This window comes from Rissa tridactyla, chromosome 1 (assembly GCF_028500815.1).
Source record: "Rissa tridactyla isolate bRisTri1 chromosome 1, bRisTri1.patW.cur.20221130, whole genome shotgun sequence".
Lineage (NCBI taxonomy): Eukaryota > Metazoa > Chordata > Aves > Charadriiformes > Laridae > Rissa > Rissa tridactyla.
The window spans coordinates 22,211,003-22,488,507 of NC_071466.1; the positions used below are offsets into that span (position 1 = coordinate 22,211,003).

At 40.4% G+C, this 277,505-nt stretch overlaps 5 protein-coding genes across 14 annotated transcripts; 2 read left to right on the forward strand and 3 right to left on the reverse strand.

Moving 5' to 3' along the window:
- Positions 1 to 4,076: 4,076 nt before the first annotated feature.
- Positions 4,077 to 72,236, reverse strand: CRYL1 (crystallin lambda 1). Of its 3 annotated transcripts, XM_054213428.1 has the most exons (9): positions 72,168 to 72,236; positions 69,748 to 69,941; positions 66,745 to 66,852; positions 54,685 to 54,811; positions 42,596 to 42,757; positions 38,328 to 38,522; positions 29,270 to 29,375; positions 15,219 to 15,325; positions 4,077 to 13,181 (listed from the first exon to the last, which is right to left on the reverse strand). In XM_054213428.1, exons 3-9 carry the CDS (start codon positions 66,825 to 66,827, stop codon positions 13,068 to 13,070), a joined length of 894 nt encoding a protein of 297 aa, XP_054069403.1. In that variant the 5' UTR covers positions 66,828 to 66,852; positions 69,748 to 69,941; positions 72,168 to 72,236; the 3' UTR covers positions 4,077 to 13,067. The 3 variants fall into 3 exon arrangements, with proteins under 3 accessions (XP_054069403.1, XP_054069412.1, XP_054069395.1); XM_054213437.1 differs by lacking the exons at positions 69,748 to 69,941; positions 72,168 to 72,236 and adding an exon at positions 68,869 to 68,890; XM_054213420.1 differs by lacking the exons at positions 69,748 to 69,941; positions 72,168 to 72,236 and adding an exon at positions 69,381 to 69,508 and having other exon boundaries at positions 4,078 to 13,181.
- A 5,327-nt stretch (positions 72,237 to 77,563) lies between these two features.
- IFT88 (intraflagellar transport 88) lies at positions 77,564 to 124,388 on the forward strand. Of its 6 annotated transcripts, XM_054221703.1 has the most exons (27): positions 77,564 to 77,893; positions 78,006 to 78,050; positions 78,673 to 78,766; positions 79,790 to 79,852; positions 80,112 to 80,168; positions 81,848 to 81,901; positions 83,503 to 83,566; positions 83,643 to 83,712; positions 84,726 to 84,816; positions 87,326 to 87,430; positions 88,583 to 88,685; positions 89,346 to 89,460; positions 89,558 to 89,789; positions 91,402 to 91,472; positions 91,940 to 92,026; positions 94,021 to 94,120; positions 97,211 to 97,297; positions 97,950 to 98,136; positions 98,725 to 98,833; positions 100,393 to 100,543; positions 101,691 to 101,806; positions 104,692 to 104,744; positions 106,553 to 106,618; positions 108,390 to 108,496; positions 113,801 to 113,861; positions 123,306 to 123,401; positions 124,122 to 124,388. In XM_054221703.1, the coding sequence occupies exons 3-27, from the start codon at positions 78,677 to 78,679 to the stop codon at positions 124,241 to 124,243; spliced, it is 2,457 nt and encodes an 818-aa protein (XP_054077678.1). In that variant the 5' UTR covers positions 77,564 to 77,893; positions 78,006 to 78,050; positions 78,673 to 78,676; the 3' UTR covers positions 124,244 to 124,388. The 6 variants fall into 6 exon arrangements, with proteins under 6 accessions (XP_054077678.1, XP_054077662.1, XP_054077672.1 ...); XM_054221687.1 differs by having other exon boundaries at positions 77,564 to 78,050; XM_054221697.1 differs by lacking the exon at positions 78,006 to 78,050 and having other exon boundaries at positions 77,564 to 77,948.
- Positions 124,389 to 130,091: 5,703 nt separating this feature from the next.
- On the forward strand, positions 130,092 to 147,124 carry IL17D (interleukin 17D). Of its 2 annotated transcripts, none has more exons than XM_054186193.1 (3): positions 130,092 to 130,486; positions 135,428 to 135,717; positions 144,833 to 147,124. In XM_054186193.1, the coding sequence occupies exons 1-3, from the start codon at positions 130,439 to 130,441 to the stop codon at positions 145,146 to 145,148; spliced, it is 654 nt and encodes a 217-aa protein (XP_054042168.1). In that variant the 5' UTR covers positions 130,092 to 130,438; the 3' UTR covers positions 145,149 to 147,124. The 2 variants fall into 2 exon arrangements, with proteins under 2 accessions (XP_054042168.1, XP_054042177.1); XM_054186202.1 differs by lacking the exon at positions 130,092 to 130,486 and adding an exon at positions 135,121 to 135,294.
- Positions 147,125 to 149,469: 2,345 nt separating this feature from the next.
- Positions 149,470 to 163,094, reverse strand: EEF1AKMT1 (EEF1A lysine methyltransferase 1). 2 transcript variants are annotated; one of them, XM_054186215.1, is made up of 6 exons: positions 163,059 to 163,094; positions 159,316 to 159,375; positions 156,067 to 156,220; positions 155,301 to 155,383; positions 154,375 to 154,655; positions 149,470 to 152,881 (listed from the first exon to the last, which is right to left on the reverse strand). In XM_054186215.1, the coding sequence occupies exons 3-6, from the start codon at positions 156,214 to 156,216 to the stop codon at positions 152,754 to 152,756; spliced, it is 642 nt and encodes a 213-aa protein (XP_054042190.1). In that variant the 5' UTR covers positions 156,217 to 156,220; positions 159,316 to 159,375; positions 163,059 to 163,094; the 3' UTR covers positions 149,470 to 152,753. The 2 variants fall into 2 exon arrangements, with proteins under 2 accessions (XP_054042190.1, XP_054042200.1); XM_054186225.1 differs by lacking the exon at positions 159,316 to 159,375 and having other exon boundaries at positions 163,059 to 163,087.
- A 9,592-nt stretch (positions 163,095 to 172,686) lies between these two features.
- On the reverse strand, positions 172,687 to 253,343 carry XPO4 (exportin 4). The gene is made up of 23 exons (XM_054211628.1): positions 253,159 to 253,343; positions 229,552 to 229,657; positions 225,726 to 225,867; positions 225,328 to 225,466; positions 213,498 to 213,614; positions 212,565 to 212,718; positions 204,159 to 204,271; positions 201,526 to 201,683; positions 201,083 to 201,257; positions 195,600 to 195,776; positions 193,237 to 193,379; positions 192,972 to 193,117; positions 191,470 to 191,647; positions 189,595 to 189,754; positions 187,746 to 187,915; positions 186,607 to 186,781; positions 185,213 to 185,506; positions 184,185 to 184,365; positions 182,542 to 182,660; positions 181,465 to 181,595; positions 180,570 to 180,687; positions 179,199 to 179,291; positions 172,687 to 175,546 (listed from the first exon to the last, which is right to left on the reverse strand). The coding sequence occupies exons 1-23, from the start codon at positions 253,246 to 253,248 to the stop codon at positions 175,349 to 175,351; spliced, it is 3,477 nt and encodes a 1,158-aa protein (XP_054067603.1). The 5' UTR covers positions 253,249 to 253,343; the 3' UTR covers positions 172,687 to 175,348.
- Positions 253,344 to 277,505: the final 24,162 nt, after the last annotated feature.

The window sequence follows — 277,505 nt, forward strand, 5'->3', positions numbered from 1 at the left end:
TGAAAAATTAGGGAGGATGTAAGGGACGCCCAAACAGGCATGGATTTAAAAAAAAAAAAAAAGAAAAAGATAAGGTAGTAGGGCAGGAACTAGATGAGGCCACAAATAAAAAAAAAAAAGTTTGCTAGGATAAAGCACACTGTGTATGTATAAGCGGCAGAGAGAAACGATGAGAGTGGGCCAGGACTGTTGCCCATCTTCCTGGGCGGTGAAGGGAGATGCTGACATGGACATGAGGATGGCCCAGTGCAGGCTCCCTCCATCCCGGGCCGCGCTCGGGCTGTTACCCAGCCCCACGCTCTCTGCCATGCTGCCTACTAGATCATTGCCAAAGCTGAAAACGTACTGTCATAAAATTCTCCCTAATAAATCTGCTTTAATTAAGTCAGCTTGCAATTTAGTTGTGGAGACTATACTTTCTCCACCCAGCTACTGTGGTTTTCCCAAGTATGCGAGCTGGGGATGGAGTTTGTGCGACTGTGGCTGGTTCCATATCCAGATGGAGAAAAAGACTCACAAAAGTAGAGGCGTGTATTAAGCATTTCGTAGTTTCCCCACAAAAGGAATAAAAAAGAGGAATAGGTGTCACGGATTTGCTACAAATAGTTTTCTCCAGGAGAAACTGTAGTATATACTACAAAAAGCGTGGTGAAAATAATAGTTCAAGTAACAAAAAGAGTAAGGACTCCCTGAGAAAACCATGTTTGGAAGGACGATATTTGCCAAACAGGCCTGGAAACGAGCAAATATCTCATGGGTGGAGAATATACAGAAAGGGTATGAAGTGAGAGCTGGAAGGAAAAGGGGCTCAGAGAAGTTGCACCAGTAAGATGGATAAAAGCGAGGGCAGTGTGCCGCAGTCTGCTAGATCCACCACACAAGTGGGCTCTCTGCTGCTCAGGGAGGATGTAAGGAGTTGAAAAGGCAAATAACAGGAGGCGGGGGGTGGAAGAACTGCCCTGGGAGCCTAAAAAGGGGATATAATGTCCCCCATTACAAGGATCATGCTTGCCACCAGGGTCCTGCTTCTACTGCTCTGTGCCTTCTAGGTCCGAATATAAAACCCCTGTGGTATAAAAAGGCCTTCTGCCAATAACTTTGTTTTAAGGCTCACAGAGCGGTTGATCTCCAATGATCTCAGCAGGCACCAAGTCAACAGAAAAATACTGACTCAGCCATAAAACAGGGAGCAGCTTCATCTTGGAATATGTCATGAGATTAAATCGGAGAAGCCAAACATAACTGTCAACAGCAAGGATTAGGAAAAGGCTGCATTTGGCGCTCCACGCACAGCGTGGCTCTCCAGCACGCAGCGCTCTCCTGGGAGGAACGTGAGTCAGGGAAGTTGCTGCCAATGGGCAGCTGGGCTGTGCCTGGGGAACTGCAGTGTGCTCCTGAGGAACGACCAAAACAGGCTCTTGGGACATCAGCCATGGTCAAGCAGGGTCCAGATGGCCAGAGTTTGGCATCTGAATCCCATCTCTTGAGTGGAAAAAAATCAGTGGTTGCCACAAACTCAGTTTGCCCGAAAAGGCTGGAGTGGGAGGTTGGTATAACATCTGGGTAACAATGCACATGGGTAGTTTTGAAATTAAAGATGATCCTCTGAGCAGCTGAGAAACGTCAATAATAAAGAAAAGGGTCATCAGAAGAGACTAATGTGGAAACAGAGCTGGATAGTAAATGGCAAATGGACAATTCAAAGGAAAGTTTAAAAAAAAAAGGGAAAAAGAAGAAATACAACAAAGTGTAATGTATAACTATATGGTTACATGAGCTTGGAAATCATGCAGAGGATCATGTGTTAAAAAAGGCTGGAAAATACAAGGTCTTGCTTCCCTCAGAGAAACTTCTGAAGGAAATGTATCCAAGAAGGAGGAGTTATGAGAAGCAACCAGAGTAATGCAGTTCTAGTGCCACCATTAATAACAAGCTCACAGAGTGTCACCAAAAGTAAGAAAAGCTATGGACTTAATGATAAACAAAACAGTCTTCCCATCGTAGCTGAGCTTTATTCAGTTCTGGTCTTTGTGCTTTCCTACTATAAGCAACGTGATCATGTATTGTTCTAGAAGTCTCTCAACACTGCCTTAATTAGGTAGCTTCCAACTTATCTCTGTTGTTTATCCCATATTACTCATAAATCATGACCATGGTCATATTCAAGCCCTTCTTGTAGGCTCTGGCATCCAGTGGTGATCACCTTTGCCTTTTAATTATGATAATATAGGCTTCTGAGCCTTTGATATGACCACCTGAAGAAGGTCCTACAACGACACACACCTTGGCAAAAGAGCCATATGCTGCTGATAGGATGAATATTTGTCTCATGGCAAGTTCTCAAGCTTTCCTCACGCTGAAGTAAGGCCATCAGATGGGTGGCAGCTGGTGGTAACCTGCATTAGGGAAAATCAGAAAAACTGCATCAGGGATCATGGAAGAGAGAGCCTGGAGCAGCGTAGCGCTGGGGCAGAGGGACCTCACTTAGCTTTTGCAGGTAAATTATCTTGGAAGGAAAAAATTGATTTTACAGGTGAATAGTCCAAGTTTGTTAGCCTGGAAGACAGGTGAATGAGGATGAACTATTCACATCTGTTTCTAGCTCTGCAACAGGCTGTGTCTGGGCTTCCTACGAGCTGGGCTGGTCAGACTGGCCTATTTAAACATTACAACCTGAAGTCCTTTGCTACAGAAACAGGGCAGCAAGCCAGGCAGGATGCCGACACAGACCCATCAGGCCCAAGAAATGGAGCAAAGCCCATGCCTGTGGGAAGGCTACCCACACTGCCTGTTTACTGACCTGCACCGGCACGGCCAGCAGCCGGCTGGCAGAGGAAGGTCCGTTCCAGAAGCTCATCAGCAGGTTACAGGAAAGGTGGCGGCTGGAAACGACACTTTCTTTTGCTCTGCGTATGTGTGGGGATGGGATTGCTAACAGGGTGGACGTGGCAATAAGCACCCGAGGATACAGTTAGCGACCGACCACTGGCTGGACAGTTGTCACGGCAAGTTTGATGGCAGTAAGTGCAATGAGTTGGTAGGGCAGCGCTCTCCCAAGGCAGTGCTCTGCAGAGGGGCTGGACTGTAACTTTTCTAAGAAGCGACTTGAAACCTAAAGCTACGTGCAGACACAGTAAGCGCTGTTCATACAGTGCACCGGGGCAATGCTAATAAACACGTACCTCACTTTTACTGATCATTAAATAAGATTGCATTAATCCCAATCTAATGGCTTTCTTTATAATACACTATTCAGACACTAAAATCAGATTAAAACATAAGCTCAGGTTATTACTTAATGAAATGTGTTTTTATTTGTTGAAATATGAATAAAACCTGCATATTGTTAGAAAATTTATATTTAATTTTTCTTTGCTCTCAAAGCCATATTTTTTATAGCTTTTGTTTTGTAAACGACAGTTTAGAGAAGTATGATGTTGTCTCTTTCAGCAATTGAAGCTATATTCAGACTTTAAAAATTTATCAGACTTCTGTAATTACCCTTTACTATGCACTGATACAGATTTTGGTAGGGGGGAGATGATGTTTGTAATTAACTTTTCTTCCTAAAAAAGGAAAACCAAAAGCAAATGCAAGAAATGTTTCTGGTTTACAGAATTACACAGTGCAACTTCATGCTACTCCATAAACTTCTGTATGATTCCCATCAGGCACAGGCGCTGCCCACTTGGTTAAATTGCCTGCTTATGCAATTCCCTGTTTCCACTACCCCATATGCTTGAAATGGCACAATTACATCTTTCCATTATTGCATGGGTTTGAAATGACACTGCTGAGTAATATCGGAAAATCTGTTTTTGTGGTTATAAGGTGGTGTGGAAAGCTCTGCGCTTCTTGGTCTGCCGCCTTTATATTATAGCGGTAATTCCAGTAATTTGTTTTTAACTGCACAGAAATACTTTCTGTATTACTATAGAAGAACTCAGTAGACAGATTGCGCCCCATTAAGTTTTTAAGTAGAGTTTAAAATGAAAATACAAGCTCCACAGCAACACAGCTGGGCATAAAGCTGACCGGTTGCTGCTGGTGCGCACAGGAGCAATGCACACATAAAGGACTCGTCTGCGCTACATGGAAATGGCCACGGTCTTCACCGAGGCAGCTGCTGGAGTGAAGAACAAGGCAATGGTAAACCATTTCCACTGGTAGCACCAGTTTTAATTTAGGTACTTCAGTAACATCAGAGTGCCAGTGAGGATTCTCCAGCCTCATCACTTTCTCCCTGGGCTGCAAAAAAATGCCTCCATTGTGTTCCTTCAGAGTATTATCTGTTAAAGCCGACCAAGAATAAGCAGCCATGGCTTCATGTGGAAGGTATGTACTGTTACAATAGTGCAAGACCTGATGTTAAAATTTAAACACATTACGAATGCAAAGAAAGGCTTTCACAATGTTTTAAATTACAAAGGCTTTTTAAAGTTTTCTGTTGGAAAACATATCCGTTTGTTGTGCCAACACAGAGGTGTTGGATCCTTATGGAGGCCTCGGGCAGTACATTAATAATGTTAACAGTAGTCATCATCTAGACTTAAGCTAAACAGATCAAACACCTAATTTAGGGCAAATTTACAGCTCTATTTAATGAAGTATTTTAAAAAAGTAAGTTCAGTTTCTGCACAAAGCTGTCCTATATCCACATGCAAGTATGGGCTCTTGACCTTTCCGTGTTAGACTACATTTTACTCATAGACAAAGGACAAAAAGTTGCCGGATGATTCTGCATCTTACACATAGAATCACGGAATCATAGAATTGCCTACGTTGGAAGGGACCTTTCAGGTCATCTAGTCCAACCATCAACCTAACTCTGACAAAAACCATCACTAACCATATCTCTAAGCACTACGTCTACCCATCTTTTAAATGCCTCCAGGGATGGTGCCTCAACCACTTCCCTGGGCAGCCTGTTCCAATGCTTGATAACCCTCTCAGTGTAAACATTTTTCCTAATATCCAATCTAAACCTCCCCTGGGGCAACTCGAGGCCATTTCCTCTCATTCTATCGCCTGTTACTTGGGAGAAGAGACCGACCCCCACCTCTCTACACCCTCCTTTCAGGTAGTTGCAGAGAGCAATAAGGTCTCCCCTCAGTTTCCCTTTCTCCGGGCTGAACAATCCCAGCTCCCTCAGCTGCTCCTCATAAGACTTGTTCTTCAGATCCCTCAACCAGCTTCATTGCCCTTCTCTGGACCCACTCCAGCACCTCAATGTCTTGTAGTCAGGGGCCCAAAACTGAACACAGTACTCAAGGTGGGGACTCACCAGTGCTGAGTACAAGGGAACAATCACTTCCCTAGTCCTGCTGGCCACACTGTTCCTGATACAAGCCAGGATGCTGTTGGCCTTCTTGGCCACCTGGGCACACTGCTGGCTCATATTCAGCCAGCTGTTGACCAACTCCCCCAGGTCCTTCTCCACCAGGCAGCTCTCCAGCCACTCTTCCCCAAGCCTGTAACGCTGCATGGGGCTGTTGTGACCCAAGTGCAGGACCTGTCACTTGGCCTTGTTGAGCCTCATACCTTTGGCCATGACCCATCGATCCAGCCTGTCCAGGTCCCTCTGCAGAGCCTTTCTACCCTCAAGCAGATCAACACTCCCACCCAACTTGGTGTCATCTGCAAATTTACTGAAGGTGCACTCAATCACCTCATCCAGATCATTGACAAAGATATTAAACAGAACTGGCCCCCATATCGGGCATTGGGGAACACCACTCGTGACCTGCTGCCAACTGGATTTAACTCCATTCACCACTCCATTCATACCTCCGCTTCTTGTAAATACAGGTCTGAAATCCAAGTAGCTGGAAGAAGTCTACAAAGCCACGCATTAAAAATCTCCATTTCACACTCAGGCTCAAGAGGAAACCCCATGCATGCTAAGTGCCATTTTATTCCAAGTGTCCCTCTAGTTCAGTGTTTGGTGAAGGGAAAATGCTGATGGATGTGCAACCCCATGGAGCATTTATTTGAATATATGTTAAGAAAATAAGTCATGTTGTTTTCTAGCAAACTAGAAAACAAAGCAGTTTGATGTATTTCAAAAGTTCACTGAATTTTGTGGAAACAGTGCCCTTACAAACAGCTCTCCTTGAAATTCGCTCCGCTTCCATAGGAGTGGTGCAGGCTTTTCCTCACAGCCAGGAGGACGTTGGACCCATTTTTGATGAGCTCTATACAAAAAAATGCTAGTCCAGCTGCGTTTGTTCATGGCTTCACTTGCAGCCAGCCTGCAGTCGGAGCCAGCTGAAACCATCCCCGGAGCGTTTCACAACCACCTATCAGCATGTGCAAACCGGAGCTTCAGCACAAATTCTGGGGGTCAAACATTCAAGGCTGCCCTGTTTTGCCTCGAAAAGGCACTCTAAGCATCCTTTCCCCCCAATTCTTATGAAACTATTGATATGACAGCATTTGCTATTTAAATTGCTAGTTTCTTTTCTGACCTCCCGTTTATAAAAGAAGCGAGAGGTCTGTGTAGCCACGGCTCTGGGCCTCACGGCATCACACGCAGCAGTGGAGGATGCGGGTACTCTCTTCCCAGTGGATAGCTTTGTACGGACATAGCGGTGAGGCATCAACCTTCGCTACTGGTCTGCTCCCAGCACATGCTGTAAGTGACATTTAAATCTTCGTGAGTATTAAGATATGCAGCTAAATCTTGCCATTCGAATATTGCTTTTGTATGATTAAACATACACATTCTCTGCTATTCCTTATTATAAAAATCAGTATTTATCATTATTCATATATGAATATTAGCTTGTATTCGACAGTCAAATGACTCTTCCAAATTAAATTTGTACAATAAAAGAAAAAACTTGGAGAGGAGAAGAAAGTTCTACCTGAAAAATGAAGGATAAGAAATACCAGTCAACGGGTAAGTCTCTCTAAGCGGTGTGCTCTGAGCGGCTTTGCCACTTAACTCTGAGTAACACGCTGAAGGGAGGAATTCCTTTCTCTTTCTGAAATCACAAAATAAATCCTTGGCTGTTGGCTTGATACAAAGCCTCACCAAATCAAACGTGAGTTTTTCCCTGGGGTCAGTTTTTGTCTTTCCACTCACTGTGACTGATTCGCAATAGCGTGCACACACACGAAACGGACGGCGCAGGCGAGCGCCAGCCTGACTGGAGCCTGGGGGAATGGGAGCAGATGAGCAGGCAGCGAGCGCAAACGTATTCATTTACACTCGTTTACTCTAACTAGATCCAAATTAATTTGTGAAACATTCCCTTTGGGCCTGGTAGGCTGTTGAAAGCCAAAGACCATTTATTTTTCCTACTGACAAACTAATTGCTAGGTTCACATCTGCTGGGCTCCTCTTCTCATGGAGGGCTCCCATCCTCCGTATCTCCGTCTCTGCACAGGTACCAGTTACATGTTCTCAAAGACCTTTCTGTAACTCCGTGCTACGGCAATGCAATCCTGACATGTAACTGTATAGGCACTGGCAGCACATCTCATCTTTCTTTTGAGAAACTGAGACTGACAATGACATAATTTCGTCTCAGAATGATTTTTTCTGTTTTTATAACAAGCACCACAAGCACTGTCCTGCTTCCCTAATGAAGCACAGTTCATTTTTTGCCTAAAAGATGGTATAGATAAGGTAACGCAATTTCTTAATAGCATTCCAATTAGATAATATGGCAATCAGAAAATACGCACATTTTAACTTTCTAATTGTTATCATGACTGAACAGAATCATAGAATCATGGCATCACAGAATCATGGAATCATAGAATGGTTTGGGTTGGTAGGGACCTTTAAGATCACCTAGTGGCAGGGACACCTCCTACTAGACCAGGCTGCTCAAAGCCCCATCCAGCCTGGCCTTGAACCCTTCCAGGGATGGGGCATCCACAGCTTCTCTGGGCAACCTGTTCCAGTGTCTCACCACCCTCACAGTAAAGAATTTCTTCCTGATATCTAATCTAAATTTCCCCTCATTCAGTTTGAAACTGTTACCCCTTGTCTTATCACTACACTCCCTGATAAAGAGTCCCTCCCCATCTTTCCTGTAGGCCCCCTTCAGGTACTGGGAGGCTGCTATAAGGTCTCCCTGGAGCCTTCTCTTGTCCAGGCTGAACAACCCCAACTCTCTCAGCCTGTCCTCATGGCAGAGGTGCTCCAGCCCTCTGATCATCTTCGTGGCCCTCTGCTGGACCCATTCCAACAGGTCCAGAAGAATAGTTACAGAATAGGGAAAGTAAACAACTAATCCCATCACACTCAGACATTTCATAAACAGAATACTGAACTTCCCTCAGTGAATCAGGTGAGTATTTCCCTGCATCCACTCTTTCTTCCTTATCTTACACATAGCAGTTGGTTTAATTTCCAACAGCATTATATCAAAGGCTTTGGTATGAACACAGTGGACGCTGCTTCCAATAAGCAGCAGTAACTAATAGCAAAGTACACATAATAAGGAAAACAATATCAAATTGGTAAAACAGATAAAAACACAGTGCAACAAAAAAACAGATGTAGAAAATTCTGTCGGTGTAACGATTTAAAAAATACAGGATTTTAAAATATGCAATTGTGATAAATTCTTCCAAATATCTCATAGCTTACCATAAAACAGTTGCTTGAACATTCAAGCAACTATCGCTGCTTCTGCTGACAATCAAATATTTGACCATATCTGCGTTAGTTCTGCAACTTTGTAGGACTGCTGGTGTTAATTCCAAAAGAGTCCTCATAAGATACCAGGTGCAATCTATCCCAAGAAATTTACCGCATATGAGGAAAAAAGCAATGGGATAAAAGGAGTAAGACAAATTTGAAGAAAATAATTAAACCAATTAATTCAATAGAATTGGTATTTGTATCTTACAAGCAGCTCAACTCTGACAGGTTGCTCCCCTGAAGGGATTATTCACCGTCCAATTAGCAAATCTATTCTGTCCAAATTGTCAGCTAAATACCCTGTAAGAAGTTAGTGACGGACTATTATGGGAAGCAGAGAACCAAGAAGGTGGTAAAGGAAAAAAGCAAAAAGGGAGAGAGAGAGGGGAACCCTCCCCTCCTGGTAAACCCTGCTCCTGCAGCAGCCCCCAGCAGTGGAGATGCTGAACAAGGTGAATGAAGCACATGTCCATCACCAGGAGGGGCCACCCCTGGGGACCAACAACATGGGATTTTTGGTGGCTCAGACTTTTTTGTAAGGAATTCTTTATATGTGAAAATTTGCGACAACTTGGCGATATTACATTAATCCACCCAGGAAAATGCATGGAAAAACCTGAATGCAGATTTATTTACATCCATTCACACCATCCTAAATTTCAGTTACGATTTAGGTTAAGAAGTCCTCAACGTATCTGACAATTTGAAGTAATCTATACATATTCTCTGGAGTTAATTTACTTAAACCAGAGCAATATTTCTGATACAACGTCAGTCAAAATGAAACAAAACTTGGAATGAGATTAACGCAGGCTGAGAGGGAGCTCAGGAGGTCTCTGCTCCAACCTCCTGCTCATGGCAGGCTTAGCTCTGAGGTCAGACGGGGCTGCTCAGGGCTTCATCCAGTCAGGAGCTGAAAACCTCTGAGGATGGAGACTGCACCGCTGTGGACAACCTGTGCCTCTGCCTCACTGTCCTCATGGGGGAAAAACTGTCTCCTTACATCCACGGTGAAACACTTGTGTTTCAACTTATGTCCATCATCGCTGCCTTCCCACCTGGCCCCACTTTGGAGAGCCTGTCTCTGTCTCCTTGATGACCTCTCTGCAGGCACTGGGGGCTGCTGGTAGGTCCTCCTGAAGCTGTCTCTGCTCCAGGCTGCACAAGCCCAGCTTCCACAGCCCCTCCTTGCAGGACCAGCGCTCCAGCCCCACCATCTCAGGGGCCTCCCCGAACACTTGTCCAATGCCTGTCTTGTAGCAGGGACCCCCAAACTTGGCACAGGATTCAGACACAGTCTGAAAACTGACAAGTAAAGGGAATTCATTGTGAACGGGGTACAGGTCCCTGGGATGAGGACAGCCCATCTCATTCCTTTAGCTACCTTTTCCTAATGCTTTCCAGTTGTTGTTGTATTTACCAACTCATGATTTTGTGTGCTTCAAATCCTAAACAAATGTCAACTAAAGTACATTTTCTGTCAGGCATCACCCCCCCCCCAACTTGTAGCTGTGAGCCTGGGTTGGGAACTGGTGCTCCCAGGTGAGCTTTGCTGTATGGCAAACCCTGTGGAGGAGCCGCTCACTGCACAGACGTGCTCTGGCCCTCTCCAGAGCGCTCTTCCCCCCAACACAAAACTATTCCCTCACTGCAGGGCCCAACGTCTGCAGCAACTGGTCACCAACACATGAATTACAGGACAGTACACATTATTTCTTGTCTATTTACTCCCACTGATTTCTACAAATTATTCTACCAGGGCACTGCTTTCTAAAGACATATTATGTAGTGCTACCACTAGACTACCACACCGGAGCACAGAAATTCACATCTTCTTCATTAATATATTTTATTCATAAGTAAATAATAAAGATGGAGGCAAATAATTGATGACATTATCGAGTTTTAAAATAGAATAAACAGAAGCGATGTGAGCTAACTAGTTATGACAATGTCATATGCTCAATAGAAAAACAGGACTAATCTTGAAAGTAATTGGAACCTTCTATGGCCTTGTCTGAAATACAAAAACGTATATAAAATTAGGAAATCAGCCCCATAATTAATCTTCTATTGGTTAATAAGGCATTGGGAATAAGGATTGACCTCCCCAACTGCAGATATCTAAATGCAGGTTGAGCCAGTTGCTGTGGCAATAAAAAGCAATAGAAGAAACCTGAAAATTTTAAGTCTATATCGGAATAAAATAAATTGAGCTTACAAATTTTCCTTTCTCTTCACTGATTATAAAGGAGCACAGGACAACCTCAGCATTGTGCCTCCCACCCGATGTTTCACATCCAGAGATGTGTTCTTGGCCCACCACTTACGTCAAGCAATACAATTTATCCCAGGTCTCTTTTACTGTGACCAAAGCAGAAATAAGTGATACTGGTATGTTCACGCAGACATATCTGCTGTTCAGCTCAAAATGGCAACTAATTAAGTTTCAGTAACTTGTTTGTGTGCTGCACCCTCCGTAAAAAAACAAGAGTTGAAATGCCCCTGAGCTGAGCATTAGCAAAATGAGAGCTTAACACTTCTGCGTCTGTGCTGCGACTGAAGCTACATGACCAGTTAGCACAAATTTAGAAACGCTTAACTGAAGCAGTGTGGGTGCAATGCACTGTTTCAAGTTATTCTTACTGTCTGCCTACCAATACTGCCCCAAGGGTCCAGCTAAGATCAAAGTCCAACTATATTACAGGGTGCATACATTCATAATAGCACTTTGCTGTGGACCAAAACACGCCACAGCAGCCACTGAGGATATCACTGCTTCCAGGTGTATACTGCGTCCCTGCATACGGAGGAGATGCTGTGTCTCCTGTAGGAAGGGCAGCATTAAAGCATAAATGCTACATCTAATCCACGCATCTTTCCCTCTGTGGGGGAGCAAAACACCAGATACCTGGGGTCCCTTTAGCTACAGCTGTTAAATTCAGTACAGCTGAGTCCTAAAGAAGCACTCCTTGCTTCAGATAATGTACAAAATAGGCATGGCAACAGAGAGGTAAACTGGAGCAGCCTAGGAGTAGTCATGAAGTAGGCTGGGAGAAAGTCCAGACCAATCCACTACACCATACTGTCTCCCAAACTAGCTATTAAATCAAAATCATAGAATCATAGAATGGCTTGGGTTGGAAGGGACCTTTAAGATCATCTAGTTCCAACCTCCTGCCATGGGCAGGGACACCTCCCACTAGACCAGGCTGCTCAAAGCCCCATCCAGCCTGGCCTTGAACACTTCCAGGGATGGGGCATCCACAGCTTCTCTGGGCAACCTGTTGCAGTGTCTCACCACCCTCACAGTAAAGAATCTCTTCCTGATATCTAATCTAAATTTCCACTCTTGTCCTATCATTACACTCCCCGATAAAGTGTCCCTCCCCATCTTTCCTGTAGGTCCCCTTTCAGTACTGGAAAGCTGCCATAAGGTCTCCTCAGAGCCTTCTCTTCTCCAGGCTGGACAGCCCCAACTCTCTCAGTCTGTCTTCATAGGAGAGATGCTCCAGCTCTCTGATCATCTTCATGGCCCTCCTCTGGACCCACTCCAACAGGTCCATGTCTTATCCAGGTCTCTCTCATAGACAAGTCTTAAAATGGTGCACATATTTATGCAGCAATACCAATGGCCAGCACCAGACATCTGACTTATGCTGGGGGCAAAGCCATGGGGTATCAAGGCCGTGGTCTTAAAGACCAAGCAGGTATCTGCTAAGTCTTACAGAACCAGGGGCAGGGGATGACGGGGGAATTCTGCTTTATTTACTCAAACTAACATCACCCTACAGCTACATAAGTGCCAAACGGAGGGAAAGGAGGAGTAATTCTTTCCCCTACACTGTGGAACAGTTACAGAGCTAAGTTTAAGTGACCCTTACTGCTGTTGAGGTCTCAGCTCACCAGCCAGTGAATCTACTCTTTGCTCAACACAGCCTTCTCCTATCTACCGTCAGTGCTTTACAAATTAACTTCGCTGTCACAGTGATTGGCGGGTGAGGGCTTATTTTCTCCAGTGACAAACAGCTGATGTTTGCCTATTTCAGATCCCTGCATAAGCAAATATTGTTCAAGCGCTGAATTCCTAAGCAAGCTGAAAAATGCATTATTTAAAACATGATTATGTTCCAGCATTGCACAATATTGATATTGCTAAAGCTACTTAGTGCTTACACATCTAATGCATATATATAATAATTTGATAAATTTTAACTGCTTTTTAATAACTGTTTCCAGTTATTCATGAATTACGTCAAGACAAATTTGGACCAAATGTTTCATTGGTCTCTACATTTGTGCATCTCATTGGTTGCACATTCAGTCTCCTCTTCCGCATCACCAACAATTTCCACTTTTTATGAAGATCTGGTCTTCATTTGGTCTCTCCTGTTAGACAAGGTGCACCTCAGTCAGATTTCATTTCTTTTTTCAGTTTGGCAAGACCAGTGAGACATTCATCTCTCCATTTTCTCCTGGCATCCAGGACTTTTGGAACACTTGGAATTTTTTCAGACATTGCCTAGAACAGAAAATTAAGATGATTAAATCTCATGTTCTGAGTAAAAAGTTTCTCACCAGCATCGTATTCCTGCTTTTCCTGCGTCAGACCAAGTAACTATCCACACAAACCATAATTTAGTCTATCAAAAGCAACAGGCCGCTAATTCTTAACATTGGTGAGTGGAAATGAGCTAACCTGTATGAGAAGAAAAGTGCTCACATTTAGAGGTGGTCTGCGTGAACGTGGCTATGAAGGTGCCTACAGAAACATCAAAGCATCAGTCTCTTTTTTCAGTTTGCCCCACACAGCCACTCTCTAGTCTCTTTGATAATAACCTTTTATTAAATAGGAAGGAGGCAACCTGGCCATTTATGTGGCTCAAAATGTGCTCTAAACCAAATTCCTCTGTGTGTGTGTTTAAAGCTGTGACCTCTCTTCTGGCTCCTAATAAACGTAATGAAGGATACCATGTTTATTAAAAACATTTTTTCTTAGGAGTGGCAGTTATAATCAAAATGACAGGGGAAGACACATAAGAAACCCAGAATTATGATTTTTGTTGTTTATTGGAATATGGGGGAGAGAAGGTGCAGCACTATTTGAGGACACAAAAGGTAGAAGTCTGAACAAGTTATCAGACAAAAACGGTATTTAAAACAAAATGGAAAAAAAAAAAGTATTTCTGACAGCATAATCAAAGTTGTCTGAGAAGTGCCAGTTAAATGTGTCACTGAAAGCAGAACAAGAGGCAGTAAGCTCTGGCCAGCTAGTACATTGTAATAGATGTTCTTTCAAAGAAAAAAAAGCTGTTTGAGAGCGCAGGTAGAGATCACAAGGTGATCTTTGCCAAAATAGCACCTGAGGTCTTAGGTTTAAAAGGCAAGGGTTGAGAAACTGGGTAAAACCTGGACCTGCTACCAATGACTGGCAAGTTGCAGTCACTCCAGAAAAAAGTCAGGGAGAGGGACAGAGGAGTAAGATAAGAAATGTTTAATGTTTTACTTTTAAGAGGATTGTTGCGGATCCATCTTTGGCATTGAAAAGCAAAGATAATAAAGAGACAAAGAAACAGACACTGAAGTGGAATCCAGCTTTCCATAAAGAAACCCAAACTGTTTCATACTAATCAAAAGCTTCAAATGATTAATAACTCCGCAATTATTATTGATTGTTATTATAAGCAGTCTATGCTGTTTATGCATAAAAGAATCTTTTTCCTTTTTAACATAGCTGATGTTGAAATTGTATAAACAATGAAAAAAAGGAATAAAAATGCTGTCTTCCAGGCAGAGAGCTTCCACCTGTGGAATTAATCTGACAGTTATTCAATTCAACACATACACCTGTTCTTTAGAGAAGCATTAAAAAAGCCAACTATGAAAAGGCAGATTTAGGAAATAACAATACTTCAGTTAATTCCTATGATCATACAAAACAGCCTATATAGTGAATATAAACAAATTGTGGGCTTAGAAATGTTAATAGACAAACTGGGTCCCAATCCAGCATAGCACTTAAACATATCTTATCTTTAAACATGCAAGTAACCTTATCGGATTGCTCATATGTTTAACTTAAACACGTATTTGCACGTGTTACAGACTGGAGCTCTAGTTTGTAAAGTACACAAAAACAAGAAAAAGAACACTCAGAAGAAAAAAGGGTTTATGCAGGAAGATGAAGTAGGAGGAAGACACGGGGAGAAAAGTCTTGTAGGAAAGGAAGCTTGGAGCTGCACATATTATGGTAGAGGACACAGGACAGAAGTGGTAAGAAATAGTGTGGAGGATTTAATGTCAGTAACCCACAGTCATTAGCAGCTGACTCCCCTGTCTAGTAATAATGTTCCTCAGCCGATAAATCACTTTCCCTTGATGTATGTCAAAGTGCTTTGAAAAGAGATTTACATGCATTTTATACTGATCTTTTCGTTCAAAAGACACATTCACACAAGAAATACAGACTACAGATACCTCTAACAGTAAACTGAAATGGTACAAATGTTAAAAAGTTCTTTGTTCTGAATGTCACTGCATTTATCAACTCCATATTTACCTGATTGATTTTCTGCTCAATTTCACCTGAAAATTCTGGAACTGGTCCAAAGGTGTTCAGAACAAGTCTCATACCATCACGGTATCTTTTGCAGTAACTTGAAATACCTAAAAATAAGAGTGAAAAATTGCATTTCAACAGAAATTCCTACTTAAGTTCAGTAAGGCTACCTGTGCTTGAGCACTGTCTTAAATCAGAGTCCAAAAAAAGGTGTGCTCTTATGCTTAAGACACCTAATTGTCATCAAGGAAAAAAGGACTCTATCCACCACATTTCCTTTAAGGTCCATATAAAAAACATTTAGGACATGCCTTCACTGCAAAACCAATTAATATTACATACCGGCGGGCAATGCTATGTGAGGGGTGTAGTACCCAACCATGGATATACTCGTGCTTTGTTACTTGAGACCAGAAAGCTTCCCCAACCAGTGTCCACGAGGAGAGAATCCTCTCCTCTTCCTCTCCTCTCCCTCTCCCACCCCCTCTCCTCTCTTTTCCTTCTCTTTGTGTCTTACCAGTTGAAGCATTCCTGTTGTTACTTTTATTTATTGACTTGAGTGTATCAAAGCAACATGACTCAGTGGGAAAAGGTCATGGAGACCCAGGTAGTCTCCAGTGAAGGAGAAAGGCTTAAGAAGGAACATATGGATCTTGCAGATCAACACCTTGTATTGCAACTGGGGTTAGCAACAGGGATTTGGCTTTTATGACCATAGGACCCTTTTTGGGGGTTGAGCACTGTTAGGGGGAGATGGGATCCACCTGAAAAAGTGGGGAAAAAGCATCTTTGCCAAAACCCTGGCCAATCTGGTGAGAAAAGCTTTATATTAGGAGCACTAGAAAAGCGAGATTACAACCTTTATTCAAGTGAGGAAGGGGTGTATTGGGGTGAAAAGAAAGGAGTGCAGGCTAACAGGTACAAGAGAAACCTCAAGAAAGTAAAAAAAAAAAAGGCAGGAGGAGTCCACCTCTGGTGTATGTGCACAAATGCATGCAGTCTGGGAAACAAGCAGGGGAAATGAGAGCTTCATGTGTGGTCACACAACTACAACACTGTTGGAGCAACAGAGGTGTGGTGGGATGGGTGCACAACTGGAGCGCTGCAGTGGACAGATACACGCTGCAGGAAAGACAAGGAGGGGCTTTCTCTGTAAGGACCAGCTCAGATGTATGGAACTGCTCTACGGAATGGGCAACTGTCTGTGTGAGAGCCTGTGGGTCAGCGTCAACGGAGAGGCCAGTAAAGGACAGCATCCTCCAAGGGCAAGAACAGTCCATCCTGATATTCAGCGAGACAAGTAGATGTATCAAGAGATTGGCTTGGGTGAACTCCAGTGCAAAAAGGCAGCATATAGGAGGTGGAAGCAAGGACAGGCTGTAAAGGAGAAATTTAAAAACACTGCCCAGGCATGTAGGGATGGTGTCAGAAAAGCCAAAGCTCAGCTCCAGTTGAGACTTGCAAGGATGTCAAGGGCAATAAGAAGGGCTTCTACTGTTACATTAGTAATAGAGGGCTGAACAAGGAAAGTGTGGGCCTGTTGCTGAATGGGTGGGTGATTTAGTGACAGGAGAAACAAGTAAAGTGGAGTTAGTCGTTGCTTTCTTTGCTTCAGTCTTCATTGACAAGGTCTCCTATGCCTCTGTGCTTAGAGGCAGGGTTCAAGGAGGAGAGGGAGTGATCAGCAGCAGATGACGATCCAGTCAGTGACTATGTGCAAGAACTCAGCCCCACCCGAGACCATGGGACGAGACAGACTATATCCAAGGATATGAGAGAAATGGCCCGTGCCCTTGCAAGTCTGCTTTCTATTGTATTTTAAAAATCATGCCAGTCAATGCATCAATCTCATCATTTGAGATGCCCAGATGACTGCAGTACACCCATCTTCAAAAAAGGTCAAAAGAACAATCTGGGGTACTACAGGCCAACCAATCTCACTTCTGTCCCTGAGAAAACCAAAGAGCAAGTCATCTTGAAACAAATTCCTGGGCACAGGAATAAGAAGAAAGTGATTGTGACAGTCAGCATATAGTCACCAATGGGTACACCATGGTGTAAATCACACCCGACCAACCTTGTTGCCTTCTGTGATAAAATCATTGTATTTGTGGAAAACAGTGAAGTAGTGGATATCAGTTATGTGAACTTTAGAAGGGCATTTGACACTGTCTCCTATGATATTCTGTATCAAAGTTAGGACATAAAGTCTGTATGCTTTGACAACTAGAGGGACAAAAAATGGGTTGGATACTCAGCCTCAGATGGTAGTGGTTAATGGATTGTAATCTACCTGAAAGCCAGTAAAAGTGGAGTACTGCAGCAATCCATCCTGAGACCTGTACTGCCTTACAGCATTTGCTCATAAAGTTTGTGAATGATACCAAATTGGGCCAGGGTGGGAGGCAGGGGGGGAACGGACCAGCTGATACATCGGAGGCCAGGGCTCCTTAGACAGGCTGGAGGAACGAGCCAATGCAAAACATTAAAAATTTAACAAGGCAAGATCCTGCACCTCAGAAGGAGGAGTTTCTTGCAACAACACAGGCTTGTGAACCCCAAGAATGCCTGGTCCTGGTAGGTAGCAAGCTGAACATGAACAAACAGTGTGCCCTGGCAGCAAAGAGGGCCAACGGCATCCTAGGCTGTGTTAACAGCACAGGCAGTAGATTGATGGAAGTAATTACCCGCCTTTACTCAGCATATTGTATTCAGTTTGGGATCGCCCAATACAAGAAAGACATTGACAAACTGGAGCAACTCCAGCAGAGGCCATCAAAATGGTGGGAGCTGGAGCACTTGCCCTGTGAGGAGAGGCTGGGGAACCTGGGCTTGTTCAGCCTGGAGATGGCTTTGGGGGGACCTAACAGCAGCTCCCACTGCCTACGGGTAGGTCACTGAGCAGAAAGAGATGGGCTCTTTACAGTTGTGGCATGGCAGGAGGACAAGAGACAACAGGCACTATTTTAAATGAGAGGTTCAGACTGGATACTCAAGCACTGGCACAGGTTGCCCACAGAGGTTGTGCAGTCTCCATCTCTGTGGGTTTTCAAGACTGTAGGAAGCTCTGAGCAGCTTGGTCTGACCTCAGAGCTGATCCTGATGTGAACATCTTAAAAAACACGGGGTGAGAGAGCCTGAAAACCAGCTACCTGGTAATAGTGGGTAAAATGGCAGTCAAGTAGGCCTTGTCTGAATTAGGGAAAGGTCCACCTTTCATCAGCTCCAGTAAGAATCTCAAAAAAATTACTGTTGAGGCACTAGAGAGGAACTGGAATGATAAATGCACCAAAAAGAGAAATTGGTCACTTTGCCAGACATATACAACTAGTAGACTTTTTAGTGCTATTAACTACCACATAACCAAGAAAGGATAAGGAGGCCTTTCCCACTGTACATCAATCAAGAAGTCGTGAGCTGCACCACAACAGTAAATGAGCAATGCTTGTCTGGCAGTAAGCAAGCCAACAGGAGTAAGAATGTGATTATCCTGATGAACACCCTAGATCTGAGAAGGGAAGTTCTGGATAGCCACTAAAAGCTCTGACAATCAATCTCCCTTTTCTGAGAACCATAGAGACTGAAGAATTTGTATCCTTAACTCTCTTTTTATTAGCTAATTACCAAAGCAAAGAGGAGAAACCTGCAGAAGACAAAGGCAAGCAGTTACGGTCACCAACTCTTTCACGAAGACTCAGGAGATCGTACAGACTGAGAAGCATGAACCTGAACTGCTCATGGTCTTATCCAACCACAAAATGCAGGAAATGTAACTGGGGTGGCCTGACTACCACACAAAAGAATGCAACTCAGGTCAAGAGTCATTAAGCAGTCTCTTTCCTGAACAGCTTGTAGACAGTTCCCTGGAATGCAATACTGGGTGATATCAATGCTGTAGAAGTCACACCTGTCTAACCCTAAATGGTTGAGGTTGAATGGTGGATGATTGAAAGGAAACCACTGACTTCTGGAAACTATGAATCATAACCTACAACACTTATATACAACACTTACACTGCTCAACATGTCTGAAATCAATGAAGTATGTGTTTTCCAAAAGGCCTCTAAGGTCAGTATGAGGATGGAGAATTCTCTTGTTTCTGGACCAAAGACAGAAGACCTTTCAAAGGACAGATGCTCAAGAAGTACTCAATTTCCTTTAAGAAATTAGCACACTGAAGTTCATGATGACCATCAGATAAACAATGGAAAGGACAGAATGGGAGAACATGTCCATTGTATGAGAACAATGTAGAGAGATTTGAAACTATTGAACTCTCTTAAAAAATGGACTAGAAACATTCTCCAGCATTAGAGAGAAGGAGGCTCTGAGAAAACTAGCAGCCTTGTTAAGTAGCTTGAACCTATATTTGGTGCCAAGAGTGTGCCAATCGGCATTTAGTCAGCCTTTTTCCTTGTATTATCTACCCATGGAGCATATGTGTTCCTGAACACACTCTGGCATGTTCTGGCCTTCTCCAACACAAAAAGGGAGGTCAGTCCGTCATACAGGTATATCAGTGCTCTAATTATATGGAAATTTAGTATTTTGCTCAATTTTCTTAATTAACACACAGCAAGAAACCTTCAAATTACCTAGCGGGCTCCAAAACATCACTGGCAGGAAGTGAGACTCAGGAAAAGAAGCATTACGGTGGGATGTGGAACGATTCTATCTCTTCACTGAGGGAATAAGCAGAGACCATCCTCCTCCATAAACACTCTGGAAAGGACCGCTGGTTATCAGGGTTTACTGACCATACCCTGTCATTAGCATAAGTGCTAGCCTGTTATATCTTAACAGCTGGGCTTACAGACTTTGGCACCTGAAGCCAACCCAGACCTACCTACAGGGGATGTTCTATTTGCGTGAGCAATCTTGGGAACCCAAGACAATTCTGGATGAGACTCATGCACCAGCCACAAGATGATGATAGTTACATTTCACCTTGCTCATGTGAGCTTTTTCTTCTAAAAGTGAGGAGTCTGAGGAAAAAGTTTGCCCCCACTTCATCCAACATCACAGAAAGTTCCCAGATGTAGATGTGGAAATGTCTGAGGCTGAGGAGTGCAGAACTATGTGGACTTGGGTACGCCGTGCTAACACACAGCTGCTGGCAGCAGCTGTTGCCAGCTGGATAATCACAAAATAAAAAATGTCAACTCAGTGAAATATGGCAATTCAAACAAATCCACATAAGCTACTGGCGATAGAAGGAATGGTAAACAGAGCAGTACCAGTTACCAGTTATTCTGGTCCTTATCCAGCTGACTCAAGTCTATGACACCTAGACCAGTGCTGAATAGTTTGGGTTTGGTGCTTTTCCAAAAGTCATGGGGAACCTCTCAACCACCAGGTAAGCTTGTGTAATAATACCACAGATCTGAGTACTTTTGATTCTGGTACAGTCAAGAGAAGGTAGAAGTGAAGACTGTGACAGAAATCTTTTTCATGAGCCTCAATCTAAAGAGATAACATTAGTATCTTGTAAAAGCTGAATGCTTGGACGTGAATGTGAACTCCTGAGCTGGAAATGGCCTTCAAAGCTCACCCAGCCAGCTAGTCCTGGAAACCAAGCTCTTACCAGCAGCTCGTCTACATCTTGAATGAATCAGAACAATTTCTGGGTGGGTGTAGCTCACCAGTGCAACAGAGACATGCCAAATGCAGGTTGGGTAATACAATTCACTCACTGCATGCAATGTAAGAATGAAAAGAAGCCTTAAGCAAAGTCAGCAAAACAGGAAAGGCTAAAAAAAAAGTTATGGGTCTAGAGAAGAGCAGCAGCATTAGTATAGTTGATCTCAACATTGTGGCTGAAATGGCAACATGAAGGCATGTATGCTGCATGTCAAGCAGGAGGTGGACAATGCAAAATCTTTCGAGTCTCAAGTGAAAGAAATACACCAAAAGTTAGAATATACACATGGTCTCACTCAAAGATTAAAAAAATAGTAATTTCAAAATAGATAACACAAGATAGCACTCCCAGTGTGAAATGTCAGTGGAGACTAGTGCAATCTTTAACTTGGTTTAAGTAATCAAGATCAACCCTATGCTGCCAGCTTCAAGAAGGCACTTGAGCAATGGGGAATAATGCTGGAAAAATCACTTTGCTTTTCAACTGCAAACTCAAAACTGGCAAATATTTGACTCCAGGCCTTTAGACTTAGGAGTCCTTTGGTTCAAAGGTCAGGGCTATTGCAGAGGTGGATGAGAAGAGCACTTGGCTGGACCACAGGGACAAGAAGATGGAAAACAAATACGAGAGAATCCCTTTAACTTTAATCCTTGTTGATACTGCCCAGAGAGCACCTTAAGCTGGAAGTATTAGCATCTGTAAACAGTGTGAGACAGACAGGGCAGCACACGGGAGCTGGAGAAAGAGGAAGAAGATGACAAATGGGCTGTTAAAAACAACCAACATCACTCCTTGTATCCAGTTGCTGTGCCAATACTGTGCCCCACTATCTCCAACAGGAGAAAAAGAATGATTCAAGATGCATCTGGAACAGAGAAAAAGGGGTATCAACTCGCAGCACAGGAATTATGATAGTTTCTTCTTGTCTATGTGGTTTGTTGACTCCCTGTCTAAATTTCCATCTTTCTTGCACACTCACCTCATCAGTTTTGGAGGGAAGGGGCTGTGGGAGAAGGCAGATGTTGCAGCAGGCACCAGAGAACCACGAATACAGAACAAAAATACCTCCAGGGAAGGTAGGATTTCCCTGAATCTTCCTTCCACCACGTTTACAACTATGGCAGAGAGTGGAAGAGGAGAAATAAGTAACAAAATCCCCTACACAGGATTATAGAGATGAAAAGGAGAATACTCTATTTTCATTGAAAGTCCCAAACCCACTTACAGGAACACGTTATCACAAGCTAGACGAGGGCATTGATTCAAGGCTCTTCAGCTGCTCATATGTGTCTAAGAAATGCAAGGCTCTTTACACCACCAAGAAAGGAAGAATAAGCTGCTGCTTATTTAGCATCAGTGTCAGTCCAGGCAGTTTCCACAATAGCTAATGAACTGGCCCACAAGAATTTGTTCACATAACTACACTTCGCGTTTGCAGGTCCCTTCCTGAAAGACTTGCACTGGTGTGGTGCAAACATGGGTACCAGTGAAATGCCTCTAGTTGCATCATCAAGATGAACAGGGTATTGATGAAGGAGAAGGAACTCAGGACGGATATTTAGCTTAGAAGTATGCATAAAATGCTCCACTGCCCTGAGAAGACCTGTTCACAAGTGAGGTTCACAAACGTAAAGGTGATAGGAGCAGTAGGAAAAAAGAACGGAAAACATGACAGTATAAAATGTAGTATGTTCACGCATTATTGTATGTAAGCATCTTCAAGTATCTTAGCTTCTTGTATGCAAAGTCTCATTCCTTCCTCTTCATAAGAAAGACAACAGGCATGAGGGCTGAAGGATGGAAGCAAGCAAACTTGATAAACCAGTCTGGCAAGGACACTACACATGGGGCAAAACAAGGAAGGCACCGAGGTATTTGTGAGAGAAAACAAGAGACAGGAGCAAGTGTTACTGGCAAGGACAGGGAACATGCCAAAGACAGAGGGTGCCTCACAATACTAAGTAGTAACTTGATGACTTTGAACCTCATGAGCAGCATAATAAGATACTGTAATGACTCAAAGAGTAGGCGAGATGGTCAAGCCACTGATGTAATAGCATCAGCAATTTGAAAAGACTGGGGTGGGGTTGATTTTAGCAGGTAAAATCTAAGAAGAAGCTGCACTTGGTAAGACTGAAGGTGTGTATGGATGACAAAAGAAAAGAAGGGGCACATTTCAGGAACATCATGGATGAATCTGTCATGGTTAAGTTATGTTCAGAGAAAAAAAAAGTCCTAAACTCTTTGTCTTGCCGATAGAGGGATTATATTTCTAGACATTACAGCTCCAAGGAAAACTTTCTAAATGCAATCCTATCTTCATCAAGGGTGTGTCTGAACATAGATGCATGCTTTTAGTTAGGGCGTGAATCCACAGGACGCTTGCTACTCTACATTAATTCCCATATAAATTCATTTAGACTGTAGTTACATGAATAGTTTCAACTACCCTAAGACAGTGGTAATACCAAAAAAAGTTTTATTCTCACTGTTCCCGTGTTACCATCTCAACAGCAATGCATGTATATTTGTGCAGGACTGCTGTGAGCTGGATCAAGGAATTAAACTGAGTTAATATGAACCACTTCCTTTGTTAGGTTAGCATCGTGGTTTAGCCCCAGCCTGCCGCTAGAACCACACAGCTGCTTGCTCACTCCCCCCAGCTGCGATGGGGGAGAGAATCAGAAGAGTAAAAGTGAGCGAAAACTCATGGGTTGAGATAAAGAGAGTTTAATAGGTAGAGCAAAAGCCGTGCATGCAAGCAAAGCAAAACAAGAAATTCATTCACTGCTTGCATTAGAAATAGTGTGGCCAGCAGGACTAGGGAAGTGATGGTCCAGCTGTACTCAGCACTGGTGAGGCCGCACCTTCAGCACTGTCTTCAGTTTTGGGCCTCTCACTACAAAAAAGCTATTGAGGTGCTGGAGTGGGTCCAGAGAACGGCAACAAAGCTGTTAAAGGGTCTAGAGCACAAGACTTTGAGGAGCGGCTGAGGGAGCTGCAGTTGTTTAGCCTGGAGAAAAGGAGGCTCAGAGGAGACCTTATCACTCTTTACAACTACCTGAAAGGAGGTTGTAGCAAGGTGGAGGCTGGTGTCTTCTTACAAAGTCACACACCATAGGACAAGAGGAAACGGCCTCAAGTTGCACCAGGGGAGGTTTAGATTGGATATTAGGAAAAATTTCTTCACTGAAAGGGTTGTCAAGCATTGGAACAGGCTGCCCAGGGAAGCGGTTGAGTCACCGTCCCTGGAAGTATTTAAGAAAGACGTGGTGCTAAGGGATATTGTAGTGGTAACTTGGCAGTGCTAGGTTAACGGTTGGACTTGATGATCTTAAAGGCCTCTTCCAACTAAAACAATTCTACAATTCCCATTGGTGGGCAGATGCTCAGCCATCTCCAGGAAAGCAGGGTTGCATCACACCTAACAGTTACTTGGGAAGACAAATGTCATAACTCCAAAAGTCCCCCCCTTCCTTCTTCTTCCTCCAGCTTTATATATTGAGCATGATGTCACACGGTATGGAATATCGCTTTGCTCAGTTGGGGTCAGCTGTCCTGGCTGTGTCTCCCCTGAGCTTCTTGTGCACCCCCAGCCTGCTCGCTGGTGGGGCAATATAAGGTGCAGAAAAGGCCTTGACTGCCTAGCAACAACTGAAAACACCAGTGTGCTATCAAAAGTATTTCTCATTCCAAACCCAAAACATAGCACTGTACCAGCTGCTAGTAAAAAAGTTAAATCTATCCCAACTGAAACCATGTCAATCAGTTTCGTATCTGGGATGAATTCCTCAGTCTGAGCCACTTGGTGACCACACACATTCTTTTGTTAGCACAAGGGAGAAGGATGCACCAAGATGTGTTCTTTAGGACACATCTATAATGACTTGAGCAATAAAGCATTAAGAATTCCTGTGCAAAAGCCACATGCTCCTTTCAGAAGGTTGAGGGAACCACTTGTCACCTAAGGGTCCATAGAAGGAAACTGGTGCACAACAGCCACTATGCTGAAAAATTCACACCTTTGCTTACTGCACACAAACTTTTTCATACAGAAAAGCCCTGCAGCTGCATAGAGGCTAAAAGCAGTTCTAGAATGACTATAAACTGCCTTCTCCAGCCTACTGGGAAGTGAACTGAATGTGCATAAACACGTATGAAATAACTGGTGGGTTCATGAAAGAAGAGGTTTTTGTGATTATGTACACTGTGATGTTTCATCTCAGTAGTACCCTTTTACAAATATTCCTGAATTAAGTTGAGATATTTTACTATCCTAAAACAACACGTGGGTTGGACAGAAACAGAGGCAGTCTTCCTTTTCTCAGGTTTTACTACCTTAAGTTAGAGATTCTCACACCTTCTGCTTACTAGCTTGTGGTACAAAAATTCCTGATCTGGGTTAAAGCTTGGCTTGCTCCCTATATGACAGCATTAAAGCAATGGCCATAGCAATGAAAATGATCTCCGCTTTTGAACCAGCCAAGAATCCCTGTCTACAGTAATTGTTAAAAAACATACGTGGCTATGTTTTGCCTAGCCAGACAAGAAAAATTTCCTTCTTTTGAACTATTGCTTATGATTCCTCCCCTCTTCCCTTTTCATGTTTTGTGCTTTTCATACAGCACAGTCATTTAGCTCCTACCATCCAAAACCAATTCATCTGGCTGGTGCTTCTCAGACAAGCAAGCATTCCCACTTCCAATAAAAGAAACACAATTTTGACTACAAAGACTCATTCCTAGCTTACCAGGTATTTGCACTTATATTATAGGGACCATACATCAGACCCAATTTTCACACAACTCCTTTAGTCACCTGTACTAATACCACAGTGAGTGACAGGTAGAATATGATCCTGGAATGGTGTTTTTAGAAATGCAGGAGAGAAAATAGCAACAAAGATCCTTCAACCTCCTCCCATCAAGCTCTTCTGCTAATATTCGCAATTTAGATCAAGATTAAATTCCAACTACAGCTCACTAAACCCACTAATAAAGTAACTGATCTAAGACAGACAATTGTGAAATATGTATGAAGAACTCTTGCTGCAAACAGAAACTGTAAAAGACAGTATATGATAGTGTAGCCTCTGGTTTTACAGATGATTTTTTGCAAGGGCTTAAAAGGAGCTGACAGTTCAAGAAACAAGAGATTCAGGAGATACGATCTTATTGAGGCTGGATCATCTTCAGTATATTCACAAATAGCCAGGTACATATACAGGAGGGACATTGTGTCTGCTAACGTAATCCCACGGTAAGTAAATGGGTAGAATGACACTAGTGAAATCTATTGATGTTCCCTGTAAAAGACTTAACAGCATTTGTTGCGATGCTGTCATGTGAAATCATAAGATGACAGGCTCAGAAGACAGAGCTTATTGAAACCGAAATCAACATTAATTTTATTTACTGAAACTAACAATCAACTTTATAATATTATGGAATCTGGATGTGCTTTTCCCCCCCCAAAAGGGGTTTGTCTCTTGTCTGTTGCAATTCCGTTCTCAAAGTGCTGTTGCTGTTTCTGTTCGTTTTAGTGACTTGATGCTGTCATGTTATTCCATGTTCAAGGCTGGTGGCTCACTGCCATATATTCAAAATTCCTAATATGCATGCATGGATTAACTGCTAATCTGAAGTGGCCTAGATAATAGCTTTTCATAGGACCATTTATGAATATGGAGAAAAGGACATAAGAACTAACATGGGGGAAACCTTGCATTAGCACATAGGAAGTTCATGGGAGGATCCTGACGTACACATCCCACAGGGAAAGAAGTAACACTCATCTCAGGAAAAAATTGTTATAATAACATTCTTTATTCAAAACCGAACAAAAATCATTATCACCCCTACTAAAAAAAAAAAGGAAAAAAGAAAAAGAAAAAAAGAAAGACTTCTCCATCTTCCAAGGTTTCCCACAAATAACACTATTTTTCTCTCATGTGCTTCCTGCATCCCCACCATCCTTCCTCACCGATTAACAGAGAATTTAAGATTGTAGGTAATCAGTATCTTATGGCTGCTGCTTGTGAAGTTGGTGAAGCTGCTAGACAGGCTAACAAACAGGATAGAGGGGATTTCTTATCTCTACCTCCATTTCCCTCCACTGATAAAAAATACACACTATTAGTACAATGCATCAGAGCAGGCTGTCCTGGGCAATCAAGAAGAGGCCCACACTATCCCATATTATGTCAAGCAACACTGGGCACTGGTACAGAACTATGACAATAAGCCATCGTGTATCCTGAAATCAGCAATTTTGATTTAAACTGTCTCTGATGAGAGCAACAGCCTGAGTCAGCCTGCACAGCACGTAAACAGGAGCAGCTCCAGACTCAGGGACAATGCATCTGAAGACTGGGAGTGAAGCAATACTCCTCATGAGCCGAGTTACTGAACAAGCTGACAAGGTGCTTTTGTGTAAGTAACCCAGTCCGCAAGTGTAGTAACAATGTTATTTTAGGGTTATTTTTAATTGAGAATATTATATAATGTTAAAATAACTCTACAAGTATATTTTGGGTTTGTATTTTGCAGGCCCACCACAAGACTACCATTCCAGTTTACCAGCCTCTTGGACTACATTTCGTAATTTTTCTTCCTCTAATCTGGAATACTAAAATTCCTAGTAGAGGTAGGATTAAATCTAGAAGCTGGATAGGGTTCTAGAGCCCTGCCACGAATAAGCGACCTACCAGTTGCATGTGTTACATAAAACTGGTCTGAGATGGGAACTTTCAGAAATGTTTTTGTACCAGTGACCACTTCCTGATAGGAGGAAGAAAGCTAAGCTCAATCATGAAAGAACATCAAATAGCAAAGGGCACTCCAGGAAGAGCATCAAAACCAACCTACATGACTTAAACGATTCCATACATCTCAAGTAAACGTTGTTTTAGAATTAACGAGTCTAAAACACGGATTAAAAAAAAAGGATTCACAAGTATGATTTGATCTCTAAAACAGATTAAAATATTTTTGGTATTAACAAGCATTTTGTTTTGGTTTTATGTTTTAATAGAGGCAGTTTGGCAAGTTACTCTGACAGAAAACCCTGTGCATGGCTGGTTCCTGCAGGTGATGGCATGGCAGCTTAGTGGAGTGGTGGGGACAGGACTGGACAACCCTGGCCTGCAAGACGCCAGGTAGATTGCTGTGCTTAAGGCTAGTACTACATGCATCTGTTCTGTTCTATGTAAAGAATGCTTACGGTTTAGATTGAGTAAGTCTAAAACCGCTAGAGAGGACAGGAAACTGCCAGGTATTAATAGATCAGAAGAGAGAAACCATTAGGAAGGTGCCTCTGTTTAGAGGATGAATGTTGTTTACCTAACAATGCATAAAGCAAACATTTTGTGACATTTAATTTGCTGATATACAACCAAACTGACAAGCTGAAAGACTCTGGTGGAGGATCCACAATTGCACATTCATGTCAAATCGGCCTTAAGAGACATAAGTTTCTGCCAAGTAACTAACCAACCAGTAGACATAAGATAACACTTCTCATTGCACACTGATAGCTTATGATCTTGGTTTCTTATTTCTATTTCATTATTAGGCATTGCAGCACTGCCTAAAAGATCCAGTAATGGAGCAGGGGCTTACCATGTCAGGGATCATACAAAAACAGAATAAAGACAGAGCCTAGAATATAAAGAGCTAAAAAGTTGTATTTAGTTTACCTTCACTTCTTGAAGTTTTCATGTTTTCTTAAATTCAAATCTTTGTAACCCTAATCTGTAATTTTTATTTCATTTTATAAAATTCGCTTTTTATTTAGCTGGGATTCATGTATACTATTCCAAAAGCATCTAAAATCTGTCTCGATTACGCAAGTCAGATGGCGAACTGTTACTTGACTGCTTTGTCAAGTCAACTTTGTACGCACAGTATTTTGTGGACAGAAGCAATTTTACTTCACTCAGGACCTAAGTCAGCTTAAAGCAAACTAGCACCAGTGACATTTACACTTGAGTCTTTGCTGTGAATTCGGGGTCGGGGTAAGCGCTCATCAACAGAAAGTGAGTTTCTGTTGGCATCGGATTATCAGATAAACTTTTTCAATACTTTCTTTTCCTGACACTCAGACAGTCCTGAAATATGGGTACAGCAATGTTTGCAAAGCACTGGGACAAATCGTGGAAAAAATGAAGTACAGAGCTACTGTTGCAATGATTTGTCATCTTTCACCTGATCACCTATAATACGATAGTCAATATCCATTTCTTTCCATCCATCCTCAAGTTTTAGATAAATTTTCCTTTTCTTATCATGACAATAAAGAGAGAGACGAGTCATAGTTGCAGCAATCTTAACCTGGTTTGTTATAAAACATTTCCAGAGTCATGTGCAACGTAAGCCTTCCCTTCATATTCATATCACTTTAACTACCTACCTTCTGCATTAAGATGCATGGTTTCCAGAGGTCCAATAAATGCGTATCGCATTCCCAATCCATCAGACATCACAAGGTCTAGATCAGTAGGAGATATTACTCCTTCCTAAGTAGCAAAAGTAGAACAGGAAGGAAGATTTGTGAATGTTTGGGTTTAATGCAAAATTGCCTGCTTTTTATACATAGTTAAAAAATTAAAGAAGTCATAAAAATTAAGGCTAGAAACAGCAGTCAGCTTGCAAACAGAAACACAACTGTTTGCCAGAAATGTCCATCTATTATGCAAGCCTTCCTATGATTCAGTATAAACACTCATTCACATATCCAATCTTGCAGTACTTCATAATCCAAATACACTTTGACACTTTTTGACAGTATCTTATTTTTAAATTTATAAACTAATACATTTTTATAAATTAATACTTTTTCATACAGTATGTACTCTTTGTACACACTAGTTTGCCCAATACTTATTACTTACAATAATTCATGTACTAAAATGAAACTGAGCCATTCATGTTAACCAATATACTATTTCCTCAGAAACTGAGAATCGAAGGACACAGAGCAAACATGACACTCTTAATAGCACACGACCAAAAGAGTTTATATCAAATCCAAGTATTACACCAGTCCTTTTAAATACAGGAGTTTTGTCTAAATCTTACACCTCCCTTCATATTCTCTTAGTTCTGGATTTTTGGGCAGAGTCACAACTGTCGGAACAGGGGTGCACCAGTGGATACTGCTCCTGAGGCCAAAAAAGCCTGGGACCAAACACGTAGGCAATGCAGCTGCCACTCCCTCCCACAAAATTCACTGAACATTCAGCCTACCCAGCCTCAACCTGCCCAGGTTCTCAAGTTCACTGCCAGCCTCACGTCTCAGAGCTGGCAGGATACAGAGCATGCAAAACGAAGCTCTTCTCCTGTTAAAAAGTTGAGCACTGCTGTTCCACCCACATGGTAGCACTTACAAGAAAGCCAACGCCCCCATCAGGTTAGGGCAAGCACACGAAGGCTTGTACGAAAAAATAAATGTTACAGTTCATTACCTTAAGAGATTTACTTGAGAAGAATAATATTTATTACATGAGGTTGTTTTTCACCTACTAGAATGACAGGAATTAACTAAGACCTGTTCTAACTGCTTCCATCAGATAAAGCTTGGTTTCAAGAACTTGTCTTTATTCCCAGAAACATAAAAACATTTCCTTCTGTTCAAGAAGGTGAAAGACATGCTGAATTGCTTCTAATTTGTCTTCTCACCCTACCTTAAGGTGCCTTCCTGAATCAGTGCACCTCTTTCTCCACAAGCCACTCTGAGCTGCAGAATACAAGTAGGTATACTCATCTGCTTGGCCAAAGACACATCTTTTTCTGTTAAATTTCCATCTCGCAGGTGGATGCTCTTTTGTATCACACAGTGATCAGCTCGAGTTACGGGCATGCAGGACAGCTCTCCTTACCTGTTCTAGACACTGACATTTGAACTAGACATCTAGATTCTTTATAATCATTAGGGAGAAAAAGGAAATCAGCATCTTTCAGGAACAGGTTGCCCAGAGAAGCTGTGGATGCCCCTTCCCTGGAAGTGTTCAAGGCCAGGCTGGATGGGGCTTGGAGCAACCTGGTAAAGTGGAAGGTATCCCTTCCCATGGCAGGGCGGTTGGAACTAGATGATCTTTTAAGATCCCTTCCAACCCAAACCGTTCTATGATCCTAAAGCAGGCATCTAGAATAGGTAAGATGAGTTGTGTCCTAAAAGGGCCTAATTCTCCTCACCAACTGGAAGATGAGCAAGGAGCTTGGATGTCAATGCCTACATTGTAGAAATCCCACCTTAAGTGAGCTGAATCTCACCCACGCTATTCTGCTGTGTTCATCAACTACATCATCTACTGTTACTTTAAAAGAAAGTTATAAGCCAAGGAGCAACATAACTTCTACAGCTGGCTACAGACATGAAGTTTCATCATCTCAGGATTAAATAGAGCCTTTTATAAGACTCAACCTTGAGTCTTGATCTGTTAGTAGGCATTGCTCCTAACAAAAATAAGCCTGGCTGAATCCCTGTTGCAGGTGGCTTTTGAACTCTATCTTAAAAAGGAAACAATAATGTAACTATTGAGATCTACCCACCATATATGGAACATGCAGCTCTGGTAACAATTTAATTAGACATAAAATGGCAGGGATAAGGAAGTATTATTTTCTTCAACATAAAGATAAGGCATAAGCATGGTAAAGTAACTAATCTAGAGTCAGACAGGAAGGTCTGCATAAAGACAGGACTAAACGAAAACCTCAGACAGCATTCAGATTACAGACCAGCATCAGTGTAACTAACACAGGCACCATACGTCCTGTGAAAGTTTTTTCCCCTGACATGGCAACACAACTTCTCTGAATGTCATCAGCAAAGTCAACAAAAGCACTCTTCTGTTGGGAGTGCTTCATCCAAACAATGAGCTGTGCTGGTAAAGCTGTGCTTGATGAGTGATTTTTTTTTCCTGGTTGACATGGATTTGTGGACAAAAGATTAACCACAAGTTCCAGAGAAGCATTTGAACCACAGCAGCAGTTAAAAGCTGTAAACATAGCATTAAAGAGTTAACAGGCTCTTGAAACACTTCAGAATCATTGCAAATTGATTTTCAAATTAAAAAATTGATTTATTTCTTTTGCTACCATAGTCCTCAGCTTTGGTACTGAAATTTGAAAACCAGGTGCCCTCTCAATCATGAGATGAGTTCTTTGCTCTTGGCCTTTTGCCTATAGCTGTAATTTTATGGTTACAGCTGCTAAAAGGCAAAAATTCCTGCTGCCACAGGAAAACATGACAGATCCCTCCATTTGAGGGATATGTTATTCTATACATGTGAGCTCAGTTTCTCCTTGTCACATAGCCCCTCTTAAATAAATGCTTTTTAGTTTTTCTCTTCAGAAATTAAAAACACATAAATAAGAAACAAATTAGACCATCCTCCCCTAGGGAATAACCCTACTCCCACTTATGTTAAGGAGATCATAAGTTGGTGGAATGATTCAGCAGGGTGGGTGCAAGGTCATCAAGGTGTCCTCCACAAGGATGGTTGCTTATGCTAAGAAGTAAACAAGAAAGAGTTCCAACCCAGTTTCATTAAGCCTAGGTGTGAAACAATCTTCCCAGGGGGATTTTTCATCCACTTCATCCTGGGTAACCTTCCTGTAAGTCTTCCCTTCGAGCACTTGTCAGAAGGAAGAGGAAGTGTGTTAGACTTAACCAGAAGCTTTCACAGAATTAAGATCTTAATTTAAAATAAATTCCATCAAAATCCTCAGTGACCCCAATGGCCAGTCAAATGTCAAGATCTAGATGAGCTCAGAATCCTCCAGACTTCTTATGGCACCATTTATATACCACAATCTCATCTTCCTGGGGATTTTAATCTCCTGTGATGCTACAGTATTGTCCTAATGCTCCTTTGGTATTTCATTAGTGCTTCTTGCTATGCAGGGACCCTTTTCTCCTTTCCAAAAACCTGTGGTGGTTCTGCAGTCTCCACCTTTAGGCCCCGAGCCAACCTGCTTGGTTTTAATCAACAGTCTTTACATCTGTGAGTCACACCCACATCACAACTTCTGTCACCGAATTGGTTTGTAATCATATTAAGTGTGACATGGAAAAAAAAAACAATCTCCCTTTTTCTCATATTACCAATTCATCATGTTCTCCTACTCGCTCCAGTCTGTCTATAGAGTTATTTTGGACTCTACTCCAGCCCAGACCACATACTTTCTGTCTCCAAATTTCCCACTTCATCCTCTGTATCTCCTAAATCCGGTATTTTTTTTGATTGCTACTAATATATGCATTCTGTCTCAGCAGCACTTGTTACACCCTTCTCTTCACTATCACTTCAATCAAGTCCCTTCCATCCACGCCCTGATGACATCTTTTTCCAGTCCTGTCATTTTGAGCATATGACTTTTCTCCTAGATCCCTCTACCAGCTCCATCTCTTTGCATTTCATCATGTTTGAGAAACTTGTTGTCCTACACACTTCACACCTCCTCACTTTGCTGGCCTTTATCTTCCTTCTTCCATGGCACCCTCACTCACCTCACCCTGTAAGAAACACTTAGTATCAACACTATTTTTCTCCCTGGCCTTTTAACCTTCCTTTTATGATACCCCTCTTTTATGGGGCACTGTAACTAGATGTTTAACCCTCTACCTTACCTTTGATCTTTTGGAAAGATCCTCTGGATAACTCTATAATACAATTATTAATAATAAGGTATTTGGAATTACAAAAGTCTTGCCAGCATTTAAGGACTGCCAAGCTAGTCACCTGAGAAGGGACAGCTACATAAATTAGGGACTGAAGCCAATGCACCTGATTGCTGTGAAAACAAACTAAAGTGGACACACAGCCAAACCATGACTGTTTATTTTCCAAGATTAACAAAAATGGCAGGACTGCCATTCTTCTTGTCTTTTACAATTACTATAATGTAGAAGACGACCCACTTTTAAAGAAAAAAAATATACATTAAGACAGTATCAAAAGCTTATACACAGAAAAATACAGACTCTTAAGACACTTATAATACAATCCATCACAAAAAATAGTTTTATCAAGTTCTTAAAAGCAGCTGAAACTCCTAAATTAGATCAGGGATGAAAAACTGCCATGTTCTCCTTACTAACTCTGCTGCTGTATTTCATGACCTCCTTGCAAATTCCATGTGATGCTTAGAAAAATATTTCACCAAGATAAGCTTCCACTCAGCAATCCACGGTAAAAGGATAGTCCTAGATATTCAGAGTAAAGTTTGAGACTTGTGATCTAAAGCGTTAGTTAAAGTGTTTGGTTGTTATTTTCTGGATGAAGTCAACCAAAACTTTACCTTCAGAACATGACCAAGTCAAGCTATTTAACCAACACTCTTTTGCAACATAATTCCAAGCTACTATAGAATGTATTGGTACTAGTAAAAGTACAAAAGTAATAGTGTCAGCAGTGCACAGGGTGCTTCCCAGACAACTAAAGGCAGTAAGTCTCTGCTCCAAGGGTTATGAATGGAATCAGATATACCAGTGACCACTGTCAATGGAGACACGAGAAAGTAAATAAACGGTAACAGGGAATAAAAGAAAAAGCTGTTGGAGATATTTTTCCTGTTACTGGCTACAGATTATTCTAATGGTTCCAAACTTTTAACATCAAAATTTAGGGTTGAAAAGACAGGAATAAGGATCTTCAACCTCAGCATCTCACAGTACAATCTTTTACTTGCATCATGATCAGCTTTGCAACACTTCTACCAGAGACCTAAGAATTAAAAACATAAATAAGACACCTACAAGAACGTCAGTCACACACACTCTATGAGGTCCTACAGAAAGTTCTCAGACACACGACCTTAAAGAGACAGACAGGAGTGTTCCCTGTATGTGCTTTTTCATGGACTAAATGTGGAGCATGGGGAGACAGAGATAACGTGATGCAAAATGTTCCTGCCACAAACACCTCCACTGCCCAAGCGCTCAGGACTTGCAAGTGAAAACAATGTTCAAAAAGAAATCTTGCCACACAAAGACTAACTTGGATCCAAAATGAAACACCTCGTTGTAACACTCTTCCCTCAAAGAGGACCCCTTGCTTCAATTCCTTCTTTTAGACTTATAAATGAATCTACAGTCTTTGCTTCTAACTTCTTGTAAAGTTCAAACGTCTACATTCTTAAATCCACGTTCCTAATTATCCACATGGCCAAAGTTCTCAGCACCCAACTGTATGTCTCCAAACGAGTTTTCATTCTGCTACTTTCCTACAAATCGGTATCTTAATCTTCAGGTCTCCAAATCTGTTACTATCTTAACTCTGTACTTCCCGCTCCCACGTTTGGCCCAGTCCTTCATTCACAGCACCCATTTAGTGCCCAGCTTATAAATCTCAGCCCCGTCGTGTATGCTCCTGGGGATACCAGCATCTTTGGCAAAGACAAACTGTATCCCGATACCCAGGTTTCTCATTACTACTTTCATCACTTTGCCCTGAATTATGATGCTCCTCTGCTCCAGCATCCATGCCCACATGCAGTTTGAGCACCATGTGGAGTCTGAGCCTGAACCCAAGCTGCTGGCAGGCCCTTACTTCAGATTTCTGGCTGTGTTATAGTCTCTCCTACTCTTGGACCCACATGGCAGAAGTTGGGTCCAAGCATCACCCAGCAAGCTACCATATTTACCACATTGCTTTCTATACAGCCCCATGTTCGTGCTCTGTATCAGAGCCCTTCTCCCATCGTATCACCCCTGTCCCCACCACAGCTCTGCTAAAGAAAAGAGAGAGACTGGCAGGTCGTCAGCTGCCGAGCTACACTTGGGAACTAAAACTTATCCTGCAAGCTGCTCAGCCATTCGTGATAAAGTTTTCCAGATAAATGTTGTTAGTACAGCTGTACCTGCATGTCTGTCCTACCACCGATGCCTTTTTTAACGGTACATAAATACTTCTACCGGGGAAGTTCCCACTAGTTTCTTGAATGAAATAAGCTCAACTGATGGGAAAAATAACAAAACCAAACAAAAACAACCCCCCAAAAAAAAAACAAAACAGAAGTGATGAGACTGTTTTGGTCCATGCAAGTGTGTTTGAATTCGAACTTTGATAAAAGTATATGTGGACATGTGTAAGATTACTCCCCTGACTTTACTATAAATATTTTTGAGGTGAGATGAGAACTTTTAAGCCTGCATCTCAGCAAAATCCTCAAAAAAACCCAGATAGTTGTTTACATGAAGGGGCTGATTTAAGATCATTTCAAGTTGCTTCAAAACACTTGGAGACTGCTGCTATGTTTCTCTCCTGGTTCATACATAGCATTTATATCTGTAATACCTATGTCTTTGCTATGTGGCAAAGCACTGATACACTGCCGTGCACGTACAACAGTCCTCCAGCAATGACGCAGATTTTTCTCAAGCATTCACCATGTTGAAACTAAAGAAAACTTGTAACAGAAATAGGAGCACTGATGAGTTTTATGACATATAACTGCAAATATACAAAGATACTTGTTCAGACCTTTACAACCACTAATAAAAGCTTGAAATTATATTTTATGGCTCTGTCTCATTGTTCTTTTACAATAGTCAAAAGCAATATACAACTATTAGCAAAATACCACAGTGTTTGTGGTATTCATAAGAATGTCTGTGTTCTGCATCCAAGCTGACTTGGATTGCCTCATCCAATTTACATATCTAACCACAAAAGGATTAATAGGGTGGTCATTTTGGACAAGAATGCTTTATTAATATGTCCCTCCTACTAATTTTTGTAGTTTATCTTCCACTCCCAGTGCTTCTTACAGTAAGGAACATTTGTTAGCAGAAGGAATCAATGCAAGTAAAACTTGATTTTTAGGATCCTCTCAAAGACTGAGAATTGGGGAGGCTGACGTTTTCAACAATAAGGACTGAAAAGTGACTTAACAATCAGAAGCAAGAAGTATTTTTCCCCAGTTTGAAAGTGTAAACACCAAAAGAACGTGACTTGCAATAAAAATGACTAAGCTGGCAACACAACAGTAGAAAGAGAGAGGCTGCCCCAGGCCTGCAGCTCTCACCTATCTGCAGTGATTCTCCTCCCATCAAAGGCAGTGTGTAGCCTGAAGTCACACAGCTGAAACTATACACCTTTGATAGCTCTATTTTGTCCAGGCTTCTGGAATGGAAATACAGCCATCAAAGTTGTTACAATTTAAATGTGTATTTGCCTGAAAAGCAATAAAATTATACAAAAACAGAATAACTTGGAAACTTTGATGATGCACAACAAGAGCAACTTTTATTATCTCTCAGTGCTTCAAGCACTATTTTGTTAGTATTCACATACCACCACACACACATAAAGCGTCCATACAGTTCATAAATCAATACCTCTTTTCCAACAGTATCCCATGAAGTGTTCTTATATGCTCTCTGTAACTGAAGATCAAATACAGAGAGATACTTTCAATGATACGCGCTGCCTCAGGTCCCAGCAGCCCAGTCTTTGAGACTTCGACAGCTGAAGGCTGCTTCTGCATGGTTTTCCTCTAACATGAGTGTGTCTAAATGTTCCCTGAACCCATTCATATGGATTCCTAACGGTACTGCTTTACTTATTATTCACCACCTCCTTTATATTGTCGTATTGTGTTGCTAGTAGAAGCTAATTATAGATAAGCAAAATCAGTTCATCAACTACGTTTAGATACTGTTTTGGAAAACTAGTTGCTTTGTTTATGATATGTTAATATTACCTTAATTTTAAGATCTTTACCTATATTTGTGTGCATGGTTGTTTTCAACAGCTTGAAAAACCAAAACACTCTCCATGACAAAAAAGTAAGCCCTACTCAAGCCCAACTGAATCTCTTCTCAACACAATAGCAATAGACTCATAATTCAGCTCTTCCTGATGAAAGATCAGTCTTTGCAGCAAGGAACAGGTAACTGTGGGAAAAGCTGAAGGGGCACAAATAAATGATTCTCAGCTAGAAGTCTGAATGGGCAGGGGCAGAAGGAGGAGAAATTTGTCTTTAACTACAAGTATCAAGTAACTGTTGAACCTATGAGTACAATTCCTGAAAGACCAAAGAGAAAACCATTTAAAATATTATTTTCATAACCACTGCAGAGTAGGCCAGCAACATTCAGAAAATAATAGGAAATTAGGAGACAACTTAGAAAAAAGAAAAAACCGGTATTTTGATTTCTGTGCTTTTAAGGTTTTTCTTTCGATTGCCCTGAAAATGACAGTATTCTGAAAAGAAAGTGGGATAAAGGGTAGTTGTTATGATCATATCACTGTTTTTCTCAGTCTTTGCTATTTATAACTAACATAACTGCTTACTGTTTTTAATTTACATGTTAGTATATATTTCATGTTCATAAGGGACAATTTAATAAAGAAAACAGAAATTTATAGAAAATTGAAATACACAATCTCGTTTGTCACATCTCCAAAACAGGCAGTCTGTGTGTATAGAAATTGGAAAAAAAATAATAAAATACATACACCCACAAGTCTCCAGGCTTCACTTATCACTGCATACTGGAGCCGATTCAGAACAAAGCCCTCAGTTTCTCTGTTTAGTTTGACAGGAGATTGACCAATCTTCTTCATCAGGGCATATGTTCTCTCTATAGTAGAAGGGTCTGTTTCTGGATGAGGAACAATTTCAACCAACGGCACAAAGTAAGGTGGATTCACCTCAAGAAGAAACACAAAAGAAAAATGTCAACTATCAACAGATTAACAGAACAAGTTAATACGAAGCATCCCTAGAGATTGCTACTACTGTGGATATTTTCCAGTGAACACAGTAAGCCTGATCTTCAGACCCTGAAAGACTTCACCAATCCGATAAAAGCTGGTGTATTAATTCAAATTAAAAAAAAATAATTAATCTTGCGTTAAATCTAACTCTGTTTAACCCCAGCAAAGTTCATGGAGCTACACTAAAGATAACAGCACTCAAACAGTACTAGAAGACTTTATACTGACATGAGTAACCAATGTTTTCTCAATATTCAAGGCTGTTTGTTGTTGTAAGACATATGGCCACCACCTGTCTTTCCAAATGAAGCAAGGCATTTCCTTTCAGATATTCAAGAACTTTATAACAAAATCATTGCTAAACACCAGCTGTAAGATGCAACACTTCATAGATAAGCTGCTACTGGCCCAAGCCTGTAAATATATGCTAAACACAGTAATAGGTATCACATAAAACATACTTTGAAAAAGCTGCAGAACAGGTTACCTTCAAACACCGTACCTACTTTAAAAAAAAATAAGTTACCTCTCCTTGACTCTTCCTAAATGTAATTTCTCTTCAAGTCAAGACCTTTGTGTAATGTATTTTTGAAGTAATAAAGAAGAAATTCTAAGGAACATCCTAGAAACAGCTAAAAGTTCTTCAGGTCATAGTGTTACAGGCAGTAACACTGCCTGCATACTCTTTCCAAAAGCAGCGGTCCTTCAGACGTATTCTTAACCTGTTAAACTCAGCCCCCCGTCCAGTTCCCAGGCAATAGAAGGAGCTAATTTATCAAAAGTTACTACCAGAAATAACACTGACATTTAAAGGATAGTAATTAAGCACTGATTCTTTCACCATCCTCCCTTATAGTCAATCGCTCTTAACTGTGCTCACGTAAATGCAAGTACAGGATTTAGTCGTGTAGCAATGTGCAGGCAGTCTTTCCTCTCTGTATGTTCTTTCTTTTCCATACTTACATGGTTCCTTTTACAGTAAGGTCTGACCAACATAACCCATTGTAGGCTACGTCTGCTCTAACTACTGATGTAACACACTTACTTCATCCCCTTTAAAGTGCCCTGTGTTCCAACATAACCTTTCTCACATCACTCTCTTTGGCAGTGTCGCTACCAATGCTGAGAACAGTGCGATGGACACCATTGCAGGTGTGGTGCCAGGCAATTTAGCAAGACCCAAACCCCCGCAAGCATCAGTAAGTTCTCTGAAGGCTTGTCTAACCCCTAAGTGTATCACAGGTTTCAATCAGGAAGAGGACAAGTTAATTGTTGAGAGAGACTGAGGCTATTATAAATTTATTCCAAGATTAGTGTTGACAGTCATCTTACTGAAATATTCTGTTTCATGAACTTGGCACAGGGAGTATACGGGTGTGTTCATGAGCACACTGAGGAGATGGAGGAAGACAATTTTTTAGGAGTGAGATAATAGATGTTGGTAAAAACTGAAAGTGGTAAAACATGGATTAAATTGGGGGTGGGGGAAGGGTTCTAAAAATGAGAAGGGGAATGCAAAGCCTTTTTTCCGGGAACAGACGAGTTCACCTTACTCACCCTAACAAAATGAAAGCAAGAAAGGATATGACAAAGTAAACACAGAAAAAGAATTAAGATACACAAAAGCTGCCAACACACATCAAATTAATTTTAATGGACTGTTAATAAGATTGAAACAAAAATTAAGACACACACAACTTCCAACAGGAGTAGTGGAGTTAAAAATCTAACAGATATAGGTTAGTAAATTTTTAAGGTGATTTGATTACCCGGTAAGGAACTTCACTCAATGGGAAACAGTTTTCTCTACTTCATTATTTCTAGCTGTGTGACCTAGCAGGTATACACAGCACATGAGAAATGAACCCCTCTGCAGAAAACCTCCACCGACACACTGCATGAAACTGCAGTGAACAGCTGTACCTACACGTATTGCGTGCATTTATATCACACAGCTGTGCTATGGGATTTCTTTTTTTTTTTTCTAATTACTGAACCTATTGCTACGTTAAGCAAAGGGATGAGCTCCTGCCCTTTGGGCATTTCATTTCATTTCTCCCCAACACACTCACCTGTGCCAGAGGATTGACAACTTTAGCTTTTAATTTTTCTGGTATATCAAAACTTTTTGTTTTCACAGTGTCGTCCAGAGCTGCTTGCTTCCTGCAGCCACCACTCCCCACGTCCTACTGTCCCCATGTCCCCCTGCCCATGTTGTGTTCAAGCTGTTTGTAAGGCCATGGTTAAAACAAAATCCACCAGAAGCCAACAAAGCAAGCATGTTTCCTGATATAACAGATGCAGAAAGGCCCCTGGAAGACTACACTGGCTCGCAGCTTCTCCAGTACACTCCCCTTTGAGTGAAGCTGAGATTACCAAGAAAGTAGTCTCGGTTGGATGGCAAAGCCATTTCAGAACAATTAGACATTTTAAGGTACTCCAGTGTATTTGTTTTGGAAAATCCTTACAACAGCAACCTAGAAAATGTTTACGCAGGGACTAGGTACCTTTCCAGATCTGATAAAACCTGGTTTCAGAAGTGGCTCCCATAAAGACTGCAGCTCAGACTAAACAAGTCAACTGGTACAGACCAACTTGGGAAAACAGTAAGAAAGAGTAATGTAAAGACTGACAAACAGTCAGAGAACAGGCAGAAGCCCAGGAATTGCTTAAAAAAATACCATAGCTACAGTTACCTAATACAGAAGTCTAGAAGAGACATTATCTCTTCTCTTGCACTACAGAAAGTTACAACCCTAGAAATAGGAGATAAGGAACTACTGAATTTTAGACTGGAGAAAAGCTAAACCTAGACACGGGTTTGAAGTCTGACTTTTTTTTTTTCTTCTTTAATTAAAAGGAGATGAAAACTAATTATGAAGAAAGAAAGCAATCCTTTTGTTCCTTTTGCTTCCCAATCACCCCAAGGCACAATGGTGGTAGTGGAAGGGCGTCAGAAAAGGACTAACCAAATGCTTTGACAGTGCAGCATTAGGCTACAGGTAGCCGTACAGACATTACAGTAAAGTAGCGCTGTATTTTTTGCGTTCATGCTGCCACTCTTGAGCATGCCCAGGGAACTGACATTTACTCTCTACCTTGAGGGATGCCGTGGACAGACAACATGTCGTTACCACATTGCAGACCTTTCTCCAGATACTGCAAACCTTCACAACAACAGTCCTCTAAACTGATCTGTTAAACACTAGACTAACAACTTCATTAGCTATTGAGTAATGGAAAACAGAAGCAGTAAGAATCCCAGTGATCAAGACAAAATGCTTTTCCATACTGAGGAGAGCTGTGATAAACTGCTGTCTGGCAGCCCCACATAGACCTCTACAGAGGCTCCCAGGTGCCCTTCATCATTTCGAGGTTCTGCTGCCACCCCTAGTCATGCCATTTCTGCATCACTGCCCTGTCCCAGCTGGTCACACAGCATGCAAATTCAGCTCCAAGTACAATTTGTTCCATTTCATCCTCCTGCTTTTCCTCTTGGGGTATACTGCTTCTGCATCCTAACTGAAGAAACCAGGCTCAAAACCTTCCATCTTTTATTGATATTACCTGATAAGCATATGCAGCTCACTATTTGGATCCTTAGTGTTACCCAACAGCAGCTGAAAAAGGATACTAGGAAAGACTAATGATGCCACAAGAAGAAAGTAGGGAATTTTATAGGTTTGTCTTCAAAACAAAGAATTCATACATTTTGAGAGCCAGTAGTTTGAGTAATACACAACAATATGAGCACAACAGCTTACACAGCTTATCTTGAGCCAACAGTATGAAACATGCGTACATCCTCTCAATTTAGTAGATGCTGCTGCTCACAGATTGACCAAACTGAAGCTCTTCTGACAAAGTCAGGCCCCTGCACACTAACGATGGCACACAAGCACTCCAAATAGCCTTCTATATCTTCCAGTCTGCAGAGAAGAGTTTGGGGCAGTTTAGTTGAACACCTGTACTACTACTACAAAAACAAAACATGCCATCATACTTACAGGATGTGACACAATACACTGCTTAACATGCTTAAGGCCAGTGAACAATTTGCTGGGTAAGAGACAAGAGGTCGAGCTGCTCAAGATAACATTGTCACCAACAACAAGATCTAACTGACTGAAAATCTTCTTTTTCAGCTCCAGGTTCTCCGGAGTACATTCCTGGAATAAAAAAAATAATAATATCAGTATTAGAAGTCTTCTAGTTCAATAGTATTTATTCACATATTTCAGACTTCACTGATCCCACCTTGACACCTAGGAACTCGGCACAAACCAACTATTTTAATCAGCCTAGATATACCGGCGAGCCATAAAACAAAAATACCTTCCCACATATAAAGAAATGAAAAGCTCAAAAGTTTCTCTATAGCAGAAGATGGACTACCAAACACCACAGGAGACTTAACAATTTAACACAAACCAAATGATTCCGCTTTGTCTAAAATATAGACTTTTACTCCTGCACAGAGATAACGCAGTATGGAGGAGTAAGACCTGGCCTCCATTTTTTAAATAGGATCTCACATGATAGAAGTCAATATTGTCTCTCAGACAAGATGGAAGTGAATAGGTGTATCTCAAAAGAAGACAAACTTACAATCTCCAGAACTACAGCAGGAGATTCCAAGGTACAGTTCTAGAACCTGCACTGAAACATCTCTCAGTGATCCTCACTCTTAAAGAGCTTAAATATCTCCATTCATGTCAACTCTGAGAAAGACTTCTGAAGTAGAATGCATGCTATAAGCTCAAAAGCTATTGAGCACGTTCAGCTCTGCAGTATTGTGTAAAATTTCACATGTATAAGCCAAGAGCCACAATGTACAGTCACTAGAATTTCAAAATTATCTCCAGGAGTTGCCTGAAGAGCATGCAGAAGTTCACCAGGCTGGGAACAACAAGGACATAAGAGAATAACTACAATAGATCCCACAATCAACAGGAAAGACTTCAGTCTATGGGAAGAAAACAGAGGGGCAAAGCCAGTTTGTTTTCTGGGTTTTTTGGAAGGGTTTAAAAGAAATACAAACAGGATCCCAAACTGACAAAACCTCAGCTTTCCCCTTGAAACACCCAGAAAATACCTGCTCTTTTCCAACTCCAACCTTCTCCCACCTGCCAGTACCTCATGCTGTCCTTCCTGTTATGCTGAACTGCACATGAGGACAGGGGAAAAGGCTGTACATTTAATGTAACCCAAAATTTACACTTAATACCTGCAGCTTCAGACAGACTCTGTGGCAGGAATGTCCAGGGCCAGAGTTTTTAACCGAGTAAATGGGTTAAAAGTAATTTGAAGTCTTAAAAAACAAGTTGCATGGAACAGTACTAGAAGTTCCACGATGCAGAAGAGATAAACGGGGTCATTTAAGAACTCCAGATAGAGCCCAAAGTAATAGATGGCCTTATCAAAACAAAATGATACTCTGCTTATAATTCCAGGATCCCTGCTTGTTGGTTAAGTTTAAATAGTTTCTTTTAGTAAAGCCAAAGATGAAGAGAACTATGCAGATACTGTTCAAGCTAATAAAAGAGTGTCTCTGAATGGGTTTATTGTGAACCTGAAACTCTAAGCCTCCTCTCACATCAGATGATAATCAAAAAGGCACACTCAAATCTGCTGGAAACTCAAACCTGCCATGGTTACGTAAGGTTTCTGAATGGGCTATTTGCTTGAAGTTTCTCGTATAGTGTCACAATTGTATTCAGGTTGTTGGACCACTGCAATAAAGTTTCTGTCCTCATCAAGCATGCAATTATTTTCCCAGAGACACCAATTCCCTGAAGAACAGGGGGAAAATTAAGCTCTAAACAATCCATTAAACAGGAACCTCACTTGCTGTCAGTTATAGAGCCTGGAGAGGTCTGAAGCTATTCTGTTTGCCCTGAGAAAGAGAAGATCAAACAGTGAGCAGATAAGATATGGTTTTAAAGCTACCACAGTCTCTCTCAAAGAATCAGTGCAAGAAGGTTAGCGTACACCTCTACGCATTTTAAGTGACACTGTATACTTCTGTGCCTTTTTTGTAGAGAACAGTAAACAGTACACCTTTATTCCAAGGCCTGAGCACCTGAACAAGGTTGCTACTAATCTGACTTCCAATTTAAACTGTATTAGACGTCTTTTTTAACAGCCTGATCAGAACATGACAGTTGTTAATTTTTAAAACCCACCTGCTGGAAGCGTTGTACTGAATTAAAGGCTTAAAGGTAACAGGCATTACATTATTCAAGCACATGTTCAGAGAACACATAACAGCTACTTGACCAACCTGTGAACTCTTAAAGAGCTACACAAAGACAAACACATACTACACTCTCTTCGCAGCACACAACACTGATCCCCAAACAAGGTGACTGAGGTCTAGTTGCCCCTCATTAAGAAGCTGTGCTCATATGACACAATCCCTTGAATGCCAGTACATGGAAAGCTAGGGATTTTTATCCGTTTAAACCCTGTGGCTCTCTGTTTTTGTACAGGCTTTTCCACCATGCTATCTGCCATCTGTGCTCCCACACACGTCCACGCTCATCTAAGCGCATAACTTCATTTACCTATATTGAAATGCTGGCATCTACCCAGACTCTTCCTATCCATTCTCAGATATGCCAAGGTAGCAACTCACCTGTACCACCTTCTAGGAAACTCCCCAAAACACCACCTTGCAAAATACCTTCTCCTTACACTAGCAATGGGAATTGCTGCCAAGGCCATGGATTTCTTTGCACTGGGAGGTGAAAGAAACAAAGCATGGCCCGGAGTAAGGCACTGCAACACAGTAAATAAGTGGTATTGTCCTATACAAGCAGAGCACTATAAGATGAAAGCCAAAGATTTAAACTGGCATGGAGAAGGTCAAAGATGTGCAGCCATTCAGCAACAAGCAAGCCACCGTCTGTAAAAGCAGCTGGAGATGCTGTCACGGGGAGCAGCATTGAGCCCTCCCAGTAGCAAGTATGGAGTCTGATGGTAGCCACCAAGCACAAGGAATTGCAGAATTAAGAAGTTTGAAAGCCACCGCTGCACAATGACAACTTCCCATGTCCTGACTAGATTCTGGCTGCTGCATATTCAAAACATAATCAAGAAATCATTTCCTCCCTGGCAATCTTAACATGAAGATTTCTGACAATGTAAATTCCTGCAAATGTAAATAGATCAGTCTTGAGCTCTCCTAGACCAGTTCTCTTATACCTCTCTTCATTCCCAGGCTGTACCCTATGCCATGGGATTCTTCCAAGCAGATTTTGGCCTGAGCAGACCAGAGTTGTCTTTCCTGAAATCCAGGGTTGTGATCCCACTTTTTGTCTTGCTTCTCCTCTCAGGATCCTCAGCTCCACTATCCCACGGTCACTGCAGCCAAGGCTTGCCCCCTGACCTTCACATCTCCAACCAGTTCTTGCTTGTTTGTAAGCGTGAGGCCTGGCACAGTATAGCCCCTCTTCTGCTCCTCAACCACTTGTGTCAGGAGGTTACCATGAATGCATTCCAGAATCTTCCTGAACTGTTTGTGCTCTCCTGTGCTGTCCCTCCAGCAGATATCGATGTGGTTGAAGCCCTGCCATGAAGACAATGGCCTGTGAACGTGAGGCTTCTTCCAGTTGTCTGAAGCAGGCCTTTTCTTCCTGATCATATGGTTTGTAGCAGACATCTACCACAATGTCTCCTGTATCGGCGGTCCTGTTAATCCTGACCCATAAGCTCTCAACTGGCTCCTCATTCAAACCGAGACAGAGCTCTGTGATGGTAGCTCACAGCATGTAATCAATACCCTAGGCACCTATTCCTCTCCTACCTTCATCTTGCATCACCTAATCGCCAAAAGCTGTACTTCATTGTCGTGCTGCAGCTGCCACAAGCAGGAGTGCCCTGCAGCCTTGCCCTAACCACAACTGAGGTAGAAAGTTATTTTCAAGAGTTCCGTGACTTCCCTCTTTCCAGTAGATTCAACAGGGCTTCAAGTAGCAGGTAAACTGCTTAGACGCCTTAACCACTTTGACTGCTACAAGGACGCTCTTCATCTTCTGCAGTTAAGTGATGATCTCCAAACATGCCACAAACCCTGGCTCTGTTCCTCTATTTATACACATATAATTGACAGCACTTTAAGTGGTCTCAGTTTTTCAGTGATACAATTTAGCCAACAATTTAAAAGAAGCGCTTCCGTAGAACAGTCCCAGAGTCAAGTGACAGCAATCCTCTCCTCTCATAGAAAGGATACGTAGCAGCAGCTTTCAGAGCGCCGAACTACCTCACAAGCTGGACCCAGACTGCCAGCACTCCTGTGGCAAGAACCACATTATGTCCAGCTTTTTGTGGGAATATAAAAATCTTCACAGAATTAAGAGACAAAGAGCTCCGAATTTCAGAAAAGCAGCTTTTCTAGAAGTTTTGGTGCCTAATCCATTTATACAAATACTTTCATTATCATCTATAGTTATAATCCACTAGAAAAAGAACTTCACAGAAAAGACTTCAGGCATAATTGTCTTATTTTCAATTTACTGAGACACCTTAGAATGTCGTATTTCTAAAGCAAAGCCTGATTAACATCAACCTACATAAAGTAGATACATGTGGATTTTAAACAGCATTCAGGTTACCTGTATAAAGACAGACATTAAAAATACCTGGAAAGGAGACTTGGAAATTTAATTAAATGAAACATAGATTTCAAAGCATTATTACTATAGCTAGCGACTGTACAGTCAAATACAACTATTCCATATTTTTACCACATCTAAATAATAACAACAAAAAGATTGTTGTAAAAACCTAGTTGACTTCAGACAAAAAAAAAAGGTACCTACGCTAAAGTAATCTCTCTGCAAATTAAACCCCGCAGTTTTACAACCAATTCTGTCCCCCCCAACATTACCGGCAAAGCTGAGGTTACTGAAGTTATCAAAACAAGATTGCATCTATTTGCTCCACTTGCGGATGCATTCAGACTGCTGTGTTTCTGTCATTGCCTCCATTTTATAGAATCCATATCAAAGTCGGATTATATTTTAAGCAAAATAGTGTTTAAAATACTATCATTAACATTTCAGTGCTAATTATTATTACTTGTATATAGCCTTTTGTATTGACATGCTAGTTTAGCCTTCTGTAGGCTTTAGGTCTATATTTCTGTTCTGGAAGACTGAAGATGCACCTTTTATTAAGGAAACGGGAGCTTATTTCTTTTGTATTCCATGTCAGACACTCCTGTGCATTCTACTCAGTAAACAAGAGTGACACACATGAACCTGGGGAACTACACCACCTGCATTTAAAAAATGTGACATTTTGAGTGCAGAGTTTGGGAGTTCAGCTAGTGAAACAAGCAGAGAAATAAAATAGTATTTTTAATATCAGATAAATTATTACATCAGAACATCAATGTTGCTTCTGATATCATTAACCATTACGATTTAGCTCAAATAGATAAAGTTTTTCAAGTGTTAAATAGGTTTGGTAATTTAAAAAAATTATAAATTATTACATATTTCAAATGCAAATACCTGACTGCAAGCATTTTGGACTTTTACATCGTACTCCCCCCTAGAATGGCAAGGTAGTTTTAGACGCTTATTCTGAGATACTTTAAAGATGGATAGCATGTGTATATACCAATATACCAGGCAATTAAGACAAGGTGACAAATAAAAATGCATCATTTCAAACTGCAAAGATGGTGGGGGGAGAACATATTTACTTCAGTCTCCTTTTAGAAAGTGTTACTACCCACATCTAAGGGTAAAGGCAGGAACAGCAGCTGGGCAGGAGACCCACACCCTTGCACGCTGCTGTATGGGTTTGGGAGAGCAGGGAAACATGAGACACGTACACACAGCTGTTACTGAAGGAGTCCCCAGGCTACTGCACACCTTTCAGTGCGGCATCAGCACTTTCATCATTTTAAATAGGAAAATTAAAAGGAAAAAAACCCACACACACACAGAAAACCACACACAACCCACAAAAACCCCCAACAGCATAGACGCTTATAATTGACATGATCATGTTAGAGCATGACTAGCACCGGAGCCCCCAGGAGCTAGGGTCACAAGGAGAACAGCTGGCTGGGCACCACAGCAGGGAGGTGACGTTGAGTGGGATTTGACCCTGAAACACTTGGAGGTGATGCAGGAACCCAAACCATATGGGATGGATACACACAAGGGAGCAGAAACTCATCAGGTTGTTTGCCCCTTTTCCCCCTGCAGACATTCATTCCACGTACCCGGGTACACAAGATGGTTTCAAGCACATGTCCAAATACCAGATTGTTAACAAAAAATATGCTTGGCAACAAAAGACTCCTTAGATGTAAAACAACTCTAGTTAGCCCAAAACAAGCCACCTGAACCTTGGCATCCAAGACTTTATTTTCAACATGAATAAGAATTGGTATCCTTTCTTATCCAAGGGTAAGAAAGCAAGATAAGGACAGCAGCAGCTTTAACTGAAAAGCAGACTGGCAACTAGTCAATGACGGGGCCACATTATAATTGACACAATTATAAAAAAAATAAATAGAAAGGTAGGGTCACATATGGTCACACCCTGGGGCTTCCCGTTACAGACTTTCTACAGGGTAGGTATGCACTGAAGTAAAATGCTTAACAGGGGAGGAGAAGGAATCACATCACATGAAGATTTTAAGAACATGTGAACCCATTTTTGACAGACAGTTGTCTAGGTATGATTGATCCTGCCTTGGGGCAGGGGCTGGACTTAAAAGTCCCTTCCAGCCTGATTTTGGATTACTCTGTAGTTGGTAGGGCAGTAGAGATAAAGGTGAATCTTCTGATAAAGCCGGGGTCTTCTCATATGCTGTTCTGCTGTAGAGCAGAGGACTAACGTAAGGGCAGGGGAATCCCCCGTATGAGTTTAACTCTGATTCACAGGGTTTGAACTTGTTCGGATTTCCATTCAAAATGCAGTTATTAAAAAAAGCATTTTACAGCAAATCTGCAAGCGCCTGGCTTTTAGAACAGTTTTAAGTTCATATTCAGAAAAGCTGTAATAGGCTTCAAAGCCATCAACTAAAGGACAGTAGATAAGTTAACTGTAAATGCATCAGTTAAAACACCAGTACTTTCAGGCTAATCTAATTAAAAAAAAATAATTGATTTAGGGCTGTAACTGACTTCAAATCTAAAGAAGTAATAACTTCTTAGTTGTCTTGAATTTATGAGCTCATACCAGTGTGAAATCTGATGCTTCTTAAATCACTACCTCTTGAGAGACATGAAAGACTGTCTACCACATGATACTGCACAAATAAGTAACACTTCAGTGAGGTGAAATCCAGCATTTAGATGGAAACATTTTGTACTTTCCTACAGTTCAGAAACATACCCTATTAAGGAACCGGAGCAATAAAAATATTAAGTTACTGCCATTTTATACTGTTCAGAATAAATGACTGAATTACTAGTGTCTGTTCAACCTTTAGTACAAAATACAACGCAGGATTTGAGGAAGTACTAGTTCTTAGAACTACATTTTCTAAAACCAAAACTTGCAGATTTGGGAGGGGTTTGGGGATTTTGCGGGGTTTTTTTTGTCTGGTTTAGTTTTTGTTTAAAGCACATACAACAAAAGAAGTTTTGCTTTATCTAGTGTCGGTATCCAGATCATGAAGAGATCCATCTTTTTCCATTATGTTCATGTGCCCTACAAAACTTTCAGAAGACAGACAGAAAAGCTGATCCTGCTGCCACAGAAGAGATGAAGATCCTTTTGGTTCCCTTAGTGAAGGGCAGTAAGATTTCAAACAGGTTGATTGACTTCCTCTGCCCTGGGTCCTTTCTCAAAGGACCAGATTTTCTCTGTCTTCTTCTGTTGTGATCCCATCCACTGTGAAAAATAGGAGAAGTGATCTAGGAAAGGCAATGGAAATACAATACAGCCCTAGAAAGAAAACCAGGGAGCACTGAAAGAGAACCTGAATAGCAAGACTGACTGCTGGGCAGGATGATAGTTATGGCAATGATGACCTCCTGTAGCCTGTAATGGTAGACAACACTAGTTGTTACATGCACAGGATAGATGGGGGGGTGACTGTTATAAAGTCTGGAAGGACAAAAGTCCATTCAGCAGCAGCACCGCAGCAATGATACTGGCAAGCTGTTCACTCAATCATCTTTCAGTTCAACTCAAACACCGACATGATGAAGTATTTTACAGCAAGTCTTTGAGATCAGACTGTTTCAAACCCTAACATCAGCAAAAGAACTTTCTCAAAAGCTCTACAAAGATGGCAAGTCAGGTCACATGCTTAAAACCAGCTCCCTCAGAAGCCAAAACATAACTTCTGGTGCCTCAGGTCAGCGTTTAAGATAAGTAGGGTAAAACCTGGCCTAAGGTTATATTTACCCAGCTGACAGCAAACAGACCCATGTTTGTTTGTCCAGTGCTCAGAGCTGACCAGTGACCAGTCCAGAAGCAGCCATGTTACTGCAATGCTTGCATACTCTGCCTTCCAGCAGCTTTGCATTTACAGAGGTATGTCATTAACAGAGCCTCCAAACCAGGATGCTGTTATATCCTATGAGATCAGGGCAGCTGAAAACATTTTCACCCACTGCTCTCTGCAGATACTCCCTCAATTCCCAGAAGTAAAATGGTTCTTGAAAGCCATCAGGAAAGTAAAACAAAATCTAGAGGTAGAAGCTGGTATCAAACAATCAATGACAAATGTTTATGACAGAAGACATGAGACACCTACCGTTAAGACTCCCAAGTTTCCCATTCTGAGGCACCACCAGGCTTTTTAAAAGTTGTTTTTAAGCTGGTAACACTGTTTTTCTAAGTCTCAGGGGGAGAGATAAAAGAGACAGCAAGATCCAAAAGAGAACAGGCTAAAGATCTATTAGCCTTGTTAACACCAGTTCAAAAGAGTTTGCAGGTGTAATGGGGGGGAGGGAAGGGTACACCCTCTCTTTTTAAAGAGAGGAGAAAAAAGAAAAAGATACTGTTCTAAGGCTTTTAGGCAGAGTTCCTTTAAAAGGAAGAAGGATAAATACCTCAGACCGCAAGGTATAAGTTAGAAGCTAAATTTCATGCCCTTGCCAGTCTGCTCTGTCCCATGTCACAGCACAAGAGGTGGGTTTGGAGATCACCTCTCAGCCACCCTCCATGCCTGGCTTCAACCAGCCCAGCCAGACCTCACAGCTCACCATCATACCCAGCAGCTCAGGGGTCAAGAGTAAGATCTTACCAATAGTCATCTTATCCTCCTCTGAGAGCTAGTTAACTTTATTACTCTGTTAGTAAATTGTTCCAAGGCAAAGCATTCAAAAATATGTGTTTTCCTCTTACTACCACTGTGGTAAGAGATCATACAAATGCTGCACTGATTTCTATTCAGCTTGTATTATTGAGGAACTAGACGCACATCCACTCAAACATGTTCTTAATAGTGGAAGGAGTACCAATAACTTCAGTACCCAATAGGACAAAAGTCATCACGTATTTATGCAGGAAAGTTAAGAGCATAATATTAAGAAACATTTAATTCACCCATGACAGTCCCGTGCCAGGGACATTATAGTACAAATGTATCCATTAATTTGTCTCCACAGTGTTTTCAGCTAATGGAAACATTATTTCAGAAGCTTTTAGTGATGCAAGAACCTTGCAATGCACATTCACCAAAATGCTATAGGTTATGCCCTTACTCTAAGCAGCATAGAAAAGCTCAGAGAAGCAAAACTGGGTGAATACTCACTTTTAGAGCAAAAGCCAGACTGATTTCCTTCTAAGTTGATGCAAAGCACACCAGTCAAGACAAGTTACTTCATAAAAATGCTCAGGAAAGGGAACATAACAAATAATATGCATCAAGGCATACCTTGTTTTTACAGATTCATGACATTACTGTTATGAATTTTCTTCTTACTTAGTCCTAATTGTTTCTTTCATCTTTTCCACTTTTATATCTTCACTAATGTCATTTAGGAAGTTCCACTTTTTACTACTTCATCCCCTTTAAGTTATGTCCATGAAAACACCACAGAAGGCAACTGTCTGAAGAATTCCTTCAAGGAGTGCAAACATCAAGGAATTAAAGCTTGAAGTGGACTTACCCTACAAAGGCCAAATTTGAAAAGAAGTTAAGATTTAACCAACTGAAATCTAGGGTAAAGAAATGTAGTTCTCATGGAAGTCTTCTAACAAGTTAATCAGTAGGTTATATCATTAAGCAAGAAGACAGAGTCCTCTATATTCAACTAACGTTAATGCAACTGATGTTTTATTTTTTAAGTAACTAAAAGTCAGACCACTTGCACTCATAAGTTACAATTAGTCCATTTTGTCCTTCCAGGTTCAAAGCTGCACTAGGTGATGTTTCTGAAGTTTAATATGGGTGAGCCAGAAAGCAGTCTGTTTGTTGCTGAAATAAGAATCAATAGGTTCAAATAATTTGCCCGCTTATGCTGTGTAATTGTCAACACTTTGCATCAAACCAAAATTTGATGCTGTGGTTTGAAACTGATGAGCTGATATGAACACTGCCAACAGTGTTCCACACATACAATTTGTTACCCACGAGCATACTGCAGTTACTTATTTTTTATTTATTCATATGCTTAATGACTACATATTAAGAGAGATCAAAAGGGTTAAGGGAACATAAAATAGTACCAGTACATGGTCACATGTGAGATAAAAGGTCCTTTCGTGGACAGTACTGGTAAAGAGACAGTAAGCAGACAGTAGGAGGAACAGTTAGTTCTTACTCAGTGAAAGATGCTGTCCCGTGCTGTTTCACAGGTATCTGTGTCCTTTGTTATATCCATTCATAAGTGACCTGAAAGTTAGCTCGTAATATTAAGTCGGTCATCGTCATTACAAACATTTGTGGAAGTGCTTTACAGGACTGAGTGACTAGACAATACACTCGCAGATTAAACTCAGCAGAGATAAGCAATACATATGTGAAAACAACAATACGAACTGACAAGCTCTAAGCTCGTTTCTGTTGAAGGAGTAAGATATTGGGATAACAGCATATAGTTTCATGATCTGGAGAAAAGCAAGTGAACACAAAATAGTATACCACTGTAAAAATCCACAGCGCAGTCACACCTTGACTCCTGTGTGAGGCTTTGCTCTGCCTCCCATTCTCTCCCCTTTCACCTCACCAACTTGGGAGGAATAAAAGGTCTGGAAATCTGTTCCCTTTAAATTCAATTTATTGTTAGGGATGTGTTGCAGCTAAGCAGATTGTGGGATTTACAGCCTGGAACAGTATAAATTGTAAACTCTTGAGTGCAACACATATACATGTAAGGACAGTTGATGGTACAACACTGGAATACTACCGGGGGACCATGTAGCATAGAAGATGCCAAATCCAATGCAAACTCATTCATACTTTAACCCAGAAATGGTCCCTGATTCACCTGTTCCCTAAACTATGCCCATACCAGTAAGCATACTAATAGTTAAGCAGCCACGAACTATCAGGGTTGCTAATACAACTCGTTCCCCATCCCAGTTTTACTTAGCAGCACAGATTCTAGCCCTATATATCAACCCTGCTTTTACACAGAATCACAGAATTTTTTTTAGTATTCTAACACCCTGTCAGATAGCTGCTTTTGGCTACAGTGCTCCCCCACAGTCAGAATAGAAGTCACCCCTGGGCGTAACCATACTCCCTGCCTTCCCAATGTACCTGGAGAGGAATAAACACGTTTTAGTCCCAGCACTAGAATGTGTGGTGCTCCCTAAGAGATCTCTCCCCCAAGAATCTCCTGCTCCCCCATCCCCTCATATTGGTCTTTCTAACCAGTACAGTCTTTGTTACACATGGAGGTTGGCAATCCTCTCTTGGCTTAGCCAGCCACCAGCCTCTTCCAACATAACGCAAAGAAACTTGCAAAGACTCTGGAGCAGGGAAATCCTGCAAAGAGGCTTTATCTCCCGTGTCGTGATACTAGGCTAGAAAAAAACATTAATTTAACAAGCACAACCATCCTTATGCAGTCAGGATGTTGACCTCTCCATTGCCCATCGACTGCACAGCACAGGTCTTGATGATCTTTCTAAACCGTTTGCTAGGAGTTGTCAAATCTTTGCTTACCTGAATGAAAGTAGCACCCTCTACTGCCGCCTTCAGGTCTGCACAGACGCTAATGAGAGACAACTGCTGCTCCACACTCAAAGTTCCTTTCAGGAATCCCGACTCCTTCAGCTCTTTCATTTGTTTGCTGACAGAAACAACATACACAATTAAGTACTTTATTATTGTTAAGCCACCATTCATTTTTTCAAAAAGCTCCTTAACACCCCAAAAATATACCATTTGCCATTCCACTGCATATATTTATACTCAAAAAATAAAAGGTTATAATGTATTCACTCATTTCTCTTTGCTCTCTCCACCTTACATAACATTTTTCTTCTCTTCAAGCACAGACAGCTCTAAGATCTACTCCTAGACAAAAGTTTGTTACCACCTCAAACCTGTCCTCACTGGTGCAAGATCAGCAAGAGTTTTTCAACTCAGATTTAATGTGAACAGAGGTCTCTTTAATGTACTTCATGTAGTTTTGTAAAACAACAGCGCTTTTGGTATGAAGCCTAGCTGTGGGAACGCTGTTTAATGGTATAGAAATAAACAAATACACACTATAAAGCCAGGAGTCCTTCCAAGAAAAAAAAAAAAAACAAACAACCAAAACTAAACCAACAACCACCACCAAAACCATGCCCCAACAGAGGTAATGACTACAGAGTGAGTATCATAAAATTTGAGTAGTTACTAAATTGGGTGTCCAGAGCTTGAACTGAACATTCAAGTACACATTACTGCTGTGGCTGGACATGTCACCTTCTCAGAAAAAGCCTCTACAGTTTTAAATCCTCATAAATCCAGAGCAAACAAGTAATTTTCAAGACTGTTAAAAGTCACTTAGAGGAGCAGTTTCCACAGAAATTAAGTGGGATTAAACTATCTGATCGCAATCAACATAAAGCTATTTGATACAGCCATTATCACAGTTAAATCTGTTAGTTACTTCAAGCAAGAACTCCTCGGACCCTTTGGTTTTTACTCAGCAAAAATTGCTCATCCTGAAGAGGAAAGTGAGCTAGTGATTAGCAGCAGGGGGAAAAAAAAAAAAAAAAATCAAAACCCAAATCCTTTCTTCTCCATACCAATCTAGTTCTGAAACTTTGGCTTCTTTTTTGGATGCCTTTTTACATAATAAATAAATTGCACTTGCCACCCAGTTGGAGGGTGGAAAAGCTGTACTGCCTCGAAAAAGTTAGTGTATTTTTGTACTGCACAAATCATATAACTGCATATAGAAATAACCCATCATCCATCATGTGTTTCCTAAGTGACTGTGGCACTGGGGTACACATGACAGTCTTCATTAGGGGCTTTATGGGCCAGTACATGTTAAATGGGCAGAACTTATTTATACAGGCCCAGATGATCTCCACTGCCCACCACACCTCAGTCCTCAATACACCTGCCCAGGCGCCTCCATGTACCCAGACAGTAGCAGTGGATTTATTTTTCTATCTAGATGGGGAGGAGATGGGAACCCATATGCTTGTCACGATCTACAGCTGCCAAACACCTTCATTAGTCCTTACGAAGCAGGACAGGCAGCCAGCCACAGCATCGGAATAACGCTGGTCAGCCCCAGACCACTTCTCTAGTACAGCTCCAGCGCTTATACCCTGGGGAGGAACTTCCTCAACCCAGCCAATGATAGTGCTGCAGCCACCAGCAATCCCAAACACACCAGACAGGGAGCAATGGGACCTCAGCTCTCAGTTGCTTTATGAAGTTGTGGGAGGTGTCACCAACATTTTTCAAGCAGCATTTTTAAATTATTTGAAAAGGGAGAGGGATGTAGATCATACTGCCTCTTTTTCTCTCTACTCCTTTCAGACCACCTGCTGAGCAATATGTGATAATGCACTTGCACTTTATCAAACCACCCTTTTATTTAGAGCTCTTTCCTGTCAACAAGTATTGAGTCCATAGATGAAATAAAAACATTAAGCTTCCTCCTCCAGATTTCCCTAAACAAAATGAGTGGGATTCATCTCACCTACCCTGTCAACATGCACATCTGAGACAGTCATCTTGAGCTCTCTTTTAAAGAAGGGAGAACTAAGTGTTCTTAGTGTGTTGTCTGATTTTTTTAGGCATCAAAGTATGCAATCCATCTTGTCTTGTAATGGAAGTACCTATTCCCCCCCCGCCCCGAAGAGAAAATAGCTCAGAATAAGACATTTAGATCATAGTATTCTGAAGTCACCAAAGAAGAAAATTTGCAGGGATTTATTTAAAGACAATCTAATTCCTACTTAAATATACAGACACAGGTCAAATTTCAGCAGAGATTCAATGGGCCCTTGGATCTTTAGCTTGAACTGCCTTACTAAATCTACCATTAACTTCTAAAGAATCAGACTTTTACTTCAGCATCCATGTAGCTGTTACACAGCAAATATAGCCTTTACCGCTTTTATTGTGGCTTTATTGAGAGGTCGTAAACACCTGCTGCTCTGCAAGTGACTTGGATGTCCTTTCTTCCACTCAAAGTAATGGAAAAGAGAACATTTGTTTCCCAGCAAACAAAACACCTTCCTAATGTATCTTTCTGACACAAATCCAGAGCAGCAACACCTTGTTCTGGGAGCCACCCCGCTAAAAGTCAAGGTAAGGAGCACTCAGTAGCCACCTAGGTGCCAAAAAATGCCTTGAGCAGTTCTGCTCCTTGTTTAGCACAACAGTTGGAAGAAACAAACACCTTCAGATCACCGTGGACTTCGTACAACGAATCAAAGTCTTTCCAGTAACTTGGGAGTAGGTGATATTCCAACAGAGGCTCTGTTTGAAGCTGGTAAAGATGACAGTGCACCTTCTAAATGAGAATATGCACCCATATTTCTAACTGAGAAGAACAAAAGCAACAAGAGCAACAATCCATATGCATATGCACACACAGCGCTAACTCCTACAAGCATTAACTTTCTACCTTTCAATGAGCTGCTTCAGCAATTAACTCCAGATAATTGTTTCTGTACTGCAAGTTCTAACACTTCCTCTTTGTCAGAGCTGATCACGGACAGTGATTTTTGACTCTTAGGCAGAGCACACCTGGATAAACAGCTAGGCATTGCAGAGCTTTGAAAATGTTTGGTTCATTCTTAGCTGGAAAACGAAGCTGAGTCATATGCTTTTCAGACACTGCTCAGGTCTGTCCTGTTTACTTCCCTGGAGTACCTTAGACTTGGTGCCAAAATTAGTATTCCTACAGTTTATGCAGTCCAAAACTGATGAAAAGAGTTCCATTAATAGCTTTCTGCTTCTTTTCTCAAATATTGATTTAGGCTCACTAGTCAGAAATTCTTTTCTGGTAAGTTTTGTTTAAAAGCACTTTAAGACAGACAGACAGAAAAAAGTGATCCAACACTCCCCTCCAAGCAGCACCACAGAAATAAGCAGGAAATCCATCAAGTTTCTGGATGAGTTCCCCATTTGGTTTCTTAAAAACACCACAAATGGACAGCTGGAAAGCACAGATTTCTGCCTTTGAACAATCTGCGTGGTAAGGAATAGGAAACGGGAAGCTTCAGCTCTATTTTCCAAGTTGCCAGGGTACAGCACAGCCTGCTAGGCAGGAGCTCCACCCAAGACTTAAGGCTTCCAGCACACTGCCAACTACACCACTAAACCATGGCCTTAAGTGTCACATCTACACACCTTTTAAATACCTCCAGGGATGGTGCCTCAACCACTTCCCTGGGCAGCCTATTCCAATGCTTGATAACCCTTTCAGTGAAGAAAGTTTTCCTAACATCCATCCTAAACCTCCCCTGGTGCAACTTGAGGCCATTTCCCTGATTCAAAAGGTCTTAATTATCCATTCAAACATTCATTTCCCAGGTGCCACTTCCCTAAATCCAGCATCCTCCTCTTGCTCATAGGCTGAATAGTGCTTTTAAAAAACAAAAGCAAAATTTAAGTTTGAAGAGACCACATCAGAATTATTTCTTTCATTAAGGAAGAGGGTGGAGTTCTTGTTCACTTTCTGTGCAATACAACACTAGTCTCATTCTCCCTGGTCCTCAAACTCCACTCCGTGGCTGGTAACGGAGGGATTCAAAGGGGCTAGAGTGACAGACTAAAAGATCTGACTTTCATTTTTCTTCCATAAGTTTTTACAGAAGTTTGCAGCACCTGTGTCCTGTTCCATACTTTTCCTTCTCTGCCAATGATGACCATCCTATCATTTCTGCTTCTCTATCATAAGCCATTACTCACTACACTGTACACAAGAACACCATTTCTTAATTAATCCACAAAACTGCCATCTTCATACTTTGGAACTTAAGGCTGGACTGATTTTTCCTCCTAAACAAAATCTTCCTGTTAACATCACCAATCTTCATGCTAGCCATTTATTTAAATTAGGATAGTTATTTAAAAATATGGAATAGGAAATACAATTTGTGCATTACTTGAATTTTGGCCTTCCCTCCCAAGAAAAGTTTTTTGCCCTCCTTCACCAATATATTTATTGACATTTTGGCTGTTTTGTGCCACAAATGAATTTTAAGTCTTACAAACGCTAAACTCTCTTTCTATTCCCCTGGGGTATTAGATTGCCTACACTTTTCTGGCAAAGAAAGGGAGCTTCCCCTGGTATTTATCATACACTAGGGCACAAACCAGACGGGTTTACACATACAGCAGTACACCACTGACCTCTACTGGACGACTTTTTATTCAAAGCAGCCTAGACGTCAGGGTGATCACCCCTGAGGATGACCACAGACTGAGGTCATTGCAGCCACATCCATAGAACACACCATAGGACTTTGCTTTGCAATTGTATTATGTGCACTGTTTGAAGAGTTTGACTCATATGCGTAAGGTCTTTGAAGAATGAAGAATTCACATCCATAAGAAAAGATTACTTCCTTTTAGAGCCCACACTTTGTCTACCTCCAGAGTTTTACTGTTGCACATGACTGCCCCTGTCAACACTACTGTGGAAACTGAGACGGTATTTGCTTCAAGATAAGGCACCCAATTAATAACAACATTCCTGATCACATAAACTGCCTGGGATGCTCAGGCAGTTCTTATTCTAGAAGTTTTTCCAGAAGAACCTTGCAAGTGATGCTAATACTCACCCCATTTGGTCCACACCCCATGGCCTCACCTTCATCCACAGCAACTATTGGGCAGTCATAGTACTCAGCACACATTGTTGCAACCAAAAAATACTTGCAAGATTAAAGACCACTGAATCACAAACTAACTACCCAAAGCAGCAAGGAGAAAGGAGGGCAGAAGACACCACCAATATTATTCTTCGCAAGTTCAGCCAACCACTACTGTCAAAGACTAGGGCCATTAACCAGTCATGGCAACAGACTACAATCTATATGAGAGGGAACTTGGAATGGCAAAAAAAAAACCCACAACGAAACACTCAACAATTACCAGTCGCATCTATCTAGCCTGAGACACACAAAGTAGGCAACTGAAAGCCCCTGACACTGGGACCAGCTCGCTGTCCATATATAAAATGGCCATATAGCAAGCTGCTAATATTGAGTTTCAATTGGTCATTTAAAAGTGTTAGCAACCACTTCCCACCTTCCTGCTTTCCCCAGACTAAAGGTAAGCACACAACACACTACCACAGAAAAGCTGTTACACATTTCAGCTTCTTGAAACAGCTGTACAAGCAGAACCACAAAAGCACATATGTTCCTATCAAGACAAGGGAGATCCAGCACTGTCAAACGCACTCCATCCACAGCAACGGCAGTGTATTAAAGAGGGACAGTTACACAACTGCCTTTGACTACAGAAGAGCCGGGATGCAGCATAAAAGCATGGTGACGCACAGAAGTCAATCAAAGTTCCGAGATCTTCTGAAGTTATCACACACACAAACTGTTTTCCAGACATGGCACTCTCAGGATGTCTATACTGGCATTACACAAACTGGATGCTGCAACGAGACCAAAGACTTTGTAACAGGAAAATGCAGTTACAGTCATTATGTTTTTCCACAGTAAATGCAGAGTCACCGATATCGTTAAAGCTGAGTGAGGTCTGCAACTCAATACAAGTCATGTCTTACCCTTGGAAGATCAATTCCAGTGTTGTCTCCAGATCCAGTGAGCTGAATAAATCCACTCATTAGGTATGCCAAGATAAAATTGAAAGGTAGAATCAATCCTATGATTTAGCACAAGCTTGATTTGCCAGCATCAGGCACTCAAGACCAAAATATACTTTGGTAAGAACTGCCTACTTAGAAGGTGTCCCCTCGAAGGAGATATATAAAACTATCAAGGAAGACCTAAGCCAAGCTGCATTTTGCCCTTGATACAAATACAGTGTCAATACAACACAGCAATACAGACCAGAGACTGGAAGAGGAAGCCAGGTTGGAAAGAGTTTCTAACCACGCATCCATGGAACATGCCATGAGCTAGGAAAAGAGGGCAAAGCCTACATCACTGTACTCCTCACGCTACAAAACCGATCCAGTGAGCTATTCCCCTTTTCATATGAACGAAGCATAAGAGGGCACCAGACAGCAAGAAGTTGTGCACCTTGAGGTGTCTTTTCTAGAGACTAGTCTCCTCCTGGAACGAGAAAGATGATGAACTTGAGTTACAGGGGGAAGCGTCATTCAAAATTTTGGCTATAATGATGTCACAGATATGGTTTACTACTTTGGCCTTGCAACCTGCCATACATGGGGCACTTCATTACAAGTTGCAGATTCCCATTCACAATGGTACAGAATTCTTAAAGTACTTCTCTCCACTTGGCGAGGGGTGAGTGGGGACATGCTGCTTTTTTCTAGCCCCTGCATCTTGTTTGTTTTTCATAGCAATTGTGCACTTCACTATGTATTAAGTACAATAAAATTTATGGTTAAATTAATACTTAATGAAGAGAGGAAGTGTGATATTCCCATGTCAAGACTGCTTGGCTCCAACTCTTTAAAGGCCCGATGTCTTTGAACCATGCAGAACAACCTATTGTCAGATAAAGCTGACGTACAAGTTAATTCTCACTGAACAGCCTCACTTTTGAGTTTAGATTCAGTACTATGCAGCCTTAGCACCATATTATCAGTTTTCAGAAGGCAAAGTTCTGTAGAAGTCCATTCTGGAAGAACAGAACTCACTAATAACTTTTCATTTTAATTAATTAAATTTTAATTAATTTAAATTTAAGGGAGAAGGTCTCTATTATTTAATAAAGAGAGGGTCAAAGTTGCTTTCCTCACAACCAAATATTTCTATGTTTTGATACTAGCATTGCATTTCACTTGTATCTATGTAAATAAAAGTAGCAATAGTAATTTTATGTGGCCATATCCCTACATACAACTACCACTTCACAAAGACAACTTCAACCTGTCCCAGAAAATTTTTCTACTGGGGCTAAGAGAAGAAAAGAAGGATCCGAAGATAGAAAAGAGCTTTAGAATAATTTTACTGTTTAGTGCAGTCAAATATAGTCACATAGTTTAAAAAATAATCTTGTCTTTATAATTTAGCAAAGATTACTTCCCAACATCTTCTACAGGCTTTTTTTCCTGAAGTTAGCTATAACCTTTATACATACAACTGTTTGGTTTTTATATATTAAAATATATATTTACCTGCTCCTGTGTCCTGGAGGAGATATAGTTTTGTATCTATGCAAATATTGTATTTAACCAGCACCAGCTTCTGTATATCTGTAAACCACCTGTGGTTTACAGAATGGACGTGCAAATATCCAAGTTTTAGTGTCCTCTTCAGAGTCAAGTAAACTTTTTCCCCTTGCAATAGTCTTTCATTATATATGCAAAAATTGTTGCACATAAAACATGAATCGGTTACATAGGGGGAAAAAAATACAGCATTTCCACTGTAATGAATCTTTATCAGCAGCATAATTATCTTTAGAACAGTAGCACAGTAAATATTTGAAAAAGTGTTTTACATATTACAAGAATCAAAGTTTTTTTGGGGGGTATGCACTAAAGCATTTCTGCATCATATGGTTTAATATTACTTTCAGGAACACAGTACTACTTGTTTTTCTAATTCTCATTATTTTAAAGTTCATCAACCTTGCATTCAAACCAGAATCACACTGACTCAGAAGAAAGCATACTGGATATGAAGAGTTACGTTTTCCAAGACAGGTTACTGCAGCATGCCTTCAGTAGTTCAAGTGTGGCATAAAGCCGTTCATTAGTTTGTTTCTTCAACAGAACAAAAGGTTGTTCCATTAGAGCAGACACTGGTTAATAATGCCACTGGTACATCCAGTTCAATGCAATGTGCAGTCATTTTGTGTGCCAGGGCACTGCCTGCCACGTGCCTGTCAACAGGTAAGTAGGTAGGTAGAAATCCATCACACCATGTTAGGCTTTTGTAGACACACTCTCCTTTTCTTTCTGTATCCGGTCTACTGGTATTGTGATAACATGATATGTATTTCCACTTGTTTCAGTAGATCCAAATTCCACACTGTAACCTTATTTTTTCTTTTTTTTACCCTTACCCAAGTGTTTTGAATAAATTTACAGAGTACATTTCAGGTCTTCCATGCAGATACGCGCAGGCTCTCCCGATCATTGTAGGTCCATCCAGACTTGTTCCAGTCCTCTTGCAGGACTACACAGCCCTGCTGCCCACCTACTGTAGCGTAAGAGTTGAATTCATTAGCTTAATGAACCCTGAGATGCCCTTTATATAAATTCAGAACAGTGAGTTACAAGTCGATGTACTAAAAGTCCATCACATAAAATAGTTAATAAATACTTACGTATAATTTGTGTCATGAAAGGAGTATCATCTCCTTTTAGAAGTAAAGCGAATGTTGTTTCCTACTCAAATCATGTTTTTCTTTTGTTTAGAATAAGGAAACTACAGTCCCCTGTACACTCCAGTTTCTCCTTAATATGCAGAGCATCTCCATAAACTAGAAGTTCATGGACTGCAGACTACAGTGGAACAAATACTTTTCAATACTAAAACAAAACAAAAAAACCCACCAAACCCTAAGCCTAAAAACTTCCCTAAAAGCACTAGCCATTTGCAGAGAAAAAGGAAAGCAAGTCTCAGCAAGTCCAGAGAAGTAGCCACCAGATGGCTTTGTCAGTTGCTCTCTACTGTGAGCCCTCGTTACCTTCTCAAGCTCCAGCCCTTACACAAGCATCATATCAGTAACTCAAAGGGATTTACTGCAGGCTGTGTGCTATAAAATCAGTGCAAAGAAGTTCAAGTTTAACCATATTTTGATAAGTACAATCATTAAAATACTGGTTGAAGAAACTGCATAGCTTGTATTCTTATCACAAAAAGTACACTGACCTGAAACTAGGCTTTTTAACTAAGATGTTACAACAGCCAAGATACACAAGTTAATTATAAGTTGAGTTAGGAACACCTTATGTAAAAGGCAAAACCTGACTTGAACTCCTATGGGACAGCACATGCAGGCACAGGACAGCACAGACACAACCAAATAGCACTCTACCTAATTACACCGGACATTTTATGTTTCACTTTTCCAAGCCAAAAACCTTAGAAGCCTAAAGTCCCCATTTCACTATTAGAAAAAGAAAAAATTAGATGCGAGTGCTCTCTTTAGTAATGTAGACTGCAAAATTTCCCCCTCCACAATAATCCGGAATCTCATCATGGCTATCACTACGGCAGCAATTCTGCAAAAACCAAGTGTCTGTCATCTAGCTGTAGCAACAGAGATGTTCAGTCTGACTAACACCTACCTGGAAAGAAAGGTTTGGGGAAATAAAAGAAAATAAATTAAAAAATTGTAGGAGACAGATTCTCCCCTTTCATTATCAAGCCATTTTTAGCAAATCTCACTAGATATCACATACCCTTTAACTTCTAAACTCCAAGAACTGAACTGACCTACAAGGGGCTCCTGAAGTCACTCCTCCTTCCTGTAAGCCTTGTTACAAAAAGCAAGCAGGACACAACATGCCACAACCTTTTTTAGGTGCAGCTTACTCCCCATAGCAGCTGACACACAGCAGCTGACATATTTCACTCCAAGGCACAGAATCATAAGGTTGGAAGGGACCTCTGGAGATCATCTAGTCCAACCTCCCTGCCAGAGCAGAGTCACCCAGCGCAGGTTGCACAGGAACGCGTCCAGGCGGGTTTTGAATGAGTTGGAGACTCCACCACCCCTCTGGGCTGCCTGTTCCAGTGCTCTGCCACCCTCAAAGTAAAGAAGTTCCTCCTCATGTTTAGGCGGAACTTCCTATGCTCAAGTTTGTGCCCATTACCTCTTGTCCTGTTGCCAGGCACCACTGAAAAGAGCCTGGCCCCATCCTCCTGACACCCACCCTTTAAGTATTTATAAGTGTTGATAAGATCCCCCCTCAGCCGTCTTTTTTCCAGACTGAAGAGACCCAAATCCCTCAGCCTTTCTTCATCAGAGAGGTGTTCCGGTCCCCTAATCATCTTGGTAGCTCTCTGCTGCACCCTCTCCAGCAGTTCCCTGTCCCTCTTGAACTGGGGAGCCCAGAACTGGACACAGTACTCCAGGTGCGGCCTCACCAGGGCAGAGTAGAGGGGGAGGATGACCTCCCTTGACCTGCTGGCCACACTCTTCTTGATGCACCCCAGGATGCCACTGGCCTTCTTGGCCACAAGGGCACATTGCTGGCTCATGGTTATCCTGCTGTCCACCAGGACTCCCAGGTCTCTTTCAACTGAGCTGCTCTCCAGCAGGTCAGCCCCCAACCTGTACTGGTGCATGGGGTTACTCCTCCCCAGGTGCAGCACCCTACACTTGCCCTTGTTGAATTTCATAAGGTTCCTCTTTGCTCAACTCTCCAGCCTGTCTATGTCTCTCTGTATGGCAGCACAGCCCTCCAGTGTGTCAGCCACCCCCCCAGCTTTGTGTCATCGGCAAACTTGCTGAGGGTGCACTCTATCCCCTCATCCAGGTCATTGATGAATATATTGAAGAGGACTGGACCCAAGAAGGGTCATCACGAAGGGAGGACCGATGCATTTAGGTTGAGATGCTGATCACGAAACAACCTACATATTAGAATTAAATGCTGATACAGCAACGTAAGTTTGTTTACCAGACCACTCTATAAATGCACTCACTCCGTCAAAGGCATATAAAAAGCTATATTTCAGGTCCAGAAAGAAAAGGGTGAATAGAACCAACCAGCCACTGTCACTTCTAACATAAGAACTAGGGGCCAAAGCAACTGAGGAGACAGGTTGAGAACAAGCAAAAGGGAATAGCTCTTCACACAGTGAGCTGTAAACCTGCAGAACACAAAGTCCTTTGGCAAGAAGGCTGCAAAAGGATTTACACACGTTCAAGGCAAGGTTAGAGAAATACTTGGAAGAAATCTAGTTAGAGTTACTGAATACACAAGGAACTTCTAGGCACTGAAGGTTGGGGGAGGGGAGTAGATAGACAGGACTTGAACTTGTAGCTGTCACACACCAAAAGCGTGTGGCTTTAGCCATAATGCCACACGGCAACACAGCAAAGCTCTGAAGGACTGGTGGTTTGAGCCAGTGCAACAGTTCCAGTGTTTACATTCTCAAACTTGCTCTTCCTAAAGATGCTTCCCAGCCTCTAGTATAAGTGATCAGTTGTTGCTTCGTTAGTGGAACTAACAATCTGTTCTTCTAGAACTCAAAAAAATATTAAGAATTTAAAAAATTCTAGTTATATGATATTAATAATTGTAGCAGGGCTCCTCAGCAGTCCATATTAACTTACATTCATTTTGAAAGTCTGTTGTCTTTCTATGCAAAAACTCTTATTTTCATGTATTTTAAGCTCAGCCTATAGATAACATAATCATGGTAAACATCACTTCAAGAATTTGGATCTAAACTTAAGCTCTTAAATCATTACTTAAGAATTAAAGTGCTCTTCAGAAGCGTTGTTGGGAGCAGAGTTCTTCTGATCTTGACAGAATCTGTACTTCATCCTGTACTTCTAAGCTAAAGCCTTCTTCCAAGCTTAAAACTATGTTCCCTTAAATAGTAAGATGTGACTGTTTATTCATGATTACAGAGATCCCACAGTTTCATTACAGTCCTGGTCATTTCAAGTCTGGTGACCTACCGAATGTTTTCCAGTGCACTTGTTAGCTGTTCTTGTGCAACATCATAAAGTTTCACTTTAAAGCCTCCGGCAGCAAACACCATGGCCCAGCTGCGACCAATGAGTCCACTGAAAAGAAAATAAATATCAGACAATTAATAAAGAAGCATTTATGTTGGGGAAGGGGATCTGACAAGCATTACAAGAAGGAAAACAGAGCTGGGACTCCTCAAAATTTCATGAAAAGATCTGTTACATATTGATAAGAAACAAATCTCTAACAGAGAAATACCCTTTGCTAGCTGTGTAGCAGCTTCTCTGAGAGCTGGAAGAAAGATAATGAGGAAGAAAAAGACAAAGCAGAAAAAGGACAGCAGAATTCAGAACAGCAGGGACTTTGGGACACCGGACTCACGTATCAACAGTTTTGTCAGCTGCAATCTTAACCTGGAGTTGGTGCACAGAATTACAATAAAGAGTTGGAGGGTTTTTAATTATTTTTAACACTCATCTGTTCCGTCCATAGTCTAAAGACAGACACCAGCCCATTGGTCCAAGAGTTCAGGATCTTGCTTCAGAGATGATCAGAAAACCTAAGGCCCAGCTACCAAAGTCCTCTACAATTCAGGAAGTACCACGAGAATGTGAAAAGAAAAAAAAAACCAAAACAACAGTAACTGTGGGTTTGATACTGCTTTTCCACCTACTGACCTCTAGCACTAACCTTATTTTTAGATAAGGCACCCTACCATGCTGAAGGCATGCAGGAGCAGTCTGCCTACATCTTTTGGTGAAATCACATTGATTAGAAATGCACAGAGGAAACTTGCAGTAAATGATGATTTTATCACGTCTCTTAAAGCAATGCAGGTTTCAACTTAATAAGATTTTTAGCAGGCATCAGTCACTTCAAACTAAAGCGCTGAGGAGCAGGGTAGTAGTCTTAAACAACCTGAGATCATGAAAAAATTAAATATCTCCTTAACAAAGACAGGAGCACAACTCCATATCCATGACTGCTACGGTGGAGGGGAGTTGATAATTACACGCATTTCCTGTAACCTCCAAGACCACTGTATGTGTAGTATTAAACTTAAGCAATCTCTGGCAACTGGAAAATGCAAGGCCACTGGGGCACCAATAAAGGACTAAAAGGGGAGTAAAAAGTCAGATATAAAGCAATAGGGCAGATGAGAAGAGAAGGAAGAGAAAATAAGAACATGCTCAGCCTTTGGTTTAAATATGAAAAAAAGGAACAAAACCAGGAAGCTTCAGGAAACAGCAGGAATCAGTGGAAATAACTGTGACCAAAAAAAATAAAATAAAAAGAATAGTGAAACTTTGTATTTAGTGTATAAAACAAAACACACACGTACAACTTCACTGTAGCAAGCCCAGACCTCAGAAGTTCTCAAGCAAGCCACAGAACAAGCACATTTGTGGAAAAGGTAAGCTATGGGTCAAGGTTCGTTAGCTACTGTAGCCTCCTGAGTAACACGTATTTCTAAAATAAAAGCATTTGTATCACTCAAACAAGCATATCAGAGTTACCAATATCTTTATAAGTTAGCATCATCTCTTTCAAATTGCACTTTTAAATTAAGTTTCCTTAAAGCAATGTTTGACCAAAAGATACTTTTTTTTATTATTTCTATACAGGTTTTTAGGATTGTGGGGTTTGTTTTTCTTTTGAACCAGAGAGTGTACAAAAGATGTCCAGCTCTCCCGGCCCTTTGCACACCTACAGCGAACAAAAGCTCCCCGAGCGCCACCAGCAAGAGCCAGCTTTGTCACCATCACATGACAGTACCCAGACACGTGTTCCGAGACCTCAAGCAGCCTCTGTAACAGTTTGTTGCAGTCCGTGCTTTTAACACGGAGTTACAGAAGTGAGTAGGGGGCTATTACTGTCGGGCAGTTTTTTTCCCCTCTGCACCAGATTATTGTTCAACTAGAGAACTTCAGTTTTAGCTCAAGAAGAGGAGGAAACAATCCATTCCCACCCAAGTTTGAAATACCGCTGTACCTTGCGGCAAGATGGTATTACTGCAGGAGTGCCCAACAGAAACTTCGGAGTTTCTTGACATAGTTGACGAGCAGGATCTTAAAGCCATGCTCAGACTTCCCCACTCCTCTTGCACTTACCCCCACACAAAACAGCAATGGAAGAGGGCAGCAGCCTTTCAGACCTGAAGGAAGACCAACTTCGAGTAGAGATGCTGCAAATGCTTGTTTGTTGTTCGTTTTGGGTTGTATTTTTTTAAAGTAGCACAGAGCTGTCAGGGACTTAAGCAACGACACTCTTTCTAAGGACACTTAAGCAGAGACAGAGACACTCTTTCTAACGAGCCAAACCGGTGCGTTTCCTGCCGGGCTCCCAGATCCCGGACTCGCAGCCAGCCGGCCCTGTCTCGCACCGCTCCCCCGCCCCAGCCCGGCTCTCCCACACGCCGAGACCCACCGGCCGCCCCGAGTTAGCACCTCGCCGCGGCGCCCGACGCCTGCAGCGGTGGGGAGGGCCGAGGCGGCAAACCCGCCTGCCCGCAGGCCGGGCCTCGCCGGGACGGCGCCCAGGACCATTCGCACGTCCCCAGGCTCCCAGAGCCCCTGGGGGCCGAGCCTGGCCGGCACCTCCTCTCCGGGAGAGGGAACTTTACCTGCCGACGATAGCAACCTGCGAGGGCTCCATGCCTGCAGGGGCCGGGACTGGGCGATGCGGGACAAGGGGCCAGCACTGCCGCTAATGCCGCCCCCGCCTCGCTGCGCGCCCGCCCCCAACCCGCGGCTCCCGCCATGTCACGGACGCCCCCATTGGCTATTGTTACGAGCGCTCCCATTGGCTCTGCGCCGCGCCCCTCAGCGGCCGCTCCTCGACGGGAAGAGAGCCCGCCCCCGGGCGGCGCGGCGAGTCCCGGCGGGGCGACACCGGGCTCCCGTCGCCCGCAGGCTCCAGGTGCCTTCTCCCCCACCTGCACGGACACGGAGAGGTCTCCCCGGCCCCCCTCACCTACCGGCAGCTCTCACCTGGGCCAAGTGCCAGCTCGCCTCCTTCCCCTCCTCAACCTCCACGGGCTGCGGGGGCTCGGCCATGACACTTCCTCTCACAGCATCAGCAGAGTCTTGCCCATGAACTCGAGGTGCCGGCAGCGCTGGTTTGTCCCCCGTGGGAAGGCAGGCCCTGCGTGTCCATCCTCGGGCTGCACCATGAGGGTGGTCACCTGCAGGATGAGGGGCAGGAGGTCTGCTTTTGCCAGGACGGAGGCCTCCCCACCATACCTGCCCTGGGGTGGGACAAGGCGAAGGTCTGGGTAAAGGCCAAGGTCCTACCCTACCATTAAGAAGGGTAGACCCCTATGGCCGTGTAATCAAAGGTGTTCAGGTACCCCCATGGGAGCTCCTGATGAAACACCTGTGAGAGAGTCTGGGCCTTGGGATTCACAGCCCCCTTTGAGAATGCAAAGACCCCATTGCACTTTGGCCAGGGATAGCACTAGAATACATCAAAACCCATTGCTGTCTATTTTTTGACAAGGGCACATATGAATTCCAAACTAAAGTTTAAATTTGAAACTAGTTCCATACTTTTTTTCACATTAAGCAAGGCCTTACTATTCTTAAAAATACTTTCTTCTTGAATTCTCAATTAAAAACATATTTTGTCTGTCCTTGGTTTTCATAGAAAAACTTAAAATAATTGTGCAAAAATGTGACATTACAATATCAACATAATTCATTAAGCTGCTCTACAATATCTTCTGTTCCTGATGGCATGCTGCATTACTCATTTTTTCTAATTCTGTGTAGTTCCTACTCATCTGCGTATTGCTCTCTAATCATGCTTATATTCCTGAAAAGAAACAAAAGTTAACATTTCAAATGCTTACTTGTTATCAAAGATTATATTACTGTACTTTTTAAATAGCTGAAAAATACTTGCAAGCTTTTTTGTGTTTCTGGCTTTCTGAAAAAAATAAAGTTGAAAATTAATACATCTGTTCCCAGAATAAACATTTCATAGTTACTGGTGAAGTTCAGTGAACCTTTGGATATCTTTTGAACCTTTGTTTGGCTATCATTTCTTCTAGTTTCCAAGAAAAAACTAAGATAAAAGACGTACATAATCACTTTGTACACCTATCGCCCTCACTAGCTTTTTGCTAATTCCAAATACATTCAACAAGGAGACAGAGATCTCAAAAGTATAAATTCCTAAAGGCTTCACAAAGACCACTCAATGGATAGCAGGTGGAAAACCAAACTAGCATCTCCTTGACTTCCCAACCTGAGCACCATCCACGTAACCCAAGACCTGCCAGTAGCTGGGAAATGCAGGTGGAGCAAAGGGGCCATAACTGGGCCATAGAAAGGTCGAAGAAAGTGGGACAGATGGGTGTGGGATGCCCTGCCAGTCCCGCTGCTCGTACCTTGTGTAGAAAGCAATTCTATGGTTTTAGCAAGTACAAACTTTGCTCCTTTGAAGACTACTTCAAAATGGCATGACTTAGCACGTGTTCAAAACACAAAGACCTTTTTCTAGCCAAAGCGTAACTGAAGCAATCAACGTATACTTATTTTGTGTACTCAAGTTTTTACTTCAAAGAAATAAAATTATGTTCCTAGAACACAAAACTAATGTCTCCTGGGCTTTGGAAACATGGTTTTCAGAACAAGTTCGCCATGAGTCCCATTTGGAAGTACCTACCAGTTATTTTAATATTCTTTGACCTCCTGAGATGTGTATTTATACCTTAAGTTGTCTTAAGTAATAGACCATTAGAGAGAAAAGCCATTACAGACAGACAAATTGATTCAGCAGAATTAAAAGCTCCATTAAACTGTTCAGGAGGTGTTATTACAGGGGGTTCAGAGCTAATCACAGCTGTCATAATAGCAATTACAGGGCCTTTAAGTTCTGTTGGTGAACAAAACAAGGGGTCCATGGCAATAAAATCTGAACTATATTATTATCGTCCATATATTAGTGACAAAGCCGCGTAGCTCTGCATTGGTTATTTGATTAGAGTATGACAGCAGCCATCTTCCCCATTGTGGTGACCAGACACGCTGATGAGTCCAAACTGAATAGTTCAAAAGTGGATAAAGAGAGAGGTTCACAAGAAGAACAGAAAATACAAAGAATTAAATTCTCAGAAGTGTAAGTCAAGGGAAGAAAATATGATTTTTTTTAAAAGAGCAAAGTTTCACTTTTGTGTAATAGCATAAGAATTTTTAGGCCCAGTACTTGCAGCCTCCACAAATGAGGGACAGTGATTCTCCTCCCTCTCCTGCAACTCACATGGGAACTAGAGAAGGTGCCCTAAGCTCAGAAACGTCAAAAACCTGTAACAATAATATGGTTAAAGGTCCTGGGCTCCATTAGGGAATTAAAAGCAGGGCTTGTACTGGCAGCAGGAGAGGCCCAAGTAGAGCAAATATACACTCACCAATGTATATATTCTTTCTTCTAAGTCCAACAGCAGTAGGAGCACACTTGACTTGTGTTGGGAGCTGCAAAGTTGATCCCTCCATGTTTTTGGTCTCTTTCTATTGAGCATGCTCCTTTGCTGCCCCACGTGAGGAGCTGAAAACTGCTACTGGCTGCGGAGAGAAGGTGGGTTTACTGAGGGGAGGAGCAGGACAGTATAAAACAGTTGTGGAACAAACAAGGGGAAATAACTAGGGTTAACTGTGAGCCACAGGGAGGTGGAACGTGAAGGAGATGTGAATTCTCCCTTGCAGAAAATAAATGAGTTCCATGCTTCTGTAGAGTGTCCTAGCCTGAGCTTTTGGCATGGGGTGAAAACAGAAGCATAGTTCACATTTGTTAAATATTAGATTGGTTTAATACGTTACTTGCTCACCAGAGCACCCAGAAAGTGCATTTCTTTTGTAATGGACGATGGTACATTGCTACTATGATACTAACAGTTCAGAAAACATAATGCCTTAAAATGATAGCTTTAATTTAATAACTTCATTCCTATTCTGTAGATGTCTAACTAACGGTGTGCATACTGTAATTTTAACTAGTGATTATATTAAAATTATGTTACAATTAAAACTCTAATTTTAATTATTGCTAGTAGTTCATGGAGTTAATTTAGGTGGTCTTTCACAGTGCAAATGGTCTGATGCAAATGCTACCAATTTTGCTAAAATGCTGATTCTTAAGCTATCTGTAAGAATCAGGAAGTAAACAGTAGTAAAATAGATATTACAAAAACATGATTCAGCAAAACTAGATGGAATTATTTCCTTTAATAGTAAAAAGTAATTGTTAACAAGATAATTTTCCTGTTGCAAATGTCTTTTAAACCCAAATAACGTATATATTATTCATAACATATGTGTTGTTCATAATGAGGGTCTTCCATTTATTTTGTTTTCAAATTTATGTAAATTGATTTACTTGCTTTTCGAAATACAGACTATATAGTAAATTGATGGTTAGAGCAGAACTATACTGAATATTTTCTGCCTTTAGAACTGTTCTGAAATAGCTCTTTTAAAAACTTTCAACTCTATAAAATACCTAATTAATTCCTCATTAAGAACCTAACCCCAAAAACATTCTGATCCTTGTATTTATCATTGCATCAAGAATAGGCCTAGAAACTTTATTTTCTAACCTGAATTCTCTTAATGTAATTTATATATGTTTATGGACACCAACTCAGAGATCACAAATATAAAATAGATTTTTTAAATCTCCTACAATAGACATAAGGCTTCTTTAACTTATTGATCCTATGGTAGGAAACATTAACTGGAAGAACTTTATGTTCAGAAGTGCTATAGAGGTGTGTTTTTAACAGCACAGAAATAACGAGCTAATATATAAAGATTCTAACACCCATACTGTTCACACACTTGATAACAGAGGAAAGTAACATAAAATACGTATCTGTTGATGAGACAAATGAGCCCAGAGTATCAAGGCTGTAACATAGATCAGTCCGCAAAATACTAAACAGTTGAAATTTGAATTTTCAAGTATAGGAAGAGCATGATCTGAGACTTTAATTTTTCAATTGTTATTTGTCCTTAAAATAAAATTAGTTACCATGAAGTTCAATTAGCATTCCACTCTCACAGTTTCAACAAAATCAAGAAAATATTTGAAAGGTTAAGTATTAGAAAGGCTTTAATTTTATATGCATTCCATATTTTCTTTCCCTTCAGTAATTTTTAGAGGTATTCTGACAAGATCTGTCAGTTCCCAGAGAAGTGGTTAAATGTAGCTTCACTGTTTGTGGCAGTCGAGCTAGCTGAAGGGTCTCCCCATGACAGCAGAAGACTGAACACCTAGTGAGTCCAGAATTCAATGCTGGAAAATTACTTTTTAAAGATTATAATGGGAGAATTGCTTTTCAATTCAGACCATTTTCTAAAAACACCAATTAGATCAGACAAACAGTTAAACTGCCAGAGAAAGGATAAGGTACACACCAAGAGTGATTATCACAGGTAGATGGTGGCCAGTAACCCCTGAACCCGAGTTAGTAGGTCCTGGAACAGTTTGTCTGAGACCTTATTTGCAATGTTACTGCTGCAAGAAGACAGATACGCCATGTGTTTAAGGATATAGCTTCATGGTCTCCTTAATCTGCCCTAAATTTTCACTGAATTTACTGCATTGGGTACTTGATGTCTTGAGAGGTAACTGAACAAAACCCTGATGAAATCTGCAGTTTGCTTCGGCTGCACAAGCATCTAACTTGATGCCAGTCAGAGGACTGATCCAGGGCACAAATGAAAATCAGAAGGTGGGAAAAGAACAGGACAACTTTATTTAATGACAATCCAATTTAAAATGATCAGGAATTCACAGCATACAATGTTGCTTGGGCTGTATACTAAATTTACATATTTTTTTTGGCAGCTTCACATTCCAGGTTGCCCTCTGGATTTAGCAAAAACCAGTAAAGACAGTTACATCACACGGGTTTCTCCCTGTAGCATGACCTTGTTGGAAGATGTCTTACAATCACAACCTGTGAGTAAGGTCCCGTGTTGCTACAAAGGATCCTGACATTTTTGGGGTCTGTGATTCTGTGATTCATGCATTAAGCTCTATTTATACTTCACAGCACCAGGAAAAATAATAATTTTAGACTGACACAGCTTTTAGAAATGTAAGTAAAGTCTGTTGAGACCCTTATGTTGTTGCGAGGGTGTCAGAAGTAGTAGCTGGACTGAGAGGCCTAAGGAGCTGGGCCAGGGAGTGTTCCCAAGCTCCTTGGCCCCTGGTGCACGCTCTGGCAGTGGGGGCAATGTGCAGCATTGCCAGGGGCCGGACCAGGCCCTGGAGTCAACCGTCTCTGGGGTTAAGTATTATAGTGTTAGCTAGCTATCGTTCTCCCAAACAATTCCCAGCATGGTCAGGGACCATACAGGCCAGGCACCACTTCCAATAGCTGATTTGAGTGTATACACACAATTTTGGAGGGTAAGAAAGTTTGATAATATGAACATAGTCAGATTCCAGTGGTGGCTCTTGCCACAGAATGTACCTGCTGCTCGTGTACACGTGAATGTGTCTGGGAACAATCAGAAAAATCTAAAAACTATAGGCTCAATTATATATGTGGAGTCACAGGTAGAAAAGGGGGGCTAGAAATGTATATATATTCCCGGTGCTGAAGTTCATAATTTGTGGCAAGTAGCTCACCTGAAAATTTTTCCCACCTGAACTCTGTCATTCTGCAAAATACTTGTATTCCAGAAACTTCAGGTATGAACACTCTCATGTCCAAAGGTCTCAAGTCTGAAGTTTCTGTGTGAAAGTGGCTCATGCATGGAGCATGAATGCAAGAAATGATAATGTCTTAATACTTCTTTGTTATCTTTGTTTCTCTTGTTGGGACCCAGAGTAGAAAGACCTTTCACTCATATCCTCTGTGCCTTATCTCTTTGCAAAGGACTTTGAGGCTGAAAGAAGGCGAGCAGTAGAAAGCCCTGACGTTGGGAGCATAATGCTCACAAACTCTGACCATGGAAAAGGTGTTCTGACTGACTCTGCACTGCATATTGTTTTTGCAGCTTATGCCATTGGCATAAGGCAGTAGAGGTAGGTTACAATTGGTCTTGTGAAATATTTTCTTTCTCAAAAAGACTGCAGGTATGTTCAGAGATTCCTGCTGCATGGTAGGGGGTTAGAACTAGATGATCTTTAAGGTCCCTTCCAATCTGAACCATTCTATGATTCTTTGATTCCATTCTGTTTCCCATTTAGGCACAGGAAACTTTCCCCAGAGCGTAATGATCTGCTGTCAGCAAATGAGCTGACACTTAGCAGGGTTTCCAAAATACCAACTAAGAGAAAGCAGTAAAAATGGTAGTAGAAATACATTTTTTTCCTAGACATTTGTGCCTCTAATTTTTTATTTGGTTTCAGAGACTATGCCAGATGGGAAGCTTTACTGTCTTTTTTTCAATTGAGCCTTTCAGTTGTGAGAGCAGATTTCTCGGCTCACTGGAAGAAATGGTGCGGCTGAGCACCCCGAGAGTGAGCGGGGACTGTGGTGAGGTCTCTGCCCAGAGGTGCCGGCTGCTGCCCGAGAGCTGTGGAGGCCACTGCACTCCAGAGGGCATGGGCCAGCAACAGTCCGGAGCTCGAGAAACGTGCTAAAGGTGTGTGCCGTGATGAGGTGCTCCCACGTGTCGGACACGTGCTTGAGCGTGAAGTTTCACAGCTATGCAAAAAGCCATTTGCTTTGCCACAGTAGATTTGCTTTCCTCTCGTGATAACAAATCCATAGCACAAAATACCCATTTTCACCATAAAATGACAGCAGGTTGACTTGACTCTTGGGAAGAGACACAAATTTAAACTAGGTGTAAGGACGGGAGAGATGTCCTGAGGTCTCTTCCAGCCTGAATTATTCTATGATCCTGTAATCCTGAATTCCCCATTATGAAGAATCTGGATTTTTTACCCCATTCAGAATGTTAATTGTTCTCTATTTAATATTTCAGAAACACTAACTCATTCGTCCTAATAATTTTCTCTTTAAAGTCGGTAAATATTATCCACACTGCAGACTTCTGTTTGCACACAGCAAAGCAGTGTCTAGCTGACAACAGATCTTGCTTCCGTTTATATTTCCTTATCCCGTGGACTAAAGGTATGCAGCCTGACACATCCGCCATCCTTCACAGTAGTTTTGTCTTCCTCTTCCAGAAGATGAGGAAAGCACAGGGGGAAACAACAGTTGTTTGTATGTCCATCGTATAACAGAACTTTTATTCCTTAGCACACAGGCTCCCATCGTGGAAATGTGCATAACCTACCTCAAGAAATTAAAGTGTTTGCAGGATCAATTCAGAGGAAGTCCTAGAACAAGTAGAAAGTCAAATTTCGTTTGCATTTAGCTCATAGCTCAGTGATCAACACTAACCCACTTCAAAAACCTTGTCCAGAAGAGTTCAGAGCAGTAGTTTCCCATGTAGAAGGTGGTCATGGAAATTTTTGCATTCACGGGGGTTACCCCCTATAGTCACACATTTTGTAAGACAGAATTTTCTTAACGTTTAATTTGCGGAAAGAAGATGAGGGTCGGCTTCCTTTAGTTAACGACAGAAGTAAGCACGCCCAAGCCGATCCTGGCAGGAAGCGGAGGGGCAGCAGGGAGCCGGTATCTCCAGCAGACGAGGGGCCGAATAATACCAGCCCCCCACACCCGCCTGCCCGCCGTGCTCCTGCGCCGCCATTTGCGGCGGGAGCGTCCCTCACAGCCGGCCACGCCCACAGGGGGGCAAAGGCTTCGGCAGCTGCTCTGCGCATGCGCGGGGCCTCCGCGCAGGCGGGCGCGGCGCCTCATGGGACCGCGTCCTCCCGCCTCCCCTTAGCAACGCGGCCCGGCCCGGTCCCCGCCGCCTCCGCCGCATTTGGGGCAGCGGCCGCGGGCCACCGGGGAGCGGGTCGTGTGCGCTGTGTCGGGCGTTGGCACCGCCGCATCGGTTCCCTGAACCTCTCGGTGACCTGCCGCGCTGCGGGGCGTTCGCCGCCGCCGCCCCCCGGCTCGGGCGCTGACCGAGGAAACCCGCAAAAAGGAGCCCGGTTCGGCCTCGGGCCGCGGCGGCCCCGCGTACGGCTTGGAGGAGGCCCCAGCCAAAGGGGAAGCGGCGGCGGGATCCCGTCCGCCGGCTGGAGCGGGATCGGCCCTCGGTGGGGTGTGCAGCGCTTCATCCTGGCCAAGGCCTGCTTACCTGCTGAAGTGCATGTATTCATATTATAGCTGAAGTCAAATGTTCTCTTCTTAATGTTTTCATGAAAATAGGTAGCCAGGCAAAGAGAGACCCCTCAGCGAGGGAAAGACCACAAGGTGAATGCAGCTGCATTAGACACTAAAGTATTTCTGAAGAAAGACATTGGAACCAAGGCTTCTTTAATTCTAGTTTTTAAGAACTGCTCGAATTGAAATGGAAAAATTGTATGAAGAACGTTGCATATAGAGAATAGCTGTGTCTGTGTTCATATAAGGACATGGGTGAAGGAAGATTTGAAGCTAGACGAGATATTTTCATTAGACTGACTAGTATGGTTTGGCCTAATTAAAAAACTAAGGCAAACTTTAGACTGAGAGAATTATCTTAAATATGAATTATCTGAGAATGTAAAGATACTATTATAAAAGTAATACAGTTCATTGTTGTGATAATCTAGCTTTAATGATAAATACTTTTAAAACAATTTTCTGACAGTGCTATAAATACCTAACAAAATCTAATTCTATGAAATGGTGCCATTTAGTATTCTTTATAGGTGTACTCTAGTTTTTATGACTAATCATAGCTTATTGTTAATTCCAAAGGCGGCAATTAAAAAATAAAATGAAATTTTAGCTCTTTTGAACTTTTAAACCTTATTACTATTTATATTTTACACTTTTAAAGACATGTATAAAACCACTGAGGTGATATTTTGGCATGTTAAATGTTTCACAGAAAAATGATGCAAAATGTGCATCTGGCTCCTGAGGCTGATGAAGATGATCTTTATTCTGGCTACAATGATTATAACCCCACGTTTGACACAGAGGTAAAAATATTTGCTGTTTCCCATACATAGGATTTTAACTTCTAAGTACAAGATAAAAACACGTGGGTACAGTAATGCGCAAGTGTACTACTGCTTTGAGGAGAAATTTTCTTTATTTATCAAGAAATATATGAAGTTTCACCAGAATCTTTTTGAATAGTTTTTTTTTTTTTGATAGTTTTCTATTCCAACAAAATACCTGTGTGCATCTCATAGCAGATCTAATATGCTTCAATGGTTAGAATGTATGAAGTGTAAAATCCTAGTTAATTGAAAGCCGTATTCACATTTGGGTACGTTCAATATGGTGTTTCCCAGACAGTGTGCAGCAGCAAGTTTTCTGACAAAAGAGGCTACTTATTGATCAAGAGGTCATTGATCTCTTGCTGTGCTGCAGCTGAAGGAGGTAACAGTAGAGTGGAGTCTTGCAGTTCCCTGTGAAATCGGTAGAGCATCTGGGATGACTTACGGTAACCCTGCAGACCGCTTTCTGGTAACTGCCGATGTAGTGGAATTGGAACAACAGGCGTCATTTAGTCCAAACCCACTACCTTGCTCAAAGCAGGACCAGTGTCGCAAGATGCAGTATCTTGTGTGAAATCCCAGTGCCAAATTTGTGGGAGTTGCAGCATGACCTGACAGACATGAGATACCATAATGCATTGGTGTGACAGGCATTAATGTTACAATTTAGAAATAGTGCTAGTAGTAAGCTTTTGGACAGAAATAAAATTTCATGTTATATTTTATCACTAAAGGTCTGCTTCCTCACTGTGTTTTTATTTTTCAGAGAGTAATGGTTTTTTACATTTCCTAATCTAAAATACCAAAAAAGATAGACCAAATAATATAGTCATTATTTATTGTCAGTAAAACCTGTCACTCAGCTATCTTCAGGTCCAGTATTTTTGGAAGAAGAACTGTTTTTTACCTACCTGTATTCAGCAGTCCTAAAGTTCTGAAATTGTGGCTTTGGGTGTTGTGGTTTTAAAAGGACTGATATTTTTGTTTTATCTTTTCTAGGATTTAGAAAATGATGTGGCTTTTCAACAGGCAGCAAGAACAAGTCATGGTAGAAGACCTCCTGTAAGTACCTTTCAAAATACATTGCAATAGTGTAGACCTTCTCTAGAGCCCTAGCTCTAATTTTGGCACTGATGCAAACTTATCTTGTGACTCTTTTATCTTTTTGTTGTCTACTACTACCATGAAGATACAGACTTTAGTTATTTATGTGAAAAATAACTAAAAAATATTCACTACAGAAACTATATAGAAAGACTAATAATTAACACATATGGTTGTTAATTGGTGGGGGTTGGTTTTGTTTTTTTTTTCCACCTAGGTGACAGCCAAAATTCCTGGTACATCAGCTTCAAGACCTTTAGCTACTGGATTTGGGGTAGGTTTTTGTTCTGTTGTATTCTTAATGAAAACGAGGTGTTTACCAAAAAATAAATTTACCATTTGATCCCTTGCACAAAGTGAGCTCTTCTTATCTAAGTATTTCCTTCCAGTCAACTACATGTATTCATTAATTGTAGTTAATTCACAACTCCGTGCATGGTTCCTGATTTTTTTTTTTTTTTTTTTTTTTTTTCCTTTTTCTCCCAAAACACACAGCAAATCAACTTCTGTACTGCATAAGGCAGTAGATTCCAAGGTATTAACCTGATTTTCTTGCAGGAGGAACTGGATGGGTTGTTATTTGGGTTTGGGAAAGTTTTCTGAAAGTTAAGGTGAAATTAAGTCTTAAATATGGGTTTTCAAATCACCTCTAGTTTAGTCAGAAAAAGTTGGTTATATTCTTTGGAATACTTAGCCTATTGTAATTCTTATATAACTAACACTTTAACCTGTTTTGGTATGGAAACAGAAGTTACACATTAGTGATATATCCACTGTTCCCTTATCCCAGTAAATTTTCAACCTGTTTGCCTGTCTCAGTCAAATTTGAGAAGACAATGCTCTTAGATATAAAGTTCCTGTAAGTTTTATGGCAAATAAAGAAGGGACATCACATTGTTATCCAGCTAACTTGCATAAGAGATCTAAAGCAATTTCAAATTCTATTATGTCATTGAAATACAACCTTTACTCTGAACCTTCTTGTACCGGCTCTGGATACATTCCTTTAGAGATTGGTTTTTCTTAGCAATGGTGTTTGCAGGCGTTTAGTGTAGTACCATGCTATGGGTAAAGCTGTCTTGTGAAAAGAGTGCTCAAAAAGGCACTTGCTAATGATAATAAAGACTGAGATGTTCATCTGTGATAGTAGAGCTAGAAACCTCCAAAGCATTATCCAGTCCACAGTACTACCTGTTTTACTCTCCTACACTACAGTCCTTGTTAATAGATTCAGTCTTACCAGAAAAAACGAAAACCAATCATGTGTGATGGATTGTGGGTAAAATAGTAAAACATAGGCCTCTGGAAATTAGGGAAATACTTTTTCATGGTCTGAAACCCTTTATTTTTGTCTGTTTGTATTTTATATTTGTAGAAACCTTTAGCACTTACTACTAAGTATTTCACATTTACTTCTGTACTTTTTTAACGCTAATACAGAAGGACAGTATGCAGCATATCAAGTCATAGAAAAGACATCCATTGGCAGTTTCAAAGTGTATCAGTATTTATTGTAAAATAAATCTTCATGAAAGTATGACTTAAAATCTGCCCCTGTATTAATCTCTTATCAGTTGTACTCAGAATCTTACTGAAATATTTTGTGTAAATTACTTGTTCAGTTTAAAGGTAGTAATTTCAATAATTTAATAATGGAAAGTACTGCTGCCTCAGATACATTTCTATGTATTTTTTTTAAAAAGTCTGACAGATATCCAAATACATAAAAAAACAATACTGTGAATTTGTGCTAACTGAAGTGTTTGACATCTTAAGTCTGCCAGGCACTGTCTGTATATTGTATATGAATAACATAAATTGGAATTTTGCTATGAACTTACATGAGAGTGAAATCAACTCATAAAACTCAGTGTTGAGAAGACTGTACACGGCCTTTACAGGCTTCTAATGCTTTGTGAATGCTAATTTCAAACAACTTCCTTATTTTTGTAGTCGAAGGCAACTTTAACTTCATCTATGGGAAGACCAATGACAGGAGCTATACAGGTAAAAGTTTCAATATTAACATATTTTATATTGATTTGGAACAATGAAGTTTCCTGATAAGTGTTTGGGTCTGATAGAAGTATTTAACGTTCCTTAAAATAATACAATTTTTTACACTGTTTTAATTTGTCCAATTTTGAAAATACTACTGTCAGAAAGCATGAGGGTTGTGATGAGTATTTTATTTGAGCGCGGGGTTGGAAGCAATACAGCTGTGCAGGGACCTCACCAGCCAGGACCCCATCCCACAATACCTGAGCAAGGCAAGTAGGATCCACCTAGAACTGGTGGCCACGTCCAACCAAAGGTACAGAATGTATGGCAATGTCATAGTGATGAGTCCAGTCCAAGGTGAAGCCAGAAAGTCAATGCACAGAGTTAGGACCAATGATCACTGGTCAGGTCCATAGTGACAATGCAACGCTAAAATCAATCCAGGAGGTCAGTCCACAGGTTGAAATCTGGATCAAGGGACTCTGTGGCCAGGCATAGTTGTGGCTGATGTGGAAACCAGTAGTCCTTTAACAAAGCTCAGTCAGGCACTGAGGGGCCAGGGTTGAGCTTAAATAAAGCTCCTGGACCCATGGGTAGCGTGTGTGGCTGGAGGCCACAGGTGAGTCTGGTCAGGGCCATTAACATTTATCAATGCACTCAGTGTCCTGACAGGAAGGTTTAATAAGCTGGCATGGGATGGGGTCAGACATTCTTGTGTTAGGAGGCATTGTCTGGTAACAAGTTACAAATACAAAAAAACCTGTGGTTTGTATGTGCCTGTCTTGGTTTAGATAAAGTAAAACGTTCTGATCCATAATCTCATAGCATTCTCTTTATTGGCAATAAAAATTAAAAAAGAAACTGAGTTCTGAAACAGTGTGACAGTAAGCTAGAGTATGTTACAGATCTTAAGAGCAACAAGTCTTAAGAATTTTCTAAAAATAAAAGGTGTTTTGAAATTAAGTATTCTGAAAAAATATAAAATTTACACAAAGCAATGTGTTCCTTTGTGTCAGTTACAGTTTCCTGATAGTGGTTACTCCTTTACTTTGTAGATAGTTATCATAGAATACCAGGTTGGAAAGGACCTAAAGAATCATCTGTTCCAACCTTTCTTGGAAAAATGCACAGTCTAGACGAGATGGGCCAACACCCTGTCCAGCCAAATCTTAAAAGTGTCCAATGCGAGGGAATCCACCACTTCCTTGGGGAGATTATTCTAATGGCCAATTGTTCTCATTGTGAAAAATTTTCCTCCTGTGTCCAATTGGCATCTCCACAGGAGTAACTGGTACCCATTACCCTTCGGCTTTTCCATGTGATTCCTTGTAGAAAGGGAGTCTCCATCTTCTTTGTAGCCACCCTTTAAATACTGGAATATGGTGATCAGATCTCCCTTAAGCCTTCTTTTCTCATGGCTGAACAAAACAATATTATACGATACATAATATTTGAGAAAGAAAACATTTTAAAAAATACTCAGTTCACTGAGGTAGTAACAAATGGGTTTTGTATTTAAAGGTTTTGTAATATGTAACTGTTGTCCATACTGTCCACAATCTATTTTTTAGGAAGATTATTTTAATATATCTTCCTTTTTGTTTAAGGATGGGGTTGCTCGACCAATGACAGCAGTGCATGCTGCAGGTTACACTAAGGCCGCTATGAGAGGTACGGTTTGTAGAAATCACCAGCTGCCAGAGGGAGATGTTATTTTACACTTGTCAGTACTCTGTTAATTTTGCAGGTTCTTCATTTGATCCTCTTGGCCAAGCAAGGGGTCCTGCTCCACCTCTGGAAATGAAAAATTCAGACAGGTTTGTTCAGTTTTGCTTTAAATTATTTCAAAGCGTTAACAGCAACAAAACCCAACCATGCGTAGAGTTTAAAAACATCCAGGCAGTTACAAAATGTTGAGGAGTTAAACTCTTAACTTTTTGGAATAATGTCACAAACATTTATGCGTGTGGTTAGCTGACTCGCCAGAGCAGTTGCTCTGACTTTCAGGAATGTTTGGTGTCAGTGATTTCTGGTTCTGACTGTAGTTCAGGAGCCTGGACATAGTTGTTGTCACACAAATGCTGTGGTACTTATACAGAATTGTGGAGGATTATGGAAGAGTGTGTGACAGGCAGGGAACACTATGATTCATGCAGCTCTTTGGGAAGAACTTGAGGGAATTTTGCCTGCTGTTTCTCCCTGCTCACTCAGACCTTACCACGTGAGGTAAAACTGAGGTTGTGAAAGTTCTGCAGGCTGGTGCAAATGTTAGGGAGTTCACTCAGAACAAGTCGTTGAGCTTTTCAATACAAAAGTATTCCTCAAATGTAGCTTTATAGGAATAGGAAATTGTACTGAAATGTTGGTTATTTAACTGAGGAAAAAATCAAGATGAATAATTTTTCTATTAAAATATGCATTTGCAAGATATACTTTAAAGGTATCTATGCAAATAAACGTTCAATTAATTGCTCTTAATACAATATTTCATTTTACTAGGTGTTTGACTTGAAAGTTTTACCAGCCCATCTGTTTGTTCTGTCGTTACTTCTGAGCAAATTGGGTCCATGAAATTTGCATGTCTCTCTTGTTCTCATAAAAGGATTTATGTTTTCTTAGGTCTCTGTTCTCACATTAAAAGCATTGAATGTGATACCTTTGAAGGATCTTCTCTGGGCATATTTTCACATTATATTTTCTTGATGGGAAAACCAGTTAGTTGTGACATGTGATACAACACTGTTGTTTTATTGAGAATATCCTATGTAAGAGCTTAGTGTTTCCAGTTACGTTACTAGCATTAATCCTTTTATTGTTATTTTTATTTTAGTTCAGAAGAGAAGATTAGGCAGTTGGAAAAAAAAGTGAATGAACTGGTTGAAGAAAGCTGCATTGCCAACAGCTGTGGAGACTTGAAATTGGTAATTTTTCTGGATTTCACTTCACTTTTGCTATTATGCGAAGAACAATTTGTATAGACAGATGTTTCAAACTGACTTGGGTTCAAACATTTCAAACTATTAAAATTATCTTAATTCTACCTTTGCTATGACTTTTCTATCCAGTGATACTTTGTATTGCCAAAAAAAAAAGTAGGAGCTGTATTTCTTGTGTATATATTTGTTAAGATTACAGTGTTTCAAAAAATCCCTTCCCCATATCTCCACTGGCTTCTTCAAACAGATCTGATCAATTAGTCATACTGGCACAGATTTGCCCAGTGTAACCTATGGGCTGCATGGGAGTGGGTGACCCCTCTTCAATACCAGGTTTATAATTGGCATCTTTGCAGCATTTGATCCTCAGACATGGAACAATCTTGTCTGAGTGACGTTCTGTTTCCTTGATGTTGCTTGGGCTTTTTTGATAATATAATTTTCATCTGGGACTGGTGCTCAGCACCAGGGTCAATCTCACTTAAGCCACCTCCACGTTACCCTTCCATGTCAATTTGGTGCTACAGCATATGGTAGATACTATATTGCTTTTGTTGCACCATAAGGGGTCAGCGTCAAGATGAACTATTTCATCTTCTTTGAATCCTTCAGACAAGGGGACCTTACAAGCTAAGCAAACCCTAAAGTGCAAACACCAGTATCGTTCACAGGGCAGTGGCAATAAAGCATGTTAGCCTTGGATTCCAGTGTGTCAGAATAGCTTCTAACTCTTCCTTTTTATGACCAGGCTTATATTTTACTCCATGTGCTTTGGACTGGCCAGCTCCAGCTCCTAAACTACGGGAGGCAGGGCTGGCTTAACTGTAAGAATTAATGAGATACATTGGGTTATTAGGGATGTAGGCTTCCTTTGTACTCATCCATTGCCCTCTCAAGTTGATGGCATCTGATCCATAAGGGGAAAAACTTAACAAGAGCTATGAGAGATAATGTTTCTTGCTCAGTCATCTGAGATGCAAAATTTAGTCTAGGAGTGTATTCTGAGGAGGTATTATTAGAGTACGAGAATGGGTAAAGCATCTTTCCTGATCTGCTTAATACTGTCTGATACAGATCCTAGGCTAGATGGCCTTTGGTTTGATCAAATTCTCATGTTTTGTAGACGAAGAGCTCCAAAATTTGTTACAAAGACTGCAAATGGTCTGTAATGGTCTGAGCCTTGCTACAAATTGGGAAAATGGCACTGTTTGTCCATTGTACACAATGTCTGTATTTGTGAATCAATCAATAGGTTTGTAAATTGTTAGCATGGTTACTGGCACAATTTTGCCCCAGGCTAACACGCATTTTTCTGAACAGTTCCTAGATCCCTATAGTAAAACGTTATTTTTTTTTTTCCTGCTGCTGATACCTTTTGATCAGAGAGTATGAAAGGGGTCTATCCATTTTTTGTGTTCATTTAGGATAAGTATCCTTACAGACATATCCTAATTTATTTCTGATAAAATGTGTGAATTTCACCTTCCCTAGGAGATGAGCCAACCTGTTACGTTAATTTTGCTCTTGCAAATGTTCGTTTCTTGATGTCAAAAGATTGTTTCTCATGTAGATTATACCAGACGATTCAGAGGGTCCTCTAGGATGTTTGTGTTAGTTTTTGACAAGTCCAGCAGAATATGTGTTTTCTTGTAGAAGCCATCAAAATTGCCAACTCCGTATCTATAAAACAGCAAACTTAGATTTGCCTTCTATTATAAGGACTAAGATTTGAGCTGTATCTTGAGAAGTAGTTCTTTCACTGCTAGCTTCCATATAGCTACCTTGAGTGCTATCCATTACTTTTTTAGCCATTGTGCCCTTGCAGAGGCATACAGGACTGCTAAGGGCACTTGTAGACCTATAGCATTACTTGCATGAAGGGTCTTGACACCAATCTGCAGAAGATTACCATTGGATAAAATAGTAATTTTGGAGTTACTCAAATTGTGAATGTACATATGAAATACCACTTTTGGATAGATAAAATAGGGAAGCAATTTACCAGCATCCAGAATTAGTCAATGTATAGCATACATTTGTGTAACATGCGCATGTACTTCCTGCCTTCACTTTCTTCCTTTCAATACCTTCTTGCATTGGGGTTCTGCAACTAAGGAAATATTCCAAGCCTAAATGCTCCCTTTTTTTTTTTTTCTTTTCCCTTCCTCTCCTCAACATTTATGTGCACTTTCTATGATTAATACAAGTAGAATAATCTTCTAGGGTCATAAGTGATCATGGCGTATATATGTGTGTGTGAGTATACTTCTCTAAAATTATATTGCTAACCAGACTTAGGCAACTGTATGTCTGCTTATTGCTAATTAACACCTTTCTGTGGGTTATATAGCTACTGCTCAGGCATTGGGTACAGTCTGTGCATCTAAAGAAAATGGACACGAGTATATTTTTTTCATACATGTTTTGAAGGTATTTTTGCTGTCTTGGTTTAGTAAGATTCAAGGTATTGCTAAATTCTAGTATTTTATTTAAGGCTCTGGAAAAAGCAAAAGAGGCTGGAAGAAAGGAAAGAGTATTGGTGAGACAACGTGAACAAATTGCTACCCCAGAAAACATCAACTTAGATCTCACTTACTCAGTAAGTGCTTAGAAATCTTCAATGAGTGAAAGGTGTTGGTAGCAAACCTTCTAAAGAGACATTTCAGTGTTTGCTGAATACGTGTGTGTTGTAATGCTCCTAGCATTGTACCAGATCAGATATGGTCTACATTTTGGGGCGGGGGAAGTTTATGAAGATAAAGTAAGTGACTTCTTGAAGTTAAAAACTTAACAATGTATTGCAAAGATCTATTTATATCGAGTCTATTCCCTTGCAATCTCAAGTACTAGAGAAATCACATAGTCAACATTAAGTGAAGGATGGATGCCCATGAGCATCTATTCGAGCTACCTACTGACATACTACACATGCATATCAAAATACAAAAGATGTAAACCCTGTACTTCAAAAATTGTTAGTCTAGAAAACGTGACATGCCAAGAGAAGAAAACAGGAGAGATCAGATACTGCCTTTAACTTGAGCCATAAAGTGACAGAGAATATATTACATGAAATAGGATATATTAATATTCCTAAATCCTGAATCTTAAAGCAGGTGTCTGGATTTACATTCTGGTTCTAAAATTAATAGTAGACTTTTTTTAAAAAAAAGGATGCAACATAAATAAAAATACTTAGGGGGATTTAAAGTTGTACTCCAGGTAGCACCGTAGAGAAAATTATTAACAATGAATACATTGACTTTGGTAGTAATTTATTTTATAGTGAATGTCAGAGTAAAGCTGGGGAAAAAATGTGGAGATGTTTTACCTGACACCAACAGAATTTCTGTTTTGAAACAGCAGTTTGGAAAAGTTCTTTTCGTAAACTGAATGACCACAGGTAGTAGGATGGTTTTCCACATGTTGGGAGTCATAAATTACACACAGGTTCTAAGAATTATCTTGTCTGAATGTTTCTTTAATACCCTTGCATTATAACACTGTGTTTACTTAGGTCTAAGGCCCACTTAGCATGACTTCTAATAATAGTTATTTAAGCACAAAAATAAAAGAATTGCCTATGTCAATGTATAAGAACAAAGAAACGTTAAAGATAGGAAACTTAAAACTGGTAAAATCAATACTTACTTCCAAGGTAAATTGATTTGAAATTATCTATTATGGATTGAAGTGTATTACTGAGAGAACAACATTACTTTCTTCTACCTATAATTCTATTTTTCTGTAGGTTCTTTTCAATCTGGCCAGTCAGTATGCTGCTAATGAAATGTATGCTGAAGCACTGAATACTTATCAAGTTATAGTGAAGAATAAGATGTTCAGCAATGGAGGTAGGGTACATTCCAAAGTGGATTGAAACTGGTAGTCAGGCATTCAAAATAAGGACTTCATCTGTGTGGTGTTAGCTCACAGAGATCTCAGCCCTCATGCCCGCCAGTCAGAGTGGATGATGGATACTCGTAATGTCTGACTTGGTATAACTTAATGTGGTTTGGCTGTCCAACTCATGAAGTCTTTTCTGGCTCAGCTAAACGTAAAGCCAAATATATAATTTTTTCTTGCAGCACACACTATGTTGCCTGCTCTAATACTATTTTTTTCTCTTTTGACTCAGCTTTCCCCTTCTGAAAGCTTCTTTTAGTATTTTGCACATCTTTGAGAATCCTACAGTGCACTTTTCTCAGAGATGCTTATTTGCATCTGTCTTTCTTGAGAGGACTATAAATAATCTCTACCTCATCCCTTAATTCACCATCAAAATCAGAATACATCTTACACTGATAGTTCTTTTCTACATTTCGTTACTACTTCATCTTCTGAGTGAAAATTCACAGAAGGCTGTTCTGTGCAGTCCTCCTTTAAAGGGCCACTGGTACCCTATAATGAAGACAAATTTATTAAGAAGTTGTTCTACTCTGTCACTGTAAAACAATTTTAAAATGCTGTAACTATGCTTTAAAAGGCTGTAACTCATTGACTTTTTTTGATAGGTAGACTGAAGGTGAATATGGGAAATATATATTTAAAACAACGGAACTATTCCAAAGCTATCAAATTCTACCGTATGGCTCTAGACCAGATTCCTAGTGTCCACAAAGAAATGAGGTGGGTTTCTACTTGTAGGCATGGTTCTGAAATACAAGTTTTGGATACAGTATGATTTGGTAGTTAAATATAACCTAATACTAATTTCTTTCCTTAGGATTAAAATAATGCAAAATATCGGAGTTGCATTCATTAAAACCGGCCAATATGTTGATGCCATTTCTTCATTTGAACAGATAATGAGCATGTCCCCAAACCTGAAAGCAGGCTTCAACTTGATCGTATGTTATTTTGCTATTGGAAACACTGAGCAGATGAAAAAAGCCTTCCAAAAACTGATTGCAGTTCCCTTGGAAGTGGATTATGATGACAAATACATATCACCAAATGTAAGTTTGAACAAAATAAACTATGAACAAAATAAACTGCATCTTTATATGGTAAATCAGGAGAAAGGGGAAGAGATGCTGAATGCCTGGACTATACTGAATGTGTAAATTGATGTGTATTTATGTATCTAAAACAACATCCTTTTAACCAGCATGAACTTAGTGTGGCAGTACTGCTCAGAAGTGTAAAATAATGTTGAGAACATTCAAATCCTTTTTTTCCTCAAAGATACGATGTACATAAAATCCACACCACACGAATGTCTTCATAATGATTTTGTTGAAATTCACCTGGCCTGACTTACACAGCTAACTTACTGCTTTGCCTCCTTTATATAAAATTTTAATAAAATATTTGTAAACTAAAATAAAGGGAGCAAAGCAATGAGTGATTTAATGCAAGTTAGCTCAAATGAGTGATAACAAAACTTGTAATACCGTAGTGTTATTTTGCAAAAGAAAATTTCAGTAAAGTTTACATATAGTTATTTTAATTTATTAGACTTTATTGGAAATTGGACTTCCTTGGTACCATGAAACCAGCAGCTCACAATGTTAGACAGGAAAAAGTAATTAATAGGTTTAGGGTCCCTCTTAGAAAGGTCCTCTATAGAAAGATCAAAGCAAGTCCTTGATTTTTCTCTTAGCAGTCTTTTTTCCAGTGATGCAAAACTTCCATTTTCAGTCTTAAAAATCAAAGATATAATTAGTCTTCAAACTATTCGAAGCTTAAGCGTAGCTTTTGCTTCCTATTGTTCTAACATAAGCAAATAAAATTTAATACACAAAGCATATATATTTATTTGTATTTATTTATAAATATGTTTATCATTTCTTATCTATCTTTTTATATATAACTGATATATGTATGATTTCTCATATTAGAAATTATGTAATAGTAAGGGTCATTAAACACTTGCATTAGCTTAAGACTATGTAAGATCATTCATTAGAAAAAAAGCTTTGGACTGTAGAAGTTCTTTCTAAGGATAGGTAAGCTATAGTTTTAACAGACATTCCAAGTTTTGTATGTTCTTATGAAAATGTTAGAGAAAAGATCACAAAGTTTCCTACTGATCTTTATTTTGTATAAATCTATGATCTGTCCCCAATAAATGAGGAAGGGATGGCTACCCAGCATACCTGCATTGGTTCTTTTAGAACTACCAGAGATGTGTGACAGAAACCACAAGATGATTGTGTGAGTTATTGTAATGAGAAGATAGCACAAGTCCTCATCTGCTGAATACCACTGCAGTTCAGAAAATGCTTAAGCATGCTCTTATTTTTAAGCATGTGAGTATTCTCACTGTGCTTTGCAGCCTTCCCGGTCTGATACACATTAACTACACCTATTAACAGCCCTAATGTGAGCTATTACCACATACATGAGCAGAAAAACAGGATTAAAGTAGTTGTAATGCCCTATTTCAGATTTTGTGGTTAGAAAAGTACTTTAAACTGAAGCTAGCTTTTTGAAATGTGAAAAGTAAATAACTGACATTATAGACTATGTAATTTGCATTGACTTATGTTCACAGTCATGTTGTCTATAAAATAATTAAAATGCATGTATACTGGCATAATATGCAGTTGTTTTGTCCCCCTCCAGGATGATCCACATACAAATCTACTGATTGAAGCCATTAAAAATGACAGTTTAAGACAAATAGAACGTGAGAGGTAATGGTGGCGTCTATTCTCTCTTGACTGTGGTGCCGTGGATTTTAGCTCCTGAAAGTATTATCAGTCTCTTCATTTGTCCAAAACTCTTGCTATAGATGTTTCCTCATAATTCCTAGGAAAGAACACGCTTGGAAGGAACATCTGGATCACTCAGTTTAGTGTACTGCACTGAAGTAGAATATCTACCCCAAATACTATAGATTATGCTGCTTCAAACTTGCAGCATTGAGTTTTTTTAAAAATACAACTACAGTGTTCAGTGAAAGGAAGACAGAAAAAACAGAGAGTTTTGTCAAGGTACAAGGCAGTCGTGGTAGCAGGGGACTGGTTAGATTAACTTCTACGATTGTCCGGAGTGCAGGAAGAAGCAAGAACAAGATCTGGTTACTTTTTTCTATACATGTTTTTGAAATGGTGACATGTCTGTTTGTTTGTTTTTGTGTTGGCTTTTTTTTTTTCCTTAGGAAATCCATGGCAGAGGAATACATCATGACAGCTGCTAAACTCATTGCACCAGTAATTGAGACGTCTTTTGCAGTGGGCTATGACTGGTAAGAGTCAAGTAGGGCTTCTTTTTAGAATCTTAGGTCTAGGTCCTCTAGTTCATCTAGGTCCAACCCCCCTGCTATAAGGCCGCTATAAGGCCTTCTAGTACCTAAAGGGGGCTTACAGGAAATAGGGAGGGACTCTTTATCAGGGAGTCTAGTGATATGCCAGTACCTGTTAGTCTCTCCTGCTGGTTATGAAAACAGATTCACAAACATAAAGTCTGGGAAACATAGTTTGATGCACATCTCAAACATAGTGTCCAGGCTATTTTCAGTTTGCCTCCATAATGCTCTGGAGAAGAATAAAACAAAGCAATATAGTCTATTCTGTGTTAAAAATTAATTTCATTTTATCATTGAAACTTTCCATTACCTGGTTGGGGTTTTTTTTGTCCAGTAAGGACAAATTTTGCAGTTCCTGTAATTATAATTTACTAATAAAGCTGTTTATACTAACATGAAATAATGTCTTATACAGACATGCTTAGTCTGCCAGAGTCCACAAGGTGGTGTTTGATGGTTTAATAATCATTATAATCTTATAATTTCCCTACTTTTGCCATTCTGACTTATCGGAACTTAAACAGTATGTCTTGTGAAAATTAGCTTGCTGCTTTATAACGTGTTAGCATGAGTAAGTCAGATTTGTTTGCTCTGTATCGTCTTTTTTTGTTCAAGAAAACTAGAAAAGGTGGTCAGATACTCAGTTTCTGGTGAGATGTGTGGGATTGTTTTGTGTATATCAGGACAGATTTACTCTCCGTTCCTCTAGGCTGAGGTATTCAAGCCCAGTGAAGAGGTTTAACAGCAATTTGAGCTTGGTTTTCTAACTTTTGTTATGAGTCCTCAAATGTGCTCTTAATCAGATTAGTTTTATTTACAGAAAAAAAGTGGGCACAAATAATCTTTGGATTTTATAACTTCTTACTTAACGTATGATACAATCTTGGGACTATTCTGTCATATTCTATAAGGAACAGTTGGATAGCTAGCTCTCATCGCTTTTTGTGGTTAAAAGATGTTAACGGTACCAGTTGAAAACTGGTTTTTGACTTTTCTTTTATTACAGATGTCTCTGCAGAAATTGCTATTTTTTCAATGTAATTTTCCCCCAACATCAAAAGGCATTTGTATACTTTGTATAGAGACTGGCCATGTGCCAACCCAATTATAGGTGCAGGCAGTTTGTTAAATTAAACTTTGTTGCCAAATTAGCCAACTATTAGAAGAAAAATGCTTTCCACCACTTAAAAACAACAAAAAAAAGTGGAAGGATTAAAGAAGCGTCCCACAAAGTTATTCATGTAGTGTGCTTTAATTCCAAACAGTTTGAGAGAACAGTATATGTGTACAATAAATAAAGGTCTAGCTTCAAATGATTAGACAATTTTAAAGTACACCGCATCAAGCCCTGGAAGATGGTGTCTGTGAATGAACACCTGAACTACCTGCTGTGTTCTGTTCTGCCCTCGTTTTGCAGAACACCCTAAGCCAAAAGTAACTGGGGCGTGATCAGAAAGAGGTTTATTATTATGACTGTATTATTGTTATTATGTAGCTCAGGGATACGATCTGCAGTCTCTGGCTTTGTTCACTAAGCTGGTTTGTACATTTGGTAGTGTATACAATGGGAGATCAGATTTGAAAAATCAGCTGATAGAATGTATCCAAAGAAAATTGTTTGAAAAATTATCTTAGTCAATATCTGACATCAAGTATCACTCAGTGATGGAAAATAACATGATAATTAGGCAGCTGGCTAAAAAAAAATGAGAGCAGAGATAGTATTATTAAGGCAGAGATAGTAGTATTAAGCTAGGTTATGGAAATAAAATGTGTTTTCAAATTTTTTTAATCAAAGTGTTCTTTGCCTCTATAAAGAAAGAATAGCTAAGAACAACCCATTTTGGAAAGTGAGTTGGCTGCAAAAGTGTATAGCTTAAAGTGGCATTTGCAGAGATGCATTTTATTTCTTTATGGTTTTCTTTCTGTTGCAGGTGTGTTGAGGTAGTAAAAGCTTCCCACTATGTAGAGTTAGCCAATGACCTGGAAATAAATAAAGCAACTACTTACTTGAGGCAACAGGATTTTAACCAGGTATAGTAACTTTTCACACTACTACTTTTGAATACTACTATATTGAAAAAGATACCTTTCTTAGCCACAGAATACTTTTCACCAAGGGAAAGAATGACGTATGCAAACATAATAATTATATTGATGCTGCTCAGTAAAATAACTTTATAAAAACACTGACAAGCTGAATACCTCTATCATCTTCTGAGGTCCTTCACCTTCCCATAGCATGGGGGGATGTGCACAGGGACACATGCTTAACTTCAGCCCGCTTTTCCTTCTCGTGCTTAAGCTCCTCTGGTTTCCTGAGCAGCTCTCACTCTTCCTGTCTGTCCTCTCCTCTTCTCCTTCACTGCAGAATAGAGCAAGAGAGTTATCTTTTATTATACTGCATGTCTGACTGATAGCTTTTCTGAGATCAGGAAGCAGTTTGAGAGTTTCAAAAATTGTGGGCAAATCTAGTAGCTTTACTGATGATAGCTTTTGAAGAGTGAGAGTGTTACAGGTAGGTAAACAGTCATATGATCTCAAGAATTTACTATTTTGATGGTGATTTTTTGTGATTTCCAGTTAGTATCCAGTATAGGTTAAAAAAAAAAATGAGTTCTCAGAGGTAAAATGAGATACAGAGGTTGTTCGTGATGTTTGTGTGGAGTACTCCAATGGAGGGAGAGGGAAGGGTGTTGGAAGCTAGGCGTAAGTGGAGAAGATGCTCTTTTTATTTTGATTATGTGATAGAAGACCTTTGACCTTCACTGGAACTACTTAATAGTAGAGTGGGACTGCAGAATGGTGATTGCAGAGAGTCTTTTTTTTGTTCTAATAAAACCGCAGCTGCCACTTATATTCATCCTGTCTGTTGTTCATATACTTACTAACTCACCACCTGCTCAACACACCTTTGGCTGACGAACAAGAATGGAAACTTTTTGAAATACTCAGTTTCAAGGCTGAAAGTTTTATTGTGTTTCAAAAAAAAAAAACTAAAATAGATTTCTGCTCTAACTATAATGGGCTTAACTATGTGCTCATCATAATGAATCCGTTATTTTAAAACAGTCCTAGCAAAAAAAGTAAAATAAACTCAGGGTGGAAATTAACATAATATGTCTAGACTGTATTTTATTAGTAAGGGGATTTGTGTATTAGGTGTTTTGAATCTTTTTTTAATTTCAAAGGTCAACTTTGAATTTAAAAACAAAATTCTGCAGGTTAACCACATAACTCCTTAACACCTATGGCAGGCCCTTCTTGGGTCAGGCAAGCTGCTTTGAAGTAGAGCAAATAATTTAAGTACATCGGAAACATGTCACAGAGAATAGTTTGGACAATCTGTGTTTTGATTGTTCAATCTAAGTAATTGTTATTGTTGGGATTAAGAAGTTAGAAGTTATTTAGAAACATATAAATTTAGATGATGTTACAGTGAGAGTATTTCTACTTTGCAAGGACGAAAGGAGTATTGCAATGGATTTACATCCTAGGGCTCATAGTTGCTGAAATGGTTCAAGAGACCTGCAACAAAATTTACCAGTAAGTGAATAGAGTTCAGAGTCATATGAACTTTCCATTATACATGAAAAAGAGATTACTTCCACTCTAGTTTTTATCGTGCCGTTTAGCAGTGAAAGCAAAGGTAAGGAATCACCTACAATTGAAAATGGCTTTTCAGAAAGTGGCTTTGAACTATATAGCTCTGAGTTCACTAAAAATTAATTCAGTTGTAAGAAATGCACAGCTTTTACTTGAAGAAGAAAGTCTTTGCTTAAGAGTAGAGTATCTCAAATATAGTAGTATTACATCTGGGACCATTCCCTTTTTGGAGAAAGCCACAAATATATAGAAAAGTTTAAAGTTATCATAGTTGAAGTCTCACATTTCAGAGACCACAGAATCTAAATCCTAACATTTAAAATGCTTTTCTTGATTGAAATTGGTGTATTTCTTTAGAGAATTTTCTATTATTAGGAGAATATTACGATCTTTTGTAGTAGTTCATAGTTCTTGGGTGGAATGTAGTTGACTAAATCAATGAACTACATCTGGCTGTGTATACTTTGTCATTTTACACGTCATTAGTACAGTCATATATTTTTGTAAAGTAACTGTAAAAACAGTATGTATGACAGTCAATTAAAACTTGTTTCCTTTATGTTTGTTTTGCTTTCTACGTACACTATCATGCATTCACTTTGATGTGTAAACAGCAGCTTATAGGTTTCATGTAAAGGAAGATGGAAACTTGAATTGCTAATGTTGATGTCTAAATTGAGGTTGCAACATCTGTGTTGTAATAGATGAGAACTGGGCTCACTGTGATAGTCTAACAGTTTGTGTAGTTAATATAAATATTTAGTGTAAGCAAGCCAGATTTTCTTAATAATTTAGTCTGCAGTTAGAAATGTTATCACATAGTCAATCAAGAAAAAAAGATGCCTCTTATTTCAAAGTTTCTTTGATAGTTTAATAACTATAAATTTGTATACTTTTTATCCGTAAACTTATTTATTTTGAAGTTTATGAAATTTAGTTTTTATATATTAAAAAAAAGAATCTTCTGGCCTCAGTCTTTATGTTTGAGTACTTCCTAAACTTAGACAGGTGTCATCATCTTACTACACAAACCAACTGTGAGTTGAAATCCAATCCTACGCTGTCTTGTGTGGTTTTTATATAGCGTGTACTTTTTTTAGCTTTTTAATAAGAATTTTAATGTCAATCATTTTGTGTTAACTGGAAAAATCAGTATGAGAATTTTAATTAGTTGACTAGATTAAAAGCAAATAATATAAACTTGTGTTTTGTATGTATAGAATTGTCAGATATCTGTGTACTTCTAGGAAGCCATATCTAATCTAAATTTTGAAGAAGTAATAAATAGCCAATACTGTTGAAATTTTGTGACCAAGGTTAATATTATGTATCATACAGATCTACTTCTGTGCGTATATGCTTACAAGCGTGGGTCACAAGCTCTAGTAATTATGTGTGTCAGCATATGAGTTGATAATTTTTGCTGTTTGTTACTGTGAAGTTTTTCAATGCTTTTTGAAAGAATTTTGGTGTAAGTTTGCTTCAGTGGAAAGTAAGTTGTTTCCAAATTGCTTCTAGGCACTGGAGACTTTAAAAATGTTTGAAAAAAAGGACAGCAGAGTAAAGAGTGCAGCTGCAACAAACCTTTCCTTCCTTTACTATTTGGTAAGTGTTTGCTTCAACCGAACTAAGAACTGCAGTTTATGTAGCAACCTTTGTATCTTTGGAGCAATTTTTGTGTCTGTCTAAATACTCTGTGTAAACAAGAAGAAACTGCATGGTAGAGGAGTTATTCTGGAACACCCATTTTTGGCAGTAGTTGAAAGTTTGGAGCATGTTCCTTTGTATCCTGTTGCTGGGAGGAAGAGTGAGATTAAGCCCGGGGCCACAGAAGTATGCCTGCAGTGGGAGTTGTGCAGAACCTCAGCAGCTGCATTTAAAACTCAGGTCCTGAAGACCCTGGCTGAACTTCAGGAACATGTGAAGCATGTAACTTAGGCAGGTGCATTTGTGTATGGTTTGTAGGGTATGGGGATTTATTTTTGTTTTTTTAAAAGAAATATTACCTTGTTGCAGCAAAGAAAACTTCCTGACTGAATGGGACAGAGTGGCAAAACACGTCTCAAAGTGTTAAGTTCTCTGAAACTCAAAAGAGATGATCTGCCTTATGCAATTACATAAGCAATATTTTAGGACTACAGAATGTATTATTTATCTCATTCTCAATCTTTTGAAATTCCACAATATTAACTGTAAGAAGCCACAGCTGCAAGAAAGTTGATAAATGACTAATACAATGTTTGGTTTGTTCCTGTAGGAAAATGAATTGGCACAAGCAACTAACTATGCAGATTTAGCTGTAAATTCTGATAGGTACAATCCAGCAGCTCTAACTAACAAAGGAAATACTGTTTTTGCAAATGGAGACTATGAAAAAGCAGCTGAGTTTTATAAGGAAGCTCTCAGGAATGATTCCTCATGCACTGAAGCACTCTATAATCTTGGTAAGCCAAAGGTGCTTTTGCAATTTAGCTTTTGTCTAAAGGTAACACTAGTGTTTCTGAGAATCTGGCTTTCAAAGTTTTTTCTTGTATAGAAATATATACTAATTATTACTTTAATCAGTAATTTATATTATAACAAGGTATTGATTTGTACTTCCTATGTGTTCTGCAAAAAAAATACCAGTGTTAGCAACATCAAATAGTAACTGCACATGATTAAGTCACTTTGAAGACAAAAATTTCTACTATCTACTAAAAATATACCAGTTTTAGCATTATTAAACCATCAGAGTCATTCTTCTCTAAAAGCCCTCCCTTTCCCTCATTCATCTTGCTCAGAAAGTGAGATTACGTATGTTCTTGGTCTTTGATTAGGTTTGTGTTCCTTGTGTTCATCAGTTTGGTAAGTCGTACTAGCTTCTAAGAATTATAAGCATGACTTTCCAGAATAGAGTCTGTCAACGTCAAGGCAGTTATACTGCCTCTGAGTACTGTGCTCCTATTTCATTTTTCTTGGTTATTCTGTCAGTTAATATGCTGAAGTCATTTTTTTCTCATTGCCTTAATACTGTAACCTTTATTTTTTAGGTTTAACATACAAGAAGTTAAACAGAATAGATGAAGCTTTGGATTGTTTTCTGAAACTCCATGCGATCCTTCGAAATAGTGCCCAAGTCCTTCACCAGATAGCAAGCATGTATCTTTTTCTGGATTATAATAAGTGATTGCGGTTGTAGTAAACTCATTTAATCGGAAATATGTGTTTCAACCATGACACGAAGACTTAGAAATTTACTATAGTGTCCATTATAATTAGGATGATCATACATTGATTCATTCTCTGATGTTTGTAAAAACAAGAATAGAACTTACAACTTTCTTGAACATTTCCAGTGAGGCAAGTGAAGAAATATATTAAGACTGTTCATGTTGCAGGGGATACATTTACATTCACTATTAAAATGTGTCCTGGAATATTTAAAATGCTGCTGATTTTATTATGAAAATAATGTGGCAGATGTAAGCACAATTGAGTAAAACCTTTCAGAAAAAAATAACAGTTAATTAAAACGAAGTTCTGTTCTGAAAGTTGTTTTTGGATTAGTTAGTGTTTGTGTAAGAAAATAATTGTCTCCCAACACTGCAAAAGTTCAACAGATTGAAAAGCTGAGGAGGGGAGGGGAGGGGTTGGTTTTGCACATCACCAGTGATATTCTACACTATGAATTTCTTTAACAATGCTTCTGAGGATGTAAGGGAGAACTTCGTAGAGTGGAGTTGATGGTTGGACTCGATGATCCCGAGGGTCTTTTCCAACCTAAATGATTCTATGATTCTATGATATGCAAACCATAATAAAATCCTCCCCAAGCAGAACAGATTCCAGTTGATGTACTACACTTACAAGAATAGTGAAGGTGATAAAAGTATTTTTTAATCAGTAAAATAAGTGACTTCCAAAAATGCAGAAGAGCTGTGATTTCTGTTCTGTTATAACAGCCTAGATGGTGCTACAACTCCCAGTTCTCATCTGGGGGAGAACTTAACTGCTCCACTGCTATGTAAAACTGCTTTCCACCAACACTCGCAAGCTTTTTCCATGAAGAGTAGGGTGCAGCAGAAACTGGAAAAATATGTTGGGCAGTAGCTCCAGCTCACATTGCTGCAGAGGTCTGAGCTGTTGTGCCACTCCAGGGTGACTGAGGAGGGGAGAGCACATTGCAAACCTAATTACAGTTAAAGCTGCCTCTGTTCTCTGGACCAGAATTGTACATTGTCTGTGCTGTGCTTTTCTGCAGAAAATCTCACTGCAGTCAAAAGTCTGTTCTTGAGGACAGCAGTTTTACCAAGTCACTCACTTTAGGACAAAATGATGCATTACGAAAAACTATCCAAGTTGTAAAGGCTCCAAATAAATCACTTGGCTCTTACACTTCATTGTTATAAATGATGAAGTCAAAGTAAAATTAGTGACATAGAGAGAGGTGAACCAAGCCCAAAGGTTCTGTTGAGCCCAAAGTGTTTTTAAGGTGAAAGAGCAGCTAAAACCTCTGAATATTTCTCCTTCTTCAGCGTAACAAAAATACTTTGATATGAATTAAATCACTAAAATAATGTGTAAAAAATCCCAGTGTATCTCCACATTACAGCAACTGACATATCTGTCCAGCATATAGATTACACTATGTAAAATAGTAGGAATTCTGAGTAAATCAAATTATCATTAGCATCAGTCCTTGACCAAAGAAAACTCAGATATGAGATCATGGAAGATCCCAATCAAGCCATTGAGTGGCTCCTGCAGTTGATCAGCATAGTACCAACTGATCCACATGTACTTTCAAAGCTAGGGAAATTATATGATAATGAAGGTGATAAATCCCAAGCTTTTCATTATTACTATGAGGTATTTGCTATTTATTGCTTTTCCAATGCACTTTCTCATAATTAAAGAACACTTTGTTGTAAGTTCCTATATCAAATTAACAATTGAGTCATTTATACTTTTTTAAATGTCATACAAAAAAAACCAAACAGATTTTTTGAGGGGGAGAGAGTTGACAAAATCTAATTTTTGTAGTCAGAGCCTAAGGAAACACACAGCCTGTGTTTCCACATGGTATTTGACCTCAGACTTTCATTTTTCATATGGTCGTTGTTTACCTTGACCCCTAAAAATTTTAATTTAAAATATAGTCAGTTACAAAATTAAAAATAGATATTAAAATGAATGTAACTTTAAAGGTGTATAACATGACTGTGTTGGTTGAAAGCTATATCTGTATAATGGATATGGAGATACACATATATAATATGTTTGTGTTTATGTATATTTTAATGTTACAGCTACACATCGTGTATACACAGTTGCCTAAAGATGGGCATCGTCTCTCACTTTAAACCAGCTATAGTATTGTCTGTACTTTGTAGAGATTCTTTTGTTTTAGAAACAGGAATAAGACAGGAAATTTCTTTTCTGCAGTCTTAGAGGTTTTTTAATTTGTGCAAAATGAGGATGACCAAAGTCTGTGTTGCAATCTGAATAGTAGCGGAGTTGTGCTTGACGATAATTTTGCTGCCTATTTCAGTGGAAGTTTCTAAAAAGCCAAAAATGTTATTTATGTACATACATACTTCATAGAAAAGAATGTTTTTAGGTAAGTTTTTTAGCAGGCTGATTTGAGGTGGAATTGTACATGTATTAGTTAGCATTGTTTAATGTCTTAGGTAATACTCACATGTAGACATGATCTAAGTAAACGTTTTTGCTGTTGCAAACTATTTAAAATAATATTTCAAATAAGGCTAGATGGAAAATGTGACAGACTCATCTCAGGTAACTTCTAAAAAGCATTCCATAATTAGAAAACTTGGCATGCTTTTCCCCCCTGTACCCCCCCAGGATTACATGGTATAGCACACTACTTCCATTCATATATTACACGATTTTGGCATCTGGAGAATTAAATGCTTGAGTAAGATATTCCAGGAGTAACATAAAGATGTTGTTTATCACTAAAATTGTGTTTCTTTCACCTTTCTTATTTTGTCAGTCATACCGGTATTTCCCTTCAAACATTGAGGTCATTGAATGGCTTGGAGCCTACTACATTGACACCCAGTTTTGTGAAAAAGCCATTGAGTACTTTGAAAGAGCAGCACTTATCCTGTAAGTAATTATTATTTTACTCCTACTCAAATATTTTGTGATTAGATGTCCATAAGTATACCTAGAGACAAATTAGTTGTGTAACTTTAATGTTAAAAGCAAACACCACAGTTAAGACTATTTGTGTTTGTTTACAGTGTATTTTTGCTCTTACTGTGCCATTTCAATGTTTAGTAAGATCCTCCATTGGGCCCAAGAAAGTATTAGGATCTCTTTTCTCTATCCTCTGCCATTATACACCGCTATGAAGTGGGGAAGAGCTCTCCTAGAGCCACGAAGACCTCTTTCTGTATGGCTTTATATGAAATATGTCTTTTCTATTATTTAATAATGTGCTGAGGATTTGATGATTTAAATGCATTTTTTAGCAGTTCTTGCTGCATTTCCACTTTTTACGTAACTCCTACTCCTATAAAAAGGCTATTACAAATAAAGTATAGAAGTAAGGAAAAATGTGCAGTGCAGAATTACCTATGGTTAGTGAAAATAAGTTGACAGATCAAATTGATCCTCATAGAGGTATTTGAAATATATTGAGTTTAGTTCAGTAATTTAATTGTTGAAATTGTCCTTTAGCAGAATGCACTTAAGAAAGTATATAAGCTATATATTTTATTTTAGATCAGAAAGGGAGCTTACCAGACAAATGGTTAATAAACAAAAACGTGGGCAAATTTAAATCTGTAATCCAGAGTTCAAACAGAATGCTAAAAAGTAATGCATATGGTCTTTTTACATGGAAACAAATATTTGTCTATATATTCATGAAGAATTTCGTGTTAATAGACCAACTAAAATACATGCAGACAAAATTTGCTCCAACAAGTGTGAATGTCTCTCTTTTGTGCTTTGGGAAACCTATCAAAAATCAGGCTAAGCAAAACTCAGTTATTGCTTGTCTTGTGATGATGTAAAATTTGACATTCTTTTTGTTTTGTGAATCTGAATGCATGCATGAACAAGACAGCATGTGAACTAAAATTTGCACAATGTTATTCAAGGAAAGATGATACTGTGAATAAGTTGTTAGAAGTTCAGTAAAAAATACTAATTCTGGTTTTGAAAGGGCTTGAGTTAGAGTACACACTGATTATAGAAGAGAAAATCCGAGGTTTAAATTAGGATTAAAAATGGAAACAAAAATAAATAGAAAAACATAGACTTCACCCAAATTGTTGTATGATTATAAAGAAATAGAGGTGTAGATTAGATGAAAATACACAGGACACAATTCACAGAAATCACGGTTCACAGGCTTGCCAACATTCTTTTCAGTATAAATTCTGGCCACCTTAAAAAATTGTATTGTAGTCAAGCTATGAGATCGTGTATGCTGGCGTTCACAGCCTTCTTAGAAACTTTGGAAAGAAACAGGTGAAACTAAAAAGAATTATTTCATAATCTTGTTTTGGCAAAAATCTAAATATTTTATGCTTCATGTTGCTCTCAGTCCATGCATGAAATGTGAAGTATGTGGATTGTAAAGTACTTAGGAATAATTGGCATATGAAATTCTTCAGTATTATTTGCATTTGTAATCTATCTGTAATACAGAGAAATTATTTCTCTGTGGGATGAGATTGTTAATAGTAGATAACAAAACATGGATGTTTTGGAGTTTATCTGGTATTACAAATAGAGTCTAGATATGCTAATTAATAAATATGAATATTTGGTTACAAATTGCTACTAATTGTAAATAAAGTTACATTTTAAAATTAAACTTTATTTTAACCATAACCAGAATTTTTTAGTTTAACATTGTTTAGTGTATTCAGTGTTTTAATCACAATAATTACACTTCAAATTGCGTTCTAAGATAATATGTTAGACAATGAATCGAGAAACATTTTTTCATTATTACATTTTACTAGCATGCACAAATCTATCATTAATAAAAGGAGTTGTGCAGCTAATGCTGGCTGCTGAAAATTTATTCTACCTAGAATTTTCATACTGAAATGCGTAATAAACTTTATTATGGTGTCTGCTTGGCTGCCTTTCTTGTTTGCAGGAGACATTCAGCTGAAACTAAAAAAGGTGAAGCAGATGTCTTTCATAAGCTTGTTTGGCAACTACGAGGCAAACAGATTAATATTTAGAATTAAAAATGGCCTATGCTGTGAGTGGAGGGAAAAAACTGAAGAGAATAAGTACAAAACTATTCTGAAAATGTTAGCATCAGTGCCTTTGGGATACGCTACTGTTTGAATTGTGAGCCACGTGTGAAAAGTACTTTGGCTTATAGAGCATCCTTTACACTGCTGACATGAAAATTTCCTAATTTTCACATTATCTTGATAAGAACGAGAAAAGAGTCCAACGGTTTTGTTGTACATGCTTAAACGTCTCAAATATTTTTTCTGACTGCATCTCTCGCTGTTATGTGCTAAAAAGAGAAGGACAGGTAGCAGCTTGGACATTGAGGTGATGACACAGAAGAGAAGCCAGGGTTTGAAGCTGTCTGTGGGGAGTGTGATTCCTGGCAGGGATCCCTTGGGCGTGCTTGGGACCCTGCTGCTGGGACTTCCTCAGAACACAGTTCAGCATTTTATTCTCCCCCATTGTGTGCTTCTGTGTCTCAGACAAAGATTAGTGGTTCACATCTCAGGTCTACTAATTGTGTCTGGTGCGCAGAACGATGAGCAGGAGAAAGGCTATAATATAGGATACAAATGAGTGTCATCGAGGCCTGAACACGCAGGAGCATGACTCAGGGGTAGACAGTGTGTGAACGGAACAGGCTAAATCCTTCCTAGGAAGGCAGTATGCTTGGTGAAAAATGTCAAGAGTAGTTTAGTAGTAAGTCTTTACCAACGCTATGCAGATTATTTTGCTTTTTCATTGTTTGTCAGTGTGCATAATTTTATTTTATTTATATGCAGACCGACAGAAGTGAAATGGCAGCTGATGGTTGCCAGTTGCTACAGGAGAAGCGGTAAGTTCTGTAACTTTTTTGTAATTGGTTGGAGGTTTGTAACGTTTTTTTTTGTAATTATCTGGGGTTGTTCAGCCTGAAGAATCAAGGGGGATTATAAGAAAGATAAAAACTTTTTACCAGGGCCTGTAGTGATGGGACAAGGGACAACAGGCTTTAAACTGAAAGAGGGTAGACTTCGATGGGACATAAGGAAGAAATTTCTTAAAATGAGGGTAGTGAGACACTGGAACAGGTTGCCCAGAGAGTTGTGGATACCGTATCACTGAAAGTGTTCAAGGCCAGGCTGGATGGGGCTTTGAGCAACCTCAACTAGTGGGAGGTGTCCCTGCCCATGGCAGGGGGGTTGGACTAGATGATCTTCAAAAGTCCCTTCCATCCCAAACCATTCTATGATTTATTTTGTTTAGATTGATGTTTTGATTTTTTTTTAATCTTTTCTACCTGATGTGAATACTGGTCCTAAAGTTTGTTTGAAAATTCAGTTACATATTAATTTTTTTATGAGTTTTCTGCGTATATGTAATAAAATGTGACTTTTCTTTTAAGTCCAGGAAGTGTGCCTGCACTGACTTATGCACAAAACACTCCTTGTGCTGTTAAATAAGTAAAATAAAGATAATACTACAGCATGAATGATCTGATAAAAGTTTTTTTTAATGTTATTATACTACCACCTGATCTAACATAAGTAATTAGATTTTAAAGTTGATTAATTCCTATTCCTTTTCAGCAGCAGGTATAATTTTTCAGTATTAAAATAGTATTTGTGTTACACAAACAAAAGACAAACTTAATGTGCTGTATTTTCTTACTGGGAACATAATAGGCAAAATGGAAAGAGACTAATCTTTCTGGGTTTTTCATCACCTAAAAAGCATTCAAGGCACTTGATAGTGTAAATAATACTTTTCTTTCTTGCTGTCCCATTTTATCACTCTCCTTTATGCTTCTTTAGAACTTTACATAACAGACTTCCATAATAAATAAGTGCATTTTCTGAGTCTGCTCAGTTATTTAATACAACAGTGAGAAAAGGAACAGAACCTGGGGAAGTCAGTGAATTAAGAACAGTCAGCACCACTCGAAAGCAGACAGATTAACTGTTTTCCCAGCAAAGAAACACTGGTTTTGGCTGCCTTTTAGGCTATTTATGATTCACTGGCAAAATTCCCAGCTGATTGTGTTAACACGTAGCAGATCTCTATCTTGCACTAGGAAAATAAAAATAGTGATACCTCAACAAACTTTTTTTTGTCAGATATTTTATGGCTATGATGTTTTAGATTCACAGGGTCTGTCAGTCCTTTCCATAATAATCAAGCCGAGCCAAAATTGAAGGCAAAAGTCTTAAAGGATAATTACTTTGCTACTAGATTTGGGCAAAGGAGAGACACACAATTAGTATTCTGAGGGAAGGAAGGACAGGCAGAGCTCAACTGTTAAACATTTCTATTTGACCAAACCATGCATTTGCAGCCTCAGGTAAACCCTGGTATGCTTTATACAGCTTGTCTAGTAGATGTGTCTTAGAACAATAGGGTCCTAGAGGCAGGTCAAAAAAGGGGCAAAAATCAGGAAACTCCTCTTAGTTCTGTTATTTACAGAGTAATTTGGGCTGTTTTCAGATGCTCTTAGTTTTTACTATGAGTAAGAAAAGAATGTTAAGTTTGGTTTTGTCAAATTTGATCTTATGATACTAAATCATGTACTCAAACCAAAAGGATGAAGTGATGTTAAACAGGGTCTGTTTTTCATCAGATATTCTTTTTGGATATATGGATAGGAGGTGTTTGTTTTGTTTGCAGGTAATTACCAGAAAGCACTAGAGAAATACAAAGTCATTCACAGAAAATTCCCAGAGAATGTTGAATGTAAGTTGTTTCATTGAGTGGTGCAACTATCAAAGGTAACTTTTTTACATTGATATGTGTGTTAGTAATCGTATGATGTAAGTATTTTTCATGTGAAAATATTTTCATGAACTAACATTTTTACTCATGCTAATGCTGCATGTTTTCTGTGACAACACTAAAGCATGATTTAAGAAATATTAAGGTAATGCTGAAGAAGAGAGATGAAAATTAACTTTAGTGGATTGGTTGAGTTCTCTCATACGTGCTTTCTAAATTTTATAACTATGTTACTTATTTAATCTTTCTTATGATAAAATACATGTATTTTTACTTCTAGTCACTGGTGGTTGAAACTCCTGATGTAAGTTTCTAGATATAAGAAAATCTTATTGTTAAGTTTTACCAAAACCAGGCCTTCCAAAAGAATGTAGAGAGTGAGATTTTGTTGTTGGGTTTTTAACTATAATAGGTCAGCCAGTCTCTCGAAAATCCCTTGAGAATTTCAAACCAAACTGCAGGAAACATAACTTTGAAGAGTAAGATATTTTGCAGAATCAGTCACACTATACTCTAAATGAAAAAGCCCTGTAGAAAATTGGGGTTGTCACTGGTTGTGAGAACATCCTCTTACAACCCACGCTGTGCCTCACTAATTCCAAAATATGAGCTTGTTGCCAACAAGCCTGTGCTTTTAAATACTATGTGGGAAGAACATTCACTGTACTTTAAAATAAAATTGTATTGTTCTGCTTTAATAAACACTGCTTTTTAAAAGAGGAATCATACAGCTCTGTTGTACAAGAGAAATTCAATACTATGACTCCTCAAAGTTATAAGCAAAATGTTATGTTCGTATTGGTCACACATATTTCAGAGGGGTGGAGCATTTAGTAAACCTTTTAGAATCCTAGTATTTTTCTGAATGTAGTTTCTACAAATTATGAAACGGAGGCTGGAGTTTGTTTTTTGTGTTTTAAAAGTTTTCTGCTGTTGAAACAATGGTTTTTCACGCATCCCTCCCTGTCCGTGTGCTTCCGTCTTCCTTATGCCGGTTCTGATGCTTACCTGACCCCCTCAGTGAACAAGTTCAGTTCCCAATATCAGCAGAAAACTAACTTAGCACAGAAGGAAAATCAGGAGCATTCAGGAGGATAATGGCTCATGTCATGCTTGTTTCTGCTTCAGAGGCAGTTCTTTCAAAAGGATGTTGACAAACACGTAGGAATAGCAACAATGTTTTCAGAGTTTGGTATAGTGTCTCAGGAGACTTTTTAGGGGTTCATTTGGTTCCATCATACGGTTACAGTCGATCTTCATGTCTGGTTTGTTGTTTGTTGTTTTTTTTTAATTCTATAAATACTAATCTTTAAAAAATCAACACAGCAGCAGAAAAAAGAAACCATTCTGATTAACTTGGCTTTTGTAAAGTTGTTTTCATCAAAATGCTATTGGTAGTGGCTCCTCAGTAATAACTTAATGTCATTATTATGCTTTCCAGTTTCCAAAGTATTTTGCAAATGTCAAGAGTTCTGAGCCAGATGACTTAGTGTGTCTTCTGCCTTCCACATATGTAAATGGTATTTGTACTGTTCATGGATATAGACACTGCATCACAGAAAATGTTAAATTATTTGCAAACGATCACAACTTGCATAGTGATACTGGACTAGTGTCACCTTGTATTCTCAGCTATTTGCATTGTTTGCCATTCTGTATTCTGTGAGGGTGCATTTGTAGTTTGACCTGCTTGTAAGCCTTTTTTTTAAACAATGTTTTGCTTTTCAATTAGGCCTCCGATTTTTAGTTCGTCTCTGCACAGATATGGGGCTGAAAGAAGTCCAGGAATATGTGACAAAGCTCAAGAAAGTGGAAAAATTAAAAGAAATAAGAGAGCAGGTAAGTTTGTTTCTTTCTGTGATTATACAGTATCACTACATACATAGATGAAACTAAAATAGTGTTTATGATACTTCAAGATAAAACGTGTATTAACTTCCGGCTTTAGAGAGGCTCGTATTTTGTGGTTTTGGGGTTTTTAGTTTTAAATTACTGATCAGCCTTATATCTGTCTGAATGGTTTTCGAGCACCGGATTTTCTGTGATTTTTAAATACTAGTGAAAGATGGGTTATGTGGATGTGATGGGAATGCTGGAGCCACCCACATAATTCAATGTCTCTGGAATGTTGTCTTTCCTACTTATTTGCCAAACTGTATAAAGTGTATTTATGAGCCAAGTAATAAAGCAACTACAGGGAGAGAAGGGGAGCCTAAGAATTTGTCCATGTAGTAGAACTCCTTTTTGCTATATACAAAGTTGCAACACTGGCAGATTACATAGGTAGAAGTAAATTATTCACGTTAGTGCCAATTTTTAAACTGTAAAAAAAAATTCCATGGAAAAGCTTCAGGCTGTGAAAGGTATGAGATCATAACTTGTGTTCTATTCAGAGGAATGAACGTGTGCGTGTGCATCATTTTCTTGCTATTCCTGTCATAAAGTAAGATTTTAAAATTAAAATCAGCTTCTTGTTTGGAAAGCGTTATCGTGCTGTTGAGCTGCAAAGTGCTCATGCTTGCTCTTCCTATCCATTGAATTGCCACAAAGCTAAATGGTCACGTTAGGACATGTTAAGTCTTACCTAGTTTGCCCTGCTCCTAGTGACACCTACTGTCTCCTCTTTGATGTCAAGTCCATGTGTTAATGCATCCTTTGTTACTTCACTGTTACTTCACTTTTACTTCAATTCCAGAGAATCTCAGAATGCACATGTACACTTGGACATTTTAAAAATGAAGCTCACAAGGGGAAACACTGATCAAAGGATTCCAAATTTATGCCACAAGCTTACTTTGGGGGCCAAGTGTATTGGCTTGGATTCTCAGTAAATGTAGAATTTAAAACACTTGGGAAAATGGACAAAAGAAAGCAGTCCACAAATGTGGTGCAGCTAATATTCCTCCATGTCTCCCCTATAACGGTATCAGTAAGCAAAACAGATGACCAGATATAATGATCCTGTCCTGCAAAACTCATAATTTAAGAGATCTCTCTGAAGTGTGTTAAACAGCCTTTGCTTGGTTTCTAGGGAATATCAGTTAAATGTCAGTGACATACATAATTCTTTGCAATAACTTTCAATACCTCAATGCTTTACTCGGGAAACCTCGGAGATTAAACCAGTTTAAACTGCATTATTTTATAGTTGGTGAGAGAGGTCCCTGGAGATGGAGATGTTATCTATTTCCTTGCATATAATTCCAGCGTTTTTTACACTGAAGGTGTTAACACTTTTTTCCTTTAAGAAAGTTAATGTTTGAGTATGTAAATAATAATAATAAAAAAAACTTGTCACATCTCTTCCTGTTTATTTCAGTTGGAAGCGGGAGCTTTCCTGAAGACATTTCTGTACTTCCTGGTGGAGAAAAACCTACTAGTAAAATATTTAAAAGATCGTAGAATAGTTTGGATTGGAAGGGATTTTTAAAGGTCATCTAGTCCAACCCCCCTGCAATGAGCAGGGACATCTTCAACTAGATCATGTTGCTCAGAGCCCTGTCCAACCTGACCTCGAACATTTCCAGGGATGGGGCATCTACCACCTCTCTGGGCAACCTGTGCCAGTGTTTCTCCACCCTCGTAAATTTTTTTTCCTTATATCTAGTGGGAGTCTACCCTCCTTTAGTTTAAAACCATTACCCCTTGTCCTACTGCAACAGGCCCTGCTAAAAGTTTGTCCCCATCTTTCCTGTAGGCCCCTTTAAGTACTGGAAGGCTGCAGTAAGTTCTCCCTTCTCTCCTCCAGGCTAAACAACCCCAGCTCTCTCAGCCTTTCTTCATTGGAGAGCTATTCCATCCCTCTGATAATTTTTGGGGCCCTGCTCTGGACCCACTCCAACAGGTTCATGTCTGTCTTGTACTGGGGACCCCAGACCTGGACACAGTACTCCAGGTGGGGTGTCATGAGAGCGGAGTAGAGAGAAGAATATGGTGTCTATGATGGCATTTATAGTTAGTCAAAGCTTTAAGGTAGATCTGCCTAAACATTCTCCTATAGTGTGTTGCCCAGAAAAGAAATCAGGCTTTTAAATTTGAATAAGCCTGATTCTATTCTAAATTAACTAACCCAATTCTCTTTTAAACAGAGAAAACTGAAATGCACTAGGTTTAAAAAAAAACACAAACCCAAAACAAAACAAAACCACACCACCCCTTCAAAACCATCACCACCAATAGAAATAAAACAGGTTTCTAGTCAGCTCTGTCAACTTCATCCCTGCAGGCCGGCCATGCTTCCAGCCTGTTGGAGTAAGCTCAGTGAGTTTTTGAATGGCAGCAAAAATCTGCCGCTGTCGTTCCTAGTACATTCTCTTCAGAACCTCTGAAGTCTGATCAGTTGCTTTCTGCTCCTTGCAGCTCCTTGACATGGGGGCGCATGCTCCCATCTCCCTCTTCTGGCTCTCTTGTCAGCCACACTCTGAAATCTCCCAAGTTCGGTGTCTCCTCAAGGAAAGGAACAACTTTTTTCTGTCCCTCAAGGAACCCACTGACCCAGTTTTCTTAAAAATCAACACCATTGTAGATGTAGAGGAACAAAGACACTAAGAAAAAACAATGTTACAGAACGCACTGCAATTTAGTATGCTGCCATCCTGTATTAGAAGTTGAGTATATTTCTGTGAGAGAATCCCAATATCAGTGCTGTCTTGCAAACAATAGCCCCACAGTTCCTTTTTGCTATTGCTGTTATGTCTGGGTTCCCATCCTGTGGTTTTGGGATTGGGGAATTTTTTTGTTTGCTTGATGTGTGTGTGTGTGTGGTTTTTTAGTCTTATGTCTACCATCTGGCTTTGGAAATTACTAGGTATTTTTGTCCTAAGAAATTTCTTCTGTCATCCATAAGCATATAGTCATAAACTATACTTTCAAGTTCTAAAATTATCAAATTTTAATATTTCACCACCTAAGTTTCCAATAGCAACACTGGCTTCAGTTAGCAGTACCAGATATAGTTCAATTCATGCTCCCAATTTCATACTAACCTGTGATTTCTCAATTGCACCCAATAAAGAGAAAATAGATAAATGCTGGTGCAATATACTTACATTTCAAAATCTGCACACAGACTTCGTCTTCCTGTAGAAATCGATCAAAATTTGCTATTCTGCATTGTTTTTCCAGAATACGTTGGATAACGTATAAACTCCAAAACACATGGAGTTTATACCAAAATAAATATTCTGGAGTACTTATTTCACTCGGTTCTCAAATATGGACAAGTTGTTAAACACTTCCAGCCAAGAATCTGGGAACATCTGTGGGGTTCATTCCCTGTAGAAATTTTTCTCCCTGCCTCTCACAGTATTGGATTTTTACTTCACATGTTGGGTTTTTTTTCTTTTTCTTTTTTTTACTGCATTAATCTTTTTTTTTTTTTTTATGTTTCAGTTTAAAAAAGACAGTAACAGTGTTAACAGTGTAAAAGTTCACACAACCTTCTTGGCACTGATGTATATGCACATTACTATTTATTTCCGTTAAGTGAGCTTAATGACTGAAAATGAGGGACTGATTGGGTGTGGTGTGAAGCAGTGATGATAGGTGCAAACATTGAGGGGGACTTACTGCTTTTACCTTCAGGCATCTACATCTGGACTAATCATCCTAAATTTCTTTTGCAGTCATGGGAGAGAAATAGGCATTTTTAGGGTGGAAATCATTGGACCTATTTTAAATGTCTGCTTTTAGTATGGGATGACTTATAAACTACGCACTTGGAACTTTACAGGAATTAGTCATATGCTTAAGCTGAAGTACTTCTATAGTATTTTGGGAGTAAAGTCCCAGGATGTAAATGCCATGAGGGCACTATCACATAGGGATCACTTCCCTCTGGCAGACAGAAGCTGAGCTTCCACTGGCAGACTCATTGTCAGTCATTCAACATTTGGAGAGTCTGAACATGCTTCCTGAAGGACTGATATACTGGACTGCTAATAGGATATTTAATCCAGAATTCAGAGAACATATTTTAGACTTGAGGATTTCCCAAAATAAATAAAAAGTATGAGAAATTTGGTCCCAGACTGGATCGCTTCAAGACCATTCCTGGTTTCACACTAGGCTCCCTGCTTTCCTGTCTGACTCCTGTGAGTTTTGATTTAAGGGTTCTTCCGTTTTCTGTTGGCATCAATTTTGAAAGTTCTTTCAGTTCTGTGTCATTCCAACTTTGCCAGATTCCATGATATTTTTCTGGTGAAAAATGAGTGAAGAAGCTACAGTAATTGACCTGAACACATAGGTAGTGTGCACATGTGTTTTTATCAGATCCTGAATTCATGTTTTGAAATAAGATGCAGAGATTACTTTATTAACAACTGAGTGCTTTAAACACCAAGTATTTGTACCTATCCATCAAAAAGTCCCTTGTTGAGATGTATCTTCTTGTAATTGACAAGATATTTGCATGAGAAATTTGGTGGTTTGCCAGGAGAAGCCAAGTCTGCCATGTGATACAGAGGTATTGCTTTGATAAACTTTAAAGTTTTCAAATAACACTAAAAAAACACAGCTGGAAGATGTTTATGGTGCCTTCCTCAGTGCAAGAGAGCTGACTTTTTAAACACAACTTTTAAAGTATTTACCTTCACCTTTATCTTGCATTTAACACTCAACAGCAAATTAAATTTTGCTGTAAAGTACAGTGCTGTGCCAAGTATTCAAAATTTAAGATCTATGGGGTGAATAGTTCTTTTTATAGATTTCCCTACTTCCCCCCCCTTGAATCTTTACAATAATAAAACGCTTGTGGGATTTACAAGACGTTAATAGGCAGAGGCTACTTTGAACTCATGCAAGGAGGGCTATGTTGCCTGTTTTTTCAGCTGTACCTCACAAAGGTACATCTGAACTATTTTTATACACATTCTTTGTATAAATTTTATCTGAAGAAAAACGATTTATTGAGATGCTCTGTTTGAATTTCATAGAACTCATTTTATGTAAACTTTGGATTTAACACTGATTTTAAGGACAACTTTGTTGGAAAAGGAAGGTTTATTAGTTACAGTATAGTAAACCTACTTTAATGTTGTTCTACTGTTTTATTAATAAGCTGAGTTTTCAATAATTATCTTTAATATATATTACTAAATGGGGGTTTTGTTTTGTTCTTTTCAAATCTTTGTGACTGTTCACCAGCGCATTAAATCTGGCAGAGATGGCAGCGCACGTAGCCGCAGAGAAGGAAATGCTGATGGTGGTAAGTACTTAATGTCTCTGCTTTAAATATCAGATTTGTTAGGATCCTAAAGAAACTAGTTTTTTTTAAAGTGTTTGTAAAACCTCCTTACATTCTGAAATGCACACAAATATGTAACATGCAAGTACTTCACAAATTTTATTTCATAATTTTTCATTATCTCATTGCTGTATGAAACCTCAGCTGGTACAGTAGCATGGATTTGGTCTAAGATTTGTGCCTTACATACAGATCTCCGTATATTCCAAAGCTAAATTTCTACATCAGTACTGTGGACTTGAACGTTTTTATCCCATTAACTTTGGAATATTTGCTGTAAGGAATCATTTATTATAACAAAAAAGAACATGTAAGCTATGAAAAACAGGAATTCATTGTGTCTTTATTTAACATAGAGAAAAGGGAATTTTGTGCCCACCATCTAGTCTGTTACATTAGGTGTTCGTTACAAGTTCAAGAGGCTATTTTGTACAGCTGACTTTGTAATAAGAAGACACCCATACTATCTTTGAGCTGCTTCTTGCCCTTTTCCCAGTGTAGCAGAGTTGAGTCTTCCATAGAGGAAAGCTTGCTCTCTGACTGTGAAGTCTCTCTGCTTCTATAGATTTACAATGCTGACTTTCATAAATGTAAAACTCTAGCAGTGTAAGTCTGGAAACTGGCCTGCTTTGTCTTTGCACTAGGCAGTGTGCATGTTGCAGAGCTAATGATTTTTCCCTCCCATTATTAAATCCATGAAATGTTAGTAATGTTAAACTTAACTGTTCCCCACTGCTGCTCTACGGAAACTAGCAGACTTCAGGCTAATTCAGTCACCTAGAAAAAAATCCATTTTGACCCAAATAGGAAATGGTTTCTTTGTATTCTGCATTTGGTTTATCTTAATATCGATGGGTGTCATAAAAAGTCATCCCTTATACATGCTTCCCTCTTTTCCCTTCCTTTTACAGAGAAATAATATATGGAATATTTTTTCTTATTTGGTAATTTGATTTCTCCACCTACCTAGCAGATGCTTTACTATATTTATCCAATTCTGGAGGATCATGAAAAGTCATGGAAATTACTAGTGTAATCTTAGAATGCTGTTAAATGTATGAAGACTGCTTTCCTGGGTTCTCTAAGGGTTAAGAATGAGTGTTGGATGCTTGAAGGAGATCTCATTAGTTTTTCAGCTCAGTAGGTTCACTAGAGAAGCTTTTAAATCATTTCTTGATATGTAGAAAAAACGACATTCACCTAGGATTGAATTTTACCTGTTCTGGGCCTCAGGCCAAAGTAATTCTTGGGGTGAAATTCCTTATTTTGGTAACAGAGAGGGATGGAAATGTTTCTGCACTCTCCTTTGTTACACCAGCCCTATGATCAGGCAGCCAGCTAGAAGTGCCAGCAAAACAGCAGCCCGAGACGGCATCGGTCCCTGTTTTCTGTCATAAGGTGGAGATCCGCTTTGGCTTATAATAAATAGAAATGAAGAGCAGCATTGGTAGCAGGCAAGGGTATTTACAGCTGTGCAAAACATTGCATCAGGCATACAGGCAAAAGGCACAATGGGTCTCTTTTCTTACAGATACATTTTATAATTATCCCTGCCCTTGTTAGTGAAAAAAGGGCATGTATTGGGACACAGTAGTCGGTAATTTAGCGAAAGAGGATGTAAATAATGACCAAGCTGGAAAGATGCTAAGACAACATTAATCCCCCAAACTACCATTTTGTCAATACTTCTTCTAAAGACAGAAATATCTATGGAAAACATCTATGGTCTTTTAAAAAAAATTTGAAATAAAAAAAATAATCCCCTCCCCTCCAGAGTTGAACACATGAGAACTTTGACTTCAAGCTCTCGTAATTCCACAGCATTACTTTTCCCCCCAATAACTAGAGTAATGGGAGAAGAGCAACTGCAGACATTTAGGATGCTAACATAAAGAGGATGAGAGGGTAAGCAGGGTGAGGATTGACCTAGAATTTGTCCTATCAATAATTCTTAGATTGTTGATCAAGATTTTATGTCAAATTCATGAAAGAATGGAAAAAAACAGAGTTTGGGAACAAGTCTGTATAAGAGCATGTTTGAGAAGTCTCCGTTATACAAATTCAGTGCCAAAGATTCAACCTTTCTGGAAATGACTCAACAAACAAGCTGAGGTACAAAGAAGGTCCTGTATTGAGCCCAGTGTTAACTTTCTGCTGGGATTCCTAATTAAAAGTTATACTGAGATGTACTACTTACATTTATTTTTAGAAGGAGTTAAAGGCATTACACTTTTTTAACTAGTAGTGTTGACTCTGGGGAACCTTATCAGTGAAGAAGCTGCACACTCACAGCAACAGATGTTAAGGACTATATTGTAGTTTGTGTGCCTTTTATTGAGGATGACTGACAGAAACCTGAAGACCCAAACATTGTTTTATCCAATGTTAGGCAGCATTCACCTGGGTTATGAGTCTGTTTTTTGCAGTGTAAAAAACCTTTGTACATGGCCTGAGTAAAGACACATACGGAATATAAACATGGGTTATCTTATTTCAGAATCTTAGTACATTTTTGATAAATTAATGGCTTCAAAATAATAATAATAAAAAACCCCACATTTGTATACATTTTAAGATTAATCTTTTCCAGTGGTGTTGCCAGCACCAAAAGGGATCATTTTCCTGCAGTGTATGAGGGATTTGCCATCATTACTGGACCCAGTGAAGCATGGAATCCTCCTCAGTTTAGTACGTACTAGCTAAATTAAAGTACTTAGTAGCTAAATGAAGTGTGTGTGCATTCCAAATATTTTAGGTGGCATTCCTAACATATATTTTTTTCACCAAGTATTTTGTCCCTATATTAGGGACTCCCTGTATATTAGGAGTATTAATGATTCAGGCTTCATTGTTTTAGGAAATGTGATCTGAAATTGCTTTTAAAGAGGAAACTAAGAGGAAAGAGAACTAAGTCAGCAGGGCTTGTATTTAAAAGGACACTTACTACTTTGCTAATATAAGTTAAAACAGAAGGTGCATGACATGCATCAAAGCATAATCTGAAGAATATGATTAGTGTATGCATGAATCGTAGACAGAATGGAAAAAGAGAGACCAAGAAAACTGACATTTATGTCAGTGTCAGTTAATCTACTCTTGTCTTGTGAGAAGGATAAGTATTAAATCTAAAATGAATACCCCAAATTGAACGTGTTTGTTCACTCTTATTTATAAAAATTTTCTTCTCTCCACGAATATCAGATTTATGATTTTCGATCTTTTTGATTCATGTTGGAAGCAGCTGACCTGGGTATATGCCCTTAAAATTCTTCTTTTTCATTTTAAAAAAGGAGGATAAATAAATAATTAAATAAAGAAAAAAAACCCCACAAAAACCTGAAAGCTAACAGTACATCTGAGTTCTCAAAGATTTCCTTTTCAATAAGCTTTTCTTGTTTTCATACTCACTTTTTTTTGTGTTTTGCAGAGACGTGATACTAACATACAGAATTTGGAAGTTAGGAGGTTGTGGTTTTTACTACCCAAAAAGATTTTTACTGTTCAATAGCATAAGGCCTTTCATAGATAAGGCACAGTATGACCTTAAGGAATAATTACCATAGTGGTGTTTACTTGGTCTCTGCATTTGCTTAGCTGTCTGAATGGGGAATTTTGTACTGGATGAGAGGGGACTTTTGTACTGACTGAGAGGAGCCGTGCAGTCTCGGACAGGAGCCCAAAGAAGCAGTGTTGAATTCAGAAGATGAAAGGCTGAGCACTTTGTATTCTCCTTGTTACCTGAGCCTGTCCAGATGAATTTGGGAAGGAAATGGCGCAAGAATAAATTAGGTACCTTTTTATCTTTTTCAGTTTCAGCTGTGATGATGTCAGTGGCAAAAGGGATTTGTCCATTCCAAACAAACATTCCATATTCAAACACCCTTTACCAGCACATAGGGATCTCCTCCTATAATATGTAAACATAGTATAGACGTTAGGGCAATAAGCATCCCAAATAATCTTCACTGTCATTAAGGCAAGAGTTTCTCTTGTTATCCTGCATCTAGGACTTCATGATCACTTATATTTTCTAGGTTTTGTGTGTAAGTTGATGCCTCATTAATGACAAAATGTGGGATTGTTCCATTGGTTGTGTGTACAAAAAAAACCCCAAACCCTTTCTTTTTATAAACAGGGAAAATTCTTGAGTGAAGAGAACATCTTAATCTGTTTTCTGCATCTGAACTCGCCTAAGTTAGCTTAACTGACATTCCAGAAACAACTTTCATTCAACAGAATTTCAAATCAAAATGAACTGCAGTGCAGTTAAAAATTGCGTCTGCTTTCCATGCCATTTCTCAGTTTTAATATAATATTCTGTCTGTTACACTGAACTTACTGTTCTCCTCGGTCAACCCAAACCAAAGCCCTCTCTTCTCCAAAGACGGCGTCTTCATCCCAAATATGAAAGACGCACAGAGCTGCATTTAAACACATTCTAGATTTGGTGAAGCATCTGCAGTCTTTAAAAGCATTGGCCACTATGCACTTTGTTACATAAACATTTTACAGAGGAGGCAGATTACCAAGCCACCTTATGCTTTGATATCTTTCTCCTGATGAGTAAAATGGTACCAAAAGCTCTAATTTATATCCTTCGTGATACTGAAGGAATTTCTGATGCAGTAGTCTCATCGCTGTAATTACAACTAGTGAAAGTCCTTTAAAAAATAAATATAAAACAATGGATTTTATGTGTTGAAGTGATATATACACACAGGTATCTTGCTAAGTAGGAAGTTCAGAAACACAAAGAATTTAGAATCTTTTTTGCTAGATATCGCTGCTTAAAATCGGATTATTCCAAATAATTAATTTTGCAGAATATTGCTTTATTCATTATTCTGACATGTAAAATTAACCATTTTTTAAAAATAAGTTTTATACTTTGATTCCTTTTTAAAATTGTATGTGGAGGAATTAGTTCAAATTAGTTTTTGTGTGCAAGTTGAAGAAATATGAATGAACAGAACACATTATGCTTATAATACAACATAACTAAATGTCCTAAATATAACATTATGGGCATGACTTTTAAACAGATGAGAGGAAGGAATGCACTGTAACAGATATCAGCATGTAGCGTATATTATTTATGTCTTTATATACATAGCTCCCAGTTAATGCTATTGCATGCAAACTGAGGGGAAGATAATGTCAGCATGATAATCCAACTCTCAAGCATAATCATTTTACAGAGTAGATATATTTATAAATCAGATTTTGAAAATGTATCGACCAGCTCTGCTTAATCAGTTCTTGTTGCTTTTTTGAACTGAAATCCGGAGCCATGTTCCTGCAGTCAGTTTATGTGTCCACATTATCCACCCAGGCTGAGTGGACTGGCTTCCACATGAGCTACAGTAATAACATACCTTTTAAATAAAAGTACAATAAATAAATAAATAATGAGCATGTATTAATTGCAGTGAAGGTTTTCTTGGATACAGAGAGCAATTTAGTTCAGCACTGGTCTTCCATTCATTATTCAAAAGCTTTAATTAGGAGCGTGTGTTTGTACAGTTACTAGAGTAATGCAGGTAGAATTCAGTTGCAGTTTGAGAAATGTCTACCTGTAGTCCTTGGATTGCAAGTGCAGTCAGACAGATGTTAACACTCAAAGCTGGACTATTAAAGAAAAACTCTAAAAAAAAATCCTTTCATCCAGAGTTTTTATTATTATCCTATGTCCTGATGTTACCTTTAGTTTTTTCTGTGTATTACTTTAGAGAAAATTAGTTTCATTCCCATAATCCAAAGGCTGGAATGTGTATAAAATCTTTGGCCAAATTATATATGTATACTGAATAAAAACATATAGATGATTTATCTGAAAATAGAACTACAAAAAGTAATTTCAAGATGAAATTTAAACTTCTGGCAGATCATGTTATATGGTCAGCAGAATTTTTAATAGCTGCCATTTTGGTAGCCAAATCCTGTATCCCATGGCAGAGTGTCAAGAAAAGCCTCAGCCCAAATGGCTCAACAACTAGGATATTCCTCCTGAAAGATGGAGCTGTGGGTTTGAACTCCCTCAGGGGCTGGAAGATATTGAAGCCAGATCTCTTGCTCTCTGAGCTGCTGTCTGACATCTCCGTGTAAGGTAGATGGTGTCAACCACCTCTTATTCTCTTCCAGATGTACTTTAAAATGCACGATGCTGCTCTTGCACATTTTTAAGTATGCTCAGAGCATAGCACAGTCCATGGAGACTTGATGTGGTTTTGCATATTAGCTTAATTTAAACTAACTATGGGCTGCTACCAGAAAAGATGTTAACTTTCCCTTCACTCTTGCTGTAGATATAATGGTCATATAGAGGTAAGGTGAGCTGTGTGGTGATCTGCATTACTTTGCTGATACGGTTCAAACGTATCGGCAGCCTGCTCCAGCACAGCCTGCTACCACTTGACAGCACGTGGAGGGGGATGTGACGCATGGCAGAAAGGGCAGGGCGCTCCTTTCTGTGGCGAGGTGGGGCTAGATTGGTAGGTTCAGAGTAAATGAAAAGTGGAACTCGTTACCTCAGGTTGTTACGGATGCAAAAGTTTTACAGGGGCTCAAGGGATTGAACAAGTTCTTGCAGAAAAAAATAAATCAATCCATTATTAAATATCAAGAGCCACTCCCTTCCCCCAAACACATGCTTGATTTACAAATTGTTGGACGCTAGGAAACTATTCTTGGAGAGCTACTGTGTATGCTTGCTCTACTTATGATGCTCTTCCCTAAACATCTTGTTCTTTTGTATGGACAATAAGCCAGTTTAGATAGATCTTTAATCTAATCTACTACGGCATCCCTGTGTTCTTACTGCTCAAGTGTTAAGAGGATGCTGTGCCCATAGACACTTATTCTTCATAGTGTTTTCCAGGGTGCATTTAGTCAAGGTGGGATGTACTGATCAAATAACTTGCTGGTTCTGGAAAGAATAGTTCAGCCCCTGACAGCACTTCTTTTCTTTCCCATTCCTGGATATGTTCTTGCTGCTTCCCTTGCACTACTTCTAGCAGTAGTCTAACCCTTTAGTGAGCTGGTTCAGTTCATTAAATGCAGTAAATAAGTGTTTGGGCAACTGAATCAAGTCTGAAGACTAAAAAGCTACATTTGCGTGAACAGCTATGTCTGCTCACTGTAACAGCACTCACAATTCCATTTACTGTATCGACTCATAAACAGAAAGGGGAGCTTAGGCACCAAGGTGACATTGCTGAACATCCTGCAGGCATCTTGCTGCTCAGGATGGCCATTTTGGGCAACTCAATCATAGCAATAAGTGCTTAAGGAACTTCAAAGCTGTGCGGAGGCGGGGGACGGACAGTTGGTGAGATTTAGGTACTTCAAGGATTGGACACCTAGGGTTGGACCCTAGGGTTGGATGGGGAGAGAAAAGGGGGGAAAATCTGGCTTCAGATTTTGGACATGCTGCTTCATTCCCATCTTGGATGTAGCCCTAATAAAACTTAAGAGTCCTAGGATGTCCAAGAAAGCTTCTGGTTTTGGTTGTTTGTTTTAGGGCAGTAAAATGTACAGTTAACTTGTGGGTATTATGTTTCTCCCAGACATTTCGGTTTGTCCACCATCCTTTTTTTTTTTTTTTCCTTCTTTTAGCTAATATAAAATCCTTTCCATTCCTCTGGTAGTATCACTAAAACCCATGTGTTTTCCTCCTTCACAGCTGAAAACTTTTGATATGCCATCTTCTTCCTCTTTTATTTTCATTACACCCAGTTCTTCCTTTCTGGAACCAACCAATTAAACCTATGGAGTTTCTTTGACGAGTTTAGTCTTCCCTTAGTGTAGTTTCTGCTGTATCATCCCTGTCTTTGCATCTCCTCACAGCTTCTTCCAACTTTATTCATTATTTTGTAAATTATTCATTTTCCGTTGCACAGGACTCTGTGCCTACTCCTATTCTACTCTTTCTCTCCCTGTTAAACATCTTCTGTTGTCCTCTAAACTGTCCTCAAAATGTTTTCATCCACACCATCTTTGAAACTCAGCATTCACCTCTTTATTACGCAGGCCTGTCCAAAGCCCACTGAAATCAAGAGGCAGCCCTTTTGTAATACCACAGCCACGTGGCTGAGCCTCCCCAGTCAAACCCATTGATTCCTTTCAGTTTCTTCAAATCCTTTGTTAAGAATTCACTTCTTCATGAAATCTGACAGTGAGAATTGATCCAAGGGAGGTTGATGTACGTTAAAATAGATTTACCTTGCTTTGAAGTTTCAGCTGTAATCTGTGTCTTGTAAACATATTAACTGTTTGATGTGTGACTGTATGTATTAGATCTTTCTTGGACCAGAGACATTGTCAGCAATTCAGGGCTGAGTAAACTGAAGTTTGCAATAGTATTTATAGAGAAATAAAGGTTTGTCATCTTTGTGGAAGTTGTTGGGTATTTTTTTTATAGTAACAATATTTATAAAAAGAATATTTATAGTAAATAAGACAATGGAAATGTGTTGCCAAGTCCAGACTTTGTAATTAATGTTTGCTGAGTGAAACCCATTTTTCCTCCTTACAGATGGAGGACTTTTAATAACAGCATTGTTTCATGTTGTAAATGAGCATGTTTGTATTTGGCTGCATGGCATGTCCTGCCTTCTAAATACACCAAGCCAAACATGAAACGTTTTCTCCTAGGAGGAAAAAAAAATGCATAAAAATTTGTTGTAGCAGACAAGATTGAAAGCTTGCCATGAATGTGAAAAAGAGATTCAGAGGTGAACAGAATATTTAAAATGTCTGGAATACTGCTGTGGCAAGAGAATGTCAATCTGATGTTCTCTGGGCACGAGGCAGCCCTCAGAGCCGACACATTCCTTGGGGCCCTGCTGCAAACTGAGCTGCCAGCACAGTGTTTGCAGCAAGATGCAGGGCCGGGATGGTCTGTACACACGAACCGTGCCTGCCTGCCATGCAGACAGCGCATGCCAATTACACTCCTCTAATTAAAAGCAAAGTTAGCGTTGTATTTAACCTTGACAGTATGGAACAGGTGGATCATACTAATATATTAGTAAGCACACAGAGGTATGAAATGTCCATATACATTGTGACAGTGTTTATATTTATCATGCTTATTTTAACTCCGAAATGTGACTGTAATTTATAAGCAACTGAAATGTCAGCATTTGAAGCAGAAATATTTTGATGTATTTACTCCAAAGTAAATAAGGCTGTATATATATTTTTTTTTTTAAATTAAAACACGTGTGTGGACACAGTGTCCATTGTGTTTTAATGACCACTATTACAAATGAGTACTGTACCATCCAAATCTTGTTTGACAGATAGTAGCTGAATTTATGTTGTTTCTTGTATCATGATTTCACAGAACATAACAGCATGTAATTTGTCTTCAACTCTTTTTTTTTTTTTTTCCCTCCCCCCCAGATAGTGGTGGTACCAAAGGAGAAAGACTGAGTGTCAAACTAAAAGCTTTGCCTGGAACAAGTGAACCCTATGAAAGCAGCGGCAGTAAAGAAATAGGCAAGTGGGCATCTTATACCTTCTTAACTTTCCTGGCCCTCAAAAAGAGGGGAGATGGAAAAAAAAAGTTATTGGAAGAGCATGTAAATTTAGACAATTAAGAAAAACATTTTCCTCATGAAATAAATGTGAAGCTTTAGCTTTGAAGCAATGGAGCTTTAGCTTCATTGTTCAGAGCTCACTGTAAAGTGATTGTAAATTAAGAAATGTGGCCCATGTAGATATTTATTACTTTCAATATCTGTCTGCCGCATCCTTTAGTCAGCTCTTGTGGTTCTGCAGTCATAAGTTCTACAGTAAGACTGAATTTTCAGAGGGATTTAAAAACCCAAATCCACGTGGAATGTGGTACTTCCTAACATGTCCTTCCGTAACCAATTCATGAGTTTTGCTGTTCCGTGCACTTTTCCGAAGTATTTTTCTCACTTAATGACTGTAATAAAATAAAGACAAATTGATTTTAAAAAAAGAAAGGGGAAAAAAAAAAAAAAGACTTTTATCAGTAGCAGTCAGGTACTTTGCTCTTGCGCCACGCCTCGCCTCCTGAATGCAGGATCTTGTTCTCCTTCAGGGTTCATATGCTCTTTCTGGCCTGCATTTCAAAGTCACCTTACAGATGCGTAATGCTAAAACCCACTCTTGCGTTTGATTGTGTATGTTTGAAACAAAGCTGAAGTTACTTGCAGGTAACTATTTCAAATGTATTTATTTAAACCCTAGATGCCTCCTACGTAGATCCACTTGGCCCACAAGCAGAAAGACCAAAAACTGCAGCAAGAAAAAGAACTGAGGAAGATGATTTTGCTGATGAAGAACTAGGAGAGGATTTGCTTCCAGAATAGCATATGGTCCTCTCGTAATTTTTTATCCTTTTTAAAGTTTTAGCAGAAAAACTTTGATCCACAATGATTTTGTAGTGGATTTTGATAAAATATTTGTGAAACACTTTGGATATATGGTATCTGATATTAAAAAGATGGATTTGAAGTTGCAGTGTCTTTTATAATTTAATTTTAAAAAATAATGCTAAGGTTATTTTACTCGTGCATAAAAACTACGCAGGTATTCAGACTCATTGCAAACTGTATCAAATGTGTAAAGCTTTTGCTTTCAGAGATATGTCCGATAATAGTATGAAACAGAGCAGCCTCTAAAATGTCACCTTTCAATGTGAAATACCTCAGAACAATGTTATAAGGTTGAAAGTCCCATATCCTTCATCCCAAGCCAGAATTTATTTAAGGTCTGTGAATTGACAATTGACTTTCTGAAAATGTTGGATATGACCTTGGTCATCTTTTAAGGCCCCAATTCAGCAAAGCACTTAATACTGATACTGAAGAAAGCATCTTAATTTTAGTGTATGCTTAGCTGAACTAGGGCCACTTTGCAGTCTCTTGGCAACCTCCTAGGTATTTTTGCAATTACAAAGAGGAGGTTGTGGTTTTGGTGTGGTGGTTTTTTTTTTTATTTTGAATGGTCAGAGTGGGCAGGGTTTCAGTCTAGTTTGTTCAGAATTGCTAATTAGATTTCAGCTCATTGATAGGGTTTTAAACTAGGTTTGAAGGGGGATGGGGATGTAACCAGAGTTACTAAAGTGGTGCCTGGGAGCAGCATGCCAGTGCTGGTAGGTAAAAGCGCTAGTAAGGTCTTGCAGCCTGTTGTCGCAGTGAAGGTGAGAGATGATGACCTGTGTGCTAGCAAAGACATGAGGAGTAGTGATGGGTTGGCAACTGCAGAAATGTCTGAGCACGGTCAGGTGTGAATAAGGGCTTGTCCCCCCCAATAAAGTGGCAAGGCAATTAGCCCAGCTGAAGTGCACCTACACGAATGCACGCAGCATGGGCAACAAACAGGAAGAGTCAGAGGCCATTGTACAGCAGGGAAACTATGATATAGTTGCCATCACAGAAACGTGGTGGGAAGACACGCACAACTGGAGTGCGGCGATTGACGGCTACCAACTCTTCAGAAGGGATAGGCAAGGAAGGAGAGGTGGCGGGGTGGCACTCTATGTCAGGGACAGTTTTGAATGCCAAGAACTTAACAATGTGCATGATGACAGTGTTGAGTGTTTATGGATAAGAATCAAGGGGAAGGCCAATAAGCCAGACATCGTGGTGGGATTTTGTTATAGACCCCCCTAACCAGGATGTAGAGGCCGATGAAATATTCTATAAGCAGCTGGCAGAGGTCTTGCGATTGCCTGCCCTTGTTCCTGTGGGGGACTTCAACTTCCCAGACGTCTGCTGGAAATATATAACACAGCAGAGAAGGAATAGTCCCGGAGGTTCCTGGAGTGTGTGGAAGACAATTTCCTACCACAGCTGGTGAGGGAGCCAACTAGGGAAAGTGCCCTACTGGACCCCCTACAAGAGAAGGTCTTGTAGAGGATGTAAAGATTGGAGGTCATCTTGGGCAGAGTGATCATGAAATGATAGAATTTTCGATTCTTGGTGAAGCAAGGCAGGGAGCCAGCAGAACTGCCGCCTTAGATTTCCGAAGGATGAACTTTGGCCTGCTTGGGAGCATGGTTGAGAGTGTCCCTTGCATGACAGTGCTGAAGGGCGAAGGTGCCCAGGGAGGCTGGTCTTACTTCAAGGAGGAACTCTTAAAGGCACAGGAGAAGGCCATCCCCAAGTCCCAAAAAACAAGCAGACAGGGAAGAAGACCAGCCTGGCGAAATAGAGAGCTTTGGCTGGACCTCAGGAAAAAAAGGAAAGTTTATGATCTTTGGAAAAGAGGGTTGGCTGCTTATGAAAAATACCAAGGTGTAGTGAAGCTATGCAGGGCGAAAATTAGAAGGGCCAAAGCTCAAGCAGAACTCATCTTGGCCACCACAGTTAAGGATAACAAGAAGAGATTCTTTCAGTATATCAATAGAAAAAGGAAGACTAGGGAAAATGTAGGCCCACTAACGAATGAGATGGGCGCCCTAGTGGTGGAAGACATAGAGAAGGCAGAGCTACTGAATGCCTTCTTTGCTTCAGTCTTCACTGCTAAAGCTGTCCCTCATGAATCCCAGGCCCTGGAGGCAAGAGGGAAGGTCTGGAGAGAGGAAGAGTTTTCCCCAGTAGAGGAAGATCAGGTTAGAGACCACTTGGCCAAATTGGACATCCATAAGTCCATGGGCCCTGACGAGATGCACCTGCGAGTGCTGAGAGAGCTGGCAGATGTTATTGTTTGGCCACTCTCCATCATCTTTGAAAGGTCATGGAGAACAGGAGAGGTGCCTGAGGCCTGGAGGAAGGCCAATATCACTCCAGTCTTCAAAAAGGGCAGGAAGGAGGACCCAGGGAACTGCAGACCGGTTAGTCTCACCTCCGTCCCTGGGAAGGTAATGGAGAGACTCGTTCTGGATGTCATATCCAAGCACGTTCAGGAGAAGGAAGTTATTGGAAGTGGTCAACATGGATTTACCAAGGGTAAATGATGCTTGACCAATCTCATAGCCTTCTATGATGTTATAACTGGTTGGATAGATGAGGGCAGAGCAGCAGATGTCATCTACCTTGACTTCAGCAAGGCTTTTGACACTGTCTCTCATAACATCCTCCTTAGGAAACTGAGGAAGTGTGGACTAGATGAGGGGACAGTGAGGTGGATTGAGAGCTGGCTGTGTGACAGGACTCAGAGGGTTGTGATTAATGGAGCAGGGTCGAGTTGGAGGCCTGGAACCAGTGGTGTCCCCCAAGGGTCAATACTTGGACCAGTATTGTTTAACATATTCATCAATGACCTGGACGAGGGGACAGAGTGTATCATCAGCAAGTTCCTGATGATACCAAACTGGGTGGGGTGGCTGACACCCCAGAGGGCCATGCTGCCATCCAGCATGACCTAGACAGGCTGGAGAGCTGGGCAGAGAACCTAATGAGGTTCAACAAGGAGAAGTGTAGGGTCCTGCACCTGGGGAGGAAAAATGTCAGGCACCAGTATAGGCTAGGGGTGGACCTGCTGGAAAGCGGCTCTGAAGAAAAGGATCTGGGGGTCTTGGTAGACAGTAAATTATCCATAAGCCAGCAATGTGCCCTTGTCGCCAAGAAGGCCAATGGAATTCTGGGCTGCATAGGGAAGAGTGTGGCCAGCAGGTCCAGGGAGGTCATTCTCCCCCTCTACTCTGCACTGGTGAGGCCACAGCTGGAATACTGTGTCCAGTTCTGGGGTCCCCAATTCAAGAGAGACAGGGAACTACTGGAGCGAGTCCAGCACAGGGCAACAAAGATGACTGAGGGATTGGAGCATCTCCCTTGTGAGGAAAGGCTGAGAGAGCTGGGACTCTTTAGCCTGGAGAAGAGAAGGCTGAGGGGAGACCTTATTAATGTTTACAAGTATCTAAAGGGTGGGTTTAAGGAGGATGGAGCCAGGCTCTTTTCAGTGGATCCCAGTAACAGGACGAGGGGTAACGGGCACAAGCTGGAACATAGGAAGTTCCGATCAAATATGAGAAAAAACTTCTTCACAGTGAGGGTGACAGAGCACTGAACAGGCTGCCCAGGGAGGTTGTGGAGTTCCCTTCTCTGGAGACTTTCAAGACCCACCTGGATGCAGTACTGAGTGATGTGCTCTAGGCAACCCTGCTCTAGCAGGGGAGTTGGACTAGATGATCTCTAGAGGTCCCTTCCAACTCTGAAATTCCGTGATTCCGTGAATCTTACATTGAGGATTGTGGCACTAACTACACAAAGGAAGCTTTCTACTGCCTTGGTTGAGTATGTGCAAAGATGTTAGTTACAGAAATCATCATTTTGCTTATGAACGGAACAAGTCTGATGTGAAGTCATTGAGACATGTTAAATGGGAACATGGGGTTCCTGATTTATATCACTTTTTGGACATAAAAATATTAGTCAGGTGTTCAGAATTTCCTAATAAATACTTGCAAAACTAGTACACTGGGGTGGCAGGGACTTGTTTTTAAAACATTGGTGTGAGTTTGGTTTAATATTTAGACTTTGGCTATTACACTTTGAAATGCAAGGATTCAGTCTTCTAAAATTTCCAACGCTCATTCTCAGTGTTGGTGCTTAGACTGTTTCCCAACTAGTGACACTGGAAAGTTCTCTTCATATCTTCATGAAATGCTCTTTTCAGGTTTTAAAAATAACTGTTCAGTCTCATTAGATGTCTCTGCAAGTGGTCAGAAATACTTCTGTAATGGCACAGTTGTAGGAATGTTGTCCTGTGGGTTTTATGGTACCGTTAATGAACTGCTTTATACATAACGTGTTTCCCATGATAGAGTGGTGCAGCGCTCAGTCTAGGACTGCCCCAGCTTCCGCTTGGTGGTATACCCAGAGCACATTCAGCGCAGTTACGGAACATCCTGAGAAGCTCACCAAAGACGACAGACACAGTAAGCTCTAGGGCCCGATTCTTCTAGAGGCCGGAAAAGAGTGTGAAAAGGAAGTGGATGCCACCTGTCTTATTTCTGGAAGTCTTTCCCATGCTGCAGTTCTCTCTCAGCAGCAGGACAGAAAGGGAAAAAAGATGACCTCATCTGCTGCAGGTAGGGACAGAAAGGGAAAGAATGGATGGCTTAGGTAGCTAAAGAACTCGGATACCACTCTGAACACTAACATGTCAAGCCAGAGCAGTCTTTGGCTTTTTGACTCTGTTCAACTTTTAACTGAGGGAGACCACCTGTGTCTTTTAGAATGAGAAATACAGAAGTGCGTTGCCTCATTTGTCTCTGGTGAATCCCCAGTTTCCCTACAGACTCTACCATTTTACTTTTTTCCACTCCTTGACAGTAACCCAAAGACAGCGCACACCTGTCGCACAGAGTCTGTGTACTGTCGTCAGCTGGGTATATGCTGGGTCTGTTGTAGAGCCAGCAGGAACTTTCTGTCTTCTCTGGCACTGGGCAGCCCTGACCTCTTTTGACTGCAGCTAGCCCTGCAGCCCCACCACTGCCGAAACCTTGGCACTGACACCCAATACAACGGTGTATATTTTTAATATTTTCAATGAAATATCAATCAGCTAAAGACAAAGGAGGGGAGATGGAAAGGCAATCGAGCTGAACAATTCTCAGAGAAGGACTCGGGCAGATGGCTTAACCTTATGGTCTCACTTGAGACCCAGCTTTCTCTTGCCTGTTCTTCAGTGCTGCCTTATCTACTGCTCTGGTTACGGGATGACACGTTCTGGGATATCTGTCAGGCTTACAGTCTCGGAAAACCTGGGCTTCCAGGATGCAACATGCCAGGCAGGAGGGAGCCTTTTCAGCTACAGACTGGAGCAGAATGAGGTATCTGACTAATCACAGTGGGAGAAAGTATTTGGGACCATGGCAAGGAGCATTGATAAACCTGTGAAACTGCGCAAAGAAGATGACAGGCAAGATACTGTCATGGTCTTCTAACACAAAACCATTTGGGTACATCTAATGTATTTGAGTACATCTAATCAAACATTGCAATTGCATAGACATGTCCATGATAAAGTGGTATGAATTACTAATAATTTGGGATATGGTTCACGACTTTGTAGAAACACTCCTATGGACATCAGAGAGATTTTAATCAGCAGCAGTTTCTTGGTTTGGTTTGCCCAGATGCCTAACTGTATGTTATGTAAAATTCTGTGTTTTACAAACAGAATTGCACTTTTGTTCCACTCCTGCACAAACTCCCAGGAAGTTCTGGGACATGTTGTCTCCTATAGCATGGGGATCTGAATATACAATGCTCTGGGTTATGATGTATTTGCATGTTATTTTTCAAGCACAGTTGAGCTTGTTCTGAACTGACAGAAAGCCATATGATCCAGCTCCAACACTGGAATAGTAAGTCCTGCTGACAGTCAAAATTATTTAGCCCAGGTTCATCTCCTTCAAAACCATGTTAACTATGGTTACGTCTCTATTAGAATCGCAACATGGCCATGGCAGGCCTGGAGCAGAGGAGCTGATGTGTAACCATCTGTGAGAGGGAAGACAAGATGTGACATGCCACCTGGACTCAAGGCTGGAGAGTGATCCCTGATGGGGACTAATATAACTGGAGTCTCTTCAAGAGAAAGAAGCCACGTGCATGTCCAAAATGCTATGTCAACATGTATTGGAAGGCCTCAAGCTATTGGTAAGTGAACACACCTGCATGATTCAGGAAGCTCAGGTCTTGAAGGAAGTGTGGCCATGCCAGTGAGGTGCTATGTCTAAAATAATTACAACAATAATTGTGTTATGTTGATGTGATGACCCTTGCCCCCGTGCTAGAGAGAGCTTGGTTGGCATTTAGCTTAGGTGCAATGTGCGTTGTGTTCCCTGCTGCCATGTAGGATGCCCTCAGTGCTGTGGTAGGCCTCAGTAACTGCAGGAGTGGAAACACTGCATGAGCTAAATGCAAGTACCATGGGATAAAGCCCACAAGGGAAGAGGGACCCAAGCAAGCTGGTTAATATTCAAGGATCACCTCCTCCAAGCTCAGGTGCGTTGCATCCCAACAAAGAGCATGTTGGGCAAAAAAGCCAGGAGGCCTGCCTGGATGAACAAGGAGCTCCTGGACAAACTCAAACTCAAAAAGGAAGCAAAGACAGGTAGCCTAGAAGGTATTTAGAGAAATTGTCTGAGCAGCCAGAGATCAGGTGAGGAAAGCTAAAGCCCAGATAGAATTAAATCTGGCCAGGAACATCAAAGGCAACAAGAAAAGGTATGTCAGCGATAAAAGAAAGACTAGGGAAAATTTGGGCCCTCTCTGGAAGGAAATGGGAGACCTCATCACCTGGGATATGGAGAAGGCTGAGTTTGCCTCAGTTTTCACTGACAAGTGCTCTAGCCACACCACCCAAGTTGGAGAAGACAAAGGCAGGGACTTGGAGAATGAGGAACTACCCACTGTAGGAGAAGACCAGGTTCGAGACCATCTAAGGAACCTGAACATTCACAAGTCCATGGGACCTGATGAGATTCATCTGTGGGTCCTGAGGGAACTGGCAGATGAAGTTGCCAAGCCACTATCCATCATACTTGAGAAGTTGTGGCAATCCAGTGAAGTTCCTGCTGACTGGCAAAGAGGAAACATAACCCCCATTTTTAAAAAGGGAAAAAAGGAACTACAGGCCTGTCAGTCTCACCTCAGTGCCCAGCATGATCATGGAGCAGATCCTCCTGGAAACTGAGCCAAGGCACGTGGAAAATAAGGAGATGACTGGTGACAGCCAATATGGCTTCACCAAGGGCAAATTGTGCTCGACAAATCTGGTAGCCTTCTATGACAGCATTACAGCGTTGGTGGATAAGGGAAGAGCAACTGACATCACCTACCTGGACTTGTGCAAAGCATTTGACACTGTCCTGCATGACATCCTTGTCGCTGAATTGGAGCAACATGGATTTGGCTGATGGACCACTCAGTGGATACGGAATTGGCTGGATGACAGCACTCAGAGAGTCGTGGTCAATGGTTCGATGTCCAAGTGACAACCAGTGACAAGTGGCATTCCTCAGGGGCCAGTATTGGGACCAGTGTTGTTTAACATCTTCGTTGGCAACATGGACAGTGGGATTGAGTGCACCCTCAGCAAGTTTGCCAACGACACCAAGCTGTGTAATGTAGTCAACATGCTAGAGGGAAGGGATGCCATCCAGAGGGACCTGGACAGGCTTGAAAGGTGGGCCCATGTGAACCTCATGAAGTTCGACGTGGCCAAGTGCAAAGTCCCACACCTGGGTTGGGGCAATCCCAAGCACAAAGACAGGCTGGGCAGAGAATGGATTGAGAGCAGCCCTGACGAGAAGGACGTGGGGTTGTTGGTGCATGAGAAGCTCAACGTGAGCCAGCAATGTCTGCTCACAGCCTAGAAAGTCAACTGTATCCTGGGCTGCATCAAAAGAAGTGGGGCCATCAGGTTGAGGGAGGTGATTCTACCCTCCCACTCCACTTCCGTGAGACCCCACCTGGAGTACTGTGTCCAGCTCTGGAGCTCTCAACATCAGAAGGACATGGCCTGCTGTAGCGAGTCCAGAGGAGGATCATGAAGATGATCAGACGGCTGGAGCACCTCTCCTATGAGGACAGGCTGAGTGTTGGGGTTGTTCAGCCTGGAGAAGAGAAGGCTCCGGGGAGACATTATTGCTCACAGCCATGAGCCATGGAATTCCCTATAGATTCACATAAAGGTGCATATGGCTATTCTGCTATTCTGAATGTATTGATTGAAATATTATCATATATTGCATCAAATCCAGGACAGGCTTTTCATTACTAAAGATTTTTTCTAATATTTCATGATATAGATTTTTTTAAAAACCCTCAAATTCTCAGCAAATTATAAATCAAAGTTAATGACAATGATACCGTTACCTTAATAATCTTAGTAACTTCTCAGAAGTCATGGTAAAATCTATGTTTTGCTGAAGAATATAAACTGAATTTTTATGATTCAGATGTCTCTGGGATAGACTATGCCTTGAGAGCTGGCATAGCACTCTTTCAGTTCCCATGTAATGGAATCTAATTTGCCGCCCTTCTGTGATTATTCCTCTTATTATTATTTGAATCAATGAGATTGCTAATCAGATAATACTATTAAACTAATCTACAGCATTAGAATATTTTCTAGATAAGACTCAAAGCCTTAAACTCACTGGCAATTTAATGTCTGTGCTGTTGTTTCCTCTCCTTCTGCTCTCATTTTTTGAGGCAGACCTCTCCCAGAAATGTCAATGTATATAAAAGAAGCGCATAAAAGTCAAGTGTGACAGCCTCATGTTATTCAGAAAGCGTTGAGAAAAGATACTGGTTTATCACAGGGAGAGTAATATAAAGACATCTGTCATGATAAATATTAGTCACGTTGCCATGCATATCACTCGAAGGTGTTGAAGTAACACAAGGCCAGGTGCAGTGTAGAGCCCAGGGGGTGTGCCAGAACTGGGCTAAATGGGCAGCTGCTTTGCCCCAGCCTCCTGCCTGAGGATATGACTGCAAAGGAGAATTTTTAATTCAATTTGAAACAAAGTCCTTCCTCAGAGCTGAAACCTGATTCAAATCCCATACAGTTCCAGGTTAAGATACCACTCATGAGTGATACTGACTGGTGATGCATAAGGTACTAAAACCACTAAAAATCACACTTTAACTGAACTCAGTCACTTTTCAGAAACCATGAAATCAAGTCACTTCATCACATTAAAAATGCTGGGTGATTCTGTTTCAATTCCAGTATAGTCTGGAACGGTTTGGACATCCGAAATACAAACGGACAGCTTGTATTTCTGTGGTACCATGCTGGGGTTTGACAGTTCTTGTATGACTTATGAACCTATTTTCCCTTATTCCTGATCAATACATTAATATTTGACTATTCTTACACTAAATGCCTCAATAGACGTGCAGGGCTTAATCATCACACACCAAACATCTGATTCAAGTGATAAGTTCTAAAGGCCATTTTTAATGCAAATCGTTTCAGTGGAGCACATCTTTTATGACCTGGAGGACTACAGATGCTTATTTTTGTGGGTTGTGCCAGAGACCCTGAATACGTTGGACATGATGATCTTAAAGGTCCCTTCCAGCCTAGATTCTATGGCATAATGTGTCTGTTAAAAGCACCAGTAAACCAGCACAGAGTGGGGGGAGAAGTCATTAGAGGTGAGATTCACCTCAGTCTCATTTAGATATGTATGATGCAAGTTTCTCACCTTCTGACGTAGGCTTCCTTTTCAGTCAGTGGACAGTGACGTTGCAGTAGATCTCTGCTGGAGGGCACCTCAGTAGGAAGAACAGATGGATGAGGCCTTCTACAAACAGCTCGAAGCAGCCTCACGTTCACCATCCCTGGTCCTCACGGGGGACCTCAACCCCCTCAGTGTCTGCTGGAGGATCTACACGGCGGGGCTGTTTCTGAAGAAACAAACCAGAGGTGCTGCCCTGGAGCTGGGCATGTCGGAGATCCCAAACTCCTATGAGGGACAGTGCCAATTGCTCCAAAGTGATGGAAAGAGTCCGGACTGCAGCAATTCAAGAGGACTGGACAAGAGGAAATGGCTTCAAGTCGTGCCAGGGGAGGTTTAGATTGGATATTAGGAAAAATGTCTTCATTGAAAGGATTATCAAGCCCTGGAACAGGCTACCCAGGGAAGTGGCGGAATTGCCATCTCTGGAGCTATTTAAAAGGCAGAGAGACGTGGTGTTTAGTGACATGGTTTAGTGATGATTTCTGTCAGTGTTAGGTTGATGGTTGGACTCAATGATCTGAAAGGTCCCTTTCAACCTAGGCAATTCTATGGGTCTGTAATCCCCTCCTCAGCTGCAGTTCCATACCCAGAGTTGTGCTATTTTCAGCTGTAAATCCCCACATTTTTCCCCATCAGCCTTCACACCTTGGCTCCGACTGGGCCAAAAACACCCTGGCTCAATCTCCTGCCCTAGCCTGGTGGGTCCCACTCAAGGCTTCGGGGCCCAGTGGGCCTGAGAAGACACTGCTTCATTTCCACACCACAGCTGCCATGGAAGGGAGCGCTTGGCTCCTTACACAGCCGAAGAGGGCGAGGGGCGCACCCGCAGCCCGCCAGGGACTTCAACACCCTCCCGGGCCTGCAGGCAGGGTCGGGCAGGCCGCTCGGTCCGGGCCGCGGGGCAGGACAGCGGCTGGTGGTGGACCCACCCCACCGGTGCCTGCGAGGCTGTCCCCGGGGGGCAGCGGGGCAGGATGGCGGGGCCGTGCCGAGCGGGGTACGGGCTAGCTCCCGGCGCGGAGCGCTCGCCTCCTTCGTGAGCGCCTAAAATGTTCCTGGCATGTGAGGCCAGGGGAGATGCAGTGAGGAGCGGGGCACTTTTCCAACAGCTCCTCCGCCGAGAGAGCCAGTGGCACGGCGCGGCTCCGCAGCCCGCCGCTCTCCTCGGCTCCCTCCGGCAGCCCGACCGCCATGCAGCGAGGCAGGGTAAGGGGCTGCGGCACGGGGACCGGGCAGGGCAGCGCCCCGACCGGGGGGATCCGGGGCGCGGCGGGTGTAGGGGGGTGTGTGTGGGGGGGCGCGGCCGGTCCCAGCCCCGCTGACGGCGGCGTGGTTGCAGGTGCTGGCGGCGCTGCTGTGCGCGGCGCTGCTCCCGCTCCGCCCGGAGGCCGTCAAGGCGCCCAAGCGGCCGGCGCGGACCCGGACCTGCGGCGAACGGCCCGAGGAGCTGCTGGAGCAGCTGTACGGGCGGCTGGCGGCGGGCATGCTCAGCGCCTTCCACCACACCCTGCAGCCCGAGCCGCCGGGCCGCCAGCACAACGCCAGCTGCCCCGCCGGGGGCCGGCCGGCCGGCGACAAGAGGTTCCGGCTGCCCGTCAACCTGCGCAGCGCCTCGCCCTGGGCCTACAGGTGAGTCCGGGACACCGGAGGGGGAGAAGGCGGGAGAGGGGGGGACTCCAAGGGGCGAAGCGGTGGCAGGGTGCCGGGCGGCTGAAGAGAGACGGTTCCCTTGTGGCGGGACCCCCTGTGCCACCCCCTGTCCCTGCCCGGGGGTGTTGCCGCCTTCCCCTGTGAGGCGGGTGCCGGAGGCGCCGGTCCTGAGGGGATGTCCGCAGCACCCCGCGGAAACACCTGACGGAAAGGTGTTAAAAGTAGACGTCTAAATAGGCAGATATGAAGTAAATATGTTAGAATAAAACCCACCCCTGGGTGAGGTGTGTGTCTAATGGGCAGAAAGGGGAATGAAAAATTACTGAGGTGGAGCAGGCTGTGAGATGGAGCTCACACACACAGACTGACCCTCAGAAAGTCACTTTGGGAAACTGTCACACGTGAAGTTCACTCAGAAGACCCTCAGCAAAGGACCATCACCCAGAAAGCCCCCCGTGACTTTGTAGCAGCCCCACGGGGGCTCAGATGCTTTCCCTGAGATGTGGCTCCGGACACTGTGATTGCTGGTCTCTAAAATATGTGAGAGTACAGCGTGTGTTCTGGTTACATACCAGCAGAGCCACATCTTCACGTACCCTGATACAAGTACTCCCAAGGGCTTGCTGTCCAGTTTGCTGCAGGAGCGTAGACATGGAATGAGTACTGCCATTTTCTACATCTGCGTTTTCAACCCACGCTTTGCAAACCCCCCTCCCTTGAGGCGGAACAGGAGCTGACAGACTATTTTTAAGGGGGCATACAAATAACTAAGTAAAGTAAATCTGGTTTTAGCCTGGTTAATACACAAAACAAGGGTCCGCACTTCTGTAGGGAGCTCTGGAAAAGCTTGGAAACCACTGATCTAGAACACCAAAACCATATTCTTGCTATCGAGGCTTCTGGTAGCTTTGTCTGAATAAGACTGACAGAATTGGCTTCTCTGTTTTCAGCTTTCCGTTAAGACACTGCAGACAACGGGAAACTAAAACATGCACAAACTTAAAAGGAACTGACTTTCTTGCTTCTTTCTGTACATTATCCTTCATACATACCTTGATGCAGTTACTGTGTATTCATTAAACTTAAATATCTCCTTGTTAGTGATCTCCAGTAAACATTCATTTTGTGGCATGGTTTTTGCCCGCTTTTAGTTTAAGAAGTAATCCTACTGAGAGAAAAATGGTTTATTTGCTCAATGAGCCTTTCATAAACAAAGTATTTTTAGAAAATTATTTTTAGTAATAATTTTCTGTGAGCAGACTGAGGATTTTTTAAGCTACCTAAGTGTGCAAAAAGCAAGTATGCTGAACGGAACACCTACCATTAGGCTCAGGTATTTTTTATGTTGGTTTTGCCAAATACTAGTGCTATCAGAAAATTGGTCTTCTGATCCAAAAACAGTGCCCTCCGTGCTCACATCCCATTGGGCAAGTACTTATTTTCAGTTGGAGCTCTCTATAGGCTTACTTCTTAGCAGAGAACCAGCTGCTATTTAGGGCCTGGCTTACAAAAAGTTTACTAAGAAACTGCAAATACACTGTACTTTTCATCAAAATGTTTTCAAATGGACCACTAACCATTCACATACAAGTAACTTGATGACATCTCCAAGCTAGAAATTTTAAAAGATAGCGTAAAAAAAAATTACACCGTCAAAGGCAGAATCTAATATTTTCTTTACGTGGAGATTGTTTCTCTAGGGTGCAGAGGTCTGAGTACAGTCTAGTTAACTGATCTCATTTACAGCTTTTTTTCTCAATCCCATTTTTACTGTATTATTAGTGTGTAATGAGACAGCAACAGACATTGCAAGATGTGTAATGAAATAAATTTAAAATAAAAATATAAAATTGCTCATTATGACTAGTAATGTGTATTTGCTATTACAACCTGCTGTTTCATAGATTTTGAAGCCAGATAAAAGCATTATGAAGATCTGGTCTGATCTGTGGTGTTCACCTGTTTACCCTGGAAGCAAGCTCCCAGATCCCATTAGAGCTTTGAAAAGGACATGCAGCTCTCTCCATTAAACATTCCAAGTAATGGCACTTTACATCTTGTCCACGGTTAACCAGTTGCACTCACGATCCCAACAATTTCTTCTTCATGGCAGGGGTGTTATTCTGAAAAACTGCATACAGCTCTTTCCTGTAACACAGAATTTTCTTGACAAGCCTACTTACGTTTAATTCTTTTAATCTTTCCTCATGAGTTGCTCCCCTTTGCTCCTCTTGCCAAGATTTGTTGCTGTGTCCTGAACTGCCTTTGACTCACTAGAGTTCTAGTAATGAATGCCCAGAAATTAATTCACTGTAGGCAGCCCCCCTTGTACACCCTGATAGGACACCCCTCAAAGCTTGAATTTCACAATTTGAAACTTGAATCAAGATTCCTGCCCCATTTCAGCACGTCTCACAGAGATATTGCTGTCCAACTTCTTTTCTGCCCCTAAAGAGTTACAGTGCAATTGATTTCTGCTCTGTGCACAAAGGGTCTTTTTTCTTTTTGACCTGCATTTTAATGTCTGAGATACCTCATGCTGTTTCTCCGTCTTCATTGGTGTTGCAGCAGTTCCCATTGTTACCATCTGCAGATTTCATTAACATGCTGTTTATACTCCCTATTCCAGGTCATTAATAATAAAGATATTAAGTCTGGCTCTACTTACCTTCCCCTGCATATCTCCCTAGGCACCTGTTCCCAGCTGTTTAACGCTGCTTCTTGTAATTCTGCTCACATGACCACGCAGTTCAAGTCAACTGAAATTTTTTCATATCAGCGTTTGTGAGAAAGAATCAAATATATTACTTAGAGATCTGTGTATAACATTCACCCTACTGCATCGCATATATCCAAGTGTGTCATTCTCTTCAGTGTGGAAGAATTAGGTTTGATTGGCTCAGAGTACAGATAATCCTTGCGTGGCTTGTTTCCTTGTCTTTGTTCTGTGCTTACTATTTATTTTCTATTACTTGGTCTTTAATTTGGTTATACAAAAATCAAGACTTACATCATTTTTGGCTTGCTACAACCTAGAGATACAGGAGTTGCACATGGATTGCACCACAGATCCATCTGCTCCACGATCCTGCTGCTGGCAGCAACCAACAGTTGGTATTTGAGGCAAAAGTTAGGGGAAAAAATATTAGTGCATCAGCCTGATACTGAAATTCCATCCTGATGGCCACAGGAGATCAGTATATAACTCAGGGCACAAAGTTTAATCACACAAATCGCTCTTTGCAGAGCTATAAAGAGACAGCAGAGTTCCCTGAAGTCAGTTGAGTTGAGTGAAATCTTGAGCATACTGGATTTGCTCAGCACTTCAGGAAGTTTGTCTAAGAATTATCCAGATTTTTTTAAAAATAGAGCCAGCAGCAGAAACTCTGCCATGAAATCATCATGCCTTGAAATCATCAGGCTGATTGTGTGCCAGTTTGTGACATCTATCCAGGAGCTGCTTGTCCTTTTTAGCAGTATTACCCGGACAGTAAATGAAATCCAGAAAACCTGCTTGTACAAGGAGATGCTGGCACCGGCCATGGTCCTTGGCTACTGCTATGGTTTGCAGTTGCTTCACAAGAATTAATGACACAGGTTGTCTAACGACCTACAGATCTCGCTGACAGCACAGGATGGGTACTGCTGGTTAAACTTCACAGAAGCCATAAGCATGGTGAATCTTTACCAATGCAAGCTCTGCTCCAGAAACGTACACACAAGTTGCTCTTGGACAAGAGCCATTAGAAAAAGGATTAATTTTAAATGCATGCCTAAACATTTGCAGGGGCTGATCGTAAAGCTCAGAGTAATAGTTGAAAAATCTGATCCCACTGAAGTCAACAGTGGATTTACAGGTAATGTTCATTTGTGATTCCATTCATGGTGCTGCAGAGCACAGGTGCCATTTGTTAATCAGCTGTATACATCAGCTCTATTTTTATTCTCGGTTGTCTTAAGGTTGTAATAGCATATGTAGATAGTTTGTAGGAATACATTCAGAGTCTTCTGCAAACACACTTCTGCATGAATTTAGCAAAAATTCTTTATATGTATTCAAGAAGTCATTCCCGGTTCTGAATTTCCAAATCTCATGGCTTCTGTGTCTGTCTTGGGGGCCTAACCCTGCATTTACTAAGGGTTAATTTACAGAGATTTAACTTTTATTGTCAGCATTGATCTGATCATGAAATCCCATCTTAGCTAGTCCCTCTCTGAAACATTGTCCAGCTTGTTTTTTCTGCTTTTCAAAAACCAGTTTCAGTTTATAAGCATCGTTGGTTTAGTGCTCATCTACATAAAATCTTAATAAATCTAATACAGGCAAGTCTGTCCTTACTGGTAAAAGCCAAGCTTGTCTGCAGTGCTTTTGAAAAAAAAATCATACAAGAAGGCTTTCCTTTAAATAATACTCCAATGATTTTCAAGAACCTTACCCAAGACATTTTCCAGGATTTAACATTGCCATGTGGCACAGCGTGCATATCCCAAAGATGCAGCTGAGAGGAAAAAAATTGAAGGGGACGCAGAACTGCTGTCCTTTTTATTTGAGTACGTGTTAGTACAACTCTTTAGAAAATCACTGTTAGTACAAGGCTATTTTATGCGAGCTCTCTACTTACCACCTGTATATAAAACAAACTAAGCATAATGTGAACAAAAGAACACCTGCTGTATAAATGCCTTGCCAAGAGGGAAAAAAAAGGTTGTTAGCTCTTAATCCTGTAAGTATTTCAGAGTGTGAAGTAAAGGGATGATGATCTGCTTATTAGACTTTTGATAACATCCAGCTGTTAGCCTTGTGCTAACAGTGATTTTCTGAAGTCAGCTGTATCCGCCTGCCCCAGCACAGCATCTGACCCACTGGATTTAGAAGCTTGGAAACTATGAAGTGATAATATTATTAAAAATACTACATAGGAAAGTAGCAGTACAGGACAAGACAGATTAAGTCTTTGCAAGAGTTTTACTTCTGACAGAATATTTTCTCTTGAGTTTCCAGGCTTAGTACATAAACGGCAGGAAGTTTGTTTTTCACTGGGACCTCTCAAAGCACTCGTAGGGTCATAAGGAAAAGCAGCCTAGAACTAGTAACACTTCATTAGCAGTTCCAGTTCAGTACAAACCTGCTTCTTGTTCCAGCAGATGGAAACACAGCAGCCCAGCATAGCTCACTGCTCCTGTCATTTGTAAATCAGGAGCGCTGGCTAGGCAGAGCTAGCCTACATACTAGTAACCTGAGTTCACGGGACAAGGGCAACCCTCATCAAAATGGCTGAGCTGTCTCCTTTGCAGCAGTGGCCACAGCAAATGACACAAGGATGCAGGGGACACTTGGGTGCCAGTGGAAAGTTGGCACTTCTCTGGTTCTCCACCACTCTTCCCAGCTGCTTCTGTTGTGTCCACCCCATTTAGGTGCAGCTTTCACTACTTAGAGGAAAGAGTCAGTGGGAACTTGGAATATGTCTTTTACCAAGTTAATTAACCTGATCAAACATGTTTGCCCTCTTCCAGGAGGAGACATAAAAACATGACTTGTAGTGCTTGTAGTGAACTTCCATCAAACTGCAGCAACTGAGGATGTCCTCATTACACGCACAGAGTGATTATGTTCAATGGATGAAAACAGAGAAAGCAGGTCACACCACTGCATTTATACGGCCAGGTTACTGGTGTTTGTTGGCAGTTCAGACCCAAATCAGGCTGGGTTGGCTAGAAAGATGAAAATGAGGCTTTAATTATATGATCTTTCTTAACATGTTTGAGCTGAAGATGCAGAACCTTAGACATAGCTCCAAAGTTTAGTGACATTTGAGTTCAGTGTTTAATTTCAGGAGGCATTACTTAGTGTCTTCAGGCTTAAAGTTCCAGTCTGGATGCAAAAGCACATCTATTATTTTGCATCCGTCTTTGGGTTTGGATCCTCTCTGATTCCTTGTAATCCTCACATGATGGAGTAGGGGTATCTACAGCAAACTTAGCAATACAAGAGTGAGTTTTTTTCTGTAGAAAGTAGAAAAAACACACCATCCTTCTCCCCAGAAAAATCATTTGTACCTGACTTTTGCCACATGGGAATTTGGAGGGGAAGCTTGTATACCACGATTCCAGTGACAGCGTTCTCTTGTTATTAGTGAATACTCTAATGTTTGCATCCAGAAGCGTGTTCATGCTTTCCAGTAACATCATAAACCAGGTGCTAGAGATAATACAGAAGAGGAAATACCAGTGACTTGACATATGGTGTGTTTAACAATCCACCACTGAAATTATTCACACTTGAGATTGAAATGGGAATGTATCACAGGAGAAAAGCCTGTATTCCACTTTCTTCCCTTCTGCTGGCTACCAGACATTTTATTTCACGTTGGTGTGAGATCCTGTAACATGAAGGTATTTCCTGGGGAAAGTAAGCAATATAAACGGGACAGAGAAGCTTTGCAAAAAATATCTGCGACATCACAGATGTCTGGCGATGAGAGAACTGGTGAGATTTTTCAGTGAGGAAAACAAATTCCTTAAAAAGATATATGGCCATTGGAAAATAAAGTCTATTTTCTTTGATGATAGAATAAGCAAGTCTGTGCTTGGCTAAAGCTGTGATTCCAGATTTGTTTTAACTGATAAACTGGTGTTGCTTCTCCTGAAAAGGGCAACTCCCTTTTGCCTTCATCTGTAGCTGTTTGTTCATGCTGGCTTGTTTATGTAAGGCTCTGTGTATGTGGCAAGACAGCTGAAGGACCAAAATCCAGCTTTTCATGAGGTTACTTTTCAGTTGGATGAATTCCCCGATCCATCCTGTGACAAGAAGAACATTAGCATCAGCCCAGGGGCGGAGGCAAGAAGGAGAGCCAGGCTGTCTGTTTGGCAAGTGCAGATTTTGTTGACTAGAAGTGACTGTGTAGTAACAGCTCAAGGCAGACTTACGCTGCTTCTTCCTCAGCTGAACCCTTACCTGAGAGACCACCTGAAAAGATAAAAGGCTAACACTTTCATAGTCACGGAACTGGTACAAACCCTGATGGCATTCTGCGAAACACAATTTGGGAATCACTTTAAGTCCGTTATGTTTTTCAAAATCGGTGATTTTGAAAACTGCTGTGAGAAGGGTGGCATTGTATAAACCGTTTGTATCACTCCATAGATAATTATATTGATGACGGGTATTTAAGGTGTTCATGTTTCTTATGTAGTTGCCCCACTTTATCTACTGTATGGTGGTCCTATCCTGATCCCAAGTAGAAGATGGTTTAAAACCCAGTGCAAGAATTTTTACTGTTTTTGCAGCACTTCACAGTAAACATTACAGGCTTGAACATTCTCTCTCATATGAAATCTTTGACTGTTAGTTTTTTAGCCTCAGCTGCTGTGATTTCCCATCCAAACATGGGAAATGATTGATTTAGTTTGCAAGAAAAAAAATGCTCCGCTTCACTGTTAGGAAAACTTCCCAAGTAAAGAGGTGGTAAAATACTGCAACAGAGCCTCTGGGCGGGCTGGGCATGCCCTCTGGAAGTTTTTAAGAACAGGCTGGACAAACATGGGCAAATACATCTGAGCCTGCGTCATGGAGGCATTTTGGCTAGGTGACTTCCCAATGTGTCTTCATGCTCTCTGCATGCCAGTAACAACCTGTTACTTCTACAGTGCACCGTGCGTAGGTCTAACCATCTGCAGTGTGAAAGGAGGAACAGGTGGAAAGGGAAGAAAAGGGTTTTCTGTTAGCTGAGAGGGGGGTAATTGCTTCTGATAACGTATGTGAGGTCAGCATCCTCCCAAAGAGGGGGGACGGGCTCTGCAGGAGGAGCACCACGAGGCGGCTGGCAGTGCTTATGGGCTGAACGCTTCTCCAGCCAGAGAGAGCCATCATCCCTTTCCCGCTGGACATGCAGCCACTGCTGAAGCTGGGCTAGTTTTGTAGCAGTATGAGAGCAGAAGGTGATCTGGGGGAAACTTACAGGTAGAAAGAGGACAGCTGGCATAGGATTAGTAAAAAAATTCCCTTTTTCTGGAGGTGCAAACATCTTTTCAAGAATAATGACACACAGGAAAAGCGGGTAAAGAACAAAGCAACAGTACATCACCACCACAATAAGCAGCCTGGCTACACACTCCAGTACATGTACTCCACTGTGTACTTAGTCTTTTATTTCAAAAAACAAGCAGACTTTATCAGCTTTTACTCTTGTTGCTAAAAACAATGGCTGTAAATCAGCCAGGATCTGTACGACTTGAGACCATAGTATCACATCTTTGTTTCTGCATCCAACAACATCCAGCAAGGAATGTTGGAACTTGGGACTTTGTTGGTCCAAGCTGTACTTAGGTTACAAGCTTTCCAGCTCTTGCTAATCAGGAATTTCCAGAGACAGGGCATTAATAAGCAAAAAGAAAGGATCAAACAACAAAAAAAGAGAAGCTCTGGGGCAATGCTGTACTTCAAAGTGTAGCAGTAGAGGGCAGAAAAAACATTAACTTTGTGGTTTATCTCAGCGTGGGTGTGCAAATGTTACTTTTCTCCGGTCAGAGGAAGAGACAGTGCAGGTGAATTAGAGAAAGAAATACAGAGTTCTGCTTTCAAGACGAAGGGATCTTTATAACCCCAAGTATACTAGGGAGCAAAAACTATTGCAGAAATAATAGTACAATTTAATTTTATTTAAATTATAAAATTTTGAAACATCATGTCATAGCTTCAACAATAATAATGTTAACAAGAATTTTTGAAGAACTCAGGGCAGATCAAAAGTTTGGAAATGCCCAAGTGTCCTTTTTGATGTTCTATTTACCCATTCAGTCAAAAATACAAAACTTAGTCTGCTTAAACCCCTGAATCTCAAATTTTAGAAAGCTAGTCACTTCATACTTCAGTGTGCACTGTAGGACCTGATCAGTCTATAAGTTGTTCCTGTTTTTTCTTTACACTTCACAAATAAGAAGCCAGACAGCAACAGTTAGAGCTGTTTTTCCTGGCAAAGAAAACAAAAACATTATATAAATGTTTATGGTCAAATCATATTATAATAACATTTTCCAGATGAATATATCTATTTTTAGAGATACTAGTGAATCTTTATTATTTGCTTCCTTACAGAATTTCATATGATCCCACAAGATATCCTAAATACATTCCTGAAGCCTACTGTCTGTGCAAAGGCTGCCTCATGGGGATCTTTGGTGAGGAGAATTTTCACTTCCGCAGCACCCCCGTGTACATGCCGACAGTCATCCTCCGTCGCACATCGTCGTGTGCTGGGGGCCGTTACGTCTACACAGAAGATTACGTCACTATCCCAGTGGGATGCACTTGTGTACCTGAGCAAGAAAAAGAGGCCGAAAGTGTAAATTCCAGTATAGATAAGCAAGAAATGAAGTTGCTGGTAAGCCAGAACAAGCCATCATCCGAATGAAGAATATATTAAGAGTCATGTTAACAGTGTTGGCTTCCCATCATCATTTCACCACCTCAGGAAACTGCACCACAGCAGCAAACACATTGTCTTACCCTCTTTTTCTACTTGCAGTTATTTCAGTCGCTCAGATCATTAGAGATGACAATTCATATTAAGAACTTCTTTAGTTCATGTAAGTATTTGTTGCAAATTCCAATGTAACTTTTTTTTTTCCTTAGAGCAGAACATTTTATCCTTGCTTATTCACAGTAAATTTTAGAAGATAATGCAACTGTAAGACATGCTAGCTCTTACTGTAGCAGAATACTGGTTGTTGATATTTTTAAGGAGTATCTTATAATCTGCTTCTAAATATTCTTATATAAAAATCACATAGCTGCCATACATGTGCCAAATTAGCAGTTAAAAGGATGATTTCTCGGGCTGGGAGAGCCTTCCTTTATATTGCATATCTCACTCCAAGCAGTGTTCTTGGCTGTTATATCTTTGGCTATTTATATGCTACAGCAAGGAAACCTTTGCTGAGTTTGGGTCATTCATGAAACAATATTCTATGAGTTTGCTATTTTTAAACTTGCCAAATATGGGGACAAAAGTTTTGAGAAAAAGCATGCTAGAATATTGTAAAACTGCAGTGGACTTTTCTGATGTGGACTAAGTCTAATTGCACAGAAAATATCAATTAGAAAAAACACAGTTTGGGTCCCAAGAATTCTGTATTAGATTTCATTCATCATTAACTGCTTAACTGTTCCTTGTGACAAAACTGTATTCCATACAGTTGAAAGGACAAAATCTTTTCCATGTTAGGAGAGGAGATTCCCCATTAAAAAAGTGTGTGTGAAGGGTGGGCTTCATCTCAGGTACGCTGCAGCTGAGTAAACAGGCTAGGTCTTAACTTCTAGATGCTACAGAGGTCACTGAGGTGAGTCCCAGCCAATCCAAAGCTGTTAAATCCAACTAATTTATACAATTAATTAATTATTATTATTAATTGTTGCTCATTTTTCCCTATGCCACACATAACAGACAATCACCTGCAAAAGATGCTGGTCTGTGGTAGAGCAGTCTTCCATCTTTGCAGCTTATAGGAACTTGATGGCAAGCCCTAACTAGAAACCCCACATACACAAAGACTTGCATTTCCAGAACAAGGGACTGAACGCTGACTCAGTTTAGGGAATGATAATCAGGAATAACCAGGCATACCTTGCATGACCATAACTCCTCAGGGGGACACAATCACCTAAGTTGGTCGGTCTCTGAATGAACAGCAGAGAATATCTTTTACAGTTGAAGGATCATGACAGCAGTATCATTACAAAAAAGAATAAACACCATCTGCAGCAATGTATTTGCTACATCAAGAATCTCAAAATTGGGCTTAATCCATAGCAGATAAAGTCCCTACACTATGGAAACACACGCTCCTTTGGAGTGTTGTTGGATGAAGAATGGAAAGACTATGAGCTAAACAGAATTAACAAGTTAAATCATATGACAACTCCTTGTCTTGGTGCATAATTATTGACTGTGCTCTTTATGACTCAGTCTAGTATAACAGTATTTTTATAGTGCAATCTGTATCGCTTCTTAGAAAGCCTAAAACAACTTTAAGAACTCCAGAAATCAATAAAAGATTCCCATCACAATGTCAGATTGAAGTTTATAACCGCGTTTCTTGTGCAGATGCTTTTCCGCAATTCTACTTGTTTTCAGATCTGTGTTTCCTCAAATTGTGATGTTTCTATCTCAAGGGGATTCTCAAAAGAGGGTTCAAAGAAGGTCATAAGGTGTTGATACTACTCAGAGAACAGCTAATTGCCTAGCTGCTGCCAGCAATTAAAGGTGGTTACCTGTTTCATGGAGAATGTAAATATTTGCAGCAATTTCCTTCCTCCTAATGCGGAAGAACTTCTCACCTTCTGAGAACAGGGAAATGGTAATCAAAGACAGCAGACCTCAAAAGGGAAGCAGACACAGACCCACAAAACTGAAGCAGCACTGCATTAGATGATGCTTCGGCAGTCTAAGATCTTACAGTTTCACTATTAAATTGTGGGTTTTTTTCTCCACACACATACTTCAGACAGGGTGAAGTTGTACCTTCAGCAAAGTCTTCACAGTAAAAGGCAGTCAAAAACTCCAACAACAGCACAAAAATCCCAAACCACACAGCCCTTTAAATTTAGTAAATACCCAGAAGGGCCACCAATTAAAGCTCTGGCTAAACACTGCCCTCCAGCAAAACTCATCTGTTTGCCCACAGACTGCTGTCATGCAAATTTTTCTGCAACAAATTAGTTACTTGAGCACATGGATTTATTTGCATGATGTGGAGAAAAAAATCTCACTTTTTGTTGCTACTCTTTTGTCCCCCAGGCATAAATCATGGTGTCAGTTTGAGGTTTTCTAGTAACTAGAGCATATTCTGGGAATTCCTGGGAGTTGAAGGCGAAGATCAGGTAAATGGAACACAATTGGTTGCGCCAATCCAGAGAAACAGATGCTTTAGCTTACATATAGCTTCAGGAATTGGATGACTGAAAGGAAAGTGTTAGAGAACTGCAAAACCTCAGTGGATCAACAGATGATGTATGTTGGCGACCTCCTTCTTGTCATACGGCAACAAGTGCAGAAAGCTTCCTATGGTTACAAGCAACTTCATGTTATCTTACTCAGAAGCCCATTTTCCTTTTTTAATCCTCACCCTCTTCAGTGACAGACATTTTAGCTGAGCCAGTTTGCTTCCCGATCCAGCTTTCCAGTTAGGTGTCTCTTAAAAGCTATGTTTATGTTTTAGAGTGAGCAACTGTTTGATAGTAATTTGTTAGTGAACAACTGTAATACTTAACATCAAGAACTATTATCTACGCAAACATTTGTCAACCTTCAAAATATCCTCCCATATATAAACCCTCTCCACATCACTCATGTGGTAAAGCTTGAGTATTAAATGTAGCTTGCGTTTGTTTGGATTTATTGTTTTTTTAGAGATCATCACATCATCAATTTATATCAGTTTCACTTCAACTGTAGTGTGACATTTTCCAGCTTCTAGCCCTCTGGTTACAGCTGCTGCAGCCTTGCCTTTAATTCGCATGGGGGGGAGGGACGGTTCACTGGAGTTGCTTCAAGGCTCACAAACTGTTGACACAAGGCAGACATGAAATGCCTCATTGAACCAACTCCAGGCCCAATAAATGCAAACAATTCAAAGCTGAAACTATCTGGCAGCTGCAGCTGATTTGAGAAAATTTTTGTTGCGCCAGGAAAATCTTTTCCTTCGATGAGGTTGTCCCTGGAATACATTAGGAGCCACAAAAGACAGAACAATATCCTTGGTAAAGAGATTAATTTCTTCTCTGTAGTATCACTTAAGATAGGTTGGAAAAATCGTATCATTCAGGAAGGTTGAGAAAAGCCTGAGATGCTAGTTTTGGTTTACTAGACAGTCATTACATGAAGGTGTTTGTCAGAATAGGCAGAGGGCTACAGATGCAAGTAAATGTGAAATCACGTGGAGGAACATGAATATGAAAGCAGCGAGGAGAAAAGGGGAAAAGGCTAGAATGTGCTCAGAAAGTATAAACACTCATTAATCTCACGGGGATTAGGGAACAGCCGTAACTACCTGGACTAGGGTACATGAGATCTAGTTAATCCTACATGTTTTGCTGAGTAGTGGTGTGAACTACCACTCATTTTTGCTGTACTCCCATTTAAGGAGGCAGCAGCTCTGACACTGGCTGACGAGGGGCTTCTGGAACCCAAACCCAGCCGCCCTGTTTCCCACCTCACTGTACGGCAGTGGGACTGCACCCTGCAGGTAAGCAAGGGACAGTGGCAAAACCAACATCAGGTATTTCCCACTTTGCTACAGAGGGATACGGGCAGAGGGGTGAAGGCGATTGTGTGGTACAGAGGCGGGCTAACTGTGCAACGTCATGCTAAGAGCAACACCGTTTTTAATGGGAAGTGCAGATTAGATCTTAATGGAAGCAGTACCTTGAACTTCACGCAACAGCATTTCTAGAAATGTTTCATTTCTCATGAAGGTGCGGGCAGCTGCAGTATATTCACTTTCACCTACAGCCATCAGCCTGTGCACGAGACACCGGGATTCCTCTGCCAAGTGTCACCTTCATACTGACAGCAGGGCATTGAGATGTCCTGCTGCTGCACAGCGCCTGTGACTGCAGCCAAGAGGCTGTAGCACATATGCCTCTGCAGTCTAAATGCCACTGGAAAAGTAGCATGGTGATAACATTTCACCACAGGCTGTTCCAATAGAAAAATCCATCCATGAAACATCCACAATAAAGCAAGCCAATCTACTTGACACTGAAGATTTTTTCAATAATCCTGTTACAGAAAAAAAGATAGATTTTGCTGTCACATAATACTTAATGTTACTGCGGTGGCACAAAGTACAAATTCACTACGTGTTTTCGTGACTCGAAGCCTTCTCAGAAACACAGCTAATTCCTCGGAAACAAGTATGACAAAAAATAGTTTCCCTCCTATCGTTGAAGGCTGTGAATGCCACTAGTCAAGCTCTGCTTGGGCAGCTGCCTGTGCTCACCAGGCTTTTCCGAGGGGAGCCAGTGGACAACAGGCTGCTCTGTTGAGTGCATCTACACAGATTTACCTGTACCCTCATCATAATCGTGCACCTTCACAGTGCCTCTTTTCAAAGCCTCTGACCTACATGTGAGAAGTAGCAGTTATTTTCTTGGGGAACTGAATTTCTTGGTACAACTGAATGTTGTACTTTTATTTTTTTTTAAGAAAGGTGTCTGATGAGGTTAGCAAAGTTTTATTTTAATTCTGATATCGAGAACCCAACAACACACATTTACCAAAATTAAGTAGACAATTGAAGGAATTAATAGCAAAGCAGCAACAAAGGTGAAGCTGTATTTGAATAGCACGTTCTAATTTAGGTGGTGGCAGGGGAAGAATATCATCACTTCTGGCAATAACTGTCCCACTCGAAGTCTCTACATAGTTAAAAATAAAGTTTCAGGAGTTACTTCATTGTCTCCATCTGTTTGGTGTGCAAGACATTACGGTAATAAACATAAACCAGTTTACAATTGTGAAGTACAGCTTTGCGCCAATACCTACGCGTTTAACGTTCTGGTTTGCTTTATTTTTAAACTGGCCATATAAAAGTAACGGCATAGCCACCTGGAGAACAGCTAAACCCAGCTGTGTGTCACCTGTGGGCCCTCATTTTCAGGGGGGATTCTGGCTTTATTGTGCTCAGCAGCAAGAGTGGCTTCTGGATTGAAAGGCAAAACTGTATCAGCCATGGGCTCAGAGAGGCTGCCGGAAGACCCCAGTCTCCGTTGTCCCTGCGAGCTCTTCCTCTGCTGCGCTTTTCTCATTTTAACAATACCCAGTACCAGCCTGATGGAAACCAAGGCACGTGAAAGAGAAAGAAAACTGGCATCATGAAACGTGAGAACGCTATGTTGGGGTGGGAAGGGGGAGGAAACGGCAGATATAAAATGTGAGGGGGAAGAAGCCTTAGGAAGTGACCAGATCTCTTAGAAAGTGGGGAAGAAAGCAGCAGTCTTGGACGGGTATTTAGGAACCAGTGTTGCGTCCAGTTCAGGAAGCACGATTCTCTGAGCACTGAGACAGGATTATATTCCACCTACATTATTCCTGATAATTTGTTTACTCCGCCAGATGGGAAAATGTGCATCCAAATAGCAGAAATTCAAAGAAACATGAGTATTATCTCTACCTTATTAAAAGTCTTGTCTCACAAGCTTAATCAGGTTTATCCCCACCACAAAATAATTTTTGTAATACTTCATGTTAGGTACTTCATTTTGTAGACGAAACGTTTCTGTTAGCCTTTTCACATAAAGACAAGTGTTTATATTTTGTATAGTATATTTATAGCGGATAAAACTCATGAGTGATGTGGAATTTATGAACCAGCTTTCACCCAAAAATACAGCAGTAGTGCAGTCAAAGGTTTGTCAAAAGTGGCTTTAAAAATTGCCGGTTACCAAAAATCTCTAATTTTTCTAACATATCATCTATTTTGATTGAAATTGATTGAAATATAGCCCAACCCCTTCACATAAGATTTGACACTTGTCTATTAGAAACAGTGTGAGTTTATCAATACATTATATTATATTTCAGTGGCCTTGTAAGATTCAATGATTTCTAAAAGGCTCCTGTTCTACCACTGTGCTGTTGTCTGTGGAACAGAAGGCAAAGATAAAACTGGGCAATTGGAAAAAAAAGACGGTTCTTCTAACTACAAACTTGACGTACCTGTAAATCATCTTTAGCTTGATAGTGACATCTACTAAAAAGCAGGCACTGTATTTAATCAGATCCATTATGATTCAAGATCTAAGGGACTAACATGTATAGCTCACATTACTACAGAAGTATCTCATAACCAACGGTAATTCAAAGTGAGAACCCATGAACACAGTCTGAAGCACAATGCAAGGACTGGCTGATGTGTTGCACATTTATTCAGTAATTACTTTGTATTTCAGGTGATTTGGCCTCTCTAATGTACAGGATTCTTAATGAAAGTAAAGGTCTCTCTAATGGGGAAATCCTTATTGTGCTTTTTTCAAGGAGACATCAGGTTTATAGCACCTCTGGAGATTAGCTTAACTAGTAAATACAAGAGCCTAGCTGAGTGTTTTTTAAAAAGCTCGTGATTTTCTGCTGCGCTAACACATAACCATCACAAAATAAATGCACTGTACTTCTGCAAAGAGATGTTTAACAACTTGTGTTACTTTTTCTCTAGTACAGCATACATACACGAGTTTATATGGTGGTAAGTGATGACAAAATAGATCTCATCTTTTACAGAAAGAAAGTCTGGGTTTGTGACAAGGCTTCAGAGAAAAGGTGAAATAATAACCACAAGTTTTTAAAAAGCCAGTCTGGCAACAAGAGTGGATAGCAAGTCTTATCTTACTTGGCAGCTGGTAGATAGTTCTGATTATTATTAAAAGCAACTGCAGAGGCCTCCCCAGAAGGAGACCTATTTTCTCTTTTAGTTATCCTTTATAAAAACATCAGTCTACTGGATTATGAATGTGAAAACACAACACTTTCAGAACAAACATCTCTCAGTCCTTTTACTGTGGGAGCATCTCTCAAGATTGAAAAGAGACCACTATTCATGCTCTTTCAACCATCCACTAGCTATCAATTCATCAGTTGTGATGCAATGACAATTCTGATGTCTGTGAGGCAAGCACCTATGTGTTGTTGTAAGCCAACCAGCTAAAATCACTTCAAAAAGATCAGGGAAGAGTCCTTGAATGGTAAAAAAATAACAGTTAGAATGAAACTCTGTAACAGAGAAGTTCCCATTATCCAGCACCTGCATTGTTTGGTCCCCATTTACCTCATAGGTCAGATAAAAAACACAGTAACTGCAAATGCATAGACCTTTAAAAGACAGAGGCTATCGCACTGCGTTGATTAAAGCTAGCCCAGAAGACAGTACTTGGGGCTGAGTATTTCAGCATTGAGAAATGTGGAGTCACTGCTAAAAACCAGAAAGGAACTTGACTGAAAAAGCTGTAGATCTTATGAGAATCAATCCAGTCCAGAAGCATAGTTCACGTAACAACGAAATTCATTGGCTAAATTTCGTGAGTGTTTTGGAATAAACCTGCATATCTTCACACCAAGATGCTTTGCTGCATGCTCCTCCATGATTGCACCTGCAGCAAAAATAATTAGTATTCTATGAGAAAAACGGTAACAGAATGTTTGAGCTTTTTTAATAGCTCCTCCCAAATGCATATATATAGAGCCTGCTTTTTTTGAGGATGCAATGCTTAGACTGTCAGCCCTCTTTAACAACTGAGTCTATTGGGAAATTTAAAATAAATCTGAAAGCATGGAAGATGCCCCAAGAAAGTGAAGTTTCATAAAAGTAGGTAGAGGGTAAGATCTGTGCCCCTTTTATAGAAAACAGAAACTTGAACTCAATCTTGTTGCTACATGCCAAAGAAATTACATGGTAGGGAGCCATGGGAAATGCAAACAGATTACATATACTCAACCACTTAAATAAACCACAGTGCCATATTTACAGCTACACAAAGAGAAATCACTTCCTTGAGCAGTATTTCTCAAACTTTGTAAACCGAAGGACCACCTATCCATTTTAGGGAAAAAAATTCTGAGAACCATCCTTGTGCATGATTGTCATGTGCAATTAAACAAAATAGTAGACTGTCTTTGTCCATGTATTATTTTAATTTTTCTTTATTTTCCTGCTTGCTTGACTTTCCTCGTATTGTATGTATAGAAGGGTTTTGTCCTTTGTTTTTTTGCAAAAGTTTGCTGGATGTCTTCAGATGTCTTGTAATTAGATTACAGTTTAAGAAACACCATGACTAAAGCAGATACTCTTCGCTTCTTAAACCAGCAAGTGCATCTTCATAAAGAAGGACCTGCAGGCACAGTTGGTAAATTTTCCAGTTTCACTGCTCTTATCAATGGTTTTTAATTCCGCCTGCTGCATTTCAGCGCGTAAGGCCTCCTTACTTGAATCACAGTGGCAGAATTCCCTCATACATTCATTCACATGACAATTTCTGCGTTTGCCAGTAAGGACAGGTAGTTAATATGAAAAAAAGGTTGACTTTTTTTGGTGTTTTTGTTTTCAAGACTTAACTAAAATCATCCCACTTCACTGAGTAAAGGCCATTCCAACCTATGTGTCATTCTTTCTACTTAGCTCACCTTAGATGCTAAGTAGTATGTGGCAGCTGAAATCCTGCAGCTACTGACATGTTCAGAAAATCAAAAATTCATAAGGTAATTCAGTAAGACACTAATAATAAGTTGCACCTATGTTTGTCATACCCAGAATTCAATCACTGCAATTGTAGAAAGTGACCCTTTTACAAGAAAAAAAAATATACCTGGGACTTTGCAGGATGATCTTACAATTCTTCAAAATTTAGTAAAACTCGTAATGCCATATGAAAAAAGTACTGGCTTTAACTATTAAAAAACGCATGCCTTCAGTTTAAAATAACGGTTGAGCTAAGTACTCCAATAGAAAGCTTAGGAGACATACTCCTCCTTGAACTGATGATAAATTAGTATTACTGAGTTAGTATTTTTCCAATTTGAGTAAGTTTGTCTTTTGAGAGAGAGAAAAAGATGCTTAGTGGTGACCTAATATTTTTATTAGTTATACCTGTGCAAAGCAGAATCTTTCCTTTTGTTAAGTATTTGATGGTCTCTGCAGTTTTTTGAAGACACTCCTCAGACAGATAGGGTGGATCTGCTATTACGATATCAAAACTGTGTGGCAGGAGATTTTCAGGTAAGTTCAAAGGGTGGTTGTAATCATAGAAGATAAATTCTTCTCCATATACAGAAAACCTTCTGTCGTACTCCAGTATACACACTGAAAAATCTTTACCATCCTGTTCTTTCAGTTTCTGGTACACACTTGGAGCACTAACACATGCTATCCTGAAAAAGAGAAAATAACTTAGGATATTAATTTAAAAGGCAAACAACAATAAAAAAACCCTACAGCAGTCCTCAGGGATGCTTTGTGAAAGCATTTTAAACAGTAGTCCCAAAAATGTAAGTTATTTATTCTTCCTCCATTTTAACCAATAACTACTTTAATAAGAGTTTTAAGTATTAAAGCCATTAACTACTCAACTTCCATGCTGCACAAAGACCTTAAGCTTAACTACAGAGAAAATCTTACCTCAGAACAGCAAGGACATATACTTGAAAACTTAAAATTAAAAACAACTCCCTACAGAAATAGGAACAAAACCAAATTTTTCCATCTGTTCTACAGAAACATTGTACGAAAAAAGAATTACAAGTCATTAATATGCTCTGGAGCGCCTTGCATTTCTCAAAAAATAAAAAGATTCATAGTAAACATTTACAGGACAGAGCCTCCAAAATTCAGTGAAACGCTAAATGGGCAGTATGAATTATTAATTAAATAACAGTAAAGCATTTCTGCAGTATCTCAGTTGAACAAAGATGAAGTATCATCAGTAATTAATTAAACTGCGTGCTTAGTCTACATAGTAGAAACGAAGATTTATAGAAAAGACATGTTAAATCTACAGCGTAATTATTAAAACCTACCTGCCACCTTTTCCAGCTGCCACAACCGCTTCATTAGCCAGGCATGATGCAGTTTCATCACTGTACCAAAACTGGCTCAGTTGCTGAGAAAGATAACGTAAAATTACAAACATCATCACATTTTCTGACTGTGCTATGTACAACTGGTGTGGTGAGTCATATTTGAAGAAAACCCAAACCCACAGCAACTTCTCAGTTCACAAACGGCAAAGCTGGAAAGGTGACTATTTTCCTGATGGCCTTTTTACTTCTGTAATCCAGCAACAAGCAGCAGGTAGCTTACACTGTGTGTTTCCAAAGCATTTACTGCAGTATCAGGAAAACAAGTAATGCAAAATCACTGACAAGGTTAACTCAAACCCAAAGTGCAGATGCATATGTGCTCTTAAGTTGAGTTACTTTGGCAGAAGAGGAAAAAGGAGCTTGAATAATGAGCAGTATAAAAGGAAATAAAGGATAAAAGTGCTAAACCAAAAGAGATCAGAAAGAGTAAAAAAACCCCAAGCAATCCAGAGACAAATAAAAAATCAATCAGAAGATTTCTTTGTACCCCCCACGCACATGTAGAACAGATAATTATACCCAGATTTAATATTAAAGCAAATATCCCTATAGTGTTATGGTCCATGAATAGTTTGATTTTGCCAGTCTAGGAACATCTTGAGTGTTCCCCTTTTTCATTTAATTTCATTATCCATCCACAAAAGAAAGCCGCTAAAGGCTACTCCACTAACTGTGCTTCATTCACTGAAGTTTAGTTTCTTACCCAGTCTTCTTCTATTGAGCCAACGGAATATTGATTAAACCCTTGGGAGGTCTTCATGCCCTCTCTCTGCTGCTGTTCCAAATAGAACTCCTGGAGGGCAGCCAACGTATGGGATGAAAGCTGGGGAATGTCATCATCATCATCATCCATTTTTCTAGACGTCAACCAGAGAAAAAAAAGTAATTAAGTTAACCCTTTTCAATGGTGAACGCTTTTAATAACGGCATACTCTTCTGAGGTAAAACAACCACCATCGACACTGCAGACAGTCTAACAGCTAACTAGGAAAACCTGCTAACAAGAAAACATATTCCCTCTACTTAGGAGCAATTAAACCGGTGAGAGACAGATTGGAAATAACACGTCTCCGGAGAGAATTCAGGAACAGCAGCAACACTGTTCCCTTTCTATACAACACAGATTTTGCTTGTATTCTTACAGGGAAGTTGTCACTTCAGGTCTTGATTTTCTGAATCCGTACACCTTTTTTGGATCAGCTTACAGGAAAAAGAAACCTTTTTTGGATTTGGAAAATCCTATAGGTAATATTCCCTTCCTTCCCAGAACAGTGAGAGCTACTGGTCATTCCTTCCCATGTTCAAAAGTCACATAATTCTGACTCAAAATGAAGTAAACTAGTATTCTAGCATCAGCATCACCTGGCTTTTACTTCCACACCATAAAAAGATTCCTCTGAATGCCAGAAACCTTCTACAAACAAAAAAAGGAGGCAAGAAGCTCAAGATGTTTTTCTAAGATCAATATTACCTCACCAAAAATTTGTGTATTTTGTGTGTAAGAACATGGACATAACTCGTATCAAAAAGACACGGTATATACTAATGGAAAAGTACAGACATTTTCAGAAAACGCTTGAACGGGGTTAACGCTGCGCAGTATCGCTTAACCCTGCTCACCCCAGCAGCTGAGCAGCATCTGCCCAGAGGGAAAGCTGAAGCAAGTGTCCTTCCCAGAAGAGACAGTGCCACCTCGTGGAACGAAGGTGATGGAAACAGGAACTCAGCACGTGAAAAGCACTGGAGAAAACGAAAAAGATTCTTCTCTTAAGAAACCCATTTTCTCTGTGTCTGATCTAAGAACTAGTCCAAGTGCAATGACTTCAACAGAACTTGGAAACGGGGGGACCCTGCCTTTGTGCAGCGGTCACAGAGAGAACCGCGTGCCATGCAAGCTGTGTGCAACCTCAAAAGTTACGTATAATTTGAAGCATAGCTATTCATGGATTTTCTTCTACCTATTCTCTGCATTACAACAAGAACTCCAGAATTCGCGATCTCCTCCCCTTCCACCCTTCCCTCCATGCTGCTTGCCCTTGCAGAGCTTTCAAGACGTTTCCTAAAACTCAGCTTCTCCTTACTTGCTGGAAAAATGGTACCATTAACCTGCCACTGTGCAGTAACTCATCAGTATTCACTAGAATAATTATTCTGCCACTCCACTGACACAGCACACACCTACGTGTGATAAGAGTAAAGCTTTTGGCTTTTCCATAGTATTGTTTGACTTCCTGGCTTCTCAGGCCAGGTTGGCCCAACAGGGAATCCTCCGGAGCCTAAAGACCCAACTATACCATTAGCATCACACAAGAGGAGAATTCTGGACTCAAGCTACCTAGTAAAAACAAAATGGTTACTTTTGTCCCTAGTTGTTTGCTGAATGAAACATAAATGCTTTAAAATTATTTATATTATTATGTATTATTTAAATTATTTACTAGAAAAATGACTGCAGATTCACAAAGATAATACAGTTTCTAACAACAATGTTCTAACAATACACAATGCTGCAATCCATTTTAGGCCCTATACAAGAACTTTTTTCATTAGGACAGATGTTAGAAGTTAAAAATCACTCATCTCAAAACTTTCTTTTTTATTAAGTGCATCATACATGTAGTAATCTGGTTTGCTGTTATCCCCTAGGCAAGAACACATCTATGCTTTGACACTAAGAAACTGAAACAGATGCGAACTTGCAGTTCTTAAGTCAAAAGCTGAAATTTTGATTTTGTATTCAGTGAGCCCATATAATCATTTGCAAAGACTAAACCCATGCCTATGAATTGAAACCCTCACAGATAAAATCGCTGATGAAGCATTACCCATTGTTTCAGTAGATAAAAAGGCATACAGCCATAGACATCTTTTTTTCTATAAATATTTTTAGTTGATTTTTTAATAGTCTTCAGTTTGTAAAGTAAAGCCTTAGGAAACAAGCAGTAATTAACTGTGAGGCTGCAAGGAGAGGTAACTCAGAACATACGGTGGAAATATTATGTACATCTATTAAGAACACCTTCAAAATTCAAGATTTTTAGGAACATAGATATATTGTCTACATATACTGACTTAGGCCATCAGCATGAAGACATTTTCACGCTCAGTAACTACATCAGAAAACTATTAAAGTAAGTGAGTTTATGTGAACAAGACTTGTAAATTCCTTTGGCCCCAAGAGAGTAGAAAGTTCTACTGTTTGAGAGCCCCTCTATACCCCTCCCAGAAAGCTCACTGCTCTTGAGTCCAGAAACAACCCTCAGAGTTTTGGGGGAGGATGGGAGGAAGCAGAGAAACCCACAGTGCCTCTGGTACTTGGGGAGCCTTTAAACAATTAACTCCCAAGCCCCTGAGCCCTGCGGCTCCAGCTCGCCCATCCGTGCTTGCCCCAGCCCCTGTATCCCTCCAGGAGCAGCCTGCGCTCTGCCCTCATATGGAGTCCCTACCAGAGCCATATGGGGCAACAGGGTCGCATTTTAGGAATGCCCGGGGATTCATACAGCGCTGATACAGCCATATTACCTGCATTAAACCCTTGTATTAATAGGAATACAAGGTTTGAAACTAGCAACGTGGCAGATCTTCTTTACTATTAATTCTTAGTTTAAATGTTGCATTTGCACCTAATTCAAAAGCAAAACAATAAAGAAATCAGATGTCCAAGAACAGCTCAAGAACACTGCCTACAAACTTTGGAAAAATAAGACTCACGGTGAAGTCAAAGTTCATCTGAAGGAAAGCAGAAAAAAAAGGGTGTAAGCTCCACCAGATACAGCAGAACATGAATAGGCAGGGTTGTATTCATAGGGTAAAATGGCAAATTTGAACGCTACTGGCTTCTAAAGGGCCAGATCTATCCTTAAAATGGGAAAAGTGAGGTGACTACAACTATAACATATGGCTTACAGCTCACAGCAGACTCCAAGGCCTTGTCTACACAAGAATACTGTACCTGTTTAACACCAGTTTCCAGCCGTCGTGTATGAAAATTCTAATTTCATACAACCAAATCCTAAAATAGAAAAAAAAAGAAGTCAGAAGGAACACTATGGAAAAATTAATTCACTCCAAAATTACTACAGTCCTTCTGTACTCCCGTGCCTTTGGTCCATCCATAATTGTGAAGTTCTGATCAGCTGGAAACCAGTAGTCTTAGCGATACAGTGTGGCTTCTATGCCCAAATGTAACCGTGCCCCTATCCAGAGGGGCCTGGAAACCTGCAGTCACCAGGTCAGCTGAGGCAAGTGCCCCATGTGCCCCCCCACCATTGCTCACCCCATAAAGACAGAAAATGTAGTTTGCTCCAGAGGTCAGATCCTTCTAGATCCACAGCACTACTCGAGAGGAAGCTCCTCTTCTGTGGAGGAACACAGGCAGGAGGTGGGATCCACATTTACAAAGTCTCCTCAAAAAAATACACTCACTGTAAAGTACACAACTGCCTCTTCAGAGCTGTTACCAACAGACTGCACCAAAGGTGACTGGCTACCGTTTCTCTGCCAAAGAGATAGCATCAACCCAACTGATGTCTTTAAGTTGGGCTTCCCCAACTGCCCACGTAACTTGGAAATACTGTTTGGTAAGCGTACAAGCAGAAGCACACATTGCTGCTCTGCCAATTCCCAAAGCTTATTCTTTTATGGCACCCTAAAGAAGTCATCTCATTGTAATAAAATGTCCCTTAGTTGAAGGGGGAAAGGAAAGACTACTGAAAGGCCAAGGAATAGGAACAGGAATACAACTGGAAGCCATCCTGTTCATTGCTGGGAGGGGAGAGGAAGAGGATGATGTTAGCCCCTCAGATCTTTTACCAAGAATATAAAAAGCGCATGTGCAACTTCAGAAAGATTTTATTCTAGAGTAGCTTGGATCTAAAGACAGATAGCATGAAATGGAGTAAAATATAGTTGTCTGTATTTTTCCTAAGCCACCCAAGTCAGTATTTGAGACGAACGGCTCATCATGTATGGCGTTTGCAACACATATGAAGAAAATCTGGACAATGGTGTGTCACCGTAATGAAAATCATCTGGAAGGGGCTGCAAGCACCTGACTGGAGGCGAACAAGTCCCAGTCAGAGGGACTGGAAAGTTATTAAAAGGCTGGACGCATGCCCTGCTACCTTAAAACCAGGGAGGTACTGCACTCTGCTCAAGCTTCAGCTTCTTACCACGTACAGGGATTCAAATCCCACGTCCCCAGACAATGATCGGAGGGGTGTCCAGACTAACGCACACATAGGTGCTGAGGGAGTCTGTCCCAACCATAGTAAAAGCCCCGACAGAGAAAGGATCTTTCCTACTGGAAACAATTTTTCAGATTTTTAAATCCTAAAAAAGAGTTGATTGTCAATGATTTGACAAGATACCGGGAGTATCGCGAAGTGCACTTTCACAGGAATGACTGACAGGACGAAGTGTATGAAATACATCAGTCTAAAGTAATTTAGACAAAAAATCTTTCTGTAAGCTAGCGTGGTCTATCCAGAAGAAATGGAGAAATGCTAGGCCATACCTACATCTGTTTTGTAGAGTGTTCTAATACAAACCAAAACTTCTCAAACATCCGAGAGGTCATCCTCAAGCACAGGCAGCCAGCTCGTTCCCCTGCAGTCAACTGGGAAAAACTCAAAAACTCAAGTTTTTGGGGCCCAGGTACCATGAAACAGAACAGCCTCTGAACAGGATGGCCAAGCTGGGGGATGTCGGAAAAGCAGGACTGACAAACCTGCACACAAACCTGGAGCAGTTTTCTGATGTACTGATGGTTTTGTGGACTAGGGAAAGAGGGACAAGGCAGGATCTGTGGACCAGAAGTCCTGCTCCACTGCAGGATTAAGTCAGAACTTTTTGTTAACATCCAAATGGCTCAAGAGGAAAGCTGTACGAGTTCAGCTTAAGGGTTGATACCGGTCATTCTGTATCTTGAGGGCTGCCAAAAGCAGTTGTCTCAGAAGACAGATAAGGCAAGTATATGGGATACCTCCCCACTCTATACTCTCCTAGACTTTAACCATTTTCTAAGTGATTTATTCTGTGAATGCAGTTCCCTTGGAGACACTTGTCCAGTATCCCTTAAATTCACATTAAGTTTTTTAATCTATAACGTTGTCTAGTAAGAAGTTTTATTTTACGAATAACTACCTGTTCTTGCTGTGAACATGGCTACTAGCTTCACATGATGCAAATACTTTGTGTATCAGAAGAGAAAGCAAATGGTTGAGCCCTTACACACTCTTCACACCACTCCACATGTCCTTTCTCAGACACCTGGAAGTCATCCCCCTTCCCTCACTCCACAAGTTGGCTCTTTTCTAACCTGAAGGGTCTTGACAAAAGTCTTTCCATGCATTTGCTCATCCTTGTTAAACGCTTCTAATATACCTTTTTTGAGAGGAAGAGACTAGAACTCTATACAGTATCTAAGATACAGGTGATCACATGTTTATGCTGTCGTTTTATGATGTTTTCTGCTACGGTTTCTTTTCCTAAAAAATTCTAACATTTGATGTGTTTTTTCTGGCTGCCACCAAACACCGATATGTTTTTGAAGAATCACATATAATCTCGAAGTCTCCTGCCTGAGTGGGAACGGTTTTTGTTAAGAACATGATTGAGTAGAGTTTACGAAGAAATTTAAAATAAGCTCTGGTCCCTTCATCTCAACAAAAAGCAGACAAAATAATGAAATTATAAAAGATTATAAAGGGTAGAGAGACATCCAAAAAACTCAAACAACTTTTGCAGGGGAATGAGTATGAGAAGTAACCGAGAAGGGCTGCAACAAAGCGTATAATCAGAAGCGGCATGAACAGCGTGGGCAGAGATCAGCTGCTCTGTTTTCCAAGGCAAGAACTAGAAGGCAACAAGTGTGCACTGCAAGAGCCTGGTTAAAAAAAAAAAAAAAAAAAAAAAAAAATCAAAAGATGCAGATTCTTGACACAGTGTCTAGCTGAGCTACTGAATGCCTGTTCGTGACAAAATTTCATAGTCCTTCAGAGTGAAACAGAAAAGTTTATGGAAAATAAACTCTCAGAGGATTACTAAATACATAGAAACTGCAGTGGATTCAGAAAGTAAGGTCTGGAGTCTGGGTGGCTACTTGAAGAAGGTAAGTATGATGTATTCTAGCCCAATTCTCATCCTTTTTAATAAGCAGAGAGGGGGAGCAGGCTGGACTCTGAACCGCCACTATCTCCTACACGTTAATGACGAGGCAGACAGTTTCTGAGTAAGAAAGAACTTTTTCCCCGTTCTCTCTTGTATTTAATCGCTTTAAGCACGCAATTCTGTGGGCACGTAACCCCCGCACCTCTCCTGGTTGACCTGGAAATACGGTTCCCACAGGGCCGAGCCCGCCGCCACCTGCCAGCCGTCGCCTCGCCACCACCTCCCCTGGCGCGGCGCGGAGCAGCACCCAGCCGGTCGGCGGGTTCCCTTCCCGCCGCCCCGGGAGCGACGCGTCCCCGCCGCACGGGCCGCGAAACCCCTGCGCCTCCTCGGGGAACCGAAGGCCGCCCCGCTGTGAGGGCCCCCTCGGCCCACAAAGGCCTCTCGCACGCACCCGGCGCTGCACCTTCGCTGCGGGAGGCCGGGCCCGGGGGCCGCCCTCCCGGGGAGGAAAGGGGGCGGGCACGCGACCCTCCCGCAAGCATAACACCCCCCGCACGGAACCCACCACCTCGCTCCACTCACCGGACGCCAGATCCCTCCGCGCACGCGGACCTCCCCCGCCCCACCCCAGCGCCCATTGGCTGGGCCGGCCCCGCGGGCGGGACGGTGATCCCAGAGGCTGCGCTCCCATTGGCTGGAGCGGCAGCAAAGGCGGTGGGCGGGGCGGGGCGGGGCAAGGCGAGGCGCTGCCCCCCCCCGCTCTCCGCGGGCAAGGCGGCCGGGCCGAGGCGGTGCCGCGGGAGCGCAGCGGTGGCGGCCTGGGGAGCACCGCCCTCTGCCCCCGCCGCCCCTTCGCGGCCACAGACGCGCTCCGCAGGGTGTCCGCCTGCGCCGGCGCCTCGTCTGAGCCGGGGCTGGAGACGCAGCTGGCGGCCGGAGGCGAGCCTTCGTTTCGCTGTGCCTTTCCCCACTGCGGTGGTTGGGGTGGGTTTAAAGCCATCCGACGCCGGTTCTCGCCAGGTTCGCGCGTCCGCCCATCCCTCCCCTCCTACCGCGAGGTCAGGCCCAGGGGGACACCTGGCATGGTTTGAAGAAGTTATTTCCACAGATACAGAAATCTTAGATAGGCTGTACCTGAAGTGAGACATGCACTGGTACCCAGTCGCGTTAGACTTTGAAGTCACAGCTGTGTCTCAACTTAGATGCCAAGTGTCCTGCACGTGGGTTGGGGCAATCCCAAGCACAGGCTGAGCAGAGAATGGATTGAGAGCAGCCCTGAGGAGAAGGACTTGAGGGTGTTGGTGGATGAGAAGCTCAACATGAGCTGGCAACGTGCGCTCACAGCCCAGAAAGTCAACTGCATGCTGGGCTGCACCAAAAGCAGCGTGGCCAGCAGGTCAAGGGAGGTGATTCTGCCCCTCTTCTCCACCCTGGTGAGACCCCACCTGGAGTATCATGTCCAACTTTGGAGCCCCCAACATAAGAAGGACATGGACCTGTTGTAGCGAGTTCAGAGGAGGGTCACGAAGATGGTCAGAGGGGTGTAGCACCTCTCCTATGAAAACAGGCTGAGAGAGTTGGCGTTGTTCAGCCTGGGGAAGAGGAGACCTTATAGCAGCTTTCCGGTATCTGAAGGGGGCCTACAAGAAAGCTGGACTTTTCACAGTGATAGGACAAGGGGTAATAGCTTCAAGCTGGAGGAGGGTAGATTTAGATTAGATATTGGGAAGAAATTTTTCACCATGAGGGTGGTGAGGCACTGGAACAGGTTGCCCAGGGAAGCTGTGGATGCCCCATCCCTGGAGGTGTTCAAGGCCAGGCTGGATGGGGCTTTGAGCAGCCTGGTCTAGTGGGAGGTGTCCCTGCCCAGGGCAGGGGGGTTGGAACTAGATGATCTTTAAGGTCCCTTCCAGCCCAAACCATTCTGTGATTCTATGATTATCAAGTTAAAACAAGTTCGCTTTCTTGCATACAGACAGAAGTCAAACTCCTGCTTCGTAGTTTCAAAAGACAGCAAGTTTTAAAGTACCTTCTTTGTTTCAGTTAATCTGCTGCATCTTTCCCTTCGGGCATAAAATCTTCTTGTCTCCCTGTTCCTCATGTGCAGGCACTGTGCGCTTGTCTGGCACTTCTTGGCATCTCATATTGCCCCAAAACAAAAACTTAAGAACTTCCTCACCACTGTTTTTTTCCTTCTGTCTGGTAATTTGTAAAAAGCATTTTCATAACATTGTCTTTCTATTGTTCAGTGACTCTCCTATAAACCAACTCGTAGAAGGCTGCCCATCAGAGTTTTGTAATTAACCCAACAGCAGACTCTGCTCACATTCTCCAGAGCTAGGTGTTCTGTCGGAATGTTGAATCTTTATCTGCCGCAACACTTCGCTGTGGCTGAATGGAAAGTCCTGGGTTTGTGCCTACAAGCAGGGCAGAACTATTTCCATGGAAGACAGAAACACTAAATTCTGATAAAATATTTTTGCAGCACAGTTTATGTAGGCAGCAGAGAATAAAATTTTCTTGCCACCAGAGTATGTGGGGATAGGCTGATTTTTCCTGTAGATCCTCCTACTTTTTTTCTCTCTTCCATTTAGAAACAAGGCTTTTGCATGACAGTAGAGAACTGTGGGCATTTCCATTTGGTTTTAAAAGACTTGCAAGAAGTCTGGATCTGGCATGCAGTGCATTACCCCTTTGCCTTTGAAAGGTCTTGCCAAAAAAGGTCCTTATCTCAGCACGGAAGACCGTCCTATGTGGAATGCACCTATATCCATTCACATTACCACCACTGCTGTACTTTAAAACAAACAGAAAAAACCCCCAACCCCTTTTCCCTGCATTGCTGCAAAGTGACAGTTATCCGACACTTGCATCGTACTACTGAGTGTAATAAGAAATCTGGCTTAGATGCCACAAAGAAGTGGCATTTAAGTAATTTTCGTATTTCATACACATTTGTAAAGCTTTTTATGTGACAAATGTTCTGCACAGGGCTGATAAGGAAAGAATAGAGGAGACTGGGCAGAGACATACTCTCAGTCCAGATTTCCCCGAGCAACAGTCCCTGCCACGATGAGTGATTCCTCCTCACCAGGAGGTTACAGAGATCATGTAAGGGCACATGGCTGTGGGGGGGTTTGGCGGGGCGGGCAGGGCAAAATTGTTTAGGTTACTACTTGATCAGGTGCTACTTGGCAGCAAAGACAGCTCAAGACCTTGCTTGAGTCCACATTACATGATGGTTCTAGAAGGAAAGCTCAGGAGGAGCTGGAGTAGCCCTGTAGGAAGGAAAACAGGTTACATCTTACAATGTAACTTCTTTGGGATGTGAGGACAAACAAACCACAAATATGGGAACACCTCTGAAGTGCACCCTGCAAGAAATTTTGTATTAATTAATTAGGTTTTATTGTTTCCTGATCTTTTTTTGCAGAGAAGTATTTCTATTTAAGCTATCTCCCCTATCCTTTCACTGACAGACCCATGTCACACAGCAGTGACACCGGCATCTCCAAGACTTGAACCTGATGACATAGACCACCGCTACTTTACTGATCCCTTTGCTAGCACTCTATGTCGGACCAGATCAGGAGCAGAGTACAAAGCAGAGTTTTTACAAACACAGTCCTATCCTGGTAAGTTATAGCAACTTGTTACTCATAAGGCTTTTGTGGTTTGAGGTTTTTCTTTTTATTTTATATTCTATTGTATTTTCTATACTAAAGTCTTTTGAGTCCTCTTCCTGTAGCACAAACCATAGCCATATGAAAAAGTATAATCCATTTTAACTAATATGAAAATAGATTATTGAATTCCAATTGTAGAACCTCTGCTGTTGCCATTAATTCTAAGAAATTTCTTAATAGCTTTTTCCCCCCAAAATGTTGACATTTTTAGGGCTGTCAAACCAACTGCACGTTTCATTTAGAAGGCAGCCAAGCACGCAATGCTTTACAGCCATACAAGGATTACTTCTAGTTAGCATCAACATAATCCTACTTTCGAAGACGGAAAGTAATAAAGTGGAAATACTCTATTCGCAGAACAACCTGCAACATCTTGTCTTTGTAAGAGAGGCTTACTGCACTTTCTCTTTCAATACCGAGCTGTTCTACAGAGGCAGAATAAAACGTGCATTAGAGGCCCGTGGGGTAGCTTGGTGGGCCAGCTGCATCAGAGCTTCCCGAGACCTTGGGTCATGCAGTAGGGCAGATTACCAGTCAGCCTTCTCAAAGATTGCAGTCGCTCTCTGAATTCAAGTACAGCAGTACGTTTTCATCCTCAAACAGTTTATGGACTCCCAAGTCTTTCTCTATTGGAGATGCAAATCTTAGAAATACTACAGCGATACATGATCACAGTGTCCTCTTCCTATCTTGCCAGGCTTTGTAGATCCCTTGGAAGTAATTCAGGGACCACAGAGAAAGCTACAGGCTTCAGACTGAAAAATGCTCTACCTTAAGTAGACCATGAGTCACTTAATACTATCCAGTGGTATTGACATTTTAAATGGATTTTAGAAGTAATTAAAAAAAAAAAAAAGACCCAGAAACAGAATTACTAGCATTCATACCTTTGTACATTCTAATATCCCCATTTATTTTACTATGCCATATTGACCCTGATTTATGCTGTTCCCTCAAAAAATGACCTGAGATACATGGTAACATACAATCTTGATGGAATCTTCTGGCCAGCACTTTCTCATGGTTGTTTTTTTGCTTTTTCCCCCCAAAGATGTAAGCACTCTGCCATCACAAGAAGCAGGAAGGAAAATATATAAAATATATTTAGCAAAACCAGTAAAATTAAGGTGGAACAGAAAATGCAGTCAAGTAGCAAACATTATGTACAGCAGCAGATTTTACAGTTTTCCTACACATACCTCGGCACTTATTTCACACACGCTTTTTCAGGAGGAGGAAGAAAATAGAAATACGCTAGTGTTAGAAAGAAAACATTTTTTTTTCCTGAACAGTAAATGGGGTTTATCACTGTTTTTTGTTTTTGAAACTCCAATTCAGACTATATATACCTCTAAGAAAAATAAGAGAAGGACACCATTTTCTCAGTCCCTAGAGTAACATTACACTGTCCTCCTTTTACAGACTATTCTGGTATCTTAAATAGTTACAGGATCTAGACATTATCTGGCCATCTTAAGGGACGTAGATAACAAACATTTTAACCAAGATACAAAACAGGTATCTGATTTTTCCAGCTTTCCTGAGGCTGAGTGAACTGTTTAAATACATGTGCGCTTATCAAAATCCATGTTACAGTACATTTTTAACAGTAGTTTGTTAAGAAATCATGAAAGTGCATAACAGCCTAAAAGCAGGCAAAAAGTACTTCAGAAGAACAGTCTTTCCTTAAAGTGGCAGAAGAGTGTTAAGCCTTCCCCAAAGCAGTGTTGATCTCGTGTGAGGACATCAGTGATCTTCCTAAAGACTCCACAGTGTGGTGGTGGGATTTTGGCTTTGGGGGTTTTTTCTGAGTTACAACAATCATTTGAATGAACAAAAGACCATTAGAAGTATCGGTGCAGTTCTACAATTAAAGCAAAACGTCCTGACAACTTATTAAACCAAGTTGTAAGCGAGGCTTTCAAATCAATACTTGTGCTGGAGTCTAGTGACGACTTTCATTCAGTACACACCGAACAGAGAGATTGGAAGCTGTCTGAATATGCCACAAACCCAAACCACATCATCCAAAACAGTAGGTTAAAGCAAATCAAACATTCACGCCTTCGCAACCAAGAACAGTAGGCCAGAGAGAGAGGGGAAGAAAAGGGGAAGGTACATCACACCCAAAGCTCTGCCTTACTCTAACTTGCAAAGGCAACAGTGTCGGAAAAATCAAATCTGACAACTTCTGGTAGATGGTAAGGTGAAAACCATTGTTCCATGAGATTCAAATATAAATGGAAGAAAAACTAGTAATGCATTATGTATCGGTCACAGTGGGCAACTTCAGTGTTCTCTTTGGAGATGTAGATCTGTCTGGAATGTTTCGCAAAATAAAGATTTTATTATTTAATTAACAAAGCTCACACCAGTAGTACCGCATCGCATACAATTCCAAAATAGAACTTTCTCTTTTCCCCCAAAAAAACGTGTTGATGAAACGGCAGGCTTTTACTAATCCTTGTCAGGATGACACAAGTTACCAAGTTATAGGATGATACTTGTATTATGGATTTCTTTTTCTTCTTACAGATTAGCTTGATTTATTTTTTTTCTCCACATAAGGTTGCAAACTTTTTACTGTCTCCCCTTCCTCCTCCCCTCTTCCAGTTCATGTACGACCTCCTCCTCGGTTGACCTGCCAGACAAATTTCACTGGGAAGGCAGAGCTTTCTACCTTTCTGCTTATAATACATGGCAAATCCAAATCAATGAAGGAAAACAACCCACCACCAACTCCACCACTCACGACTGAGGCAAATGTAAGCTTCATAAAGGCAAAATTGATGGGTTTTGCATACACTTACACAAACAAGTGTGAATAAAGACTTTGTACCCAAATCATTCAAGTTTATTCCAGACCTCATATTTAAGGTAAAGCAGAATAATTCAATTTTCTACATGAAAGGCTCTTGGATACGCTGCTGTTAATCTTACCAGCTGCTTTCAGGGATTTGCTCAAAATTACCTTAAATGTTTCTGTCCTTCACCAAAATGCTCACTGCACTAAACCAGGCCAAAATAAACATATAACTGCAATAATTTTACTTCTGAAACCAGTAAAAGCCTAGTGACGCATACGGCCAAGATGTATAGCAAGCTGTCACCACCATAATTGTAGTTTTACTTTCAGGATTCGTGAAGCTTTTTTTTTTCTTTTTTTTTTTTTTAAAGAGGTGAGTGCATGAAAGTAAGAGGCGAACAATAGAAGACAGCTGTAGTTTATCCAAATGTAACTGAAAATATTTGTAGTTTATCCAAATGTAATTGTATTATAGCACATTCGGAACTGCTGCCTTTAACTGAACTCTTCTGATATACATGAAGTAACATACTGTTGGATGTCCTGTACGTGGGAACGGATTACGAGCTTGGAAAACATTTCCATGCCAGGCATCAACAGAAACTGTTTAGATTATATCTACACAAAAAAAAAATTAAGACCCAGAAATCAGTGTTCCTTCTGGGTACACAAACACCACCAATAACAGTGACCTGAAAAGTAACCATTAAGCTTTTTTTTTTTTTGAAGGATGGGAGAAAAGATTAATTAATTACCACTTCTGGTAATTGCAGTCCAGTGTGAGATACTCCTGTCACACACCTGATCACATTGTTGTTTTTCACTTTTCTGTTGATGGACAAACTCGCGCCTTAAGCGCCAATGTAAATTAAAGTTACCCCATCAATTTTAACTGAATTACTGTGTGCGTTCACAGTAGCCAAAGAGCACAATGTGTAGCCTGAGGTTTCATAATGTTACTATTTTTGTTTCTACCGTAAGAAGATATAACAAATGCTATTTCAGGGATTCAACAGAGGTGAGATTTTAGAAAAATATTAAACAAGAATACACACAAATCACACATGGCCAAAACAAAATAATAAAAGTCTTTAGTGGAAAACAATTTTATCCTCCTCCTGCTTATGGATCTTAATAATACAGAAAGTGTTCATTTGAAAATTGAAAATTCAGTTGTGATAAGGCTTGATTACACAGCCATTTCCCAAGTCTTATTGCAACAAATTGTGAAGTATTTCTATGCAACTTCTTATCTTCATCTGTACAGGTAAAACAATACTTGAAATCAACTAGCACTTCAATCCCTGCATTTTTAATATATAAACTCAACATAGTACTGAATTATACATTTAAAATATTTACAAACTTGACCAACAGCAGTACTAGCATTTATTGCCTTGAAACTGCATGTTCACTGCATGGAGCTTCCTTATTTTGCACAAAGGGAACAAATAAAAGAGGGTAATATTTTTTCCTAAATATAAACTCTAGAATGGTTCAATGAGAGACTGAAATGTGCTGGGGAATGCTATTAGAAATGATTTTATCAATTTCAAGTATCAAGCTGTAATAGACTGGAAAATCACACGGGTAGTATCTTTCCCTTGAGGTTGGAAGGGTCTTCCAAATCTTTTCTGAGAATGGCTTAAAAGGAAAGGAGAAGCAGGATAGGGAAAGGGAAGAAATGGAAAAGCAGAATCTACTTTAATTCACTGAGGAGAAGGGAAAGCCAGGGATACCATGTCTCGGTTGCTAGGGCCCCAAGAAATCTTATATTGAAAAAAGGGGTTTGTAAGACAGCTGAGAGCTTAAGGGTCTGGAGCAAATGACACTTCGTGATTTGTTTCATGATTAGTGGTGGAAAGCATTACTCTCGTTCACTGCAAAGAGGGCACAACCTATTCACATTAAAAACAAATTTGTCGGGGGGCCAGGCTGGCTTTTTAAGTTTTATACCATTAGGCTTTGGTTATACTGAGTGACTTGAAGAGATATGGGGAAAATGAGTGTTTGTTCCTTGCAGAGAAGCATAAAAAACCCAACCCAACCCAACCAAAAATCCCCTACCACCACAAGCGGCACTTGTCACAAGTAGAGGCACCAAAGCCTGAATAACTAGCAACTGTCCTCTCTCACTATTTAGACCAGAACGGAGGCACACTGGTGGGGAATCTTATCTTATTTAAGAAGATGCCACCATTTCAGTTGGCTGTAATTGAAATAACTACAAATTACAGCAAGCATTACTGTACTGCAGTAGACCAGTCTTGGGGAATGCTGCACCACTGCTGCCTCTACTGGGCACTGTAATTATGAAAATCTTCTGATTTCATTACAGTAAATCTTACACCTCACAAAACTAAAATTAAGATATTTAATATTTACATAGCATCTCTGATCCTCAATGCATTTTATAGGCATAAGATAATCCTCACAACACCCCTGTGAGGTAGGTCGGTATTGCCGCTATTTCAACAATGACACAATTCTAGCGACTTGCCAATGGCCACAGAGGATCCAGTGGAAAAACTGATACAAAATTAGAGGAGCCTGGCTCCTACTCCTGCGCTTATATTCATCAAGCTACTTCCATAAAAAACACCCCTTCTCATATAATTATTTAACCAAAACTGACATTACTTGAAGTGTCTTACAAGATAAATGCTGCAATTTATATTTTTTAATAATTTTGCAGATCACAAATTAGAATTTGCTTCACCTTTTAAAGAACTAGACTTTAAACGGACAATTGACTGCTCTAAGCGAGCTTATTTTCTAGAACTACATGGCTTAGATATAGTGGGATTTACCCAGGTAAACACTGGGGCTTTAGTGAGTGCTACACACTATTGAAGAGATGACTCCGATTCAACCCCCTCTCTTCCAAATAGTAGGATTTGGACATGCTGAGAAAACAAGTTTCTCATTCCTGAGGAAAACAGTGAGCCCTTTATCATTAAACAGTGAAACACAAACCTCTGGGCAATAAGTAGCAGATTCTGGCAGTAATTCAGTGAGGGTAATTAAGGCATAATGCGCATGACAGTGGAAATTTCATGTAGTAGTAGTCCACTTCTCCCTGTCCATGTGTATCTGTGCTTTCAAGGTGGTCTTGGATTTCATAACCCAACTAGATGGTCACGCTTGCCAGCGTCGAAAATAATAGGTTGAACAACAGAAAATTATTATGCCAGCATTAGAACCAGCTATTACAATGGGGAAGGAGCTGGAAAAATGGGAAAGCAGCTACTTAGTTTCTATTCTCAGAATGAAAACACTGGAGCAATAATCTGTTTTAGCAAAAAAAGTCTAGACAAATATATTTGTTACAATTAAGTCATGCAGCATTTATAATTCAGTTTGAGTTGCCTTTTTTTTTCTTCAAAAAACAGGTGCATTTTTAGAACCATTATTCACTTTGCACAGCGAATGGAAAATCAATGCAGTGATGCTATAAAAATTTCAGAATACTTATGTGGAGCCAACTCTCAATGTGAAAATGGTCTATGAATGAGTCTTTCCTATGGACTTGAATGAGCTTTTGCATTCAGACTTACAGCAACTGTATGTGTAGGAGATCACTGAAGGATTTTTTTTCTTTTTTTTTTTTTTTTTTTTTTTTTTTTTTTTGGAAGAGATATAGAAGCCAGATAGTTTAGGTAGAAGCAGCCAGCTAGCCAGCAGAAGTATGAATTAATATTACTCCCAGAACTTAGCATTTGCTCTAAAAGAGACACAAAATGGCATGGAAAGATCCCTGTTGAATATACGAGAATGGAAGAAAAATTAAGAAACACGAAAGGAAGAATGTTGTCTAGCATAACATCAAGCAGGAAAACTACAAAAAAAAAATCCCTTACCAGGACAGTTTCCCTTAAACATATAATATTAATTTTAAATGAATGGTAAAGGAAAGTTTTAATCAACCTTCAAAATCAGTCTTTGAACGTAAATGTTCGTACTTCAGCGAGTCTTGATAGTCAAAAGATGCTGCACGTCTCTGCTTGTTACAACACAATGGGCCTGATAAGAAGAGTAATGGGTAGCCACATTACTTTGTCCTGAATACTAACTCAATTTGTGCTCCCATTCATCAATCATAATATTCAAGAGGATTTCAAAATTTTGAAGTTAATAAATACTTTTAAATAGTGAGACAGCTTTAGGATTAAAAAAAATGACAATGACAGAGCTAATTATAAAAGAAATGAACATCAGACCCAAAAAATGTGAAGGTATTTACTATGATCTCTTTGAAGACTTTGGCCTAGATATTTGACATTGCGCACATCATGACAAACTAGCAGCTCCTACTGCCACGTGTGTTCCCAGGCTTGAATGTCCTACACCTGAAAAAATGAGGTTTCAGAACTGCTGCCCTGTTCAACATAGAAACTCAGAGAAACTCCACAAGGAGTTTCAAAAACACAGCAAAACCCAGACAAATTTAAAAAAATCAGCCATCAGAACAGTTTAAAAACAGAAGGACCTGCCAGGATCATTATCTTTTGCGCAAGTGCACAGTCAAGAAATCTCTTAAAGAAAAGCATTACAGTTTAAAGAAAAAATTGAGAGCAATACCCCTGTTGTAAAATACTATGCAAATTATCTTAGAAATAAAATACTAGCTGGGAAGGTACATTATCTAACAGGTTTTATGGTCACTTTTTAACGTGTACATCTGCCCTAGCCCAGTTTTCACATAAATTAAAAAAGAAAAGTATAATGAAGAGATGGCATTTTTGGCCTTGTGGATCCATGCTTGAGACAGGTATGGATTTAACTAAAAAATAAAAAAGCCTTAGATCACTTATAGCACAGTATTACAGATTTATGTCTTTTAAAAATTCTGGCTATTGTGACTAATTTTGAGATGAATAGCTGAAGAATGGCACAGAGTTGCAAACATGATGCTATACATAGCCACGTAAAGGTGTATGCTGTACATTTTATATTAATTTCAAAAACACATGGGAAATATTCAACAGCGTAATCTACCAGAGGTCTTAAAAAAAAAAAAAAAGGGCCCGCTTCTGCCTCCGTGTATTTCCACGAAAATCCACTTTACTACACATGCAGCATTTGTGTTTGCTTCAGTTTCCTCTGGCTCTCGACTGGAGACAAAGCAGGCCTTGCTTTCGTATTCGTGTGCTGCTCCCCCTTGTTGGTCCACTATCCTCAGGGCACTATATTCTGCTGTCACAATAGCCAAAGTGCTGATATAAAAAACTGAGCAAGAGCAGAGCAGCTGGGAGGGCTCTGCAGAAGTGGAGACAGATTCATGACAACCAAAATCCCCCGCAGCACTACACATCCCAATTACCTTTCTCGACCCGAGTCAAACAGATATGGCCCTTGAGTAACAGGGTTTGATGCCCCTGTTCTAGCGTAATTGTTTTAGCTAATGCCCCAACTTTAAAAGGTTTGCCAGTAATTTACACCATTTCAGTTGTTATTGCTTAAGCAAACAGTTCAGTGTAGAAATACACTGCAGTTGCGTGCAACCCGGCTATGAATCAAAACAGATACTGAAAGTAAAACTACACATAAACCTTGCATTAGACACTCATTCCAAAATGACACGTCAACATGAAGGGCTGCAACAGGTACACAGCAGCTTAATGCCAACATCCTAAATCAACTCTGAAGAGTCAAATCTTGCCTTAAATTTCTTATCTAAAGTATATGAGCTTTTTTTCTTTCCTTTTAAATTAAGGCAATGAAATGGCTACAGTTCCTAAAGTTCATTTCAGGGGAACAAAAATATACACCTTTTATTCTTCTGAACTTTAGGCAGCAGAACATAATGTAAAAACCTGCAGTGCATTAAACATGCAATGTCAGGTTGATGTAGAAAACCAGAACTAAACGCAAGTTAAAATACCATTTGGTTTTTCTTCCCCATTGGAACACAAACTCAAACTTCAAGAGAGGAAAAATAAAGCTTAAAATCAGCTAAGCTGTTTAGAGCTTTGCATGTATCTGCATCACACTCTAACATGATTTTGGGTAGAAATGAAATCTGTATGTTTATCTGGCCACTCATATTTTAAACCAGTGGGGGGAGGGGGGAAGGCACTGAATTTATTTTTCATTGTGCCCATATCTGTTTGCACATATATGGAAAAAAATTTAAATTCAATTTTTCTGTTCATTCTCTCCCACACACAAGTATGACAGATTGCAGCTAACACGTAATAGCAGAAGCTGATTCAAAGTTGACCTCTCCTATTCCATTGTGTTACGTCCAAAATTCCAGGCTCTCTAGAATCTGAGATGGCTGCAAAGAACCCAGAGACAGGTACAAGATTTAGTCAGCATTCAGCATTTCTCAGTGCATTTTGCAGAAAGGGTCTAAATTAGGCATAGAGTTTTGTTGTTTATTTTACACAGAGAAGTCCACCAACATTTGCCATAAATTCTTCTAAACTCTTTAAGAAGGCCATCTTCTGCTTACGGTCCAGTGTAGGAGGAGTGCTGCTTGCAGTAAGCTTGTTGAAGGCATCTGCTAACCGCTGGTAAATTACTGGATCTTGTTGAGTTGATAGCAACGTTTCAACTAGCTCTGAATATTCAGCCTGTAAAATAAACAAGAATCTTATTAGCTTAAAAAAAAAAAAGATACAATATACACAACTTCTTTCATCGGGACAAAATCCAGAATCAAGGCTGTGACAGAAAATTATCAGTACCTCTCCACCTGTTACCAGTTTCACTGGCTGGGGAGCCAGAAGCGACTACGGACCTGCAGCCTTTCACCTACCTCTGAACCAGATAAAGCCCTTTAATCAGACCAGGTTTTTCAGTAAGGCTGAAGAAGCCCTGAGAGCTAGGTATGGTGCTTTGCAGTGCAGAGTAAGAAGAAACTTCAAGGCAGACCCTTCAAAGTGCCTTATGGCTCTTACTGGGCATAGGCTTACTCCTGCAAACCACACTTCTCTTTCTTCATGCCCGCCCCACGTTCGGCGTGCCATACCGACCATCTCCTCCCACAGGTTTTCCCTTCTCTAGATTCCGTTCCACGGGACAGAGAGCTTAGATTCCTTTCCAAGAGTTTCCCCGCTTATTTTCATGCTTACTTGGACAGAAACAGAAGACAAAGAAACATGTCAAACATGACTAAAATGACAGTGAAAGAACCATTGAGAGTTTTGAGAAAAGTAGCAAAGTGACTAAGAGGCGCCTGGCTCACCTGTGGTGAACACCTGGCTACCTGCTGTGCACCAGCATCCTGGAGGGGACTCAACAGAGACTATGAAAGCTTGTGCAGCAGAGGATGACGTGGGGACCTAAAAACGCTGCTGGGGGCCAGGATCTGGGCTGTTATTATGGACAGACTGCTGAGGATCATTCCTGGCTCTCAGTCTATCACTGCTTGTTGTTCAGCCACATGGCCGCCAAGGACACCGCCAAGGGGCACCTGGAGCAAGTTCAGAGTGACTATTGAGCTCTGGGAGCAAGGGTGAAGGGCATGGGAGCCAGGATGACAGTCCCCACGGTTCTGCTGGTGAAGGGCTTGGGTGGGGGTAGACACAACATGGAGTTGCCACCTGTGGCTGGTGTCACAGGCTCTTTTTGTCTTACATCATCATGAGTACCTCTTTGAGGGGTGCTAACAAGAGAGGGGAACCATATGACAAAGTGGCTTAGAAACATCTTTGCCAAAGGCTTGCCAACCTGGCAGGAAGGGCTTCAAGGGCACGTTGGGGAATGGTGGTAACAGCTTGTAGATAAGTGAGGAGACAGACACCAAGAGTAGTAAGAATGCAAGGAAGTGTGATGGGTTTAAGAGTGCTCATCAGGAAGGATGAAACAGGTGGAAAGGAAGCCAGCTTCAAATGCCTGTGCAGAAATGCATTCAGCTTTGGAAACAAACAGGAAAAGCTAGAGCTCCCTGGACAGATGCAGAGCTGCAACATCGCTGCAGGCACTGAGATGTGGTGGGACAGGTGGCATGACTGGAGTGCTCCAATGGACAGCTCTTTAGGCAAGAAGAGGACAGAGGATTGCCATTTATGTGAAAGGGTAGATCAAGTTAAGCATGCTTTTCTATGGACTGAGCAAGAGCCTAGTTGACTGCTTATGGGTCATGATCAGAGGAGAGGTAGTAAAGATGACATCACGGTGGGAGCTTGTTACAAATCACTAAAACAGGGCGAGTAGTGGACTGAGTCATCTTCCAGCAACCTGAGGAAGTTTCCAGATCAGACTTACAAGAGATTACCTCCTTGACATTTGCTCAAATGCCAGATGGGCCACCCACGACTTTGCATCTGCTACTCACAGCTAGGAAGAGCTGGTCAAGGATGTGGTCATTAATGGCAGCCTTGGCTACAATGATCATGAAATAGAGTTCAGGATCCTTAGGAGAGCAAGTAAAGAGGGCAGCCAGGTACAGACCCTGGACATCACAAGCAGATTTCAGCTTATTTAGGAGACTGGTGGATGGAATCGATCTTGTGGGAGAGCGCTCTGAAGACAAAAGGAGCTCAGGAGAGCTGACAGGTTTTTAAGGACAACCTCTTCCAAGCAGAAGAATGGACTGTCCAGAAACCAAGGAAAACAATATAAACACATCAAGACATCGACCCAGTTAAGCAGGGAGTTCATGACTGAACTCCAGTGCAAAGAGGACACATGCAGGCGACAGCGGCAGGGACAGCTACAAAGGAGGAAAACAAACATTGTCTGGACAAGAACAACGATAGAAAAGCAAAGTTCAGCAAAAGCTGATTTTGGCAAGGGGCACCAAGGACAAGAGGAGCAGCTTCTACCAGTACATTTACAATAAAAGAAGGAACAGGTGAAACGTGGGTCTTGTTGCTGAATGGAGCAGGTGATTTAGAGAAAACAGACAAAAGATAAGGCTGAAATACTCAACGCTTTCTTTGCCTTGGTCATCACTGACAGGTTTTCCCAGACCTTTATGACTAGAGACAGGGTTCAAGGAAGAGAGGAACTACCAGTAGTAAAGAGGACCAAACCAGGGATCTGATGCATACAAACTCATGAGACCTGACAGAATCCATCCAAGGGTTCAGAAAGCTGGGCTCATGTCATTACAAGGCTGCTCTCTAACATCTTTGCATGACTAAGAAAATCACGAAGCAAGTACTCCTGGGAAGCTATCTCTGGGCACATGAAAGAGAAAGGGACTGAGAAGAGCCAGCGTGGATTTACCAAGGGTACATCATGCTTTACCAGCCTGTCTTCTGTGATGAAATGACTACATCTGTGAATGACAGGAGAGCAGGGATGCTTGATCGTAGCAAGTCTTTAGCAGTTTTGCACAGCACCCTTGTAACCAAGCTGGGATTTTATTGTCTAGGTGGGTGGACTACTATGTGGGTGAAAAACACACCTGTATCGTCAGCCTCTAAAGGACTGTGGTTAATGGCTCATATTCACCTGAAAGCTGGTTACAGGTGGCAGTGAGAGCTCTCATCTGGGGCTTGTCCTGTTAAATATTTCAGTCAGTGACCTGGAGGAGAGGAAACACACTTTCCTCAAGTCTGTGGATGAAACCAAACTGGGGAGTGTGGCCAATGCATTCAAGGGCAGGACTGATGTTCAGAGGCAGAGGAATGAACTGACAGGAACCTCAAGAAATTCAACAAGGGCAAATGCAAAGTTCTGCAGCTGAAACAGGCTAAGCCCCTGCAACTATACGGACTGAGAACTCACAGGCTGGGGAGCAGTTCTGCTGAATAAAGGACCTGAAGGTCTGATGGACAGCAGGCTAAACAAGTCAGCTGTGTGCTTTGTCAGCAATGAATACTAACAACATACTGGGCTGTATTTATTATTTGTCTTTACACAGCACTTGTTAGATTAGATGTGGAATACTGCATCCAGTTTTAGGCTCCTTAACACAAGAAGGATATTGATAAACTTGAACAAGTCCAGTGGTGGGCAACCAAGACTGTCCGGCCGATGCTGAAAGTACATGAATTATATGGATAAAAAAAAAAACAACAAACATTGAACAGGCCACTCAGAGAGGCTTTGGAATATTCATCTTGGAAGTTTTCAAGACAGAGTTGGAAAAAGTCCTGAGAAACCTGACCTGAATTCAGTGTCGATCCCACTTTGATCAAGAGGTTGGACTACAGACCTCCTGAGGGTCCCTTCCAAGCTGAATGATTCCGTGATTTGCCAGACACACAGTAACTAACCACTCTCCTTTAACAAGTGACTGGTTTTCAGCGTGTAAGTGTCTAAATGCCATACCTGATGCAAACACACTAATGTGTAGAAAGCTTCACCTGCTGCAGTTGTCATTTCTGTGTTGTGCTTCTGAAGTACCAGCATATCAAAGACCATCTGAAATCGCAAAACAGAAGCAGTTACGGAAGTGTAAACTTAACTTTCTACTTTACCAACATTTGCTGCTGAACCTCATCTGCACTTCTGATAATAATAATGAACATGTATTTATAAACATCCAAGTTTGTTGTTTGCTTTGTTGCCTTTTTAAAAAAAAATTTAGGTATCAGTAATTGGAAAGCTAAGTTCTAAAAGAACTTTCTTAGAACTTTCAGGTCTTGGCTTAACAGCACAAATTCATATCTCAAAGCACTGAAACCTGTTGTTGATTTATATGTGTTCTTCAGAGAGAAATGGCATCTCTTGTATTTTTCTCCAAAAGTTGCAGATATGCCAGAGAAATAATGAAAAAAGCATTTGGTCTTCCAGAATAAAACAGGGAACTTTTTCCTCAAGCTTTGGAGACTTCTACAGCTCACAGAAAGCCAAAAAGGGAACAGATTAATAAGAGCAGTATTATAATTTTAAGCGGAAATTTAGAGAAAAGGCAGAAAGCTATGTTAACTTAGAAGAAATATAAAGACAAATTAAATTATTTAAGGTGTTTCTCATTCTCTCAGCTTGGCTGATGCATGGTTTTAATGAGTAATCCCCAGAAGTTCGAATGTCAGTTTGGTAAGAAAAGATGTCTCAAGGAAAACGGAAGTCTTTACAAAAATCAGAAGACAGGCACACAAGTTCTCCAATTACTTTGTTCCCAGTTAGCAGGAACCTGGTTGCTACCAGGTCACTCCAAAATTCGATGAGATAAGAATGGATGGTCCTAAAAGGAAAGTACTAAATACGGTACTTGATTAAGAAAATGCATAATTCATTGGATACAGTGAATAAATGACAGCATTTTCTTTCTAGTTCCCAACTATGCTCATTTTTCTGCTTCTTGTTTTAGTACTCTACCCAGCCTACCCAGTTCGCACAATTCTGGAAGCTTTCTATTTCATAGTAAATGTAACTGCTAACATTGTCAATCAGGTTCATTCTAGAGCTCGTATGCAGAGCATGGATAAATATAAATTGCATTTTGAGAGGCTCAGGTCTTTTTTTGATTGGCAATAAGTAATTTCCTCTCTCTATGCCTCCATCCTCTTTTGTACTCTAGTCCAGTGTCACCAGTCCTTCAAGCTCTTTTTTCTTAAACTGCCAGTTTAAGATAACAGGCTGTTTCTTACTGTATGTGTGATCCTGATTAACCTGGTCAGATATGATCACTGTTTTGCCTCTTGATGCTACCTGTATGCAAAAAAAACGAAGTAACACAAAACGTGGACATCTTACCTTAAGAAAGTGCCTTGTTGCTAGGAAAAGGGTTGAATCTGTTTCTTGTGCTTTTGCACACTGTTCTGCTAATGGTGTTACAGCCTCCAGACAGAGCTGGCAAACCTCTGAACTCATTCTGGTAACGGGCGTTAAAGAATCAAAGTTAGATTTCGATTACATGGTGGTAAAACTTCCCAGTGGTGTCACTAGAAAATATTTTAAATGCTTGTACGTTCCAAGATTTCTTTTTACTATAAAGCTGTTAATAAAAAAATTAAATTTAAAAATATAGAAAAAGGGGAAAAAAAAAAAAGAATTCCAGCTTGTTGCCTTCTTTAATTAACTACACGCCCTAAGGTAACATAACCCTCTCTGACATAACGTTTTCAGAAAGAGTCCCTTATGGTCAAGCTCATCTGTTTCTGACACGTGCCACAGATTAGTGAAACTGGTACTCCCATTATGAGAGGGAGAGCCCATTGGCACCCTGACAGGAAATGCTCTGGAGCCAGCCCAGTAGAACAGCAGCAGTGTTTTGTATTACCAGCTGAGAAACTAATTCAGGAATGGCTTTGGGATACCAGCTGAAGGCTTATGAAGTTACACACTCTGAAGTGAAGTAATGGAGGAGGCAGGAATGGCTGCCAGAAAAAACTTACACGCTAAACCACTTGAAGGCTGCATTCAAGCAACACGAGTCAGAGGAAATTCAGCTAATACTAGAATCTCAATAGACACTACAGGGAAACTCTCAGCCACCAGAGAGCAAGAGTTGATTACTGATATATAATTATAGATACAGAGACTGATAGAAAAGGAAAAAAATGCAAAGAAAAATAAAATCTGATTTTTAACACGTCCTTATAAAAGCAAGTCAGATTTTTTAAACACTCCCAAGCTCTATAAAGGATACGACGACATCCCTAACTCCAGTGAGTACATTAGGCTCTTAAAGAGGTCCTCTGGAAGTTGTGGAATTTTCTCAGGGAAAATCTCACAGATGAAAGTGATTAATTTGTAATATTGATTACACAGGGATGGAAACTGTCAAAAGAAAAACATGGTAATTTTAGAATCAATCACATAACTCTATTGTGACATAATTTCCATCTGTACAAAGAGACTGGACCAATGCTTTCCACTGAAGAAGAAAAGACAATTTTAGTAGGCAACTTCAGAGTCATCAGAATGGCTACAACTTTATTAGCAAACACTCTGGTACAATAAAAAAGATTGCTAAAGCTAAACAGATGATGGTGGGAGTCCAGTATCTGCTCTGTACAAATTGAAGGAGTTGTACTTCAGACACGAGCAAATCTAGTCCTGTGGGGTAAAAGCCTGACGAGCATTTGGAGCACAACAGACAGGAGGGCTCCTAGGGTGCATCCTTTGGCTCAGTTCCACCTAAAATGGACGTAGCTCTCATGCTCAGGGAGCGCTACCAGATGAGAAAGCATGTTAGAGGCAACAACCGAGACCCACTTCAGAAGTGCCCCCCTGATTCAAAGTAAAACATTAACACAGTGCAACCCAATGAATTACTGCTGTTCCACTGTGTCATGTTTTATTGTTCTACTGACAAGCCGCTGCTGTCTATGATACAAAAGCCAGCTGTATTGTGAAAATAATTGAAGAGTTACTACTTGCTCCCAGATTTTTATTTTAAATGTCACTGTTTATGCTCCTATCACATTTCTGACATTATCAGAAAAAGGATTCCACAAGCCATGTTTCAGGTTTGTCTAATTGTTATCCTGCATGGACTCACTTTTAGAAGAAAAATGTTTTGTTTAGGCCCTTCAAATATACATTTTCTCAGCTTACAATATTTCTTTTCAAACAGTATCTAGAACCGTGGAACAGTTATTTGCATTTTAAAAAGCCTAGAAAATTTAACTTGTGGAGGTGGAATGCATATAGGAATGAATTCTAGGAATCCATTACTATACAGTTTTCATATTCTAGCAACTACGTGTAAAAATATACTTACCTTCAGCAGATCCTGGGACATTAGAGGCAGAACTAGATTAACCCCATATAAGACAACATCTGCTGCCGATACAGATCTATTTGTAGCTTGCCCAGGCTCATGTCCTCTAAATACTTCATCTATAGAAGAGACAAAAATGTTTTGTATGAAAGGAGGATTAAGCATATTGAAGGAAGAGTTCCATTTCTTTATAATAAAGACATTTTTAAAAATAGGACTATTCCCCTCTCCCCAAACAAAAACATGAGGCACTGTATTAAAATAGAAACTTAGTGAGTGGAGGCTGCCACATCACTCTATATTTATATGCGTTAGGACTAAGCATTTCACAACCACGTGTACCAGCTGGCACGCTAAAACAGAACTCTTCAGATGCTCTGAGGGCTCCCTTCCACTACAGAACATTGCATTTGTTGCTAGCGATAGCTGCTGCATGCCTGCACACATAAACAGAGAGCGAGCAAAACAATACTGCTTTTAAATACTTTATATATGTATTATATATTAACATAGGTTTATATATATTTTTATAAACACAAGGAGAAAAAAAAATGGAAGAGTTAATGCAGAAGATTCTGTAGTTTAGACATTGCCAAGTTTTCTCCAGTTACAGGTAATACCCATATTTCCCATCAGTGACCTTACTTTTATAATTCCTGCATTGTGTTAGCAACAGTATGCAGACAACTTTCAATACATTTGATCTCTGGGCACTACATTTTGGTAGTATTCACATTCCTTAGTTTCATGGTAAGTATTTTACAGTGTTTTCCATGGAACTAACTCCCAATGTCTGGCCTCAAAAAGAATATTTTACATGGCACTGAACTGTTCATTCAATGGACAAAGTCTAAATCTGGTTCTGTATTTGTGTTGTGCATGCCTGAAAAAAAAATAGACTGATGCACTGAATTTTGGAGTACAAGGTTTCAAGACGTACCTCAGAAAAGCAACAAGCAATGTCAAAACAACCAAGGCAGATTCAGTTTGTTACCGAGCATGTCTTCTGTGCAAGCTGTATAGGACATGGTAAGATCTGAATCACGCAAATCACTTTTCAGCTTACACAAAAGGAATGCAGCACAGCTAAGCTAGAACGGGTAGATCATATTCAGGACTACTGCAATTTTAAGTGGCAAATATACGGAAAAATGTTAACAGGCTGGGATACAAAAAAAGAACCCTTAGCTACACCCGCATACCATAAAGCATGTTCTGTGAATGAGGAATACAGAAAACCCCCAAACGTGATGGAATTTTAATGAGCTCAGCATTTCACAAAAGTTGGATCTTGTACTAAGATGATAATCCATCTGTCCTCTTGCAGTAATTTACTATTCCGACTTCTATGTGGGATTTTTTGCTGTGAAACTGCTGCTACTACATGTTCATACCTGCAACATGGAGATTTCAAGCTCATTCAGAGTTCATACATGCTCTATCTATTTTATGACAGCAATAATAATTTCAGATGTGGAAAGTCCTTCCTTTGCTACTGGCACATTAAATAGTAATTTCCATATCCTGATCTAATCAAGCCTAAGCTTCAGTTTTCACTTCACCTGGATTGAATGGATGCCCCACAATGGCTTTTACAGTTTAGAACACAAGTTACGGTTCAGCAATTACCAATTCCTTCATACCTGTGTCACTGAAATCTATGAATTCTTTTGATAGAAGATTAGTGAGAAGTTCCATAATAAGGAGGAGATCCTGGTACTGGTCTTCTTCTGCTGTAACATCTATCCGTTGTCGACCTAGATTATTCTTGGAATACACCTGGAGCAGAGTTAGGCAGGCCTCATACAGGTTCATGGCTTTGGCCTATAAAACAATGTTAGACAATAAGAAAACTTTCATATGCTAAAAGTGCCACACTTAGTTTTAAGATGGCGTTACTTGGTTGGTGATACCTCAAGATTTTCATTTCAGTTATAGAACCACTTTTTGTAACAACTGCACACAAAATCGTCAAGGAAACAGCCATCTTAAACAGCAAGAGCGCTTACAGCCATATATTGATGTGCTACGCACTGAAACAGAAGAACATTACTTTTATCAGTTCCTCCATCTTATCTTCTCTTTTGTGTTAAGAGTGACAGGCTGACATCTCAGTCATCTCACAAACTAGATTACCATCAATGTTGGAGCCATAATATACTGTTTGTGCATACACAGTTTGGAACAGGCAGGATCGCTTCTAGATGCAAAACCAAAATTAGCAAAGATGTAAGTGTACTGCGGTGACTCTATTTACCAGATCATATCTTGGTATCCATTATGACTGCTTTAGGACCAAGGCAGTGACTCTATGGCATGCATTTGTCACATAAAACAGTGCTGCAATTCTCCTAGACAAGCCTTCAGAGAAGCTTGATATGGTTAAAAAAAGTATTCAACATGATCTGCACTCTATTGCCACCCATGCCTACACTTAGATTAGTGATGAATTATGGTTAAGTTTATTAGTATAAGAACAGTCTAGATGTCCTGCTTTTAATCTTTGCAAGCGTATGTTTTTAAACAAAGGAATTCCTCTAACAGATGTGACCATATAGCATTTCTTTCTCTATAGAATCTAAAAATCACTATCCTTTAGTTTAAGGGATAGCACTGTATACACACATACACACACACGCCTTCCCCTCCTTCCCCTTTTGGTTGTATTTACCTCTCCAAGATAGCAAATTTGTTTATGTGCAACTTCAACAAAGACTTCTATTATGAGATTAACAGTCTCTGGTGTGTTTTTGTATACTTCCATTAATCCAATGCAATTATTAAGGAAGTCCATTAGGAAATTGAAGAGAATTGCTACGTTATCAATCTGGGTAGCCTCAGCAATGCCGCAGAGTGCTTCTAATGTAGCAGTGATTTCCTGTTTCACTTCCTCCTCCTGACAGATCTGCTGAAAGTTTTCTTGGTTTATCACATTCAAGAATCGCTGTTGAAGTGGCTGAAGAACCTTAAATTTTTGTAGAAAAGTCAGATTAAGATAAGCATACTATCACGTGATGTGAGGTTTAAGTAATTTAGCAAGCTCATGGGTTGCTTGTGGCACAGCAGTACAAATGGCTCAATTATGTTACTACCTGTCACATTAACGTAAGCTGAAGTGGTAGTGATTAGTGATCCTCATTATCCACCACCACCTCCAGACTGGTTCCAAAATGAGCGCCTCCATAAATACTTTATGTTATTTTGTAGTCTTTAAACAAATTAAAGTGACTTTCTCGGGATCACAGTATTTCCTTCTCTTCCAAATTCAGTATTAGGGGAAAAAATTCTTACAGTTCATCAATAAAAGCATTAATTAAGATTCATGTTTGTAATTATCTTTGTCATATTATGATTCTCAATAGTGCAATCTCTCTTGTAATCAGCTGTGTTTGGAACCAATTTAGAAACTTCCATAAAAACATTTAACTGTTTTTCTCAATTACTTCCTGTGCATTACAGTCTTACCTTCAATCACTAATTTCTTAGCTTTGCTAATAAAAGCAAGTTTCTCTCAGAAGGACAATGCTTTACAAACTCATGCGGTGCTCACTGACTGCTTTCCGTCTCCTTTCTGGCACCAACCTTTCTGGTATTAAATATCTGAGCTTTAATGGAGCCAGGGCACAAAAAAAACTGGTTAAGGCTCTTCATTCGTTCCACATTAGCTTTTTACTTACTGTCATTACCATTAAGTGAATAATTCATAACACCACCAAATTAAAACAAAAGGAAGAAATGACACAGCAGTTTCAGGGGAAATTTATAACCTTTTATAATAGTCTCTTTGAAGCGTACCGCTATACTGGCCGCTTCATGAATCCTCCAGGTAATTATTAGTTGTTTCTGTTTAGGCTGTGATGCTTTAGATAAAATTTTTGGCAGCTCATGGGTGCCATACAAATATTGACCTTCAAAGAGAGAATAGTCTAAAAAATTGTAAGTATTAGATGTTCAAAATCTAAAGATTCTATACGAGTTGATTTTGTGTCACCATAAAATTCCCTAAACTAACTTGTTTTCACTACTTGCCAAAATGAAGGTAACAGAAGCATCAAAATAGCTTACCTCTGTCCAGTATTGTTGCTTTGTTTCCGTATCCATATGAGCAAAGCCTCCTAAAACTAAAGCTTTCATTAGTGTTCTCTGCACAGAACTGGACAAATAGTGAAGAGGAGGACTTCGCCTTGCAAATTGTTTAGCTAAATTCCACCAATTTTCACATTGAATAACTAAGTTTGCCCTAGAAGAGGGAAAAACAGTTTAATTAAAGAAAAGACTTCACAACATTGTATGAACAGAGCGCATCAGGTTGCTAGCAGCTGTCATAAGATTTTTTTTTTTAAATTTGAATTCCTTTATTCTAAGGCTAAATTGCCTTTTGACTTTCATCTTATTAATGCCTCACCTCTAAGATTTCTAAAGTATATACTCTGAAAAGAGCTCAATTCATATGGGAGAAAAGCAGGGAAGTGCTTTAGTTTTACACACATAGACACACAGAGTTAATGGACATATTGCATGGATTAAAAGCTTAGTCTCATTATGTCATGATAAAATAAGCAGTTTATTCCAAAACTAGCTCCTGTGGGTTTTAATTTTTTTTTAAAAAGAAAATTCCTCAAGCATTTCAATCCCCAAACTTCAGAACAGTCTTTCAGCAGACTGTGAATGCATGACTGTGTGCATAATTGCATGTCAATTCACAGAAGTAAAACATTCAAGAATTTCCTGCTTTGCAGTTTGTAACACCAAAGAAAACTTTGAAATTTGTCTGAATCCGCCAAATCCTGGATTTTCAAAATTTTTTTAGTATGTTTTTAAAACACATTTTATACTGGCTTAGCCAGTATCTGAACTCTTAATCCGGAAGAACTTGTTCAACAAAAATAAGCAACACAAAAATCCTTGCAATAAGAGTGGAGACCAGGAGAGTTTTCCTTTCTCACCATTGAAGAGTGAGGCACAAATATAGGGGAAGGAGAGTGCACTTCTAAACAATAATTAAAGTTAGATTATGTTTTGTCAATCTAGGTCTCACTCCTCACTTTGTCAGACAATTTTTTTTTCCATTTATAGTACGTTACTAAAGTAATTTGACTTACAGAGACATGAATATGAAGTGCCCTATATCTGGATTACTTTGGCCAAAAAAATTTAAAGGAAGCAAAAGAAATTTTTTGACTTCCAGAGGTATAGCAACTTACCGCTCTCTCCTTTCCACTAATGTTACTAGCAGTTGTACAGTATCATTTGCAAGGTCCTGCTCTGAACTCCACACTGCCAGGTTACTGATCACTTTTTCTAAAAGGTAACCCACAATCCACTGGGAACCCTCTGTATCAGCACCAAATGCTGTACTAAATGGCAGACTTATCTATAAGAAAAGCATTAAAATGAGTGAGTTTTACAGAAGCCAGAACCCCAAAGTGTATGGCAATCAGTCAGCAAATTCTTTTCAGGCTGTCACTTCTTCCCTACTTAAAATACACAAATGTTACAGAGACAAAGGCAAAGAGCAACTCTAACAGAAAAATCTTTGCCATATTTATCTTGCAATTTTAAGCACAACACCTAAAACAAAGAAAAGTTGCAACTTCATTATAGAAATTATGTTTGAGTATGTCTAGCTTTTAATGCAAATGAAAGTTCAAAAGCTTTAAAATTAAAAGAAAGATCCCAAAATCATCTCCCCAAAGTGCTTCCCTCAATTTATGACGAAATTTCTCAAAATTCAGTGATAAAAGTTATTAGAAATAAACCTAGCTGTTGATCTAGACTGAGTCTTGTAAAAAAACCTTATATTCATTGTAATTTTTCCTCATCTGCTTTCTGCAGGTTGTTCCTTCAATCTGTAAATTTTTTAGGAAAGACTTCACATTTTGGTCCTGGCACATTAAAACACGCTTCCTTAAAATTGCCTGTTCTCCTATCTTTAAAAAATGTTTCTCAAAAGCGAAGTCCAGGGATTTTGTAATAATTGTGCAGGGGCTTCCTGTCAGCACACCACTAACATTTCTAACTTTAAAACTCATAACGTATACACTACTGAGCATAAGGTTTAAATAGATGTTTCAATCACCTTCACATGTCAACACAAACTAAACATGTGCATTTCCTAGATACTCTGTCTCTTCACGTTGTTTCTTATGTGGGTCTCCTTCTTACATGTTCTCCAATTCTTCCCCAACTGGTACCTTTACAAATTCTTAGCTCTGCTGTAAGTACAAGCTGAATAATATGATTCCAAACATTTATGAGTCTTTGGTATACCTATTTTTGTTAAGGAGGGGCCTCCTGAAGCGTTAGTATTCTTAGTTGCTTCAGTAGTGGAAATAAAGGGGAGGAGGAAGAGGCTTCCTTCTTGAAAGTTAGAGCCAACAGGACCTCCTCAGGATGAGTGGCCTCCGTCAGCTAGCTGGATTACAGTTAGTTCTATAAGCAAAATCAGGATCAAGGTCTAATCATGATTAGTGCTGTCCCAACATGGTAAGAAGTTTCCCTTTACAACGAATGCACCATTGAAATCATGATATATACAATGGGAACATATGAGAACGGGAAGAGGAGAGAAAGTAGCATGACATTAGCTGATGTATACTACCTTGTGATGGTGTTAAATATCTAATTCAGAATTATGAGCAGGTTACTCACTAAATCACCCATCAAGGGCAACCACTATATTAGAGATGAACTGTAAGATCTGATGGATAGTGCGAAGTAGCTTGTAGAACTGCTGTAGTCGGTGAGTTTCACCCATTACGGAGCCTGAAAGCGCACTATGCTATTCTACTATGGCAATGATGGCTAAAAAAAAATTAAAAAATTTACATTTGCACCAAAATGTGCAAGAAGGGTCCCCTAACAACTTATATTTCTAATGAAAAAAATGAAGAGAACATCAACTTTCAAACAAACTCCAAAATAAACCACAACCCATTTAATATTAAAAATGCTTTATCATTGCACTTTAAAATAGCTACACTGACATCTGCATTCACATTATAATATTATTGCTAATACTCACCAATTAATTCATAAGAGTTATATCCTTACCTGATCATACAGCTTTTCATCTACTAGGAGGTAAGTCTTTGCCCAGCGCTTGAGGAACCACACAATATCTTTGCCCATCTGGGGGCTCAGGAGGTGCGTGAGATTTGCCCTTATTGCTCTAGATTCCACTTCTGACACTCTTAAAATAGCAGATAACAACCTGCAGATTTAAAATACAATGAGGATGCTGAGAGTGGCTTTTGAAGAAGCAATGTCACTTACCAAACACTTTCATTTTTCATGAAATATGACAGAAGGAACAGGATAACACAAAGCAGCTAAGCTCTAATGAAGTAAAAAGCACATGAATTTATTGTTTCTTTAAATGCAAGGAGAGACAGACAGGACAGACTGGCAAATATCCCCCAAAACCTCAAAATACACATTAAAGGTTAAGGAGTTTATCTTTGACATCAAAATTACTGCAACAAAGAATGCTCACAAGCATTCTGACATTGAGGGAACGAAGACAAAGGGAATGCTACTTGGAGTAAAACTGATTCTCCCTTCCTTGCACCATCGAGCTTAGTGACCAAGTGTGTCCTAATTGTGCAGCTTCTACAGTGTGATGCGTACCAAGGAACAAGTACAGAAATGACAAGTTATTTCTCTCTCTCTCATTACTGCAGAAAAACGGTCTGAAATAGCAGATTACCCGGTGATTGCATTAATAAAATCAGTCCATAAAACTACATTAAATATTAGCTTTTGGAGTATATCAATTAAATTTGGTAAGAATGTGATAGTTCACAAGGAATTCAGGAGTTGACAGTGGTCTGTTTCTTGAAGACATCTCAGAGCTCAAATCTCTCTTTATTTAGAACTGATTTTATTCCCATCAGCACTGAGACACTGCATCAAGAAATCCTGTTTGGTGGCCACTTCTTGAAGCTGCCAACAGTATCATCAGTGAGCAGTATTCAAACTTCTGAACATTAGGCCCATCATTGCTAATGAAGATCCATTTTTTTCTAGCCACTTCCAGAAGAAGAAAATGTGAAGCAGACAAGAATTAATCTTGGGTGAAGAATCTTCCATGTCAATTAAAAGTGGAATGCAATCTTCTGAAGTGTGAGGATTCAAATTGAGGAGTCCTTTCTAAGCATCAGCTTTCTTGCAAATAGAGATCAGAAATCCCCTCTCCTGCTCCTTTTATAGGCTAATATGTGGACATAAGTGACAACAATTCCTCCTGCACCAAGGACCAGATGAGCTGCTACTGCCAGCCCTGGGCAGAAACTCATGTTCAAAGTAGACAAGCTCACTGATGCTCTGAAAAGCATTTGCTTAAAGCCGTACATGTGCTGAATGAATTATAGAGTATATTACCTAAAGATTTTGATCTACCAACTTTTTAGTAATTTAAATAGTTTTCAGGATTTTCTGTAACGAATGGATCAAAGATGGGTTTTCAGTAGAGATATAAAAACATTTCTGTTTATTTCCAAGGCTTTGACCTAATAGTCTTCACAGAAGACATGAGCCATTATAGTCATTTCAGCCTTCCCATATTGACTCAGTTTTATCTGTTTTGATGTCTCACTCATTTTTCTTCTAAGTTCTCCCCTGGATCATCTTGACTTGAAATACCATCTGTATTTACCCTGCCTTTCTTTACCCTAAAAAGTCACTTCATCTTTTCTCTTAATCTCTTTTACAGCATTGCCTTAATATGTCTGTTATAAAACCATTCTTATTAAAGTAAAGGCAAATAATTTATACTGGTTAAAAGAGATATTTCTTTTCCAGTGTTCAGTGTTTACATATTACTTTCTTACTTTTCAAATTCACAGAAGCCCACTCATATTCCCTTTTTTTTTTTTTCCCCTCTGAAAAAGCATTTAACATACTTAATAGCATGAGATGCATTCTTACCTAATTACAGAATCAGTTCTGTTGTATCCTGGGATGGAAGAGGCTTTTTCTCCTGGAGATCCCAGAATCTGAAGTGTCGTATTGATGTCAACCTCAGCTGAATGTTTAATGGAATATTCCATTACTTCTGGAGGTATTAGCGGAGTCTCTCCCTGAGTATCATTAGCCAAGAGGTAGCCTTACATTAAAAAAGAAAGAGTGATCACAACTTTCTACCCTAGGTTAACTTATGGCTTTCTGATTAGAGAATCCATTGGCTTAACGGCAGGCATCGCACCAGAATCAAAAGTTCGTACAAACCCTGACTAAATACATGTAAGTTAACATTAGATTCCTTAAAGCCATTCAGTAGAACCTAAAGTGACAAGGAACCAACACTGGAAAAGAAACCACCAAATTAAAAAAACAAATAAATAAAAAAGATATGAGCTTTGCTTCACGCAGAAGTACTACAATCAATTCAACTATTGAGGGGAAAAAAAAAAACAACCCCAAAAAACACAAAACAACATTTTGGGTTACTTTTTTCTTATCCTCTTATGTGATAAAAAAAGCCTTGATTTTACAGCTTCCCCACTGAGTCCATCTCATTTGGGACTTCTGTTCTGCTAATATTTCGAATCTGTCAGAGGCTTTAAGACACCAAGTACATATGCCATAATAAAGTTTTCCTTGCATAGCAACTGCAGATCAGGTGAAGCATGGGGTTTTATACAATACTCTGGTGTCCAGATAATTAATATTACTTCCAGCTTTAGTCGTAGTTTTCAATGTCTGATCTCATAACCATCTGTGAGCTACAAATAAAAACTCCACCCACAGTGATAGAAAAATATTATAAACATATTAAGGTCAACATCTGAGAGCGACTAAAACATCAGATGTTCAAAAAGATCCCACAATATATTTCATAAAGTATACATATCCCCTAACAAAGTACAGACACTGTCTCAGTTATTATGTTTTGCAAACAGATGTAAGAGTTTCGTCTAAAAATCAAAACCAAAAAGTTTCTGAATTCAGCTTCCCTGAAACAACAAAATGCCAGGACACGGATCATCAGCACTGAGTGATTCTGGAACTTACTTGATTCTCTGCCCCCACTGAGTAATACTGTTATCCTGATCTCATGTTGATTCCCTTATAAAGTCATGTGCCCCCAGACAATACAACTGATATCATGAACAGACTAATTTATTGAATAGGCTGACTGATAACACATCTCAATAAAAATCTGTAACTAAATTAGTTGTGGGAATTTCCAAAGGACATTACGTCACGTAAAGATTTCATCTATCTTTTAAAGATAACGTTCATGTTACTCGAAGCAGATGAAAGTAAAATGAAGATTTTGCAAGTAGTGTATGTAAGATGGAAACATCATAAGGGATAAAATTTATAATCAATAAGAACAGTTGATATACAGTGATTTTCTTTTTCCTGAGGTGTTCCAGCTGTAATAAGAATACCAAAATAATACCTATTTAAAGCTGTTCACTAACCTGTGACTAAAATAAGCCAATGAATATCCTCGTACAGGTCATCAAGCACTTTATTGTCAATTGAGCCTGATGCTGGTGAGGCAAGTAACTGCTGCTGATGTCTTTGCAACTGACCATGGAGCCTTGTCACTCGGTCTTCTAATAAACTGCAAACAAACAACAATAAAATAACTTCACTGTTTTAAAACGGTTTTAGCAAAGTCAGGCTTTTCATATGTGATGGCTTTATTGAGTTGCATTCATGACTATTTTTTTTTTTTGGTACCTTGTAAGAAGAGGTATACAGTGTTCTGCAGCAATTCTCCCCAGCATGCCTACGCTGGCCAACTGGTCACAGAACTGGTCTCTGTCATCTTCCTGCAGTTCACTTATTTCTTCTTCTTCCCGAGAGGCCACACCATTGGCAGTCTTTGGTTATTTCAACAGAATTAGAAGCAACCAGTTAGTGTTATACTTGTTAAATTTTATCATCACCACCACAATTTTCTACATTATTTTGGCTTTTTCTTTCAAGGTGTTTTGCATGGATGAACAGACTCATACTAAATTAGACATAGAAGTGTTAAACAGAGAAGTAAATATGCCTTCATATTGTTTTCAAATCAGTATTTCCCAAACTCATTAACCTCATTCAGTTAATTGTATATTTGCTACTGTTTCCAATAGTGCTCTCAAGTCAAAAGATTCACTGTTTATGAAATCAGGCGAGCATAAGAGTTACCAAAATTGATACTTGTCATTAATAGGATAAGCACAGGCCAGGCAATAGCAAAACCGGTTCTTTACACCACAGGGTACGTAGATCAGCTCTGTCAAGCATTTGCTGCTAGAAGCATGATATAAGGTACTGAATGACCCTGGCTCACCGAGATGGTCTGCAAACCCGGTGGTCAGAAGACTGCTGAAGTATATTTGCATTTCAAATCACATATAGCAGATCAAGAATCATTTTAAATACTGGTACTTCCATGCTTTCCCCTATTCATTAGTCAATGATATTGTTCTCAGTTGTCTGAGATCTTACATAAACCACACGATAGGCAGTATTTTTCATGATGAAATGAAAATAGTCTCTTTCATTAAAGATATTCCATAGCCCATTGTTTCAGGGGAAAAAAGCTTTAAAAAGTAAATGCTATAATCTCAGGAAAACAGAAGACTAATAATAATAATAATAGTCATCATCATCTTGGTTTTATTTCTTGCTGATGCAGAAGTTGCACTGTTTGATTTCTCAAAGCTTATCTTGGCTGCATTATAAAACTATTTCAATAATAATCAGACCTTATTCCTTGAAGAGATGAAGCAGAAGATGAAGAGAAGATATGTAGAAACTAAGTATCAATGTTTAAAATGTTTTTTAAAAATCTCTTAAAGAATCATAAAATTTACTCAACTAACAAAGCAAAAACCAAGTGACAGAAAGCTATCCGTACGCTTTATTTCTATAAAGGCTCTGGGCAACTGAATCCACTCACAACTCCTTATCCAAAGTGCTTTTTAACCCATCTTTTCTTTATGTAACCCAGCAAATCATTCTCTTTTGGCAACTTCAAAGTTGCAGCTGTTTACTGAAGGGTGAGCCTCTGCTCTCAAAGCAGAGACTGAAAGTTCCTGTTACTGCTTTGATATTGAACAAGAAGCATTCTAAAATGCCAGCTGTGGCTTTTAAAAGGTTACCCATGGGATAAATGACTTATCTCACAGAATGACATGAATTAACCTGTGTATACCAGTTATGTCAAGACCGCCTGATATGAATTCAGAGTTCTCTTGTGAAATATTTGTCTCTGTTTTGGCACCGTTATTTCCATCTGTTACATATTGAGATAGCAGAATTAAGTTTTATATAGTGCTTTTCAGAATGAGGTATCTCAGAGATCTTTGCACAGCATCAAATTAAAGAGAGATTTTATACAGTTATTGAATTGAATCTATGCAGTAATTAATTCATCCAACATCCACATCCAAACTTTCTGTATGAGAATCTATTTTAGTAAGATCCAGACTCCTGGGAAAGAGACTAATCTGCTTTCTTTCTCGATGGTTCAAGAGATACTTGAGGTACTTTTAGGCTTTCTCTAGAACAGTCACCTCGAAAATTCAATTGGGAATTCATTTTATCCAAACGAGCCACATAATATTGCAAGTTTCTTCTAGTCTGAGCATAGTAATTCTACATTTTTTCAGACACTTATGCATGTCAATTATACTTCAAAAGCATACTTTGAAGATAATGTATGGGAGGTAACAATTGTATAAAAGGCTTCCAATTTCATTGTGGATTTTAACTGGGATGCTAGTCCAGAGAAGGACAGTCAGAAGTTTAGTCATTGCATCTGTGGGAAGACCAGTGAGATGCATGCTGATTTGAGTAACAGGTTTGCTTTTTTCTGTTTTTTTTCAAAGTGATTTCCAACTTTGTATTCCTTTATTTCCTCTTCAGAATGAGAGAAACAGACTGGAAAACGACCCCTGAGTAACAAATTCAGAGCAAAATTTTCATTTCCAAAGTCACAAACAGTAATTCTATACTAGCTCCCTTGAGCTACATAATACAGTACACACCAGAAGACATGAGCTAGTTACTATAGATCATCATCAAGAACTACTAGAATGAGGGCTTACCAAATTCCTTGTACCATCAGGAGCAGCTAGATGGCACTGAATGTAGGAATTGAAGACCTGAACAGCATGTTGGGTAAAGAAACCTTTATGGAAATGTTTGTCATCTTGTACCAAAGTAAGCCAAGATTCCAGCAACTTATCATATGCTTCCATATATACCATGTCATCTTTGTCAAGCTGTAAGAGAGGAAAGAAACAGAACAAAAATCTTATTCCTAAACTAAACCAGAGGAATATACATTCATTATTACTTAACAGATGTTCTTCTAATGTTGAAACAATTAAAAAAAAATCAGTCACAAAACCCATCTAAGGATAGCCAAGAAAATATCAGAATGAACTAAGGCAACTCAAAAAGGTCAGTGCTCTTTTCATGCTTGCTAGGCTTTAAAAAAAAAAACTGTCAAGGTGTTTAGCTATTTCTCTTCATCTCATGTTCAAAACCAAAGCAGTCTTAAATTAAGCCTTTAATGTATAATTACCTAAATACAGGAGCTACTGAGCTTTCACCCCAAAGATGCCAACCATCTCAGCTCTTATTAGTAGCAACAAAGAATTAAGCCATTTATTTTTCATTAAGTAGCGAATATAGAACACGTGCATATAGATTTATATGTATTCCACTATTTCTGAAATAAAGAGAGAGAAAAGATGATTGTCTGTTCCAGAGGAAACCACTGTAAGATTGCATGCGTTCAGGAAACCCTACTACAGGTAGCCAGTTTCAATGATGATACACAGCTTCTCATTCTGTGACCAAACAAAAGTAGAATTCCACAGAATAAGCCTCCACCTCCAATTGCTTGGTGCATTTCAAGTGATGCTTCTTGGTTTTAGTTACTCATATGTGTTTCTACGTAGTACATAAGTTGCAAAAAGAAATAACGTATCTGAAAAACAAAGGTCTGGGTTACAAGCAAACTAAAGAACCCAGATAGCCAAGAGGCCATTTCTTTTAAAAAGTATTTTTGATGTACCTATCAGCTTTTTGATTTGATGCAAAAATGAACTTTAGTAAATATAACCAACTTATCCAATATATCCAGCACAGCTTAGTAAAATGATTCCTTGATGAAATAGAGATATTAAGGCCTTAATCATGCTCCAGACAGAAGAATTCCTGACTTTCAGTGAAGTTACAAACACGGCTGGATGAACAGACAAAGAAAAGAAAACATTGGCTGGATGACTGATTAAGAGGAAAAACTAGTATCACTTGGAAGCATTTCAAGATAGCTTCACAGCACTATTTTTATAAGTGCAAAGTGGTCATACTTACAGAAGTTAAAATATGGCACACACTGATGCAAGTGTGAAAACAAAAGTGAAGATGACAATGAGTGGGGCAAAATTGTATTCAACACTAACACAATCCACAAATTTAGGATGGACACCACAACAGGTCTTTTTAAAACTTGGCTAAAGGACACACAGATTCGTAGACAGTCATTCAATCCTGAAATATTTTGACATGTGTGTGTAATACATTTATGTATATAACTCACATATAATTTTTAATAAGTTATAAGAATCCAGAGCATAAACCAATACACAGACATGTCTTTTTATGAACAACAAAAGAACTCAAATCTATCCAGTTCATTTATTTGAGAGAAGGTAATACAGAAGTTAATACCATGAAAAAATGTTTTTAACACTTTATGGTATTCTCATATGGAAGCTAGGATTAATAAGTGCCTCCATAAAGTATGTACCCAAATAGTAGAAAGAGTTTATCCATATTGAACAAATCTGGTCACAAAGGAACTAAAAATTCCCAATCCTTATTTCAGATTAGCTACAGCTGGGCTACCAAAGATGTCATACAGGTAAACTAAGTGACATGCTATAGACTGGGAAGGTGAATCATTCTGATAGATCCAACAGAAGCAATGGTGGAGCACAGTTCAGAACTCAGATCTTCAGAAGAGGCAAGATACAACCAGTAAAGTCAAAGCCATCCAGAGGAACTGGACAAGCTTGAGAAATGGGACTGTAAACCTCATGAGGTTCAACCAGGCCAAGTGCAAGGTCCTGCACCTGGGTCAGGGCAATCCCAAGCACAAATACAGCCTGGACGGAAAATGGATTTAGAGTAGCCCTGAGGAGAAGGACTCGGGGGTGCTGGTTGATGAGCAGCTCAACATGAGCAGGCAATGCATGCTTGCAGCCCAGAAAGTCAACTGCATCCTGGTCTGCATCAAAAGAAACATGGCCAGCAGGTCAGTGGAGGTGATTCTCCCCCCCTACTCTGCTCTGGTGAGACTCCACCTGGAGGACTGCGTCCAGCTCTGGGGCCCTCAGCACAGGAAAGACCTGATGGAGAGGGTCTGGAGGAGGGCCACGAAGATGATCAGAGGGAGGGAACACCTTTGCTATGAGGACAGGCTGAGAGAGTTGGGGTTGTTCAGCCTGGAGAAGAGAAGGCTCCAGGGAGACCTTATTGCAGCCTTTCAGTACTTAGAGGGAGCCTACAGGAAAGATGGAGATAAACTTTGTAGCAGGGCCTGTTGCGATAGGTCCCTTCCAACCCCAACTATTCTATGAAAGCAAAGATGCTTAATTTCTCTATTATGGGAAACAGAAAGAAAACTGGTACTTCTTCCTTCACAGTATGCTTGACCCTTTAAAGAAAGAACACTTCTAAAATTTGTCAAGCAGCAACAACATGGAAAGAGCTAGAAGCATAGCAGGGAGAACCAAATTCAGAATGATCTCTCCTATAACATGATGTTTAAAAAAATATATCAAGAAACAGGAACTGTGCATTAAGATTCATTTTGAGAAAAAGAAGCCTTTATTATAATTTCTATTTCTATTTGACTTTCCATTCAACATCCTGTTCGTACTCTTCACTAATTCAGATGGACTATCTGATTTCTACTTCTGCATACGCACTTCAGCAAAGGGGAAGCATAGCTGTGGGCAAGTTGTCTTCTCTCACATCCAGTGCTATTAAAGGAAGAGATTACCGGTCCAACTTGCACCATAAACCAATCCCCAGCATTGCTGAAGCTTACTGCCCTGCACCAATGTAGCTGTTCAGGCAAGCGTTTCAACTTCCTTCAGCCAATCTCCCCAACAGGCAGGTTAATGTAAAACAGCATTTGAACATGATGTTTAGATTGTGGGTTCTCCCGCCATGGTTGAAAATCAGTATTAGCTGCTTTGAAGTGGTCTGAAGTGGCTCAGGACCTCCCAGTTTTCACCATATCCATAGCAGGTCTTCAGCTAAGTAGATCCCTTATGCCTCATGGGGTTTATGCAATGTTCACAAGGCCAGGCTGGATGGGGCTTTGAGCAGCCTGGTCTAGTGGGAGGTGTCCCTGCCCATGGCAGGGGGGTTGGAACTAGATGATCTTGAAGATCCCTTCCAACCCGAACCATTCAGTGATTCTGTGAAATGTTCTGCTGGCAGAAATATGGTGAAAACAGCTTTTCTGACCAGCAAAGCTTAAGGAGTACGCCTGCTGGCATTCTGCTGCACTTTGGATTTCTGAAAAGTTCCAGGAATATTATCTGAGGACTTTACTGAGTCCAACGCACATGGTATTTTGTCTATCAAAAGCTCTTAATTACAGACAGCACATGAGCTCACAAGCAGTCTAAGCAAGAATCTCAGGGAACACATTAACCATGGCTGGGACATTCCTAAGCCAAAAGATTGTTTTCAGGGATGCAAAGTAGTATTTCTACAGGCACAGCACACAGTATCATTACACCACCTGGATTAAGTCAGCAATAACTTAAAAATCTCGGTAGCGTGCCTTATTGCTGACACACTGTTAAGGTATAAGAATTTTTTTTTGAAGGCCTGTCACCACAGAATTCTGCATCATCCTGGAAATCAGAGAAACAGCATGAAGTTGAGATATCTGTAAGAGCTATGACAGAACGGAAGGGATCAAAGTGTAACGTTTCTCCTTCCACAGAATGATTTAAAGATTCAAGGAGAGTGAGAAAATTCTCTCCTAAAACAAAAAAATCTTTCATTCTCTCCTTCTGATGTTGCTGAATTTGAGAACATTTAAGTTTAATACTAAAAAGACTTTCTTCAGCTAAAACTATGGGATTATCTAAGTGTTGGCAGCCACAGTTTACTAGGCATAACTGGCCAGTCATTTACAAAACAAACTTTGTACCAGATAGTGGTCCAAGCTACCATAAGCTTTTGCTAAGAGATGAAGTGTTTTGAATGGCATTATGTTGAGCACCGTTTTCATTAAATATGGTTCCATATTCTATCTCTCACGTAACAAGAGGCTAAGTGAGGAAACAACATTCCTTTAGTTCCTTTAATTTAAATAAGCGCCTATGGTTTTGTTGAATCTTTTCTATAAAGGCTTCAGGAGCATTCCTAAATGTGTTGGTGAGCACCAGAACATATGGCCAATGTTCTACTAGAAAAATCTCAAAAGCAGCACAAGTTTTGACCAATGTATTTTGGAAAGTAGCTGTATTTCAGATTTTCAATTTAATCACCAATTTTTTGATTAAAACATGAGCACACTTGAAAGTTTAGGTGAGTGCAGCAAAGACATGATCTAATGCTCTGCAATGAATGCTAACTAACACACCCGTGATCTCTGGTAAAAACCACATCCATCAACTTTATAACTCAATACTTCTATAATTATTTTCAAATTCAGGTAATTAAGCCCAGTCAATATAGCAAAACTGGTAAAAAAAACCATTGGGTTATATCTTGATAGTCTCATTTTAAAATCGATAGCTACTGCACATAAATAGCTCGAGTGCAAGATTTTTTGTCTTAATTCTTATGGGCATTTTTCCTTAAACTAGGTCTCCTTATTAGTCTTTTAGAAGCAGAAGTTTTAGAAGCAGAAGACTTAGACTGTCCCAACTGCTCTTTAATGTTACAACCAAAAAGTTTGAAAGAAGTAAACAAAGAGGGGAAAAAAAATCCTCTGAACTCCTGTGCTAGATTTGTACACAGAATTACCATTTGAACAGCGTCAGCAATGAAGGGATGAAATGAAGAGCTCAGAAGTATGGGGTTAACAACAGATCTTAACAGCTACAGTCACTTAAAACAGAAGTTCCTGACTCAGAACTCTTGACAGTTTCAGTCTGTCCGTATGTTCATGTAGTCATTTTAAGCTTTCAGGACTGTGGCTTGTTCGTTATCTACAACAGTTTTCAGAGAAGTCCTACAAGAGCAAGTCGGCAATATTTAAAGACTTTAGTATTTTTAAATTAATCCATTCTTTTTAAAATGAAAATGAGACAAATGCTTTAAATCAAACCAAAGCCTGAAAGATGCCCACAGTGTGTAATTATGTTCATTATGCTGTTTGAAACAAAAAGAGAGTCCTCTCAGATGTGATTTCAGAAATACCTAGAACCAAACCACTGAATTCACAACAGTTATTAATACAACAGCCAAAGTCTCATGTCACTTATCACAAAGAGAGAAAAAAACAAACAAAAGAACTACCTACTATTTGAGAGCAGATACTTACCACTTCTTCCAAGGCAGCACTTCTTCCGAACGAACAAGTGAGGTGTGCGAGGCAGTTAACAAATGAAGAGAAAAGTTCGTTTGGAATGGCAGTTAAAATATTGCGAGGAAATACAGTTATCAGGTTGCTGATAATACTGGAAATTCCCACTGCTTCAGAGTCTTCTATTTCAATTCTATAGATAGAAATAGCAGTTAGTTTTCTGCCATTAAGAAAAAATGCTAAAAGTGAATTGATTTTGTCGATACATTTGCAATCAATAAATCTATTTCATATTACTTAAGCACCACCTACTTTAAACTGCCTTTTCTTAATTTCAGTAATCCAGCAGTAAGCACAAATTATACTCAGAAATAAGCAAGCCATACCAGCTCTCCACGCAGATACGCTATGCTCCAAAGATTAAAAGATGCCATCTAAATTTAGAGAGAAGGCATACATACCCATTGATAGTATTCAGTAATCCCTCAATGAAGTGTGCCAGGTAATCAACTTGTGAACCTTCATCGGGAAAGACTGGCCCGTGCAAAGACGCCAGCTGTGCCAGACACTGTAATGAATCTTGGGCCATATCTGTATCTTCTCGGATTTTTCGATGTACCTTTCAGGAAGCGAGACAGTTAATAATACACGGAAAATAGGGTGTTCTTACAACAAGTCACATGGCGCTCAACCCAAAAGAGCACACACCAAAAAAAGCTTACTATAACTTCCATTCAGTCTGAAATGCAAGGGTTTCTACAACTCTCTAAACCATAGTAAATGTCAAGATCATGACTCAGCTCACAAAATCGCAAGCCTTGAATTAACTCACTGAAACTAACGTTTAGTTATGTCTCACCTACATGTTGAAAATTGAACTGTCTACTGAATGTTATGTCTTAAAGAGAGAAACAGATGCCAGCCAGTCAGACATACTGCTCCTTCTAAAAACAGCAATAATGACAGTCATCTCTATTATGCTAACTATGCCTAGGCTATGGAGTCTTGCTAAAGTTAGTCAACAAGTTCAATCAAGATTATGTAGATGCTTCTTTAGCAGAGGTAAACACTGAAGACATATACAAAAATGAATGCATCACTTCCTTGGCAACACCCTTAGCATTATACAAGGCCAGCAGTAATCTTCCCACATTTCCGTGAACTGTTATGTCATCACTTCTGCTGGTGAGACACTCTAGATTCAAATCTGTCAGTAACCATATCCTCACAAACAAACTTTAATTATCAAGTATGGATTTTAAGTATTTTCTTAGGCTCACGCCTCCTATTTTTTCATATAAGATTTAGCAAATAAATAAATATAGGGTATCTCTTTCACCGAGAAGCAAAGTTGGTTAAAATTATTTCAACAATATTGTACATAAAAGTACAGTTAAAACACTAACCATTTCTCTGAGGCATTATAGTTCCAACTTCACCCAACTCATAACTAGTTGGATTAGCTGCACAGTTAATCTCCAAAAGATCAAACTAGCAGAAGAAACAAACCCCGCAACAGAAATACCCCTCCTAATCTACGTCCCACACTAGGCTGAGATTAGAACTGAAGGCTCCCTCTAACATGGCAGTCCTGCCAACTTTTGCAAGGTTATTAAAACTTCTTAGATCAGATAAATGAATATAAACTATTGCCATTCACTTACATTACTTCAAATAGTGAACTAATACTACAAGCCTCAACCGTTGCAAATCGGGAATCTAAAAGCAAAACTGACAGCAGACTGCCCTGGCTAGCATTCATTCAAAAATAATCAAAGACAGGTGGGGTTTGGTTACTTTTAAGTAAAACACAAATGTATTAAAACAATTCTGCACGTTACTAAAAACATACTTATGGTGAATAATTGTAAACCAACCAAAGAAACAGATATCTAACTCTGACAACTTCATGCTATTAAATGAGGAAGGGTTAATATGTAAGCCAAAAAGTTATTTGCATGTGGAGGTTCACAGCTGACAGTAGCAACTGTCTGGATAGTCTAGACAGCTGTTCAGATTGTGCGTAGCTGCTACGAGTTCTGCCAGTGATTTTTTTTCACCTTTTCAAAACTGCTGGAACAGAAAAACTTGCAGTTAAAAAAACCCCAAACACATATATAAAAAAATTTCTAATTTATCAAAAAATCCTATAAAGTAAGGACACGTATCCAAGCACGTAGCAGACAACTCTCAAGCAGCACTGGAGAGAGTTACATTTACTTTGTCTAATAACAACTTTGTCCAAGTTTTGAGCACATTATTTCTCTGCTTTGCAAAAATGAAAAGAGCCTGAGAATGATAATTCTCAGGTCTCAAGAGAGGTAACATAAGATAAAATAGCATAGTAAATGAATCTATAAGCCAATATATGTTGCTGCTGCTGTAACTCCTAACAGCATAGACTACAAATTTCTCCCCCCAACAGTGGTAGAAAGAAAACAATACTAATTTTATCCAGTTTTAATATCACGGGGTTTTTTAAGCTATAGAAAGTTAATATTACATTCCCCTATCCCAATTCTACCTATTCCCTATCCCTCCTAATTTAATCTATTTTAACTTGTTTGGATTTACTTTGTGCTGAGGAAAGAGATGCATAACTCTGTATGCTGAAACCGGCTAGAAAACTGCAATTACGTTACTTATTTTCAGCTGTTCCGTTCAGCAAATGCTTTAAGATCAGGAAACGCACACCGTTCCGCAAACGCTTTAAGATCAGGAAACACACACCATTCACTGGATCTTTTTTGAGAGCTGTTACACCTTATCTGAAAGACACACTCTGCTACTACTCACCATGCTTGGTTTCGTTTGACGAACACACGTCCAAATGTATTAAATGTATAAAAGTTTAGATAACTATACACCTTTTTCTTTTGTTAATGGCCATCAACTTAAAGCAATTTAGAGGCAAAACACATATTCGGTAACCTAGGAAAAATACAATCCTTCTGTTTGTTTTGATAAGCAAGCTGAAGTTAACAGAATCAGTCCTACCTGATGCAAAAGGAAGAGTCCAACAACACAGTTTTAGAGCAGGAAGGAGCTGCTTTCCCTGTGGTCTGGACTATGAAAGTTGAAGAAAGAAACTTACTGTAAAGAAAAGCTCCATAACTCTGCTGTCCAGGAGGGTCTCACGCCAGGATTCTGTTGGCTTTAGCATCACATTTTGTGAGGATTCAAACATAGCTATATAATGTCTGCCCAGTTATCTGGTGTCAAGGTCAACAATAACATTCCTACTTGGCTTTAAAAAAATCCTAGATACAACAGGATCCATTCAGAAAGAATGTAATGGAAACAAACTTTAAGCCTCTTCACATACACAGCATAATTCATGCATGAGGCCAAGGAATAAAAGGTATTAAGTATTGAAAAAAAGAATGCTCCAGGAATGTTAGATAACAGTTTGATCATAATTATGAGACATACCATAGTGATACGATCACTTTGATAACCAGGGTGTCTAATGTGACACAGCGAGAAGGGAAAAAAGCAACCGCAATTAACAGGTGTTAAAATTTATGCAAAATAGGAAATCATTTTCTAAAAAATTTTCCTGGCAGCTTTTAAAAAGGCCTTATGATAGCTAAAGATAGCTCATTGAAATCTATATCCCATTTTTCTAAATAGCTAAGTATGCGTCACAGAATGCAGATATGTTAGCCCTGCATTAATCTACATTTTTTAATCGCACTGCAAAGAACAAAAGCATAAGGCACCACAAGGCATGGTCCTATCAAACACATGTTTGTAAGAAACGTGCATGAAAAATGCACACACCGTGAAGCCGTGGTTTTGCTGTACTCATTTCAGTTCTTACCATGTGTTTTGGCATAACTTAATTTACAAAATCGTGCAAATGCTCCAGTATAGAAAAAAACAGAGACGCGAGCAAAACCATTTAAACAAGCAGGTTACTGTCTTTGTCAGTCTGATCACACAGAAGAGTGTTTATAAAAGATTTTTGAAAGTGCTTCCTTCTGTGACACCCCCCAATCCAAGCAGTAGTAAAACTGCTTCAACGCAGCAACCTACATTTTCATTTATCTTTTTTAAACCTTTCATTATCCTCTCTGATCCCTTTCTAACCCAACCATCAGAATAAGTAACGGCATGCTCAGCTGCATGTAATTTACTTATTGGTAATGAACTGCATTAACTTTTGTACTGTAAATCATCAGGTATTTAAAAAAAAAAAAAAAAAAAAGGAGTATCAAAAAGTATTTATATCCAGAAGAAAATGTTTTACAACGGTATCATTCAAGAAAGCAGACCCCTTAACTTTTGATGGGTTTTGTTTAAGAGAACAATACATAAAGCAAACATCTAGCTTAACATGAAGGATTGAAGGATTGTTGCAGAAGGCAGGATACACAATTTTAGTTTATTTACACTTGTCTTCTGAGTTCCACCAAAATCAAAAATGCCTAACATCTGGCAAATTAAGCTATGCTTTTGTCTTTTTCATTTGGAATGTTTTAGAAAAAAAATAGTATTTTAAAATAGTTTATGGACAAGAGCATCCTTTCCTCTAACTCTCCAATAAGCAATTGGCTTGGAAATACATCAATATCAGAAGTGATTATAGAAACATTATCAATCTCTGAAAACCAATTTGTTCTGCACTAGGTTGAGTCTACAGAGGGGACAAGCTACATAACACTTTTCACATGGAATGAAAGAAGGGCTAGTTTGCTGTCACTATTTTAACAAGCCTCAGTATTTAGCAGCCCTATCCCGTTATTTTTAGTACTGTTTCTCACGCTAATGGACTGATGACACATCTGACAATAGCAGATTTGTGGGTAAAATATCTGTTCACTGAACAATACAAATTATGCCTGCACCTATCATGGAAATCTTACACCCATTTTCCATCACATACTAGATGTATGCAAACATCAGCATAAGTTGGCTGTGGAGATACTTGCTGCCATGAAATACCTCAACTTATTCTACGCTCTGGTTCGGCCTTGTTAGCAGCAGCCCGGTTATGCCAAACCTGAAAAAAACGGCACTATGCTACCTAGTACATGGGTGTACGCAGGACAAATGCAGCCTTCATCATCAAAAATTAATTCTCAATACTTATGAAGAAACAAGTAGTACAGAACTAGCACAACATTTGTTTTGTAAGCACTCAAGCTATAACACAGATTTATGATAAGCATAGATCAGTCTACTATGCCATCCTGGAGGGTTTGGGTTTTTTTGTTGTTTACTTTTAAATGAAAAATAATCATAAACCACTTCTGGTAGTAAATACAAAAGTTTGTAACATTCGATTCTACTGAAGAACGAGTAACTCTCATTACTGTTCCCTTTGAATGACATGGAAATCCAAGCTAAGAAACAGCTACTAGAAGCATGGCAATGTTTTACCCAGTTCATGAGACTTAGGACACCGATTCCTACACAGACTAGAAACTTCTGCTTGAGTCAGAACAGATTATTCAATAACATGTACCAAGCCCTACTGGAAAAGCTTAAGAATATAACTTGATGCCTTCGTGTATGATAAGGCTCATATGCTCACCAATTATTGCCTAGAAAGAAAGAGAAGATGACCACAACATTTAAGAGAGATTTTCTTTTACCTTTGCCTAAATATGCATACATAGCTCTATCCTTGGTTTTGTTTCATGAGCTGAAGAAATAAGAGTAATCCTTTTTAAATTATAAATGCGTCATTTTAAAACTGTAATTAATTTTTTTTTATGTTTTATAGGAAGAATATATTAATAAAAGAAAATAAAAGATAAACAAACGTGTAGTTTTCCCCCCACTCTTTGCCTCTGTCCCAGGAAGGGACTGATGGGTGAAGATGAGTATCAAAATACTTGATGTCCTAAGGCAGCCACATGGGATTATAACATTTCACTTCAGGACTTCCCACCAATTCCAGTATCTGAGAATGGATCCCACAGTCTTTTTCCTTAGAGAGGCAAGGCTTGCCCTTCCACAGAGGAGTAAATTAGGAACTCAAAAATCTAAGCTGAGATTTCTTCTGCAGGACTCCCATTCACAAATTTGTCCACAGGAGCAAAGAACCCCTCAGAAATGGAGGGAAAACTCCTGGAGTGCTAAGGCCTGAATATCTTTTTTTAGAAGTTGTTTTAATAACTTTAAAGTTGTTGTTTGGAACGTTTCTGGAGAGCTTCATGTCACTCTCAGACTTATATTTTACAAATAAAAAAGTGCATTAGAAAGGTAACTGCTTGGAAATCTGCCATCCAGTGTTATAATGCTAACATACTGATTATACTGGGATTTTTCAGACCTCCTCTGGCTTGCCAGCTAATCAGCCAAGCACATGGGATGAGTCTAGCAGCAACTGCCTAAAACTGATGCAGAGGCTTGCTGCCCCCTATGGAGAAATGCTTCACAAACCTTTGTATAACTTACACTTTCAGCAAACACATCCAGCACTCAGGAGAAGGAACATAAATACTGAATTATTAAACCCAAGTATTCTTAACTGCCATGAAAATGAAACAACTACTTTGTGTTGGAGACACTGGACTCCAGTTGCAAGAACAGGCGTGGGAAGTGTAAGAAGACCCAAGCTAATTTTAAAACTGGCGAGTTCCGGAGCCGCTAGTGGTGTAGCTGTGCCAGTACCGAGTCTCATGTTGACAACCCCAAGTGGATTCTGCAGCTCCTGATACATTTTGTTGCTATGATTATACAGCTAATAGTATGCAAGCTAATCACTTTAAGCCTAACTTACACTTAAAGCACCTATGCAGAAGTGACTGCCGTGCAGATGCGGCTCAAAAGTCATGCCTTTCCACTATACGCAGGCTGCCATCTAGGAAACTGATGACAAAGTGCTGCAAAACTGGAAACTTAAAACCACAGGAGCAAGAGAGCAGAAGAGGAAAAAACCTCTATATATTTTATCAGTTCTTCTTCATAAAAAGGGTCATTGCTCTCTTTTCTGATAATAATGCTTTTAGGATGCTCTTACATTGCAAACTGATTTCAGAATTCATTCAGGAAAATCCAAATGATGAAATACTAACTGTTAAAAAGTTCAATATCAATACAAACATGCTTAGTGCGATTATGACCAAATTCAGGGGATCTGTCAATCTTCTTGGTTTTGCCCAACTTTGACTTAAAAAGTTGCTAGAAAGGACTGTCAAGAAAACACATAGTACCCTAGAAATAATTTCTGAACATCAGGGATTTCAAAGTCAGGTCAGTTTTCACCTAAGAGTGAGAAGTCTGATAAAAGTAAAATGCAACTCTCTTTTGTATTTTCTTAAATACAGCTATTTCAGTTACACTGAATTTTTCTTTATATCCCAAACAATAGCCAGGACAGTGTCCCAGCCCTTCATCTTTCAGATAAAGACAGACTGCTGCAGTAAATTCAGGATAACCCCAGGCTGCCGACAAAAACAAGACCTAAGGGAAGCGGCCCAGCTGCTGAAGGAAATCTGTGCTGTTGCTCCTCGGTACAGGTTCAATCATTTGTGCAGCTGTGCAACAAATCGAACTGGGGACCTCAACCTGCTAAAAAGGTTTTCAGTATCACGCTCACGGGAGATGCTAGGGCAGGATGCTTTTTCAGCATCAATGACAACTTGAATCATTCCTCAAAACAAACCTCAAGTTTTCTGGAACATTCTGGGTGTTTTTCATGCACTTCCATTATGCATAACAGATGCTACCAATCTGTGTTGGACTGAGCTCAAATCCTGAAAGTCTGCAGAACTCTGTGGTTCACAGGATCTCCCACAAAGGTGTCTCATTCTGGCTTGAGTTTTAAAAGACATTTTCAAAAAGAGAGATAGGAAAAGTTTTGTTCCTTTAACTGTGTGGCCGAGGAACACACACACTTTTAAAAAAAAGTGTTCAGATCAGATAAAAGCTTCAGTCAGTTCATACAATTGTCATTGCACCATTAATCTCAATGGAACAGAAACGATGCACATTAGTGGAGCGCATCCCATTAGGTTTACGTAACCTGTATTTTAAATCCAACCCCGTTCTACATTCACTTGAAAATTTGCCAGCTTGCCTCCAAGCAAGTAGAGACACCAAATCCAAAACACCATCCAAAGCTCCAGTTCCTCTTTATTCATGTACTATAATCTATATGTTAATGAATAAGTGATAAGTAGTTCTAAAACAGCTACTAATGGCAGATAATAGACACCTTTGTGTACATGGGAGACAGCTGGACAAAAATCTTATGTTCTGTTTCAGAACTTTTGCATTTGAGGACATTCATCCCAAGTCCATTAGAATGTGGTTGCCAAGAACAGATAAATCCTGAAGTCAAGAAGACATGAGAAACATCTCTGGAGGTAAAAGAATATAAATTACAATTACATCCTGACTCCACAGGGCATATTATATGTCAAGGTGCATTACAGTCCAGCAACATTCAGCTCCTTAACTGGAGATTTTGGACACTCACAATGTACTAGAAGTGAGATCCCAGAAGACGCTCTTGTGAAGGACAGGGCTGTACCTCTTAGTACTGATCACCTGCATTTCCTTAATTAGTCAAAACATTCATTTAAGAAAAGATGCAGTTAAAACTAGTTCCATCTGAGTAAACAATATTTAACAGTGCTCTAACAGCACTGAAAAAAGAAACTCTACAGAAGCCAACATGCCACAACAGACTGCCATACGTTCTTAGTGCAAAATAGGAATCCTCTGTTATTGTCATTTCCAGCAGTACTGCCAAAAACCTCTGAAGCATCCACAAACACCAATACCTTGAGGTAGCAGACAAAAATAACAATAGATGATTGCCTGTGTGTTAGAAAATGAAATGGAAGGAACTGCACATGACCAAAAGGAGGCCTCCTACGTCATCATGCCCTGCCCTTCCTATTGCAGGCACCACATCCTAAGACACTCAAAAATTGAGTTCCAACTTTAAAGTAGGTAGGTCCCAGCCTCTCTTCTTTCGTTGCTCCAGTGAGATGGCTATTCCAGAATGCATCTTTCATGTCAGCTTTTCTTGCTAGCAACAGACAATACAGACTTACTACAACTCTTCTATTATCATTGGTGCCAGCACTGTTCATTTAACAGTGCAATACATACTAAGGTATCTTGTAGGAGCACAAGAACTCTTGAGAAGTGATATGTTTTGATGCAATTCTCAGAACTTGGTAATTTAAATAATATGCCTCTTGGCGACGGTCACTGTAGACTAAATGCAAATTTATGCTACTTACTTTTTGGAGATACAAGAAAGATTATATACAAATACTGCCGATTACTGTTATGCTGTAGGGAATACTGAGAATCAATACTATCTTGCCAGGGGAAATATCCACTAAAGGAAAAAAGATATATCTGTAGATACAATGGATCATTTTACTCCATGTATCGAGTATTAAATTTATGCCCATTGTTTCAGCATATGCACTGTCAAGATCTGGAAAGAGGATACCAAAAGGATACCGACTGATCAATCAACACAGCAATTCTGACGTTTTTATGTAACGTGCTACCTATTTAGAAACTGCAGCCAAGTCAAGTGTCACTGCCCATGAGCTAACAACCAACAGTTACTTTTACACCAGTCTTCTTAAGGAAGAGAGATTAATCTCACAATATAACCAACATGGTGCTGTAAACCCCAACACTTATGGAATCTTCACCAGCCAAGACCCCCATTTCTCAAGGATGATTAAAGCCATTCCAACTTCTGTTAGACTTGAAACAGATTTGAAATAACGCCACGTAAGAGCACCTGTGGTGGTTCAGACTAAAGGTCCATCTGATCTCTAGAAGCGTACAAATTTGTTTAACAGTTGTAGTATCTCGAGTAGGCCAAGCAGCAGAAAACATTATTAACCTTAAGCAGCAGTATGGCTGGCTTAGCTGTTTCAATTAATACTTATTTACTAGCACCTATAGACTAAATCACTTTGTATGATATAGAGTTATAAATGAAAGCTGGAACTCCCAGCGCTTCACATTGTGCTTGTATATATCCATCACTGCAAGCCCTAGCCTAGGATAAAGCGCTCATGAACCTTCACTTTCAAACTGTAATATTATCGGCATTTGGGATTACACCAGAGGTTTGCACAGAGCAAGGCTGAAATTCAGATGGAACCACCTCTACCCACCACTGCACAACACTAAAGCATTTCCGTTCTATTTAAGATTACAGCTTAGAAAAAAAAAGTATTCACACTTTATTTCAATTCTTACAAGTCTCAAATCCTCTTCCAAAAACTTTTATAAAATGCAATAATTTAACTCCAGTCTCAGTCTTGCAGGCACATACGCTAAATTTCTCTCTGGACCCCTGCCAAATCACTTCAGTGATTAATAGGAGTGGGATATTTACTTTTAATCCATGGCGCCTTCCATAAAGACAATATAACTGGTATTCTGCTTTACAAATGTGAAACAAGAAATATCCAGTTTCAAATAAATTTCATTTTTGCTGCCCGCTGCATAATGAACAGAATCAAAGACAACAGAAACACACAGATATTGCCTTCTGACCATCAAACCCAGGAAAGGAAATAAAATACTTTTCAGTGAATTTGAAGGCAACATCCAAATTCCTGCAGTATGTATTACTTAGCAGCAGTTTCAAAAGGTTTTTAGAAAAAAGTTTATAAACCAGCTTAAAAATGTGGCTCTTGAAAAGTTTACTAAGCATCTTAAAGACAGTCTAGCTATTAAAAGAGGCATTGTAATGTTCTACTGCAAGTGCTGTCTTAACCCTCTATTTAATAGAGAACGTGATTGATTATTTCTATGACATTCTTTTAGCCTATTTTTTGGGCTGGGCATTTTTGTACCTTTTTTCTTCTCTCCCTCACTAAGACTCTTTCTCTTTGTGATTCCCATTTCCTCCTCTACTTTCCATCTCACCTTTCTCTGGACTTTCATAATCAGCACACATCACAAATATGTCAAAATGGAAGCGATGGCACCTGTATATTGCCAAAAAAGGGAGATGCCATTTCTTCTCTCAGCTAGCAAATACTTTTTCTTCAGACCAAAGAGAACGTATTACACGCTCTAGTACATGACCATGCTCCTTTATGGGGAGTCGGTTGAGAAGGCACGTTCCTAGATGATGGGGCTCTCTGAGGTTCTCTGAGGGAGAAGAGTAGGACAGATCAGATCTCCACATAAAAATTCAACAGAGCTTAGACCTCTTCACCATTTGGTTTTGCACTAACGCAGCACATTACACTCTTCCTCTCCCCTGCACCAACCAGACAGACAATGAGCCCGTAACTGAAGGCTGCTCTGCTGAACTAGTTTTGCCTTTTATATAAAATACTTTAACGAAGAGCAACAGCAGCTTCTGTATGTAAGCATCTGTTAGCAAGCACGGGGGTGACCAAGAGCACTAATAGAAGAAAAACTAAATTAAGGACTAAATATGAGGTTTATAAGTTCTACATTTTTCTCTCCTCACAAAGACTTTACTTATCACCTGGTAGAGTGACCCAAGTCAGCTGAAAGAAAGGGCCTGACATTAAAAGGATATAGTTTGGAGGAAGGAAGTTCCAGCTTAAGACCTGATTGGCTAGTGCAAGATAACGCTGAAACACTGAAGACATCTGAGCATTGAGGTTTTCCCGTCTGCTGAATTCCTGAAGTACCTCTACTGTGAGCATGAAGATCTGCCGCAGATCGTCCTCCTATAGTCAGGACGAACACAATATATTAATAGAGTCTCTCAGTCATTAATTAAAATGTTGATTAAAAAGAAATCATTTTCTAAAGAGAAAAGGATTTTTTTTTCCACCTTATTTTTCATTAAAATACAGAAAATATTCTGAAGTTCTGTCTGAACGCCTCCACTCTTTTGCCAAAATTAATAACTTGTGTTTGTAAAGAATAAGAAAAAAATCTCCTCATAAATGCTAGTCAATAAAAGAAAAACTTAACAATATTTTTTTTAACAACTGGTGGAGGAGAGGATTGGTCTTTGGCATGAAAAAAAGTTGGTAAGTTGTTCCACAACAGTCAGTTTAAAGCAATGCCTTCACAAAAACATTTCTGCCTGGCCAAACAATACATCTGAGACAACCAGACTACACCATCTGCAATAATATTTTTAAATACATAGCTCTCCTTGGCTTTAAACCAAAGCTATATTTAAGACTATCATTGTTCCACAGAGTATTCGTTTTGTTTGCAATTGGTAGCCAAGGAATTAAAGAGTACAACCACATGAAGATCTGTAGCTCAACATTCACAAAACGGGCAAAAAGCACCTTTTTGATACAAGTTTTTTAAAAAAATATATCATTAACTTTCCTGAAATAGCCATTATCTGCATTTATAATATAATATTTGTCCTATTAAATGCTGTTAGGCACACGCTGTAACTGAATGCACCTGGCACAAGAAAGCGCTTCTCAGTGTTTAAATTTTAGAAAAACATGTAGCATATATTGATACAGAACTAGTTTACCTGAAATATACGTTTACAGTTACCATGGAACTCCATGCTTAGTCCAATGTTGCTGGTTTTACTTGAACTTGAGAACTCGCTCAACAACGCCGTTAAAATGGAACAGGCCAAAGTTTGCTATAAAAAAAATAAGGGGGAATAATATAACTAAAAGATGTCCAATAATGTAATACCGCCTACATTGTCCTTAAATTATTTTATTAGCATATTTCTTCTAACACAAACTAAAACGACACAGACTTTCAGGAGTATAGATTCTTGGGTGAACCCATCTCTGGAATCATCCAGGCTCCATCCTTACAAAAGAAATTCAAATATTTGAGCAATATCAGAGGTAGCACCGGTACCATCATCACTACAAAACAGAAACAAACTTATTGCAATCCATTTCCCAGCCTTGCTGTTTACTTTCTCTCCCTGTGCACAGGGCTTTGCAGGTATTAGTTTCAGGGAAGATTCTGTTTTCACCTATTTCTATTGATCTAATAGTTCAGGTCACTCTGAAGTTTGTTTTGGCCCTTCTTTGCATTGGCTACGCTTACCGTGTTGGTATTTGATCATGATTAAATTCATACCACCAAAGTGATAAAAGCTAGTCAAAACCACCACCTGCAATACACGGCCTACTACACCTTTTCCCTCTCCCCCCATTAAAAAAAAAAAAAAAAAAAAAAAAAAAAAAAAGGAGAGAAATACACAGAAAGCCCTGTGGCTTGAAAGCTGGTGGATACTTCCCTCCAAAGCACAACATCCACAAGCCTCAGAAAGAACTGCTCTTTTAGAACGCTGTCTCTGAAGTGATATCAAAATTGTTGAGAAAAAGGCACGTTAATTTTAGAGAAACAGATCCCTGAAGACTGAAGGTTTAAGTATCTTTTTCATTCTCAAAATCTGAGGTAAGGTAAATCAAATCCTTATCCTAAAACACAACTTAAAAGACAACTTCCTTTTATGAAACACACTGCTCCAGCCTTTGTTGCTGTTTTTTGAAATAACAAAAGCTTTTTTCCTGATGCCAAAGTCCAGTAACCATCATCACCAGTTTTAATTATTTTTTCTTTAACTGATCATTACATACAAAGGGGAGTAAATATAGTACAGAGACGCAAGAAGTACTTCAGAAGTGTACTATAACAAGCACAATACAAACTGTACACCGATGAAATGAAAACACTTTTTGTTAAAGAGACGTTCTTCGCAAAAAACTTCAAAATTACTGGCTACCCTCTCAGACTGTTTGGAGCCAAGGTGCCAGGGATGGACAGAGGGATAGGAATTGTTAAAGGGTCATGCATGCCAGCAAGTGTCCAGGGGTTAAACAGAAATATGCACACTACCTCTGAACACCCGAAAGATTAAAGTGGAGATGATACTATTTATGCAAGCCCATACAACAGCTGAGAGCAGTGCCATCCACCCACCAACTGCAACATCTTTGTTCAGAAATGCCTCTGAAGTCAGTACCTTGACCCCCCAGACAACTAGTTATCTTAGCCAGTATACACTAAATTAACATTCTTACTTGCTAAATAAGTTCCAGACAGATCGAACATAGTGGCTTCGTGATAATATATGGGTTTTCTCTTCTACTGTATAATAAAGCTGTACGGTGGACCAGAATATTGCTGATCAGCTGCTAAATAGCTATTTCTTAAAAATGGCAAAGATTAGACTTATTTCAAGTGGACTATTTCTCATCTACAGTCACCACTGTTGCATGTCACACATGATAAAAGCAACATTTAGCCAGTGAAAAACATCATCACGCTTTAAACTACTCCAGCAAAAGTGCAATTTTGCCAGACTTAAAAATATTTCCAATTAGCTCAAACATTTTTATATCCAAATTTCTGTGTAAGCTGTTTACACAATAAATATTTTTTATTTAGAGGAAATCCAGATTTGATCCAATAGAAAAAAATTACTGCCGGCTAACACTGAGATTTAAAACCAACATTAGAAGTTCCATATGAAAAGAATTAATCGGGGGGGGGGGGGGGGGGAACCCACTTTAAACTAAAAAAAAAAAAACCACCCACCCCAACCCCCCCCCAGAATTGGCTCTAGGACAACACTTCAGATAAGAACACATATTTTTAAAGGAATAATCAAAGTTGCCAGAGAACACTGCCCAATTTCATTATGTGCCAGGAGATGCAGAAGCCTCACATGGCTCTCTAAATACTTTAAAATGCAGGCTTTTATTTTATGCTTGAATTACTGACACATTGATGCTTCTCAGCCCAGAGAAGCCATGACGTAAGGACATCATTAGTTGCAATTACAAATCTGTACAGTTTGATGCTCTATAACAATACCATGATTACTATATGGTATTAATGATTACAATAGTACAACAGCCTGGCTAAAGTTAAGCCGCTTCTACTTTATCATGCAAAGATCTTCACACCAAGCCGCCATCCAGAGCACCACAGGATAAGCAGGGCACCAATGCAGACTACCCATCACTTGCAGTCGGTTGCCCGTTATTGGAAAATAAATCAGTAAGTTCCAATGACAGGTAAGGAGCAATAGGGAAAAAAAGTTTGTGATTACAAATAGTTAATATTAAATGAAATGACAGACATTTTCTCCATCCGTTTTCTCCAGTTTGTTTATATGGTATATAATAATTTATCCTTTCTGTTGGGAAAGTAACATGCTATTGCATGGTAAAAGTGTGTTCCACTTTTTTTGTGTGTGCTTTTCTCCTGATTTCAAGGGGAAATTTGAAAGGAAGGTTAAATTTTATGATTGATGGTAAAGAAATCTCTTAAATGTGTAGAGAGCAATGGATGGAGCTAGGCTGACTGAATCTGCTAAGAGCCTGATAAAGCAGCTTGAGTAGTGACCTGCCCCCCTGATGTCACTAAGAGCTATTTCAGGTAGTTCTAATGTCAGCTTTGAGCATGAAAGAAGTATGATGTCACTAGAGATTTACACACTTTACTCCCTCCAGCAGCCCTGCTCACAGCAAACACCAGGGCACACCGCATCCCTCCGCTCTCCTCCCTCCCACTGAATTCCCAATATCCCACCAACTCCTTCACCTTGGTATTTCAACACCTGGGGTACAAATCCTGTGCCATTCCCTCACCATCTGAAGGGTGCTGTGTGCCCTACGGGCACATCCATGCCCTCCTGTCACTATCTGCATCTGCGCTTACACCTCGCATCCATGAGGAATTGTAAGTACTCCCATATATCCACATCACCAGAGCAGGAGAAGAGCAAAGATAAGATATTGGCCAGTAATTTAAAATTTACTGCAACAACAGGCTCAGAGAAGATTGCTTGAGATTGGTTTCCTAGAAGGTAGGTGCCAGCCCCCAGGAGTTTGGTTTATGGACAAGAGCAGAGGAACAGATCAAGACCTGTAACCTGTCCGGGCAATCTCAAGCATTTGCCTAGAGCTGCACACAAAACCTCCGCTGCTTCCCAAAGCTGCCGTAAGACTACAGGAATTTATGTAGATTGTTGTGCATAGCAGTAGGATTGTTATTTTCATATGAATATTAAGAAACTAATTAACATAAATGAACATGTGCCCTGCCCTCTATTGAGTTCTTCTGAATACGCAGCAATATGTGAGAAACTTTGGAATAAAGCTTAAGTAAACTTTACTAAAAGTAAAATTTTACTTTATGAAAAGTAACTCTACTGAAAGTTAACTACTAATATTTTGAAATACATTTTTAAAATTTTTAATTAATTTACATGTATGTTTGGTATGAGTGTATTAATTACCCTCAACACAAACACAGGCTATTAGAAGAAAGATTTCAAAAATCTGAAAAACAACATAATTTCATATTAACCAATACAGTTGTGCTCTCTGCAATAAAATTACTTCTTCTTACACATAATAAAATTGAGCGCACTTAACAGATGTAAAGTTCTAGGGCCAGGGGCTTTTTGCTTTGTTTTGCAGTGTGGGATTTTTTTTTTTTTAAGGTTTTTGCCATGCCAAAGAAGAGATTAACAATCCAATTTAATAATACCATACAGAAATAAGCAGAAAATGCACGTGATTCTGGGCATCATATTAAAAGTCAGATCTGAATGTCTATTGCGCAGTAATGCCATTAACTTCATACCAGTAAGAGTACACCTCTGAACCTAGTTTGACTTGCTCGCTAGCAATTTCACTAGTTCTGCCACAAGTACATACCCAAACAATAACCCCATCTAACAAAATCAAATGCTTCTCTTGTTGAGAGCAGACTGCCTCTGAGAATAGCTTGGCACTCACCCCAGTTAGCTTTATTACCAGGAATAAACTTTATGAAAGATCGCTATACATAAAATAGACTCTCAGCTGCTCAAACAGAAGATCAATGGGACTTGTGATAAGAGATTAAGTTGGCAATCAGACACCCAGTAGGAACATCGTTTTAGTGGTTTTCTTTTTAAATTACTCTAATAAAACACAGACACTACAGAAAGACCATGCACCATTTTAAAAGTAAACAACATTTATATATAATTCATAGAGCTCAGATGCAGAAGGTAAATGCAACTTATTCCTCCCAATGGAATGTCCCCTATAACAAAAGTTAAAGCCATAGTGTTGGAAGGGATTTCACACTTGTGCCTGGGCTGCCCATGGAATAAGTGAACCGCTTCATTTGAGGGTAGTTAGGTTACAAAGCATCTGAAAGGAAGAAGTGTTCAAATACAGCTTAGGAAAAAACGGACATGTGGTACACCAGCTCCAAGGCAGAAAAGCCAACAGCCAAAGCAGAATGAACTACAACACCAGAAGTGTTCCCTCTGTTCTGAAATTCAGAGCAGGGACACAGCTAGGTTGTCAGAGGCCTGATTAAATCATTCATTTCACTACAAAACCTAAACTATCAAGCACTACCACTCCACCTCCCGCCTTCTGCAACTGTCATTTATGCCTACAGAAAAATAAGTAAGTATATTTAAAAGAATAAAGGTCTCACCTGAGCAGAGAAAATAACATCTATCCTATTACATTAAATCACTGCCATCCTGAATACGTATTTAAAGGACTTTTTGCCTCCATCCATATAATGTCAACTCTGTTACTGAAATCAAAGGGAAGCCACAAACAGCATTCCATAATACCCCTAAACTAGCTAATTTTAACTTACACAAGAGCAGGAAGAATCAAAGAGTAAATCTATCAGAGGTGGAATTTGCTGTGCTGCTCCCAGGTGATAAAATTCTGTAGTGAGAACGTGTCAAAAGCAATTTTATCAAAATAAAATGTTTAAAGCAAGGCTTCCTTTATAAAGGCGGTAATACGCTTCTTCCCTAACTTCCTTGAATAAGCACAGCTGTATTTGCTACTGTTTTCAGAGTATCTAAACCCCCAGAATGTAAGCTGCAACTCCAAATGGAAAGGTTAACAGGATGGCCACAGGACCAAAAGAAATACCATTATGTACACAGAGTAACTGGGGCCTCTCCAGCTTTTCAACTTGTGAGTATTGCAATGGCGGGGGGGAACCCAGGAGCTGAAGTAGTAGTTCCCAACCAAAGAAAATCAGAATGTATTCTGAAGAAACGCAAGCAAGCACCAGGAAAAACCCACTGGACTTTATCTGTTTGTTCCTTCCCAAATGAGCCAACTGGTGGAAAAAAGCTGTAAAGCAGGGACAGGGTGATAGGAATAGGACCCACAGCTGCAGTTTTGCGCTGTCAGCAGTAAGGGACTGGCTGGGCAGCGCACCCCTTTCTTCCCATTCCCTCTCTGCCACCGTGCAGAGGCAGACCAGCAGCACCAGGCTAACACACCCCACCTACAGTGGCACAACGGACCAGACCCTGCTTCACTTCCTCGCGGGGAACCAGGCAAACCAAGCAAGGGAAACCCCCAAGGCTGAGCTCAGAAAACCAATTCCTCTGTGAATCATTGGGGGTTACAGGAAGATGATCTTGTGGCATGTGAAGCATGCAGGCTTTGGCTGAAGAGAGAAGGGAAGTAGCAGCCTCTACTAATGGTGGAAGAGGTCCAGGCAGAGTTTGCTGGAGTTTAAGGTGCAAAAACATGCTTTTCTTTGTTTCTCTGGGGATAGGCAAAGTTGTAAAGCAGAAATCAGGAAGGGAAAAAAAAGAAAGTAACCTCAAAGAAAGTGAAGGTCTGAAAACTATTTATCTAGAGGTAACATATCCTTCTCCAGGTTCTTGTCTGAAAGGCACCAGTTAAATCTTCATTCCTACAGTAGTTGCATGAACAAATCCAAGACTTTTAATTAAATTCAAAATAATGAATAGTAAGACTAGCCATGCAGCTCCACATCAGCATCACCCAGCTTTAAATATACATCCTGGCAAGTGCTTTTTGGTAGGCAGAGGGTCCCTTCTCCCCCCACTTTTCCTGGTCCTTCTTGCCTACCTCTGCCTGCCACACTGCCAGATAGGTCACATGAGCTGCATTACATGGCTGTCCTCCACAAAAAAAAAAAAAAAAGAAAAAAAAGAAAAAAGGAAAAAAGGAAAAAAAAATAACAAGGGTTAGGAGGGAAAAGGCTGGTTTTTTTAAGTAAAGTCCCACACAGATCCAGTTTATTACTGAACATATATATTCAGAAGGGCAGTACCTCCAACAGAAAGTGGGACTGAAGACCAAGCAGCCGGGGTCAATAAACTTCCTATAGAGGCTTTTCCCCTCAAGCCTATTCTTTTGTGTGTCACCATGGTAATAAAAAATATAACGCATGGAGAGGCATCATTTCTTTCTTCCCAGCGACTCTCTGAGGTCTATGGGTGAGGGCCTCCACATCTGCACATCTCATGAGACGGCAGAATTGAGGAAACAGAGTGCTGGATGACACACATAGTACATGGGGCACACATCTCTCCTCTGGATCGTCTCCTCACTTCCCAGCCCAGTCTTTGAAACTATAGCTCTATTGTAAGTGATAACAATACTGGCAGCTATGAATTTCTAATATTAAAGTTATTAAGCAACTAAGCTGGAGTCTTGGTCTACTGCTTCTCTGGTAAAGTAGGCTCTCTCTCAAAAGAAAAATCTGATACAGCTACTAAAAGAATACTTATGTTTTAAAGTTCTCTTACATTTCTATTACCGAATTTTAACTTCATATTAGGAGTAGTTTCTGGATCCCTAAAATTCCCAAACCAATCTTTAACACGCTAACTTAGGCCTTTATAGAGCACTTGTGAGCATGAAGAAAACAGCTTAAATATCCTGTTTTACCATCTGGTTTTTATACTCGACATGTCTCAAGGGCAGCAAGGTTCATAGGACAAGGTAATAATTTTATTAGACCAGAAGATACAACTGACGGTAGAGAGGGAAAAGTAATATATATGGTTTTTGCCCAAATATAAAAGTCACGAGAGCCTCTACAACTCCTACCCTACCACAGGAGACAGCAACAGCTAGACAGGGATCCAGAAGTAAAATTCCTCTTAAAGAATAGAAATGAGAACCATAAATGCTAAAATAAGCGTTACTAGTTATCTATGCAGCCACTACTATTGATAGATTAATTTCAATGAAGATGAATGCCTAGAGTTCTGCTTATTAATATTTCCCACTGTTCACATGAGATGTATCTACAGCCCGTTCCTGAGCAGTTTTAGGTAATCTGAAGCATCTGAACCTCCTCTCTAGCCCAGCCATGAATAATGTGAAACAGACCAACAGATTTACAGATTTTTTAAGAGAGAAGGAACCGTTAGGATCCCAGAGCTCTTCCAGTATATCTTGACAAGTCTTCTTGCACACACAGAAAAATTTAGGCTTCAGGTACGGAGCTTTATATTGGAATACTTTCCACCATATGTGTTGTGGATCTTAAAACACACAGTTTCTGTTGCTTACCAGACCTGTGTCTGGCCTACAGCAGTTCGACCCCTCTGCATCTGCCTGCCCATATTCTGGAAGAAATCCAGGTGTGACCCATACCTTAGTCCAGTTTTAAACAAAGTCCATCTGATTGTGTTCACATGCAAACCAGTTCCTCCTCCTGGGAATCAGTCACCTTAGCTGCCAGGATTCCTGTCCTTCTGGAAGGGGTGAAGGACAAAGGAAATCCTTCAGCTATGCAAAAGCAGAATATTCTGACACAAAAAGAAAAGGCCAAGAAACTGAAGGCATTTATAGTTGAGAAGAACTTGGCCCATACAGTTCTCCAAAATCTTGAAATCAGTGATAGAAAACATGTATTTAGCATTTTAAGATTGGCCCATGATACTGTGTCTACTGCCAGAAGCTCTGTCCCCCAGAGATGAAGATTTTGAAAAGAGATCCTGAAATGGCTATTGGAGGGAGATTAGAGTCTCCTTCATGAGCAGGCTCGTATCTCTGTTACAGGAGGAGCCAGGAAAAACAAAACCAGGAACTCCAAATCTAATCCTTGTCCTCCCAGAAGATTACTACCTAAACTCATTTATAAATTAATAGGCAGCCAGACCCTCTGTAGCCTGCTTTCCCTTCTCAGACAGAAGTTTCTGCCATGAGATCCATAAAGGTCCATACTGCAGAGAAGCAGCAGCAAGAGCCAATGCTCCAGGTTCAAACCCTGGCTCTAACCATGCATCCTTCCCATCCCTGTAGTATTAACTCTCCTTAGTGCCCTGTTACTTCCTTAACATGTACACTGTGTTCCACCACTGAGAAATTACTCAATAGTAAAACCATCTTTTTCATCTCCTGCCCACTTCCTCTCATCACTATTCCTTTCCTTCTCTTCCTTCCAGTCTCCTTTTTGTTTTTCATTCTCAACAGTTCATTCATCAGTCTTGCTACCATGTGAGTTTGCCACGTCACTCAACATACCTTCAAGTTCCACCTTCAAAATACATCTATTTCTAAAGATACTGTTAAATAATACCCAAGAAGTTAAGGTATTAAGCATACCAAATCCTGCAAAAGGACACATGTAAAAGACACAATACCATCTGCATTTGCTGCTGTCCTTATTACACCAACCTTCATGACATGTTATTTTGTGGCACAGGAGTGCCTAACAAACACGAAACTAGTACAGATGTCTGATGGGAACTGGATGGAGGGTTGCAGGGAATGGAAAAGATTAAGTACCTACTTTATTTTTGTAAGATAAAGAAGGGCCAGGAATCTCCAGAGCCAGCAGAAAGGAGAAAGCAAGCAGGAAGCAGGCAAGAGACCATGTCGCTTTTTTTAAAAGGACTTTCTTTGAATTACAAGCTGCTGTAGAAAGTCATTATCAACAGCTAAGAGCCACGTTTCAGAGCTTTAAACATTTTTAAATATGATATGACATGCTCCTGACTCTATATGTTATTTCTCAGCTGCTGGAGCAAACCTCAGGTAGGAGGACACAAACAGGTGGGCAGTAGGTCAGAGGAAACATGAAGCAGAAGTCTGGGAAGGACACAGAAAAGGGACCAAGAGACTCGATAGAGAATTGGGAGTCAAAGGTATGACACACTTCTGAAACTTGAGTGTACAAGGCTGGAGGCAAGAGTGCACATCACAGGAACGACATGTTAAAAAAGTGGAAGGAGTCGGGAAGGCACAGAAGGCTGGAAAACTTCCGTTGATCTCTCCCAACACCTGTATCCTAGCGTCTTCCCTGACTCGGATGAAGGCCTGTTTTTATAACTAATATAAACACATCTCCAGTGAAGTGCAGAAACACTTGTGACACTGCATGGCGCATCTTGGACCTTGAAAGCAGTGTCACTCCCTCAGCTTCATACCGGACCCTGAAGCACCTTTGCTGAGACTCCACACGGCAAGAAGGCGGCTGCACCACTGCGGTGCCACATGGCCTGATGGGCATGGCCGAACGCTACAGGGACACTAGTAAAACCACTCATCCATGTTTGAAAAGATAGGTGGCTAATTCATTGTATGAATTCTCATACAACCTTTCAAAGTTATTATATATTTATACCAGAGGTGCGTGCCCTGAACCCACTCAGAGCTCAGCTGTGGCAGGTACTGTGCTAACACACAATTTTATTACCCCTTGTTATTGTGTATGCCAAGTGCTGGGTCACATAAAGCTGTGCTGGCACCAGAGTTTCTCTTGCAGCAAAGTCTCAGAAGATTACAAAAACATTTTTATGAACTCTTTTATAATATAAAACCTCATCGGTACAGGGGAGCATGTGTTTATAACCAGCCTGCCAAAGACTAACGGATATATACTGCGCCTTACAGAAAATATGTTCCAGCAGCATCGTGTGTCATTTTTTGCTAGTACTTTGTATTAGCATACCAGAGTAAAAAACATCTTTATATACTAAAGATGTCTTAAACACCCTTCTTAAAATGCGAGCAATATACTTTGGAAAAACTATGGAGAAAGTAATACTTGTGAAGAGGAGTAGATAAAAGGAAATGAAAAGCTGGGCCAAACTTGGTCTCTGTATAGTGGCAGCAAGTGAAACTTTAAGAGAGTGAAATATTGTCCCTTCCCCCAGCCTGAGCTCCTGTGCACGGAGCTGTGTTCCGCAGCAAGCCTGGGGTGATAGCTTACAGCCGGCAGGCTTAGCTTGCTGTGGTCAGTGCAGCCCGTCTGCGTATTAGTGCACACACAGAACACAACTGTAGAAGTTGGATTGCTCAAGAGTTAGTTCAGAGACAATTTCTCTGTTAACATCCAGGCTGCTATTTACTCCACTTCTGTATCTTTATGCAAAGATTATATAAACTACATCAGCATACACACCACCATGAAAAAAACTTGAAAACCTCAGTTGTAGCTCCATTTTAATAACAAGGTTATCTTTCTCGGAAAAAAACATGAACTTAACATTGATCTCCTAAGCAAATGCCCATTTCTATCCAAATTATGTACAACCAAAAAGGTTAAAATGTTCTCCCTTCAGCTAAATATCAGTGAAATTAAGGTTTAGAAGTATAACTGAAATTTCCATACCCTAGGGGGATATCACTTGTGCTTAGAGGTGACACACTATTTTTAGGACCATGACATGAGCTGCATTACTTCTAGCACATTTTGATCGAATTTTCAGAGTTAAACACTTGCCGCTCACAACTAGTACAACTGCTGCTCTAAATGCTCGGCAATGTCAGGAGTCCATTCCCTCAAGGTTTGTTTTGTTTGAGAAAAGCTTCGGTTAAAAGTTTCAGCATGGAATCTACATTATCTTTGATTTGCACTTGGTAGGAGAAAAATCACCTCTCTTTAATCTCTAGTTACATGCCTCTATTATGACCTATTCTAAACTTATCCCCTGGCATAGCAAACGGAATTTCACTAAATGCATAGATAGATATTGGACACCTTGTTTCCACTTTGAGCTCAGTATGGAAGGTAACACTTACCCCTAGTAGTATGACATTAAATCTAGATTAAGTTTTGTATTTCCATTCCACGTTTTACTTCCTCACACCCCTTTCTCTCCACCTACCCGTCTCCCAGAGAACAGCAGAGGCCTTATGCCTCTTGCTGGGTAGCCTATTCTAACAGCTGAGCCACAGGAGAGTGCAGCTCTGCACAGATGGAAGGCGAACAGAGCGCGTAGAGAACCTGCCAGCTAATGGAAAATCCATTTTAGATCCTGCTCTTTTATTAAAGAAACCTAGAGAAACAAAACAAGAAAAACCCATGGCACTTAAAGTGGCTATTCAGAGAAACCTATTTCCTAGAAAATATGGTGTACTGAAGAACTACACATACTATTACTAGTCCCAAAAACATCCTAATCCAAAAAATCTCAGACTTTGTAAACAATTGCTTGAATAGCTATCAACTTAATTACTAATTTTAATTTTTAAATGAGAAGCATACAAGATTTTATAGTCACTAAGTATATAATTTATGCTGCTCATACAGATTGCTTTAAATTTAAATAAAAAAAAGAAAATACTTACTACAGTGGGGTTACCGCTGCTGATCAACTGGCTGACTTCATGAAAAATGCTTTTGCAGTCAATTGATTTGTCTAATGATCCCCGTTTCACTATCACCGCTACAGCTAATAGAATCTGCTCCCGAACGTACTTTTGAAGGCTGTAAACAACACCACAAAAATATGTTTGCAAATAATTTTGAACATCAGTGCTCAGTAAAATTTTTAACTCATTTCTTTTTCAAACATTTTGTGTGAATTTCCCTTATGAGGGAAAGCTGACAACTTTACAGAAGACAACTAAGTGTTAATGGAAGATATTGTTGAAATGGTCTTCTACCACTACCCTTGGAATCAAAAGGATAACACAGACTTTATGTAGAATCCTACATGTTCAGAGGGTTTTTTTCCTGTACTTACTTAGGCCTTTGTAAGACATAGGTTAGAAGGAATGTTCGCAGTGACTCAATGCTAGCTTTTTCCAAGAGAATCCATTCTCTTACAACTGCTTCCATTATCGCTGTAGCAGCTTGAAAAAGGACATAGTCCACTTTACTAGTTTCTGTGGGGAAAAAAAAAAGGCAATTAGAGTATCAGAAGGCATACATGTATTTATTTTGTGTGTATTTCTAAGAAAAAAATTAATGGAATTTACTTCTATTTAATTTATTATTAAATGGAATTTTGTTGCTATCAAATTAGACAAAGAATTTATGCCTCAAAAGTGGGGAAAAATAAATCAATAACCCAATTATCAAATTGACCAATATTATTTGAGTCAGAGATTAAGGGAAGAAAAGTTGGCTGCACAAGGAGACTGGGTCAAAGATCAGGAATAAGAATGCTAACACAACTGTGGAACAACAACAAAAAGACTCATTTAGTCCCAATACATTAAGATATGAGCAATCTGACAGGCACATCAGAACCGAAGACTTCTCCATCATTCGGTTGCTTGCCTTTGGAGCCAATAGTGCATAAAATTACATTTATTTTATGGATGGTAAAGAGAACCAAGTCCACTTAGACCTAGAGATAACAATTGTGTTTAATTATCAAAGCAAGTTTTACAGACTGGTGCATTTAAGGTTTTCTACATTATGTTCAAGCTTCCATATTTATCTTGAAGTAATAAAAATATAACTTCCTACCAAAGAGCAGGAATCACATATTATTATCTGAATATCTGATTGATTTGTATATAGTGCACTAAAACTAGAAAAAGAAAAGAGGTGACAAATTGGATGACTACAGACTATAATTTAAAGAGAAACCTCAGAATTCGTATTTATTTTGTATGACGACAGAGCTACAGAGAGGTGGGAGGTTTTTTTTGTTCCTTTGCTTTTATAAATTTTAACTTAGAAATAGCGTTTAGTATCTCAGTAGCCAGTTTCAAACATACTGAGCTCTGTAGAAAACACAGAAAGAGCATTCAAAAAAGATGTAGCCACAGGTGACAAAAACATAAAGTATGAAACAGTGAAATAAAATTCCCAAATAAGAAGTGGAGTTTGAGCTATGGTGGGCCACCTGCCAGGACTAGAAAAACTTCATTTGTTTGAGAAAGTCTCAGTCATGAGATGATGGGCTTTAATAGACTACAAAACAAACTTTCTTCCCTTGATCATATTCACACAAGTTTGTAACACATATCCTTTATATGCAAGTTCTATATCCAAGATAGCAGCCACTTTGCTAAAATGTTTTTAAGGAATTTAATCAGGTTCCAAATCTAAACCCTACACAGGTGAACATGCTTAAATAAAAATAAACCACCATTAAATCTACTGAGCTTTATTTGGAAAAGTAAGTAACCACTAATTAAAAGATAAATATGAGCCAAATGATTCCTGCATGGGAATTTTAATTCTGCCATTTTCCAACTTCTGGGTCTTTGGCTTTTCAAACTGTACAAAGCTCACACAAAAAGAGAATGCTATTAACAAAAGAGGATACAATTTCTCCTTTGTGTCAAGTACCACAGATGCACAACTGCAATCATTAACAGCACAGACATCCAGCACTCAGTGTAAGCTTATAACTAGTCGGACAACCATTATCCTCTACATGAAGTTACTAAAGAAAGACAGGATAAGTGTTGCTAGTACATTTAGGAGCTATAAGCTTACAGCAGAAGAACATAGAGCCTCATGCTTCCTGGTTCAACTCCAGGTTTCTAAAGAAACTGTACAGTATTGGCTGTTCCCCTTTTCCTTATGCTCATCATCTCTGTTGCTCTCCCTGTATCGCTCGGACACTTTTCTTTCCATGAATGCCATCGACATCCTTGTTATCTCTCTCCATCTCCATTCCAACTCCAGTCTTGACCATTTTTTTTTCCTGTTTCTTTTTTTTCCTGTTTCTTTTTAAACCCACCTACTGTAATCCTCTGGTTCCTGCCCATCCTTACCTGCACATATCCCTTCAGTACACTTTTATCCTTCGTTATAAACAGCTTGTTTCCCTGTCCAGTTCCTGATTCATAATTCCTACCTCTCCCTTCTCACCTCCCAGGTGTTAACCAGCTGTTCTTTCTGTCCAGACTGTACAAACACTGACTCCAGAAGCACAAAGCTTTGGGAAAAGTCTCTCAGTTCCAGGTCTCAGCATCACAACTGCCTATTGGAGAAGCCACTGCCAGGAAAAACCTGACCCACGTGGAATCAATGGTGATAGCACATGAGCAGTTTAAGGATATAATATTTCTAGACATCCAGAAGATGTTAAAACCAGGATCACATTCTTCCAAGCAGCCATATTTCTAAATGAAAAAAGAAAAATGTCTGCAGATATTTAATTATTAATGCTAAGTTGCATTTCCTTCTTCAAGGACAAGATGCCGTGATGTATCCCTTAGCACAGGTAGTACTGCTAGGTATTTATGTCATAAATTTCCATTATTTACTTCTGAGCAGTGCTATATACATCACTTAGGAGAGATCAAAACGTTCTGCAAACAAAGTTAATTAAATATGTTCTTTTGCACACTTAAAATTCTCTAAAAATCAATGTGAAAATAAAAAGCATCAATTTTGCTGACGCACAAAGCAAAAAGTGTGGTTACAGTCTTCAGGACCAGACGAAGTTCTAATATACTAAACCCAGAAGAAACTCATTTGCAGAAAAAATTTTGGTTGGGGAGTGAGTATAGGAAAAGAACCACACGCTGCTCTATATCTTACAGTATAGCTTAACAAAGTAGTAGGCCTGCAATATTGACATCACAATATTCGTGAATTGCACTTCTCTAATCCAGTAATTTTAGAAATAACTGTTAAAAAAATAAATGTGGAATGAATGAATTATGAAAATAATATTATTTTAAACATAATTCTAATATTTCTCCGTTTATTCTGGAAAATTCTTTGAAAGAAATGTTGCTTTTGGGGGTTTTTGGCGTATATTCTTTTCCATAAATTTCCAGGTTTTCCTCACCAGGTTTCAGAGTCAGCTTTCACTGAAACTTCCCCCTCGCCTGCCTCCAACACTCCCATCTGGTCAGTACAGCGGTGCTGAGCAGGAATCTTACATGCTCACTGCTCCTGCAATTTTCAGATTATTTAGCTGCCAAACTCTAATAAGTCTCTCTAGCGCCTGTAAAAACAGATTTGTTTTTAGACTTGTAACACAACCACATTTACATCATTTCCATCAAAACCCAATACATTTCTGATAAAAGGCAATACCTACCGATCTCTTTCCTTTCTCCACAGGTATAAATGCCACAAAACTTTGAATCAATACTCTATTGCTTCTACCAGCAGGGCAGAAACTTTTCTAACTTTTTTTTTGTTTGTTTTTCACACAACGGTTGGTCTGTTAACAGCAACTTACTAAGACATTTGATCTGAAAAACTTCCACCGTGGAAAAGTTCAGCATCAGTGCAAAATCTGGCAGAGCTATATAAAATTGTACTGCTGATTGATTTAATGGGAAGCACCAAGGAATCACACTACAGGCAGTTCTACAAATTCCACAGATTAGACAGGATTACAAATAATCATGTAGCAGAGGAAACTTCAATCCATTATATCAGTTTAGGAACTTAGCTACATGAAGTTACACCTGACAGCTTTAAAGCTGCCAGAAACAAAACCAAAGGGCAGCAATAGGCTTCATCCTCCATCAGAAACTACCCCTCCTCAAAATCAAAACTAATGTTCATACTCCCAGGTGGAAAAGAATGGCACAGTTCCAGTTACAAAAACACATACGTGCTTAGCTTCCTTTATCAAAACTTACCCAAAATATGTTTGCAAACAGCAAATGGTGATTTTGATTTTCTAAATGATAAGAATATGTGCTCAGCATGTTGGCGTTGTTCATTATTGACCATGGAAGGTGGTGCCTGAAAAAAAAGAAAGAGTTAACCAAGTACTAAAACCCAATCCCAGTTGTAAATATACATGAGCAATGTCATGAATTTAAACATAGTTGCCTTGTTAAAATCAAGTATGTCTTGGTAAAACTACCTGTTCTTTCTCGGTCATGGCCTCTTTTTACATACCACCGTGTAATTTATATCACGTGCATGTAAGTGTAAATATTGAGACATCAGGCAGAGAGTGAATAATTCTAAGTATTGTGTTTCTGATGACACTTCTGAAGAAAGATAAAAGTCAGATCTAAATTCAACCCAATCTTTTTCCTACTCAAACCAAAAGTATCGTTGCACACATCTACTGAACGCCGCTAAACACACTCACAGCCACAGAAGCAAAGCACTGTTTTTCCTTTAGTTCTACATTTGTTTTAAAAGATTGAATTGTATAATAAATTTGAGGGATTAAAAAATCATGACTATGGATGTGCTCTAAAATAAAGTATCAGCAGTAACATACTACCCTCTAGTGTTTCGCATTAAAGTTGACATCTTAAAGACTGAGTGAGGGCTTGAATTCTAGAGAGGGGTCAGCTTGTTTGGGGATGGCTACAGTGGTTCCCTAGCTGTACGAGGGATGATACCCATCCCCTTACACCCCCATCCCCTTACACCCCCATCCCCTTACACCACGGGCACCTTAACTGCTCCAGGTGCTACCTGCTGCTCCACTACTGCTGAAAGCCAGCTCCACAGTGGCTTCTACCTGAAAATCACCTGGAGGTAAAGCATGAAACTACGCAGTAACCTGGACCACTGCGAGGTGGGATATCAGCCTACGGAACCCAGATGAGAGCTCACCACCTGCACTGCAGCCTCACCTCATGCTGCAACCCTGAGATCCGCTCCCACTGCCCCACAAGGTAAGGGCAACCCTGCCGAAAACATCAGCTGTTCACAACACCGTGTTGCTCTCCGCTTTTGACATTAATAGTCTCCAATTTCTGCTATTTGGGATTTATCTAAACAAGCACACGGCACAAAATACTCTTACAGGCTATTACACTGCCCTCGTACACCGGGCAGTGTAAGATGAATCGATGCGTGTTTGAGAAAGGAACGTGCACATGTAGAGAGACTGCATACAAACTACAGAGCCGGGTCAAGGTGACAGAGTAGGTTATTGAACTTCAGCTGAACTTCCAAACTCCAAATTCAAGTCCTGTTCCTGGCAATCTGAGGAGAATGTGTGTGCCACGTACCTTTTGGTTTTGATTTATACCTGCTGCTTTGGAAATAAAAGCACAAATATCTTACCATAAAGACCAAGGTATTTAACTTAAGAAAAATATATTCCAATAAATAAAATATATCAAATCTGATTTAATTCATTCATCCTTGACAAAACACAGACAAAAGATTCAAATATGAGCTAATAACATCCCAGACTGCTGCTCCTCAATCATTTCCTCAATAATCTGACTAAATGAAGCAAAGGAAAGTAGGCTGCTGATCCTCAAAGCAAGGGGGTCCTAATAAGCAGCCGTGCTCCTTCTCACACAGCAAATTTCTGACTCTCACAACTTTTCCTGTGCAGACATTATGAATGCCCTGGGAAGGCAGCAAAAAAAGAAGAGTAGGAAGGCAGCTGCCAGAAAGCCTCGTGGATGCAGAATAAATGCTCTGTTCCTTCACAAATCTGCTCTGCTACAGCCAGTTCGGGGCAGGATCTCCCTGGACAGTGATTTAAACGCATACAGGACAGCTCAACCTTACCAGCTCTGGGGCTTGATCAGTGTTTGCCTATATCCCCTTCTGGGCAGGAGGTGGTACAGAGGAGGTTGTGTACCCATGCAGACGGCAGCATGCCTTCAGTTCAAGTCTGCCTCCCAAGTGCTCAGAGCAGCATCTCAGGGTTTAAGTCAGCAGGCTGGATGCAGATGCTCGCACAGAAAAGTTTTCGGATATTTGGGGCATTACAAACTTCTGAGCAACTGACACAGAAGAAAGCTCCATGGAGGTACCCGAATCCTTCCAGCACACTGAGCTTCAGCTAACTCCAATCCAACGCAGAAACACAAACTTTTAGTAACTTTTAAAGCAAATTTAAACTTGTAAAGAAGCAACCTCAGTGAATTAGGGCATGTGACACTTCTGTGATAAAACTTCAACTCTCCTGCATGAAGCCAGCCATCAGACAGAGCTGCTCCCAGCCACCCACGCGCTCTGCACTCTGAAGGACAGTACTGCTCTACGTGGACTCTGGCTACATTCACAGCGACACAGCCAGCTGTACTGAATGCCAGAAGAATATCTGCAGCAGGTTATCAAAAATGCAGGAGTGACCTGTACTGCCACAGCTTGACACACACTTCAGTCAGTGCTATCGCAAATAAACCAAAACAAACAAGCAAGCAGTCCCTGGTTTTTTTTGCCCATGGGCAAGCGTTTCTGCAAATGCCTAGATTGGCGAAGTGATCACCAAAAAGCATCCCACCAAAGGCACGTTATTTTCATCTGGATCAGTCCCCCAGCCTGGATCACCATAAGCCAGCAGAGACGCCTGTGCCAGCACAGCACAGGACATGATGGCTGGTGACATAGGCTGCTTTTTCCAGCACAATTACCATTTAAAGTGCATTTAACCTACAGCCTCTGTTGCTGTGCAACGCCATGGGAATACTCTGAAGTCTCAATAAACACACAGTTTTGCCTAATGAAGTTTCATGAGAACTAAGAATCAAATTTCTTGAGACAAGTGACTTATTTTAGTAACTCTCCACTACCAAAAGGAGAGGTCCCACTCCTTTCTTGCTCTTACCTGCGTGGGCTTGTCACCTCCTTGCATTATCCCATCTATCAACTAGCCCACCAAAAAAAGAAAGGGGGGGGACACAAGGGGAATGAACACTCTTTTGTTACTTTAATAAGCATCAAGTAGTCAGACAAGTGCCAGAGCCAGGGCAACAATGGGGAGAAAAGGAATGAAGTGATGTTGCCCTTTCAGCAGTACTGACCTTGCAGCTCACAGCTCTGCAGTCTCGTGAAGTCTCACTAAATTACAGCCAAGTTAGAAGGAATCCTTTGGGTATGACAAAGCATAGCATTCTGCAAGCCTGGGGTCATTTATATTCACATTCTTAGAGCAAGGAGAGCTCAGGGCTAGCTGATCTTGAACTGATTTTGCATTAACAAAGCATATTTGAGTTTGTCACACAGAGATCATATCTATTTTCAGTGTTCTGTAACACTTAAGGGTACTTTCAGGGATATCAACAGCAAATTACGGCACCATTAAAAAAAAAAAAACAGAATGAAAGTTTCATGGGAAATACCCCCTTATGCTTACAATAACTAGAAAAGAGACCTCTAACTTTACATTATTTTAACTCTTCTACATCTCTGAAGTCTGATTACAGAAGACCTTTGGCACCTTGAAAAGGCATACGGGACATCATATTCCTGTATTAATTTTTTAAATTGCAATAATTTAATAATACATTCTGCACTTACACTCTCAAAATTCCAGAAGAGACAAGTGCAACAGGTTAAGCTTTAAACTGTACTATGTAGCCACCAGAGGGAGCTTAAAGCTCACAGTCTGCTGCCTTCACTGCCTTCAAACAGTAGTTATCTGTACACCAAAAGTAAAGTACAGCTAATTTAAGGCTTTAAAGGAAATCCCAGCATACACACATTCTATGTACAAATTTCACATTACGAGAACACTGGCTTAGGGGAGCCCAAGAGCCCTGGAAGCCGGTGCCCACAACAGGGTTAGAAACGTACCCCAAGTACCCATCGCGCTTGGAAAGTCTCCCCAGGATACTTACACGTTCACTGTTTTCTTTCCAATTGTCTCCTTCAAATTCTTCACTACCATCCAGTTTACGGGGAATTGAAAAACAGTGTGGTAATGATCAGACTCTTTTGGCACACTGAAACTACTGCCAGCTATACCAGTTTCCTTTCTGTGCTGCCTGATCTTACCACTAATACCGTTCTGCTCTCTCTTTTGTCTAACAATTTACCTGTAAAAAGTTCTCCAGGACAAAGATCATCTTTCTGGTTTTAGCATAGCAAGATGCTGCCCCATAAGAATAGAGTTCCCATATAACACAGTACTATAAATAAAATTACATCCTTTCAGCTACCAAGGCTGTCTGGATAAAGCAACAGGAACAGCAACAGCACTGCTTGCTGACTCAAATGGCGATTATTCACACAAGGGAAAGAGAAACTGAAAAAAACCAAGACTGGAAACACACTGGAAGACGAGCATTAATACTTTCAGGACCACTAAACTTATCTGAAAGCCTGGACAACTAAGTAATGTTTTCTTTCATGTCAACTAGCTTCTGAAAAAAAGAAAAAAAAAAACCAAAACATAGTTTGTTCTACTTCATTATGTCCTGCTATCACTAGTCGAAAATTAAGGTAAGGTATTTAGGTATTTGATGACAAAATTGTAACAAAGCCAACAAGCATATGTTAGACAATTTAAATCCTGCACGTGCTTACAGAAATCCCATACTTTCTCTGTGTGGTCATGAAAAACCTTTACTGTGTTTTTTCTACTCAAGGAAAAAGCATAAGAAAGCCATGGTCTTTGCTTCCCTTCTCACTCCTCTTCTTAGAACACCACAAATAATGGCAATGATTCTCCTCAAGCTATCAACAGTAAATGAGACAGTGAAAAAAAAAAAAACTTTTTGAAAAGAGCAGAAACACTAAACTTTAGGAGAAAATAGAGTCTGTGAAGTCAAAAGTAGAAAACTCCTTCAACAACACACAGTCAAAAAAGAGGACTGGGGGGGGGAAACAAAAAGGAAAAAAAAAAAAAAAAAAAGAAGAGAGATGGACACTGAAGTTCTCCACATTATGGTAAATACAGGACTGAGTCCTCAGCACCTTTCTAATAATTTGGGATACACGGAGACAGATGCAGTTTGAAGGAATGTTTTGGCACAGATCAGCCAAACCGAAAAGCTGCCCAAATCATAGGTACAAACACATTTTTCTGGTGTGATGTAAGCATGCTCCAACTTTCTTTACAAAGACTGAACACACAGGCTGCAGCTCCACAGTACATAAAGATCTCAGATACAGACAAGCCCTTCAAAAGCTGGGCAGTGATTTTCAATGGTAGGAAGAGAGAGAGATTAGGCTTTTATATCCTTGATTAGATTCTTAATAGTTTCCTTTCACAGACTCACATATCACCCTACATTTGATTTTTCACTTTTTGTACATTAAAAAACTCAATAAAATCAGCACGCTCAGGAGATAGCCCATCTGAGCTTACATGGCTGCTACAGCAATGAGACAATTATTTTGGAAGGACAGAAACTGTTGTGTAAAACTAATCCCATGTCCAGTTTTGCCTTCCTTGACTATCAGACCAGATACTTTACAAAAATCTAAACGTTAATTCCAAACAATTACCTTTTCTTTCCAGCATGGAACCTGATAAAAACAAAACTGGCTTCAGCTTTCCATCACAAAGAACAGTTTCTCCTCAAGAAGTTCGAGGTCAGCGCACCCACTTTAAAACCTTCTTCTCCCCTTTCTTACCACTACAAGACTATTACGACAAACCGTAACACAGATGAAGCTCCAGCGCCCTTCTCCCTACTAACAAAATAGGGGGAGCCCCAACATTGCTCATAACAACTATCTACCTCTGGCAATCTTAGTATAAGCAATCCACTGATCTGAAAAACGCAGAAGTCACAAATGCAACAAATTAACAATATTAAACCCCCCAAACAGCACAGGGGCCTCCACAGCCAGGAGAGCAGTGGTAGGTTTGTAACTAGCTTTCCCATTCATATTCCCTGCAACCATCCTTTTGTACTACGGGAAGATAAAAAAAGGCGCCTGATACAGCAGCATCATTTAATTCCATAAGTTTATATATTGCCAATTACTTTTTTCTTCTCCAAAATAACCTGTCTTTTTTTGTCCCTTATATAACACAGATTTCTCATTTCTAACTTTGATGATCTTTTTTTCTGCTCCTCCCTTGGTGGTATACCACCTATTTAAATGATATAATATTATTCACTGATGCTACAAGAAAGGACAGCACAACTTGGAACAATTAAATGGGCTAAAAATTTGTCGTACATTACCTAGGCAGAAACCGAGTAACACAAACAGATATTACAAATAATTTAAAATATTAATTCATAGTGACACTCAGAACAGGAAAGAAGTAGATATGAGAAAGGGTTAGATGAACTGTCATTTGAAAAATATACACATGACTAGGAAACATCTGGTGAAGGTACACATTGGAAAATAAGGTATAAACACAAGGGGCTAGGGGGTTTTGCTTTGTTCTAAATAGTAGTAGTAGTTAGATGCAGATAGAGGATCTGAAGCTATACATACATATACAGAACCACATGCTTAGTACAAGCATTTCCTTCCTCAGTAACATACCTTTTAAAAAAATATATATATAATTACAACTGGTCATGATGGAGACTGCCAAGCAACGATGGTAATAGAGACATGAGAAATGTACCAAATGGGTTGCAAGTATCATGCCCTCTTCGTAAGACTGAAGTTGAAGTCACTGTGTATTTGCCAATAACAGACTGAAGCAGTAACACCACATCCACGTTTGAAGTGGCGTCTGCTTTTTTAGTTCCTTCCTCTTATTTCTGAAAACACGTTGCTTTTAAAAAAAAAAAGTATCAAATCCCCTCAAGTGATTCTGTTCAGTCAGTTTCATGTTGATCATCATAGACATACAAAATGCAACATTTTTTGATCACATACTAGAAGTGACATTATTTTCGTTATGATTTTAGATGCCAGAGAATATTACTTATCAGTCACTTGTGGACAGTAACAGTATCTTAAAATTAACAACTTCTAACATTCAAGTGACAACATTATTATTAAAATTAATAATGGAATAGTTTTTAATTTAAGGATGATTTAGCTAACCAGTTTGCACTGTTATCTCTGCATCACACTTTTGCTAAAAAAAAAAATAATTATCCTGGCCATGATCTTGTATAAGCATAATTAAGGATGGGACGAACAGCATTCATTCCTTACAGACAGAAAAGTGCTAGAGACAAATTCTGATTTTTCACAGACTTTTGCTATGGCAAGACAGCACTGAATACAATCAAATTCAGCGTCTTTCTACAATTACACTGGTGGAAATCTGCAAATTAGCATGTCACAAAGAACAGTCACGCACTCCTCCACACTTTGCTGCTTAAGAGAACACAGAGAGAGTGCAGCGGAGTGTTTTAAGCTGACACCCACAGTATTCCCACCTACAAAAAAGGTCCCCTATGAACAGTACAGTCTAAACACTAGTAGGATTATGGAAAGGCAAACATGCCTACTAAGAGAATTTTCTTTGGTTTAAAAAAAAAAAGATCAAATTGCTTGTACCTGCTACAGCTAAAGCCAAGAAGGAACTTTCTTGCCAAAGGCAATGTTTATGTCTGCAAGTAAAGCACATTACAAACTTGACAAGGGTAGAAATAAAAATCTGAGATTTCTACTGAGGTGTGACTTCATAAAATTCACCACAAACTCTCCAAACTGAGCTTCCCCAAACATGTAGGGGAATCTTGCCTTCCCTGCAGTCAAGAGGTAAAATAAAACCATTCCCGACCTCTGGTCTGTGGGCCATTATCAGCTTATGAAAAACCAATTAAACACGTTAGCTGTTCTTCAGAACGGTGTCTAGACTGTGCTGCAGACAGCCTGGAAGCCTAACTGAGACAAGCATAAGAAACTGAATCTCTATCAATATACAACGATAAACAAAAGCCACCACAGACTGCAGTGGCACCACTGGGTCTGCACCTTGCTGACAGCCACCATCAGGCAGGACGAGCTCGGAGAAGCAAGGAATAGAGGAAGCCCAGATGGCTCGCCAACATGTCCCAGCCGGCAGGGAAACCAAGTAACAGTGAGGCATATGCATAGGAGAAAGATCATGAGTGAAACTGAGAAGCATGTGCAGGGGAACACCATGTGAGAGTGATAACGTAGCTGAGGAGTATGGGCAAAAATAGGAGAAAGAGGGGGGAAAAAAAGAAAAAGAAAAAACCATAATCAAAACACAAGGGCAAGCAATAATTTTTAACCAGTGCACATACTGCATTTAGGACAGCTAAATATATTATTCTATACATATAAGCAATTGTTACAGCTGCAACATACCTAAACAATCAAAAGTCATGAAATTTTAACTTACTGTGCTCTTCTACCAAGATGCTCAAAACCCCCTACAAACAGATTTTTGTATCTTACACAACAAGAAACACCTTAACAGAACGACTCCCCAGCACAGTTCTGCTATATAGGTGAGTTATACAAAAGAATCAGATTCTCAGAATAAAGAGATTTGAAGTTTATCTCTACCAGTCACATCAAGCAATAGACCCCAAGACTGCATTAACCTGACTTCTGTGGAGTCAAGCCACAACAAGTTTCCACCCCAGTTTTACCAGTAATGCTTTTCAAGTTTTAAATAAGCTTTTTCCTACAGCATATTAATAACTACACATTCAATAACTGTTGCTTGCCTTTTTAAAATTGCTAATTAAAGAGATCAAATACAGGGATCAGAGAGAGAACTGGATGATTAGACACACTTCTGTTCTCAGCTACTCACCCTACTTCCCTGGCAGATGCTGATGCCCAACAATGCAGGGATGTCTGATCCACTCATGAAGCAGATGCTGCCATCCAACAATTCAAGATGCTCAGCTCTACAGTGTTCGGCAACTGCTTCACAAGTGGATCAGATGTTCCTGCCTCAGGCACCAGGCCAGAACGCAGTTTAGTCAACTAGTATCGATAGCAGCTTCTGCTGTCCAATTCAGATCTGTCATTACATGACTGCCAGAGCCTTGAGTAAGAGCTAAGCTACCACAGAAAACCTAGCTAGTATAATAAACAAATTCAACTATGTTCCGACTACTCCCTTTGCACTTGTTTTGGAATAATCATTGGAATTACAGCAGTAACTCATCTTCCAATTTAAAAGATTATTTCTGAAGATTGGTAAGAAAGATGCAATAGATGGCTTCCAACCAGACCTGCAACAGAGACAACATGGCAGAGATTTACAACTTTCTGAGCAAAAACTTTGTTTGATTTAAAAACAAAAAAATCTTTCCCAAGAATAATTATGATTTGAGTTATTTAAACTCCAGAGTGCCCAGTATTTTTCGGTATATATTTGGAACAAATGCGTGACTACTGCAGGAATTACCACCTACACACCTACTCACTCATGTCTTGCTTTCATGCAGAGACTTAACAATAGGGAAAAAAGACTTTTTTTCATATCAGATTTTATTTTGTATTTTGAAGCTGATGTACTTTATTATGTCTTTTTGCAAGTAAAACAGGAGATAAATTGTGGTTTGTGATAAGATCTATTCTCAGTTTTGAAATGGTCTTATAGAAGATACTATATATACACATTAAGTGACTAGACAGCCAAAGTAAATCATTACCATCAATATCAAAAAGGTTTTCTGAGATGAGACTTCCTCTCCAAGATAAGCAACAAAAACTACGGAGATTTTACTTCTCTATTAACAATTTCACTCTCAAATATAGACTGTTCACGTCTGCTTCTCAGCATTAAAACAGGTACCCAAGACCTGCTGCTTGAAGAAGCGCGGGTAGGACTTGAAAGGCAAAAGGGAAGAAGGTGGAGCAGAATCTTTGTTCAAGGAAGCAGGACAATAGAGGAGCAAGAGAAAAGAAAAGAATTGAGGATGATGAAGGCGTAGCCCTCAGCTAGCTGTGGTAGCACCCTGACAAACGGATGTCTGTAGCTGATCTATGTATCTATGTGAGCTGTTCATCCACTATCAGCTCTGACTGTTGTCAGTCTCCTCACATGATCCACATTGCTCAACAAGAAAATCTACAAATTCAACTACATTAACAGTATACTGATACACTGACTCATGCCAACCTTCTGGAAGCATTAGGTGAACAGGATCAGCCCAGACTCCATCCACCCCATGGAGGATTGCTCCAGCAGAATTTGGAAAAATGATTGAAATCTGCATGGGAAATTCTGCATATCCCAAGAGTTACTAGTTTAAACTTGCCAGTGCTAGACCAAACTCAGAGCCCCATATAAAGGAATCACAATAGCAGCACACACAATTATCACAGACCTTACATACACTACAACCAAGACCTAGTTTTCATTTTAAATCTTAATGCTTTCTTTATAATCTCTGGGTCAAGAAAATGCTTCAAACTGGTTCCAAAAAAATTCAGTGTAAACTTTAATAGTCTTTCACTTTTGTAAATTTAGGCAACAAAAACCAGGATACAGCGTAACACAGCAGTAAAGACTAATGCTTTAGAAAAATACGTGTGACATACCTATTTGTTACTGTTTCCTCCATACTGCAGTTAGGACATCGGTTTAAGCATACTGAGAACAAATAAATCTGAGAAATGTCCTATAATCGATATTTAGCGTGCAGTAGTCTGGCTGTGGACAGCCAGAGCATGAATGCTGACATGAGGTTACAGTTCAGAGCCTTAAATAAAACATTATTTCCTAATTTCCACATTCACTGTTCTGATGTTTCAAAGCATAAGCAAGGCCCGACAGGCAGTTCTTTTTAGCAAAGTAATTTCTGTAAAATGCCTGGCTGACGGCAATAAGCAAATCCATGCACAGTCCCTTGAAGTCATTAAGATCCTACAAAACAACAAGAATCAACCTATGCAGACTAGAAAAAACTCAGACAGGACAAAACAAGTACACTTAATACAGAAGAGAAGGACAAATAAGAAAAGCATCATAACTACACAGAACAGTTATGCAAAACCTCATTGCCCCAAATATTTTTAAACCATTTAATGTTAACAAATAAGATCAGCTTGCTTTGACTTCAGTAGGAATGAAACATCACTAGTGCAATAGCACAGGAACCCTAAAAATATACATAGTATACATTACTAAAGGATACAAAGAGTCATAAGGAGTCTACTACAACTGCACTTGCACTAGCCTCTAGTCTTGCTGTCCTGCTTCCTTCCTCTGACCATTCTCCTGGAGCTGGAGCGAACTTGGCCTCCTCAGTCTGCAGGAAGGAGGAGAAGTGTTGGTGGATATGAACCAAACTTTTCTCTTGGCTCTTACCAATTACAGGTACTTCTCTTTTTCCTCCGCAAGGAGGCATGGAAGATAAGTGGGTCCCAAGTTCAGGCCCTGTCTGTTATCCTGAAGGGTGGGAAGGAGAGAAGTCTCAGCATCAACATACACTGCAGCCTCTGCTGCAGGGTGGACTATCCCCATGACAGGTCCTGGCTCTCCAGCAAGAGGTAGGGCCCTAGCCCATCCACAGCCCCTGAAATCACAATCGCAACTGAATCACAAAATTCAAGTAGCTCATCTTGATGTTTTCTGTTTCTATACCTACAAGACAGTATAGGCATGGCTCAACAAAAAACACAAGGAGTGTGACAGTGAATTTCATGACAAAGTTTTAAGTCAAGGAAGAACTGCTGTGACTCCTCTTCCACTAGAAAGCAGATCTTAATAATGCTAGTAGTAATGGCCACAGTCATTTTCCAAAAAATCACACATTGAGAAGTAGGCGACATATAACCTATTTATATCAGGCTCGCTGTACATCAAATATTGTCAGCAACTGCTCTCCTACTGCAAGAGAAACTTTAATTTTACCTCTATGTGAAGGAGTACCTTATAGTATCTATTTTTCCCCTGCTGCCCAATTTCAAATTAAACTTGCTGAAACTACACTTATAACCACCCATTGTTGCAGGGGGAACATTACTTTTACTTACAGGTAGCCTTTTACGGTTAAGTACATGAAGATGGAGTGGGACATCACAGGGTAACAGGACATCACGGGGTAACACACACACACAACACAGAAGTTGAAAGTCATCACTTGATGAGAGATTTAAACTGAGATAATAATGCATTGGAGTTTCTTAGAGTTTTAGGCTTTGCCTCCTATCACAAAAGCATTTCCTCTCACCAAGTTAATGAAGAAAGACAGGCACACAGGGCAAGTCAGATTCCCTGCCAAAATTCAGGTTTTTGCACTTCCTCCTCCATCAATCTTGCTAAAATTTCAAAACCATTTTGTCCCAGCATAGTTACTTGGAAGGAGTTGATTAAAAGTGAGATAAACTTTGAAAACTTAAAATAATTCCTTATCTAAATTCGACATGGAAAACTCCTTTGGCTTAGTGTACTTTCAAAATAGCATGGCCTAATACATCTACCTTTGTTAACAGCTTTTAGCTGTTAACACATTAATGGAAACTTACAGACACAAGTAAAATATACAGAAAACACAATACCTGAATCATGTAAGCAAACAGAAATGTAACTACAGGGAACATGAAATCAAGACAGCAAAGAAAAGGGCAACAGAATAGAGGCCAGATGAGGAAGCTCATCATCTAATCCAGGCTGCAGGGTAAGGAAGCCAAGAGGAATTGCGAAACTGAAAATGGCTTTGTAAAGTGAATAATTTCTTTCACTCAGAACCAGGAAAAATTCTGGACTTTCACTGAACACCTATTAAGAGCTCCTCTCCCTAACATTTTGCCCATTACTGGGAAATGGCAAAAATATACCTAGAATTGTACATACTTGAGAAGGTAGAATGCAATTTACTTTTACCTTGTTTCATTAATTTGTTCCACTCTTACAAATTCAGCCTGAACCACATTACCAAATAAATTACATCTCTGTATTCACCCTCCAATATACAAAGGAGCGGACATGTGATAGGCGTTTGAGAGATCCTCTTCTAAAAAGCACTTCTTTTATGAAGAAAAATATTCTTTTATTCCACATACACATACTTTGGGGGCTTGTTTAAAAGAGGAAGCTTTTAAGACTCCCTTAAAGTTAAGTGCCTGAGTTCACTGCAAGAACCTGCATAAATCAGTTAAGTCTCAAGCTCTGAACAGTCACAGGGCTCCACATACTAAAAAATTATTGTGAAGAAATGTGGTCATAATTATATATTTTATTCTTAGTGCTGTTAGAGAGAATGTTATTGTAACATGAACAGTAGAATAGCTCCAGAAACAATACTGTCATTTCTCTTGATATTAGAATTAATATTTATATATTCCCTGCTAAACAATTCATTATCCCAAAGCTACCCAACATCTGTTCTTAATCCCACTTAAAACAACGTCACAAAAAAAGGCAACTAAGCCTCCTTAATTCTCTCAGGAAGAAGCATGTTTGTTTTTTGGGTTGGGCTTCTGTTGTTGTTGTTGACAGGTAAGGAAAGTGCTATTCATGCTTCCCTCATCAGAGAGGAGTGTATGTGTTTTGTAAACCTATTTGTACATTTTCTCAAAAAAGATGCAAAATTTCAGCCATCTGGGAAGCTACCAAAAAAGCGTGGTTGATAGAAAAGTCAAATAGCAGCAAAGTTATTAGCAAGATCAGTGACTGAAGAGATGACAAGAGCTAAGCTAAATGTCAACAGTTAAGACCTGAACAAAAAAAAAACCCCTCAAAACTATAGTCAGTGCAGGAAACACCCAAAGCTCTTTGCATATAAGATCAATGAACTTTTAAAGTAATGCTTTTCAGCCACTGCTTTAAAACCACACAAACTCAGCTTTAAGGCACCTAATATCAAACCAACATCTATCTGTAGCTGCAAGAGGAAACTTTTTTTTTTCCTCCCAGGGCTGCAGTCCTGTTGCAAGAGAGATACAGATCCTGTCTCCCATTTGGGGATCTCCAGTTACTGTATACACATATATACATACAGATGCTGTGGAGAAGTCTGCACGAAATCTACCAGTGACAAGCGTGTAAAACGTAGCTTTAAGAAGAGGGGTGTAACATAAGAGGAAACTAACTGTGCTGTAAGGTGAAACCCACAGCAGGCAGGCAGGTTCCACCAGCACAAATGATGCCCAAGTAAAGTCATGGCAAGACAAATGAGGAACTGACTGAAGGGCCCGTGTGATGCCAAGACCACCAATACAAGCCCAAGCCGTGGCAGATAAAGTTTGGGGAAGTTCATTCCAAAACCTTGAAGACCACCTATTTGCAGAGCCAGACAAAAACAGCAAAAAGAGAAGAGGACCCTTGCCTTCGCTGTGTGCCCAAGGCAGAAAAGCTACACATGTAGATCCTGGTCCAGAGAGGACCCCAGATTGATGACGCTTGCCCCCACATCACCAGCGTGGGGACTCTCCCCTGTCCCCAACCAGGCAGTGCAGGGAGGTTATGACTTCTCTTGTGCTGCCACGTGACAGGAAGGTGGCGGTTCTGCAGTAACTCATCAACGAGTGTGTAAATGAGCCAGTGCAGTTTGTGTTCGTACAACTGTTTCTGCTGTTGTGTTTGTTTTGATACTGTTTGCATATCATCACTAACGCCACAATTAACAATAGTTGGAATATCATTTTATAATAATTAAGGGTGGTATAACTCAATGTTGATTGTCATCCAACTGCACCGTTGAGCTCTGTACAAACCGATGCTTAAGTCCCAGAGCCACAGATGCCCCATGGCACAGGCCAGTGCATCAGCCTCTGGAGTACACCTAACTACTACATTTACAGACTCTGTGTTAATGATGCTGCAACCTCTTTAGTGAATTCTATGACCTACCTCTGCCCTCCTTCGCCTGTTGTTGGAGCAAAAAAACCTCAGAGGCCAGGATATTCACTTGTGACGTGAAAGAGCTGAATTCAAGGTCCTTCCAAAGCAGCCTGAAGAGCTAATTGAACATGGCTCAACTACCTCTTGGTGTCTTAAAAGCTACCAAGTTACCCATTTCTGAAAAACTGGAAATATCAAGTCAAGGAATATACCATCCACTCCAGTACAGCCTTAATGACATAATACAGCACCCCACCACTACCCACCTCGAACACCAGCACTCTAAACATTACAGCCCACTCTTACCAAGAAAAGAGAATACTTTCAGTAAAGTACACAAAAGGACAAATATCACCTAACTTTTCTGCAGCGCTTCCCATGAGCAGTTTTCGAAACACATTGATGAAGGATGCTGGTATTATTCTTCTCAGGACAAGAGGTAATGGGCACAAACTTAAGCATAGGAAGTTACACTTAAACATGAGAAGGAACTTCTTTGCTGTGAGGGTGGCAGAGCACTGGAACAGGCTGCCCAGAGAGGTGGTGGAGTCTCCATCTCTGGAGACATTCAAAACCCGCCTGGATGCGTTCCTGTGCAACCTGCTCTGGGTGACCCTGCTCTGGCAGGGGGGTTGGACTAGATGATCTCCAGAGGTCCCTTCCAACCCCTACCATTCTGTGATTCTGTGATTCTCCTTTGTCACAGAAAAGTTAATAATCTTAATAGTTAATGGTCCAAGTTAACAGTAGTGAAGAGGGGCTGCCTCTCCACAACTCCAAGGCTGTGGTTCCCAGAGGGGCAATGCAGTGATGGAGACCTTCCTCCTCTCCTTCTGACGACGCCAATTCCTCTCCACTCCTAGACACACATCATTAACATTATCTCACGCTAGCTTTGGCAATTGGCAGGTCCTTCTGTAAGCCAGCCCAGCTCACTAAACTACCAGATAATCAATCCAGCAAAAAGACAAGCAATGGTTTTTCTCAGCCACTCACTGTTAGGCTGGTTCAGGCTTCTGTGAAAACATAGCATATGTCTGCATCACACTTACAAGCCTGGGATGGCAGATGTTCATCACCTTGGCCAAGCCCTTTTGAAATCCCAGGGACCATCATCATAAAATGTAAAATTCCATGGCAAAACACCGTTACGCACTTTACTGATTTCACAGCCACAGCTTAATTATACAAAGCCTTCAAGAAACCCTGGCACAAGGCTTATTTTCAACACTACTACAGCTGTGCCTCTACCATTTTGCACAGCTGCACATAACACAGCTGGACTGCATGGAGATAAATACTGAAATTCATAATTTTAGCACAGACCATGATATAACTTTAGTCTTTCTTTATATTCACTTTTATAGTTGTGTGAATTTTTAATTTGGTAGGCACCACTAAATCAACTTATCTGACTTCTAGAGTAATGAAAGCAATAAAACTTCATTCACTTGCTCCTATACTAATCCAAACAAATTTAAGTGTATTTTCCATTTAGAAAAAATAAATACAATCAGTCTTGATCTGAAGATAAAGAGAATTATATCTGCTACTTCCAAGTGGTTTAACAGCATAATTTGACCAAAGTTTCTTTTAGGACCATAGGCAAACTTTTTCACCTCAGTTAAGGTAGCAAAATTGTTTCTAATGCAACATACTAAAAATTACCAGAATTAAAAAAAACTTTTCCTCTTGCATCCATTTACCAATCCAGTTCACCACGCAGCCACTCAAGTGAGTGCGCTACCACTCCATGTTTTGGTAGAGGCAGGGAAGGGAAAGAACAGGGACTATTTAAAATATATCCTCCTGCCAGCTTTCCCCCATTTCTCAAACTCCCTATCCGAACAACTACTCCCTATTCAACAGGATGTTTTAGACAAACTTTAATGGGATGAAAAAGAACTGAAGACCCGCATCAATGTCTCCTACAACTCAGATCTGCCACTTTCCCTTCTATGCTGCATCTCCCAGAACAGATGTGGTTTTATGCCACTCATACACCCCACTGTGCATCAAAATTGCTCCAGATGTTACCACATTCCCTTTACCAGGTCACTGCCCCAACACAGGCACCAGTTCCACTTTCTTTTGTTCTGGGGAAGTCAAGGAAACCTGGAAAGCAGGAAAGGAGATAGATACAAACAACACATTTTCCCCTGGTAAAGTGAAGGACTTGATCATAAAAATCCAGAATTTCACCCCTACATCAAGCCAGGACACAGAAGTGGAGATCTTATGTATACCTAATCCAGACAGACTTTTTAGTATCTAAACAGTGTCAGAAATTTATGAAAAGGAATACATTACTTAGCTGCTTGTGACAGCATCAGCTCAACTTAATCAAGAGGATTTCTTCCACCTTTCCATATGGAAAGCTGTTAATTAACTAATGAACACAGATTAGCATAACAACGATAAGACTCTTAGGAAGCAGGTTAAAGGGAAGACAGCGGTAGGTAGTGCCTGAAGAAGAATTATCCAGATGGAGTTACGGACTAATGAAGCTCCCCAGCAGAAGAATCTAGGAGCAAGCACACAGTATTGTCATTTACAACTCAGAACAAAATATAAAAATATGCCAATGCAACAGTGACATGTCAAATGAGTGTGAAACATCATCTTGATTCAAAGATGAATACTCCCTCTGTGAAACAATCAGGGAAAATAAACCCTAAGCATGAAGAATCCTATTTCACTAGATTTTCATTTCATCAGATGCTATGTTTGCTTTTCAAAGATACCAGAATCTGTATCAATCCTCATACTCCTATTCTCAACTCCTCACCCTTAGTACCGCATGCTTCGGGTATGCTCCATGCACATTTGCTCTCAGCTCCCAGGTAAGTTTCATTAGCATGCCATGCACTGCATGTACTTATCTTCCAAGCTGTAATATGAGCTGTGTGCCTGTAAAACGCACCAACCATACCAGTTCTTAAGCAAAAGGAGGAAAAACTATACATACACATGATGAACTCTAAGTAGCTTAGTACTGGTCCAAAAAAAGATCCGGACTGCTTGGACATAGTCCTCTGAAAACATCACCTTGCTGCTCTGAAGTAATAACGAAAAGCACGATATTAAGAACTATTATGAAAGGAATACAGGATACCAAAAATTTACAACCATCTAAAATCCTCACTTAACCGTATCACAAAAGAATACAGCTCTGGTTAGTCCATCTCACAAATGGTATCATAAATCTAAAAAGCTACAGAAGAGTACAGGGATGATTAGATGTACGGGGAATCTCCCACATGAAAAACTGACAAGACCCCTCAGTTTAGCTAACAGATGACTGGAGGATGCAATACGATAGAGAACTATAAAAATCACAAAGGATACCGTAGAAGAAAAATCAGAACAACAATCAGGTATTTCTCATAATTCAAGAATGAATGAATCATCAAACAGCAAGCTTCTCTCAAATAACACGATGTTGGGGGTTTTTTTTACAAAAAACACCTGTGAAACTCATTACTACTAGACAAGCCTAATATAAAACCCAATAAAAAATACAGATGCATTCCAGAAACAATTGGACACATTCATGGAAGGCAAGTTGATCAACAATCATTAAATACAACGATGCTACCTTGAGCTCTTGAAATTGATAATTCAAATAAGGTAAAATGTATATTACTGAAAGGATTATCCTTATTTTTTAGACCCTTTCTCTAAAGCAGCAGCTAGAGGCCATCACTGGAAACAGAACTCAGCTGGGCAGATGTTTGGTCTAATCCAGACATAATGTAGCACACATCCAGCTTGCTTTGCTGGGTGATGACTTGCAGGACTGTAACAAATCTCAGCATTGGAATGATTCATTTGTCTGATTTCTTCCAGCAGGTAACCTGCCACAACAAAATCAGAGCTAGTCCATCTCTTCCTTTCACCCTTACTATCAGTCATGCTTCACAGTCTAAAAAACTGCCTTGCAATCAAGACAGGCTGCAAGGAGAAACTGAACTTCCTCATGGGAGGAGGATTGTCATGGTCGTGAACTCCACAAAAGGCAGGTCAAAAACCAAGCCAACCTTACAAATTGTTGGGGTGGGTGATATAAACAAGTTGTTCTTGGAGTTTAAGGATACTAATGTGCTGCCTTATGCTCTTACTCTGTAAGCTTATTTCAACGTCTGAAAGAGAACTTTGTATGACCAGTGTCAGACTACCCAACTTTAGCCTGAAACCTCCTTCAGAAAGGCAGGATAAGCCACAAACTAAGTAGTACCGTGAGAAGACAGTAACGTGTGAATCCCCCACCACCCCCAAAACAGAGCACAGTGAAACAAGAACATTTACAAACTTTTAAAAGAAGGGAATTCTGTTGCAAAAGCCTTTGCTCAGCTCTTCTTGAGCCTGTTAATACTACCCAGACCCATACTGCGTAGAATAGCTTAGGATGACAGTGACCTCGGTACCTCACTTCTCTCAATCTCCTACCCAAAAAAGAACTCATTTCAAAGTTAGGTAAGGTTGTTTAGGGCCTTGTTCAGTCAAGTTTTAAATATCTCCAAAGATGAGAGATCCCATAGCCTCTCCAGGTAGCCTGCTCCACTGCCTTCACCAACCACACTTACTGTGATTTTTATTTTTTTTGCCTTCTCTCCAGCTGGAATTTCCCTTTCTGAAACTTGTAACCTCTTGTCTTTTCACTGCACACCTCTGAGAAAAGTCTGGCATTTCTAATCTCCAGACAGACTGAGTTAGCAAGCAAATTGTACAGTGAAGGTATATGATGCACTTGAGCCAACATGACAGCTCACCACTGCTAATAGGGGCAGACCAGCCGTGTACCCGTCCGACAATCTAATTTCAGCCCCCCCGTGCTAGCTCTGCAACTTAAATGGCTGCACAGATAGCCAATTCGTCTTGCTAACTTGACAGAAATCCATTCCCTTGTTTAATTCCTGTGTCATCCCAGCAATATTAATATGTTCAGCACAGGGTCACAAGGGAGAAAGTGGAGCTGCAGGTAGAAACAGAGCACCCCTTTTTGGAGGGGGGCAGGGGGAACAAGCTATAACCTGTGCATTTAGATTTAGGTGTCACAGAACAACATACATTAAAAAATTTCAACCTGCTTTAATAAACTCCCAGCAATAACTAAACAGTCTTCTGCATGCTTCCTACTTCATCCTCTCACCTACCAGATGACATTTACATTTCTGTACTTAATAATACAACCTCTGTCTTCTCTCATCCATGAAGACAGCTATTAAAATAGTGCTTAACTATACTAATTATATTCAGCATTAATTACCCCCTGAGCTAAACAAAACGCAATAGATAGGAACCATATACATTTGGTTAGGGGATGCCATGCCAGTTGGAAACGGAGGAGCAGTAAACTCATTTGGTTCATACAGATGGTGCATGGTCTTCACCAAGCCAAAGTCACACACGTCAAAGGTGCATCAGCCTATGTCACTGCATGACCGCGCAGCATTTTACATCTTAAGTTACAAGGCACTATGGGGATCTTACTTCAAGTAAACACCATTGGATTTGTTGGAAAGGAATTAAGTACCTAAAAGGCGCAAACTTTTTAATATAGCAAATGCTCTTACACACACCAAAGAAAACCGTCACAGGACCAGCATTCAAAGTCACATTTGGCAGCTCAGGACAACTCAAGCTTCATCTTTTATAACAACTCTTCAACTTTATACCAAATTTCAATCATTTTCCAAACTAAGCCTTTTGAATGTGGGCTCCCTATAACCTGCTGAAAGGCGAAAATTGATAACAAAGGAAAAGCATTCCTTCAGAGGAGCTTGGTGAGAGAACAGATTGAATCTTTCCAGTTTCCATACGCTGCACACCATGTTTTGCAAAGACCATAAAGACTTTGCAATTTATGAGATCAGCACTAACATATCTCTTATCTGATATATAAAAAGTATTTTCCAAAGGAAAACTCAACTAATCCAGAGCAATTAAAAAAAAAAAAAACGAACTATGAGAATACTTATCAAAGATCGAGAGAGCTCACAGTAATCCATACTTACCCTCAAGGAAAGTTAATTAAACACGTTCAGGTTTTCTTATTAGCATGTCTGAATTCCTCTAGTCCCTTATTCTCTCCTAAGGCTCAGTGTTTCGGTTTGAAATCAAGGCAAGTATCATGTAAACCACCACCTCTCCCTGCTCCATCCTCAGATACGTTGCACCACCTTTGATGCCTCCCTAGCCAAGTGTATTTTACTCGGATTGCTACTGTCTCAGCTGCCACAAGAAAACCTCCCTGAATCTCTCCACCGCTCCCTGCCCAGTTAAAACTTGCTGACATCTATTGTCAGACCATTCACAGCTCTGCCCTTTCCCACTGCTTCAGGTATGACTCCACTGCAAGGTGCCAGCCTCTATTCATGACCCCCCATTACCAGCACCGAGTTCGCAACCTTCCCTCAAGTCCTCAGATTTTTACATAAATACCTTTCAAAGTGATCCCACCAGTTTGATCAGTTCACACCTCCCAACTGCCACACACAGTCACTTCTTGCCTCATTCCCAAGCAGACGTTTTACCAGATTTTACCAAACAGTACAGCCCTCTGCCTAAATTAAATTAAGATCATCACTGTCCAGGTGCAGTCCTGAAACATCATTCAGCCCTTGTTTTTCCACCGTTGCTAGTCAGAAAGGAGCGTAGCGCATAACCCTTTCAGTCTCTAGGGTCTCACATACACCTTTGTAAAGCAGCTGACATGGTAAGCCACACTCCTCCTCTCCTTTGTCACTCCAAAAACCTGATGATTTTTGAGATGAAGAAATACACAGCAATAACCCTAAGCAGTTCTCACAGTTCTTCTAGAGCCAAACCAGCTTAAAGCCTGACTCCGGGTGCTTAGCCTCACAGATAGCTTTAGCAAATCTCTCTGGTTTATGCAGCTTCCTCAGTAAGACCCTTCTAACTAATTCTTGTCAGTTCAGTGTTGTCTATGAGACTTCCACGAGCTGCTGCGGAAAAGAAAAAAGAAGAAAAAGAAAAAGGTAATGACCACAACAAGTTAGCTTTCATACTGTCAGAGGCTGGAGGGAGAAAGGAAGCTAGAAACTCAACAAGGATCCTAACGACCATGTGCTTACAGACCTGAGACTTAAGTTTTACTGGCAAGTTTAGCACCTATTCTTCAACAGAAGCACAAACAATACCATAAAAGGCTTGCATTTTTTCACTGTATTAACATTTTTATTTACTTTAACTCCCCATTAAGTTGCATTTCCCTCTCTATGGCAGCAGGGCTAGGTGAGGTAAACTATGCCAACACAAGCAACGTTAAGTTTTCTAGAACAGATGCAAAACTTTGGACATGCCACTTCACGTGCTATCAGTTTGATACTGAAAACTACCTAACTGCTAGCTTCCTTCCACACACGTGTTCTGTCTCGTAATAATACTTACTACACATTTCCCCTACGCAGTCCAACACTTCTGGTAATTACAGCAACTGCGTTATTTTTAAAACTGAGATACACAGACACGATGAGAACGTCCAAGAATCTACATGGTTGTGTTTTGCAAAGGCACGCATGAATCAAAAGCAACTCAAAGCTTACAATGCATCACTGTTCGCATACTTTGAGAAGTTTTCATCTGAAAGGATTAGTGCTTGTTGCTAAGCTATCTGCCTTTACTTTCCTGTTTGAGAACACAGTCAATGTTTTCCAGGCTTTGATTTCACAAGGAGTAACACGCGAGTATTTTGACGAGGACACCTGCGAGTAAAGCCAAACACCTATCGCTTTACAGCCAGGCCACTTGGGCTAGACATTAAACTCACAATCATTTCAGGCTCTGGTCATTGATCAATTATCGATACCAGGCAAACTTTCCTACTGTTAATATTGATAACTCAGAAACTTTATTCCTGTTGAAATCATGTTTTGGTAAGATAAACTTTGTGGAGAAGGCTTTAAGCTAGCCATTTTTGGAAGATCTGCAAGACAGACCTGAAAGTGACACAGGCCAACACACAGCTCTTCATTCAAAGGAACAAAAAACTTTTATGAGGATGACCAACTAGGAATGTTTTAATACCAACAGTCACTATAGCCATTTAGCTCCATCCCAATTCGGGTCTTTGCCGTGTGGACTTTCTTTTCCATGCAATCACGGAAAATAACACACAACGCGTTTGCAGCCAGCACAAACAGTTAATAAACAGGTAATGAAGAGACGAGGGCACGAAGCACCACCAAGCGCTTTGCTTTGAGCCGGCGGCACCGCGAGCCCCCGTCTGCACCCTGCTCCGCCGGGGGAAGGAACACTCTGGAAGCCGGCGGCGCCCGGCCCGCTGCCCTCCTGAGGTCGCCTCCTCGCTGCCGCCGGTGCCCCAGGGCCCGCGCTGGGCCGCGGATCGGACACGACCCCCCCACATCTCCCCACGGGAGGCGCGCCGGAGTCCGGCCCCCGCCGCCGGGAGGGAGAGAGTTTGCCCACCGGCAACTTCGGCGGGGGTTTTCTACGGCGGACAATGGCGGGTGCGGAGCTCGCGGGAGGGACAGGACACCCCGCCAGCGGCGGGGAGCTCGGGGCGCCGGCAGCCTGCCCGGGGCGGAGGAGAGCGGGCAGCACATGGAGGAGCGGCGCGGCGTGCGCGGCGGGGGCCGAGCCCGGCTGCGGGGTGACAGGGACGAGCTGCCTGCGGAGAGGACGGAGGGTGGGAGGGAAGGCGGGAGGGCGGCCGGGGCGCGGGAGGAGGCGGGGAGGGGGCGGCGGAGGCGCCGCGCCCCGGCGGGCTGCGCCCCGCGCCTGAGGGGCGAGGGCGGCAGGCGGCTCGGCGGGCGGCAGGAGCCGAGGCGGGGAGGGAGGGAATGAAGGAAGGGACCGGTGCGGGCGCTCCGGGCGCGGCGCCTGCCGCCGCCCGCCTCACCATCAGGACTTTGGCCGCGTTCTCCAGCTGGGCGATCACCTCGGGGGCCCCCCCCGCCGCCGCGGCGGCCGCGGCCGCCGCCGCCATCATGGTCTCTCTTCAATGACGCGCCATGCGCTGCATTCTGGGAGGAGGCGGTGGCGCAGCCAATCCCGGGCCCGGCGCGGAGGCGAAGCGCCGCCGCCGCAGCGTGACCGCCGGCCGCTAGCCGGGGGGAACCGCCGGAGACAGCCCCCGCCTCTGCGCGCCCCGCACCGCCCTCCTCACCCACCCACAGACCGACCGACCGACCGACCGACCGATCGACCGCCTCCCGGGCGGGGCGGGCCCGGCCCGGCCCGGCGCACGCAGCGGGACCTGGGGAGCCCTGGGGCGGGGCCCGCCGCCGCCGCCGGTTGGAGGCTACCGCACCTGCCGGGGCCCGCGTGTGGGCGGAGGAGCGCCGCAAGGCCTGGCCCGGGCCAGGCCAGGGAGAGCGGGCTGAGGCGGGAGCGTTGTCCGGGTGCTCCCCGGTTCATCCGCCCTTGGTGGGGCCGCGGGCGGGTCCCTGCGCCCAGCGGCGCTCGCGGATCTTCGGTGGCGTGAGAAGGGCTCGTTCTTAAAACGCAGCTTAGAGGGTGGTGGGGAGTGGGGGAGGCGACCAGCCTCTCTCCAAATGGAACAGCTTTATGGCAGACAAAATAGCCAATGTTTAAGACTGGTCTAAAATGCACTTTTTTCCACATATCTTTCGAGCTCACTTCACGTTATTCGATGTGAGTTACAAGACAGCGTCACCTCTGGAAAATATTCTGGAGAGAACGTTGTTGTACACCTGTAGGAGCAAAAGGTCTCTGGGATTGTGCCTTCACTGGCATTTTATTTTGGTTTAGGAGCTTGCCTTTTGAACAAATGTGGTGGTTTCCACTTCAGTTTGCACACTGGAGCAGACTTGGAGGTCTGATACCTTCAGGTGACACTAAATTGGAAGATCTGCAAGCGCCGAGGAGTGCTCAGTGCGTAGGGCCAGGCTGGATCTCTATCAGAGTAGGTCCCTTGCCGTGCATACCCCTGAGCAGCATCGGCTGTTCTCTTCTCCACGTCCCACTCCACTCTTGACAGCAGCCATAGTTCTCCCATCCTTCCAACCTTGAGAAGACATTAGCTGACCTCTAGCGCTGAACTAACGCAAAGTTTGGAACATATCAGCTAACTGGGCAAGCTGATACCAGTCTTGAATGCTCACAAGCTGTTCACACAAACTGAGTGTAAATGTGCAATGTTTCCATGCAGGTGATACAATGTAACAGCCAAAGGCAGAAGAAAGGATCAAGGAAATGGGAGGACAGAAAGAAATACATCTTTCCTATTCAAAAGAAGAATGCAAGTACTTTTCTCCCAAGAAATGGCAGCTTTCAGTGCTGAAGGGGTCATGGCAGCACTCACTACTAGACAGGATTAGAAGCGGCAATAGAACCATGTAAAAGGTTGATTTTGTGGTTTACCTAGGAGTTAATGTAATTCATGCCAGAATATTAAATGTATTTCAGGGTAACATTCAACTCCACAGTTGAAGAATGTGGGGAGATCAGCAGGGCTGCACTGAAAGGAGAGATGAGTATAAGGAAAACTGAACTCACAGTCAGAGATGGAGGAGGCCGAAGGTAGTGAAAGTGTGATGACACACTTAAGTCCTGAAGTGTGTTTATTGGGCAAACAGTGCAATGTACAATGAGTCTTACTCTAAAGAACAGCAAAACAAGAGCTAAACACTTAGAAGTTTGTGTACGAGGAGGTAATGGGGAAAAAAAACCCTGAAGAGTATGAAAAAAAGCTATTTTAAGGAATTCTGTGTTCAGTAAAGGACTACTTCAGTTGAGTGTTTCTGTACTTATAGCTTGTATTCAAAATGAGATTCTTCAGCAGCTTCTTCAGTATGCTCAAAGGTCCTTCATTCTCCTGTGGACTCGTGTGTTCAGCAGCACACTTCAGTAGCCATGGGAGCAATAGAAATAGAATAGTATTGTTCAGGCTGGGGAGGCTCAAGAGTCTCTAAACCAACCTTCTGCTTCTTCAGCTGTGACCCAGTTGCTAAGGGCTTTGTCCAGCAGGGTCTTGAAAATCTCCAAGAATGGACAGTGCACAACTTATCTGGACAACCTGTGCCAATACTTGATTGTTTTGACAGTGAATTTTTTCCCCCTGAAATCACAATCTTCCCATATGACAATTGCCTCTCATCCTGCTGCCATGCACCTCAGTAGAGAGTTCTGCTATTTTCTTGATAATCTTAGGTACTGAAGGGAAGTTCTTGGGTTTGCCTTCAAGCCTTCAGACTGAATGCAGTTCCTTCAGCCTCTCCTCACAGGCCGTGTACCCTCATCCCCTGACCACCTTGATTGTCTTCAGCTGCACTAACTGCAATTTGTCAACTTCTTTCTCATACTGGGGGGGCCTAAACGGTGATGTGGTTTTCCAGACATGATCTAAAAAGTGCTGAGTAAAGAGGACTAATAATTCTCTTGATCTACTGGCTTCATGCCTGTAAAAACAACCTAGTATGTCTTTATGAAGGTAGCCTTGCTCACTACTGTGGTGTTCTGCTCACTTATGTTTAGCTTGGTGTCTGTCAGGGCCAAGTAAAGTGTACAACTGGGCCTTAATTGCCCTGGCACTCTCACCTGGGACTTTAGCATGTGCAGTACTGTAAGTTTACTTGTGCCAAGTCTTGTCTCCTGTTGCCTTGGCTTATCAGTTGGCCTTCCTGGATGGACCTGTATAGTGGGTGTAATGTATAGTCTTGTCTCCAACCACTTTTCCTGCATTGGCCTTGTCTCTGACAGTCTTCTGCCGTTCCTGGTTGGACCCTGGACCTGACTCTGTGTCGCCTTGTCTTGGGCTCTCGAGAAAGCCTGTCACCAACCCAGCCCTGCCTGAATCCTGTGGGGCTGCATCTTTGTTGGTGAGGGCACTGCCCTGCCTGTGCTGTGGTCAGCCTTGTTTCCCAGCTTATCCGCCCTCATGGAGTGGCCCTGCTCTTGTTGTCCATGACACAGTCCACCAGGACCTCCGCATCCCTTTTTCAGTCAGTCCTCAGTCTATACTGCTGTGGTGGTTATTCCATCTCAGATAAAGTATGACACCTTAGGATCCATCCATCAGTTCATTGAATAGGCATAGTCGTTTGGTCAATCTTAATCTTTCCCTTCTCCCCCTGAAGTCGTCTATTTGAGCATAGTTCAAAAGTAGCATATTCATTAAATCCACTCTTTTTTCATAAATATATACAATATGTGCAACAAAATCTTGCATTTTACTGTGCCATCATCAGGTGCACCTTGCCCTCATTTCCAGTGAAGGACTAAGTGGAGTAATATACAGTAAAAATGAACGTGATCAAGTAGTCATATTGTCTCTCAGCTATATTACAATCTTAATGTTCTCTTGGCTAGTCTTAGAAAAGCTGATTGTTCATTTATCTTGTCAGAGTGAATGCTGAAGCTATTTCTGCTCTTGGCTAAAAAAGATGCATCACATTCTTCCTTAACGATTCCCTCTTTTGGGGTGTTAATACTCTTAAAATAGTTCAGAAGTTTTGGACTCATTGCCAGAAAGAGTGTTGTCAGTAGCGGAGCCTGTGCTTTCTCCTCTAGCAGTCCTTCTCTAGCTTGCTGTCTTCCACAGATGAAAACATCCAACTAGTGCCAGTTTTGGCTAAAGATTAAAATGTTAAGGAAAATGAGCCAGCAGTTGGAAGCAAAACAGTCATGAATTAAGTTGTTTTGTTTTGTTTTGTTTTAAATATGTGTTAATCAGTGCTATGCACACACACAATAATACTGGAAAAGATCTGTTATAGTCAGGAGCACCTGAAATGTCAAAGGTACGGAAATAGAAGTGACTGTGCACTAAGTTGGATGAGACAAGGAAATCAAAGTCAGTAGGGAAGTGGATCACTAGCGTGAAAGTGCAATGGCAATTTCAAGCTTACAAGTGGCAAGCTTGGGAGGAATTAATCTTTCGTCATTGGTTAGGTAGGAGCTTTCGAAACCATCCTCTTCTATCAGGACGCACATCTTGATTTATTGCCTAATCTTGATTTCCTGGTGTTCTTAAGACTGTTTCCCTCCTGTTTCTCAAATGTGTTCAAGAGATCTCTTCCCACATAGCCTGCACTTATTTTTTTCTGTAGACCTCCTTTCTCTGGTCAGGACATCCAGTTTGCTTCCTTTCCCAGGGACCTTTTTCCTAATATCTACCTTCACTGGCTGGATTTTTGCAACAAATCCTGAAATAAATTCTGCATATAAATTGCAAATAAAATCTGCAATAAATTCCTGCAATACTTCCTGATTTATTGCTGGCTTTTGACCAGCGCCTAGCAGAAGTCTGTTCAGAGTAGTGGCTCCAGTACTAGCTGTTCCAGTAGTGGTGTTCAATGACGCTCATCTCCAGTGACACAGGAGGTCTCCCACCAGTGGGAACTACTGGACAGGGTGACTTCAAACAACTCAGCTTAATTCCTGCAGACACCCAGGCTAGATTTCCATACAAATGGCCTCAGTCAAGTTACACAGACACATAAGTCACTGTTCCTCTCTTGAGCAAAAGCTTCTGCCAAAATTATTGCAAGCAGGTCTGGTAGCAGCACTCAGTGCTTTTGGTCAGTTCTTCCTATTACGAACCCAGGTCTCAATTGCCTTTGAAGTTGGGCAAAGTTTAAAATTTTGGGAATACAGGTTTCTGTGCAAAGTATCTGTTACAAGCTTAGAGAATATGTACACTTGTGCTAGAATCGCAGAATCACAGAATGGTAGGGGTTGGAAGGGACCTCTGGAGATCATCTAGTCCAACCCCCCTGCCAGAGCAGGGTCACCCAGAGCAGGTTGCACAGGAACGCGTCCAGGCGGGTTTCGAATGTCTCCAGAGAAGGAGACTCCACGACCTCTCTGGGCAGCCTGTTCCAGTGCTCTGCCACCCTCAAAGTAAAGAAGTTCCTTCTCATGTTTAAGTGTAACTTCCTATGCTCAAGTTTGTGCCCATTACCTCTTGTCCTGTTGCCGGGCACCACTGAAAAGGGCCTTTCCCCATCCTCCTGACACCCACCCTTTAAGTATTTATAAGTGTTGATAAGGTCCCCCCTCAGTCATCTTTTTTCCAGACTGAAAAAAGACTCAATTCCCTCAGCCTTTCTTCATAAGAGAGGTGTTCCAGTCCCCTAATCATCTTGGTAGCCCTAGTAGTCCATTCTAAGAACAAAAATAGGGAAAAATAAAGTTGAAAGATTGAATTGAGGTTTTTTCAGAAAGCCACCTTTTTTCTTTTTTGTTTTTTTTGAAAATGGGTTTAAAGTTTGAGAAAGCAAAATTTTGATTGGAAAGTGTCTGTTCCCATGCCTGAAAATCCGTTTGTGTTTGGCCACATTTGAACTACTAAACCGAGAAGGCTTATACATACTTGATTTGATAAAGTAAATGCAGCCTGCAGATTTCCCTTCTCAATGACAATTCATCTTAATGTTCACAGAAGATCTCAGAACAATCATTTCCCTCACAGCTTTCACACGTGACTGGACTGTATGTCTCATTCTCCAGCGCATCCTCCTGCTCCTCACAGCTTTTGCTTCTGGCTGAAGTCTCTACAATCACCATCCACTTCTCCCTTACTCCTGCCTTCCTTCAGGATGCAGAGAATGGTACTCTTCCTGTTTACCCCCAAAGTCTTCTTTGTTAATAAATTAAGATCCAGCTCTAAATCAGAGGTCTGTGGTAGAAGCAGGTTGTCTGTAGGAGGTACCTTACCTTTCTTGTTGAGGAAGCGCAGGATGAACAAAAATGATTAAGCAGATTCTAAGAATTTTAGGAGGGTGCCTGTCTTTGCCTGCCCATTCTTGCATTCCTCTTGTGCTTAAAGGGGCTTAAGCTAGGCTTCATATTTTTGCTATGTGTCTTATTTTATGGGGCTTGGCTTGTTTTCTGGGGTCTATCTGTAGCAGCACTAAGGATCTACAGCTGCAAATAAAGACAATGAGAAATTCATTGGAGTAATTAAAAATAAACTTTCTTGGTATCTGAAGAAGTGTTCCCTCGGGTTGTTCACACTGAGTTAGACATTGTCTCTTCAGTTTATTTCTTAGAAAGCCACAGTACACAATGCTGCAAAGCTAGATTAGTCGTTCGTCATTAATTTCAAGTTCTTGGTTTTGTTAAGAATGAAGTTTGACTAAGAATGGAGTGTGTCATAAGTGAGGTTAACTGGAGGAGGTAAAATATTAGGTATTTAAGACTGGGTCTTGCTGGAAAGAAAGTATGAACCATAACCACCAGTGGTACACAGATGGAGATACAGGGGATAAGAATGAGGTTATAGAAAACTGGTGCATTTTTGTAGTTGCGTGTGTGCTGTCAGAGCAGTGAACAGTGACAGTGGCCAGCAGCAGTCACGGCACACCCAGAGCAGCAGTCAAGTTGCCACAGCAGCGGCTCTGTTTGCTCCCTCAGCAGCCTGCAGAAGGGGAATTCAGGAGGATGTCAGACACATGGATGACTGAGTCACACTCAGTATTTATTAAACTAATGTTCTGCCCAAGAATTGAGGCACGTGCCTCACACTTAATTTGGCTTTTCACAAGCAAGGCTTTACATTGGGGTAGATAAGACTGACTCCAGGAGGCAAAATGTCAATAGAAGAAAAAGATGTATGTTAGGTGGACAGTGTTATTAGATCTAGACTTTTCGCATCTTATTCCTGTATTTGAAGCTGTAATAGTAAGAGCATAAGCATTGTTTAAAACAAGTGAGTGCATTAATTGTTTTACAGGAAGCATACTGTATTTGGTTTTGTATCTGCTTATGTTCTGTTTCTTCCTGGCTGTTCTTGTCTAGCAGCCACCGTGTCGGTTAGCACTTCAGTGTACCGAGAAAGGGGGAGTTGAACATAACAGTCACTAAGTTTAGCTATTTTGACCTTCAGAGTTATCTTTAGGATTTATGACTGGTTGACCAGAACATGTTGCTTAGGATTCACACTTGGAAGTTTATCAGCAGTAACTTACACTAAGTATTTGGAAAACACATATGCTTTCCTTCACACAGCCTCTGTGCTGCCTCTGCAATGGTTTTCTGTGGTATTTGGGAACACTTGACTGGCACACTAAATGGTAGGGTGGTAGTTTAAGCTAGCCACTTTCATCCTGTCTGTAACAAACACTTAGAAGTCTTCATCCAGCAGATATCTATGTTCAAGCACACAAAATGCCAACTCTGATTGCCAGCTTACTGCCTCTTTCATCTCAAGACTGTTGTGAAGGCAAACTTGCCAACCTAAAAGGGATCAATGCAGCACTAGTGTATTTTAGGCTACTGTCTCTAGACACTTAATTCTTTCATATAAGTGTCATTCACTCCACATTAAGTCATTCTTTTGATTAGCATAGGGTACAGTACTGACACTTTAGTCTTTCCTCTGAGGTTGTTCTGTTCTGGCCCTGCTCTAAAGATGCCTGCAAAAGGCTTCCTGCTCCTAATAGTTTATTCCCAAGGCCATTTGCCTAGGACATGGCTTTTCCTCCTCTCAGTAGCTTACAAGTGACAGCCAAGTTCTCACTGGTCCTGCATAAAAATCAAGGACCTAAGTGGAAGTCAGCAAGACCCGTAGGTAAGACTTACCATCTTAATGCTAGGGGAATTCATGGGCCTGATCTGGATGTCTGACTCTCCCTGTGTGTTATATAGGTACAAAAGAGTAGGGTCTGGAGAAACTGACAAGTGAAACATCTGCGCTAGCTCATAGAAGAAGGAGCCAAGGAAGCCTTTGCAGCTTAAAACACACACACGCATGCATGCATGCGCTTGTTTTACTTGTAGTATTTGTGAATGCTGCTGTACTACTTCAGAGGTTTCCCTTAAGCACCTCTGACATAAGCTGAGAAATTTTGTCTGAAAGTTTTCCTCATGGGTGCAGAAATGTCACGGAGTATTTGCAAGTAAGTTCATCATTTATCCAGTTCCTATTTTGAAGGCAGTCAGGGGAAAGCAAGCTGATAACTCAGCTGACCTGAACTCTGTACAATTGCCATAGGTGTGTGCCATGTGGAGAAATCAACTGCAATAAAGAAAGGTCCAGTAGTTAGTTGAACATAGGCTTTCTAAAGGTGGTTAACTCTGAAGTCACAGCAGAAATATACAACAGGATTCATTATTTAGTGTCTCTGTATTTCTGTTCCATATACAGAAGAGGCTAGTAGTACAATGCAACTGCCCTGCCAGTTACAGAGTCACAAATAGCTGGGGGAACACAAGCGAAATGATCATTACATAGAACCAATCTGCCTCTTCAGCTTGGGTCTGTAGCTTGCACAAGCTCTCTGAAAACCAAATGACAGAGTTCAGTCCTTATCTGAGCTTAGCCTAAGGATGAGGAGATTTTTCAGCTTTGGCAGTTCTGGAATAAACTGGGATTTTCAAAGGATTTCTTGCTCCCCTTCTTTGAGTTTTATGGAGGGAACATAACAGTGTGCCTTAGAAGGAGATTCCTGGGTGATGGGTTAGTATGAACTGTGGGCATCATTCTTACCTGCCGCGTTTCCAGGGTAGATAACCACTGTCACCATGGTTTTGAACCAATGAAAGTCTTGCACCTCCTTACTGGTTCCTGCAACAGACTGCAACACTGCATGGTTAGAAATGAATTTTTCTTGTTAGTCTGAGGTGGATTTGACTGTTTTATTGAAAAAAAAAATATTAGTTTCCCTGGTGTGTTCAGACATTAGAAAGATCTTTCAGCAGCTCCAGTTATACCAGATAGTCCAAACATTTGCTAGCCTTATGAGAGATTTGTATTGTCCATCAGGATAGTTAGTATGACCAGATCTATAACAGCCTGATGAAGTCAACCAGGAAAAAAAATTTGTATATAATCTATGAGAGAAACATGATAAATCAGAAGAGCCTTACAGTTCTAAGTTTAAGCACCTCACATTGCAGTCATGTGCAGCCATGTATACGCTTATAGTGTCTAAGGTGAGTTAAGTTTCTTGTCCTTGCATCTCTTACTGAACAGCTATTCCAGAGTTTGCCTTTTGAGAGTTGTAAATCCTTCTGACTTGCAGCTTATTTACTTTCATTGTATTTGCTGCTGGTTTTCTGGCACAGGGATAGATACTGTTCATTATTCCAATTAGATTTTCTTCCTGCTTCATGGTTAGTCTAGGTATATTTAGAAAGTTATGTTCCCCTTATTCTTCATATTGAGAGTTCATATAGAATTAGAAGAGTTTTCTTCCCATAAATAAGTTCCTTCTCATAAATAGCGCTTCTTCTGTTCTAACGTGAGCTGATCTGTCTCAAAAAGTGACCACCAGAATGGTGATACTCCAGACTATGTTTTACAGGGGCATTGCTTTTTCCTTAGCTCTGTTGGAAATGCATAGACCAAGGTTGTAAAATTGCCTCCACTAGTTTCACATCTGCATCATTTTAGGGGCTTAGTTATTCCAAAATCACCTGATGATATGCATACATATATTACAGCAGGAATTTTAGGGTGTTAATCCCAGAAGTCTTCCAGTAAAAAACTTCATGCCATTTCTATTATTCCATGTATCAAAGTAATTTAGTTTTTCCTTTTACAGTACTTTTAATAATCTTTTTCTGAATGTGCCTGAATACTATTTGCAGATTTCATTAACGTGCTCTACTTTTTATTCTCAAGCCATTTGTAAAGGTATTAAAATTGGGTCTATTTATAGACTTTCCACCCCTTGACATGCCCCTTTGCAATGCTGTCTATGTGGCAGAAATACCATCTCTATTTTTCATCATCAGCCCCTTAGGGACTTCCCTGCAGCTTGTCTTAGTGCTAGAATCACCTCTGTGTATGGCAATTGGTATAAACAGTGATAAAGAAGTTCTTAATCCTTCTAATAAATTTGTAACAGGAATTAAATTTTTTTTGCAGGCGGGCCTTGGAAGTCTCAAGCAGCTGTAGGCAATGTTAGATTAACCACTCTTTCCAAAGTTATATCCCCATCCCATTTATGTACCCAACTCCCATTTATTTACCCGGCCTTTCCTAGTAGGAGCTCTCTGAGACTCCCCCAGCCAGCCCCTCCATCGGCACTTGAGAGCCCTGATCTTGCTTTGCTTTCTCTGGTTTGAAGTCTGGGAGGGCAGCAAGTGAGTACCTTGTTGGCCAGCTCTGTGACTTTAGCTGAAGAAACTGGTCAGCAAATCCTTTTAGTGCCACTCTACCTCTGGTATGTCATCATGGGGGAACTAGGGGATAGACCTTTCAAGCTGTTTTTCCTAGGCTAAGTTTTTTTTTGGTCCCCCAGATTTGGTGTTCTAGTTCTGGGAGGCTGATGGACAAGTGTCTCAGATTCTCTCTGGTTTTCCAGGGGGGTATTGCAAGATCACAGTTCTTCCCATAGATATCTCACCTTGTTCCTGTTAGGGGTTTTCCCCTGGAAGTTGCCAAACAGTCCTGTGTGACTGACTGCAACTGCTTGCTTGCCATTTGTGTTCCAGGTGCTGTCCACCTTTTTGATTTTTCCAGGTAGGGTATGCTTACTCCACTGCTGAGACAGTAGACCTACTTCACGGCTACTGTAAGCTGCCACCGACAATAATCATACAATCACTTAGATTGGAAAAGACCTTTAAGATCACTGAGTTCAATCATAAACCTAACGCTGCCAACTACATCACTAAAACCATGTCCCTAAAAGCACCACATCTTTTAAATACCTCCAGGGATGGTGACTCAACCACTTCCTGGGCAGCCTGTTCCGATGCTTGACAACCCTTTTAGTCAAGAAAGTTTTCCCGATATCAAATCTAAACCTCCCCTGGTGCAACTTGAGGCCTTTTCCTCTTGTCCTGTCAAAATTAACGGAAAGTTATTAACGGATTGATATTTATAGCTCTAGAAGCTTTCAGTCAAGATCCTTTCCTCCCATTTTCTTTCCAATACAATCCATTCTAGTTTTCTCCCAGATAGTTTCCATTCTAACAATCTTAAGCATCTCTAGTTTAATTTTCTGTGGGACAGTGGAGTGACTTTTTTTGAACTCTAGAAAATTTATTCTGGAATAAAATAATGGTTTGAGTCTGTAGGTTTTTTTGGTTCTTCAAAATAAATGCGTAAGTACATAAGCATTCCCATTCTGGATTAGACTTCATATAAACTTAATACTATACCTTAGATCTAGAGGTGGCGAGAATGAAATTCTGAAGAGGAAGGTGGAAGTAGATGAACAGCTGGCGGATATGGACTCGTATGTCCTCAGTGTATGCCATCCACTTCTTTAATGGTTGAAGATAGACCTGGAATAAACTATCCTTTCCAAAGACAGAAGACATTTTAATATTAACTTTTGGGTATAGAAATACACGACAACACTTGTGAACATTTGCTATCCTTGCACATAGTTAATCCCTTTGTGTTTCTTAAATTTTTGTCCTTAGAAACTTGCTTAGAATTGTGCTATGTAGTATTCTCTGTACAAATATGTTTCCTGTTATTAGTGCAGTGTGGAGTCTCCCTCATTTTGCTCTTTGCACCTCCATCAAAAATGAAAAATTTGAGAGAGACTGTGGTACTGGGTGAAAGATACCACATGGGAATACTCCACAGATTTGTTTAATATTGTTATATATTCCCTGACCGTTGTAACATTTTACATGCTTTCATGGCTATGCAGCATGTTTACCAGAGATATTCAAGGAGCTGCCTATGTTTATGCACAGGTGCTTTTCTTGAGCTCATCAAATTAATTTAGACCCTTTGAAGGTGTATGAATAGTTTATGTTTTTGTCTCCAGTGTTTATTGTATTTGTCACTATTAAATTATCATTTGATATCATGTTGTCCATTCATATATTCTTATTAAATCTTTCTTAAGTATCATGGCCTGTGCCTGGTTTTTTTTAGAATAATTAATTTACTTGTACAATCTGCAGATTTTTTATTTAATATTTCCCCTTCCAGATGGCAGTATCTTAAACAATAATGGAATTAATGCATAACCTTGAAGCACCTGTTCTTAATTTTTATCAGTTACAGCGTAAATCTCTTTTAGGTTTTTGTATTTTTAACCAGTTCCTTTTTATTATATTATTTGAATTCTCAGTTCAGGACCACTTACTTTCTTATACAGTCTCCTGAAAGTCTAAATAAATATAAACTACCTCCCCCTTTCCCATCATTTTATCACAATTTTTAAGTAATGCTATGAGATTGCTGGGGTTGTACAGGAAGCATGCTGGTTAAACATTAGCATAGCATCTCATGATTTTCTAGGCATTTTTGCCAAGAAAATCAGATATATATTGTCAGATACATATAAAAGGCTTACTGATCTATGCTTTTCAGGATCCAACCTGGAGTTATTTTACAAAGCAGGCACAATCATCACCAACCCCTTAACCCTTTAGAGCTAGAACTGATTTAAGAGATAGGTTCATACAATGTCTGGGGCTAAAGATGAGTACCTTGAGCAGTATGGCTGTGAAGATTTTATGCATCTGATGCCAATGCATCATCAGAATGTGCTTTACCTCCTTGAGGCCGTCACGGCTTTCTTATGTCATGACTTCCCTGTCTTCTTTCCCAGCGAGCAGAGTATTAAAAGAGTGCATATTAAAAAAATATTTCAGCAATTATTTTCTTATTAGTTGTCCATGTATAATGTTGTCTGTGAAGTTCCATTCACAAAGTTATTCAAATAAATTCAGATAAAGTTGCATTAATTTGTTTCTTCAGATAAAGGCTTTGATTTATTTAATCACAGTTTTGTGACTATGTTTGTATTGACAAAGAAAACAAATACTTAATAATATAGTTAGCCACTCAGAAATTGAAAAATTACACGTTACATGAGAGTTGTGATTAATGGGGTGAAATCCTCTTGGCAGCTGGTCGCCAGTGGTGTCCCTCAGGGCTCAGTTTTGGGGATAGTTTTGTTTAATATCTTTATCAATGATCTGGTGAGGGGATTGAGTGCACCCTCAGTAAGTTTGCAGACGACACCAAACTAGGTGGGAGTGTTGATCTGCTTGAGGGTAGGAAGGCTCTACAGAGGGACCTGGACAGGCTGGATCGATGGGCCAAGGCCAACTGTATGTGGTTTAATAAGGCCAAGTGCCGGGTCCTGCATTTCGGTCACAACAACCCCAAGCAACGCGACAGGCTTGGGGAAGAGTGGCTGGAAAGCTGCCCGGCAGAAAAGGACCTGGGGGTGCTGGTGGACGGCCAGCTTAACATGAGCCAGCAGTGTGCCCAGGTGGCCAAGAAGGCCAACAGCATTCTGGCTTGTATCAGGAATAGCGTGGCCAGCAGGCGCAGGGAAGTGATCGTACCTCTGTACTCGGCACTGGTGAGGCCTCACCTCGAGTACTGTGTCCAGTTCTGGGCCCCCCTGTACAAGAGGGACATTGAAGTGCTGGAGCGTGTCCAGAGGAGAGCTACCAGGCTGGTGAGGGGTCTGGAGACCAGGTCATATGAGGAGAGGCTGAGGGAGCTGGGCATGTTTAGCTTGGAGAAGAGGAGGCTGAGGGGAGACCTCATTGCCCTCTACAACTACCTGAAAGGAGGGTGGAGAGAGGTGGGTGTTGGCCTCTTCTCCCAAGTGAATAATGACAGGACCAGAGGAAATGGTCTGAAGTTGCGTCAGGGGAGGTTTAGATTAGATATTAGGAAGAATTACTTTACTGAAAGAGTGGTAAGGCACTGGAACAGCCTGCCCAGGGAGGTGGTTGAGTCACCATCCCTAGAGGTATTTAAGAAACATCTAGATGTGGCACTTCAGGGCATGCTCTAGTGGCAGAGATTGTAGGTTGTTTGTTTGTGGGTTTGTTTGTTTTTTGGTTTTTTTTGTGTGTGTATGGTTGGACTTGATGATCTCAAAGGTCCTTTCCAACCATGAAGATTCTATGATTCTATGATACATTATGATAAGGCATCTTATCTCTTAGATAAGCAGCCTTGAGTATTAACTTCTCAAAGGAATATTTATGATAAACAGCTGAAATTAGCTGCGAACACAGCTTCCCAAAGCTAGAAAACCTGCTAAAATTGCGGTTTGCTTGCAAACGTTTTGTGAATATAGAAAACCATAATGTGAAATTTGTGAAACAATCTTTTTTCTTGGTATGCCACTGGTCTCATATGCGCAAAACCTCAGGATCTATTCCAGCCATCAATTCCCACAGCAGCCTGTGCGCAGGGTAGGATCAGTGGTGAAAGCTGATGATGCAAAATCAATGTGTGATCTGTTCCAAAAGAAAAACAGTAACGTGGAGAATGACGAACTCATGACAGGCCAGACTGTACTCATGAATTTTCCTGCAGTGAGTAGAGCTAGTCTTATTACAGATGTTTTTCAGCAAGAGGGACACTTCAGGCAGTCCCCACCCTGCCTGTCCTGGCCCCATCCTTCCAGCCCCCCAGTTCCCTGTGCTCCTTCACCATCCCAGCACGACTGTCCATGTCACCAAGCATGGAAGTGGTTCAGAAAACCAACCCAGCTAAAATTAGCAGCCTCTGTTTTCACGGACTCACACAGAATCACAGAATGGTAGGGGTTGTACGGGACCTTCAGAGATCATCTAGTCCAACCCCTCTGCCAGAGCAGGGTCACCTAGAGCAGGTGGGTTTTGCTGGGTTGTTTTTTGGCCTAAGCTCTCTGCTCTGAGTTTGCTCCCCAGTTGCAGGATTACGCCAGCACAACCAAGGGGGCATGGGAGTGACCCATGCTGGGGGAAACTTTCCTAACTGGAAAAATAAATCTAGCATTTCTGTTGTCTTATTTTTCAGCAAGATTAATTCCCCAATCTGCCAAGTCCCACAGTCACACAAACACCTGTCCTGGGAAGAGGATGGCACAGGGCTGATAAATCAATGCAGTGTATTCAGATAGTACAGATCCTGAATGTCAAATCATAGATTTGGTAGCCCAGCAGGCTAATTAAGTAGTCTAGTTGGCGTCCCAAAATGCTACCCATTGAGGAAAGAAAAATAACAATCTTATAACAGAGATATGTTTTCTATGTTACACGTTTTGAAAATTTGCTTCCCAAATACCATGGGATTGACAGAATCACTCTTAATCCTCAGGGGTTGGATTGGGTTTGGTTTGGGGATTTTGAGGGTATTACTCTTACAAGCATGATTGATTATTTAATATATGAAAAACTACCAAGTTTTAAAATCAGCTTAACTCTTAATAAAAAACTATGGTGAGCAACCAAACAATGTCAAATTTAAGTATTGAGAGTAATTGTCCTATACCATCAAAAATAGTAGGTAAGGGTTCTGCTTTGGAGAAATAGAGGCAGCAATCCTAATTTATAATTAGTCTCTACACACCATTTGTAAATGCTCTGACAGTTTATCTTAAAACTTTTAATTTAAAAAGCAAATTGATAATGTATTGACAATCTGCCATCAGGAAAATATTCCCTATTAGAACTGTAATTTAAGAAAACAAGATTATTGTTGAATTACTCATCTTCATAAGCAGAAGTTTTCCCTGTGCAAACCACCTGACTGCTTCACGTTATTCTTAGCTGCAGCATCTGCCAGCACATTTTTCAGTAGTTCTACATAATGTGTCATTTGAAAGTGAGCATCAGAGTAAACAGTCTGCCTAAATGACTAGAACTGTTGAGATAAACAGTTTTGTTGGCCTCAAAGATAGTATTATTATTTCCTCAGAGGATGGTTTCCCTCAGACTCCTGTTGCTCAAGAGGCTGGAGCAGTCACGTTTTCAGGGTGGCACAGTGAAAAGCAGTGGAGCCAGATGTTTCTAAGGCTTGAAAGTGCCATTTTCTGGGCAGAAATACTGACTGAAATTTGTCCTTTACCTTGTCTTAAAGAGAGAAAAAGGTATTGTCCAAACATGACTTTTGGTATGGATGAAGGAGGGAGAAATGCCACATGTGTGACAAGAAGGTACTATGTTGAGTTAGATTTGGTTTGTTTCTATTGGGCATTCAAAGGACTTACACATTGGCAAAAATGCTGAAGGAGGTTTTCTGTCAGGATGTTGGGATGGTAAGTGTGACAGGAGTCAGACTATGACTGTGTTTGGTTTGTTCTGTTGCTGCTGTTCTGACTACCTTCAGTTTTCAAAGGTGTTGTGTTAGTACAGAACTTGATTAATTTGCTACCATAGGCATAACTTATTGTCAGCAGCAGCTTTTAGGAATAAACCATCCAGAATAATCTAAGTAAAATAGGTATTGGTGCTAATATGCTGAAAAATGGGAAGAAACACAACACGGCAGGCAATAGCAAGCCTGTAGGATCCAACACGGGAACATTTCAACAATTCAGGCAACGCCACAAGCAGTAGCTCCCTTTGCTGAGACCCAGCAGTGCAATGTCCTCTGTCCTGTTCCTTTGCATCAGGATGTGTCTGAAAAAAAAATGAAAGAAAGAGATGCAACAGCATTGTTTTGGGCTGGATGAACTCTGAAGCGGAAGGACAAGGTGATTAAGGCAAATAAACTCTGAGAGTGTGTTTATTAGCCAGGAAGTGGTTATTACCAAATTTTCAGGAAATGCGCTGGAGGCCGGTGTACCAACTCCAACATAGCTATATGTATCAATCATCTTTTCTCAGTGTTGTTGAAATGTTGGAATAATGATGGCAACTGTGTTAACTTTTGTTTGAAAACAGGCAATTTCTCTTTTTTTCACCCAATCCCGCAATGAAAGCCACCTTTATTTAGAGGGAGTGCATCTAGTTTCTCTAATCCAAATATTTTGGTAGTCCCCAGAGTAATGCAGTGATTGATCCAGTTTCTCTGTCATGAAGATAAGAGGCCCTTTCCAGGTGTCTTTTTCCTTCTTTTTTATGTACTGGAACTATTCTTCAGATATTGTGCTGCTGTCACTTATTTGAAGAAGAGGATTACCTTATAGTCAATTCTGTGAATAGACACTTTTCTGAAAACTGAGTATTAAAAAACCAGATAGGTAAGTGCCACTTGTTAAACATCAATATTAATTAAGTTGTAAGTAATGATCCAGCCTACAGTGAGAACAATATATGAGTAATACATAATGTAGTTAAATTTCAAGGCTTTATCAGCAAAAATCAATAAATTAAAGCAAAAAAAAACCCTCTACTGATTTTTTACTGATTTTCTGATTTTTTAATATTTAGAAAATTCCAGAAGACAAGCAGGTTACTGCTGTTTACAAAATAGTGTAATTTTGTTTTAAGCAGCTATTGAGGTGACAGTTGTCTTGGTTCTGCTGCAAAGGAAACCAAACTGCACGTGCCCTTGTGCTTTGGCCAAAATATGCACTACCGGAACATCTCCATAGCAATTTCCAAGGTTATTGAGGTCCAACACCACTATTTTCACCTCCTTAATTGGCCGTACGACAGCCTGCGATACTCTGCTCTGTCGCCTGAAGACAGGCCCCCAGCTGCAGTAGCCCGTATGCCAAAAATTTGTTATAGCATTTCTATGGAGTTGTCATAGTACATATTTTTTTAAGTTTTCTTGGACACTGTTTTCAAAACTGCCAGGCAGTTAAACTTAAAACCTGAGAAGTTTCTAAAATCTACCTGAAAAAGATCAAATCCCTTTTTCTGTCCAGTCCAGTCAGCCTGTTGCTGGGGCCTGACTGTTTGTCAGCATTTGCAGGCCCTCGCCTGGCCTGTGTTTAATGCAAATGCTTATTACAGAGTCAGCCGTCTTCATTTTCGAGTTCCTAAAACACTATCAGTAACACAAAAAGTTGGGGGATACTCAAATTATTCTTTTTAACCTAACGGCATCTCCTTACGGACGGTTTTAAAATGACTGTGTGAGCGACTTACCACAAGATGGCCCCTACCAACCGCAGCTCGCGCACGCCCGATGGCTGCGTGGAGGCCGTGGAAACACTGACCGTTGGCTTCTGCTTCTTACAGGGTCCAGGAATTATTATCATTACATGTTACTCTGCAAAATGCTTTCCCAACATATGAAGCCTGTGGGAAGCGATTGCCCTTGGCGTCCACAGTGACTACTCCAGACCCTGAGTACTCTCTGCCCAGTTCATGTGGTGACAAATATCACAAACACAAATTCTTTACGCAGTTAACTTGGTTGTAGTTACGCGAAGACTAGATATCTAAATTGGTCAGGTTTAGGATGAGATTTTAGCACCGTATCAGCAGGTCTCTCAAAGGTGGTGGCTCAGCTGATCTGTGAGGGGATGCTCCAGCAGCGGCGATGAGGCCGCACATGGCACACTCATCCTGAGAGACTGAATTACATTTCCAGAGCCTTTTTCCTCTCCTTGGCTGCTGGAGTGGGAACGTTCAGATCAGCAGTTATTAAGATTAGCACTTAATCTAGTGAGAGCATGGGGTGCTCTCAGCTCTCATTAGCATCAGTGGTTGCTGAGGACATCCAGACCTCAGCCTTAAACATCGCCGACAGTAAATCAACAAAAGGGACATCAGTGCCTGAACTTGTGGTGCCATGAATCTTCTATAGCTTTAAATTACATAGCCAGGTCCCATAATAATTTTTAGGGTGAGCTGCGTATCTTATTAGACGCTTATAATAAATACAGTCCTTTGCCAAGGGAGCCACCTGAGACAACCAAGTCGGATACAGAGGAAAAAACCAACACTTTGGTGGTGTTGGTTTGGTACCTCTGGTCAGAGATTTGCATCTGTTCGTGGACAGTAGACGCCCAAAGCCCAGCTTTCTCACCAGTGAACAAATAGGAAGCTGCTTTTGCTTGAGCATAGTCAGTGGCCTCCTGGCTGGAGGTGGGAGAGGGGCTCATGTTGGATCTCTGCCACTCCTGGAGACAGAAGTTTCTCTTATCATTCTTGTGACAGTCCATCTCATCAGACCACTGTCTGTCATATCATGGAAGCTCTCTTGATTTCACATGTTAAAGAGGTTTTGTTTTGTATAAATAGCAGTATTAGGCTAGAGAGGGACTCATTCCAGTTAATCAGACGCTCCTTTAAAAGACAAATACACGAACCCAAAAATCTTTTGCAAAAAAACCATAGATTGTACAGTTTATACAGTAGCATCTGCCTTTGGATACGGAAGAAAGAAACTGAAAAATCTTGCATTGAAGCAGAAATTTCACCCTACACCCCATTCCAGTACCGTAACGAGCAAGACACAATTAGCCACCCTTTGCCTTAGAGATACCTGGAACGTGTCTTCTCTATGTTGAGAATCTCATTTTGTGCCATCCTGGCGTCAGCTTGAAGAAGGACCTTAGCATCTTGTAAGGAGTGGTGCAAGTTTTGGTGTTTGAGTGTCATCGTCCCATGAATTCAGGGACCCCATGGGATTTGGACTTCAGAGGTGCTTTTGTGGTATCTATGCAGCAACCTGAGAGCTGACAGAGCTGTCTAAATGATGGCAAGAGGCAACTAAAACACTAGATGCATGTAAGCACCTTTTAGGAACACATGAGACATCCATCTTTCAACCCACTGCTCAAGAGTGGAGAAGGGAAAATAATCCTAGTGACAAGCCTTTGTATCTCCTCTGCTTAACCCCAGTGAGAAAAGTGAAGCCAAAGGCAAAGGCAGACTAGAGGGGTCACAATACAACACATTTTCGGAACCTGCATCTTCCCTCATTTCACCTTTTTGTCCACTGACAGCAAGTCAGAGCAAGAGGAAGCAAAGCGTGTAACCCCGGGACAGGCGTTTCCCCAGAAAATCTCCACTGGTTCCATACTGACCACCTCTTGCTTCTTCTCATGGGGGCTCATCAGCCATAGCTGCCTCGGGCAGGGACTCAAAGGGAAATGTTTCACCTTTGACTCATATCCCACATTTAAAAATAAACTAGCAGTTGATTTGCAAAGGCGCAGGTGTTCTTTAATGCCCTTTCCCTGGGCTTTAAACATCCTTCTCTGCCTCTACATTTCTACTGCTTTTGTCTTGGGACATTTACCAGTATCTGCTCTGACAGATTCTGGCATACCCCTTGTGACCACTTAACTGCTGTTATTCGCTTTAAAAATAAATAAGACACTAGGGGAAAGAATCTTAATAGAGGCACAATATGTTCATGTTAATATAAGTACATATTAACTCTGGGCTTCCCAGTGCAAGAGAAAGCCATCTGAAAATCAGGCTACAGAGACTGGATAAACCTACGCTATTCTCCCTGGTATTCTGTGAGCAATTAAAACTCTTGCTGACAATATGAGTTTGTGATCCACAGTGTCCTGCCGCACAGAGTTGTTCCGGTGCCCACAGGAACCGTAGAAGAAGAATGGGGAGATGCAGAAACCATCACTGACTGTAGAAGTCTTTCATAGGCAAGCCGCTGTTAATTGTAAAGGAAGGTAAAACCAGCATTGTGGAATTTGAGGTATTAAAGGATATTATGCTGTGCGCAAACCCATTCCATCACTGTGTTCCCAATACTGAGATAATTCAGCGTCTGTTGGTGGTAAAATATCTCAACAGAGATGAGCAGTGATTATCCTACCCAAAAGAGGGCAGCAGTTAAACTCCTATTCCATGTTATATTAAAAAATGTGTTTTAGCAATGACAAATGTTGTTTCAAGTAGCTCAATAACTGGGAACCATGCCAGCGCCTGACAGTAGAAGCTGTTATTTTATTGATATTTCTCAAAAGGAAGTCAAGCCTGATTACGTATGTTGACACTCAGAAAATGCAAAGTAACATCCAAATTCATAATAAGGGATGAGGAAGCTTTATGTAAGAGTGAGGATGTTAATCATTTAATCTAAGTCAGTCATTTAGCTGCAAAGTGAATTTAAATGTATTAGAAAAGAGTGGAAAAAATCAGAGATCTGCAATCTGTTTTGGAAAGTTTCCTCCCTGTCCCTGGATCTCCAGCTGCTGTCACTGGGGTTGGCCTGTCTGTGCTGCACCGCGACTCTTCTTTAGCAGGGAACCACAGAGTTACTCCTAAGCCCACTAATAATAGAGTCATAGAAACATAGAATCATAGAATGGTTTAGGTTGGAAGGGACCTTAAAGGTCATCTAGTTCCAACCCCCCTGCCATAGGCAGGGACACCTCCCACTAGACCAGGCTGCTCAGAGCCCCATCCAGCCTGGCCTTAAAAACTTCCAGGGATGGGGCTTCCACCACCTCTCTGGGCAACCTGTTCCAGTGTCTCACCACCCTCATGGTGAAGAACTTCTTCCTAACGTCCAGTCTGAATCGTCCCATCTCTAGTTCTGTTCTTCACACCTCCTGCCCTGGTGATTCTTGGTCTCTGCAGGATGCATTTTTTCCATCAAGACAATTGCCTCATGGTTTTTCTTGACCATAAAATCATAGAATGGTTTGGGTTGGAAGGGACCTTAATCCAAGCCCCTGCCATGGGCAGGGACACCTCCCACTAGACCAGGCTGCTCAAAGCCCCATCCAGCCTGGCCTTGAACACTTCCAGGGATGGGGCACCCACAGCTTCCCTGGGTAACCTGTTCCAGTGCCTCACCACCCTCACAGGAAAGAATTTCTTCCTAATATCTAATCTAAATCTCTCCTCTTTCAGTTTAAAACTGTTACCAATCATCACTGGTTTCTTCTTCTTGATGGGTACAGCCATGCTTCATTTTCCCTGCTGGTTCTCAGCTAGAGAAGAGGAAAAATCCTCCTAGAAAAGAGGATTGTCCCTTCCAGATAAGCTGTTTTTCATCTTATTTATTGGTCCTTTTTTCTGCTGCTGAGACTTCTAGCCTGTGGCCAGGGGAACCCCCAGCAGGTCCTGGCCATCCTTGGCCCAGAGCCACAGACTCCTCTGGGTTGGAAGGGGCCCTGTCCCTTCCTCCAGTCAAACCTCTCACGCTGGATTCAGACCAGGCTGCTTAGGGCAGTGTAAGGTCAATTCAAGGTGTCTTACGGCTGAGATGGAGCAGGAACCAAAGGAGGAATGTGCTGGAAGCAAGCTACTCTGCTTTGGCAAAACTACTTATTAAATCAGCTGATTCCCAAACCAGATGTTAAAAATCCCTCCAAGCAATCTCCACACGGAGCAATTGTAATTTTGCAGCTTGCCACCAAGTTTCTCACCCTATATAGGAGATTTTGAAGTAGACTCAATTTAATAGAAGGCAAACACAAGAGTAAAGCACTGCAGCCACAGAGGCACTGCAAGCACGGCTGCTCAGCAGACTGCCTCAAGTACACCGTCTCCAACCTGCCTGAGGTTCTTCATTTTACTGCCACTTTGAGTAATTAGGCTTCAAGGTCATGACTGTATTAATTACCAGGGCCAAGTGCAAGAATGTTAGGAACATGGAATTGGCTTTGGCTAGGGAGCTACATTTGGCAGGGGTTGCTCTCGATTGCCATGGTTATGTGGGCTTTGTTTTCAGTCAGGGAACATCAGGAGGCCCCTCTGTCAAACAGCAACAGTCTGTGGGGACAGGGAAGGTGGAGGTGCCCCAGAACGTTGTATCCTGGGGGCATCATGTGCCGTGCTCAGCCTGACATCTGCCAGGCACTCCATGTGCCGTGCTCAACTCTATGAGAGTTACACGCGAGATGAGGTTGTCAATTAAGTTCATTTTAATTCCAGATATTACTTGGATCTGTTTGACCTCTTTTGTTATTTTTAGAGCTAGTTTAAATTGGCAGGTCCTGTTATGTGGGAAATTGAATGTTAAAATAAAGTCCTTTAAGCCTAAATTGGAACGCACAGTTGGAAATTTCCATGAAATTATATTTCCAAAATCTGTTCTGGAAACATCAAAATGATGTAGTCACAGCAGTTCATTTTTATTTTTATAATTTTGAATATAATTGTGTCATACACAATACAAGCCCTTGGCCTTTTTATTACTTTTTTTTTTGCTTTGATTTTTTGGAAACAAAATATTTTTGTCATTTTTTGGAGGTACGATTGTAGATGCACCAGTAAGTTGCCCCAAAATATTTATATTTTGTCAAACCAGTATTTTCCTATGAGAAGCGTTTTCTTTGTGAAAAAAACCCCACTCGATTTGAATTGGCCTTTCTGCCCGGTGACTTTGTCTTCAGCGACACAAATAGAGTTCCCTGAGGGGAACGGCCTGTCCCCACCCAATCCCTGGGAACGGAAAGACGACTTTCTTCTGGGAGATACTTTTATTTAGATTATTCCTCCAGCATTAAGCATTTGGGGGGCAGAGCAGTGACTCGTGCCCGTGCTGCTGTCCTACTGCATAGCCAGGATGAGGCACACATTGAGAAATTGAATATAGAGAAGGCATTACTCCCCCTGGTGACATGCCACCGCTGTCCCGCAAGGCTTGCAGCAGATCGTCGTCATCCCTACCGGTGCTCTGCCATTCGTCTGGCACTTCCACCCGTGAAATGGCCCGTCAGTCAGCCCATTTATCTACAGCTATGTGGGTGCACATTTTCTGAAAAGGATCCCTTTTAGGTGACACTCATGTTCTGGCTGTGCACAGCTCCATTCAGTGGTGGGCAAAGGCTGGGGATGTAGCCAAGATGATCTGTGCACCAACATCTCAACAACTTCCTAATCCTTCATGCAGCCCTTTAGCTGTACTTTCTTTCGAGGTCCTTTGGCTGGACGCTGTCTCTCCATGCATTCCTACAGCCACGGCACAAAGCTTGATGGCAATATGAGGCTTTCATGCAGTGCCATGATGCCAAGAAGAACGATACCTGTGCAATCCCCACTGCCGGGCTTGGAGAGCAGCAGATCTGGCTGGTGACAGCCATCTCCTGCTCTGCTTAGCGCCAGCTCCTCATGCTGGGGGACGACATGACATCCCTGGAGGCTTTCGCTGGTCAAAGCGCTGGCCAGCCAGACCCAGCACTGGCCGTGGGCCCACGGCGAGTGGAAGGTCAGACCAGGTCTCCAGAGGTCCCTTCCAACTAGCACTTCTTATGGTCCTATTTTTTATTCACCCCTGGCCCCATCCAAAGCAATCGCAGCTGTAAAGCCAGCCTTGACACCCACCGCTGTTCCGGTCAGTCCCCGTTTGGTTTGGGTACCTGCAGTCTCCCCGGTTTCCACCCAAGTGAGTTCTTCCTTTAAAAAAATGTCTTTTTGTTGGAGTTTCATCATAACATCAGGTTAAACCGCACGCTACACAGATGCTTTGGAAGCTGTTATCCTGTAAATTAGTCCTGAATTTTGACCTTTCTTACCTGCTAAATTTCATGTCTAGAAATCCAAACCAAAAACCCTCTTACCAATCCCCCAATGTTGAGCTAAACCCAAACACTATAAATAGCTGGTGAACATACCTGTAATGTGTGTGTATATATATATTCAACATATATATATTGAACAACTGAGCCTTTTGTAAGAATTTGCTAATGAACATTTGCCTTTGTGTCGAGGACCCAGTAGCAAAGTTAGACACATAAAAAATAAATG

Bases quoted from the DNA above. Each gene is read 5' to 3' on its own strand.
- CRYL1 (XM_054213420.1), bottom strand. From the start codon at position 69,412: ATGGAGCCCTCGCAGGTTGCTATCGTCGGCAG. The intron at 29,376-38,327 runs GTATGTATTTTA...TTTGCTACTTAG, and splicing joins AAGCCTGGAGACTTGTGGGT to GAAGGAGTAATATCTCCTAC. The intron at 15,326-29,269 runs GTAGGTAGTTAA...TCTTATTTTTAG, and splicing joins CATGCATCTTAATGCAGAAG to GTATTTCAAGTTACTGCAAA.
- EEF1AKMT1 (XM_054186215.1), bottom strand. From the start codon at position 156,216: ATGGATGATGATGATGATGACATTCCCCAGCTTTCATCCCATACGTTG. The intron at 155,384-156,066 runs GTAAGAAACTAA...TATCTTTCTCAG, and splicing joins GCTCAATAGAAGAAGACTGG to CAACTGAGCCAGTTTTGGTA. The intron at 152,882-154,374 runs GTATAACTAATA...TTTTTGCTGCAG, and splicing joins AAAGATTCTGCTTTGCACAG to GTGCAATCATGGAGGAGCAT.
- XPO4 (XM_054211628.1), bottom strand. From the start codon at position 253,248: ATGATGGCGGCGGCGGCCGCGGCCGCCGCGGCGGCGGGGGGGGCCCCC. The intron at 201,258-201,525 runs GTATGTATGCCT...TTCTATCTATAG, and splicing joins TTACTGAATACTATCAATGG to AATTGAAATAGAAGACTCTG. The intron at 180,688-181,464 runs GTATCCTTTATA...GCCCGTTACCAG, and splicing joins CTGGAGTTAGGGATGTCGTC to AATGAGTTCAGAGGTTTGCC.
- IFT88 (XM_054221679.1), top strand. From the start codon at position 78,662: ATGTTTCACAGAAAAATGATGCAAAATGTGCATCTGGCTCCTGAGGCT. The intron at 81,902-83,502 runs GTAAAAGTTTCA...TTTTTGTTTAAG, and splicing joins CAATGACAGGAGCTATACAG to GATGGGGTTGCTCGACCAAT. The intron at 100,544-101,690 runs GTATTTGCTATT...TTATTTTGTCAG, and splicing joins CTTTTCATTATTACTATGAG to TCATACCGGTATTTCCCTTC.
- IL17D (XM_054186193.1), top strand. From the start codon at position 130,439: ATGTCCAAAATGCTATGTCAACATGTATTGGAAGGCCTCAAGCTATTG. The intron at 130,487-135,427 runs GTAAGTGAACAC...GCGTGGTTGCAG, and splicing joins TGGAAGGCCTCAAGCTATTG to GTGCTGGCGGCGCTGCTGTG. The intron at 135,718-144,832 runs GTGAGTCCGGGA...GCTTCCTTACAG, and splicing joins GCCTCGCCCTGGGCCTACAG to AATTTCATATGATCCCACAA.